Source organism: Marmota flaviventris, chromosome X (assembly GCF_047511675.1).
Source record: "Marmota flaviventris isolate mMarFla1 chromosome X, mMarFla1.hap1, whole genome shotgun sequence".
In the NCBI taxonomy this organism is placed as follows: domain Eukaryota; kingdom Metazoa; phylum Chordata; class Mammalia; order Rodentia; family Sciuridae; genus Marmota; species Marmota flaviventris.
The window spans coordinates 24,167,475-24,455,832 of NC_092518.1; the positions used below are offsets into that span (position 1 = coordinate 24,167,475).

The window sequence follows — 288,358 nt, forward strand, 5'->3', positions numbered from 1 at the left end:
TGTCTCTAAATAAAATACAAAATAGGGCTGGAGATGTGGCTCAGTGGTTGAGTGCCCCTGAGTTCAATCCCTGGTCAAAAAAAAAAAAAATGACTTCAAGCCAGGCATGGTGCATATGCCTGTAATACCAACTTCCTGGAAGGCAGGAGGATCACAATTTCAAGGCCAAACTGGGCACTTTCAGAGACCCTGTCTCAAAACAAACTTAAAAAGGGCTGGGGATACAGCTCAGTGCACAAGGCGCTGGGTTCAATCCATAGTACCACCAAAAAAAAAAGATGACTCCAAAACCAAGTGGCTAATAACAATAATCTATTATTTCTCATGAGTCTGTAGATTGTGGGTTCATTGGTCTCAGCTGTGTAGTGTTTTGTTGCAGGTGCTATCTAAAGTCGTTCAGTAGCTGGGTTGCTCATTCGGCAGCTGCAATTGGCTGGGAGCTTGGCTGGGAGCTTGGCTGGAGCTAAAATATCCAAGATGGTTTCATACATATATCTAAAGTTGGAGCTGGTTACCTGGGGTGTCTTTGTTTTCCCCAACGTGGCCTCTTATTTGGTTGCAGATTACTCTGAGTTCCAAGAGGGAAACATTCACTTCTGCACAAGTGCTTTTTGCGGTTCCTATCCTGTTTCCTATTATCCCACTGTCTATGCATATCAATGGTCCAAGTCAGAAGGTCATTGTGGGATGGCACAATAAAAGGGCTTTATTACTAGAAAGCATGAGTCATTAGGAGCCACTCATTTGGTTTTTCAGTCTACCATATTTATTCATTCTTTTGATAATCACTTATCATTCTTTTGATATCACTTATAGTTCCTGGGATCATAATAATGATCAGGACAAAATTGCTGGTATCAAGCAGCTTACCTCATTGCATTTATTGGGGTGGGGTAAAAGAGAGTGGCACAAATAAGCCTCCTTAACAAGTGCCCAAGATGATTCTGACATAAACTAATGTTTGAGAACCTTCTTCCTTAAGCCTTCATCTACCATTTTTTTAAAATTTAAAATTAAAAAAAAATTTACTTGCCAATGGATCATTTATTTATTTGTTTGTTTGTTTATTTATTTATATGCAGTGTTAAGGATCAAACCCAGCACCTCACACATGCCAGGCAAGTGCTCTACCACTGAGCCACAACTCCAGCCCCTCATCTACCAATATCTTAAGTAGACGACTTGATTCTTAGCAGAGACCGGAGGTTTAGGAAAAGGGGACATTAACAACTCATAAAACAGAGACCTCTTTTTACCTCAGGGTTTTACTACAGTTTTGTCAAACTCTATCCAGAGCCTAATTGTTCTCAATGTGGGGTCCCTGTATCAGAAGTATCAGCACCACCTGGGAATTTGTTAGCAATGCAAATTCTCAGACCTCACCCATGAAACAAATTGTGGGGTTGTGGCCCAGCAACCCGGGTTTTAACAAATCCTCTAGGTGGTTCTGACACAAGTAGTGAGAACCTGCCCAATCCTTATGTTTTTATGAGTACAACATTGTGTAAAGTGACACACAATTTTAGGCAGTCACGTTTAGATGATTAACATGCATGTGAGTGGATTCTCCAATCTGCAAGTGGAAGAGAGAGGCTCCCAATTTGGCTATTTTTAACAAATACATTTAAATTCTTTTTTTTTTTTTTTTTTTTTGTGGTGCTGGGTATTGAGCCCAGGGTCTTGTGCATGCAAGGCAAGCATTCTACCAACTGAGCTATATCTCCAGCACCCCTATTTAAATTCTTAATCTGTTTTTAACTCCCTCTAATTAGCAGAGGCAGATTACTCCATATATCTGCTTAAAGCATTTCAGTTCTATAAAATAATAAAGTGCCTGGGTTTTTATTGTAAATCTTTCTAGCACTAACTTTCCATGTTATGGTTTTCCTATCCATACCAATTCATATTCAAGTCAATAGAATAGTCAGGAGGAATTAAGGAAAGGCTAGTTTTCCAAATAGACTAGACTAGAAAAAGTAAGTGCTACAGCTCAGGAGAACATGAGATCAAGAAGCGATGCCAGAAACAATAAAAAAAAAAAAAAAAAAAGATTCTCTAGGGAAATGTAGGCTTTTTCTGCTTATATAAATTCTGTGTAAGTTAATAAAGAACAGGAAAAACTAGAGGAGGAATAAGCGAAACACCTAGAGACACTCTAAAGGGGCTTAACTTTGATTTCCTGCTCTACTAGGCAGAAATTATCATAGCAAGCCTTAGATGACTCAAGCTACTTAAATCATTTGCCTGTGAAGAACTTTGGTTCTTCACCTCTAGATCTCTTTGGTAGAAAACAGAAATGACAGGGATACTGCATCTTGCCTTTCATGACACAGGCATTACATCAGTCAAGTCACATTAACCCATCCACGTCAGTATCAGTGACATTTTCCCTATTTTACACATGAGCAAAAGGAAGCCCTGAGAGGAAATGAGTTACTCAAGGTCAAGAAGAGTAAGAGTTGAATGGCAGGGCCAAAATCAGACCAAGTCCTTACATTTCCACTTAAGTGTTTACTCCTCTGCTGTTGGGAAAAGTATAAACAGCAGCCATACCCCAGAGAAAAAAACCCCAACATGGCGCCTAAGCACCTCTTCCTACCTTCTTCTTTTCTGCAGTGGTGCGAAAAGTTCCCAACCGTGTGAACTCTCCCACTGGCGCCAATTTCAAATCTCGCTGGCAGGGAACCTTAGCCCCAGTGAGAACTAATTCCTGGGCTCCGGAGCTGATATCTGAAAGAACTTGCCAATAAATAGGTTGCCTGCCATTTATCTAAGCCCTACCATCTCCCCCTTAGTTCTATATAAGCACACAGCTTTTTGCAATAAAATTGGAATTCTCCCGGCGAAGTGTCTTTGCGTGGAGAATTCTTTCATCTGCTACTTTGCCTTCAGATCTGCAGTGCATGGTAGGGAAATAAAGGTGGACCAGCATCCCATCTTTTCTCTTTTAGTCCATTTTCCTTCAGCTTCCATTGCCTCCATCTGCTGTAAAAGGTTTGCTGCACTAGGTTTGATGTCAGGAGACTGAAATTCAAGTCCTGGTTCTGCCACAGAGGAGGGCTGGTCTCAAACATGCCTATCACTTATCCTGTTTGGGCCTCAGGCCATTGTTATTTCCAATTCTGTCTCAGTATGAAAAATGGAATCAGAATAGGTATTGGTTGATTTTTACATTTATGTAAAATTTGGGGGGCTGGGGTTGTGGCTTAGTGATAGAATGTGAAGCACTGGGTTTAACCCTAACATTTTTAACATTAAAAAAATTAGAATAAAGTTATTTTAAAAAATTAAAAAAAACTATTTTGGACTGCAGCTGGGGCTTGAAGGGGTGAGAAAGGGCAAGCAAGAGAATGATTCTAAAAGGGTAAGAGAAAATTGATTTATGGTAGTTTAGAGTAAATATTTAGAGTGTGGAGTTTAGGCAGGCTGAGGTTGATTCTTCCACTTAGGACGCTTCCTTTTGTCTTCCCCCTTGTCTTTTAGAGGGCACTTAGATGTGTGTAACTCCTGAAAATTCAAATAATATTTTGGCTTTTCAGTTTTGTTTTGGTGAAAGGATTGAGGATGTGGGGTACACACTGCTGTAGGAACCAGAGGACCAATAAATTTAAGGATCTATCATGTACATACAGTGCAACTTATTTTGAAATGACTGAATTCTGATCCCCACTGTGCCGCTAAACAAATCATTTGCTGTCCTAGTAGAATCTGAGCCAAAAGTGTGAAAGTTCAAACATGGTCAGGGCCTTTTTTTTTTTTTTTTTTTTTTTTTTAAATAAATGGATCAATGTGATAGGTTTGGCGGCTTTATTTTTACTGACTTCTAGAACCAAGGAAATCTTTATTTATATATCACTTATTCAATTAATGCCTTTCACAATTTTTAGAGGCAAGTTGACCTAGTTCCTCAACATTTACCTATATGCCTGTCTCTTTTTCCTCTTTCAAGAAAATTCAGAAATACTTACCCATCTGCCCTTCTACCTCAAAGCAAGTCAGTTTATTAATAGTTATCAAGTCCAGAAGCTCCACAAGCAGGCTTCATTTGGAACACCAGAATTTAATGGCTAAAAGGAGTACAGGAAAATTTGCTTCCAGAACAACTGTGGTGTAACTAAATAAATAAATGGAGAAGTAAGGTGGTATAGAGTAATGCAAGAGGAGGAAAAAATAGAAATGATGTTCCAAAAATACTGGGAGATTTGGGAAAGGGATGGAAAGAAATGAGAGAGCTTTTGAAAACTGATAAGCGCATGATTTACTAAATCAATTTAGTGATTTTTAATATTTTTTAAGTGATACACTATAATATAAAAAATATAGACTGTATAGAGCATGGAAAGACAAAAACTGTTTAGGAAACATAATACATACAAATATATATAAAATGTATCTATATATGTAACTGTTATATTTTATATAATGCATGCACGCTCACATACCCATAATCCCCAAGTTGTTTGGAAATTATTTCGCATTATGGGTCTGGGTCCAAAATTTGAAAGCCCCTAGAACACATGACTCAACAGGATCTTGGCAAGGTAAATTCAAGGTCAAGTGAGAATCCCTTTTCTCTTCCCTTGACTGTCCAAAGCAGTTAACTAGGGGAGCGGAAATGGCGTGTGGGGGGAGGGGACACCAGACAGAAGCCCAGCCTGGAGCAAGGGCGCGTCAGGACAGGGAGGTGCCGGGTGTCTTCTGTGTGGTTGGTCAATCGAGGGACTCGGGGAAGTTGCTTTTAAATGTTTCCCTTAAATACTAAACCGAAAGAATTACGGTATTTCTTGATTCTGAAAAATCTACAAAGGTTAGGGATTCGCATTGCTCCTTGTAGTGGTCCCACTTGGGGCCAGTCCCAGTAGGCGAGATTATAACTATTATTAACAGGGGCCAAGCGCGGGAGGTGGGCGGGGCGTGGGAAGCGCGGGAAGGTCGGACCCAGGGGAGATTCCCACTGAGATTCACGTCGTTCTCAGCACAGCCCACCGGAGGGAACAAGCAGTTCTGCACTTTTGGACCCATTTGTGGGCTCGGGCGGACTTGTGTTCTTTCTGCGGGGCAGAGGCGCTCCAAGCCAACGGTTAGTACTCGCCTCCGCCCCAGACACTGCAGCAGGCCGGCTACGCAGCCGGCTCCCTGGCCTCCTCTCACGTGACCTGCTGCGCGGGCCACCGCCTCCGCCGCGCCCAGACCCCGCCCCCATGACGTCTCACAGCCTTCTGACTGTCCGAATGTTCTGTTTCTTTCCGTGTTCGCTAATTGGCCAGCCCGGCAGACAGCGCCCCCCCTCCACCACGCCCCCGAGGCCGTGGGGGAACGCTCTGGGAGGCGGAGTTTGGGCCGGAGGGGCGGGGTGAGAAGGCTCCGCGCGGGTAAAGGGGCTGCCTCCAGCGAGGTCCGAGTGTTCAGCAGACGCTCGTGGTCTTAGTCTCCGGTCTCTCCGCCCGCCCCTCCCCCGCCCACCGCGGTCACCCGGGAAACCGGCCGCGATAGCCGGCCGACTTGAAGCTGGTTTCATGGCAGCGGCGAAGAAAGCAGTTTTGGGGCCGTTGGTGGGGGCAGTGGACCAGGGTACCAGCTCGACACGCTTTTTGGTGAGCCTGGGGTGATATCTGAGGAGGCGCTAAGCCGGGGCGGGAGCCTGAGGAAGCTGGGGCTAGGTATCGCGTCCCCATCCCGCGCCTCTGGCGGCCCTGAATTCTGATGGCCGGACAAGGGGGGAAGGCCGAAGAGGGGCTTGCCACGCTGGGGCTGCCCCGCCCGGGCCTGAGGAACTCAGCTTCCCAGGACCCCAGAGGCACAGTTGAGCAGTTGCAGCTTTGGTCGTGGAGCTGGGTCACGCACTAATAGGGGGACTCTTTGCCCAAATAGAGCGAGGATTATCTGAGCATCCGACGCAGAGCGGCCCGCGTGCAGCAGGGGACAGGTGGCCAAATTGACCGCTGCAGCGGTTTTCCCCAGGAGCATTTGGCCTGAGAGGCACAGGACGTCCTTGGATGGAGGGAAAGCTGTGTCACGGCTGTGGTAGCTCAACCCAGCGTCCTTTCCAGCAGTAGAAAGAATGAAGTATTAGCGTGATGATGCGTTGTCATTCTCTCCCACAGAAATTGCAGAGGGTAGCAAACTGAGGGGGTGGCTGAAAAAATTAGGAAACAGTCACACTACACTGCTTTTTCAAGAATCTATTCAACTTCAAAGATTCGAAAATTTTGGTTTGGATACTTTGCCCATTATAAACAAATGTTGTCCTCTCAGTGCTTCCCAGCATAATGTGTCAGGGAAATTCTTTGTTTCTTTATTTACCATGTATAACAGTAGAGTTTTACCATGTAAGAGTGCTATTTAAGTAACTCTGCTACCATTAGGAAAGTTACTCTTAATGTACAATTGAGTTCATGCTTTCAATGGACATTTGACTAGCCTGGCAAGTTGATGTAAGTATTTAGTGATTATTTAGCTCCCTCTTCATGGTACTTCGAATCATTTTTCCTGTTTTATTTGGCATGTATGTGTGTATATTTGCATTGTGTGTGCGCACATATATTATTCTATTTAGCTGGCACTTGACAAAAAAAAATGCATTTGTGCTTTGAAACTGAGAAACTTTCAGTCCACTTTTAGTTTGAATCTTATTTAATAACATACCCTGGTTTGAGCTGCCACACTGACAAGGCATAGTTCCATGTTTTCTGTATTGTGTATCTTTTGATCACCCAAGGCAGGTTTCATTTTGTCTTAAATTTATATAAATGTTCTAATCCTGAATCTTAAGTAAATCTGCTTAACTGGATTTGATTAATATATAAAATACACAATCATTATCTTCCCAACTTAAGACCATTAAGATGTGTGGGTTGAGTTTTAAAGCCATATTCAAAAATCTGACAAAAATGCCTGTAGGGGTCAGGAAGAGGGCCAGCAGATTGGAGGCTAAGGGGATAGCCAGCAGCCAGTAACTGCTAAGTAGAAATGCAAGCACAGGGCTGCTAGATCTTCAGATTCTTTAAGAAAGCCAGTAGTTTAGAGTTCTCAGTGAACTCTTCCAGTTTTGGGGGAGGGGGTACTGGGGATTGAACCCAGAGGCACTTGACCACTGAGACACATCCCCAGCTCTTTTTTATATTTTTCTTAGGGACAGGGTCTCGCTGAGTTTCTTAGGGCCTTGCTAAATTGCTGAGGCTAGTTTTGAATTTGGAATCCTCCTGCCTTAGCCTCAGGAGCTGCTGGGATTACAGGCGTTGACCACCCACCCAGATGAACTTTTCAAATTCTTAAGTGATGGCAACTATTTTTTTAAGCATGGCAATTGTTCTCAAGTTTATACAGTGTTTGCCCTATGTAAAAGTGGATACAATATTTCACAATTTTGTAAGCTTCCTTTTAAGGAGTCAGCCTGAACATGCTTGCCTTCCTTTTTTAGTTTTTCATTGTTGCTGTCCATGTAGCCTAGTGATTGTGGTTATCCACTACAGGTTGTTCCTAGTCCTTATGATTCTGTTGCCAAAAGGCATCTGTCTACACTGATAGAGAAGGAATTGATCAACTTCATAATGCCACAATCATTTGTTCAGCATGTAACATGAACAATATGAACTTTGAAAGACTGGGTTCCCTTTACTAATTTCCACAGGGCAATCTCAAGCAGTAAGCTAAGTTGCAAATTCAGAAGATTCCCATCCTGCTTAGAGAATGATGTATAAAAGTTAATCAATAAAATCATCTGTTCCTTGAGAAACAACCATGAAATAACTCTTCAGAGACAGATAAAAGACTTAAGGATCATAAGTGAAAGCGGAAAAACTTGGGAATGGTTTAGCAAGGGAGATTTTTCCCTTTGGTTATAAGGAAGAGGTTGCTAAACCACTCCCTGTGAAATGCAGATAATACATTTGCTGAACCAGTGCTTCAATCACAAGGTGATTCCCGGGAGTTATTCCAGTCATATTGTTCTACGTTGTAATTATGACTCAGGAGAGAATATAGTGGATAAGAACTGTCATAATGAAGCTTATGAATTTAAAAGCATTTAATTTCCTGGCCATTATTCATCAGTTTGCCTTAGGTTTCACAAGACCAATAACCTCTTTCTTCTCCCCTTTTCTTTATTAGTAATATTAGCTTTCTCCCATAAGGAGAAAAAGCCTTATTTGTGCTCTTTCATCAGAGTAAAATGCCTCCTCCCCTGTCCCCATATCTGCCTCTTGAAATTCTATCCTATCTCTAAATAATGACTCAATCACCACTTTTTAGTAAAAAATTCCTTAGTTGGATTTTCTCTCCCACCCTATAGCACTTTTTTATACCTCTATTAATAACTCTTTTAAAAATATTTTAGTTGCAGTTGGACACAATACCTTTATTTTATTTATTTTTATGTGGTGCTGAGGATTGAACCCAGGGCCTCACACATGCTAGGCCAGCACTCTACCACTGAGCCACAACCCCTACCCCATCTATTAATAACTTTTATCACCTTCTCCCTTGTATTTGTATACCTTCTATACTTAGGAGCAGAGACCTCCTTTTAAGGTTTGTTCTTCTTTGAATTCCTTAAAACATCTTGATCAAAATGACAAATGAACACATGTTTTGTTACAGAAAGAACTTTATACATGTTTATTGAATAGATTTTTAAATTTCTCTTAATAGGTCAACCAAATTTTATCCCTGGTTTTCTTTCTTACGTTGCCAAAAAAAAAAAAAAAAAACTGAAAATTTTCTGACTTGGATATACTTGATTAGTTCATTTATTTTAGTATTAGACCTGTAATTTTAAAATATGTTCATTTCTTCATTAGGTGGAGCCCTATGCATATGTTTTGAACTGGAGGAAAATTTCCACCTTGTCTGATAGGAAAGTGAACTGAGGTTGGCACATGGTTACTCAGATTTCAGAATAGGAACTTCCTGGAAAGAATATTAGTGTAACAGGTTTTAAGGAGGGGCCATTTCTTTATGAGACAAAAGTTTCAGCTTTAACAGTCAACTTCCTTCTTTAATTTGGTAACTTAAATTTTCCCCATTACAGAAAGGCTTGAAATATGTTGTGACTTGAAATTTATCAGGTACTGTGTTGGGGACTTCTCCAGCATTATCTCATTTAATGTGATGTAGATGGTATTAGTAAGCTCCTTTGCTATGGCTGAGGATAGTGTCCAAGGTCACAGAGTAATGTTGGAACTAGGATTTAAGTCCAGATCTGTCATACTCTGAAACCAGTCCTCCTTATTACTGCCTTGGGATCCCCAGCTACCTGGAGTACTGTGAAGAGGAGATGGAAGAATGGGGAAGACTATCTCCCCATCTGTCACTCAAGTGTCAGTTTTGATTATGGGATTAGGGTTACAAATGAATGGCTCTTCACCAAGAAAAACATACTTGCTAATTGGTTTCACAAAATATAAAAATGTTGCTTTGGATAAGAACTTCAGGTTAAGATCATCTTGTGACTCACATTCAGCGGGTCCTGGGCAGGGCTTAGGTGTGTCACCATGGATAATGGTTGCATAATCATTTTGTTCCAACAGCCAGTGTATATGAAGAATGACTAGAATTGTAGTTCTGTGCTTGTTTTGGCAGGAAACATTGCCTTGGCCCCAGATGTCTCATCATACCTAGAGATCTCATAAGGTTTATGGATAGATTTCCTCCTTCTTTGTCGCTTCAATTTATTTAACACATATTTATTAGGCACCTGTTATGGGCCAGAGACTGAGAAACAGTAAGTTTCTTAAAATGAATGTGGCTTGCAACTGGAATGAGACCACTTGTATAACAACTGGAACTTGTGATTCTTTTGTTATTTTTTTCTCCACTACATTGGCTTGTTTTCTTGCCCATTGTATTATACAAGGTGGCATGAACACATTCTCCTCAGACAGCTGCCACCTGCACTTTTCCTCTTGTCTCTCAGGCCTAAATTTTTATTGATTGATTAATTGATTGACTGCTACTTGGGATTGAACTCAGGGGCACTTGACCACTGAGCCACATCCCCAGCCCTATTTTGTATTTTATTTAGAGACAGAGTCTCACAGAGTTACTTAGTGCCTTACCATTGCTGAGGCTGCCTTTGAATTTGCAATTCTCCTGCCTCAGCCTCTCCTTAACTTCTGGGATTACAGGTGAGCAACACTGTGCCCTGCTCCCAAGCCTACTTTCATGTTAAAACATTTCAACTTTGAGCCCCTTGAGGATCAAAACAGTGTCTTTATTTCTCCCAAAGGCATGTAATAGGTGATTATTACATGAACTGACTTCAGCAGTGAGGGGGCATGTAGGGCTCAAATGTGTTGACTAGAAGTCTTGTATTAGAAGAATAGCACAATAAAACTTGAAAGGGTCTTTGAACATAACATATTTGGCAAGTATAACTGTGTTAGATACATGCATACCATATTTAATATGATTTCATGTAGAAGAAAAATATGTCTTGTGCTGTTTTCTTTTTCTTAATTCTGTGGCTTGTTGGAAGATGCCATTAGGACTTTTCTGGTAAAATTTGCAATGTGATATATTTGTAGTTCGTATTTTTATTCTTGGTCATTCAAATTTATGCAGTCATGGTGTTCTTGAGAGAGTTTACATTCCTGAACAATGTCTTATCACATAGTGAAGTTTAGTGTGCCATAAAAGACTAGTCTAGTGGGGAAGTCACGTGGGGAGGGAAATGAATGTGCAAGTTTATGATGGGATGACCGAATTAGTAATAGGATGAGAGAGGCAAACCTATAAGACATTTATTTAGTTAGGAGAGCATTTTGTCTGTCCACAATTCTCCTTATGAGACTGGTAAGGCATGCATTTGTTTCAACAGGTTAATTTTTTAATACATTTATTTTATTTATTTTTGTGTGGTGCTGAGGATCGAACCCAGTGCTTTACATGTGCTAGCAAGTTTTCTCCCACTGAGCTACAACTCCAGCCCCTCAACAGGTTATTTCAAAACTTATTGTATAAAAACAAATTTTCTTGTTTCTTTAATTTTTAACTACTTCCCTACTCCAAACCTAGAATTGAGTCATAATTTAGGCATGGGGTGAATATACACCTGGTGACTTGTACCACTTATAGGTACTAGTGGTAATAAAACACAATAATGTAACAGTAATGGTAGCAGCTACAGTAATAGTAATATCACTTGAGTGTATACTGTGTATCTGCACTTTACTAAATTCTTTTCCTACATTAACTTCCCTTGTTTCTTTTTCTTTTTCTTCCTCCTCCCTTTCTCTTCTTCCTCCTTCTCCTCCTGCTGCTTCTTCTCCTCCTTTAGCCCACGGCCTCCCACATACTGGGCAAGTATACTACCACTGAGCTAAAACCCCAATTCCTCTTCTATTTTTAATTGTCCTTCCCCCCCAAAACAAAATCTGGAATTAAGACATGATTTACGGTGATGAATCTAGAACTGACATATTGATGTTGTTGGTGGTTGTACTAATAATAGTAATAAGTAGTAACAGTAGTAGTACCAACTATAGTGATAACATTTATATATAGTATGATGTGTATGGATGTGTATATACATATATATGCATACACAATATATATATATATATATATATATATATATATATATATATATATATATATATATATATATAATGTGTTTGCTCTGTGCTAAATAATCTTCTTAAATAATTTTACTCAGTCCTTTTACAGGTAGAAAAATTGAGCCTCTTAAACTGTTGACATGGGCAGGACTGGGGGCTTGACTTTCCCAAATCTGTGTGCCTCTGAGCCCTGTGTTCTTCACCTTTACATTACGGCAGACATGAAATTCTCATCTGCCTTCCTGGCCCACATGAAATTCTGAGAATGAATCTCTTTCTTTAAACTTATGACCTAAAAATAGAAGCAACTGACTGCTGGGCATCTCCATTCTAACAGAGCAACACCTCAAACACACAATATCTAAAATGAAGTTTGCAAACTCATTACCTATTCCTGTCCTGCAGCTACTGCTCTACCCTGTCCCTTGGCTTGGAAACATTGCTTACTTATTTGTGCTAACCTGGAATCTATCATCCCTGAGTGTTCCTTCTTTTCCTGTGTATACTTCTGCGTTTACATTTCACTCTTCTCAATCCCTATTTCTGCTGCTGTCCTAGTTGGAGTCTTGTGCAGCTCACCAGGATCTCTACAGACACACTTTGACTGCTCTCCTGGCCCCAGCCTCACCTCCCTAAACAGTAGATAGCAGTGTGTACCCTCGCCCACTTGTACACCCTGTATATCTGTACTTTGTCTCCCACGTGAATTCACATCTGTTCAATTTGAAGTCCTACTTTAGAAGTTACCTGTTTGGGGAGCTCTTCTGACTCCCACATGTCCTAATCAGAAGATGACTTTTCTCCTCTTCATAGCCCTTGGCAGCCCTATGCAATTATAAGGCTTATTTGTATTCACTGCCACTTAATGGGTGATTAAAAATTGTGAATTGTATCAGTATGATTTTGAACCCAAAAAGTATTGAATTAGTATTCAAAAAACCTGGTGCTTAGTTCTGTTTTTCAGTATTATCTAACCTCCTGGATCTCACCTTGTAAATATGAGAGTATTATATTAGGGCTATGGGTTTGAGTTGGTGGTGTCATTTAATTTTCACCTTGGAACTCCATTGCTAACCATTTTTTTTTTCTGCTCCCTGTCCCTCTTTCCCAGCTTCTGGAGGTGCAGTAAGCACATTCTGAAAATGCTGGGCCACAGGATTTCTAACATGCCTACTAACTCCCATGGACTGCTGTGTCTTAATTATTCCTTTTAATTTCTTTAAAAAATTTTTTTGTAGTTGTAGACGAACAGAATGCCTTTGTTTTATTTGCTTATTTTTATGTGGTGCTAAGGATCGAATCCAGTGCCTCACACATGCGAGGCAAGTGCTCTGCCATTGAGCTATAGCCCCAGCCCCTAATTTTTTTTCTTAAAGATACTCTTCTAGTCTATATTGTTGTGTATCAGAAGCTTTAATTGACCTTTAAGTTTGGTGAATTTCAAACTTGAAAAGTGAGTTAAAAAGTAAGGAGTATCTGTAATTCTGCAATGTTTGGCCATTGCCATCAAATGATTTTTAAAAAATATTTATTTTTTAGTTTTAGGTGGACACAACATTTTTATTTTATTTTTATGTGGTGCTGAGAATCGAACCCAGTGCCTCATGCATGTTAGGCAAGCGCGCTACCACTTGAGCCACATCCCCAGCCCCCATCAAATGATTTTTAAACAAATGTCCATGCTAGGCATTTTATAAAACAAATTATACAGCTATTGTCATCTTTAATCTGCATGCTTTTTGAAATCTTAATGAAACACAGCTAGTATTCTTGCTACTGGGCAATGTGTTCTCATGTGGAGATAGTTACTCTCCATCATAGAATCTTGTGGAAACATCATTAGCTTTCTTTCTACCTTTTTCCAGCTGCAGACAAAAGGACATCCAGGAGGCTTCATTATAATCCTTATTGTAAACCTAGATAATGTAAGAAAAAAGTACTCTAGGAGTTTGTGCAATACAATAGTCATTAGCCACATGTGGCTAGTTCTGGGATGGGGAGTGTAAAGTGGTGGGAGAATGCTTGCTGAGCATGTATGAGACCCTGGATTTGATCCCCAGCACTGCAAAAAAAAAATGTATGTATGTATATATATATAAAATGTATGTATGTATATATATATAAAATGTATGTGTATATATATGCTAGATTTCAAAAACAGCATTAAAAGTGAATGATCTTATTAATAATTTTTTAACATTCATCACATGTTGAAATAATCATGTATAGGCATATTGACTTAAATAAAATATATTATTAAAATTAATTTCACTGGTTTCTTTTTACTGGTTTTATGAGAAAACATAAAATTACACATTTGGATGCCTATAATCCTAGCTACTTGGGAGTCTGAGGCAGGAGGATTGTAAATTCAAGGCTAACCTGGTCATCTTAGTTAAGACCCTGTCTCAAAATAAAAATAAAAAAGGATTGGAGACATAACTCAGTGGTATAGCACTTGTGTGAGGTCCTGAGTTCTATCCCCAGTACCTAATTACATATTTGACTTGGCGTTTATGGCTTGCATTATATTTTATTGGAGAGTGCTATATTGAGAAGTTTCAGATTCTGAAAATCTTAAACCTATAAAGTATCCCACAGACTTGGTAGTGGTACCTGCCTAAGGTTCAGAGCTCTATAAAGTAGGGTTATAAATACTGTGTTATTGGATGGCATCATGTTTTACTTAATACAACACATAGAGCTTGCTAAAATTCTTCTGTTTTCTGTGTCTATTTCAAACGCCTATGAATTCATGTTTAGCACGAGGTCCTGAAGTTCATTTAGTTAAAAGTAGGAGGTGATGGAAGAGGGATCCCAGTTCATTCAGAGTCCCCTCTGTTTGCTATGAGGTCTTTATTAATTCAACCAGCAAAAAGGGACACCTCATGTCCCTTGACCCAAACTCCTTTGGGGAATTGAGAGTTAAAAGGGAGCAGCAGTGATATGAATAAAAATAATATAATTGTCGTTGATAATTCTTTTATTTGATTTGATAATTTTTCTTCTAATAAGTGCTTGTGACAGACCGTTTTTTAGAACTTTAACAAATATTTGTGGTGCACCAGTTCTATGCAAGATACCTTTCTAGGTCTTAGGCATGCTTCAGTGAATAAAACAGAACAAATGGAGCTGACATCCTAGATCTCATACCTTAATGCAAAGTTATAATTGCAGGGATGTTACTTGGGGTTCTGCCAGGTGTCTTTTATTTAGAATGTGTTGGATTAACCTTTGACTTGCAAGATATTTTATCTCCTCTGAGAACTTTAGAATTTGCCCTCTGGGTTTCATTATGTTTATCCTTTTTTTCCCAGAAAAGAGGGTGTGCATATGAGGAGGGAGGGAGGCAACAGGTCACAGTGTGTTTTACTTCATCTTTTCCTAGCCTTTGTTGAACAGGTAATTTTCTCCCACAGGAAACCTAGACATGGTAACTCTTTAACTAATTGAAAGTGATTTCACTGCTATAACTACAGTGATTTGGGGAGTTAATTTTAATTAAAATATGCATTCTTACTCTGAAAAAGTAAGTGCTTTGGTACTCAAGTATAGGGACTACCAGGTGAAAATATATAAGAAAAAATCTGCCAATTTTTTTAAAAAAAGTTAATGTTTCAGTAGCACTAAAATTACGGAGGATTATGTAGCAGTTCTTTGTTAGTATTCATCCCTTGATTTTCACGTTTTATCTCAAGGGTCAGGAGTTTATGATAAGGATATCACAGAGAATGCTTGGTTGGTTGGGGCCAGTATATACTTTACTTTGCTGATTGTGCTGTTTCCCTCTCATGATAGCTAGAGGCATTGCAGCACTTCCCTTCAAAGGAATCCACACAGTATGCATCCTTGCCTGTGTGTCATGTGACCCTTCCTGACTACATCTCCAACATGAGTGAGGAATGAATCCTTAAGCCATAGCTATTAGTATTGTATCAGCTCACTTTTATTATTAAGTTTTCCTATTCTTGAAAGGAAGTTCATACTATTAGTTGGTTGATGTATTAAATTTCTTAAAACCAGAGTCATTTTGGTTTATTAAGGAATTTTCTCTTAAATTTACCTTTACCCTCAATAAGTTTCATTTCTTCTAAAGGGAAGTTATTTCTTTTGATTTCATTCAGTTTTTTTGTTTTATTTCCTTTTCTAAGGAGAATTTATTTCTTCTTTCTTTTTCTTTAGTCTCTATGTTGCCTACTCTGGCCTCAAACTCCTAGGCTTAAGTGATGCTCTCACCCCAGCCTCCCAAGTGGCTGGGACTATAGACATGTGCCCTTGACCCTGGCAGGAGAAGTTATTTCTGATGCTGTCTTATAACTTTTACAATTCCATGTGAAGAGAAAATCTTGTGTATCATTTAATCTGATTGGACTTATTAAAATCTGTGAACAAGAACTTCAGTTGCTGAATAAATTTAGACATGTTTAATATCTTCTTGCATTTTTACACTAATATTGCAATATGTTTTTTCAGGTTTTCAATTCAAAAACAGCTGAACTACTTAGTCATCATCAAGTAGAAATAAAACAGGAGTTCCCAAGAGAAGGGTATGTTTCCTAATTTGATTTGTGAAGACAAATTGTGTTTATTGGTTCATTTTACCCTTCCCTGTAGATTTGTAAAGTAACCTTCCCCGGGCACCCTCCTGAGAAGACTTGAGGGATTGGTATTAGTCAAGAAAAAAAGTAATAACTTTAGGTCAGTAAAAAACATGTGGGTAATTCGTGGTTTATGAAATCAGTGACACAAAAGGAATGAATAATAAAATAATAAGACAAAAGTGTGTGTGTGTGTGTGTGTGTGTGTGTGTGTATGTGTTGGGGGGCAGTGGTGATGAGGGCAGGGAGAGAAACTGAACAAGATATAACCTTCCAGAACATGCTCCCAGTGACCTACTTCCTCCAACTAGGCCCTACCTCCTAAAGTTTCCACCACTTCCCAGTAGTGCCACCAGCTGGGGACCAAGTCTTCAACATATGAACCTTTGGGGACATTCTAGATCCAAACTATAGTAATTATTAAATATCTGAAATTCTATATTTAGTTTTGTGTTCCCATCATTGCCATATGGAGTTTTTACTAATATGAGTGTAAGCTTTTTAAAAAGCATGTATATCTTATCACTAATATGAAATAATCCTTTTTTATTTTTTAAATATATTTTTTATTCTAATTTGTTATGACAACAGAATGTATTACAATTCATATTATACATATAGAGCACAATTTTTTATACTTATTTTTTTTAGTTGTAGTTGGACACAATAACTTTATTTCATTTATTCATTTTTATGTGGTGGTGCTTAGGATCAAACCCAGGGTCTCACACGTGCGAGGCAAGCACTCTACTGCTGAGCCACAAACCCAGGCCTAGAGCACAATTTTTCATATTTCTGGTTGTATACAAAGTATATTCACACCATTCGTGTCTTCATACATGTACTTGGGGTAATGATGTCCATCTCTGAAATAATCCTTTTTTAGAATAACATGTGAGAGTTGTAATTAAATATAATGTTGTACATTATTTAAAATTTAATGATACTCATGATACAACCCCTTCAAAAACCATATGGTAATTTCTTGTAATGTTAATCATATATCTGCAGCATTTCAATCTTATGAAAACATATAACTATAGAAAGACTCACATACAAATGTTTATAGCCATTTTATTCATAATAGTCCCAAACTGGAAACTGCCCAGATGTCTGTCCTCAGTACAATGGATAACAGTGGAATGCTATTCAGCATTTTTAAAAAGTGAGCTGATACTTTCAACATGGATGAATCTCATTGAAGTAATGGATGTTGAAAGAAGTACAAAAAAGTATATACTGCATGGCTCAATTTATCTGAAATTCAAAAGTAGACTAAATTAATATAGGATGATAGAAAAGTGATTGCCTATGGGGTATATGATTGAATTGAAAGGAGCATGAAAGAACTTTCTGGGATATGGATTGGGGGAATAGCTCAGTGGTAGAATGCTTGCCTAGCATGTGAGGGACCCCAGGTTCCATCCCCAATACCCAGGTGTGGGGGAGAATTTTCTGTGGTATGATAAATTTTTTTTTTTATCTTGTCTGGGGTATTGATTATATATATATATATTTTTTTTTTTTTTCCAAACGTGGCCAATTGTCAACTTTAGATACATGTGTTTGAGTCTAAACTTTACCTCAATTTGAGAAAAAAGAAAAATACAATGTCTTAACAAATTGTATTATTTTTTTCCCAAGAAAAAATGATTTGTTTTTTTCATACTGGGGATTGAACCCAGGGGCTCTCAACCACTGAGCCATATCCCCAGCCCTTTTTATTTTATTTTTAAATTTTTATTTATTTATTTTTGATGGTGCTGAGGATGGAACCCAGGGCCTTGGGCATGCTGGGCAAGCACTCTACCAACTGAGCTATATCCCCAGCCCCTTTATATTTTATTTTGAGACAGTGTCTCATTAAGATGTTTAGGGCTTAGCTAAGTTGCTGAAGTCACTGCGCAGCAAAAGACAGCGTCCCCTGGATGGGCTCAAACCACCAACCTTTCAGTTAATAGCCAAACTTGCTAATGGATTGCATCACAGAGACTGTGGTTCTCCTATTTTTAAAAGCATTCCTTTGTTAAATATTTAGGAGCATTAGAATGACTGTCTATAGGCCTGATCCTAGTACAATTTGGAAAGAGGATACCTGGTTCTTGGAGGGATGCGAATTAAAATACTGGGTTTTTGAAAAAAAGAAATATTCCACACAAAGCTTAAAGCTCAGGAAAGGGAAACATTTAATCTGGCTCCAGGAAGGCAGAGAGAAAAGGTGTTTGGAATTCCATTGCTATTTCCAGAACCTCAAAGTAGAATTCTTTTAGTTTGTGTCATTTCTACTTTGGGCTTCCTTAAATTGCTTGTTAAATTGTTTGTTACTCCCAGCCTTCTCTTCCTTCTCATTTTTTATTAGTCTTCTACCCTTCTGAGGTGCTGGGACCTTACCAACATTTTACTCGGATTGAGTATGAATATATGGATCAATAATTCATCTACATGAAATAGTTATTAGAAGTTTAAAAATTTCCCCTAAATTTCAACAAAACATTTTGGGGAAAAAGTGTGGCAAATAATATTACTATATGCCAGGCGTGTTTGGCGCACACCTGTAATCCCAGCAACTCAGGTGGGGGCTGAGGCAGGAGGATCATGAGTTCAAAGCCAGCCTCAGCAATTTAACAAGGCATTAAGCAACTCAGTGAGACCCTGTCTCTAATAAAATATAAAATAAGGCTGGTGATGTGGCTCAGTGGTCGAGTGCCCCTGAGTTCAATCTCTGGTACCCCCCCAAAAATATATTACTAATGAGTTCCTTTTGATTCCAAAATATATAATTTATAAGAATAATGTATTTTCATCTACTTAGAAGTAACTAATGAAACATGAAGATAGTTTATCAAAATTCATCAAACCCACAGAATATAAAGAATTGGGGAACTAATACATCTTATTTTTGGACTTGAAAAAATGGTCTCCTTTAAAATGATTGATTGCTGTGCAAAGAATAATAAAAATGTAAGGGAAAGCTTTTCTTTAAATCATTTTTTTAGACTATGGGATATAGATATATTTTGTTTATGCACCAGCCACATTCATAAGTTAACATTTTTGTAGAAATTAGTTACAATTATATTGCTTTCTTATGGTTTAACCAAACACATCCTTTTTTTTAAAGATGGGTGGAACAAGATCCTAAGGAAATTCTGCAGTCTGTCTATGAATGCATAGAGAAAACATGTGAGAAACTTGGACAGCTCAATATTGATATTTCCAACATAAAAGGTATTTTAATGGAATATTATATTTTTGTGGTATGACTCTCAGTTGGATTCATTAATTCATTTTTCAGCTCACAATGAGTACTTACGCAGGGCCAGCCATTTCTTTGGAAACTTGAGGTTACAACTGTTATGAATAGGAAGATTTAAGTTCCTGTTCTGGAGCTTTTATTTTGGTGTGTGTGTGTGGGGGGTAAGACAACTAAAGCAGACAAATAGAAGCTAATTTCAGATACCAGTAAACTCCATGCAGAAAATAAAACTTAAGTGATGTGGTGGGGTATACCTAGAGGGGCTTACTTGAGGTTGGGTATAAAGGAGACTACACTTTCTGACATTTCCAAGGCTATAAGGGGTCAGCCAGTCATGTGACTATTTGGGAGGAAAGAGTGTTTAAGGCAAAGAAAGTGGCATATGCAAAGACCCTGAGGTGAGAGTGAGCTTAGGACATTCCAGGGTCAGAAAGAAGGCCAGCATGTCAAAAGGACAGTAACAGAAGGTTCAGGTGTGAGAGTGGCTGAGTAGGTGTTTCAGTAGGAATTAAACTCAGGAAAGTGGGTAGGGCCTTGTCAGCTGTAGTTAGTAATTTGTTATTCTTAGCATCATAAGGAGCCATTAGGAGATTCTAAGCAAGGTGGCTAGGGATGGCTTGCACTTGAAAGACAATTCCCCAACTGCTCTGTGGAAAGTAGACCATATATGGGTTTAAGTGCAGATACAGAGAGACCAATATAGAGGCTGAAAGAGGATGGTGGCTTGACCCAACAGTGGCAACACAGAGGTGGGGAAGAAGAGCCAGAACTTGCTGATAGATTGGATATTGGGTATTAGAGAGAGTAAGGGGAAAAAAAAGATAAGAAAGATAAGAGATGAGTCAAAGGTGATGCTTGTTTATTTTTTCTATTTTGTAGTCCTGAGTATTAAATCCAGGACCACATGCATGCTAGACAAGCGGTGTACCACTGAGTCACACCCCCACCTTAATGCTTGGGTTTTTTTTTTTTTTTTCCTGGAGGTCTTGAGTAGATGGGACCTGGATAGATAGACCTCTTATTAAAGGGAGAAAAACTAAAGGAGCAGGTTGGGGGAGGGGTGTTTGAAATCTAATGCTTTGCTTATAAAATTTCCTTGCAATAATTACTTGAGGGCTGAGGCTGTAACTCAGAGGCAGAGCGCTCACCTGGCATGCCAGGTGTGAGTCATTGGGTTCGATTCTCAGCACCACATAAAATAAAATAAATTATTGTGTCCACCTATAATTAAAAAATAAATATTTAAAAATAATTACTTGAAAATGTGAGATTATCCAGGCACAGTGGCACACTCCTGTAATCCCAGCAGCTCAGGAGGCTGAGACAGAAATAATGTGAATTCAAAGCCAACCTTAGCAACAGTGAAGCACTAAGCAACTCAGTGAGACCCTGTCTCTACATAAAATGTAAGATAGGGCTGGGAATATGCTCAGTGGTCGGATACCCCCCCCCAGTTCAATCTCTGGTACCCCCCAAAAAAAGTTTGAGATTATAACAGTTCTGTCTGAATTCCTAGTATTTTAGTAGAATATCTACATTTGATTTTCATACACAGAGAGAGAAAATAATGCAGTCATCCAAGATTGATATAACAGCATAAAGGGTAGAAGCATGATGTGGTAATTGCTTTTTTATAGCTATGTTTTTCAAGTTGACCATTCAAGGATAGTTCTGATCTTCTTAGTTTGGCCATAGTAGTGGTGCCTTGATTCACATCATCTTGGCTCTAAGAATTGCCTTCACTCCTGAGACTTTCCCATATTTGTATAAATAGAAACTCATTTAAAAATAAAGACTATGCATAATCACATCATTTAGCAAGTCTGTAGAAAGCCTATCTTATACAGTGTACACCTAGGTATACAGTGGGGGCACAAATAGAGTCATGTAGTTAACAGTCAAATGGGGGAAACATGTTAATCTTATAATCACAATGAATGAACAATCAGAACAATAGTAGCTTCTGTTATTACAGAGTTTTAATAGAAACACGTAGGTACAATTTGAAATTTTATTAACAGGTTTTTGTTGTTGTTGTTGTTTGTTTGTTTAGTACTAGGGATTGAACCCAGGGGCGCTTAACCACTGAGCTACATCCCCAGCCCTTTTTTTGTATTTTATTTAGAGACAGGGTCTCACTGAGTTGTTTAGGGCCTCACTAAATTGATGAGGATGGCTTTGAACTCATGACACTACTGCCTCAACCTCCCAAGATGCTGGGAATACAGGTGTACACCACTGTGCTTGGCTATTAGCAGTTTTTAATATCATGTATCTTTTGTGGTATGGGGAATTTAACTCAGAAGTCCTCTACCACTACATCCCCAGCCCTTTATTTTTTATCGTGAGACAGGGTCTCACTAAATTGCTGAGGCTGGCCTCAAACTTGTGACCTCCTCCCTCAGCCTCCCAAGTCACTGGGATTATGGGTGTGTGCCTCATATGGGGATCATTCATGTTTTAATCGTACACTTGTCTTATCCCTACATCTAATTTGGGGTACTTCAAACTTAAGAGTTGCAATCACCAAATTTTAGATGAGTTGTACATCAAAGTGATTGCTCTTGATCATTTCTTAAAGCTATGTTTACATCTCTCGCGTTCTAAGCAGTGCAGATAAATAATAGGCATTCAGAAACACTGTCAAAATAGTCATTCCCAAGACATAGGTAATCTACGTGGCTTAAAGTCATGTTCAGAATGTGGAGTACAGGGGGACTGACTATGCATTGACATTGTTCTACCTTCCTTACAGGTAAGTTGGGCTGTAATATGTTATTCCTTCTGCACCCACTCGGGTGCCACTCATTTTTCCACTTTTTTTTTGTGTGTGTGTGGTTTATATGAAGATGTACACAACTGCCCAAGGGACTTGTCTTCCACTTGCACTAACTGGTCTATAATTGAACATGAAGCCCTCTTCTTTACACTCCTCTTTCTTTGGCCAACGTGAAACCCCTACCTGAGCCAAGGTGACCCAGCATTTTTTATTCTCCATAATTACCAGCCTATGGCCAAGGATGAAAAGTGTCTCACAAGCCCCTCTATACCAGGCCAGTTGTACTAATCTTTTCTTCTGATAATTTATTGAATTGGCATTGCCAATGGGCAAGCTTTCACTTTCCTGTGTAGAGATCTAAATCTCAAATTGTTAAAGCTCTAAAGATCTTCACTAATATAGACCAATTTCCTCGAGCTACAATGAGGGAAGGGGACTTACTAGAGATCATGCTGCTGTTTAGTGTTCAATAGCATTAAAGTACAGCTCCTGTAATTCCTAGACCAGTGCTTTTTTCCCCTGAGCTATGCTGATGATAATCTCAAAAACCATTTATTTATATATTTGCTGTGTGGCAGGTAAATTGGCTTTGCCAGCTGATGAGTGATGCCATTTATAGTCTTACCTAGTAATTATTAACAGAGCTCATCATACATATCTGGTTGTATTTCCTTCACAAATTCCTGCTTCATTGGTTTTAGTTGTCTTCATCTTTCAAAAAGTGTTGATTTCAGATTACTATGAACAATGTCCTCAAAATTAAAATTCATTCTCAAATTTAACTGCACATTCTAGCCCAAAGCAAGAAAATATTCTGCTTCTTTCCTCTCAACTTTCAGTCAAGCACCTGTGTCATGGGACTTAAAGAATCAGCAAGTATAAAGAATTACAATAGCAAATATTCCTCATTCATTCTCTTTCATGCAAAAAAGCAAAATAAACATAAACTGTGTTAGTAATAAAGGCACAGAATTCTAAAGAATTAAATTCTCTTGTACCTAAAGCAGTTACTTTTTTCTGAGAAAAGGAAAACTCACAAATCCATTCCTTCACTGACTTACCCTACCCAACATTTACACATTTCTGTCACTCCCAGCCTTCTCTTCCTTTGCATTTATTATTAGTATTTTTTATTTGTTGATAGACCTTTTATTTTATTTATTTATATGTGGTGTTGAGAATTGAACCCTGTGCCTCACAGGTTAGGCAAGTGTGCTACTGCTGAGCCCCAGCCCAAGTACATATCTTCTATATGAAACTGTATAAAGTTTTTGGGGTTTATTTTTTTAACCTGTTAATTTTCGCCTGCCTCTATGTGGTGCAGATGAACTATGGTGGAGAATTACAAAACTTGCATATATTATTCTGAGAAAGGGGATTAAAATTAGGAGCTATTAAAAATGGCATATACATTGGGATTAATAGTCATAAAAGTTTTTTTAAAAGACAGATTTTAGGGTAAAATAGGAAGAGGTTTGGAAAAACTCAGTCATTGCAAAAGACCTGTGTGCCTTGGGGAGAAATGGGTAATAAGGATGTGCTGGCTGAAAAGAATACTGAGAAGCTATTTTGCTGGACTTTGATTGTCTGCAAGGAAAGCAATTTTACTTGGCATGAAAGAATAGAATTAAGATAGAGGAGATTGAGTAGTCGGGGAGGATCACATGACCAAAGAATCAGATGGAAATAGCTGTAGATTAGAATCTGTGTACAAGTCAGGAGGAGCCAATAAAGAAGGTAGCACTATTTGATGCCTGTCCTAATGGTGACTCAAGGATTGTAGCTAAGGGAGCAGCCAGCTGGTTTACAGGAAAATTAATGTAGTAAGGAGAAAATAGGAGACTTTAGTTTACCATTATAATTTATTATGATTTTGCATTGAAAAGTTGTCACTAAATTAACAAGTTTACAAAACTCCACTGTAGCAACCTACTGCCAAAGTCCCACTGTTGTACCCACAGAGCTTCTGGGAAATTCCTTTATGTGTCTGCTTAATTCTGTCCCATTTTCTGCAACTGTTATGTCACTCTCTCCTCAGTAATGATGATAATGGCAACTGCAGTAGGTAATATTTAGTACTTACTATGTGCCAGGGATCTGTTTTAACATGTATTGACTCACCAGTATAACCCAGTAAGGTGGGAACTTTTTTGCCCCTTCATTTTATAGGAGACAAAACTATAACAGAAAACAAAATAGGAAACTCAGAATTGTAATTTGAACCTCAACTGTCTGGCTTCAGAGCCTAAATTCTACTGAAGAGCCCCAAACCCCTGCCAATTTTTTTTTCTTTGTATAACTGGAAATTGAATCTATAGTCTTGCACATGCTAGGCACTGAGCTACACCCCTAGCCATTTTTATTTAGTTAATTTTGAGACATTTGAGACATGGTCTCCGTCAATTCTCCAGGCTTGCCTCAAACTTTAGATTCTCCTGCCTCAGCCTCAGCCTTGAAAGTAGCTGAGATTACAGGTATATCACCTATCCTGACTGCCTCAAACTTTTTTTTTTTTTGTACCAGGAATTGAACCCAGTTATGCTCAACCTCTGAGCCATTTTATATTTTTTATTTAGAGATGGGATCTTGCTGAGTTGCTTAGGGCCTTGATAAATTGCTGAGGCTGGCATTAAACTCACACTCCTCCTAACTTGTTGCTTCTGAGCCACTGGGATTACAGGTGTGTGTCACCATGCTCAGCCCTGCTCCAAACTCTTGATACTGTTTTTGCTTGGCCTCATTTTAGTATATAACCTTGCCTCCTACTTCACAGAGAAAGGTGAGGCTCTAGGACCTTAATTCCTTCATTTCTTATTTCTGTACTTAATGTGTGGATTTCGTGCCCCCCTGTGCCCCCTTTCCTTAATCATAAGGGAAATAGATTCTGTCCCACTTGGGGCTCCTCCCTCCACCTGTGCTATTCATGCCACCTCCTGTCTCTGCACATCACAACCATGTCCCTTTGAATTTCAGCCTCAGTCCTCATTGTCTCTTCTTTCTTCCTGTTTTTATAACCAACTAACCCAGGATCTCTTGCCTTTAACTTATGCCTCTAAGTATCTTTGGAAGAGAAGTTCAATCATCTTTGTACCTTGTACCTCTACAAAAGATGTCAAATGAAGCAAGTAAATCCACATTGGATAAATGGTATTAGAACAAGAGAACTGATGGTCATCCTCAGCTCTGAGCTACTCCAAACACTGCTAGAATATTGTATTTTATTCTGCGTCTACAGTTTGAATGATATGGACAGATAGTTGTATATTCCCAGGAGCTATAGTAAAGGAACTTGTTATGTGGAAACAGAGGCAGCTGAGGAAATTGGATTGTTTAGCCTGGACAGTGGAAGAGAAGACTTAAGGTACAAAGTAGCTACTTGAAGTTTTTGAAAAATTGGCATATGGAAGGAAGATTAACTTTATATTTTAAATATCTCCAATGAATATGGCTAAGATCTGTAGGTGGAAGCCACAAGGAAAAGGGTTTTTAAATTTGATTTCTGTGGTGCTAGGGATCAAATCCAGGGCCTCATGAAATCCTAAGCAAATGCTCTACCACTAAGCCTCAGGATTTTTTTTTTTTTTTAAATACCAAAGTTGTCTAGTAGAGATTGGTCTGCCTTGAGAGCTGTAGTATCTTGTTACCAGAAGTACAGTCTGTGATCATGACAGATGATTTTAGAGGAGATTTGTGCATAAAAGTGTAACTGATTATATAACCTTTAAGGTCTGTCCTCGTCTTAAATTCAGGAAGTGCTCCATTCTTTGGCTCAGAGTGTTCTACCTGGGATGCATGTTAGAATGACCTAGGGAGTTATAGGAACTAATACCAATGTTCAGATCCCACCCCAGATCAGTTAAATTGGAATGTTTTGACCAGGGCTTAGACGTTGATTTTTGTTTTTAAGAAGCTCCCCAGTTGATTTTAAAGTACAGCCAAGTCTGACAATCTCTGATTTACCAGAACCAAATGGATCTGAATAAGATGGTAGAGATTTATACTTTACTTATTAAGTTATTGTAAGTATATAGCACCTGAGTTATGTGTAGTTAGTATAATGTAAATGCCATTACATATTATGTTTGCGCCTAATTCAAACTCTTAGGTTTTGTGACACATTATTAAAATATGGAAGGAAAACTTCATTTCAAACCAATGATAATATGAGGTTGCTCAGCATGCAGGATTTTGTCTGGGCTATTTCTTAAAATTCAGGTCTGCACCCACGCATTTTCATACGTGTACACAACCACACACATATGGGAAGGGAAATTTTTTATACCAATTGGTAAATAAATGAATGAGGTAAATGTTGGTCTGCTCAGAATAATAAATTAGGTATTATAAACTTGGAAAGTTATTGCATTCCTTAAAGCAATCTGGGAGCCTTTCCTTTGGGTACTTAACTGACTCTATATCTATGTGCTAGTGTTGAAGCTACAAGGCATATGTAGAAATAAAGAGAAAAACTTGACATTATGTGTTTGTTTTTCTTAGGGCCACTCAATGAAAACAAATTTAATACCACTACAAATCTTCCAAAATTTTGGGGGGAATTGTTTGTTTAGTCGTGCCTATAAAAAAACTTGAGATCTGTTCTCCTAAAGCAGTTTTCTATTTGTTTAATTTTCTACTCTCTCTAACTTTTGCTTTAAAGCTATTGGCGTCAGCAACCAGAGGGAAACCACTGTAGTCTGGGACAAGTTAACAGGAGAGCCTCTCTACAATGCTGTGGGTAAGCCATTATGCTTGGAGGTCAAGTACAGGGCCTCTTCCACTTACAAATGTGGTCACACTAAAATATCTTGCTAAAAAAGTATGTCGTCATGTTTTATATAATCTGGGATGAGTAGAAGAATTCTGAATATTTATTTATAATATTATTTATTTATAATATTTATAATATTCAGATCATACTTATTCACACATTGAATTAACTTTCTCTCATATTCTTTCCTTTTGTTGATTATTTGTATTACAAAAATGGGTGACTATTACCAGAACTCTTTTATAATTCCTGTTTTTATTATATCTAAATGAGATTCCACATCTTCCTACCCTCAAATCAAAATTACAAATGTTCATAGTCACCTATCTATAAAGTGCTTGTGTACTTCTTCTTTCCTTTAAGAATCTGAATTACTTTTCTGAGGTTATAAAAAATGAAATATCATAATTTTAGCTGCTTATGCTACAAATTTTGCCATTTTGGCATGGGTTAAACAACTCAAATCTCAAATATATTAATTTTAGATATCACATCTTAGATATATATGACCAGGGTTATTTTTCTAGCATGTAATAATTAGTGAACACTGAATGATACTGCCACTTCCTAAAAGGAAAATTGTGTTCTAAGTCTATAATCATTAAAACACTTCTGTCAGAAATAGCAAAGCACAATTTTTTTTTAATCAGTAAAATAACAGGTTGTAGGATAGGGAATGAAGTAGAAATTGTCAGAGATGGGATTGATTTATAGAGTAGGCCTTTATTTTCCTTTTGAGAATGGCTCTGGCTATGTTGCCCAGGCTGGTCTGGATATCTTAGGCTCTTGAGTGCTGGCACTACAGGTCTGCACCCCCACCCAACTAGAGTGAGCTATTTTTACTTTATAGTTATTTTAGTAATATAGTTACATTAGTTTTAATTGGGATAAAGAAATATTAAAGCAAAAGGTATGTGAAAAGGGTATATTGTAAGAGTACCATAAATTTTTTTATAAAGAAATTAAGATATTGGGCTGGGGTTGTGGCTCAGTGATAGAGTGCTTGCCTAGCATGTGTGAGGCACTGGGTTCGATTCTCAGCATCACATATAAATAAATGAATAAAATAAAGATCCATCAATAACTAATAAAAATATTTAAAAGAAATTAAGATATTAAATGTTAATGTTTATAAGAAAACATTTAGTGTATGTTCTATATTTGTGATAAAAAATACTCAAAAAAATTTCAAAGAATTGTAACCAAAGATTCTATCACATAAAAGTCCATTTTTTAAAACCTTTTTTTCTCAGTGTCATGAGCAGTTTTTTTTTTTTTTTTTTTTTTTTTTTTTTTTTTTTAGGTTGAATCTTCTTTATTCTAGCAGTTGGTTATTTTCATTCTTGAATATATGAAGTAATTGTAGGAGGAGCAGCCATTTAGCTCATGAAGACATGAGTTTTGAATTATAATTACCTATCAAAATTTTGAACATACTTTATTTTTTTTATCAATTTTTCACTCATAATTGTAATGATAGTTTAATCCAAATGAAAGACTTTAACACTTAGGGTAAAAACTGTTTTTTTTATATGAGCTGGTTTTTTTTAATAAATAAAGCAAAACTATTATAATTTTAATAACTGGTATGTAGGGGAATATTTTTCGTATATTAATATTAGCTAACTTCTGGAACTAGTTAGGGTTTGTTGTGACTTAGGATCTTTAAAATGGGGAGTACCCCTTAAATGATTAGGAGAGTCATAAGATAGAAATAATGATATTTTTATTTCTGGCCCCTGGGGATACACATGCCTGGAGGCCATACTCATAGAGATCAGATAACTTAGGCAGGGAGAGATAGGGAGGGACCTATGGGCCAACACCATAATTGTATCCAAAACTTTTTCAAAGAGATTGCCTGTGGGGAATTCTGTTTTATGGGTTTAATACAAGGACAAGTTTAAAGAAGTCATTCTTACTGAAAGGTGGTCACTGGCATATTTGTACAGACCATGTGGGGCATGAGGGTCAGTGGGGCCAGTCAAGTTGGCCATATGTACTGTCCCTTAGGGAGGTGGACACCAGGAAAAAGTGATATAAGGCAAATATCTGGATCACCTATGTCCAGGAACCAAGATAAGGTGTTGAACTAGAAATTGTGTCAAAGGTGACTAAGCCCTGTATGAGAAGTTAAACATATTTAAAATGGATGCTGAGAGAACATAAATGATAAAAGAATTCACAGTAGAATTTTACTTTTTTCCCCTAGTGAAAGGAAGGGCCTATTCAGGGAACCAGAAAGTGCCTATTAAATTCTAAATTTTGAATTGTAAAAATGGAACTTTGGAATTTTGATACCAGAGATGGGAACTCCTGACCCAGTGACAATAGAAATGAAACTGGGTCAAAGATTATGAACACACAGTCAAGGCTTTAATTGGGAAGATAAAAGCAGTGGTAGTTTCTCCTTGAAGAGAAAAGGGAACAGCAACTGATTAAGAGAAAATTCAGGATGAATAAAGAAAGGAGCTAGCATTACATTGCGAAGCTGAGGTAGGACTGTAGTATTTTTCCTCTAGTCATAAGTATGGTCAATTTTTTTGGAGTTTCTTGTGGAAGATCCTTGGAGACATCTTGGTATCATCTTGTTTCTGTGGTAGAATTTGATTAAAAGGGTAAGGAAGGGCATAGTTCAAACATTGTTGAAGTTGGGGACAGTAGGGAAAGATTTTAGGAGGTAATAGGTTATGGATAAAGGTTCAAGAGTGTATTCCCCTCTTGTTCCTACCTATCTCAATTTGAATTATCATATTTAAATAATGCAACTAGGTTAATTGAAGTCAGGTTTACAGTGAAGATTTTAAGTAAATACTTTTTCACAAAAGTTTTCTATGATGTGCTTTTTATTTCCTTTTCTTTTACCTCTGTACCTCTCCTCTATTCTGTGTTCTTTGGAGTATTCAAATGTACCTATCACAAATGAGGAACTTTCCTTTTCTATACTGAGGTACATCTATGTTTTGAGAACCTCTAATATGTTTGATATTATTATATTATAAAGGATATAAACTTTATTGGTTGTTTTGGCAAGTACTTTATAGTCTAGTTTTGGAAAGGGAACAACAGAAAATTAGGGAGTAGTTGATAATTGTGTCCTGTTAAGTGGATGGGAATTAGAACAAGTCCATATCAGTATGGATTTTTTTTCCATGCCTGTTATAGTAGAAGTTCATCTTAATTTGGACTTTACAGCATGTATTGGATGGCATTAGGAAAAGGGAAAATTGAGGAACAGCATGACCAAGCTTTGAAGTTAAAAATATGTATATATATTTTACCAGAATGAAAATTGATCAGATTCAAACATAGGTTGACTTACATATTATTTTTAATAGAACTAATAGTGATGATAATGCTCAGTAAGTCCTAACTGCTATTATAGTAGGATTGTACTGACCCTGTGAAGTAGATTTACTAGACTTATTTTATGAATTAATTACAGAAACCTCTATAACTTATTTAATATCATGTAGCTTTTAGTTGAAGTTAAGCCCAAAATGTGTGTTCAAGTTTGGATAGATTTGGATCTGTAAGAGCACACTGACAACCATGCACAGAATAGTAGACTTAATACCTTGGACAGCTTGGGACAAAAAGGGTCATGAAGGAGAGTTTAACATGCCATGGGTGGAATGTGTTATTTCAAACACATCATTCTACTGAGAAACAGCTAGAAAAATGAAATGAAATTCAGAGGGACTAGAAAGAAGGTTACTAGAGAAGTGATAAATTATGGGACCAAGATAGAATAGAGAAAGGGAGCCCTGAGAGTTAAGCCTGATATTTGGGGTTGCTTATCCCCTAATGATATCCATGGGTTCTGAAAGGAGGATCTGAGAGGCTAAGCAGCACTTTTTATAGATTCATAAAGATAGGAGTGAAAAAAATGGAGTCAGGTGCTGCCAAGAATGGGGATGAGTATTGGTAAAATACCAGACTTAGGATTGGGACTGTGAAGAGTCAAATCCTAAAGATTAAAATAATATGAAACTCTGATTGAATTGATATTATTTGAGATTGCTAATGCTACTAGCCTTTCAGAAACAGAAGTAAACCACTTCTTGGTAAAAGACAACATTACATGGATTATCTCTAAAAATTTCCATATGTAATGTCTACTTTTCAAAAATAGTCACACATATAAAACAAAACAAGACAGGAATGAAAACCAACATGAAAGAGTGATATTAAAGCTAAACTCATAGGAAATTCCAATATTAATCATCAGATTTTTTTCTGGTACTAGGAATTGTATCAGGAGCACTTTGCTGCTGAGCTACATCCCACTTTTTTTAAGAGAGAGAGAGAATTTTAATATTTATTTTTCAGTTTTTGGCAGACACAACATCTTTGTTTGTATGTGGTGCTGAGGATCAAACCCAGGACGCACGCATGCCAGGCAAGCGCACTACCGCTTGAGCCACATCCCCAGCCCCCATCCCCACTTCTTTTTATATTTAATTTTGAGGCAGGGTGTTGCTAAGTTGCTGATGCTGGCCTCGAAATTGCAGTCCTCCTGCTTCAGCCTCCCAAGTCACTGGGATTACAGGCATGTGCCACTGCATCATCAGATTTAAAATAATAATAATAATTAACATGTGCAAGGAATTAATTGATAAGATTGATATTCTTGACAAAGAATTGGAAATTAATTAACAAATGGAAATTTTAGAGCTGTATTAAGAGCTCACTTGATACATTTTACATCAGAATAGACACAGCTGAAACAAACCAATGAACTGAAAGAGAGATAAGAAGTAAATATCCAGACTGAAACACAAAGGAAAGTTTAGAAAATACAGAAAAAAAATCCAAGTGAAATATGGGCTAAGGTGAGAAAATCTAACATTGTAATTGGAGCTCCAGAAAGAAGGGAGAGAGGAAAATGAGGAAGAAATAATATTTGAAAGAAAATTAGAAAAAGTTTTCCAAAATTGGTTAAAGATATCAAACTGCAGATTCAAGAAGCATTATGGTGCCCAGACAAGATAAATACTTAGAATATCATATATAAACATATATTGACATCTGAAGACAAAAAGGAAAATGTTAAAGTAACCACAGGAAAAAGAAACATAATCTTCAAGATAGCAACACTGGGGAGTTTTAGGTGATTTCTTTTTTTAATTTTTTTATTATTGGTTGTTCAAAACATTACATAGTTCTTGATATATCATATTTCACACTTTGATTCAAGTGGGTTATGAACTCCCATTTTTACCCCGTATACAAGTTGCAGAATCACATCAGTTACACATCCATTGATTTACATATTGCCATACTAGTGTCTGTTGTATTCTGCTGCCTTTCCTATCCTCTACTATCCCCCTCCCCTCCCCTCTTCTCTCTCTACCCCCTCTACTGTCATTCATTTCTCCCCCTTGTATTATTTTCCCCTTTCCCCTCACTTCCTCTTGTATGAAATTTTGTATAACCCTGAGGGTCTCCTTCCATATCCATGCAATTTCCCTTCTCTCTCCCTTTCCCTCCCACCTCATGTCTCTGTTTAATGTTAATCTTCTTCTCATGCTCTTCGTCCCTACTCTGTTCTTAGTTACTCTCCTTATATCAAAGAAGACATTTGGCATTTGTTTTTTAGGGATTGGCTAGCTTCACTTAGCATAATCTGCTCTAATGCCATCCATTTCCCTGCAAATTCTATGATTTTGTCATTTTTTAATGCAGAGTAATACTCCATTGTGTATAAATGCCACATTTTTTTATCCATTCATCTATTGAAGGGCATCTAGGTTGGTTCCACAGTCTTGCTATTGTGAACTGTGCTGCTATGAACATCGATGTAGCAGTGTCCCTGTAGCATGCTCTTTTTAGGTCTTTAGGGAATAGACCAAGAAGGGGAATAGCTGGGTCAAATGGTGGCTCCATTCCCAGCTTTCCAAGAGATCTCCATACTGCTTTCCAAATTGGCTGCACCAATCTGCAGTCCCACCAGCAATGTACAAGTGTACCCTTTTCCCCACATCCTCGCCAGCACTTGTTGTTGTTTGACTTCATAATGGCTGCCAATCTAACTGGAGTGAGATGGTATCTTAGGGTGGTTTTGATTTGCATTTCTCTGACTGCTAGAGATGGTGAGCATTTTTTCATGTACTTGTTGATTGATTGTATGTCCTCCTCTGAGAAGTGTCTCTGAAATGGAAATGAGGACAACCACTCCATTCACAATATCCTCAAAAAAAAAAAAAAAATACTTGGGAATCAACCTAACAAAAGAGGTGAAAGACTTATACAATGAAAACTACAGAACCCTAAAGAGAGAAATAGAAGAAGATCTTAGAAGATGGAAAAATATACCCTGTTCATGGATAGGCAGAACTAACATCATCAAAATGGCGATATTACCCAAAGTTCTCTATAGGTTTAATGCAATGCCAATCAAAATCCCAACGGCATTTCTTGTAGAAATCGGTAAAGCAATCATGAAATTCATATGGAAAAATAAAAGACCCAGAATAGCAAAAACAATGCTAAGCAGGAAGTGTGAATCAGGCAGTATAGCGATACCAGACTTCAAACTATACTACAGAGCAATAGTAACAAAAACAGCATGGTACTGGTACCAAAACAGGCGGGTGGACCAATGGCACAGAATAGAGGACACAGAAACCAATCCACAAAACTACAACTATCTTATATTTGATAAAGGGGCTAAAAGCATGCAATGGAGGAAGGATAGCATCTTCAACAAATGGTGCTGGGAAAACTGGAAATCCATATGTAACAAAATGAAACTGAATCCCTTTCTCTCGCCATGCACAAAAGTGAATTCAAAATGGATCAAGGAGCTTGATATCAAATCAGAGACACGGCGTCTGATAGAAGAAAAAGTTGGCTACTGTGGGGTCGGGCTCCAAATTCCTCAATAGGACACCCATAGCAGAAAAGTTAATAACTAGAATCAACAAATGGTACTTACTCAAACTAAAAAGTTTTTTCTCAGCAAGAGAAACAATAAGAGAGGTAAATAGGGAGCCTACATCCTGGGAACAAATCTTTACTCCTCACACTTCAGATAGAGCCCTAATATCCAGAGTATACAAAGAACTCAAAAAATTAGACAATAAGATAACAAATAACCCAATCAACAAATGGGCCAAGGACCTGAACAGACACTTCTCAGAGGTGATTTCTTAATGGAAACAATGCAAAGTCACAATGTGATGAAATAATCTTTAAAGTGCTGAAAGAAAAAAAATCTTCCTCCTAGAGTTCTAGATCCAATGAAAATATCATTCAGAAATGAAAGTAAAATATAAAGGCCAAGACAAAAACAAAGTACTGTAGACTGGTAATTTATAAACAACAGAAGTGTGTTGGTCACAGTTCTGGAAATCTGTAAACTCAAGAAGAACAAAGGCAGCAGCAAGTTTGATGTCTGATCAGGGACTTTTCTTCATAAACTGCCTTCTGTGTATTCTGACATGGCTGAAGGGTCAAGGGAGTTTCCTCAAGCCTCTATTTTAGGGTACTAATCCCATTCATAAAAGTTGGCCCTTGTGATTTAATCACTTCCCAAAGGTCCCACTATGTAATACTATTGCTTTAGATGTTAGGTCTTAACATACAAATTTTTGGGAGACCACATTGTTCATATTGTAGCACCCACTAAAGGAAAAGCTTAACAGTGTTAAGAACAAAAATAATAATCTCAAATGGAAATGTGGAAATTCAGGAAGGAATGCAGACCACTAGGAAGGGTAAATATGCAGATTTTGACTGTATAAAGTGATAACTCATTTTGATGCTTAAAACATATTTAGAATTAACACATTTGGTAACAGTTCTATGTGAAGGGAATTTGGTAAATGAATCTATAGTGTTTAAAGGTCCTTGTGTTATCAAAGATGCATGTTGTAAGCATTAAAAGAAGAGTGATATATAATAAGTGGAATGATATTTTAAAAGAAGGAAGGGAATACAAAACAGGACAAGTAGCAATTTTTTCTTTTTTTGAGACAGGTTTCTGTAAGTTGCTGAGGCTGATCTTGAACTTGCCATCCTCCATCCTCAGCTTCCTGAGTAGCTGGGATTACTTGTGCACTTAAGTAGCATATAAATCTAAATATGTATGTAGTTATATATAAAATGACAAGATTCTTCTCTCTGCCATAAAATCTAGCAAAAGATTCAATTAAAACTGCCAGTGAGGGCTGGGGTTGTGGCTCAGTGGTAGAGTGCTTGCCTAGCATGCATGAGGTACTGAGTTTGATTCTCAGCACCATGTACAAATAAATAAAATAAAGGTCCATCAACAACTAAAAAATATTTTTAAAAAATGCCAGTGAGTTGCTTAGTCCAATGAGAATGAAGAAAAGGAAATATACAGCCTGTATGTTTGCATATTGGATATGGTATAAAGTTGAAGGGAAAAAAAACCCAGAGATGTGCGATTTCTATCCTGAGATACTGGAAGGAAATTAAGTCATATATAAGGGATACCAATCTGGGATGAAAAGATAGGAAAAAGTAGCTGTTTTGGATGAGGTAAGTATTAGACTTGAGATCAAAGCTGATTTCTGGGCCATTAGAAATTTGGTTTTTCAATATGTAGACTTGAAAGTTGATAACAAATGTAGTCATCTCAATTTATTTTATGTGAATTCACTATAGAATGAATATAAAATTATGCAATGGAAATTTAGGTGCCTTTCTATGTTCCAAGTTCTGTGATGACCCCTAAACAAATAATGACAAACCAGGTATACACACCAACCAGAGGTCCTTGCCTCTGTGTCTCAGAAGTTCCTAAGAATATGAATTTGGAAGTTAGAAGGAGAAAGGGGAACAGAACAGGAGGAGAGAGAAGTAATTAGTTAGAAAACCAAATCACCAAGTAATTGCAAGGATAGATTCTACATCCGGTTTTATTTCTTCAAAGAAAATACTAAGGTGTCATATCTTCATGTAAGTCTTCAGTTAAAAATTGTTGAGAGCCACAGCCGAAGGGGCCCCAGCAAACTTCCAGCTGCCACAATTTGCCCTTGTTCATTAATGTCTCTACATAATTTAATATATGTGTTTAAATCTTCATGTTTCCATGGTCTAATGATATCTCTGCACCAACGATTCGCTTGCTCATAAGCCAGGTGTTTTAGTAATGGCATTGCTTGTTCTGTATTCCCAAAAACTCTGGTAGCTGTTTGAATAAGCCTATCTACAAATTCAGCATAAGGTTCATTAGCTCCTTGTATTACCTTAGATAATTGACCTTGTAAACCTCCATGTTCTTGTAAAGTCTTCCATGCCTTAATTGCATCTACAGCAATTTGTGCATATACACCAGGATCACATGCAATTTGTTGCTGCTGATCCTCATAAGGTCCCTTTCCTAACAACATATCTAGATTTCTCTGAGGATAACCAGCTGCTGCATTTCGCCTAGCCGTCTCCTTGCAAAATTCCTCATTGGCAACCTTCCATAACAGGTATTGTCCTCCATTTAGCACAGCTTTACACATATTAGCCCAATCTGCTGGCGTCATGTTCAAGTTGTTAATGGATTCGACCATGCTTACAGTGAAGGGTGCTTGAGGACCATAGGTTGTTACAGCCTCTTTTAGCTGCTTCACTGTTTTGAAATTTAAAACTTGGTAAAATCGCTGCCCTCCTGCCTCAAATACAGGGCATGTTAATATTTGAGATCTTGTCATAGGATCCCGACTATCAACTGCGGGGGTTGGGGACCTCCCAGCATATGGAGGTGGCCTTGTTAGTTGGACACTTACGTCCTCTGGTGATAGAAAGGTGTTAGTAGCAGTCTCCTGTAGAGGTGGTGCTGTTGGTTGGACACTTACACCCTCTGGTGATAGAAAGGTCTTAGTAGCAGTCTCCTGTTGTAACTTTCCCCCTGATGGCTTTTTCTGTTTTACACTTTCTTTCTCTGTCTGACTAGCTTGAGAGGCCTTCTCTTTTACTTGAATCTTTTCCTCTGTCTGACTAACTTGAGAGACCTTCTCTTTTACTTGAATCATTATGTCTTCTTCTTCCTCTACCATTGTCTGAACTGAAGGCTTTGGACTAAGCAAACAAGATATGAACGTCCACAATGGCAATGTGCCAACTGGCAGAGTCCCTGGGCTTTTCTTTTCTATTCTTTTTAAATCTTCACCATGATGGTTCCATTGTGATATATTTAACAACTCCTCCTTAAAAAGCCATGGGCTACATTTTTGTATTGTATCAACGTATGCCCTGACTGTTCTTGATTTTACTGAGATGCCTCCTTCCTCTAACAATTTACTTAACACTCTTTCAGTTTGTTTTTTGCTAATTTCTGATCCCGTATTTCTACTATAATACAACCCAACAAGATGATGCCAAACAAAACCGAGACAGAATGAAATAAAAAGGGAACAACAAAAAGTCATTATAGCCTTTCTATCCTCCTGACATGTGCATCCGTCCTTTCTCCCTATCTGTTCCTCAGACGTAAATAGTTTTTCCTCAGATGTGAGAGGTTTTTCTTCCGTCTCACTCATCTCCAGGGACAGACAACTTAAAACAAAAGTGAAGCAAAATAAAAGAGGAATCTTAAAATGGCTACCCATCCTCTCGCCCTGCCCTCAGGGGCGAGCAGTTTCACTTACCCTCAGTCGCTCCCCGTGCGAGCCACCAAATGCTGCAGTCTGGCTGGGCACAATCAGGAGCCACTTGTCAAAAGAAACTAACTTTATTTTTAGAACCACACACGCCAAACAAAACAGCCTCTCAGGAAAAACCCTCAGAGCCTCAACTGCCACCACCGGCTTTCCACAAGCCTCTCTCACCCTCAGAAGCTTCTCTCCACCTCCCACAATCCTCCTGCTCTTGAGGCCGATTGGCTGGGTCACGTGGGTGGAGCCAAAAAAGTCCCCCAATGAGCAGCTCCGTGGTCTGAAAGGGCAGGGAAACAGCCCAATGAGCATCACCGCAGAGGAGCCAATCAGCTAGATGTTGCTGGGGCCGCTGTGAGCCAATCATCAGCCGGCAGCTGGAAGTTTGCTGGCAGCTGGAAGTTTGCTGGGGCCCCTTCGGCTGTGGCTCTCAACAAAAAATACCATCATAATATAAAAACTTTAGAATCTTTATTCTAAAGGTGGGATTGATGGAATGAGATTTTCTTTTCTTTTCTTTTTTGTCATGCTGGAGATTGAACCCAGGGCCTTGTGCATGTGAGGCAAGCACTCTACCAACAGAGCTATATCCTCAGCCCTCTGGAAGCAGATTTTCACATACATTTGTCTTTGAGCTACTTTGGTTTTATTTATATCATAGTATGTACGTTTCCCTCCCCCTCACTATCAGTTTGAGCTGCTATAGTAAAAATATTATAGAATTGGATTGCTTATAAAGCAGAAATTTACTCCTCACAGTTCTGTAAGCTACAAGTTTGAGATCAAGGTTGCCAGAAGATCCTGTGTCTGGTGAGGCCCTGTTCTCTGATTTGTACATTTATACATTTCTACTTGTATCCTCATGGTTGGTAATAGACAGCAAGAAAGCCAGCTTTCTTCTATCTTTTTGTAAAGGCTCTACTTCCATTCATGAAGGCTCCACCCTCATGACCTGATTATCTCTGGCCACCTCCTAATACCATCAAATTAGGGTTAGGATTTCAAGATGTTAATTTTGGTAGTATATAAACTTTCAGTCCACAACACTCTCTTTGTGTGTTTTCTTTCTTCCTTGTCTCCTCTTCTTGTAAATTTCTGACACTTTAGGTCCATCCTCTTCATTTTTGTCTTTTACTAAATTAAGTAACTGATGAACAATATTTATTACAAACAAGAAAAAGAGAGGAGCAGTTAATGTTTCTCTTTTTTTAAACAAAATTACCTTTTATGTGGCCTTATACTATGACTTGGGTGTCCTTGGTAAGCAATAAATACCCTCATCCCCAGTATGATAACAGGGAAATCAAGATAAAAGAATTCCAGAGTACTGTGGATAGGATGGCATAGGTTTATTGAGAGGAAGTTGAATATTGAGAAAAGCTATTTGTTCTTGATTGCAATAAAGGTGTGTTTGTTTACTGATATCTTTTCTAACAGATAACAATCATAAGCATAGGAGAAAAGTTTCGATGGTCCATTGAAGTACAGATGGTTTGCTTTAGAAGTTCTGTGTATTTTTTATAATTTATGTGTTAATTCTGAGATTAACAAGGTAAATTCTAGTGCCACTGTGCCATAATGCAGCCATTTACTATGATGACTTCATTGGTGGAGTCACAAGAGCTTTGGGGCCCTGAATCTGAAGCAGGCCTTTGACTTCTCTCCCCTTTCTTCAGTTATCCTTGTCTCCCTGTAACTTTTGTCTTTCCCTTTTAGCATTATCTTCACTGATATTCTTTTCCAAAAGATTTCTTATGCCCACTCAATTTTCTAAGCCTTTTCCTTCCAAATTCAACTTTTATTAGTGGTCTACATGCCTTGCTGTCTTCAAACCATACACTAAACTGATAAACACAAAACTTATCCAAGTGATTCAAATGCAGAGTGGGAGAAGTCTTGAGTCCATAATATTTAAATGTGCACACACACACTCATTTCATTAATGCTACCAGTAAAATGTTCGAACTTAACTAGGATTTTTGAAGAATTTCCCCTTATTGGCCAGGTTGGGTCACTCACCACTGCAATTGATTATTATACATGGTATACTTAGTACTGTAAGGGTCCGGCGAAGCGTCAGAGAAAGAGACCACCAAGAGACCACTCATGCAGTTGGCAGAAGGGGATTTATTGAGAATCTGATTCAGCACGCTGAGGCTCCAGGCTCACTCAGGAAGGGAAAGCAGCCCAGAGCAGGGGTTGTGCAATGCTTAAGTACACTTTTTGGGGAGGTCGGGACTTTACATACATCACAGTCTCCTTTAACAAATCATCATACACTGCGGGAAAGTCAAACAACAATTCCTAGACTTGATTAGTACATTCATTGGCTGGAACAGGTCAGGCTGGAGTGATAGGTCATTCCTAAGGAGGGGGTTACATTCAAACTGATTGGTTTGGGCCTTGAATGCCTATGTGACAAGCTGCACAGGATCTTGGGCTATAAATCAACTAAATGGCCAGTAGGGCATTGTCTTAACTGCCTCAGGAATTTAACCCATGCTTTGCAGTTTAGAAGCAGGTTTACAATGCCTGGTCCTTTACATTTTAACTCAGCCTTTGCAGCTTAGAAACTTTACAATGCCTGGTCTTTTACACTTTAACTTCAATTTCTTTTACCCTTACAGTACAATATGACTCTCACTATGGTAGCTTTCTACAGACACAATTAATGTTTTAATGTAAAAATATCAGTCATAAAAATCAGTCATAATAAAGGATAATATCCAGTGAGACAAGAGTCACTGGCTAAAGACTTTTGGTGTATTGAAAAACCATCCACAAAAATAATTTCTTTGTAAAACTTTTTCCTTATTTAAATGGTATTGAAGTTTTTTTCTAACATGTTGGATTTAAAGTTCCCTATAATATAACTCTGTGCAACTGTTAAATTTTAAACATTGTTCATTCTTGCCCTCCTTTTTTTGACTTATCAGTTAATTCTGAGCCAGTTATTAAACCTCTCATCATCTGTGAGATCTGAATGAACCTTGAGCTCAATGCTTTTATTATATTTTTTTGTAGAACTGGATTTTGTTTCAAAAAATTAGCAAGAAAGAAAACCAGAGATGGCAAACCACCTAAAACTACTAAGTGCACTTGTGTGCATGTGCGTGTGTGTGTGTGGGGGTGCTGTTATTGTCTCTTTGGAAGTGAGAAGATATTTTATCTTTGTAAAATCTAGGATATTCAGCTTCATCAAACTTTATTCTCAATTACTTCAAGTGTTTTATTACCTAATTCTTTGAAAGCTTTGTAACTCCTTGAATCCTGAGAAAAGTAATACTACTGTATTTTGTAGTGATTGAATTCTTCAACACTGGCTAGTTTAAATTTTTTAAAAAAAAGTCTTAGCTTTCAACATTGAGGTCTTTAATCTTTAATATTTCTTTTTATCCCATTTAAGACCCACATCATAGATATTTAATTCTGGATTCAAGAGTCTGAGTTCAAATTCTGGATTTTCCACCTCCACCCATTCTATATCTTTTCCTTTGACAGTTAAACTGTGAAAATTTAAAGTTTGGACATTGTAGGCGTAAGGTGAAGATCAGTGAGTTAATTCATGTAAGGTACTTTAACTCTGGCAGATTATAAGGTACTTCAGTAGGTATTACCCATGGCTACTGTTCTGAACTAGCCAATAGCCTTTAAATCCAGAATGCCAGGTAAAGTGATTGGTTTATAACTGGATCATTTTCCTAGGGGAAATGGAAAGCCTATCTGGGGTCACCTACACTTGGGCCTGTCATTGGCATTTTGGCTTTTATATACCTAAGAGCCAAAGTAGATTCCTTTCTGGCCCATGTGCATGTGTTTATACACACACACACACCTCTTGAGGAAATAGGTTTTAACTTACTCCTTACCTCCACACTTTCCCACCTATTTCTCAAAATGTCATCAAGTAATGGACAGTCATCAGTATAGTGTCTTAGCCCTCACAAATGACCTCTTACCCAACTTAATAATTTAACTTATGGCAAGTGGTAAACAGTAGTTAGATCTATTTTACAATTATATTAATGGGGAAAACTCTATAAGATGGTGTGCAACTGTTGGTCCTGGCTTAAGATATGTTTCCATAAGCTGGAGTCTCCCAGTCATTTCACTTCTTTTCAAGCTAGAAGTTCTTCAGGACAAACCCTCCCAGTGGAGATTTACTATTTGCCTTTGTTTCTGGTCAGCTGAAAGTAATTTAGATGATAGCTAGTGGTTTGATTTTTAGCTTTTATTTTGTTTCTTAGGTGCTTTTTTCTTCTATTGTTCTGACAATCCCCAAATTATGTAAATTTGTGAGGTTTATTATTTTAAATACTCCAAAATAATGTCTTTCTCTGTACTATTACTACATAATTAAACCATGGTTCACGCGGACTGAGGCTACTACGTTTCTCTTCACTCTTAAAACTTTTCCCAGTACGACATGTGTTGGATATGACTTTATTTAATACATACATGTTTCAGATCATCCAATTTTTTTAACTTATTCATTTGATAGTCTGGACCATTTAATTCCAATATACTTACTGTAGATAAAGGACATATCTTCTAGAAGAAGGTGTACGATCGTCTGGACTCCCTGGTATCTATTTTCCTTCAATTGTTTTTTTCCTAATCACTTTGGAAGTTAGCAATTCCCTATTCTTTTTAGACATGCTATTCCTTTCTGTGGAGGTGGCCTTTACCTCCAGCTACCTTACTAGGAAAGTGCTTTCTTGGGGCTATGCTTTCCCAAAGGAACCCTTTTGTATCTTATAGCAGAGGCCACAACAGAGTGTAGCATGCTCCTTAGCATTCCTTTCTAACATCCCTTGGGGATGTACACACTCATAACATCATGCATTGTTTCAATTCAGTGGTCAATAATCAACTGAGCCACTTTTCTAACTATGATGCATGCATGTGGGCAGGTAGGAAAGAGTCACTTTGAATAAGAAGCAGATATTTACCTGGTCTTCATCCAAATGGAAATACTATTGAACTAGATGTTCAGACTGCCTTTCCTTTTTTCCCCTTCTACTCCATATCTCTTCCTTTTCTACACTCAACATGTGTAGAAAGATTTTCATTCTGATGAACTTGCCCAACTGATCTAAAGTTCCTAAGTGGTCAAAAAGAGTAAATAGACCTTGAACCTGGCCATCTCTAGCATGAACTGCCATTATTTCTCCTAATGCTCCAGCTGCTCCAGTTTCTCCTGGCCCTTCAGTTCCAGTTGCCGTTGTTCCCTCTGGTGCTTCAGTTCCAGCTGCTGGTACTTCCTCAGGTATTGGTGCTCTGGCTATTGCTTATGTCCCAGCCTTCCAACTCAGATGTGTTGGGGGAAATTGACTGCTGCTGCCAGATCTGGATCTGTCACTTCTTTTGATTGTTCTCAGAAAGTACTTGCAAAAGCACCTTAGTCCTCCAGCTTGGGGTCTTCTCTTTGGCTTTTGATCTCTTATTCTGCAAATCTAATTCTGTTCATCTTAGCTTCTTTAATGAGTTTTCTAATTTTTTTGTTTTTAATTCAATTAATTATGAGCATTTGTGAATTGCTTGGTAGTTATCAACCACTGACACATCTCCTTGGCAATTTTACTAATTCATTCCATGCATTTTAATTGCCTTAAAGTCTTTGGCTATGAAAACAAAGTAAATATTATGACAGCCTTCTGTGAGCATGGAACAATGGAAGGAGAAAAACTTCAGAAACCATCAAGTCTGGTTTCCTTATTTTGTATTTAGGAAATCCAGACCAAGAGGGTAAAAGACTGGTCTAAGTCACAAAGCTATTGGTGACAAAGCCAAACAAAGAACTTGTAATTCATGATGTCACATGCAGTGTTTGATTCTTTCTGGTGAGGATTAACACGCTGAGCACCACTGTTGTCAGTCATAACTACAAACTTTCATGTGAAGAATAAAAGATCAGTTACTAGAGTGATCCTTGTTAAGGAACAGTAGAGTCACAGAGCCACTGGGACTCAGGGAGCCATCAAAATATCAGTTTTTTAAGAGATTGAAACCCATATAATATTATAAAGAACATGTCCTATGAAAGAGGTTCTCAAGTTTTAGTAATATATTGGATATCTTGAAATCCTCTTAAACAAAAGTACAGAGGTTCAGGTTTTATCTAGGCCTGTAACCAGTATCCTGGTGCATAGGGCCTAAATATGTGATATCAAAGTTTTTCAGGTGGTTTTGGCTTGCTTTCTAAATATGAACCACTGCTATGGAGTCTAGCAGTGTTTTTCAAGATAGGACACTTATTTAAAAGGCATTTTTCTGGGCCCATTCCCAGACCTACTATCCCACAATTTCAGGGAATGGGGCCCATCATGAAGCTTCCTGGTGAATGGTATGTCCATTATTAAAATATGAGAAAACACTGGTCTAAGAGGCTTAAGTCCTTAAATAAAAGGGCTAGAACAATGGCTTTCAAATGTATTGTTCATGTCCTTTTTTTTTTTTAAGAGAGAGAGAGAATTTTTTTAATATTTATTTTTTAGTTTTCGGTGGATACAACATCTTTCTTTGTATGTGGTGCTGAGGATCGAACCTGGGCCGCACGCATGCCAGGCGAGCGCGCTACCACTTGAGCCACATCCCCAGCCCCTGTTCATGTCCTTTTGGCAAGAACTATATTTTACATTGTGGTTCAGCAACCCACATAACTAAAACAAAAGTTTCATAATATTTATCTTATCTAGTGCACTGAACTCAGTATTTACCATTCTAATCTATCCTATTTTGTTTTTAAATTAGGCAATCAGACCCACTAAATTGATTTTTAAACTCATATCTCACTGTAGTTTGAAACACTGAGGGTTGAGATGTGCCTGTTAATGTTACATATCACAAATTTAAAATTTTTCGAATTCTTTCACTTTACTCTTTTTTATGCTAGTAATACCTGCTAGGGTTGCTTGCCTGAGAGGAAGTTCCACTTTTTTTTCCCACAGTCATACAGTACTTTCACTCTATGTACGTATAAAGTGGATTGCCCTTGTTCCCTGGGCATGAGATCTTGCCACCTCTATGATGATATCACTATCATATCAATCAGTATAAAATAATAGAAAACTCTAATTAAGTGAAGTGGGGGAAAAAGGAATTACTTTGCTATTACAACTAGTCATCCAAGGGTAGCATAGTGCTATTAAGTGCTGTTTGATTTCAAATTCAGAGATCCCCCTCAAGTCTGTCTTTTCCCAGATGGCTCCTGATGGGGCAGATTGAAATCTACCTTCATGAGGGTAGCAGGCCTATACCACACACTGGCATACTTAGCTGGGAAGAGTTGTGCTTGCAGACTTCCTAGAACTTTCTCTTGGGCTCTTTGATCACATATTTTCTTCTGAATCAACCCCTGAGATCCAGACCCAATATTGGAGATAGAGGTAGGGTCAAAGCTCAGGTAAACCATAAGGCTAAGGATGAAGGAGACCTGATTTACTAAAGAGAATTTGAGGTACTGGTTCTAGACTTAGGAGGAGTAGATACTGGGCAGCAAATGCAGATCTCGTCTATAAGCCATCTATTTTCATAGTCATCTTTTCCCTCTTATTTTCTTGGTTGTGATGAGTCTTTTTCTTGATGCTTTTTATACCTATGGAAACCATTATTGTATCCTAAAGTCCCCAACTTAAATCTCATGGGAAGTAGCCACTGCCAGAATCAAGCACAGGGCCCTCAAGAGAAATGACAGTTTAAGTAACTAGAAAGAATTGATTAAAATGTACCACAGTTAAGAATGGATTTTAAATGAAGAGAACAAAGTAATATAGTTAAAAGTGAATGAAACTAGACTATAATAACTGTCAGTATTCAAATGTGTAGTGGGTAAGCTTGTATTATCTTCCCTGGAATCCTTTAAATAGAATACAGGCCTTGAGTTTTTTTTTAGGAGGTCCTAAAAATATTGAGTGACCATTAATAGATTTAGTTAAGCACAAGACTTAAATAATGACAAATAAAGCTCATTCGATTGTATTTATTACCTTTCACAATTGTTGTATGTACTATTTAATGCTTTCTCTTCCTCAAGCCTTCTGTCATGAAGCTTTCTACTAGGGGATCAGAAAGTATTTGATTGCTATTTAGTGAAGATAATGTTGACCTCTTAAAATGGCCATTTTTGCCCCCTGCAATCCAGCATAGGGAAAGAATGGTGTCTTTTACATGATTCCATTAACCATTTCAACTGAAAGTTTTTAATGTAAATAAGCATTTCATACACAAGAAACTCAATATTTTGTTCTTTCAATAATAGGATCAGGTTCTCTTTGTCACAGATTGCTACCGAATTTTCTGAGATACACATATTATCCTGGGCTGTGCATTTTACACTGCCGACCAGACTGCCTAGCTCTCAGGTCTTCCTTGCATTCATATATGCTTAGAAAATCCATACTCCAAGCACTTCTTTCATATTTTTTTCTATGAAAAGAATAAAAGTAAGAGGCCAAAGGTTTGTATTGTTCTCCTAACTTGGTTTATAATTTAGCATAAAAGCTTTAAATTCTCCTTCATAAATTTATCCTCTCCTAACAATATGCCCATTCATTTCTAATTTTCTAATTTCTGTCTATTAAAAGCTATAGCATTTCAATTGCTTATGTAAACTAATCAGTCTCCTATCCTTGAGAGTGATTTCATTATGAAGTTTTTAATGAATTTTTTTATATATATTATTGTATTTTGGTCCATAGTGTGGCTTGATCTAAGAACCCAGTCTACCGTTGAAAATCTTTATAAAAGAATTCCAGGAAATAATAACTTTGTCAAGGTAAGAGATCTCTTTAAAAGTATATTATATGAATGTTTGTTTTAAAAAAAATGTTTGCAGTTTCACCAGAAAGACTATCTGGGCCTTATATCTTTTGGCAAAAAAGATAATTATTTTATACAATTTATAGAATATTTCTTGCAGATAACTGAGGCCAAATCAAGTCTTTGCCTTCCTCTCTTCCTAACCCATAGTAGGTTTGAAAATAATACTCCACATTGAAAGGCTGGAGGGGATTATAATGAGTCTCAGTGGCTTAAGCCATATTCCCCAAGGGGTGCTTTCTGTATTTAAGCCATGTTTTCTGAATTCATCCATATTGTTTCCTGTCTGGATTCAGGGGGAGAAAGTAGAAAATACTCTAGCACTTGGTTGAATACCTTTTCCACTTTCTTCATATGAAGAAGGCTAATAAAAATTGCCTAATTTTTAGTCCTTGTGTTGATCTCTCTCTTAAGATAAATGAAGGGAGAGAGAATTTTTGGGCAAGACATTTTTCTTAGGAAGTTCAAGATCAAGTTCTTCTAGAATCAAAAGGAAGTTCTCTTTTTCTGTTTTTTCTTTTTAAATCCCCTTTTTTGTTGTCAGTGGGACACTTAAGGCATTTTCTTTTGGTTCTTGGATCCAAAAATAGTGATCAAATCCCATTATTTGCAGTGATCTAGCAAACCATTCCATGCCCCTCTCCCTACCCAATAACTTCAGGCTCCTCCTGAAAAACCCCTTGCCCATTTCCTATTCTGTTCTTTTTGTCACTCTGCCTAACCCTCACTCCCACCTGCAGCTGCACTCTGCTTCAAGGGATGCATGTTTTTCTTCTCTACATTGCCATTTAGGCAACTTTTACATTTCTTGCCTTCATCATAAAAATGAGATGTTATATACTATCTCACTTTTGACTTTGTGGAATCTTCCTGGGTCATCCTATGGCATGACCCTTGGTCCTTCAAGTCAGATAATAATTTTTCCATAAGTTATTTTCTTCCATTATTTCTGAGCATTGATCCTTTTTCTAGGAAAGCTAGGAAGCCTTGAGTTAAGATTCTTAACTTGTAGGTTGCATTGAAGTAAATTCTTTGGTTTGAGTTTTCTTATGAAACATGAGATAAGAAGGGGAAATGTTATCACTTTCAGCAGTTAAATGAGAATAGAGATCAAAGGGAAAGATACTTGTATTATTTTTAGGTATGAATTTTCTTAACCACTTAACTTTAATCAGTATTTGCAAATAAATTTGATAGTAAATATTCCAACAGAAATAAGAATTGGACCTGATCCATTCTCAAGGAAGATTGATAAGCCCATATGTAAACTAATCAGTATCCTATCTGTGACTGTGATTTCATTATGAAGTTTAGCCTTTATTTATTACCTCTAGCCTTTTATTCAATCCACATTCCTTCTGTTCACTGCACTTGCTGACTTGAGCCAGCTACTTTGTTACACAGAGCAATTCTGTGTCACTTTACTCTGGTGTGGCTTTGAGTTCTATTTTAGTTTTCAGTAATTTTATATTATTATATTATTTGAATATGTGTATGTGTGTATATAAACAAATATATTATTATTAAGTTTCGTGTTGGAAAAAATTAAATTTTCCAGCTATAGTCATTTTTATGATTCGATGTAGTTATGATTTAATGTAGTCTCTGTGAATGGGTTAACTATCATTTTTGTGAAATATAAAATAAACTGCAGAGTTTTGGGTTAGGTTCTACATATGATGGTAATGTATTGCAGAAGTTCACATCTACATTGTCAGTATCTAATTATAGGACATTGCGTCATTTAATTTTCTCTTTACTTTGCTACGTGGATGTTCTTTGAACTGCAAACATAATCACTCTGATCTTTGTTCATGAACGTGCTTCCTGTGCCATGAGATAGGAAAAGTATTTCATTCATAATACAATGGGATTGCCTTTAGAACCAGTGAATATTTTGTGATTTGTTGAGTTCTTTGGTTTGGAGGTTTTATTTAAAACTGTTATAAATTTAATTTTCTGACCGAACTTCATAACTGTTTTAGTCCAAGACAGGCCTTCCACTTAGCACTTACTTCAGTGCAGTGAAACTTCGTTGGCTCCTTGACAATGTGAGAAAAGTTCAAAAGGCTGTTGAAGAAAATAGAGCTCTTTTTGGGACCATTGATTCATGGCTTATTTGGGTATGTTTAAATATAATGTATACGTGGAGGATTTTTTTTCACAACTTTTTTTAGACTGCCTTGCCTATCTATTTTCTACCACATTTTAAACTTTTAGTTAGCAGCATTCCTGACAAAAACCACTCAAGGCAGCAGAACATTTCAGTCTCCGTTTGAGAATCATTTTTTCTACTTTCTCTTTATTTTTTCTTGCCTTATTTCAGTGAAAATGGTGGACAACTATCAAACCATATCTCATATATCTATTATTTTTAGGATAAGTAATTTAGGTATAGCTTTTCTCTTCTTTGCCACTAGCCATTTCTTAAGAAGAAATAGCTATTTAACACGACAAAACACTTAGGGTACTTTTGTCATTTGCTTTCAACATCACACAGATGTCTTTTGTGTAATCAAGCCATAATATGAAGGTAAATCAGAGTGGAAATTTCTGTTAATCTTTTTGCCTATGCTGAACATGGACAAGTAAAACTTAACATTTCAAATATTTCCAACAGGTATCTTAAAAGTACATGTCCTGTGGTGCTTCTCCCTCTCCCTCATTATATTATTTTTAAAATATTTTATATACCTTTATTTTATTTATTTATCGTTATATGGTGCTGAGGATTGAACCCAGGGCTTCTTATGTGCTAGGCGAGTGCTCTACCACTAAGCCACAACCCCAGCCCTCTCATTATATTATTTTTATGATGATTTCCCAGTATTTCCAAGAGTAATATAGACAGTAGTATAATGAACAACTTCAACTGTGAGCCAGGGACAGTGATCATCAATCTGTGGACTATTTGTTTCAAAGATACCCATATATTCTTTTCTTCCTGCAGATAATTTTAATGCAAATCCTAGACATATTTTATTTGTGAACATGTAAGGTTACAAGGGAACTTCAAGGGAATTTTGTCCCAAATCTCACTTGCTGGATCCACAGAGCAGGTCTTTCAGAACCACTTCTAAAAAGAGGTGCCTTCTCCTATACTTGGATGGGGCAAGTTGGGCTTTGTGCTCTGGGCCAGGTGTTTTTCCATGTGTGAGTCATAATTGAATGAGTAGCTCTGACAATGCCTTGAACTAGAGTGAGGCAAGAGTAAGAACTGTGAACTGCAGGAGACTGGAGGGAGCACATCTTGGTTTTACCCGGGTGGGATGCCATTTACCCACTTTTGTTCCTTCTTATCTCGTATTGCTTCTGCATAAAGGAAGATAGCATTGCTTCTAGTTCCAGTGAGAGGGTGTTAACATGGAGAGTTTAAAACTCCACTTTCAGAATATGTGCTTGGGTCAGTACAGATACAGCCCAATGCCAATTGTCATAAAAAAGAGAAAAATAAAGCAACAGTGACATGGGGCTCTCAAAAATATTCAGGAGGCAGATATTTCTATTTATTTCACCCAGCCAAATTTAACGAGACTCTGAATTTTCCAAAGATAAGATGAAAACAAAACTGATTTTTTAAACCATCAATTAACTGTAGTTGCACTATTACAGTAAGCCACGAGCCACATGAGGCTGTGAATACTTTAAATGCAGTCAATCTTAATTGAGATATGCTATGAGTATAAAATACTTAGCCCAAAACAAGAAAGTAAAATGTCTCAGTATCAATTTTTTAATTGATTACATGTTCAAATGATATTTTGGATCCATTGGGCTAAATAAAATCTAGGGTTCTATTAAAATTAATTTCATGTGATTATGTTTTTAATGTGGCTACTAGAAATTTTGCAATTATGTACGTTGTTTCTATTTCATTCCCATTGGACACTGTTGAAAACTAAAAAGCTACATAATTGAGACATTTCTTTCTTTTGTTTTATGTGCTCTGTTGCTGATTGTGGCCCTTAACAATGTGTGAATTAAGTAGCAAATAAGTACAAATTTAACCTGGCTTTTTATCCTGTTTAGAGTTTGACAGGAGGAGTCAATGGAGGCGTCCACTGTACTGATGTAACGAATGCAAGTAGGACAATGCTTTTCAACATTCATTCTTTGGAATGGGATAAAGAGCTCTGCGAGTGAGTTGTGTTTTGTCCCAAGGATAGCTTTCCCAATACTTTACCTATTTGTAACCTAAATCACACTGTTTTCAGATGTCAGTGAAGCAGTAAAATTTAACAGTTGATATTTCAACTACAATATGCCAAGTTTATGTTTTGTGTCTTTTTAAGAGAGGCATGCATGTATAATAAAGAGGCCAAATTAATTATTCTTCATGGATTTGGTCCTTCTAGAAATGTTCTTTGGTTTTGTGTGTGCCCTTAAATTTTTATTGGTTCTATTGCATAAAGTTAGATTATTGAATATTCAAGTATATTTTTTATTACTCTCTATACTCAAATATATCCATTTTCTAATTTAAATTTTTCTTTGAACATATACATATGTTTCTAGATATTTATTTAAAATTGTTATATACCCAAACTTATTCTTTTTCAGTTTTTTTGGAATTCCAATGGAAATTCTTCCCAATGTTCGGAGTTCTTCTGAGATCTATGGCCTAATGGTAAAAAATGAAATAAAATAAATGGGGGAGGGAACTTTGTTTTTTAAAAAACTTTACCATTCAGAATTCAGCAGCCAATATTGTTGTATTATAGTTTGGAGATTTGTGACTTTGCTGTGAAAGTTGGTAGTATGTTAGCTAAGAATTTAGTATTATTTAAATAGTTTATAACTGAAAACATTAGAATTCTTCTTACCAATTGATTTTATATTCATAAACTTTAATTGGCTTTTCTTTGAAAAATATTAGTATTTTTTAAGTATGAACAGTGGTGTGGGAATGTTTGAGCCAGTTTATTCTTTCAATCCAAATCACTGTTTTGTAGTTGTGATGTCTGCTTTTAATTTAGAGAATGACTGTTCACATTTTAATGGTGTTCTTTTTTCCTGTTGAATCTCTTTTAATAGCCAAAACATTGTTATATATTATATTCTTAGCCTGAGAAAAATTTATGGAAGAAACTGAAAACAGAGAATCTAGTCTTGAATTGGGATGACTAATGAAACTGATATCCATAATGGACATTTTTACTTTTGTTTTCATTGAAACCCAGGGAAAAAAGTAGTTTTAGCAAAAAGTGTGCTTAGCATCATTGAGAGTCTATCATAACAAAGGAGGAATGAAAACCTCTAAGAGGATTGAACTGGTATTTGAGCACAATATCGTGGAATTTATGATAAAACTTAAAAAAATAAGTTTAAGATGAAGTGCAAAAAGATTGTGTAGACATTTCATGAAGAATATTAGAAATTCCATTTATAGAGTTACTAATCATGGAGTTGAACACTAAGTGCTCTGGACAAAGCTTGAATAAGAATTCTGAACTGTTTCATTTATTATAAAGCTTTAAGGCAACACAGAATTCTTCTTTTCATTTTTTTTCTGTTTTTTATTCAACATGGAATTTCTTAAGGGAGACATAGTCACTGCTTATCTATAATAAAAGCACTTTTGTGGTTTCATAGCTATCACAAACTGGATCAGAGAAAAAGAAACTACTCTTGAGAATTAGTTTCAGAGAATGATTGAAAGAAAACATTTAACTGGCCTAGTTTTCTCTTGCATTTAAAATATTGTGCTTCTGTCCCTTTTTCCCCCGTGCTGACTATAGAAAATCTCTCATAGCCTGGTGAGTAGGTTGCCCACCAATTATGCTACCCATTCATTTGGAAAAGATACAGTGCATTTCCATTTATATTTAGACAAGTGGAAGTCTATTTACTTAATATATGGATCTAGAATGTTCATGACCCTCCAGAAATATTATAAGCTTTAGTCAGATTTTAGATTTTTTAAAAAGAGTTTAATTTTGTTTTTTCATTTCTTTAAAAAGTTTTCCATAGACTTGAGAGTGATGGTTCTAAAATAAAAGACTTAGGTAGTTTCCTGGAATGAGAGATTCTAATATTATCTGTTACAAAGCACAGTTGTGATGTGCTTTGGACTTTAGCATAAAGTAGGGAAATTTTGATACAGTTTTTAAATGTCCTGAACATCTATCTTATGAGATACTTTAAGCAGACTTTCAGACGAGTTAGTTGGAAATGCACTGTCACTTTTTCTGCATGCTTCATCAGAAGACACTCCGGGAATCCTCTAAATGCTCCCCACTGTGAAGAAAAAGGAGTGCTTTACATGCCTGAATACACAATAGATCCTGCTGAGAGTTTGATAATTTCAAAAGTACAAGTGGACTTCTTGTAGTATTTAAATATATCAAGATTTAAATTCTTAGGGGTGTAACTCAGAGGTAAAGCACTTGCCTAACATGCACAAGGCCCTGGGTTCCATTTCTAGCACAACAAAACAAACAAAGAAGACAGAAAACCTAGGTTTTCTATTGATTTAGTTTAAGCCTCTTTATGGAATTTAGGCTTTACTTAGTATCCAGGTTCAGATTCTCAAAGAAATATACAATAAATAAAAGTAGCAGGTCTTGGGGCTGGGGCTGTGGCTTGGCCATAGAGCACTTGCCTAGCATGTGTGAGGCACTGGGTTCAATTCTCAGCACTGCATATAAATAAATAAAATAAAGCTCTATCAACAACTAAGAAAAATATATATATATATATATTTTTTACAAATAAGTAGCAGGTCTTTAATTTAAACAGAAGGCATGAAAGAAATAGAATAATACCAGATATCTAGAGGGTATTTTTTCCTTCCATCATATATGAGGAAGGATTTTATTCTTACCCTCACTTTAACAGATAGGGTACTCAAAACTCCCAGGATCCAAGAGACTTGCTCACAAATGGCAGAGGAGTGAGTCCAAAGCTTTAATTTGCTCTTCCTGGTACATCATCATTACCTCAAGGATTATGTTTCTTAATCCCCCTAATTCCTTAAAATCAATAAAATGTGCTTTGTATTAGTGGTTTTTTGTTTGTTTTTGGCAATGCTAGGGATGAAACCCAGGGCCCTGCTCATGCTAAGCAAAGGCTTACCACTGAGCTAAACCCCCAGCCATAGTAGATTTTTTAATTAAATTTATAGTATCCACAACCAGCCACTTCAATCTCAGTATTCTTCCTAGAATGTTGGCCATATTGATCAAAATAAAGTCAAGTATTCAGTTCATAATTTAACTGTTCATTATCTAAATTTGAAGAATGATGTTTGCTATGAACAAATATCTAATACCTGTATACTCTTGTTTCTTAAGAGCAACTTGAATAGAAAGAAGAGTTGATAAAAATACAGCCTTCCCCAAAAAATATATTCCATGTTGGTCTGATAGCTGTTTAAAGGATATATTAATCATATAATTTTGTAATAAGTTGAGGCATAGAGAGGTTTCAGCAGCCTGCTTGTGCCCTAACATCAACTAACCAGGAATAGAGCCCATGTCTCCCGACTACCAGTCCAGTGTTCCATGTTCATTCTCCAGCACCACGTCTATTCTCATCGTTCTAGGTATACTTCTAGTATCTGTCTCTGTACTACTCATGTAGTTGAAACACTTGCTTTGTCTTGTCTGCCCACATCCTTTGGCACGTTGCTCTCTCTCTATGTCTATTCCTGTTGCAATAATATTAGCAGAGTCAACAGTTTGTGACTGTTCATAATCCTTTTTTAAAATTTTTATTAGAAAGCTGGGGCCTTGGAAGGTGTGCCAATATCTGGGGTAAGTTTTGTCACCAAACATCTCCCTGATGCTTCTCCTTGCCCACTCCTCTGTGTTGTGGTTTTCTTCCTCTATCTTAATCAGTCAGCCTCTCCCTAAACTGGAGAAAACCAGTGAGAGTCACAAAATTGGCTAATTTTTGTTCTTTTGTGACAGTGTGAGTCATTGAGAATCTTTTGAAGAAATTAATTTTACCTCTCCCTTCCCATACCTATTATATTGTAGGGTATGGGTATTAACAAATGTGGGGAATGGCCAAATGGAGGACATGCAGGAAGCATAGATAGAACGATAAATAAAAAGAAATTCTGTCACTCTTTTAAGAAAGAAATTAGTAATGTTGTTTTAGTGTTCTTTACTATCATTTTATACTTTCAGTGTCTGGGGGACCAGTCTGCTGCTTTGGTGGGACAAATGTGTTTCCAGGATGGACAAGCCAAAAACACGTGAGTTTAAGAAACAGAATTAAAAACCATTGTGGTGTGTGTTTGTTTTTCTCCTTTGGTGCTTTGCGGAAGGAAAAGTTTTAAGTTCATCCAGACTGAAAATCAATACCTTACTCTCTCCAATATGCATATATAGTTTTTAAATTATTCTTATTTATTTTATTTTGTGATAACAAAGATTAAACCCAGGGGTGCTCTACATCTCTAAGTTGCCCAAGCTTGCCTCAAACTTGCTATGCTCCTGTCTCAGCCTCTGAAATTGCTGAAATTAAAGATATGAGCCACTATGCCCAGCAAATGTGTACTTTTTATTTATTTATTTATTCTTTTTACCATTTGTTTTTCTTCGTCTCCTTCAAATAAAATGCTTTATACCATATGCAAACACACTGGTGCAGTTTGGAAAGATCTGAGTTTATAGTTTATTACCTTTTTCTCCACAGGAACTAAATTTAGGTTCATAGTATTCTTGCATTTTTATGGGAAGATTGGTGGGACAGGAGAGAGGGCTGGGAAGAGGTGAGGTAGAGCCATAAAATAAAGTACAATTTTGAGCATATTACTCCTACTCAAGTTTTCAATGTAATCATAAGCTCATATTTTTAAGGTTATTTTCCTGGCACTGTGCTTCCCCTACTCCTAATCTGAAGTGTCTTCTGTGACAAGAAGTAGAAAGAATGAAGGAAGTAGAGAAGAGTATTTTTCTCCTAATCTTATCTCCTTACTACTTACCCATGTAGAGTCTGGAACAAGCCTCTTACCCACTTTAGGGTAAGAAAATGGATGCTCAGAGAAAGGTCATAGCCTTGACTTAAAAGGCAGAGCCAGATCTCAAGCCCACATCTTCTCAGTCTGGTGCTCTTTCTTTAACACCATTAATTGTATTTGAAGGTAATCTTTTAAATTTTAAAGAAAACACTTGTCAATTACATGTATTTATGAACAGAAATAGATATGCCCCAAAGACTGAAATAATACTGATTATAACACAGGCTCAGCCAATGGCTATTGGGTTATATATAATGTTCCATATATTTGAATGACATTATATCATTTCATCCATACATATTGTATGATTATCATTTTATGGATTGGGGAACTGAGAATTAAATAGGAGAACTAATTTCCGCAGCATCACACATTCAATGAGTGTGAAATGTATTATTTGCATCCCAGTCATCTCATTCCTTAGCTGGGGCTCTTACCCTCCATACTTTACTGTCCATGTGTGGAAAAGATTTCTATTTACCTAGCAAGAGGCAAAAGACTCTTTATATTTAATGGTTCTCATGATGATTTATTAATTTTCTCATCAGTTTTTACTTCAGTGAATAATGGAATGGCTGGATGCAGTGGCTCACGCCTATAAACCCATTGACTGGGAAAGCTGAGGCAGGAGGATCACAAGTTCAAAGCCAGCCTCAGCAACTTAGCGAGGCCCTAAGCAATTCAATGAGACCCTGTTACTACTGAAATATAAAAAAAGGGCTGGGGATGTGGTTCAGTGGTTAAGTGCCCCTGGGTTAAATCCCTGGTATAATAATCATAATAATCATAATCATCATCATAATAATAATAGAATGTCTAACAATTTTAATAAATGTTCTTATAGTCCAGTGGTCCAGCAGGGTCATCAGTCCTCATGTAACAAGTAGAGCATTATTTATGTGAGAATTTGTTGGGGATGGGGAAATATGAAAATTCTTTGCAGGTCTTGGTAAGGTTACGATCAAGGAGCACTTACGTCAGCTTGAGTAAGGGAACATATTCTCCGAATCCTAGTTTCAGGCAGCTGTTTGAGGAGTCATAGAAAATGAGGATATTTTTGCCTTATTTCCTCCTCTGCCAGGAACACTAATGCTAGTAAATCAGATGCTGTCTCTGTATGTCAAGTGCCTACCATAGTAGATAACACATGGTAGGGACCCAATGAAATAGCATATTTTTCCTTCTTTATTTCTCTCCCCCTTAAGCATTATCAGCCATATCCTTAAGTGTAATCAGTGAAGTTAAGGAGTGCATGTTTGAGTACCTCTGTTGCTACTACAGGTTGGAGGAGGGAAATAACAAATTGTAAAACCTAGATTTCATTTTTTTTTTTCTCTGAGAGAGAGGACACAGATACACAATTATATATCAATCAGAACTTACGTGTTGTAAGAAAATTAGAAGTAATGCTTTTAGATTTCTTTTTCTATTTTCTTTCCTTGGGGGGCGGGTCAGTAGTAGGGAATTGAACTAAGGGGCACCTTGCCACCAAGCTGCAGCCAGAGTCCCCCTTTTTCATTTTTAATATTTTAAGGCAAATTCCCACTAAGTTGTTGAGGCTGGTCTTAAACTTTCCATCCTCCTGCCATAGCCTCCTGAGTAGCTAGAATTACAGGCATGCACTACCACATGCAGCATGCTATTGGGTTTTAAAGCAAGAGAAGAAAAATCACAAAAGATTATGTTAGGGGCTGGGGATGTGGCTCAAGCGGTAGCGCGCTCGCCTGGCATGCGTGCGGCCCGGATTCGATCCTCAGCACCACATACAAACAAAGATGTTGTGTCTGCTGAAAACTAAAAAAATAAATATTAAAAAAAATTTTAAAAAGATTATGTTAGTAACGAGATGTTTTACAGAATGAGCAATATTGGAGAGTGTAGAAAACATTGAACAATGATAATAGGGAAATTGAAGTCTTAGTTTAGAGAATGTAGAGAACCTTAGAGTAAGGTAGTAGAAAATGGAATTAGGATCATGTTATGAAGCCCCAAATTTCAAGCCAAGAAGCTTTTTCTTGATACGTAGTGGGAAACTTTTGAAGTGTGTAGAGAGTTGGTGGGAACTTTCAGTTAATTATATGGCAGTCCTGGCTTAAAGCAAGGAGAAACAAGAAAAAAGAGACGAAGAGGCCAAGGAAGAAGCCACTATAGTATCCCAGTGATGAGGATATGGACTCACCAGAGGAGGACACAGAAGGAGACTGTAGGTAGATGTGCATAACACTGCAGAAATTAATTATGGAGTCTAGGTCCTGGGACGAAGTGGTTAGGCTTAGCCAAAGTAAGGAATAGGTCCATGTAGAAAAATTTCTGTTAGGAGTATTACTGTTTGTGGTACAGGTAGGTAATATATCACAAATACTTAAAAATGTGAAATAAGTTTGATATAAAAGGCTGGGGATATGGCTCAGTGGTAAAGTGCTTGCCTGGCATGCATGAGGTCCTGGGTTCAAATCCTCAAACACCCCCAAAAAAGTTCAATATAAAAGTTGAGATTTTTAAAAAATTTCCCCTATAAAGAAGTAATAGTTATAGGTGACATTACCAAGAATAAGTATACAGGTCAAGGAGATATTTAGGACAATTAGGCACCAGAATAGAGAATTCAGAAACGTAGAATACAGTATTCATTAGTGTGGAAAGCCACAGTAGGGATATTTAAAACTGAGGCATGGTCAGCAATGCAGAGTACTACAAAGAGGTTATGGAGGCTGAGAACTGAAAACAGACCATTGTATGAAGAAATTAGATCTTCATTTGGTTATCTCCAAGAAGGAAGTTTTAGTAGAATGCTCAAGATGGAAGCTAAGTTGTAAATGGTCACAAAGAGATGTGAGTAGAGACATGATGGAATGTGTTTTCCAGAAATGCAACCATTTAGGAATAGTGACAGAAGTACAAAGTTTGTGGCGTTCACAGAATTATTGAACATTTTGGGAATTTTGGTTTTATTTTTAAGTTATAAACAGAATGTTCCTTTGGAGTCTGAGCAGAGAACAGATGGAAGTTGTAAAATACATGGTAGATAGATGATGGGCAGAATGAAGTTCTAAGAGGCTGGAAAAATTAGGGTTGAACAATTAGTTAATCTCTCCCATTCTCAGCAGGGAGAAAATGACAGGCAGCACAGAATTTAATGGAAAGCCCATCACTGATTTAGGGTGGGAGAACAGATTGTGGCTGCTTCTAATTTGTCTTTCAGTTTAGCTGTATTTCCCAATCTTTCTAGAAAGAACATGGATTCTTTGAATATTAAATTACATTTTTCAGGGGCTGGGGTTGTGGCTCAGCAGTAGAGTGCTTTCCTGGCACATGCAGGGCCCTGAGTTCAGTCCTTAGCACCACATAAAAATAAATGGAATAAAGGTATTGAGTCCAACTGAAAATAAATAATAAATGTTTTAAAAAATTACATTTTTCAGGAAGACAACCTCCTCTCCCTAGGGACACTGATTAATATAATACTGTCTTTTACCTCCCTCCCAGCTTTGCTCAAGGCTACTTGCCCTGCCCCTGTGTGCCATCTTCTTTACCTTTGCAGAGTTAGAAAAATCAGATATCTTTCTGGGATATTTAAAATGGTACAATGTTGAGACAAGTTATGTAGACCACATAAATGCTGATAGCTTCACATGTGTTCGATGACTGAGAAGACAGAATAATATAATTTAAGAGGAAATTAATTGCCCGTGTACTGCTTTGAAAGCTACAGTCTAAAGGTACCAAAAAAATCTCTTCATACATTGATAAAACTTATAATTACTAAGTATATTAATTGAAGAATTCACTTCAACACTTATACACAACTATTCAGTATAAAGAGTGTTTAAGCCACCAGGTATGGTCGTGTATGCCTGTAATCCCAGTGGCTCAGGAGCCTGAAGCAGGAGGATTGAAAGTTCAAAGCCAGCCATAGCAATTTATCAAGGCCCTCACCAATTTAGCAAGACATTGTCCCAAAATAAAAAAGGGCTGGGGATATCACTTAATAGTTAAGCACCCTGGGTTCAATCCCCAGTAACCCCACCCAATAAAGAAAGAAAGAAACAAAGAGTGTTAACTGAAAAAAAATTTAAGATAGGGTATTTAGCCGGACACTAAATTGGTACCTGCTTTTCCCTTAAAAAGAATGGAATTAGCTAGGCATCATGGTGCATACCTGTAATCCCAGCCCCTGGGAGGCAAAGGCAGGAGGATTGCTAGCTCAAAGCTAGCCTCAGTGACAGTGAGGCACTAAGCAACTCAGTGAGACCCTGTCTCATTTAAATAAAATACAAAATAGGACTGGGATGTGGCTCAGTGGTCAAGTGCCCCTGAGTTCAATCCCGAGTGTCCCCCCCACAAAAAAAACGTGAAACGAATGACACATGCTTGTAATTCTAGCCTCAAGCCACTGAGGCAGGAGGATCACAAGTTTGAGGACAGACTGGGCAGTTTAGCAAGACCCTATTTCAAAATAAGATTATTTTTGAAGGAGTGTGGGTTGTAGCTCACTAGTAGAGCATCTCTGAGTTCAAATCTCAGTACCAGTACCACCTCCCCCAAAAAGAAAAAACACCATGAAATGATAAAATTTTATTTTATTTTATTTATTTTTTGTGGTGCTGGAGATTGAACCCAGGACCTTTGCATGCGAGGCAAGCACTCTACCAACTGAGCTATATATCCCCAGCCCTAAATTTTATTTTTATTAAGAGATTAACTTGGAATATACAATATAGCCTTTTAAGCAATTTGGCAAGAAAAAAAGGTACAGCTATTATGTGTTTTCACTTGTAAATGTATGTATTTATTTATTTTTAGTTGTAGTTGGACACAATACCTTTATTTAATTAATTTATTTATTTTTATGTGGTGCTGAGTTCAAACCCAGGGTCTCGCATGTGTGACCCCAGCCCCCTGTAAATGTATTACCTGTATCTGGTGTTATTTGGCAAGTGTCTTTACAAAATTGGGTATTCATTAGTGCTGTGCTCCTTGAATGTGTCACCTGTTCATCAAGCAAGCCAAGAGTCTGGGTAAGAAGAGATGGAATTACCTTGGGCTAAATGTTTATTAGGAAAAAATTGCCTTTGGTTCATGTTTGTTGCACAAGAAAAATGCAGCTGATGAATCTGTTGACTGATAGTAAATTCTGTTGGGACCCTTCTGCTAGCCCCTGGACTGAGCACTATCCCTTGTCCCACTTGTGGAATGTCACCAGCTGAGAACTGTGGTAGCTCAGTGCACATAAGCAAGGCTTGAGGGGAGGGAATCCCAAGCTTGGGCTGAGCCATCGGTTACCCTTGTTACCCCATCTCAGTTTAAAACTGTTTCTTTATGACTCTTACTGGTATCAGTTAGGACTGCTTATCTGCCTGGCACAAGTCAAAACTACTCATTACTGTCAAGTGCCAGACTTGTTGCAGAGTCTAAAGCTTATACTGATAAGTCTGCCATAGGAAATTCCATTCTTCCCTATCATCTGTGTTGCATTCTGGCTCTGATTATGCCACCACTGTTATAATTCCCTCTCCTGTAGAAAGAATGGGAAATGTAGACCTTGAATAGTTTGTCTTTCTATGCTGCCCTTGTCCTGGCTTTTCAGCTACACTTTTCCATACTCTGCTCCTAGTCTCCTTACCCTGCCAGAAGATAGAGATATTTCTCAGTTTATTAATGTATTGAAAGGGAAGCACAATGAAATGAATATGACCAAACTGAATAGAGCACAGTGCATCCCAACATCAAGACATTAAATATATATATAAATTACAGAAAAATCAGTAGGGTAGAGGGAGGGAAGCAGGGGGAGGGAGAAAGGAGAAGGGGTAAGTTCTGGGGACTGAATTAGAGCAAATTATATTCCATGCTTTTGTGGTTATGTCAAAATGTATCCTACTGGGGCTGGGGATGTGGCTCAAGCGGTAGCGCGCTCGCCTGACATGCATGCGGCCCGGGTTCGATCCTTAGCACCACATACAAACAAAGATGTTGTGTCCACCAAAAACTAAAAAATAAACATTAAAAAAAATTCTCTCTCTCTGTCTCTCTGTCTCTCTCTCTCTAAAAAATGTATCCTACTTAAAAAAGAATTTAAAAAATGCATATTAAAAATAACTATTAATGATAGAGCTAAGCTGGTGAACTCCATTGGTGAGTGGCTGTTAAGTCATGATGCTTTATTCCACATGACTTAGTAACATAACTGCAACGAAACACAGAATTTGTTGTAATTTAATCTTTTTTTAAAGTAAACACAGCCATGGGTGATGACCAAGTACTAAATACTATAGCTACATTTTTGTCCCATTATACCAAGTAAATTTTCTTCTAGACTGATCTGTGAAACATTCTACCATAAAGGGTATATGATACTTGGTAGCTTTCAGGACTTGCCTAAAACTTTAATATAATGACTTCTGTTGTACTAAATTAAATGTCAGTTTAGATCATTTGTATTGTTAATACTTTATCATTTGTTTTAAATAAAATTGTCATACTCTTTATTCTTCCTTCCACTTACAGGTATGGTACAGGATGTTTCTTACTATGTAATACAGGCCATAAGGTTGGTTTTTCTTTTAAATAAAAAGATTGATGACAGTCTTCTTTAAGTTCATATGAATAATGCTTGAATATAATTTGCTATTAATTGACTTTTGAGACTTAAGTTTGTACTTAATCTTTATCAGTGTTTAACTTAGAGTTCAATAAAAATGATGAAACTCATGACATTTGAATGATTTTTGTATAGGAAGAACCATTTTATGTTCTTTGAATTCTATGTATGTGTATGTGTGTTTTTTAAAAAAAATATTAGTTATTGATGGACCTTTATTTATTTGTTTGTTTATACTTGGTGCTGAGAATCAAGTGTCTCCTGCATGCTAGGCAAGCACTCTACCACTGAGCCACAACCCCAGCCCCTATGTGTGTGCTTTAAATTGTGTTAGTTGAAATCTAGACAGTGATCTTGTCAGATTTCTAATACAAATCTAATTTGGAATAAGCAATAAACTTTTTGCACAACTCAAGTGTTTTTTTAAAAATATTTATTTAGTTGTAGATGAACATACGGTATTTTTTATTTATTTTTATGTGGTGCTGAGGATTGAATCCTGTGCCTCACACATGGGAGGCAAGCACTTTACCACTGAGATACAGCCTCAGCCCCTCAAGTGTTTTTAATACTGATAATTTTGACTAATATTTTTTAAATTGACCTATTGATTAAATTAGTTTGAAGCTATCACTTTAAGATTTTTCTAATATTATTTTTATTGAGATATAACTGATAAATAAAAATTGTATACATTTAAAGCATATAGCATTATGAAACTATGTCAGTTTAGATTTTAAAAACATGCTATGTTTTAATTTTCTCCACATTGACGTGTTTTATTTTTCTTTCTGATAGTGTGTATTTTCTGAACATGGCCTTCTGACCACAGTGGCTTACAAACTTGGCAGAGACAAACCAGTATATTATGCATTGGAAGTAAGTTCTTTTCAATCAATATGAATGATATGACAAACATTCAAATAAAATGAAAATTACAGTGTTTTCTAATATCTTTTCTGCTAAATATAAATATATAGGACTCAAAAATTTCCTTTTTTTTCCCTTTGCCTTTGATTGAGTGGAAAGAACCTGGGACTGAGCTGGGGATCACTACTTCCAGGAGACCTTGATTATATTGTGTCCTTAATTATTATACCAATTAATTGTGTCACCTTGGGAATATTATTTGACTCTGTAATGTAAGTTTTGTTTCTACCCTTGAAGTTTAAGGAAGGGATTGCCTTACTTGAAAAAGTCTATTTTTATAACTGCACAGTTTTTTAAAGAGAACCCCAGCACATAAAAAGGCAGAACAGATTTCTTCACCTGTGTCCTCGTTAAAATCAGTTCTGTGTAAAATTTTTTGGTTTTTGTGTAACATTTGATGCAGAAAAGAAAGTGAGGTAATTTACCCTATTTGTTACTGGAAGTATTTGTTTCAGACACTTGTAAATTTTAGATGAATATATCAGCCAAATCCTATAGGATATGGTAAGTTCGTGTGAGAAAAATTAGAAACATTTGTTTATAAAGTCAAAGAAGCAATATTCTTTTTGTAAAATCAGATATATTTCTTATGAGCATTTCTACACAAATAATTTAGGAATGGCTACCTTGTAACATTGATAATACTATTGATTCGAAAACTTTTTAAGGTCTGTTTTCTAGAGTGTCTGATAATAATTTGGTCAAAATTTCAAACTTATAATTATAGTTTTAAAATATTTTCTTGTTCCTTAGGCTTAGAACATGAAGAATATTACTTCATTCCAGGTTTTCTACATATTTCCCCACCCCCACCCCCTATAAACAGTGTAATCTCTCCCTCTAGTCTCTTCTTTGGAGAGAAGAATTTTTGAAATACTTGCTCTGTGTATTTAAGGTATCTTAACATTCCTCAGAACTTAAGACCCTATGAGCCCACTTTCTCTCTTTTCCTTCTATGGAGAGTACTTAGCATGGCAGTAGCAACATAGAATATGCACTTGATCAGTTTTACCTATGATGATGATGATGATGATGATGATGATAATGGTAGTAAGATGTTCTCTTTTTTCCTTGCACAGGAGACAATTAGCAGTTAGAATTAGTTTCCTTAGACTTGGCAAAGACCTCAGGGATAGGAGACACCTGATCTTAACTTCCCACCCAATAGGAAAGCCTTCTCTTGGTCTCCTTACCAACTTGTTTGAAGATGGCACCCAAAACTGCTTTTGTAAATTTTTTTATTATAACATTATAATTATACATAGTATTTGGGTTCATTTTGACAAAGTTACACATGGAAGAAATTTGATTTCAATTCTTGTCCCCCTCTTTTACTCCAGTCCCCACTCTTTTCTCCTCCTCTATGCTACTGATCTTCTGTTCAACCCTTTATTTATTTTTGATTGGCACTTTCTACATATGCATAAACATGAAATTCTCTTTGGCACATTTATGTATCTATATAACATGATTTTGTTAAATTAATTTCATATTTTTTTCAAAACCCTTTCTCTTCCTTCCTCCCTCCCTCCCTCCCTCTGGTTCTGCATCTATTCCACTGATCTTGCTGTCTTCATAATATTCAATCCCCTTCCCACTGCCTTCTTTCCCTTATTTTGCTCTAGCTTCTACACAAAAACACTTCTTAATACATCTTGCAATGGACCTAGTTTGTTTGTCAAGTGTTCAAACACTTGGAGGCAGCTATCAGTTTGTGTGAGTCTTGCTCCTCCAGGATAAACTGCTCCAGTGCCTGATATCACATGATTTCTAGATGCTCGCTAGTTCTGAGCTCCCTGTAAGAAATGCATTCCGATTGGCCAGTCAGTGTCTTCCCAAACAGAACATAAAATCCTACATGTAATCTGACCTGTGCTCAATAGTGTGATTTTTGCCTCTTAAAGTATAAGTACTATTTTTGGTAATCTAGTCCATGAGTTCATTAATTTAGTCTAATAGTTCCTTCATACATTGGCCTGGAAATATGCTAAAATACCTACCTCTCTTTCAAATGAATCATTGTCAAACCATATCTACTCCATTGTATGTACGAGATTTTTTTATTATTCTAATTTTAGGTCTTTGTTTCTTTCTGTTTAATTTCACAATAGATATTTAAGCCTATTCTGATATAGTCTGAATTATTTTTCATTGTTTGGTCTATTACTCTTAAATTTTTGTCTCATCTGGAGACTTAACAAGCATATGTTTCATGATTTTCTTTCAATTCATGTAATATTTTTAGATTTATAGAATTTTAAGACTGAGAGAGACATTACATTAGATCACAGGACAACACACTTAGTACACTCTCCTTATTGTTTTAAACACAATCTAAAAATAGAGAAGTGAAATTGGAGTAACTTGGTCAGTGTAATTTTTGACAGGCAGTGAGTAGCAGATAGATACAGGATGCAAATTCAGGTTAATGAACATCAAGGTTTCATTGTATAGGACACCCCATTTACTATCTCCTTCTTTCTAAGTTTGGATATGTTAGGCATCAGCCTGAGTCCTGTGTTGTTTTCATTGCAAACTCACATGTGTCCCCCACCCTTTGTCTGCTAATTTAGCAGTCTCAGCAGGAGCAACACACACAGACAGGAATATGTTTACCTTGATCAAATTATTTTAGTTTGATTTTTTTAATTAGTTGATCAAATTATTTTCAATAATTTTTCAATTAATGAACATTAAAGAACATTTAAAAAATTAAACCACATTAAAAAATAGGAAATAATGCTAATCTGATAAAACTTTTTCTCAATAAATTCACACCAATTCCTTTTTAAAAAAGTGCTTACAAAATATATATTGAATAATCAAGTCTTTAACTTCACATGTTGTCAATAGGCTTGGAAGTCTGAGATATTAAAATTTTACTTTCTACCCTCTTTAAAAACTGAAACTGTAGCTACCCATCTTTAGTCAGTAAGCCTGCCTTCATTTTCCCTCTGCTGGTTTGAAAGTAGCATGATGCAAATCTGTTTTGGGGGGTTTAGTAATCTTTTTCTCTTTTGTTTGTAGTTTGAAATTTTTAAGATATTATTTAATATATAGTTGTTTAATATTTTTAATCTCCCAAGGATTAAATTTGAGAACCTCAAATACCTTACCCCCACTATCTCCACCAGCAATCAATATTTTAAGTTTTCATTTTCCTATTATCCTTCAACATACAATAATTACTAATATTTGCTTCACAGTCGAGTAATTCATATCTACTGACTTGTATCCATTTCTGTGCTAGTATCATGTCTTTGATTTTGCCCCTTTTTTGTCCTCATCCACATAATTTTTCTTGCTAAGGGACATCCCTTATTTCACTTATTAAGATTATAGTATAGTAAGCCTATTTTTTTTAGATTTGTCTTTATTTTGCTTTCCCTCTGAAGTAGGTATAAAATCCTAGATTTAACAGTTTTTCCCACATCCCTTCTGGCTGTTTTTATGCTAATGAGACCTGCTGTCATTTGTAAATGTGGTTCCTTTGTAGATAATCTGGTTGGTTTATTGTCTGAGAGTTTTTAATATTGTCTCTTTATCATTGATGCTCTATAGTTTTACTGTGATGTGCCTGGGTTTGGATTTATTTTTATTTATCCTGTTAGGTGCTTGGATCCAAGTCTGTCTTCAAATCTGGAAAATTCTCAGCAGTTATTTCTTCAAATATTGCTCCTCTACCATTACCTCCATCCTCTTCTGGAATTGCTATTGGATGAATGTCGGAACCTTTCAAACCATCCTCCATGTCTCTTAACTGCCCTTTATATTTTTAAAATCTCTTTGTTTCTCTGTGCTGCATCCTTGGTGAGTTTCTCAGTAACTATCTTCCATTTCCAAATACTTTCTTTAAAAACAGACAATAAACCTCTTTTGTATTGTAAAACATAAGATACATACAGAAAAATTCATCTAAACATCACTGTACAGTTTAACAAATTGTTATAAAGAGAAGATCATGTAACCTGTGCTCAGGTTAGGAAATAGAACACTGCCAATACCTGGGAATTCCTATAAGCCACCCTTGCTCTTCCCTGAGATAAATCCTGCCCTGCCTTTTATCATTAATCACTTCCTTACTTTTCTTTATAGTTCTAACACTAAAATGATGTACAACCCTAAACACTAGAATTGAGTTTGCATGACTTTAATAGTTTATATATTAAAAATGTAAATGAAATCAAGAAAGAGCACGTGCATGCATGTCTGAGCCAGATACTGTGGCTTCTTTTACTCAATGTTTGTTTGTGAGATTCATCCATGTTGTTAGATATAGCTGTTTTTTTTTTCATTCTTTCCCATTGCTACAACTTAGTATGTATTCAGTGTCGATGACATTCAAGTTTTTGATATTGGCTCTTATAAAAAATACTGCTGTGAACATTTTTATATATGTACATGTACACATTTCTGTAGGGTTAGAATTTCTGTGCCATGGAATGTATCTTCACTTTGAGTAGATACTGAAAACCATTTCACAAGATGTAGTAAGTTGTACTCTCACCAGCCATTTATGGGAACACAAATTTATTCATCATCTCCGTTTAGACTAGGATGTATCCCAACTATTACATTTCTAAATTTAATTCAGTATGTTAACTTACATGGTTTTTATTTGGTTATTTTTCAGATCAATCCAATTTTGTTTCATTCCTCTTTTCTTTTGATTATAATTTCATGTTTGTTTTTAATGGAAGTCATGCCTCAATTTATCTCTTTGAATACGTTCAGCATGTTTATTTTAATGTCTTTGTCAGACTAAAATGATTTCTATTCCAGATGTTCAGTTTTGTTGGCTGATTACTTATCATAGATTTCTTCATGTAGTTTAGAATTTTCAGTTCCAGCCTCCTTTCCTGTTAAGCCATAGCCTTAGTCAGCAAGAATAGACAGTTACTTTATTTTTCTTTTTTTTTTTTTTTTAAATTTTTTATTGTTGGCTGTTCAAAACATTACATAGTTCTTGATATATCATATTTCACAATTTGATTCAAGTGGGTTATGAGCTCCCATTTTTACCCCATATACAGATTGCAGAATCACATCAGTTACACATCCCTTGATTTACATATTGCCATACTAGTGTCTGTTGTATTCTGCTGCCTTTCCTATACTCTACTATCACCCCTCCCCTCCCCTCCCCTCCCCTCCCCTCCCCTCTTCTCTCTCTGCCCCCTCTACTGACATTCGTTTGTCCCCCTTGTATTATTTTTCCCCTTCCCCTCACTTCCTCTTGTATGTACTTTTGTATAACTCTGAGGGTCTCCTTCCGTTTCCATGCTTTTTCCCTTCTCTCTCCCTTTCCCTCCCACCTCTCATCCCTGTTTAATGTTAATCTTCTTCTCATGCTCTTCGACCCTACTCTGTTCTTAGTTACTCTCCTTATATCAAAGAAGACATTTGGCATTTGTTTTTTAGGGATTGGCTAGCTTCACTTAGCATAATCTGCTCTAATGCCATCCATTTCCCTGTAAATTCTATGATTTTGTCATTTTTTAATGCAGAGTAATACTCCATTGTGTATAAATGCCACATTTTTTTTATCCATTCATCCATTGAAGGGCATCTAGGTTGGTTCCACAGTCTAGCTATTGTGAATTGTGCTGCTATGAACATCGATGTAGCAGTGTCCCTGTAGCATGCTCTTTTTAGGTCTTTAGGGAATAGACCGAGAAGGGGAATAGCTGGGTCAAATGGTGGCTCCATTCCCAGCTTTCCAAGAAATCTCCATACTGCTTTCCAAATTGGCTGCACCAATTTGCAGTCCCACCAGCAATGTACAAGTGTACCCTTTTCCCCACATCCTCGCCAGCACTTGTTGTTGTTTGACTTCATAATGGCTGCCAATCTAACTGGAGTGAGATGGTATCTTAGGGTGGTTTTGATTTGCATTTCTCTGACTGCTAGAGATGGTGAGCATTTTTTCATGTACTTGTTGATTGATTGTATGTCCTCCTCTGAGAAGTGTCTGTTCAGGTCCTTGGCCCATTTGTTGATTGGGTTGTTTGTTCTCTTATTGTCTAATTTTTTGAGTTCTTTGTATACTCTGGATATTAGGGCTCTATCTGAAGTGTGAGGAGTAAAGATTTGTTCCCAGGATGTAGGCTCTCTATTTACCTCTCTTATTGTATCTTTTGCTGAGAAAAAACTTTTTAGTTTGAGTAAGTCCCATTTGTTGATTCTAGTTATTAACTTTTGTGCTATGGGTGTCCTATTGAGGAATTTGGAGCCCGACCCCACCGTATGTAGATCGTAGCCAACTTTTTCTTCTATCAAACGGCGTGTCTCTGATTTGATATCAAGCTCCTTGATCCATTTTGAATTAACTTTTGTGCATGGCGAGAGAAAGGGATTCAGTTTCATTTTGTTGCATATGGATTTCCAGTTTTCCCAGCACCATTTGTTGAAGATGCTATCCTTCCTCCATTGCATGCTTTTAGACCCATGCACAAGTAGGAGAGCGCCACCTAGCCCGTGGCTTAAAGCATAGAACCTGATTCTGTTTCCTGTCTTGCACAAAGCATTTTGGACACCTTTCCTCTGGAGGAACCAGTTCCTGGCCATTATTCCTACTCCATGACATAACCAGAAAAATAAGTCAGAACCCATCATGCTTCTGCCTTCAGTCCTACTCAGTAGAACATTTTCTCTTCCATCCATGTAGACATTATTCTGTATTTCATCATGTGTTGCTTTAGTTCTCTGTTCCCTTTGTGTTTAGAATAAATGGGATTTTTGAAGTACAAATTCACTATCTTTGTTGATATAAACATGTGCATCTTCTTTTTTTTTTTTTACCACAAAGAGGACTCTTCATATTTTTTTTTCCTCTCAAGGCCCTGTCAGGTGATTCTAAACATGACATTTTAACATCTCTGATTTCTTATTTTTATATATGTATAAGGAAATTGGGGCACATGATCCTTAAATTATTCTACAACTTTAAATTTGTCCTACCCTTTCTAGTTTGGAAAATGTTTCCCAGAGGTGGAAGATACTGGAGCAAATAGAGCAATTGAGTGGTTCTGCTTTCCTCTGTCATCTGCTAATAGTACACTATCTTCCTGAAGCCGTGCTTTCCCTTTTCCTTGTTCCTCTTCATTTTCTAAGTATTGCTTCATAAAACAAAAATCCTTTGGCGGGTTGCGGGAACTTCAATATAATTATGAACTTGAACTTACTTAGGATATGAGACTTCCATGTTTGGGATCTAGGATTCCTGAGGTCGGGGTATTTGTCTGTATTGTTCATTCCTCTATCCTAGCAGGCTGGCAGACAGACAGTAAATATTATTTAAACACCAAATTCTGTTTTTATGCCATTTTTCTTTTTAAATATAACCTTCAAAGAGGATTTTTTAATATCACCTCATTGATTTCTTTAAATGTCTTTGCCCATCTATTCTTTGGTTTAATTTATGATTATAGTATTAAGATTTCCTTTGTGAGAGCTTTTCATTCTTCTTGAGCTAACTTTTGCATTTTAGGTATAAGCCTATGTAGTAGTCATTTATTGCTATATAACAATGTCATCACAAACATAAATGGCTTAAAATAACACATTTATCATCTCTCAGTTCTCATGGGTCCAGGCACAGCTTAGCTGGTTATGCTGTTCAGAGTCTCATGAGGCTGCAGTCAAGGTGTCGGCTGAGGCTGTGGTCTTATCTGAGGCTCCATCTGCTTCCAAGCTCAGGCAAGCTATTGGCAGAATTTCATTCCTTGTGGTTGTAGAACTGAGAGCTTCAGTTTCTTGCTGGCTCTCAGCTGGAGGTGACCCTCAGCTCCTAGAGGTCACCTAGAGTTCCTTGCCACGTGGGGTTTCCCAACATAGCCTCTACTTCCTCTAAGCCAGAAAGGGAAGGGTTTTCCAGCAAGACAGAGCAATGATCTTATGTATCATAATCATACCTATATCATTGCATACATAGTATCACCTTTGATGTGTACTGTTGGTTAGAAGAAACTCAAAGGTCCCACCACACTCAAGGAGAGGGAATCACAAAAGGGTATAAACACCAGGAAGTGAGGATTATGGGGACCACCTAAATTAAGAGTTTGATTGTCAAAATTTATAAACATTGTTTATAGACTTTCATAATGTACTTTCTTGAGAAGTATATCTTCTGATCTATAAATGCCATTTTGAATTTTAGTTTCCTCACTTATTACTGAAATATCAATGAAATGGACTAGGTTTCAAAATTATGTCGCCCCAGCTCAACTCTGTAATCCCCTTTTCTCTGCAGTTAATGTTGCTATGGAAGCTAGGCACAGTGGCACATGCTTGTAATCCTAGTGCTTCAGGAAGCTGAGGCGGAAGGATTGAAAGTTCAAGGCACCCTACACAACTTTGAGACACTGTCTCAAAAGAAAAAAGGGGACTCAAGATGTAGTTCAGTGGTAGAACCAACCCCCTTCCAAATTCAATTCCAGTACCTCCAAAAAAAATTCCACAGAGCCAGACACGGTGGTACACAACTTTAATCCCTGCTACTTGGGAGGCAGAGGCAGAAGGATCACACATTTGAGGCCAGCCTGGGCAACTTATCAATACTGTGTGTGTCTCAAAAAATGTTTAAAAGGGCTGGGAGTCTAGCTCAGTTGTAGAGTACTTTCCTAGTATGTATGAGGACCTAGACAGAATCTCCTGTACCACCAAAAAAAAAAAAAAATTCTATGGAGTTAGACTTTGCATTTGTAATCTAATATATACAAATTAAGTACAGTATAAATTATACATGTAGGATACATTGTACTGCAGTATGCACAAAATTGTGTTTACCATGCCTAATGAGTGGTTTTAAACAATTTTAATGATAATCTTGATTTTACATTATTATCTCCACTCTCACCAACTGCCTTTTGAGATGCAAATCTAGCGCATTCTGAAGTATTCTCCTTTGTACATATACTGTTGTGACAGTGGCATTCATGTCAAGGAATTTTGGAGGAAGAGTTCATGCACTTGCTATGATGTTACATCAGTGCTACTTGATTTTTTAAAAATTTTTTAGTTGTAGTTGGACCCAATACCTTTATTTCATTCACTTATTTTTTATGTGGTGCTGAGGAGCAAACTCAGGGCCCCAAGCATGCTAGGCAAGCTCTCTACCACTGAGCCACAGTCCCAGCCCCGCTATTTGATTATTTTTAATCTAGTCTTCCCATAGCCTTTCATTTTCCAGACTACTTTGTCTAATTTTTACATAATTTATTCCTCATATCATTTAATTTATTCTTCATTATACCCTCTCGGTTCCATTGTGTCTTCCTTAGAGTACAACAATTGCGTGCATGTTTCCCAGGGGGTCAAGACTCATAACTAGGGCTGCTTCATTTTTGTAGATAGTGCACCAAAGTATTGGATTTTTATATTTTAGCTTTGTGGTAACTTAATTGATAACAAAGTGGACAGTTACATTCTATCATATCATTTTAGGTTTCTGTTTCTGTTTTCTTGTCCAGCTTCAAAATTTTATACCTTTCACTTTATCCCCTGCCTCTGATTTCAGAAAACTACATTTTTTGTGTGAATTTAGAGGTTTCTCTCATTTTTAGTAATTTCTGTAAAAGCTAAACCACACTGTGTATTATATCCTGATACCAAAATTTTATACTTCTTTCAGATCAGTGTTTTTAATCTATATTTTATTTTCTTATATTCACTCTATTTCTTTGATTACAGCACAATACTTCTATATCTCCTGATGACCAAATTTAACACTTTTCTTCTGAAGTCTTGGCAGTGGCTTTGTATTTTGTTTCTTTTGTTTTAAGTCAAAGTAATGCTCTCTGCTTGTCAACCGATAATCAAAACCTTGATTTTCATTTTGCTAAAGCCATATTGCTTCCTCTTTTTTAAAAAATGTCTCAAGTACATAGTATTCTACCATTTTCAATGGAAATATGGTATATCAGCACTTGGTTTCCCAAAGTTTTCCACTAGCTAATAGGCATAGAATCACCCTGCTAGACTTCTAGCAAAGTAACTTTAAAAAATTCATAGTTGAATTTAGTTCAAAATTCACTGTACTTGCCTTAAACTATTGAAAATATATGTTTCTTGGTTAGATCCAAGTTATGCATAGTGTCTTTTGAGAGCAGAAAGGGAAAAGACGTTTGTTTTATGAATGAGGTCTAGAACTGTGCTGCCTAATATGGTAGCCACTAGCCATATCTGGCTATTGGGTATTGGTAATGTGGCTAGTTTGAATTGAGATGTACTGTAAATTTAAAATATTTACCAGATTTCAGACATAGTACAAAAAATAAAATATCTCAGTAATTTTGTCTTGACCTTGCAATCCTCCTGCCTCAGCTTCTCAAGTCACTAGGATTATAGGCATATACCGCTGCACCCAGATGTTTAGTTTTTTTTTTTTAATGTTGTAAAAATTTACCTATGGTTCTCATTATATTTCATTGGATAACACCAGACTAGTAGTATTTGACAGCTACTATCTTTGAATTGTCTGCTCCAAAGGAAATCCAAAGGTAAAGTCTCTCTAAAAAAATTTTTACTTAGTACTCCTGAATAGTCCCTCTACGTGTCTAAATGTAAACATATCAAAGATGGGAAATGTACTAATAAGATTCACTGGGAGTAGTGAAGTAGGTTAAGGTTTAAGGTTGCTACTTAATTGAATTGCTTTTGTCCTGCCCCCTTGTTTTTTTTTTTTTTTTTTTTTTACTGGGAGGAAGGTGTTTTGTTTTGTTTTTGCCATGCTGGGGATGGAACCCTGGCACTTATTCATGGATAAGCACTCTATCACTGAGTTGCACCGCAGCCCAGTCCCAGTTTTAAAGCTTCATTATCTTTGTACTGTTATGTAAATATGCTCCACATATAATTATTTGTAGTTAAAAAGCCATTGTATAAATAGAACAGTTATGGTATTCTGTGGCTTTGTAGTAACATATAGTGACTTCTCATAGAATGTATGAATGAAGAACTTTATCAGTACATTCATCCTCTTGATTTGTATATATCTTGAAAAATGACAACAAGAAGGGATGACATTTGTAATTCAGTTAATTGAACTGACAGGTTTCTACATTTAATATCATGTGACATTTGATTTGGAGTGACTCAGTGGTAGTAATTTACATTGAAAATCTATATCATCAGAGCAAAATATTTTTAAAAATTCCTGTTGATTCACGCTGATACTTTTTCTGACCTTAATGTCTTTTTTATAATAGTTTTAATTTTTTTTAGCTATAGATGGACATAATACCTTTATTTTATTTTTATGTGGTGCTGAGGATTGAACCTAGTGCTTCACATGTGCAAGGCAAATATTCTACCACTGAGCTACAACCCCAGCCCTATAGTAGTTTCATTGAGATTTAATTCACATTCCACAAAATTTACTCCTTAGAAGTATATAAGTTACTGATTTTTAGAATATTCACAGATTTTTACAACCATCATCACAGTCCAACTTTAAAACTTTTCATTATCCTCAAGAGAAACCCCATAACTGCCAACCTTTACCCTAAACAACTACTGATCTTTCTGTCTCTATGGCTTTGCCTATGCCAGATATTTCATATAAATGGAGTCATGCAGTACATGATATTTTATACCTGGTTTCTTTTACTTTGCATGTTTTCAAGGCTTCCCCATTGTTGTACTTCATTCATTTTACTGGACAAATAATATTACATAGTGTTATTGTTTCACATTTTTATCCATTCATCTGTTGATGGAATTTGGCTGATATATCTGTTATATAAATATATTTTTTGGTGATATTAGGAATTGAACTTGGAACCTTATACATGGTAGGCATTGAGTTACACCCCTAGCTGATATTTATTGAACACTTTAACAAAGTTAGGGCTGGGGTTGTAGCTTCAGTGATAGAGTACTTGCCTAGCATGTGAGGCACGGGGTTTGATTCTCAGCACCACATATGAAGAAAAATAAAGGTCTATCAACAACTAAAAAAAGAAATTAACAAAGTTAATATTTTTACATTAAGAACCTTTACATGTATTCTCATACTGAGCCTTACAGTAATTTTGTTTAAGTACATATTGTGATAGTCACTGTCATTTTACATGTAAAGAAATGAAGTGCAGAGCTGGGTGCAAAGATACACACCTATAATCCTAGCAACTCAGAACACTGAGACAGAAGGATCATAATTCAAGGCCAACACAGGCAATTTTTAAAAAAATATTTTAGTTGTAGATGGACATAATAGATATTTCATTTACTTATTCATTTTTATGTGGTGCTGAGGACTGAACCCAGTGACTCACAAGTGTGAGGCAAATGCTCTACCACTGAGCTACAACCCTAGCCCCAGCACAGGCAATTTAGCAAGACCTTGTCTCAAAAAAGAGGCTGGGAGTATAGCACAGAAAAAAGGAAGGAAAGAAGCTCAGAAAGCCTAAATAATTTGTCTAAGATTACACAGAAGTTAAGTTCTAGAAATGGGACTCAAACTCATTTTATCTGACTCTGAATTGTATTTTTCATCCTTGTGACACAGTCCCTACCTCCAAATCCATTGGTGATTGATTGGTCTTAAAGAATAATTACTTTGGAGCTAGTGGTTAAACTTCTTTGGGGGGTATTAAATATTGAACCCAAGGGTGCTTTGCCACTGAAATACATCCCCAGTCCAAAAATAATAAAAAAAATTATTTTTGCAGTGCTAGGGATTGGACTCAGGGCTTCATGCATACTAGGATTTTTTTTTTTTTTTTTAATTTTGAGATAGGGCCTTGCTAAGTTGCTGAGGGTTTCACTAAATTTCTTAGGCTGGCCTTGAACTTCTGCTCCCTGTCTCAGCCTCTCAAATCACTGGGATTTTACATCCACCACCATGACCAGCTTTTTGCTTGATTTTTATATGCTATTGGATGTGGAAAATGGATTTGAAGAAACTTATTTTGACAGTACTGGGGAATGAACCCAGTGACACTCTACCACTAAGCTACATCCCAAGCCTATCTATCAATCTATCTATTTTGGTACTGAGGATTGAACCCAGGGGCACTTAACCTCTGAGTCACATCCCCAGCCCTTTTAAATATTTTATTTAGAGACTGGTTCTCATTGAATTGCTTAGTGCCTTGCTAAGTTGCTGAGGCTGACCTTGAACTCACGATCCTCTTATATTAGCCTCTTGAGTTGCTGGGATTATAGGTATGTGCCACTATGCCCAGCTATTTTATTTTCTTTTATTTTGAGACAGGATCTCTAAATTGCCAGGCTGGCCAGTCAGTCCTCCTGCCTCAGCCTCCAGAATAGCTGGGATTATAGGCATGCATCATTGTACCCAGATTGAAGAAACTTAATGCGGCCTCTCCCAATAACTTTGTGAATAAAATGGAAATTTACTCTAGATGATAGCATGCCTCAGTAGCTTAGCAACAAATAAAAATGGTAAAAGAATCAAACTGCTTAAAAGATTCAACAGGGGACAGGTCCAAGGGTATCTGGAGGGCTCATTTTTCCCTATCCCATGAAAAACTTTTATTAGTGAACTATATTTATATTAGAAGTACTATATTCATATTAGAAGACCTAATTTATTATATTTATGGGATTCCCAAGGTTGAATTGCTTGGAATTTATCCATTTGCTAGTGCCATATACAGAGAATAGGGTCAATAAAAATGCTTTGTAGTGCTAACGTATATTCTGTCTTGGATTTCTTTTTTCCCTCAGGGTTCTGTAGCTATAGCTGGAGCTGTTATTCGCTGGCTACGAGACAATCTTGGTATTATCAAGTCCTCAGAGGAAATTGGTGAGTATGTTCTAACAACAGGTTAGAAAATCTGAAAAATGAAAACTTCTAATATTTTATCTCTGCATAGATTGCATTGCCACACAGATGTTCTATAAGTGAGGTGGGCCCCTATTATAGATTTGACTTAAACTATATTGTGAAGGTTTCTTAAACAACAAATTGATGTAGTTAGCAGTAGTTATTAATAAACTGGAAATGGAAAGGGAGGGCATAAAAATTACCCAAATGTAAAATCAAACACCAGAGATCGCCCAAATTTGCAGGTAAAGCAGTCTATTTACATTTATCTGATAAGAAAGAACTTTAGCTGTGTGCTGTGACACATGCCTGTAATCCCAGTGGCTGGAGAGTCTGAGATAGGAGAATTGTGAGCTTAAAGCCAGCATCAGCAAAAACTAGATGGTAAGCAACTTGGTGAGACAGGAAAATACAAAATAGGTTGGGGATGCAGGTTAGTGGGCGAGTGCTCCTGAGTTCAATCCCAGCACCCTCCCCACCCCAAAAAAAGAGCTTTAACCACTAGATTACAGTGAACATTAAAACTCTTTACTAATATGGTTATAGTCAATTGATGAGTAATTAGTTTGAACTTAGCTACTCACTCTCCACTTGTATAGACACTTGTATAGACAATCAGAAATATTTAGGCACAGAAGAGGCCACTTCTTCATCTTTTAATCAGCAACCTTAAAAAAAAATAGAAAAGAGCTAAAATACCTTAAGGAAATGAATCCAGTTCCTTGATTTCTTGAGCTGGGTTATATTTTAGTGGGGGAGGGGTTTCAGTGTAAAAAAACTTTTTGTTGCTCCTAACATACTTCTATAATTAGGAACATTTGGCTATCCCAATGAATTGGAAACCAAAACCCTGAAATAATTTTGAAAATAGGTATATTTATTCAAAATGTAGGATATTTGTGTGATTTTTGATCTTTTTCTTTTTCTTTTAACTATTAGAAAAACTCGCTAAAGAAGTAGGTACTTCTTATGGCTGCTACTTTGTTCCGGCATTTTCAGGGTTATATGCACCTTATTGGGAACCTAGTGCAAGAGGGTAAGTATTGCTATAGTTAACAATAATTTACTATGTATGTCAAAATAACTAGAAGAGAGGATTTTGAATGTTCCCAACGGAGAGAAATGATAAACATTTGAGGTGATATATATGCTAAGCATCCTGATTTGATCATCACATATTGTGTGTATATATTGAAATACCACACTATACTCCACAAATACGTAAAACTATTATCAATTAGAAAATAAAGAAGGTAAGTATTGACAATATGTTCTACTTTTTGGTGTTTTGTTTCTTTTAACAAATTAGTTAACAGTCTCCTATTTTCTTTTAAATTAATTTTTTTAAGAGAGAGAGAGAATTTTTATTTATTTTTTTTAGTTTTCGGCGGACACAACATCTTTGTTTGTATGTGGTGCTGAGGATCGAACCCGGGCTGCACGCATGCCAGGCGAGCGCGCTATGCTTGAGCCACATCCCCAGCCCTAGTTTCCTATTTTCATGATTTTAAAATGTTAAGAAAACCTTTCCTGTTTGGAGACTCTAACTTCAGAACCTTAAACTACAAAAAGTTATAAATCAGTATACTATAGCTTCTGCTATATTCATATTCATGATAATACTGTTATCCTTTTTCTTCATGGTATCTACAAGTTGTATAGCAAAGGGCCATCATCTAAATGAATATAGATTTGATTTTGCCTTACTGTCATCTATTTAGATGGCTCATGAACTTTTCCATATGTGAATGCAGGATTGTGTACTATAAAGACTTTCCAAGTTATTTTATGATTATGTTGAATTTTCTTTCTCTGAATGTTTCTGTTCACCAAATTCACTCTTTGCATATTTGGGACATTTCAAATGGATGACTTATTCATAACACTTTAATCTGAAAATGTTTTGTGTATTTTTAGGATAATCTGTGGACTTACTCAATTCACCAATAAATGCCATATCGCTTTTGCTGCACTAGAAGCTGTTTGTTTTCAAACCCGAGAGGTAATAAATATTGGCCTGTTTTCTTGTAAATTATCCTCTATTATGAATTTTAAAATGATATATTAATGCCTGAAATTTGTTAAATGCCAAAAGTATACTTAATAAAAAAACAGAACTAGTATAAACAAATATAAATGTTTCCCCCCGTTTCCCAGCTTTTATTACTAGGCATTTTATAATTTCAGGGAGTCTGAGTGCTACATAGTAAACAGAGGAGACAACACAGACATAGACTTATCAAGCCAGGAAACCAGGGTGCAGAACAGAATCATATGGCTTGCTGAATATCATAGTGCAGAGATAAAATGAGAGAAAAGATTGACTGTGACCAGATCAAGGAGGGCTTGGAAAATGAATATAAGATATCTCAATTTCATATTGTAGGTTTCGGAAAGTTCCTTAGGGTTTTTGAGTGGAGGATTGCTATTTTCATAGATGTTACTATGAAGTAGTTTCATAATGTTAATTGCATTGGTTTATTTAAGATTTTGGATGCCATGAATCGCGACTGTGGAATTCCACTCAGCCATTTGCAGGTAGATGGAGGAATGACCAGCAACAAAATTCTTATGCAGCTGCAAGCGGACATCCTGTATATTCCAGTAGGTTAGTAAGTCTTCATTCCTTTAACTCCAGGAGTAATGGTTCCTTTGGAAGAACTTAGGCATATATAACTGCAAAACTGTTGATGTATCTTTCGCCCCTCAGTGAAGCCCTCCATGCCTGAAACAACTGCACTCGGTGCTGCAATGGCAGCAGGGGCTGCAGAAGGAGTTGGCGTTTGGAGTCTTGAACCTGAGGATTTGTCAGCTGTCACGATGGAGCGGTTTGAACCTCAGATCAATGCTGAGGGTAAATATAAAAAATGAAACTTTGAATGGTATTCTGTGAAAATGACTTCAGTTTCAGGGGGTTTGCCTTTCTGGTTACTTTTTAAGTTAAGGAACAAAGTAAAATAGCAAAAGTTACTATTTCAAATGTGGCTGCTAAGCCATATTGGGCTATGCTGAATAAGTGTGGCGGAAAGAATTGTTTCCTTTTAAAAAACTTCTAAAATCACTTTATTTTTTTTCAGTTGTAGATTTATACAGTGCCTTTATTTTACTTATTATCTTTATGTGGTGCTGAGGATCGAACCCAGGGCCTTACACATACTAGGCAAGCACTGTACCACTGAGCTATAACCCGAGTCCCTAAAGTCACTTTTTAAACCATTCATTTCTACACTGTTTAGGAGAATAACAAAGTGATAAATGAGATATATTAGCCACCCACCTCTAATGTGTATACCAAGTCACCCTCAGTGTGATGGCCTGGCTCCTAGAATATGATTAGCTGATTTAAGAGACACTCTGGTAATGTTTTAGCACAACAGGACTACCCTAACAAGAGTGGCAGCAATTTAAATAAATGAGCATTAAATATTAGATTCACTGTCCTCAGCAATTAAACTAGGCCAAAAGCTCTGCTCAGCATGTTTATTAAAATATAGTGATACTTTTCTTAAAGATGTGAATAGGAAAATATGATTTTATTTATTAATTTGATTTTATAACCTTTTATGCATAAAAGAGCATCAAAGTGGATTTTGAGCTTTTGGAAAATAAATTTTCAAATGCATTTTTCTTGAATTTTCTAGAATTTATACTAGAGTTTCATATACAATAAAATGAGTTATAATACTATAATTTTATACTCAGACATTAGACCATGTACCAAGATGTAGAAATTTGTTTCAAAATCTGATATTCTGTCGGAATTTTAAAAATTTTTTTAAACTTTTTTTAAAATAATTTTTTAACCTTTATTTATTGATTTTTATGTGGTGCTGAGGATCAAACCCAGGGACTCGCACATGCTAGGTGAGTGCTCCACTGCTGAGCCACAGCCCCAGCCCTGGAATTTTTTAATTTTTGTAATACTGTTTAAAATATGAAGTTCAAAATTTTTTTTCTTCTGAAAAAACATACCAACTTAATAGGCAGATTATATTCAGAACATGTATGTGGCCTCTAAATGCTTATCCAACTTTTAAATCAAGGAAGTTTTGAGCAAAGGGGATAAGATTATTGTTTCCTTAGGTGAGCCATCTTTGCCATCATTTAAGGCCTTATCCTGGAGTTGATCAGTTCTGCCAGCTTTCCTCCCTTTCACTGATTGCTTCCCACTGTCCCCCACATACTAATAGGCACCTACTTCATCCTTTCAGCTAACAGTTATTTAGAGCCAACTGCATGTCAGAGATTGTTACTTTCATGAGGCTACAAAGATGTAAAAGACCAAATCCTTTCCCCTCAGGAGACTTACATAAACTGGGAGAGGTAGACCAAACCATAAAAATTCACTTGGTAACCAACATCTTAAGGGATGTGAGAAGGCAAGGGTGGAGATGGGGTTACAAGTGGGACATTGGAAAACTTTCTGAAGCAAGTGATCTTTGAGCCTTATCTCCTGGGAGTTTCAGGTTTCAGGAGCTGTGGAAAGGCTGGGGAGGCTTGACAGAAGGCTAGTCTTACACATGATTTGGTAGACTTTAGAGTATAGCGTCAATGTTCATTTTTTTGTTTAGTCCTCCTGTTGTAGATTTTCACCTTAAGAGATCTTGCTTACAGGTGTCAGGGGAGCCTCACAGGAATTCACTTTGAATCTTGTGAGAAATCAGTATTTGCTAAATCCTTTAACTGGACCAAAAGCAATTCTAGTTTTTCCACATCATACTAAACCCTTCTCCTCACATTAGTCCCCTCTTCCTGGAGAGGGGAGGAGGGGGAGGGGGAGAGAAAGAGAAATCAAATGGGAAATGGGATTCCGTTTTCAAATTGACCACCACTTATTTCTGAATAGCCCTGTCTTCATAGCAGGTAGTCTGTCTCCCAATTTCCCTTCATCCTGCGGTCCCATGCTGAATTTCCCATCATGCTTCTTTCTCTACAACACTCTATAACATCTAAGCAGATGTCTCTTTTTGTCACCGCCCATTAGCCTACAACCATGTGCTCCCAAATCTGAGTCCTCACTTTAGTGTAATGTATACAACAATGTCAAGAATACAAAGTGATGCCAGGCACAGTAGCACATACCTGTAATACCAGCAACTCAGGAGGCTGGGGCAGGAGGACCACAAGTTCAAAAGCATCCTCAGCAACTCAGTGAGACCTGTCTCAAAAAAGGGGTAGGAATGTAGTTCTGTGATAGAGCACCTTTGGGTTCAATCCTCAGTACAAAAAATAATCATAGTAAAATGCAGAGTGATAAGTATGACACAGAACACCTCTGCAAATTACCTTTCATATCTGTTTTCTTTTTCCTCCTTTCAAATTCTAGAAAGTGAAATTCGTTATTCTACGTGGAAGAAAGCTGTGATGAAGTCAATGGGTTGGGTTACAACTCAGTCTCCGGAAAGTGGTAAAATATTTTCATTGTTTATTATTTCTATCTTTTCTAAGTATATTAAACAATTTATCTACGTATCTGGCCATTCACACTTACTTAGCCAGGCTGTTCTGAAGAAAAGCATTATCATATGTCCAAAGTTTCTAATATTTTGAAAGCACTTTAAAGTTCTTAACATAAAATGGAAATTATTAGGTTAATGTAAATTCTTTAACTCTGTTCTGTCATATCTTTCCTTATAAGTTTATTCCTGGCACTTCAATTGATAATTAAATATTCCAAAAGTAAAATTATTTCTAGTTTATTCTTAATGAACAAAAAATCAACTAGAATCCTCTCTCTTTCTCCTTCCCCTTTCCTCTCTCTTGTCTTATCTTACCTTTTTGGGAGGCTATCTTTATGAACTGAATCAGTCAAACCTATTTTAATTTCAGAATATATTCTACTACTTCCTATCCTGATTCGAAGTACTTAGGAAATTTATACAATGGGAATACTCTAGAAACAGGAAGAAATCTACCAAACATTGTAAATCAGAAGTATTATAACAGATTGAGATAGGCTTTTAGCAGAAAATTAAGGACTTTACTTTTCAAATCATTTAGGCAGGAAGATATTTAGCCCAAGTAAACCATTTAGATTTAAACAGCCTCAAACTGCCTTTAATTAAATTCTTTGCTAAATACAAGAGTTTAATGAACAAAACAATGGCCAATAATATGATTAGGAATATATTTTAATGGAGAAGATTTGTAAATGAAATATTACCTGCCTTACAACCCCCAAAGTGAGTATAGAACCACTTTTGAATTTTTTAAAAACAATTTTTGTAGTTGTAGATGGACAAAATGCTTTTATTTTATTTTGTTTTATTTTTATGTGGCACTGAGGATCGAACCCAGTGCCTCATGCATGCTAGGCAAGTGCTCTACCACTGAGCTACCCCCTAGAACCACTTTTTAAAAATATTTTTTAGTTTTCGGTGGACACAACATCTTTATTTTTATGTGGTGCTGAGGATCGAACCCAGCGCCCCACATATGCCAGGTGAGTGCGCTACCACTTGAGCCACATCCCCAGCCCCCTAGAACCACTTTTAAAATATCTGGCTTTTAAGACAAGCCTCTAGAACAATCTATCACCATAGCTCCGAGTGTGATCTGTATTTTGAGTCCTGATGTTCCTACTTTTGGAGCTTTCATTTTTTCCTCCAAAATGAGCTTGATATCCTTTTTGTTCTCAGATTTAGCTGCCTTTTCCAAGATGACAGCCAAGCCTCTCTTTCAAGACTGCAATTTTGAGATCCTTTACAATTACACTTCTTAGTCATATGTATTTTTCTAGCATAATGCTAGTTATGTGAGATGTATGTATTATATGTGATGTTACATTATATACATATGTTATGTGAAATGTAATAGATGTGGTACCTGACTTCTTTTTTAATTGTCCTGAATTAATGAGAAGTTGGGTTACAAGATTTCTTTTAGTAGGTGAATTTTTGTTAATAGCACAATCTTCCTGTCTTCCTCCTTGTGTGCCATACCTTGTACTCTCACAGTTCTCTATATTGGTAGTTGAAGATATAACTTTTAATTGCAGAATTCCCCCCAAATCAATTTTCCCATTTTTATGTACCTATTTTCCCATTGTTTATGTACCTATCAATTAATTTAAAATGCTAAGAAAAAGTTGGTAAAAACAAACAAAAAATTACATTTCTTCAGTTCTGCTTATCAGCATTGATGACAAAAGTAATTTGAGTTTTTGAGAGTTTTAGATTTTCTTTTGTTTTTGTTTCAGCTAGACAATAGTAGCTTTAAGGTCAAAGTTCTAAAAACATTATTTAATATGTGGGGTATTTCTAAGCTGTTTATGAATAAGCTCCAAATAATATTTAATTAATAAATTGCTAATTATATTCTTTTAAGCTATATAATTATAATATAATGAGCTATGTGATAATAGAATTACAAAGGGCCCTATTTTAATAAACTCGAAAGGATGTTAGAATTGCTTTAAATTATGGGAAGAGTATTGGTTGCTTGATTTCCAAAGCACTTTGTCAACATTAGAACAGTCATTTATTTTTTGCTTGTAACTATATGTGAATGCATTATTAATATACATTTGTTATGTGTTTTAGATGTAGAAGTGATTAGAGGTTTGGGCTTGGTTTGGGCTCCAACCCACCATAATGGCATTTTGAAAGCAGGTCAAATTGGTTTATATATATTATACATATCAAATAGAAAGCATATTACATATATAACTATATATACATATACTATATATTACATAATATGTATCTGTATATTACTAGTATATGTATATAATGTAACATCATGTGGGTATATATATATGATAATATATCAATATGTATATTAATTATATATATGATAATATATCAATATGTAATATATATATGTTATATATATATATGATAATCTTAGACTTATCTGCATCCAAGAGTTACTATCAACTTAGGTGGGATATTTTTAATGAAGTTATTTCTCTTGGTGGAATTAATGAGAAATAGTTTCATTAACACTATATATACATATATGAGTGATATAAGCATATATGTAATATATAAACATGTATATATTCCACCAAAAGAGAAATAGCTTCATTAACATTATAAATAAATAGCAACTCCTGAATATAGATAATCTTCAGATCTTTTCAAAATAGAATTCACTGTAGGAATATCCAAAAATCAGATGTTGTACCTTAGCATATCTTATAACTTGCTGTAAGAGAACCAGAACATATATTTTCCTTTTCTAAAATCTAATTAAAATATGGTCTCTGTTTTATTCAGCCTTTCATTGCTGTGACCAAAAACATCCTACAAGAACCACTTAGACGAGGAATAATTTATTTTATTTAATATTTTTTTAGTTGTATATAGACACAGTACCTTTATTTTATTTATTTATTTTTATGTGGTGCTGAGAATTAAACCCAGTGCCTCACACACGGTAGGCAAGGACTCTACCACAGAGCCACAACCCCAGCCCAGGAAAAATTTATTTTGAGCTCATGGTTTCAGAGGTTCAGTCTTTGGTTGATCCTCCATTGCTCTGGGCCCCAGGTGAGGTAGCACACCATGAAGGAAGGGCCCAGCAGAGGAAAGCTGCTCAGATCCCAGCTGAGTTAGGAAGCAAAGAGAGTCACAAGGGGCCACAGGGAAGATGCATGTTTCCAGGGCATGTCCCCAGTGACCCACCTCCTCCAGCCACACTTCCTCGTGGGTACAGGTACCACACAGTCCATTCAAACTAGGATGGACTGATTAGGTTACTGATCTCACAATCCAATCATTTCACACCTCCAGACATTCCTAAATTAACACAAGAGCTTTTGGGGGACACCTCATATCCAAGCCTTAGCAGTCAGTATAAATAGGGAATAAAACCCTATTTTATTTGAAAACAAAAATAACATAAACAGTGACAAAGTAGGGAAAATGGATAATGTCCCTCTAATGAAAAATTACCTCTACAGGGAAAGAAATGCATGGTGAGGGAGGAAAAATCCTTTCCTCGAAAAGCAAAGAAATTACTGTCATTAGTTTACTGTATCACACAGTACACTCACAGAGAATCTTTAACCACATTTCAGTGAAGCCCCTGTCTAATGGTTATGCTTCCTCAACTCTTGGGCGTTGTTTTTTAATAAGCTTCTTCTTTAAAGAGTTATTAAATATTCTAGGGGTTAGAGATATAGCTTGGAAGTCCTAGGTTCAATACCCAACACCAAAAAAAAAAAAGTACTATATATTCTAAATATATAATCTCTTTAAACTTTATTTTAATAATGTTATTGTATTTAAAGTTTTTTTTAGTTGTTGATATTTATTTATTTATGTATTTATATGCAGTGCTGAGACTCAAACCCAGTGCCTCACACATGCCAGGCGAGTGCGCTACCACTGAGCCATAGCCTCAGCCCATTATTGTATTTTTATGCCTTTATTTAATTAATTTACTTTTATGTAGTGCTTAGGATCAAGCCCAGTGCCTCACACATGCTAGGCAAGTGCTCTACCACTGAGCTACAACCCCAGTACCCCCCCCCCTTTTTTTTTTTTTACTTTTTTAGAAAATATTTTTTTCGTTGTCAGTGGACCTTTACTTATTTATATGTGGTGCTGAGAATCGAATCCAGTGCCTCACACATGCTAGGCAAGTGCTCTACCACTGTGTAACAACCCCAGCCCTAAATATATAATATTTAAATTTAAAAAATGGGTATATATAAGGAATGTTCTTTAAAAAAGGGATTCCAATAGATGTCAGATTAGAAAATACCAAAATAGTTGTTCTTGGGTAATTTTAAAATGTAGATTAATATATTACAGGTACATTTCCTTACACATCAACATCTATTTAAAAAATGAAACAGAATCAATGTTTTAGCAAAGAAGGGATTTGGAATTCATTTTTAATAGACTAATATAACTCTTCTCTGACAGCCAAAGGATGTATAATTTGAACTTTGAGTGAATATGCTTATTTAGTATCTTTGGGGGAGAAAACCCCAAAACTCATCAGCCTCCCAAAAAGTTCTCCATAGGCTCTCTTTGGCTTTGCCAGTGGAAGGCTAATGTTGGTCTATATGTATTATGTTCTTGGCTACTTGTGGCATGGTCTCTGTATTGTTTGTTATCTGTCATAAGCCTTTGATATTGATTATATTTTTGATTTAAAGTAATAACTCTTTGCTAGCTTTTATGAATATGCTATTTTTATAACTTATTTTGTTTTGCTATCATGTGATTCTTAACATAAATATTGTAATTATGTGTCTCTCTTTTGGTTTGCTTGACTGGAATTCCCTTCTACTTGGATGACCACAGGTGACCCTAGTATCTTCTGTAGTCTGCCCTTGGGCATTTTTATAGTGAGTAGCATGGTAATGTTAATCGGAGCAAGGTACATCTCAGGTTAGTTACTCTTTAAATTAGACAATTGTTATTAGTTAGCTTTAATGTGTTTATGTATAATTCAGCAGAAAGTTTTCAGTGTTTTTCATTCTTTCTGTGTTTAGGAACCTGGAAAATCAATGAAAGATATAATTATATCAATTAATCTTTTGGAACAATTGGAATTAAGGAGGACTGTGACTTTGCTTAAACTTTTATTTTTAGTATATAGTTTCTTTCAGGGGCTACATTCTGCTGTCAGCTACATCAATAAGTTAAAGTGGAAGAGTACAAATGTTAATATTTAAATGAAAGGATTTTCAGAGTGACTGATGAAAGTTAAAGTGTAATTTTGACATTAATTAAGTATATAAATTGTTTTTCATACTTTTGAAAATTTGCTAAACAAGACTTGATAGTTCATTTCTGGCAAGATTCTAAGCCAGAGCATGTTAGTAGAGTTCTTATAAAACTCTAAAATCAGAGAAGATTTGTAGTCACTTCTATTTTAGTTAAAAGAATATATTTGGTGAGCTGAAATTTTTAAATTTATTATGTAAATTGGAGATTAAACAAAAACTGAATTATTTTTGCATATTAACAGCTACTGAATATTCTTGTAAAGTAAAATGTCTCAGCATATTATGAAATGCAAAACATAATCTGTGTTTATTTAAATAGTAGTCATTTTGGAAGTTGCTCCTGATGATAGCTCAGTTTTTCTTCAAATTACTGGCTTAAATGGAAACAACTTGCTTCTTATTTATGTGCTTCCATGAAAGTAAAACATTTTATAAAATCATAATGATTACAGAAAGAGTTAAATTATCTCTCTTCGTTAATATGATGATGACCTGGATTTAAAATGCAAATTTTAAACATATTAATGTGGGAGAAACATCTGTTTGTAGAAATTTGAGAAGTATTTATTTTGCTTGGCATCATCAGTTTAGTGCTATGTGTTATGAAATGAAAATTACATATCAGAACATTAGATTATCTTTTAATGAAAAATTTGAGTTACTTGCATGAGAATTTAAAACTAGATTTCATATTCAAGTATACTCAAGATAATTTTTTTTTCCAAATCATCGCTTGTGTACTAACAGTATCCTGGTATTAGTGCTAATGTGCTAAGGGATTCTGTATACATAAATCTATATGGAATTAGCAAATGTCTGTTCTCTTTCTGCTTCTCGGGAATGTTTAGTGGAAGACTCTAAATGTTGCAATGAGAACTGTAATTTAAATTTATAGAGAAATATAAACATACACTTTTAGAAACTGTTCTGTTACTTTTCATTATCCCGAGTATTTTGAGATGCATAATGATGGTATGGAAAGGAAGGAAAAAAAAAAAAAAAAAAAAACATTGCAGCTGACAGTTTTCATTGATTTTTTTTTGGGGGGGGGGGGGCGCGCGGTGGCGGTGGTAATGGTGTTGGTATTTTTCTTTTGGTACTCTGACAGTGTGATAAGGCATGGTCTCTGAAATTGAGACATGTAGCCTATCTGTAAACTAAAGGACACATTGTATTAAAATTGGTAGGCTTCTAGAATGCATATTGTCACCATCTTTAGGTTCTTTTTGTGACATATACCAAAATTCAAGAATAGTGGAATTGTTTGCCTTGTAAACAACTAGCAACAGTAGTTGTATTTGCCAATTTTGGAATAGGCTTAGTTACATTTGTTGCATTTTAACTAGAAGGCATTATTTTGAAATCATTGAATTTCTAGCTCAATAAATGATTGAATAGTCTTCATTGCTTTTACTCCTGAATTGCATGTATGTCTTATTGATTTATATGGTTTTTGTCCCCTATTTTAGGTATCCCATAAATAATACCAACTCATGGATTCCCAAGATGCAAGCTTTTTATGTAATGAGAGAATCCAGCAATTCTGTCTCTTAATGTGATGACACTATTCATAGACTCTGATTTTATTTATAAGCCACTTGCTGCATGATCCTCCAAGTAGACCTGTGGCTTGAGGTAAAGAAAATGCCACAGAAAGAATGCTACAGAAATATTTGGTGTGTTTTTTAACACTGACAGTTAAGGTTGGGCCAGCTACATTTGGGGCTGACCCCCTCCATTGTCATAACATCCTGCCCCATTCCCTCTAAGATTTAGGAAGAATTCAGATCCTATCCATTGGAGTCTTTCATCAAACATATTCAGATTCTAACGGACCAGGATTTTGATTATCTGCACCTTACATGCCTGATTAAGGGGTTAATACTAACCTGTTAAAAAGAGTGATTTTTTTGGTTTGCCAAAAGTTTTCTTTTCTATATATTAGAAAACCACATCTTCATTGAATGTTTAAATGTAAAATTCTACTAAAATTATTAAGACGACAATTTAGTATCTCATAGTTTGGATATTTTTCTGAAAAGTATTTGCCAAAACTGAAATGCTTCAGTATTTTACATTGTCTGACTAATTAGAGTGACTTTTTGTCTGGATCTTATAGGAAAGGATGTTTTCTTTTTCTTATTTCTTCCATCTTTCCTTTTTATATTTTTTTACTTTATATGTATAACATACATGCCTATATATTTTATATACTACTGGTAGCCCATTTATAAATTTAGGAGCACATTGTATTTAGTAGGTTAACATGGCTGGTTTTAAGTGGACTACTATGTATATAAATAGTTTGGGGGAAACAGCTGTATACATGTTTGGGCAACGGTTATGCATATTATTTAACCAAGAGAAATTTTTCTTAAAGAGCCAATATTTAAAATTTAAGTATATCTCCTATGTCAATAAAAGAAAATGTACTTTATTATGATTTCAGCTATATTTCTTATACTTTACCTTTTTATTTAATTGTCTAGCTGGATATATCTTTTAAAAAGAAAACTATGGAATATTACAGTAAACATTGTTCTCAAACACAAGCGTTAATCAAAATAAAATTATTTTTTGTTTCAATTAATCTTTTATATATTTGGGATTCTTTTGAGGGATTGAGGGAATGTCAGATTTTAAAAACAAAAGGAAAATGTAGGAATAAAGACAATCTCTTTCAATCTGGAGATGCTAGAGAATTATCAATGCTCATTGTCATATTACAAATGAAAAAAGGTTTACCATTAGAAATGCCTTCCAGTGAAACTAATTATTTCTCAAAATATTTAGTATTATATAAGAATTCACCTAGTTCCTTAACATTCATTTTTAAAATTATTTTTTGTAGTAAACAAGAAAATATTGCCTCCTAATTCTTTTCTTCTATCAGTGTCAAATGGGAAAATATTTATATGTTGATAAAAGAGGTTTTGTTTGGAATTAATCATAGTTTGTATTTACTGTTCTGATTGTGCTGTTTCTAAATTATTAAATCTGCTGGGTTTTATTGATGCAGCTGGCATTTAAGTGACACAAATACTAAAGAAAGGTACTGTGAAATTATCACTTTTTGGCAGGGATACTTTTAAACATAATTACCTTTCTACAAAGGTAGGTTGAGATAATTGTAAATAATGGTGCAAATCACTGTTCAGATAATCTTAATATTACATTAATTTTTCTACAGATTGCAAGATTTGTAAATGTTTGAATTGTACACATTGATATTTAATGATAAATTTTCACAAAATAAATCGACCCCTCATTCTTACTTGCATTTCTCATTTAGATCAAGTTAAATTAACAAAGATGTTTCAGCAAACTTGAAACTCAGCTGTTAGCACTTGATCAGGCATACTCGGAAGAATTAAACAACAGCCGAAGAAATAGTTTCTGGAATGATGAACACCTTAATCAGTCTATTAGAACAGACTAAAATGTTCCATCTCAACATTTCCAGCCTCTCTCTACCTGGGTTAGTCAGTGGAGTCTAGTGTACCATTGTTCTCTCAACTCGATAGCCAACACCTCAGTCTTTTGTTCTCCAACTAATCAGTAAAATAAATAATGCATCTTTTCTTCTGTGATGATATCTTAGAGTTTTTCATGCATTTTTGAAGTGTTCAAAGCCCAATACTTTGGAATGTTTATTGGTATACTGTAGCCTTGTGCAAAATGAAGAGTAGAAGCTATTTCAGAAAAACCACCCAATAAAAATTGTCATAGCATAAAAACTAATGACATTAACAATAAGGTAGGAACATTTATCCCATGTTTACATAATAGTAATAGATGTAAAAAATATTTTTATTCTTTTTAGTCATACATTTACAGTAGAATGTTTTAAAAAAAATTTTTAGTTGTACATGGACACAATACCTCCATTTTATTTATTTTTATGTGGTGCTGAGGATAGAACCCAGTGCCTCACAGGTGCCAGGCAAGTGCTGCACCACTGAGCCACAACCCCAGCCCAGTAGAATGTATTTTGATATACATGGAGTATAACTTCACATTTTTGTGGTTGGGCATGATATGGAGTTACATTGGTCATGTATTCATATGTGAACATAGGAATGTTGTGTCCTAATCATTCTGCGGTCTTTCGCATTCCTATCTTTCCTCCCTTCCTCCTTTCCCCCCACTCCCTCCTGTCCAATCTGGCGTACCTCCACTCTTCTCTCCCCTGCTGCCTATTGTGACAAAAATTATTTTTAACAAACTGTTTAATAGCTTGTTTTAACTAATATTTAAATGTTGAAGTTTAGTTGATCCCTTGTTCTTGCAACTTAACAAGTATCTTAATATGTTCGCATAGTAAGCAATTAGAAAAATGAGAAAGCAGTTTGGTTGCTACATTGTCTGTACTTCTTAGTTTGTATCTTAAGTTTTTCCTATAGGAAAAAACCTCTTAGATTTCCCTGTGTCGGATTTAATGAAAATGACCCATTAAATTAAATTTGAGGACTATAAAAATATTCTGAGAAGGAGAAGTAGTTTAAAAACAAATTGCTTATGTGTAAGGCCCTGGGTTGCTCCCTCACCATACAAAACTTAACTAGGCTAATATCTTTGATTACCGATTTTTCAGTTTCAGTTTTACCTAATGACATAACAATTAAGAGGATGGCAGTTCTTTTATTTCTCATTATTAAATCTCATAGTATTTATCTCATTGGTTGTTTATTATTGTATGACTAGTTGACAAGTGAATTTTGTAAAAAGCAAATATTTAGATCACCAGAGTAATCATAAAAAGGAGAGTAGATAAACTGTGGTATAGCTGCTCAAGAGAAATGTGTAGAAGAGAATGAAGATACTGTCTAAAAATAAATAGAAACATTCAAGATAAGTGAAAAATCAAGGTACTGAGAAGCACATTTCTATTAAAAAGAAAAAAGCCTGGGAGTGTTACCTAGCATGCATGGGGTCCTGGATTCCATCCCCAGCACCCCTCCTCCAATAAATAAATTAATTTATTTAAGTTGTAGATGGACACGATACTTTTATATTTATGTGGTGCTGAGGATCAAACCCAGTGCCTTCCACTTGCAAGGCAAGCACTCTACCACAGAGCTACAACCCCAGCACAAATAAATTATCTTGCTTTCAGGAATACATAAATGATTAATGGGGTTCTGGGCACAGTGGCGTACACACCTGTAATTCCAGGGGCTTGGGAGGGTGAGGCTGGAGGAACAAGTCAAAGCCAGCTTCAGTAATGGAGAGGCACTAAACAACTCAGTGAGACCCTGTCTCTAAAATAGGGCTGGGAATATGGCTCAGTGATCAAGTGCCCCTGTATTCAATCCCAGCTACCTAAATAAAAAATAAAAATAGTGTTCATCTTCTGGGACAGAATGGAGGGAATGAAAATTGGACATTTGGGAGACAAGGATGGGAAGAACTTTCACTATATATTTGAACCATCTTACTATCACTATATATTTGAACTACCTTAAGTGTTAGTATGTATACTATTGAATCATGTTTAATATATCCACTATGTATAAAACTAAAATTTGAACTTAAATTCAGAAGTCATTGCACATGAATAATTATAGCATTATTCGTAATAGCCAAAAGAGGAAACAACCCAAATATCCATTGATGGGTTAATAAACAAAAGTTGTATATCCATATAGTAAATGTTATTCAGCCATAGAAATGAATAAAGTACTGTTGTGTCTTGAAAAGATGGATGAGCCTTGAAAATATTATGCAAAATGAAAGAACCCATACACAAAACACTACATATTGTATGATTCCTTTTATATAAAATGTTCAGAATATATAAATCCATAGAGACTGAAAGTTTAGTGATTGCCAGGGGCAAGGAAGGAAAAATGGGAACTTACAGACTGTATATGGGGTTTCTTTGGCGGGGTGATAAAAATTATCTGGAATTAGATGTGAAGGGTGCCAAATTTTGTGAATTTACTAAAAACCACTGACTTTACTTGAAAGGGGTGCATTTTCTAATATGAATTCTATCTCTAAAAGTAATTTAAAATATCAGAGGTCATGAGTTAGTAATCTACATGCCAAATTCACTCCCACGGGCTCATTTAAAACAAAATTATTTTTAAAATTTGCACTATGTAAAGTAACAAATACCTAGTCCCTGATGGAAGGTGAATTTGAGATCCCTAAAATGAATTTTATTTATTCCTTGAAAAATGGAAGTTAGTAAGTTTGACTCTTCCCTCCTTCTTGGTGGTGCTGGGGAACTTTTATTCCACTTCCATTAACTTATTGTTTCAAGTGTTTAATATTGGGGAAAAACTAAGGTGCTTTTGTCACTGATGCCTTTCCATTCACCCTCTAGGGATTTTTATGGTATGCTCAATAGAGTATACTGATAATAAAGGATGCAGATAACTGGTCCCCACTACCCCCACCAAAAAAAAAAAAAAACTTGATAAATAAAGAGGAAGTCTTCTGAAAGTATTAACCACAACATTATCATAATTCTTAGTAACTTGACTTTTTCTTAAGTGAAAATTTTAACTGTGCTATTTCCTAAAAGGTTTAATTTTATCTGTTTATCAACTTCTTCCCAATTTCTTTAAACCGTCAGCCTTTAATTAATTTTCTACTAAATGTGCTCTTTGTTTTCTACAAAGCTTCTGGAAGACAACAGTAGGTTTGTTTGTAATATACTGCTTTAAAACAAAGTATAAAAAGGTGTTGGGTTTGTAGCATAGTGGTAAAGCACCTCTGGGTTCAATCCCCAGTACCAAAAGAAAAAGGGACATTGGAAAAATAAAAGGTTACAAAGACTGGAAAAATCATCCATAATCCTAAAATAATCCCTGTGGTTATCATTTTGATCCCCCCAAACTTTAAGGGAATATTTCACACATCTTGAATATTCATAAACTTTATATAAAGATTTTTAACATGTAAGATTATATGAGGTACCATGTACCTCATACAAATGAACATGAGGTATAAAACATGGTTAGAGATAATAACCAAGTTTAGAGTGGTTACCTCTGGAATGGGGGATGGAAAGGGACTTCCCTGAAACCTGAAAAGCTGTTTCTAAAAAAATAAAGAGCTACAGCAAATATCACAAAATCTTTAGATTTGACACTGCTTAATGGTAAGTACACATGTATTTACTATATCCCCTACATTTATGAACTTGATCTATTTATGTAATACTTGATCTATTTCATAATAAAAAAGATATATTGCCTTCATGATTGTTTGAATCTAAATCTATCACTCACTGGCCATCAGTTTAATTGTTAATCCTGACATCCTTCTCAATTAAAAAAGTTTGAAATCTTATCTTGTTTTCCAGCAAAAAAATTCTAAGCACCTCAAATACAGAAGAGGTATAATTTCAAATATATCCTAAAATTATATTTGAAATTATATCCTAAAAATAATTTCACCCTTAACCATTCACTTGTTATGAAGTGAATTTTAAAAGTTCAAAAAGAAATTCCCATTTGTTTTATTTCTTATATAGTGCCTTCCACAAATTTTAATAGCCATACATTTGTAAGCTCACATTTGTAATTACATGTTAAGGGTAGAAAATTTCTGGATCAAAAAGTCTCATGTGAAAAACAATTGTGATCATCCTGTTGGATTTGAATTTAGATGCGAGGCCTCTTTTTTGAGGGGTGGTACCGGGGATTGAACTCGGGGGCACTGGACCACTGAGCCACATTCCCAGCCCTATTTTGTATTTAGAGACAGAATCTCACTGAATTGCTTAGCATCTTACTCTTGCTGAGGCTGGCTTTGAACTCTGGATCCCCTGTGTCAGCCTCCTGAGTGTCTGGGATTACAGGCTCGTACCACCATACCTGGCACAAGGCCTCTTATTGCAAGATTCTAGTTCAGTATGGTCCAAAGGAAGCACTAAATAATAAAACTGGAATTTGTTTTTTTCTGAACATGTTTTCAAAGGATCACAAAGACATGGGGTAAAATAAAACAGTAGCGTGATAATCAAAATGGTTAACAACTGCTATAGAAGGGAAAATTGGGCTCTCATACAAACCAATTATTCAATTTCACCTATGCTGGTTTTGTTTGTTTGTTTGCCATTATGGTGTTTGTTATTTTAGTTCTCTTTGCTCACACTCAGGGAAATGTTATTGTTAGTATTAGCTAGTTAATTTTTTTAATTCAGTAACTACTTATTAAGAAGTGTGTGTGTGTGTGTGTGTATGTATGTGTATATATATATATATATATATATATATATATATATATATATATATATAAATAAAACTTTAGTCATTACACACACACATATTTTTTTCTTGGTTTGTGGTTAGGATTAAGTACCTTCACCAGATTTTTTTTTTTTTTGTAACCTGGATGGTATTCCAAGAGATAAAATATACTTGGGCTTTCCTGTGATAAATTCAATATAAGGATGCCTGACCCACATCTAAGGAGACTTTACCAGAGAACTCAAAGGGCCTCAGATATTTTCACCTGAAAAACTGTCCTAGGGAGAATTAAATCAAATCTTGAGGCCCTAGTCTTCTGAAGTAACCATCTGTGTTAGCTAATTGATTTTAAAAGAATAGTCACGAGTAGTGACTAAAATAAAGTGGTCAGGATCCTTCTGAATTTCAATGTTATCTTTATCCATTCCATGGACAGAGTTAATTCTCTAATTCTATGTGTTAAATATATATGTGTATATGTATATCCTGTAAAGTTGTACTTCTGCTCCCCAACACACACCAAGTAACTTGGGGTTACTGGAGATTGAATGCAGAGGTTCCTTACCACTGAACTGCATCTGTAGGTCTCGCTCACCAAGTTAGCTTTCAATCCTACTGCATTAGTCTCTCAGGTTGCTGCAATTACAGGTGTGTGCCACTGTGCCCAGGCAGAGTATATATTTTTATTCAATATACTCACATGTGAGCATATGAGAGTTCTGTAAACTTTCTATTAAGTCTGTACATTTAGAATACCCAAGATTAGGGCTATTCTATGTGTTACAGAATGGAATAATAAGTATTGCTGAAGGGACAGCTTGGGAGACTAAAGCAGGAGGATCACAAGTTCCAGGACAGCCTGGGCAACTTAGCAAGACCTTGCCTCAAATAAAAAGGGGCTGAGGATGTAGCTCAGTGGTGAAGTGCTTGCCTAGCATGCTCAAGATCCTGGGGTACCACAAGTAAGACATTATTGAAGGGAAATTTTTACCAGGTGTCCAGTGTACACATTTGTTCTTCCACAACAGCACATTCCCCTTCCTTCTCTCTCAGACACACAGATGTATGCTAGGGCTGAGGGCCTATACCTATTATAATGGCTTCATATACTCTGGAGTCTATTGCATTTTATGGCTGTCTCCTAATTAACTCCAATGTCTATGTTTAGCTAATTGAACTACTCTTTGGTAACCACATGGGCCTCCCCCACAAAAAAGATTGGCCTTCAAAATTAAGGAAAGAAAATCCTCCATCCATACTCTTATCTCAGATTCTTGGCTTGAGCCAAGATATTAAGTAGCTCAAGGCAAAGATTCTTGCCCCCATCTTGAAGGACTGGGGAAGGTACAGTGTAAAACTGTGTTAACACAGGTTTCTTTTATTTGGTCATAGTAGACAGGACTTCAAATTTAGTGGTGCTGTTTTTTTTTTTTTTTTTTCCAGTTGAATCTGAAGACACCATAATGCCAATAAAATAATCATAACATACACAGATGCCAAGTCGTTTATGCTGAAATGTGTCAAGTATCCAATCACATTTATTAAGGAATAGGCCATACAATACTCCCAATCTTTTCCAAATCCATCACTTGTAGTCTAAACTTTTATCAGCTTGCTAAAGGCCGTCTAGAATAGTATCTGGTTATCTTTTGAAAAGCTGGTTTCGTGTAAGAAACAAATTTTACCACTAGATGGAGCTGCTCCCCACAGTCAAGGATTCTCTGTCTTCTTGAGACTCCCAGCAGCAAGTGATGTAGAAATTAGTCTTTGGTAATCAAAGTTAAACAAAAGCACCGTTGGGAGATGTACACGGTGCTTTCATGCTAGATGATAAAAACCAAAAGCTTAACTGATGCCATAAATTCACCTACACTCTCCGGCATTGTTGCTTTTCCTTAGACTTTTCAATATATCATAAAAGTCAGGTTTATAGATATTCATCTTCATAACTTAAAGTTCATCATTTAATAGTTGAAACTTTGATAATTACACATTATGTACTTGCCTACATTTATTCAGTCACAAATATATTCTTAGTTATGTCCTGTTTTATTTTTGAAACTTTAAAATATAAAAACCGGGGCTGGGGATGTGGCTCAAGCGGTAGTGCGCTCGCCTGGCATGCGTGCGGCCCGGGTTCGATCCTCAGCACCACATACAAACAAAGATGTTGTGTCCGCCAAAACTAAAAAATAAATATTAAAATTCATTCTCTCTCTTTAAAAAATAAAATAAAATATAAAAACCTGGGGGCTGGGGTTATGGCTCAGTGGTAGAGTCCTGGCCTAGCACGTGCAAGGCGCTGGGTTCGATCCTCAGCACACATAAAAATAAATAAATAAAATAAAGGTATTGTGTTCATCTACAACTAAAAAAAATACAAAAATAATATAAAAACCTCTGTTCATAATTGATTGTTTAGATACTATATGTAATAGAATCAACCAATTCCAAGGCAAAATACAGTCCCCATTATAGTCCCAGTACAAACCAAATTATTTTTCACTCTTCCTTATTTTATTATTTTTGCCTTTCACCTATTTGGTTGTAGAAAATTTTAAAGAAAAAGAATCTCTCTCTAATAATCCATAAACATGACCAAATTAAAATAAAGTCATGTTAATTGTATAGCATAATTATGGTCTCAATATGTGGCAAATCTTTTTTAACTATTATCATTGTCATTAGCTTCTTACATATTGAACTTTACAAAGCTATTAAGAAAGTTTTCTGTATTACTATAAACCATCAACATTTTGATCAAATGTTCTAAGCACCATAAGCACCGTAGCATTCAAATATATTAAAATCTAGCTAATTTGGAAAAAGATGAATAATTTATAGGATATTATGTAGTTAAAATTGCCGCAGTCTGGCTGGGCACAATCAGGAGCCACTTGTCAAAAGAAACTAACTTTATTTTTAGAACCACACACGCCAAACAAAACAGCCTCTCAGGAAAAACCCTCAGAGCCTCAACTGCCACCACCAGCTTTCCACAAGCCTCTCTCTCCCACACAAGCTTCTCTCCACCTCCCACAGTCCTCCTGCTCTTGAGGCCGATTGGCTGGGTCACGTGGGCGGAGCCAAAAAAGTCCCCCAATGAGCAGCTCCGTGGTCTGAAAGGGCAGGGAAACAGCCCAATGAGCATCACCGCAGAGGAGCCAATCAGCTAGATGTTGCTGGGGCCGAGGAGCCAATCAGCTAGATGTTGCTGGGGCCGCTGTGAGCCAATCATCAGCCGGCAGCTGGAAGTTTGCTGGGGCCCCTTCGGCTGTGGCTCTCAACATAAAATAATGAATTTATACAGTTGTATGAGACAATGGGTATACTTGTAATATAAGATCACAATAAGGGGGCTGGAGTTGTAGCTCAGTGGTAGAGCGCTTGGGAGGCACTGGGTTCAATCCTCAGCACCACATGAAAATAAAATAAAGGTATTGTGTTCACCTACCACTAAAAAAATATTTTAAAAGATCACAATAAGTTCATGTCAATGTTAAAAAGCTATAAACAGGATTAAATTCTTTTAATCATAAAACAGTTACTGAGCCAACAACTTTACCATCCTAATTCCAAAGACTTTTTTTTTGAGTAAAGCATATTTTCCGTGGAATTGTTTTTATAAAAATAAGAAATTTAAATTTTCTTCTTTAATATAGTACTCTTAAAAGTATCATGAACTACATTGGAATTGAGCAATCCAAATTAATTATTATCCAAGGGAGGTAATGACATTCATCATTGCATTACACTATTAGTGAGAAATTTAGTTGTATAGATGGATGCTAAAAATACTCACCATAAAGATGTAGTCAAAGAGATTGTCTTGCTTCCCAAACTGTTTTTGGAGTTCTCTTGTAGAAAGTTATAGAAAAGCTTTTTTTATTTAAAACATAAGTAAGATGTTAACTTGAAATACAGTGAATGGCCTTAGGGTTATACTATTTTTTCCTCTACTTTCAGGTTTCTAGGTTAAAGAATCATGAATTTTGTTTCTAAATATTACTATAGCAGTTAATGTTAGTCCTCTAGGAAGTGATTAGAGAAAGGAAGGTACAATTTTTCTTACCAAGGTTTAGTAATCAATTGACTATGGTGTATCCAAATGAACTTGGCAATTTTTAATATTTATTTTTATTTTAGTTATAGTTGGACATAATACCTTTATTTATTTATATTTATGTGGTGCTGAGGATCAAACACAGAGCTTCACAAGTGCTAGGAAAGTGCTCTACCAATGAGCCACAACCCCAGCCCTCAACTTGGCAATTTTAAGTGTGCATTCAAGAAGATTTTCCTGAAATCAAAAGAAAATTATCCATTCTGCTATCAAATATTGGGTTAGTACTATAAAATATATGTAGTTTATTAATACATTTTACATAAATATCTTCTTAGAGTAATGCATGACAAAAACTAAGTTAATGATGTTTTTGGCATTAAAATTTCAGTTAAGGCTGGGTGAGGTGGCGTATGCCTGTAACCCAGCGGCTGAAGAGGCTAAGGAAGGAGGATTGGGAATTCAAAGTTAGCCTCAGCAACTTAGTGAGGCCCTAAGCAACTCAGCAAGAGCCTATCTCTAAATAAAATATAAAAAGGGCGGGGGTGTGGCTCAGTGGTTAAACGCTCCTGGGTTCAATCCCCAGTACCAAAAAAAAAAAATTTTTCAGTTAAAGGTGATTGTAGATTTTGATATACAGTAAGTTGTGTGTATGAGTTATCTATTGATTCATAATAGACTACCCCAAAACTTAGTGACTTGAAACAGCAGCCATTTTACTGGTCACAATTCTATAGACCATTAGTCTGCTCTGGCCTCAGTAGGGGCATTTCTCTTGGTCTCACTTGAATCACTCCTGGGCCTACAGTCAGATGGCCCATAGGATGGAGGCTGGTTGGCCCAGGTTGACCTCACTCACACATTGGCAGGAACCTGGGCTGTTGAACAGGACAACTCAGTTGTTTTCCACACTGCCTATCCAGCAGGATATCTCAAACATCTTTCCCCTGGTGGCTGAGTTCCAAGAGGGCAAAAGTGGAAATTGTAAAGCTTCTTGAATTCCTGGCCTAGGAAACTCCACAGTGTGATTTCCACTGTTTTCTATTGGTCAAAGCAAATCAGAAGGCCAGACTAGATTGAAGGGAAGGGAAAATAGACTTAAGTGCATGATAAAAAAAAAGAGAGAGAGAGCTGCAAATAGTTTGTGGTCATATTAATCTATCACATAGGGTTATTCAGATCAACTTTCTCATTGTAAATGTCAAAACAAGACCTTTAAAGTGTTGAGATGAAAAGACAGTAATGAACTTCTCAGGCAATTTAAAATATTTGGATGATAGCCTATAATCAGAGAGATGAGCTATTGGAGCATCAAAGATGATCAGGCTTCATGCTTGGGGATCCAGATCCAGAAGATCAGAATGAGGATGTATTCAAAATACAGGGAATCTTACAGGGGATTCTCCAGGTTTATAGAAGGGTTAAAAAGACCACAACCCCAGGATAAGGACTGGTTCAATTCCTTCACTCCCTATCTGAGGAGAAGGCTGCCTTGGATCTGAGCAGAGCAAGAGAAAAAGAATGAAAATGTAAAGAATCCCTGAGAGGGACATATCTTCCCTTATACAAATGTGCACCCCAATGAGCAGGGGCCATCAGGCCCTGAACTTGGTTGATGCAACTGGACTAGAAGTGCTCTCAGGCACATGACTGAATTGAATCACAAAGTCCCTTCATCCTAGGCCTTGGGAGGCCACCAGAAAAAAATTCTTCAAAGGCAATGACCAGCACGAAAGTCAGATAGTACTAGAAAACAAGGCACCATGAAAGAGAACCTGATAACATATATTTTAACAATTTCAGATATTTTTTGACAAGTTTCAAAGAATAAATGCCTTGCAAGGAAGAAAGTTGTAAAAGGCAACATAGCCAGTTTGAAAAAGAATGAACCTGAACTTCAAGGAATGGAAAATTCAATTACCAAAATTAAGAATACTGTGGCTTGCCGGGCATGGTGGCGCAAGCCTGTAATCCCAGTGGCTTGGGAGGTTGAGGCAGGAGGATTGCAAGTTCAAAGCCAGCCTCAGAAACAGTGAGGTGCTAAGCAACTCAGTGAGACCCTGTCTCTAAATAAAATACAAAATAGGGCTGGGGATGTGGCTCAGTGGTCGAGTGTCCCTAAGTTAAATCCCTGGTCAAAAAAGAAAAGAAAAGAAAAAGAATACAGTGGCTTACAATAGGGAGGGAAGGGAAAAGTAGAAATTAATTGGGTTAGACACAGGCAATGAAGAGAAGGGAGGAGAATGGGAATAGGAAAGACAGTAGAATGAATCAGACATAACTTTCCTATGTTCATACATGAATACATGACCAATGAAACTCCACATTATGTACAACCACAAGAATGGGATCCTAATTAGAATAAGTTATAGTCTATGTATGTATGATACGTCAAAATACACTATACTGTCATGTATAACTATAAAGAACAACAACTACAAAAGAATCTGGTGGCTTACAACAGATTGAACATATTAAATCTTCCCCTAGTAAACCAGAAGGTAGATCAGGACAAATTACCCAATTTGGAGAACCCAAAGAAAAGAAGGTGGAAAATCTCTGCCACCCCAAATGGGAGTTCTGGAATGAAGATTGCTAAAGGAGTCCCATATAGGGAAGAAATGTCCAGGCCTGAGTATCACCATCTGCTCAGTCATTGTCCAGAGGCCACCCCTTGAGAAGAACATGACGTCTGTTCAAAATCTGAAAGGGAGACAGTAGAAATATTCTGACAGAACTCTCCTCTGTTCATATGTGAATTCATGACCAGTGAACTCCACATCATGTACAACCACAAGAATCGGAAGTGATACTTCATGTATGTATGATATGTGAAAATATTTTCCACTGTCATGTATAACTAAAAAGAACAAATGAAGAAAGAAAAAACAAAATTGGAAAGGGCCCTGAGGAACTAATAGCTGGGAATCATACATAGATAATAAAACTATCAAAACTGCAAGGGATTGATAAGCATAGAAGATTGGACAGTGGAGGGGCAGTGGCTGGGCAGTAGCATTGCTAGAAGCTTTTAGGATGATGGCCATACTAGCTTATCCATACAGGAGTATTCAGTTTATAATAACAAATAATTTGTTTAGTTTTCTATTCATCTCTTATGTAGTTTAAAATCTGGGGGGAGAGGGGTACAGGTATTGAACCCAGGAGTGCTTAACCAATGAGCCACATCACCACCCCTTTTTATATTTTATTTAGAGACAAGGTCTTGCTAAGTTGCTCAGGGCCTTGCTAAGTTGCTGAGGCTGGCTTTGAACTCATGTTCCTCCTTCCTCAGCCTCCCAAGCCACCAGGATTACAGGTGTGTGCCACCATGCCAAGCTTCTTGTGTACTTTTCTATCTATCAATTATATATTACAATAAAAAGCCAAAAAATCAAGCAGAGGCAAAATCACAAGCCTACTCAATATACTTGACCCTCCTTCCCTAATAATTTTTTTGCATAGTATTTATCACCACCTCACACACTAAGTATTTTGTTAAATTACTTTGTTTGCTGCCTATTTCCCTTACCCACTTCTAGAAATGTAAGCTCCATGAAGACAGGGATTTTTTTCACATTTGTTTATTTTTAACCTCCAGTGCCTAGGAATGGGTAGCACATGTTAAGTGCTGAAAGGACATGTATTGAATGAATGAATAACTGAGTGAATGAATGAATGAATAACATTCTAAGAATTTACCTTTAGCTATAAGAGAGACTGTACTAAGTACATTGGGAATGGCACTTTAGAATGACACTCTATGAATGATGGTCCTCCTGATGGCTTAGGTAATGATTTTTCTCCCCACGTGTGGTGATCAGTCATTGCAGTTTGGCATGAAGGAAGGAACGTTAGCCATTTTATCTCCTGGAAGTTGCCCCTGGAGTCACTTTTCGGCTTCTCCATTCTCCTTAATGGTTGAGGCAAAGTGAGGAAAGCTTAACAGAAATTGTCAGAACTCAGAGTGCAATTCTGGGCATAGTTTGTGCTTATTGCAGTCATCCAACTATAAACTCCATCATAGTAGTTTTCTCCTAATACGGCCATTGTGGTGTATCCAGAGAATGCTATTGAGATTTATAAAAAAAAGTCTACATCAAACTCATAGTAGTAATTTCCTAGTGAATTATGGGAAAGTGAACTTTCTGCTTCCTATTGGATACACATTTGTATTGTTTGATTTTTTAAAAGGTTTTAATAAAGAATTGCAACTCTATAGAGAATGGCATAAAACTAAAAGCAGATCACAACTCGTGAGAATCCTGACGAAAAAGAAACCACATTTTTAAAACATTAGAGGAAAACAACGTGTGGAGGGGAGCATATTAATTAAAATCTTGAATTGTCTGCTTGGATTTGACACACAATGAGTTATGAATCAGTTATTAATTGTTAATAATTTATTTGATTGCATCATTCCCTCATCTAGAAAATAAACAATCCCTACCTCTTAGAGATTGTGAGGATTAACTAGAACAATACATACAAATGTCATAGAGCATGGATGTCATAGAACAGCTGCTCAATAAATACTAACTAGTATTATCATTTAATAAGCAGAAAAATAGTAATAAAAAGGCACATAAAAGGAAAAGGGGTTACTGAGTTTTTTTCTCCTTTCCTTTGTACCCTCTGGTTCCTATGCCTGTGTCAAAATGTCCGATGCCCAAAGAAGCCAGAGAAGCAATGTAAAGAGGGAAGAGGGAAAGTAAAGAAGAAAAGGAGACAGAGAACTCTGTAGAACAAGGATTATATACACTGTGTGAATGGGAATTGTCGCCATGAGGGGAATAAGGGCCCCGGTTGCAAGATCCATCATGGTGGGAGTACCCAGTGGAGCAACACCACTCACTTCATTATGCCTTGAAGGGGGTTGTGGGACTCCAGAACCCCCCCCCCACTTGCTTCCTGACAATGAAGTGTGGTGCTAATGGGAGGTGGTGGAAACTTGAAGGGGTGAGACCTAGCGAAGACTTCCACATTGAGGACCTAGACTTTACAGGTCAGCTGTAAACTATAACAACAAACTAGACATCTGGGGAATAAGAATAGATTACATTAAATTTTGGAATCTTTTGGGAAATAAAATTATTCCCAGAGCTTGAAAAAGTATTGCATTTCTCTACAAAGAAGGAGCCAAGAGTTGAGTCAAGATCTCTTACTTTAAGGAAAAATGTAAAAAAAAAATTTAGAAATTTTTTAAATAAAGCAAAATGCCTAAGAGGTTTAATATAGTGTATATTAACAGTTTATAAACTGTTGCTCAGGTGAGGGAATAGGCAAGCAACAATAATATTTATTTAATTGTTACTATGTTTGCAGCTTAGGTGTTTTAGGTGCTTTTTCATACAATATGACTTCTTGTACTTTCCTAAATACCCTTTAAATTAGTTACTATTATTTCCCCACTTAAACTAGACAGTTTATTGTGCTAAGAGAATGTTTTTTCCCTGGTGTACATTTTTCCATTTTTACTGCTTTGGGGGATTTATGCTTTGAGGGAAGGGAAAGAGATAAATGTTTCTAAATGCAGTGAGTGAGGAAAAAAGGAAAAGAAAGAGGGAAGCTCAGGTTCTGCTCCTTAAAGAGACTTGGGAAGAAAACTTCAGAGCCCCAAAGAGTAGTCAAGAATGAGAAGGGGCAGATAACAGAATGGTACAAAGAGGTTGTTCCTAGGACTAGAATTTTCCCCAAGAAGAGACAAACTTCCTGAATCCCTAGCAGCTGCTCAGAGAAGGGTGATTTGCCCAAGGTCAAAGAGTGACAGAACTGAGTGTGTCAGACTTCAAAGCCAAATTTCTTAACCACTCTCCCAAACTTCTTAGCACTGTTGATTCTATTCTTATCATAATCAATTATTTTTTTGTCATATGCATTCCTGGGGCCAAAAGTTGGGTGATGTGCTGGGCACGATGGTGCACACTGGTAATTCCAGTGCCTTGGGAGGCTGAGGCAGGAGGATAGCCTCAGCAACTTAGTGAGGCCCTAAGCAACTCAGCAAGACCCTGTCTCTAAATAAAATATAAAAAAGGGCTAGGGAAAGTGGTTAAGTGCCCCTGGGTTCAATCCCTGGTGCCAAATAAGTAAATAAATAAATAAGTTGGATGATGTACACATGCAAATATGCTACCCACAAATGCTAGTGACCCAATCTATGGTCATGTGCATTGCTTCCACCTGTCTTAAAATCCTGCTAGAGTTAGCTTAGATTCCACATACTAGTCTATGACACAGACATTCTTCCTACTATATTTACTTCCAAGCCTTTATTTTCTACTTCAGTACCTTCTGTCATTAATACTTATTATAAATCCATAAAGCTTACATGACTGTACCTAAGTAGATGACCCTAAAGTAACAATTCTTATCCTATCAACCACAGAAGATTTATTTGTTCTAGGGTTATTATTTTTAATCACTGGTTCTCTAAGGGGATTTTAGAACTGCTTCCATGGCCATTGCGTCTCAGCTAACTGGCAAAATAGCCTGAGTAGCCTTTGAAAGTGTTAGATGCTTGAAAAATGTCCAGAACTTTTATTTAAAAATGAGAACAGAAGGTGATCCTTCCTCTATGAATAATAAAATACCACAAAAGAAAATAATCTGTTGTCATACTTGGGGTTAAGAGGACATAGTGTGAAATATACTCAATAATTTAGTTTAACAAACAAATTTCTTACTCACCTGTGCTGGGAACACACAAGAATAGAAACAATGGGCAACTAGAATGTCTCAATAATTTTTGTAAATAAAATGGAAAGAAAGAAAAATATTTCCAATAATGTTAACTGCCATTTAGGGAAGAGATTGGCAGTTAAAATTATTGGAAATATTTTTCTTTCAAAAGATCAAAGAAATAAATCTTCATGTCTTAAACTTTTGAATATGTCTTCTTGTACATCCGTCATCATAAGAAGAATGCGCCTTACTTAGCTCACCCTTGGGATCAAGGACAATGAGACACATGGAGTTGACCCTGATCCAGCTTAGATCAGCAGACTCCCTGGCCGATCTACAGCATGTGAGCAAGAGCAATGTTTTGTCATATACTATAGACATTTTGTAGTTTATCATTACTTCCCATATCTATTCTAAAGAGAGGACATTTTTAAAAAGAAATCCTACATAAACAAGTGTACAGTGATCCAGGATGCACTTTGAGTCAGCCACAAGATGTTTGATAAACCAAAAGATAATTCAAAGAATCATATTAGATACACAAACCCACAAGAAAAGAAGCTGCAGTGATTCTAGAATTTTCTATGAAATAAATGCATCAAAGGCATAAGATGGGTGAGCATCAATCAACTCCATGCTTCAGTCTTGAATACTTAAAATTTATATTACCTCAATACACACTAGATCTAGAACACCAGGTCAAGTAGTTGGTGTTCATAAGCTAGTATTTTGACCCTATATAAATGTGAATAAATTCCTGGGATCACAGAAAATCCTCTCTCTCTCTCTCTCTCTCTCTCTCTCTCTCTCTCTCTCTTTTGGCAGCAGGGTGGGTGGTGGTACCAGGGATTGAACTCAGGGGTACTCAACCACTGAGCCACATCTGCAGTCCTTCATTATATTTTATTTAGAGACAGGATCTTGCTGAGTTGCTTAGTGCCTTGCTGATGCTGGCTTTGAACTTGTGATTCTCCTGCTTCAGCCTCCTAAGCTGCTGGGATTACAAGTGTGCACAACCGCACCTAGCTCCTCTCACAGTTTTGAAGTCACTCACTGTTAAAACAATGAAACCACATGTGGCAATTTGTTTCAGTAATGGTCTCCAATTTGGTCATGGCTCTCTATATCCATGTTCTTGTACAATGATTCTGAATTTGTCCAATAGACAAGAGTAAATGAGATGCAAGCAAAACTGGAAAAGTGGCAGCACTTAAGGGATGGTCTTCTTTTGTTGATTTTTGGAGCTCTGACAATACCATGTGAAGAAGCCAGGCTAAAAGATGAGACTACAGAGAGCAGCCACCGGGCCATGTGGGCTGAAGGCTCTTAGCTGACCTCCTAGCTGACTGTGTTCACAAGTGTGAGCCCAGAACTACCCATTTGAGCACAACCCAAATTGCCATGCCTCAAAATCATGGATAAAAAAAATTATTGTCATTACATTTTGGGAGTGGTTTTTTATACAGTTTCAGCTGATACACCATGTGAATGACTCACATGGACAACTTCATGTGAATGCATTTGCCATTCTTCTCCAAAAGAAAACATGGATTGTTTCTACCTCTAGGAAGTTTGTAGAAACCTTAATAAAGGTAATAAACAACAGCAAAAAAAGTTCAATGTTCAAAGAAACCATTCAACGACCTGTTTAAAAAATAAGTTAATATTGAAACTTTGGGAGATTTAGGAGTCAATTTTGGTGTTTCCCTCTCCCTCAGAATTAAAAAAAAAATTTTTTTAGTTGTTGATGGACCTTTATTTTATTTATTTATATGTGGTACTGAGAATCGAACCCATTGCTTCACACGTGCTAGGCAAGCACTCTTCCACTGAGCCATAATCCCAGCCCCTCTCCCTCAGAATTTATGACAGAAACACTACCAGTTTCAACTGATGGGGACAGAGATTTTCCAAAATAAGGGAAGGCTGTTAGATTTCTCTTTTTCATTGGAAAGAGATAATTCAGGTATGAGCACATACTATTCTTCAATACCTTTACTTTATTTATTTATTTTTTATGTAGTGCTAGGGGTCAAACCCAGTGCCTCATGCATGCTAGGCAAGTGCTGCACCACTGAACCACAATCCCAGCCCACTTGTGTTCTTCTTATCAGCATGGAGGAGACTTTTGGACCTGCATTTCTCCTCCAAGTAGTACCTGGTTGGTTGCTGAGGAATGTAGCATATTCTATTGACTTGAGCCAGGCACTGTCAGAGCAGCCTTAGGCAAATCACCCTTCAGATGAAAGCATATGGGGGTCACTACAGTAGGCCCAGCCTATAGTTATCCATCACTGACATGTACCCACCTCCAAGGTCTGTTTTTATCCTGTGTAAATCTGAAATCCATCTCCTTTTCTCCATTTTCACTGACCCCAGTCTTGCCCAGACTCCCACCTGGAATGCTAAATGGGGATTGCTCTTAACCTGTTTCCTTGAATCCACAGTGGCCCCACTCTGATCTGGGCTCCACATGACATTCACAGCAATCATTCTTGTATTTATTCTGTTTAGATATACATGACAGTAGAGTGTACTTTGACATATTATACATATATGGAGTATAATTTATTCTAATTAGGATCCCATTCCATATTTTTGGTACCAGGGATTGAACCCATTATAAACTCTAGAAAGCAAAGAAGGCCGAACATTGCTCACTCTTGGAGCACTAACATCAAGCACAGTGATATGCTGGCACATAACTGATACGCAGTACGTATTTGTTGATTGAATGAATGAGTTTGATGTGTGGAGTTGCAATTATACTTGGGGTACAAAATCTACTTGATTAGATATTTACTGAATGAATAAAATAAGCCTGGGATGGGGGTTTAGCAAATGGGAAACCCTATCTTGCATGGTGTTGAATATTGTTCCTTGCACAAAATAAGCCAAATAACTATTTTTGGAATAAATGACTAATGAGAAGATTTTAAAGAGATTACAAATACTATGAACAAAAAGAGAATAAGAATTTGTTTCCTTTATATTTGAAGTAATCATGAATTATGGTCTCCTTTGTGTAGGCATGGAACTGATTTGTAAACAAAAAATAAATTCAGTGCTAGGGTATAGCTCAGTGATAGAGTACTTGCCTATTATGCACAAGGTCTTAGGTTTTGATATCCAGCTTCATAAAAAAAGTAAATAAATAAACAGTTACTTCTCTGGATGTGAAGCAGTAAATAGTGGTGACAATACCCCGTGATCATAATTTCCTAATATTTCTATAATGTCTATGGGATGAAATTTCTAGGGTTAGACAATACTAACACCTCCCCAGTTTAGAAATGAGCATAAGCCATATAGTGAACTTTTCTTAAACATAAATAGAAATCAAAATAGAACACATATATTAACCTGTTACCCAATTGTCCTCCTTGTTAACCTTATTTAAAGTTTCATCTTTTTTTAATATTTATTTTTTAGTTATAGGTGGACACAATAACTTTATTTTATTTTTGTGTGGTGCTGAGGATTGAACCCAGTGCCTCACGAATGCGAGGCGAAAGCTCTCCCTCTGAGCCACAATCCCAGCCCCTAAAGTCTCATCTTTTTTGCTTGTTTATTGTGCTGGGGATGAACCCAAGATCTTACACATGCTAGGCAAGCACTCTATCACTGAGTTACATTCCCAAACCTTCTTGTCTTTTTTTGGTTTTTTTGTTTGTTTGTTTTTTAGACAGGATCTCACTAAGTTACTGATGCTAGCCTTGAGCTTGTGATCCTCCTGCCTTGGCCTCCTGAGTAGCTGAGAATATAGACATGTGCTATTGCATCCTGCTTTATCACCTCTTGAATATACACAAATATATAAACATCATCAGGGTCATAGAATATCCACCCATAATGTGTTTGGTTTGTTTTTTGAGATAGGGTCTCACTATGTTGCCCAGGATGGTCTTGAACTTTGGTGAGCTCAGGTGATCCTCTCACCTTAGCTTCCTAAATAGCTGGGGCTATATTGTGTACCACAGGACCCAGCTCTCATCCTTAAGGGTTTGTTTTATTTCTGTTGTTGTTGTTTTATTTTGGTACCAGGAATTGAACCTAGGGGCACTTAACCACTGAGCTACATCTCCAGCCCTTATTATTTTTTATCTTGGGACAGGATCTCACTAAGTTGCTTAGGGGCTTGCTAAATTGATGAGGCTGGCCTTGAACCTAGGATCCTTCTGCCTTAACCTCTTGAGCTGCTGGGATTATAGGACTATGCCACTATATCTGGCTCCATCCTTAAATTTTAAAGTAACTCATTTGTGATACAATTAAACCCTCTGCTGCAGATGGCCCAAATTGATCACACCTTTCTGTATCCACGCCTTTGACTGGGCCCCATGTGTACTAAGTTAAGAATTGAAGAAATAAGAATATTTTAATAATTTCCTTTACCCTTGGACTCATGAGCAATAAAATAATAGTTTAAGTTTCTATGTTTGGGGTTCATTGTTTTACATAACCACCTCAACTTGACACTAACAAAGTTTTCTAAATGTTAATCTGATATATCACTCCACTACCTTAAAATGCTCATGATTCAATAGTGGCCTTGAAGAAGGAACCATCAACTCTGAGGGGTCAGGGTCTGGATGAGGAGATGCCTTTCAGAAGAGAAGTCATTATTTATTCAGAAGTTTGGTCAGACATCTGTGTGTGTATGCACATGCATGCACACACATGCATGTACACACATGCATGTGTATGTTTGGGGTAAGAGGAGGCAGGGAGAGACTGAGTGTCCATGAAATTACATATGCTTTTGTAGAGTCTAATCTAGTGGCAAGTTCTAACCTTATTTATTTATTCGTACCAGGTACTGAACCTAGAGGCACTTAACCACTGAGCCACATCCCCAGCCCTTTTTTTAAAATTTTTTTTTTTTTTAGTTGTAGTTGGACACAATACCTTTATTTTATTTATTTATTTATTTATTTATTTATTTATTTATTTATTTTTATGTGATGCTGAGGATCAAACCCAGCACCTTGCATTTGGTAGGTGAGCACTCTACCACTGAGCCACAACCCCAGCATCCCCCCCGACCCAAATCCTTTTTAATATTTTATTAGAGACAGGGTCTCACTGAGTTGCTTAAGGCCTTGCTAAGTTGCTGAGGCTGGGTTTGAACTCACCATCCTCTTGCTTCAGCCTCCCGAGTGTCTGGGATTACATGTGTGAGCCACCACACCTGGCTTTTAACCTTATTTTAAAAATTCAAAAACACTTGAAAATATGGAAGCATGAATTGGGGACCTGGGGCCATACATGACACTGAGAGTTCTAAGTCTCCAGGGAGGGAGAACTGTTGACAGTCATTTGCTCCCAGTTGAATTTCTTTCTGATGCCTATTCAGCATGTCAGTGCAATCCTCTGGTTAGGATGCAATCTCCTTCACATTGTTAAACAGTGATAAATAGGTCCAGATGCTTTACTTTAAAAGGACATTTTAGTTAATGTTCCTTGAGGAGAGGCAATAGTAACCAATGTTGCCCATTTGTCTGGTCATTCTGGGCTCCAGATGGCTTCATCAATGCTTGAAGAAATAGGAATGTTTTATTGAGCTGCAAGAATAAATATTTGCTGAGCCATTTCTACCACTTTGGGAGGGGTTTTAAGGCAAAGCCTACAGCATTTCTGGTAAAACTCACATGAAGTGTGACAAAGCAATCAAAAGTGCTTTCTACTGCAACAGGATGAGCTAGCTGTTTTTGTGTTTTCCACAACCAACAATTTATAGAACTGTTCTTCTGCCTACTAGCAGAAAAGCACTTTGGAGTATTACCAAGTGCATTTGCAAAGGAAGTAGTTTCAGGACAAAGAATAAATATACACAATATGTGTCTCTGAGATCATTAATTAAATAGCCCATCCAAAATCCTTGCAAATGGGAGTACCCTGTTAAAATGCCAGCAGGAGATTGCTTTGAAGGCACTGTTGGTTTTAAAACCTTGAAAAACATTTCTTGTAGTTTGCCTGCTTAGTTGTAAGTGATTGCTCTTGTAACGAGATATGATTGTAAACATTATTTCACAAAAACACTTTTTAAAAAGCTTTATTTGTATTGGCATTTGGAGCACAAGTAATAAATCCAATTTGAAGTAGCCGTGGTAGATTGCAAACGTGGCCAAAATTTGTTTCTTCCCTTCACAAGGTGTAGTCTATTTCTCTAGCAGAGGAATCGAGTTGACCACATGACTTGCTCTGGCCAATGGACACTAAAATATGTGAGGCAATCAGAGGCTTAAAAAGTGTTTGCACATTGAGGCTTGCCTCCTCCTATGTTTTTTTTTTTTTTTTTTTTGTACTGGGGATTGAACTCAGGTGTGCTTAAACACTGAGCCACATCCCCAGCTCCATTTTGTATCTTATTTAGAGACATAGTCTTGCTGAGTTGCTCAGGGCCTCACGAAGTTGCTGCGGCTGGCTTTGAACTTGTGATCCTCCTGCCTCAGCCTCCCAAGCCACTGGGATTACAGGCATGCACCACCACACCCAGCTTTCTTTTGACTTTTGAATGGAAGCCTGCAATTGCTATGTGGAGAAACTGAGATAGACTGCCAAGGAAAGGAAATTACATGGCCCAGTCACTGCCCCTAGTACCCTGGCCAACAGCTATTGGGTGAGGCTGGGCACGTGACCACAAATGAGTAGACCCAGGTGAGAGCAATAAAGTCAACCCAGCCCGGAATCATCCAGGTGATCCACATTGTTAGAGACTAAATAAATACTGGCTTTAAGCTACAGAGTTGTGGGAGAAGTTGTGCAGTAGAGAGTGATGGCTACGTTGCTTAAGCTAAAAAAAAAAAAAAGATTCATCAGAAGATTCTTGTGCATTTTGAGGTCGAACCAAGCGGGGATAAAAGGAGAAGATATCCTTGGCCTCAGAAACAACCAGAATCAAGGATTTGAATATCAGCACGAAAACAAAACTCATATTGTCTGAGGTGAAGATATTTTACAGGCTTGTATATCTGGTAAGCAATGAAAAAACCCAAACGTCAACCCAAACAGATTTCCCAGTCCAATTTTTTTAACCCATCCTCAGTACCTCCCATTTTACTGTTTCTATGTATTCGGTTTTCATATTTTAGGATTCCCTCTGGGTGCAGTGGCACACTTAGCAACTTATCGAGAACCTGTCTCAAAAAAAAAAAAAAAAAAAGAGCTGGAGATGTTGCTCATTGGTTAAGCATCCCTGGGTTCAATACCTGGCACAAATATAAATAAATTCCACATATAAATGAGATCATGCAGTACTTTTCTCTCTGGCTTATCTCAATCAGCATAATGTTTTTAGGTTTTTCCGTGTTCTTATAAATGGCAGGATTTCCTTTTTTTTTTTTTTTTTGTACCAGGGAATGAGCCCTGGGACACTTAATCACTGAGCCACATCCCCAGCCCTTTTTATTTTATATTTTGAGATACAGTCTCACTAAATTGTTGGGGCTGGGCTTGAACAACTGATCCTCCTGCCTTAGCCTCCAGAACCACTGGGATTAAAGGCATGTGTCACTGTGCCAGGCCCTTTGCCTGGCTTTTAACCAGTTATTTGGGGGGTTTGCTATGGAGTTATGTGGGTTCCTTATCTCTTGGATATTAACCTTTTATCATATAGCTCACAATATTTTCTCCCAACCTCTAGGTTGCCTTTTCATTTTGTTGAATGGTTCCTTTGCTATTCAAAAGTTTTTTAGTTTATTATTCTACTTATTTCTGCTTTCTATGCCTGTGCTTTGGACATCATAACAAAAAATCAATCCCAAGACCTTGTGAACAATTTCACCTGTTTTCTTCTAGGATTTTTGTGGTTTCAGTGGTTTTGGATTTTATGCTTAGTTCTTTAATCCACTGTTTTACTTGACTTTTGTGTATGATATAAGATCAGAGTCTGATTTCATTCTTTTGCATGTAAATATTCAGTTTCCCTAACACCATTTGTTGAAAAGGTTATTTCCCCATGAAATATTTTTGGTTCCCTTGTTGAAAACTAGTTGCTCATATATGCTTGGGTTTATTTCTGGGCTTTCTATTCTGTTCCATTGGTCTAAGTATTTGTTTTTATGCCAATATTATATTGCTTTGATTACTATAGATTTGTGGTAGATTTTGAGATCAGGTAGCAGGATACTCCAACTTTGTTCTTTTTGCTCATGCTTGCTTTGGCTACACAGGATCTTTTGTGATTCTATATGAATTTCAGGATTTTCTATTTCTGAATATGTCATTAGGATTTTGCCATGAATTGCATTGAATTTGTAAATTGCCTTGGGTAATATGAACATGTTAACAATGTTAATTTTCAAATCCATGAACACAGGACATCATTCTGATAATTTGTCTAATCCCTTTCATTGATGTTTTGTAATGTTCTGTGTGCAAATCTTTCGCTTCTGTGGTTTAATTTATTCCTAAGCATTTTTACTACTTTAAATGGGATTATTTTCTTGGTTTTATTTTTTCAGTAAAAATGTTCATTGTTATATGTAAATGTTGCCAGTTTTTGTTTTTTATACCCTATAAGTTTACTAAATTTGTTTATTCTAATGATTTGTCTAATGAAGACCTTTAGGGTTTTCTATATATAAAATTCTGTCATTGGTGAACAAATAATTTAACTTGTATCCCATTTAGATGCCTTTCACTTATTTAAAAAAATTTTTTAAGTTGTAGATGGACACAACATCTTTATTTTTATGTGATGTTGAGGATCAAACCCAGTGACTCACACATGCTAGGCAAGTGCTCTGCCACTGAGCTACAACCCCAGCCCTCACTTATTTTTGTTGCCTAATTGCTTTCACTGGGACTTCTAGTACTCTGTTAAACAAAAGTGATAAGAGTGGGCATCCTTAACTTGTTCCTAATTTTTACATGAAAAGCTTTCAACTTTTCACTATTATGTTAGCAGTGGGTTTGTTGTAAATGGCCTTTGTCATGTTGAGCTACATACAATGAAATGCAGTGTACAATAAGATACTGATATATGCCTATTAGAATGACCCAAATCCAGAACAGTAACACCAAATGGTGGTGATAATGTGACTCATCAGACACTCATTAGTTGGCTGGTTAGAATGCAAAATACAGCCACTTTGAAAAGCAGAAGTTTCTTATAAAACTAAACATGTTCTTTTGTATTAAGATTTTTATTGATTCTTTTTAGTTATATATGATAGTAGAATCCATTCTGATATAATTATATAGGCATGGAATATTTCTTATTCTAGTTAGGACCCCATTCTTGTGGATATACATGATGGTGGGATTCACTGTGGTGTATTTATATATGTACACAGGAAAATTATATCAGATTCCTTCCACTGTCTTTCCTATCTTCCTCCCTTCCCTTCATTCCCCTTTGTCTAACCTACAGAATTTCTTTTTTTAATACCTGTATTTTATTTTTTTTTTTATGTGGTGCTGGGGAGCGAACCCAGTGCTTCATGCATGCTAGGCACGTGCTCTACCACTGAACCACAACCCCGGCCTCTAACCTACAGAATTTCTGTTCTTCCCCTTTCCCCCCCACTTATTGTGGATTAACTTCCACACATTGGTGAAAACATTTGACCTTTAGGTTTTTTTTTTTTTTGCATTTGGCTTATTTCACTTAGCATTTACTGGCAGATGTCATAAAGTCATTCTTCTTAATGGCTGAGTAATACTGTTTTTATACTGTGATATATATATACCACATTTTTTTTTCATTCATCTGTTGAAGGGCACCTAGGTTGGCTCCACAGCTTAGCTATTGTCAATTGTTCTGCTATAAACATTGATGTGGCTATGTCACCATAGTATGGTGATTTAAAATCTTTTGGATATCTACCAAGGAGTGGTAGTGGTTCCATTCCTAGTTTTTTGAGGAATCTCTGCTTTCCAGAGTGGTTGCGCCAATTCGCAGTCCCACCAACAATGAAGGAATGTACCCTTTTCCCCACATCCTCACCAATATTTATTGTTCCTTGTATTCTTGATAATTGCTATTCTGACTGGAATGAGATGAAATCTCAGTGTAGTTTTGATTTGCATTTCTCTTATTGCTGGAGATGTTGAACATTTTTCATATACTTGTTGACCATTTGTATTCTTTTGAGAAGTGTCTGTTCATTTCTTTTGTCCATTTATTGATTTACTAAACATGTTTTATTGTATGATCCAGCAATCATGTTTCTTGGTATTTACCCAAAGGAATTGAAAACTTATATCCACACAAAAACCTGTACGTGAATATTTATAGTGGTGGTATTCATAATTGCCAATATTTGAAAGCAATCAAGATGTGCTTTAGTGGGTGAACATATAAATAAAAACTGATACATCCAGACAATGGAATATTATTCAGTGCTAAAAGAAATGTTACCAAGCCATCAGGCTCCTGTCACTCTTTTTGTGTCTCTGCAATCAAAGCTGATTCTTCTCTATCACTCCAAATAGGCACTATTTCTAATTCACAGATAACAAATTACACCTACCACAACTGCCCAAGCTTCAAACTTTGTTTAAAGGATCATGGGGACACTCCATCACTCTTTCTCTTGCAATTGTAAAACCAAGTGTCTTGACGGAGCCTCTAAGTCCCTACAATAGCCATTTTAATCAGAAGTCACAAAATCTTTCTGGTGCCTAGCCACTGAGATTTGGGATTTTTGTTACCATGGCCGGTCCTCACAATCTTTCCAGGCTAATAGGAAAATCCTTAGTGTTTAAAGCCTTTGTAGATTTTTCTCTGAAATGGAAATTTTAGAAAAGGAACTTACTCTGAAAAATAATGGGCATCTTGTATATCAAAGCTTATTCCACAAGTGATCATAATGGTATGAATAGCAACTCAACAACTGGCGTTAGACAGAAACTAAAACATGATCTCCTCAAAGAGTGAGTTTGCTTATTGGCTAGAGCATAATTTTTTTATAGTATATTCTTGCCTACCAGTAGAAAACATAGTATTTGAAAGCTACATGGGGAAAAAATTGGATATTTGATTGATAAAATCGAGATTTGAATAATTTATTGCAGTTATTGCTTTAAATAGATTATAAATAGAACATTATAGAAGTATATTTAAGTGGTTTATGTTTGTCTAATATCACTGTAGCAAAAACTGAATGAATGGAAGTGACCAGGTTTAGAAGCACTTCCAGGCCCAGTATTTGATAAGTTCAAAGCAATACTTTATTGTAGTTCTAATCTAGCAACTTCCTTCTCTTTATCTTTCTCTTTCTTTGAGATACAATAGAAGGCCAAAAGTAAAGGGCAGGGAGAATATGATTACAAGCAAACATCATTAAAATATCAAATATGGGCTCATAAATATTTGGTCATTCACCATTACCATAGGCAAGAGCAGGAAAATAGAATTTTTTAATCATAAATTTACCAAGAAGTCTTTTCCTTGAACATACTATTATTGAATTAAATATTGTATGCTAGAATAGAGAAATCTAATATTAAAATTATAAAATACTACTGAATTTAATTACATATAATATTTGATTTTTTGTATATTGAGTGAAAAGTATATATTTGTGTATGATACTTTTAAATCTAGTTTGAAATTAGTCATGATTTCATTCAATAGATATGTCTTTTAACAGGAAATTTGGCTTCAAAGGGTATTTTTCAGATTTGCATGTTATGCTACCAGTAAATTAAACTTTGACCTCTTTGTTGATCTACTGATTATAGTTATGAGAAATTTGTTTCATATCATCTAAACTTTATTGCTTCCAGACAGTTGTTTCTATTTTGTGTGGATTTTGTGCTTATGTAGGTGGTAAAGCACTAAGGTCATAAATTAATATTTAATATAAATATTAAAATTAGCTTATGAAACAGGATGTGAGCTCAGAGATAGAGCATGTGCTTCACATGTGTGAGGCCCTGGGCTCAGATCCTAGCACCCCCTGAAAAATTAGTTTTTAATTTCCTGCTTGCTTAAATCAATATTTTGTCCTTAAGTCATTGCCCAATATATTCCAAGAATGCAAATTATGTGCATTCAAATATTTAGGTATGTTTGAAAGATGTTGTAACTATATTCCTGTAATCAAGAATACTTGTTTTTGGTAGTACAGGGGTGTTGTATTTTGAGACAAGTTCTTGCTAAGTTGCTGAGGCTGACTTGGAACTTGTGATTCTCCTGCTTCAGCCTCCCGAGTTATTAAACAGAAAATCACTCCTTTTCCTTCCAAATGAGGTTTTGGGGGAAAAATTGGTGAGGATAGCTGTTTAAAGTTCTTCATGAATGTTAATTGGGGCATTTGTTGCAACCAATGGATCAAATTGCCTTAGGGGCAAAAGCCTGGGGCAAAAATGCACATATCTCTACAGTGTTACAGACCACAAGGCAGAAAAACTTCCTCCCCAGCCAAGGTTTAGAAAAGTATAAGGAAGAAATTTGGCCCATCTCAGACTAAGGAACTCTGAATAAGGAGGTGGAAGGAGTACAGGTGGCAGTTCCAAAGGCATAAGGAGGTGAGGGAGGAACAGCTCCCTAAAGATCATTGTTCTGTTGAGATAGACAATCAACATTCTCTAAATAAAGCTTGTAATCTGATTGTAAACCAAGATACCTAAACATAGAATAGAATGCAGAAAGTCCTATCAAAAAAAAAGTTTCAAGTGATCATTATATTATGATATAAGGTTCAATGTTTCTAAGAAGTTATAACAATTTGAGCTGGGGCTATAGCTCAGTGGCAGAGCGCTTGCCTAGCATGTGTGAGGCACTGGGTTTTATTCTTAGCACCACATAAAAAATTTTAAATAAAGGTATGCTGTCTACAACTGTTTAAAAAAAGTTTTAACAACTTAAACTTTTCTGCACTTAAGACTCCAAATATATAGAGCAAAAATAGATCAAGAAAGAGATGAATCCATATTCCTAACAAGAGACATTCATCTAGATATTCTAGTTTAATATATCAAGAAGATAGTCTATATCCTCAATGATTTCTATTTCAACTACACAATTAATCACATTTGACTGGCTAGAAAGACTATCAAGCAGATATCAAGATATAGGGATTATTAGTGGAGTGAAAGGAGATTGAGGAGGAATGGGAAAAGGGAGGAGATATAGTGTGATTTTATTAAATTTATTCCATATGTGTATATTAATATGCCCCAGGGAATTTCACCTTTATTTATGAAAGCACTAATCAAAAATAAACAAGTGAAGTCGGGTGCAGTGGCAGGCGCCTGTAATCCCAGAGGCTGGGGAGGCTGAGGCAGGAGGATCACAAGTTCAAAACCAGCCTCAGCAAAAGCAAGGCATTAAGCAACTCAGTGAGACCCTGTCTCTAAATAAAATACAAAATAGGGCTGGGGCTATGGCTCAGTGGTTGAGTGCTCCTGAGTTCAATACCTGGTACCAAAAAATTAAAAAAAATGAAATAAATGAGTGAAGGGAAGATCAGTAGAGTGGTGGAAGGAGAAAAACGGGAAGGAGAGGCGGGAAAGCAGGGAGCACTGGGGATTGAAATGGAGTAAATCAAATTCCATGCATGTATGTTTTTTGTCAAAATGAACCCAACTATTATATATAACTGTAATGTTCTAGTTAAAAAATAATTACAATAAATAAAGATACTGCATCAGTGGCAAAATACATATTTTCAAACACAAAATTGATATAAAAAATGGTCCTTAAGACAAATATCAATATATTTTAAAGAATCCACATCCTACAGTGTAGTTCAATAGGAGCTGCACTTCCTGTGTGGCCAAGCAGGTACCCAATTAAGTGATCCTATAATAGATAACCAAAAATCACTGGACAAAACACAAAAAGCAACTACCTAAAGACTCCAGAGAGTGAACCAAAATATTAAACTTGGAATAAGATACTAGTCCAGAGTGACTTAACAGTGTTTATGGTCTTTTACTTCAAACTTTCCTCTAAAACTAGGGCTGGAATCTCAACAACTCAGGAGGCTGAGGCAAGAGGATTGCAAATTAGAGGCCAGCTTTAGCAACTTAGCAAGGCTCTCAGCACTGTAGTGAGACCCTGTCTCAAAATTAAAAAGGCTAGGGATGTGGCTCAATGGTAGAAAGCCTCTGAGTTCAATCCTCAGTACATAACCCCCCCCCCTCCCCCCGCCCACACACACAAAGAAAAAATTTAGGGCTGGGATCAAGTTTAGTGGTAAATCATTTGCAAGGCCCTGGGCTCAATCTGCACACAAAACAACCACCACAACAAAACTACCAGTGTGCAAAGATTTTCAGCAATGTTCCTCACTTATTCATGGGTTGCTTGATGTGGGAAATTAACTTGAAGTAGAGATTTTGTTACTACTTGGTTACTACCTTTTTATTGTGAAAGTCTGTGCCTGTCATCACCTTGGCTAAATAATCCTTATAGTTGCCTCCCCCCCCCCCAAAAAAAAAATCCATCCCTCCTAAAATCAATCCTGTCTGGAATCCTATCCCTTAAGCTAGTTGGACTGCCTACATCCATCTCATAATTGTGATCCTGAAATTGAGTAGTTGTAGCTCACTGCATTCCCTTCAAAAATTCATTCCAAATAACATGCATTTTAGGGGCTGAGGTTGTAGCTCAGGGGTAGAGTGCTTGCCTGGTATGTGTGAGGCACTGGGTTCAATTCTCAGCACCACATAAAAATAAATATATTGTGTCCATTTAAAATTAAAAATATTTCAAGAAAACTTTTAAAAACATGCATTTATATCAATATCATGGTAAGATGACCAAAACTTTCACCACAGGGGAAATTATAATTCATTTACTATTCTTCATCACTCCATTCATTCTTTTCTTCCAATAAGTGAGAAATTTAATGCCTCTGAAATCTTATTTTTAGATAAGTTAATGATTGGTTTGTAGTTAGGGTGAAATTTTTTCCATTTGCCCATGTTACTTTTTCAAGATGAGTTTAGTCTCAGTAATAAGGTAGAAATTGGTAAATAGAGCCAACTTAAGCTTTACTGTATCTATGTGGCTTTTGTACATTTGTGACAGTTTTGACTGGGAAAGGCTCTAAGGACAAGTGTCAATACACTTGCTAAAAGTCTGATAAGAAATTGATCAGGGTAGCTGAATTAAAGAACACATTAAAAAAACAATAATTTGCTGAGAAAACATAGTATCCCCCCAAAAATGTCAAGATCCCCTCAAAAAAGTAGAGGTTCTTGAACAATCTGCTTTTCACTTTTGCATGGAGAAGGTACTCTTGGCAAAAAGGTCCTTGTAATGAGTCAAGTAAAGGAAATGGTTTTGATTATATGAAGAATTTTCTAAAGAAAGAGAATGGGACATATTTATAACTTGTCAGTAATTGTGAGTTTTATGGCTGTAACTTCTTAACTGCCAAGTGAGCAAGATGAATGCTTTTCTATCTTCTGGCACTCTCTCAGTCTCCATTCCTGGTACTCTTAACAAAAGTTAAATGGGGGGTTGGGGTATAGCTTAGTTGGTAGAGTGCTTGCCTCCACATGCACAAGGCCCTGGGTTCAATCCCCAGCAACCCCCCCCCCACACACACAAAATTAAATGGCATGTCAGTCAGTTGGTTTTTATTTCAACACATAAATGTTTTAAATACATTTTAAAAATAGGGAATAGTTAAATCCACTTGCTCTTTTCAGAAGAAGTTTTCACTTTGCTTGGAAGTTAGTAACAAGATGAGAATCCATAGGAAAAAAGACTGAAGAATAATCTGAAGCATTAAGAATGGTTATTTCTTAGCAACTGGATTTTACTTAATTTTACTGTCCTCTTTTCATTGTTTTTCTACCGTGAACATATATTTCAAAATCAGGAAGGCGAAAGAGACATTTAAATGAAAATATCTGAGAAAATCCGCATTAAAACCAGTACATTTCTCAAGGCAATAATTTCATTTATGTAATGTTTTAGTCAGCTTTTTCACCACTGTGACCAAAAGACCCAATAGAAACAATTTTAGAGGAGGAAAAGTTTATTTGGGGCTCATGGTTTCAGAGTCAATGGTTGGTTGATTCCATAACTCTGGGCCTGAGATGAGGTAGAACATCATGGCAGAAGGTATGGAGGAGGAATACAACTCAGGATATAGCAACAAGGAAGCAGGGAACTCAACTCACCAGGGACAAAAATATAAAATCCAAAGGCTCACCCCTAGTGATCTACTTCCTCTAGACACATCCTAGAAAAACATCCTACGGTTACCGTCCAGTTAATCCATTCAAGTGGACCAATCCACTGATTAAGTTTCAGCTTTCCTAATCTGATCATTTCACCTCTGAACATTCGTGTGTGTATGTGTGTGTGTGTGTATATTATATATATTTTATATATATATGGGCATTTCTGGTCTAGGCTATATATATATTTTTCAGTTGCCAATGGACTTTATTTACTTATATGTAGTGCTGAGAATTGAACCCAGTGCCTCACACATGCTAAGGCAAGTACTCTACCACTGAGCCACACCCCCCAGCCCCTGAACATTCTTGCATTGTCTCACACATGAACTTTTGGGGAACACCTCATATTAAACCATAATAGAGACCCTGGGTTGAATCCCTAGCACTACAGAAAAAAGTATATCTTGAATATATAGGCCACATGATTTGCTATGCCCAATGGGACATTAGCAAACTGAATACAAGCAGAGCCTTGAAAAGTACTTTGCCACTGGGGATTGTCCTCTTGTTGCTCTTTGAAATGCTGATTCTTTCATATGAAGAAGACTGAGCCAGTCTGTTAGAAGACAAGACATGTGGAGCAGAAAGGAGCCCTCACCGCTGAGGTGCACACGACACACTAGTCTGACAGTTGCTGCACATGTGAGTGATGTCAGACTTCAGTTTCAATAAAGCATCCAAATAATTTCAGGAATCAGGTGAGCTAGCCTGGACCAGAACTGCCCAGCAAGGTCTACAGAATTGTAAGAAACAAGGTTTATTGCTTTAGTCCCTTAAGTTTTGGAGTAGTTTTTTATGCACACAAAGGCTGTTATGTTATCTGGTGACCAAATCTGAATTCGATCTTTCTCCATTTCCCCCCTCTGAAACTCTGATCTTTCCTGTCATATGCACTGACTACCACTCCCTGCCAGCTTTCAAACAAATGAAAGGGATGTTCATGACCCAAATAACTAAAATAGCAGTGTTAGACACATGTGCAATTTATAGTCTACCAAATAAAAAGTCTGCCCATAAGACTAAATCATGTAGAGATAAAATTACCCTTGAAAATGTCTTAGGTCCAGGCAGAAGACCTGAGAGTCACAGAAGATGGTCTTAGAGAGGTAGGTAGGGCCTCGCAGACCATGGTTGAAGAGGCATTTATCAACAAATGCAATGAACTGTGGGATTTTTATTTTATAGGAAAAAAGAATAGATGTAGATTTCCAAGCAAAATTATAGTAAGATGGATCAAAAAATAAGTGGAGGAAGGAAGAAGAGATGGGGGGGATGATTGCAGCAATTTAGAGAAGAAGCGAGGTTATAGCCATATTGATGGAAAGGGTACAATAGAATCCAAGCAAGCCACTAAAGCTGAGTTGCTAGCATTTATTGACTAAGTATATATGGAGGATGAAAGCAAAAAAAAAAAAAAAAAAGTCATCGAGCATTTTGAAAAGTACATGGAAGGATAGGGAATTCTTTAATTTGTTCTTTTTAGCAATACATGAAAGTAGAATACATTTTGACAGATTATACTTGAAGAGAATAAGTTATGATCTACATAAGATCCCACTCTTGTGGTTATAATCTATGTAAGATCCCACTCTTGTGGAGTTACCCTGATCGTGTATTCAAATACAAGCCTAGAAAGTTATGACCAATTAATTCTGTTTTTCCTATTACCCTCACCCTCCCCTCTCTTCATTTCTTTTTGTCTCATCCAATGGATTTCTATTGTTCCCCTCCCCCACCTCCCTCGTTTTGGGTTAGCATCCACAATTCAGAACATTTAGACTTTGGTTTTGGGAAACTGGCTTATTTCACTTAGCTTGATATTCTCCAGTTTCATTCATTATTTACCAGCAAATTCCATAATTTCATTCTTTATGGCTGAGTAATATTCCATTGTGTATATATACCACATTTTCTTTATCTACTCATCCATTGAGGGACACCTAGGTTGTTTCCATAGCTTGACTATTGTTAAATTAAGATGCTATAAACATTGGTGTGGCTGTATCACTGTAATATGCTTTTTTAAAGTCCTTTGGGTATATACTGAGGAGTGGGATGACTGGGTCAAATGGTAATTACATTCCAAGTTTTCTAAGGAATCTCCATAACGCTTTCCATAGCGATTGCACCAATCTGCATTTTCGCCAACAATGTACAATACCTTTCTCCCCACATCCTTGCCAACATTTATTGTTATTCGTATTCTTGATAATTGCCATTCTGACTTGGAGTGAGATGGAATCTCAGTTTTAATTTGTATTTTTCTAATTGCTAGAGATGTTGAACTTCGTATTTTTTGACCATTCATATTTCTTCTGTGAAGTGTTTGTTCAGTTCCTTGGCTCATTTATTGATTGGGCTATTTTTCTGATAAGTTTTCTGAGTTTTTGTATATCCTGGAAATTATCGCTTTATCTGAGGTACTGGTGGTGAAGGTTTTCTTCTATTCTGTAGGATCTATGTTCACATTCTTGACTGTCTTCTTTGCCTTGAAGAAGCTTTTCAGTTTGATACATTTTTTTTCTTGATTTTACTTCTTGCGCTTTAGGAGACTTGTTGAGGAATTCAGTTTGTAAAAGCTGACATGTTGGAGAGTTGGGCTTACTTTTTCTTCTAGTAAGTGCAGGTCTGTGGTCTAATGCCTAGGTCATTGATCCACTTTGAGTTGAGTTTTGTGCAGGGTGAGATATAGGGATTCAATTTCATTCTACTATGTATGGATTTCTGGTTTTCCCAACACCATTTGTTGAAGAGGCTATCTTTTCTCCAATGTATGTTTATGACACCTTTGTCTAGGATGTGATAACTGTATTTATGTGGGTGTGTCTATGTGTCTTCTGTTTTGGTGCCAATACCATGCTGTTTTTGTTACTATAGCTCTGTAGTATAATTAAAGTTCTGGTATTTTGATGCCTCCTGCTTCACTTTTTGTGCTAAGGATTACTTTGGCTATTCTGGGTCTCTTATTTTTCAAAATGAATTTCACGATTGCTTTTTCTATTTCTGTAAAGAACATCAGTGGGATCCTTGTGGAAATTGCATTAAATCTGTATAGTATAGTACTTTTGGTAGTATGGCCATTTTGATAATATTTATTCTGCCTATCCAGGAACATGGGATATCTTTCCATTTTCTGAGATATTCTTCAATTCTTTCTTTAGTGTTCTGTAGTTTTCATTATAGAGGTCTTTCAACTCTTTTGTTAGGTTGATTCATAAATATTTTTTGAGGTTATTATAAAAGGAATAGTTTTCCTGATTTCTCTTTCAGATGATATATCCTTGTTGTATAGAAATGCAATTTGATTTTTTAGTGTTGATTTTAAACCCTGATACTTTACTGAACTTGTTTATTCTAGGAACTTTCTAGTAGAGTTTTTTAGTTTTCTAAATATAGAATCATGTTGTTGGCAAATAGGGATAGTTTTAGCTCTTCTTTTCCAATTCATATACCTTTAATTTCTTTCTTTTTTTCTGATTGCCCTGGCTAGGGTTTTGAGGACTATGTTGAATAGGAATGATGAAAGAGGGCATTGCTCTCTTGTTCAGTTTTTAGAGGGAATACTTTCAATTTTTCTCCATTTAAAATGATGTTGTTCTTGGGTTTAGTGTACATAGCTTTTACAATGTTGAAGTATGTTACTATTATCCCTAGTTTTTCTAGTTTTTGAGCATGAATGGGTACTGAATTTTGTCAAATGCTTTTTCCTCATCTATTGACATTATAACGTGTTTCTTGACAAGGAATTTTTTATATGCAGTATGCCATGCATTTTGAAGTTGGTGTCTCCTTTAATTTTTACACCAATTTTAAAGAAAATAAATATTATCATCCACATTGTACAAAAGAGAAAATGAAAGCTAGAGAAATGGGCTAAATATCAAGGGATGGTAAAGTCAGAATCTGAACCCAAGTCTGTGCGCTATCTTGTTGGGTGGGGTTAGTACCATCGGGACAATGAGAGAGTCTGCAGGAAGAGTTAAGGTGAATTTGAAACCTAACTGCCTTTGAGGCACTAGAAAACATTCAGGTATGGATGTTCAGCTACTAGGGAAATGGGGACTATAGAGCTTTCATTAGAAGCAAGAAAGCCATTTGGGATTAGCTTTGTTTGAGTTGGCCTCTTGCATATACTGAAATATTTTCAAATTAAAATTTAATCCTAAGTAAAGCTATACATACCAGTTTGTATTCCAGGTCATATCTTTATTTCCTTGAACTGGGTGAGTTAATTCTCTCCAGTGGGGGAAAATAGCTCATCTTTAAACCATTTTTAATGTTTTCAAGGCAACAGTGGCACAAATAATCAAGGTCTTATATTAATGATGTCAACTTACTGTCAACAGGATTTGCAGGAAGCAAAAAATCAAGTCAAATGTAGGTCAAACACTGGAAACTATACAAATAAAAAGAAAAACTTTGGTTTATTTTTCATTTATCAATTTCTAATTTTATTGCATTGTACTGAAAAGTTACTTGATATTAATTCGATTTTTAAAAATGTGTTGAGACTTATTTTGGGGCCTAACATATGATCTATCTTGGAGAATGTTCCATGCACTGATGAGAAAAATGTGTATTCAAGTTTTCACCAGACAGCTGGACCTGCTAGCATCTTGATCTTGTACATCCCAGTCTCCAGAACTATGAGAAAATAAAATTATATTATTTGTATTCAGCAGCGTTGGATGTAATGTTCTGTAAATATCTGTTAAGTCCATTTGGTCTAGGATGAAATTTTACTGCTGGTTCTTTATATTTTCTGTCTGGATGATCTGGCCTTTGATGAAAGTAGGGTGTTAAAATCCACAATGATTATTGTGTTAGAGATTTTTTTAACATTTATTTTTTAGTTTTAGGTGGACACAATATCTTTATTTTTTATTTTTATATGGTGCTGAGGATCGAACCCAGTGCCTCATGCTTGCTAGGCAAGCACTCTACCACTGAGCCACAACCCCAGCCCTGAGTGTTAGAGTTTTTAATGTTTGAGAGGTGTGTGTGTGTATGCACACACTTTCTGATATTGGGTATGTATCCATTCAGCATTATTTCCTCTTACTGAATTGACCCCAGAGTAATTTTATTTTGACCTTCTTTTCTCACTGCTTTTGATTTAGTCTATTTTATCTGACTATAACTATGGCTGTTCCTACTTTCTTTTGGCTCCTATATGCATGGAATATCTTATATAAATTATCCCTTCACTTTTAGTCTGCATATCCTTAGATGAAGCAAGTTTCCTTTACAAGCAACATATAGTTGGGTTTTATTTATCTATTCACTGATTTTTTGTTCAATTGAAGAATCTAATACATTTACATTCAAGGTAATTATTGATAGGTAAGGTCTTACTACAGCTATTACGTAACTTGTTTTCTAGTTTTGTTGTAGTTCTTTTTAAAACTTATTTTCTTACAATCTTCCTTTGTGGTTAAGTGAATTACTCTAATAGTTTTTTGATTCCTTGCTTATTCTTTGTTTAGTTTCTCTTACAGATTTTTGCTTTATGGTTACCATGAGACTTACAAAAACATCTTTTGATTATAATGAGCTATTTTTGAAATGATAGCAGCTTAACCATGATACTTAACTTATACCAATAAGTATTTTCTGGTTTAAATGTACATTCTAAACCTTTTCTAGGGTATATATTAATTTTATTGCTTTAAAAATTATCTTACCTTTGCATGTGGATATAATTCAGATTTTGAGGGAAGAAACCATTTCTTATTTATCTTTGTATCTCCTGCACCTCACTCAGTGCATGACATATATTCAGTGCTTGCTTAATGCTAACTTATAAACTGATGAATAAATTGCACTCAACCAACCAACCTACTCACCTCAGAGGTAAGGGTATGGTGCCTTTGAAGAAGCACTGAAGCTAGTACAGATGTTTGGATGTAGCTTCTACTTCTGATTCTGGCTGTAACACTAAATTGCAACAAGCTGCTTCTCTGATCTAGATAACAGTTTCATCATCTGGACAAGGGAGTTGAATTGAGGCAGACCCTGTTAGTTGCTATATGACTGTCATTCTTAACCTTTTTATACCTTGTCTATCTCCCTACATATGCTAAATATGCCATATTCTCACTTATCCATTATAATTTGTCGTTAGAATTGAATATGACCTAAATTTAACCAGAAAGAGAATCGTAGGAGGCTTCTGAGGAAGAATTCTCCCACCTCTGAAAGGAGCAAGTCCTATAAGCAGATTCCTTTTTATTTTTCACTTTGGATACCCTGTCCTTTGAGGACAGAATACCTACAGCTGTTGCAGCCATGTTGCAACAATAAGGCCAAAGCCTTTAGGAAGCCATAGTCATGTTTAGCTCTGTGGCTATTATTTTACTGCCAATGTGATTTTCATAGTACCTTTCCATCAATGATTAGTCATATATGCAGTTATAGAGAACTGAACTGAGCCTTGAACTTGGTGGTGGTGGTGGTGGTGTTTGTTTTTTGGTACCAGGAATTGAACCTAAGGGTGCCTAACCACTGCGCTATCATCCCCAGCCCTGTTTTAAATTCTTAATTTTGAAATAGGGTCTCACTAATTTGCTTAGCACCTTGACAATCCTCCTGCCTCCGCCTCTCCAACTGTTGGGATTATGGGCATGTACCACCACACCCCGCTTAAATTCAGTTCTTAATGTGCATGCTTACTAGTATACAACCCTTTTTTTAAAATTTATTTTTTAGTTGTAGTTGGACACAATACCTTTATTTATTTATCTTTGTGTGGTGCTGATGATCAAACCCAGGGCCTTGCATGTGCTAGGTGAGCGCTCTACCACTGAGCCACAACCCCAGCCCCGTAGTATACAAATCTTTATTTAAAAGTTCCAGTTTATATTTGACTCATTCATTGACTAAACTTTATTGTGACTGGCCTATAACATAGTCACTGTATTAAACAGACATTGATGTCCATTGTCCATAGAGGGTATTCTTTCCATGGATATCTCCCAAAAGGACAATTGACTGAGATAAGCCACAGCAAATACTGAGGGCTTTTTTTTTCTAAGTATGTATGCCAACAAAAAAAAATTATAAATGGAATTTTGATATGTAGAGTTGGAAAACACTGAGCAGTGTTATTTGATATTTGATGAAAACCAAACTGTTCAATTCTAAGTAGGCCAAATAGAACACTTCTGGTTCAGCTGGGGAAATGTTGCTGTGACAACTTGCAACACAAATTCCCTTTCAGATTACACCAGAAAAATTTAGAAGACATGGACTAATTAAAGTTTATTCAGTTGCCTCCAATTCAAAATAACCCTTTCATTAGGTATTTTCTTCTTTTTGTTATAAACTCAAGAATACCCTTGTATAGCAGAGAAACATTTGAGACCAAATATTTAAAGAAAATTTATTTTGTGCAGTCAATGGACCAGAAAGGATTTATAGAAACATAGGAATATATCTAAGAGCTGGAGGGAAATTAATCAAAATCTGATAATCTGGAACATTAATGGGACAGATGGCACTGTCAAAATATCAAAATTAAAAAACAGTATCAAGACTTAAGCTGTTGCTTACTAGTGAATTAACAGCAATATGGCATCTTGGAATAATGTTGCAAGTTTTAATTATAGAAAGTTTTATTAAATGGAAAAGAAAAAAGATAAAAACTAAGAAGAACAAGTAAATGACATCAATAGAGCAAATATAATTTGAATAGTCACTTCTATCTAAACAGAGTAGGAAGGACCCCCCCATTCTTCCCAGCCTCTAAAAACCACTATCCTACTCTTCAACATCTGTTATAGCAACATTTTTGATTACACATGAGTGACATTTTGCAGTCCTTGTCTTTTCTGTTACTTCAGTTAACATAATGCTCTCCAGTTCTATCCACGTTGCTACACATGACAGGATTTCATTCATTTTATGGCTACAATTGTGTAGATGTACACAATCCATTCACCATTCAGTGGACATGTAGGTGTTTCCATTTTGTTTTTCCTTTGAAGGGTATATTTTTGTCCTAGATCCCTCCCCATTCCCCATCTCTCTGCTTCCCAGCCATCATGAGGTAAGCAGCTTTGATCTACCACCACCACCATTATCCCTCACTATGATGTTCTGCCTTGCCACAGGCCAATAGCAATGGGACAAAGTGACCATGAACTGAAACCATGAGCCAAAATAAATCTTCTCTTTCCCTTTAAAGTTACTTTTTTGGGTATCTTGTCTCAGTGGTAGAAAGTAGAATAACACATGATCTCTTCATGTTTTCTATTTCTTCATGATTTGGTCTTGGTACAGTGCATGTGTCCAACAGTTTGTCGTCTTCTTCGATGGTATCAAATTTGTTGCTGTATAAGTTGTTCATAATAATCTCTAATGATCGTATGTATTTCTGTGGTGTCACTTGTAATATTTCTGTTTATAAATGATTTACAGAGCAGCAATAAGTAGAGAAAAATATAAAATATCATTAAAACAAAGAGCAAGTATTTCAAAAAGAACAACAAAATTGAAAAATTCTTATCAGAGCAGTGATTTTTTTTCTTAGTCTAGCTATTAATTACTTTTTCCTACTACTAATTTTGGATCTGGTTTATTCTTGTTTTTCTTGTTCCCTGAGCTATACAAATAGGTTGTTTGGGGTCTGATTTTTTTTTTTTAATTTAGATGTCATTTGCTATAAACTTCCCCTGTAGTTGTATTTTTCTGGTTATACACAATGCAGAGTTGCACCATTAGTGCAATCATACATGTACGTAGGGTAATAATGTCTGTCTCATTCCACTATCTTTCCCATCCTTACACCCCCCTCCCCTTTTTTTCTTGATTGGTCTACTTAAAGGTTTGTCAATGTTCATCTTCTCAAAAAACAAATCTGTTTAATCTTTTATATTTTTAATCTCCATTTTATGCATTTCTCCTGTGATTTCTTTTTTACTTTTTTTCCTTTACTAATCTGGGGTGTGGTTTATTCTTTTCTAAATATTCAAATTGTATCATTAGGTTGTTTATTTGAAATCTGGTGTGTGTGTTAGGTTGTTTATTTGAAATCTGGTGTGTGTGTGTGTGTGTGTGTGTGTGTAAATATATTTTTTTTAGTTGTAGGTGAACACAATGCCTTTATTTTTATGTAGTGCTGAGGATCAAACTCAGAGCATCACCCGTGCTAGGCACTCTACTACTGAGCTACAACCCCAGCTCCTGTGTGTGTGTGTGTGTGTGTGTGTGCGCGCGCGCTAAATATTTTTTAGATGTTCATGGACCTGTATTTTATTCATTTATTTATCTGTGGTGCTGAGAATCAAACCCAGTGCCTCACACATGCTAGGCAAGTGTTCTACCACTGAGCCACAACTCCAGCCCCTGTGTGTGTGTTTTATGTTTGTACTCATTGCTATAAATTTCCCTCTCAATTTTGTGTTTGCTCTATTCCATAAGTTTCAGTATGTTGTTTCAATTTTCATTTGTTTTGAGAATTTTTTGAAACTTCTCTGATTTCTTTGATTCTTCATTCAAAAATGTTTTATTTCTTAAATTTCATTATTGACTTCTAGTTTTATTCCATTATAATTGGGCAAGATACAATATATGACTTCTTAAAATTTGTTAAGACTTTTTATGTGGGCTACTATATGGTCTATTTAAGAGGAAGTTTCAGGCACTAATGAATGTGTATTCTGCACTGATTGGATGGAATGTTCTATATATGTCTGTTAATTCCCTCTGATTGTTTAACTGTTTTATCTGATGTCTATTGATAAAAGTAAGCTATTGGACTCTCTCACTATTACTATTTGCATCTATCTTGCCTTTAAGTTTAATAGCATTTATTTTATATAATTTGGTGCTTCAACATTAGGTAGATACAGATTTAGAATCATATCTTCTTGTGGAATTGATCCCTGGATTATTCTATAGTGATCTTCTTTATCTTTTTTTGTACCCAGGATTTAACTAAGGGATGCTAAACCACTGAGCAACATCCCCAGCCCTTTTTATAATTTTCTTTTTTAATTTTGAGACAGGGTCTTGCTAAGTTGCTTAGGGCCTCACTAAGTTGCTGAGGTTGGCTTTGAACCTGTCATCATCCTGCCTCATTCTCCTAAATTGCTGAGATTATATACACATTGTCCACTGCATCTGGCTTCTTTGTCTCTTGCAACTCTTGTCTTAAAGTTTATTATTTTTTAGGAAATATTTTTAGTTTTATTTTTAGTTATAGATGGACACAATACCTTTATTTTGCTTATTTAGCTTTTTTTTAATGTGCCCCTGGGGATCAAACCCAGTGCCTCACACATGCTAGGCAAGCACTCTAGCACTGAGTCACAACCCCAGCCCCTTAAAGTTTATCCTTTGAGATACAAGCATAACTATTCCTGCTCACTTCAGGTTTTGATTTGCTTGAGAGATCATTTTCTATCCTTTCACATTCAATCTGTGAATGTCCTTACTGATGTAAGTTTCCTGTAGGCAGTATTCTGTTAACCTTTCTTATCCATTCAGCCAGTCTGTATCTTTTTTTTAATGCTTATAATTTTATTTAGGTATTTTGGATTAGAATAAAGTTTGAGAGCCAGTGTACTATATCTAACACACACATGCTGACACAGAATCATGTATGTAGATAAATTCCCATAAACACATACATACCCATCAACATAATATTCTGCCTCAGAGTGGTCCTTGGGGATCAGCAAGGAAACATTTCCATAGTGTCTGCTTTTCCAGCCAAATCATCACATCAAGAAATTTGCATAGGTGCTGGGATTGTGGCTCAGTGGTAGAGTGCTCACCTAGCATGTGTGAGTGCTGGGTTTGATCCTCAGCACCACATAAAAATAAATAAAAATAAAATAAAGGATTGTGTCCAACTACCACTAAAAATTATAAAAGAAATTTGCATAATGTATGATTATGATACACCAATAAAAAGAAATCTGCATAAGGAATTTCACATTCCTGCCTCCATAGTAAAAATGGGTATGAAAATATATTGGCCTCACAGGAGAGAGGTTGGCCTCACAGGAGAGTGGCTGGCTACCCAGACTTACACCCTTTCCTCCTCCCGCTACTGACTCCAAGTCTGTCCATTAGATTATGCCATAAGCCAATTTCAAAAGAAGGTGAAGATGCAAAGGAGGCACAGGTATAAAAGATCTTTGGTTTGGCTAATTCTCGGCTATGTAGATTTAAACAAGTTAATAATCACTCTTGCTTCAGTTTTCTCATCTGTAAAATTGGGATGATAATCAGTCTGTGTCTTTTAATTGGATAATTTAGCCCATTTAAATTCTAGGTAGGTAAGGACTTCTGTCATTTTGTTTTCCTCTAGTTTTGAATATTTTTCTTCCTGTGTTCATGTTTGTGGTTTGTTGGTCTACTACATTGATAATGTTTGATTCTTTTCTATTTCCTTTTTTGTGTATCTATTCTTCTAGTGGGATTTATACTTTCACATGCTTTCATGATGTTATCTTTCTTTCACTTCTGGATGTAGAGCTTTCCTAAGTATCTTTTTTTAAGACTGGCCTGGTTGTCATGAATACCCTTAATTTTTGCTTGTCTTAAAGACTTTATTTCTTCATTTCTGAAAGATAGCCTTGGTGGGTAGAATAGTCTTTGTGGGAAGTTATCTCATTTCAGAACTTGGAACTCTAAAACTCCATTCCCTCCTGGCTTATAGGATTTGTGCTGAGAAATCAGCTGTTAGTCTAATGGAGATACACTTTAATATGACTTTATACTTTTCTCTTGGAAGTTTGCATTTTTCCCCATCTTGTACTTCTGACAATTTGACTACAATATACCATGGTGAAGACTTTTCTGGTTACATCTATTTAGGGTCCTACAAATCTCCTAACCATACGTGTCCTTATCTTTCCCACAGTTAGGGAAGACTTCTGCTGTTATTTCACTGGATAGTTTTGCTATGCCATTAACATTTTTCTCTTCACCTTTGGATATTGTGAAATTTTGGACATTTGTACAGTTAATCACTATTAATATCAATGTTCTTGAATAATCTCTCCATGTCTTCTAGTTCTTTTCTTTTTGTCTGCCTAGAATATTTCAAAAGACCTTCTTCAAGTTCGTATATTCTTTCTTCCACTTGATATAATTTGTTAAGAGTTCCCACTGTGTTTCTTTATTTGACTTATTAAGCTCTTCATTTACAAGATTTATGTTTGGTTCTTTTTCAAGATCTCTCTTTGCTCAATTTCTTATCCATATCCTGCATTTTCTTCCTAATTTCATTTAACTGTTTACCTGTATTCTGTTGGATCTCATTGAGATTTTTTATAATCATTCTTTTAAATGACTTATCAGATATTCCATCTGATATTCAAGTTATTATGTTCTTTTAGAGGTATCATATTACCTTTTTTCATATTTCTTTTGTTCCCATGTTGAGATTTTCACATCTGTTTAATGAGATATCTCTATCACTTTCATGAAGTTGCCTTCTTAATAAGCAACATTCTCCTGGAAATGTGTAAGTGTCAGTTTGTTACTGCAGTGTTGGCTTTGATTCTACCTGGGCACCATAGTGTATTTTCCTAATAACTTCTTTGGGTGTGATTAATGACATTGGGCACTGTGGTTACTGTGCCAGAGTGGGAGAGAACCACTATCTCTGTGGGCCATGTAAGAGTAGGGATAGTGTATCCATTCAGGCAGATGAGGTGCAAACAGCAGTATGTATAGCATGCTCACTGTGTAGCTACTCCCACAATGGGAGTGGTGGCCCTTATTGGGTGACTGGGAATTTCCTCAAGCGCTGTGATGCTAGATCTACTATTAGCAAGATTCTCTGGCTCTGACAGACCCATCAGTGGTCAGAGTCTTGAAGAATTTATCCTCCAACTGGCCAGTGGTCCAGGCCCAGATGCTGCACAGGGAGAGGCCATGGTAGGAACCACATGACCCCCTCTGTGGGGCTCATACCCAGTTCTGATAGTAAGGTGTGGTCAGACAAGGGAGGGTAAGGTGATTGCAGGAACCACATAGGTTGGGTAGCAATAGGAACTGTGATGACCCTCTCTGCCAGTGGCAGTTCATACCCAGGAACAGGTCTTTGGCTGAAATTGGGTAAAGTTCTCAGTTCCTTTAGTAATTTTCACCCAGGGCTGGAGGCAACAGCTGAAACCACCCCCACCCCATACACACATACTCCTTCAATTTTAGCACATATCTGGGGACAGGGTGACAGAAGAATTCAAGGAGTTGTTCAAGGTTCTCTCAGCTTGCCCTTGTGGGCAGGATAGCAGTAAGAACCAGGGTATTCCTTCCCTACTGTCAGTAACAAGAACCTGAGCACTGGCAGCAGAAAACACATGGGCACCTGCCTTCAGTCCAGGCACTGGTGAGAGACTGTGTGCCTGGCCATGCCCTTGGTCTCAAGACAAGCACCCTGATATCCTGGCTTTTGAAGGTGGTATCCTCCATTTCCCTCTGTCACAACACCCATCCCCTTCAGTGCAGAACATCCATCAGGCATATATCATAGTCACTGTACTTGGCTAAATTGATTTCACAAGGCAGCTACCCACAAGCCAGTACAGTGTAATGTCTGCAGAGTCTCACAAATGGGAAATCATGTCAGGGTCTCTGACCCCTAGAACTGTTCAAACTCTCACAATAGTTCACTTCTCTACATGGCTCCCGGGTACATCACTGGGAGATTATGTGAGCTCCTTTTCCAAAGCAAGGCTACTATGCAGATTTCAGGTGACTTATCTAAGTTGGCTAAGCCTGTGAAGATTGTATAACTTTCTAGTAGCTAGGATTACCAATATCTGCATCCTTAGTTCGCTGGGACTCTTTCACCCTTACTCCTGCAAAGGAGACTACCCATCCCCAATCTATGGAGATGGCAGACACCAGGGTACTTTTTTTTTGGGGGGGGAGAGAGAGAGGGAGAATTTTTAATACTTATTTTTCAGTGGACACAACATCTTTATCTTATGTGGTGCTGAGTATCGAACCCAGCGCCCCGCGCATACCAGGCAAGCGTGTTACCGCTTGAGCCACATCCCCAGCCCAGGGTACTTTGTTTCTGTGCTTTGGTTCCAGGTCTCTGAATTTCCATGGTTCCAGTCTCTCTCTTGATTATTTCCAGTGTTTCTCTTGTGGGCACCACCTCAAAATGCAGCTATACACTTGTTCTGTTTTGTTTTTTTTCTGTGAAGGAGGTGATGAGTGCTGAGCACCTCTTTTCCGCCATCTTGGTTTTCTCCTGAAGGCTCTTGATACTTGTTGACATGCAATATCATCTGGGCATTAAATGGTTAGATATAAATCACAGTATTTGCAATCTGGCTTTGTCTGTGCCCATCTGTCCAGAAATTCTAGCAGGCTGCTTATTTTCTCTGTTCCCTGTAGTCACTTCTACTATTTCAGCACTGGATGGTACCCAGGCCCAGGTTTGCTGAATGTGCTCTTGGTGCATAGTCGTTGTTTTGGCACTAGAGGGCTATCAAAGCCCAGATTCTTCCTACATCGACAGTTGGGTTTGTTATCCAGAATGAATTAAAGGAGTACCAAGAAACGGGAGTTTCTCTCCACAAGCCTCTTCCTAGAGCGGGGGTAGGTTCTGATGCCTCATCTACAGTCACCAGCCAATGGTCATGTGCAGAGTCACCAAGGATGGGCTAGCCAGTCTATGCTGTGCCTATAGCCACTAATGCCACCAAGCTGTTTTACGCTGCATCCACAACCCTCCAAGAAGAAACAGTTTTAGCCAGATTATCCCTGATATTTCCTCTTAGCAATTTTCTACTGACCTTGCTTGCCCTGCTCCTTAGCTATGAATTCTCACTTTTCATTGCTTGATCTCTCTTCCTTACTGAAAACCCCCACTGAAGTACTCCCTATACATACTATGATGATCCTGAATAGGTTTGCCTTATGGTCTTTAACAAGTGTTATTAAACATTTTAACATTTTTTTGTGTAGGGGGGATAGATGGGTGGGTGGTACTAGGGATTGACTCTAGGATGCTTCCTCACTGAGCTACATCCCCAGCTCTTTTTCTTATTTTGAGACGGGGTCTAACTAAGTTGCTGAGGCTGGCTTTGAACTCGTGATCCTCCTGTCTCAACCTCTTGAGTAGCTGGAATTATAGACTTGAGTCACCATATCCAGCAATATTTTTGATTTATCAACTTTATATCTAGTGATGTTCTGCTTTCATAGAGGATTTGACTCATTCACATCTACTTCCCATTTCCCTTTTCTCCAAATATAGTAATATTACTGTTTGTTCCCTTCTTGGTTGCCTTTGAAACTGTGAATAACGTACTTATGGTTCTACTTTTTATGAACTATAGCTGATGTCCTTTGTCCCCACTTCATAAGTTTGTGACATCAACTTCAGTCTCAACTCCTGATTCAGGTTAATAGCATTTATACTGTATCTTGCAACCAAATTCAGTCATTCTGGCTTTGTTTCCAAGTTGGCACTAACAGCTGAAAATCAATAGTGTTCACAATGCTATGACTTATTTACTGCAGAACCATATTGAGTATTAATGTGTTGTTTCCTGGAGTTTCTAAGATGGAACACTTCCGCTCCATAGACTTCTGTCCACAGGATGCAATCTGAATTGATTGCTTTTGCACAGCTGTCACCCAGAGGTGGCTTTTCACTGGTCACCTAAGATGCACCATCTGTTTCCTAGTGACCATTTCTCTTCCTCCTCCTCCTCCTTGTTTACCTGCTCCTTTTGCCAGAGCATATCCCTCAGAAATTTCTCCAAAAGGGTGTAGAAATGGGAATCTGCTGAATATTCGCTTTGGGTGTTGCTTTGTCTAAGCATGTCTTTATTCTCAACTCATTCTTGACTGAAATGTCCTTAAGTATATAATTTCAGTTTGAAAATCACGTTTTCCTTAAAAATTAGGATGGAAATTCAATGTTAATGTTGAAAAGGAATTGTCATTCCTTTTTAGATGATGAGTTTTATTCTTTCTGGATGCTCTGAGTCTTTTAAGAAAATTCCATGGGAGGTGTGTGGGTCTTTTGTTATTTATCTTGAATGCCACTTAGTAAGATATTATGTGTTTCTTAAACTTCTAGGAATTTTGTTTTCTCCTTTTTGATAAGTTTCTCCCACTGTTTTCTATTTAGAGCTGTCAGTATTTGGAGATTAAATATCCAAGGTTGAAATTCTATATAATTGGTTTCCCCGTATTTTTCCTGTCCTTGTGTTGCTATACATTTGGGAAATTCAGTTTCCACCAAGGAAGTAGATATTTAGTATTTTAGTAATTGTATTGTTCTGTTTTTTTTCTGTACTCCAGTTATTAGTGTTATGTTTTAGTTTAATGAATGTGATTTCTCCCCATTCTTTTCTCTTGTTGAAATAAATTTCATAGACATATCTGATCCCTGAACTTTTTTTTCTGAAGTTATTTCTGTTTCACTTGGTCAATTTTAAGTTGCAAGTTTTGCTTAAATTCCTGGTGATCCTTGATTATCAGTTGGATTTAAAAGCTGAGAAACAGGGCTTACCTTTTAGCAGAATGTATTGGCAAAATCAGCCAGTATTCCCAGTTTTTACCTTTTCTTTAGAGAAATTGCCTGTTTTGTTGCTCTGTTTTGCCAGATGAGTAAACACTCTGTTTTGAGCTTGAGTTAGAAGCAGTATAAGGATTTTATGGTTTTTCCAATTCTATTTCTCTCTTTTGTCCTCCACAGAACCTACAGATTCTGAACCTAAGAACTCATCAGGACTTTCTATTAATGCTGGCTGCCACTCAGTTGTGAGATCTTCCATGCATGCCTAAACTCTGAGTTCCTCCATCTACTTTCATCATACCCTATTACTCCCACCAGCAATCTGTTCTGATCTTTTGTCTCTCAATGTTCCCCATTATCCTCTATGCAAAGTTGTAGGTTTGTATCTTTTAAAATCCTTTATTATTTTAATAAGCTCTTCATAGGGAGAAGAAAAATATGTGCTTATTTCAAGACTTGGAACACAAATTCTGGAGGATTTGGGGGGGATAACTTCTATATGGATAAAACTTCAAACTTTCAAGATGATTTCATCAAAGACTGTAGATCTGATTCACAGATTATTCACATTACTTTTGGCACCTTTAGCATCTACTGCTCCTTCTAAAACTGGATATGGCGTGTAACTGAGGAAAAGAACCAGATAGGCAAGGGACAGGAAGAGAATGATCAATTTGCATTCTATGCTTTTGTATAACATTCAGATGATGAGCATTTTGGTCACATTACCGTTACAACTATCAATTGGAAAAGAGTTTTCCTAATCATTCTGAAAAGTAGTTGATTTTTTTCTTTACCAGTTAAATTGGACAAAAAAATTAATGATTCATAATTATCATAACTTTATCAGTATTTTTTCTAAGTACAACTATTATTGTAAGTTTGTCTTTAATTTTTTTCATTGAGCTCTTTCAGACAAGTGTAGATTTACATGCAGTTGTAAGAAATAATAGAGATCCCGAGAAACCTTTACCCAGTTTCTTCCAAATGATACCATTTTGCAAAACTATAGTATAATATACAATTATATTTCAGTTATCAAGAATACAAGCAACAATAAGTGTTGGTGAGGCTGTGGGGGAAGAGATACACTGTTTACATTGCTGGTGGGACTGAAAATTGGTGTAACCGATCTGGAAAGTATTATGGAGATTCCTTAGAAAACTTGGAATGGAACCACCATTTGACCCAGCTATCCTACTCCTTGGTCTATATCCGAAGGTCTTAAAAACATTGATGCAGCCACATCAATGTTTATAGAAGCACAATTCACAATAGACAAACTGTGGAACCAATTGAGATGCCCTCCTATAGAGTAATGGATAAAGAAACTGGTATGTATACATGATGGAATATTACTCAGTATTAAGATTTTTAAAAAATATATTTTTTAGTTGTAGATGGACACAATACCTTTATTTTTATGAGGATCGAACCCAGTGCCTCACACATGCTAGGTAAGCACTCTACCACTAAGCCACAACCACAGCCCAAAAGAAAAGAAAATTGTGGCATTTGCAGGTAAACGTATGGAGTTGAATATCATGCTAAGTGAAGTAAGCCAATCCCCCCAAACCAAAGGCTGAATGTTTTTCTCTGATAAATGGATGCTAATCTATAATGGGGGGCAAGAAACAAGTGGAGGAACTTTAGACTGGGCACAGGGTGGGTGGGGAGGGGGAATGGGGGCAGGAAAGAAGGTAGAATGAGATGGACATCATTACCCTAGGTACATATATGATTGCATGAATGGTGTGACCCTACTTTGGATTCAACCAGAGAAGTTAAAAATTGTACTCCATTTGTGTACAATGAATCAAAGAGCATTCTGCTGTTATAAATAACTGATTAAAACAAATAAAAATAAATTTAAAAACATACATACAATTATATAAAACATATATATACAATTATCACATTGATACAGTCAAGATACAGAGTACTTCTATCACCACAGGATCCTTCAAGTTGCCCTTTTATAACCTTACCTGCTTAACTCCCATCTTCACTTCTCCTTAATGTTTGGGAGCATGACTATTTAAGATGTGTTGAGCATGTTGCAGTGGTGTGTGGTTGTAAACCCAGAGGCTGGGGAGGCTGAGGCTCACAAATTCAAAGCCAATCTTGGCAACTTAGTGAGACCCTGTCTCAAAAAATAAAAGGGGGGGGGGTGACTGGGGACATAGCTCAGTGGTTAAGTGCCCCCTGGGTTCAATCCTTGGTACAAAAAATTTGTGTTGATTGTGTATATATTTAATAAAGTTCTTTTTAGATATGAACTCCTATGATATAAAAAGGAACATAAGGTATTGTCTTCTTTTCCTCTGCCTTTATTAGTAAAGTAGCTTAGTAAGACTAATTCTGCCTACTAAGGTTATGTAGATGGAAAATATTCATGATCTTTTCTATCAAAGGCTAGTGGAACTTACTGCTTTATTTTGGGGAACCAGGGATTAAACTAGGGCACTCAATCACTGAGCCACATCCCCAGCCCTATTTTGTATTTAGAGACAGGGTCTCACTGACTTGCTTAGCACTTCACTTTTGCTGAGGCTGGCTTTGAACTTGTGATCCTCCTGCCTCAGCCTCCTGAGTGGCTGGTTTTACAGGCGTACACCACCACGCCCAGCTACTACTTTATTTTTTTAATAAACTTTATTCTAGAATAACTTTAGACTTATAGAATAGTTGTAAAGATAGTACCATCTATGAATGGTTTATCAAAGTGCATAAATGCAGTCTACTGTCATGTATAACTAATTAAAACAAGTAAAAATATTAATAAAAAGTACAGAGTTCCCATATACCCTTTACCCAACTTCCTTTATCAGGTCACTTTATTCAGCACTGGAATTGAAACTAGGGCAGGAGGTATGCCAATACTTGCTTTACCACTGAGCTATACCCACCAACCCCCTACCCAACTTTCTCTAATGTTAACAACTTATATAACCATAATATATTTGTCAGAAGTCAAGAGTTGACTATATTACTGTTTATAAACTCCAGACTTTATTTGGAATTTATCATTCCCCCCCAATATACCATAGTATATTTAGTTACAGCATTTTAGTTATAAGAATTTGTCCATGCTGGAGAGTGATATTGGTCAAATTATGTTACATATTTGTTACATGTACACAATATAACAACAAATCCCATCAAGATGTACAACTATAATGCACTAATAAAAGAGAAAGGGGAAATTTTGTCTAGTACTTCTTAAAGAACAAAAAATTGAACAATTCTATTTTTCATCTAAAATAGTTGCATGTTAAGATGCTACCCATAATATTGGTTTAATATTATGTTAGTTTGGTCACAGTGAGAGAAACTGACTGCCTGACAAGAGCAACTTAGGGGAAGAAAGTTTATTTTCGGCTTGGTTTCAAAGGTTTATTCCATGGTGAGCTGACTCCATAGCTTTAGTACCAAGGTGAGGTATGATCACAGTGGAAGGATGTGATACAGGAAAACTTCTCAGTTCATGGTGGCCAGGAAGTGAGTGGGGTGGTGGTATAGCAGAGGGAAGATGCACCCTTCAATGGCATACCCCAGGGACCCAACTCCTTCAGCCATGATCCCTCCCACACTGTTACTACCCAGTCCATTCAAACAAGGATGAAGTAACTAGGTTATAGCTCTCACAATCTGATCATCTGAACATTCCTGCATTAACACAGGAGCTTTTGGTGGACACCTCATATCCAAACCATAATAAACATTTTTCCTGGAATATCTGCCCTAGTACCAAGAGGGAGAAAAAAGTGAACCAATAAACTGATGGGTTATTAGGTAATTCCAAACTGCTTAGGGGATTGTGCTCATTGTTTTAGGATTATTTGCTTGAGAGACAATTGAACTAGGTGCCGCAGTCTGGCTGGGCACAACTCAGGAGCCACTTGTCAAAAGAAACGAACTTTATTTTTAGAACACACACACCACACCACACAGCTCCTCAGGAAAAACCTTCAGAGCCCAACTGCCACCACCGGCTTCCCACAAGCCTCTCAATCTCCACCCCCTCCTCCTGTTCTTGAGGCCGATTGGCTGGGTCGCGTGGGCAGAGCTAAAAAAAAGTCCCCCAATGAGCAGCTCTGTAGTCTGAAAGGGCGGGGAAACAGCCCAATGAGCATCACTGCAGAGGAGCCAATCAGCTAGAAGTTGCTGGGGCCACTGTGAGCCAATCATCAGCTGGCAGTCTGAAAGGGCGGGGAAACAGCCCAATGAGCATCACCGCAGAGGAGCCAATCTGCTAGAAGTTGCTGGGGCCGCTGTGAGCCAATCATTAGCTGGCAGTCTGAAAGTTTGCTGGGGCCCCTTCGGCTGTGGATCTCAACATCTCCCCCTCTCTGTTTAAACAAGCATGTGGCTTAGAGACCGTGCCTGCCTTAGGTTGTCCAATAGTACATATGGTCCTTACCCATTATCGGATGAGCTGACCACAAGGCATCAGCCTCCTGTCTTAGGTTGGTACCATTGCAATTGGATCTTACCCGTCACTGACTACTGGTCCAGTATACAGCCACACCTGTGGATAGGTCTTTGTACCAGTGGGGGGGTGAGGTTCTTTGCCTCACCTCTGTTGGCCCCCAAATTTTAGCTGAACGATCATGACAAGCAGAAGGGAGGAAGATACACCAAGCCAATTGATGGCTCCTTTTGGAAAAATTGTACCACCGATGACATCATCAGAAAAAATACCCCAACACTACCACAAGTCGCTGCACCAACAGATAGTTCACAATGCATACAGGTGAGTTCACAATGCATACAAGTGATACATAGTCCAGGCAAGTTCTGCAAGCAGTTCAGTGATGGCTATTGCAGAAGCTGTAGATTGGTTTTATCTTTGTCTTTACCGGCACTGGGATGAAGATAGGAATTCTGGCAATAATGGCTAAAGAAAAAATTATGTAACATTCCAGAAGGCACTAAAAGAAAACAATTTTCTTAACAATTTACATTATCTTGAAGAGAATTATTAAATATAATGAAAAGGAAAGGTGAAAGTAAACAGATCTGTTAACCTCCTTTTTTGTTCACATATTAAAACAATCCTCAACAGTTGTTTACCCAATTTAAATTAAACCATTTAAATCATGTGAATAAAAAAAATATTTGGATCCATTTTTTTCATGAGCGCTCATCATATATGATATATGGACATACGTACATACAAACATACAACATAAAACACAAGTGTGCACACAACACATAACATAATAGTAAAGGCCTTATAACTTTTAACAGGTGAAATCTCCATTGCAATGTTTAAAAACTCTATAGTCAAAAAATAGAACTGATCAGCAAAACATTAACCTGGTCTGTATGAGCTCAAGAAACAAAATAGAACTTCATGATGTGGGAAAGGGCAATAATAAAATAGATATTGAAAAAGCATCCTGGTTCTGTCACAGATGTAAGTGTAGCCAAACTGGAGTTCTGGATATCAGCTGTTACGGATTTGAGCCAAATCATCTTCTTTTTGGTCTGTAGAAATCACATTAGTTAATCTTTCTGGAATCCAAATCGGCTGCTGTTCTCCCTGTGGAAACACACAAACAGACCCCCGATTCCAGACAATTACTGGGTCAGGACCTTTCCATTGTCCTGTTAGAATATCCTTCCAAAGTACCTTCCTTGGGCTTATGTACATTTTTTGGACACATATGCCTTTCCGCAGCACTAAGCCCTGATGAATCCAAATTTAAAAAGTTTAGAGTAAAAAGGGTTATTTTAAGTTTATCTTTGGGGAATATATACCCCTTCCCAATTCCTTCTTTTTGCTTTAATAAGTACATTTTAATAGTTTGATGAGCTCTTTCAACTATGCCTTGTCCCTGTGGATTGTATGGGATTCCTGTTATATGAGTAATGCCAAATGTTGAGCAAAATTGTTTAAAAAGAGGTAGAAGTATAACCAGGGGCATTATCTGTTTTTAACTGTTTTGGAATGCCCACAGTGGCAAAATTTTGTAAGCAATGAGCTATAACATCTTTAGTTTTTTCTCCGGCATGAAGGGAGCCCATCAAAAATCCAGAAGAAGTATCAACTGTAACATGCAAATATTTTAATTTTCCATATTCTGGCAAGTGTGTGACATCCATCTGCCAAATATGGTTAGGTATCAATCCTCTAGGATTGACTCCAAGATTAACTTGTGGTAAAAAAGGTCACACAATTTTGATATTGTTTTATTATTTGTCTAGCTTGTTCCTTAGTTATTTTAAAACGCTTTTGTAAAGTATTAGCATTGACATGGAACTTTTTATGAAAATTTGTAGCTTCTTCTAGTGTAGAGAAAATATGTATGTCATGTGTAGTTTTATCTGCTAAATCATTGCCCAAACTAAGGGCTCCAGGCAATCCTGTATGTGCCCTGATATGTCCTATAAAGAATGGATCTTTTCTGTCCCAGATTAGACTTTGTATAGTGGAAAGCAAAGAGAAAACAGTAGAGGAAGGGGAATCCTACCAGCATCTTCAAGGGATACTATAGCATTAACTATATACTGACTATCGGAAAATAAATTAAATACAGAATCTTTAAACATCACAAAAGCTTGTAAAACTGCATTAAGCTCTACCTTTTGAGCTGATTGTTTGGGTACTAAAAATGTAAAAGTTTGATCAGGTGTAACTATTGCTGCTGTACCATTATTTGACCCATCAGTGAATATATTTGGAGCATTCATGATAGGTGTTTTTCTTGTCATTTTTGGAAAAATTACAGGATGCGATGACCAAAAAGACAATAAAGGATTAGATGGTAAGTGGTTATCAAATGAAACATTAGATTTGCACATGATTATTGCCCAAGTATTTAACTCATTAGCTAACTCATCAGTTTGATTCATAGTATATGGAGTAATAATTTTATTGGGAGAAATTCCAAACACTCCCTTTGCTGCTTTTATTCCTTTGAGTATTAACTGTCCTACAGCCTCAGGATACCTAGTAAGAATAGTGTTAGGAGAATAAGATAAATGTATCCATAATAATGGACCTTCTTGCCAAAATACTCCTGTAGGAATATTTTTTGTTGGTAGTACAATAAATAATAAAGGCAAACTTATATCAATTCTATCCAAATGCATATTTTCCATATATGTTTCAATGATTTTTAATGCCTTTCTTGCTTCAGGCGTTAACATTTGGGGTGAATTTGGATCTGATGGACCTTTTAGGATATCAAAGGTCCCAACTCTCCTGTTGGTATACCTAGATAAGGCCTTATCCAATTTATGTCTCCTAATAACTTTTGAAAGTCATTAAGTGATTTGAGTTGATCTACTCATATTTGAATTTTTGGTGGACGGACCATGGTTGAGGATAATAGAACTCCTAAATAATTAATTGGAAAATTTAATTGTACTTTATCTATTGCTATCTCTAGATTATAATTTTTTAATAAGTTTGTAAGTGTGGCATAACATTCTAGAAATGTGTTTTTAGCTTTGTGTGCTAATAATACATCATCCATATAGTGAAATATTTGTAGTTCAGGATTTTGATTTCTAAGTGGCTGGATTATTTTGTTAACATAAATTTGACACATAGTTGGGCTGTTAGCCATCCCTTGAGGAAGTACTTTCCATTCATATCTCTGATCAGGACCTTCATGATTTAGTGCAGGGATAGTAAATGCAAAACGTGGACTATCCTCAGGATGAATTGGAATTGAAAAAAAAACAATCTTTAATATCTATAACTAAAACATACCAGGTTTTTGGCAAAGCAGACAATTGAGGAATCCCCGATTGAGCAGGTCCCATAATAACCATCTCATTATTAATGGCTCTTAAATCTTGCAATAATCTCCATTTACCAGATTTCTTTTTGATGACAAAAATGGGAGTATTATGGGGAGATACAGAAGGTTGTATATGTCCTTCCGCTAATTGTTGTTTGACCAGGTCATGGGCTGCTTATATCTTTTCTTTAGTCAGGGGCCACTGAGGAACCCATACTGGTCTTTCTGATTTCCAAGTAATTTTTATTGTCTCAGTGGCCCTTTCTGAAAATCCAATGCATGTCTGTCCGTTCCTTGATCTATTTGTATTGGTGCTGCTATACCTTGTTCTTGTTTTTCTAATCTTTTTCCTTTCCTAAAAGCTTGTCTAGTCATAATAGTGGGTGCATTTTGGTTGATGTTATTTATTAATGTCAAACCTAATTGATCTAGGACATCTCGTCCCCATAAATTTATGGGAAGATGATCCAATACATATGGCTGTATAGTTCCTTCACATCCTTCAGGATCCTTCCAATCTAATACCATTGCACTTCTATGGGGATTAGTTGCCACTCCTAGGCCTCGAAGCGTTTGAGTGGCTTGTTGTAATGGCCAATGTTTTGGCCATTCTTGATGAGAGATGATGCTAAGGTCTGCACCTGTATCCAGTAGCCCATTAAATTCATGTCCTTGAATATTTAGTTTTAGCATGGGCGAGAATCTAAAATTTAAAGAAAGCATAGCCCAATCTACACCTGTGGAGCCTAATCCCTTGGAACCTCTTTCTACAGCACGACTGGAAAATTTATCATGTAGGCTGGGTATTATTAGTAACTGTGCTATTCTATCTCCTGGTGAAATTACTGATATACCCTTTGGAGAACTGGCTATAATTTTTATTTCACCTTCATAATCGGGATCAATTACCCCAGGACTTATCATAAGTCCTTTTAGAGTAGAAGAGCTGCGTCCCAATAATAAGCCTACTGTTCCTCTGGGAAGAGGTCCTTTTACCCCTGTGGGAATGATTTGAACTCTCATCTCTGGAGTTAGTACTGCTCTGGCGGAGGCGCAGATGTCCAATCCTGCGCTCCCTCTGGTTTGTCTGATGAGGGATCTGATGGACAATGTGTCCTGGGCACTACCCTGATGGGGTTGCTTGCTGGGTTCCTCCAGTGCTCCGTATATTTGTGGTTTTGGGCCCCGGAGCATTGGGCCCCCCTGTCCATTTTTTGGCAATGGAGCCCGATGCCTTTCTCCACGATATCCTGGATAAACACCTGGTCCTTGTTCGTTTTTTGATAATGGAGTACCCTCTATGGTGGTTTGAGAACGGCATTCATTAGCCCAATGTCTCCCTCTACGGCATCGTGGGCAAATACCCGGTGTTCTACTCCTTTGATACCTAGTTTTGTTAAACCCTCCTCCTATGGGGCAATTCCTTTTAAATTGTCCTGTTCACAATTGTAGCATGTTCTTGGCCTGGCATCTAAAGCCTGTTTTACTACAGCTGCCACAATTTGCCCTTGTTCATTAATGTCTCTGGCATCTAAAGCCTGTTTTACTGCAGCTGCCACGACTTGCTCTTGTTCATTAATGTCTCTGGCATCTAAAGTCTGTTTTACTGCAGCTGCCACGACTTGCCCTTGTTCATTAATGTCTCTACATAATTTAATATATGTGTTTAAATCTTCATGTTTCCATGGTCTAATGACTTCTCTGCACCAACGATTCGCTTGCTCATAAGCCAGTTTTATTAATGGCATTGCTTGTTCTGTATTCCCAAAAACTCTGGTAGCTGTTTGAATAAGCCTATCTACAAATTCAGCGTAAGATTCATTAGCTCCTTGTATTACCTTAGATAATTGACCTTGTAAACCTCCATGCCCTTGTAATGTCTTCCATGCCCTAACCGCATCTGCAGCAATTTGTGCATATACACCAGGATCATATTGTTGCTGCTGATCCTCATAAGGTCCCTTTCCTAACAACATATCTAGATTTCTCTGAGGATAACCAGCTGCTGCATTTTGCCTAGCCGTCTCCTTGCAAAATTCCTCATTGGCAACCTTCCATAACAGGTATTGTCCTCCATTTAGCACAGCTGTACACATATTAGCCCAATCTGCTGGCGTCATGTTCAAGTTGGTAATGGATTCGACCATGCTTACAGTGAAGGGTGTTTGAGGACCATATGTTGTTACAGCCTCTTTTAGCTGCTTCACTTTTTTGAAATTTAAAGCATGGTGAATTCGCTGCCCTCCTGCCTCAATTACAGGGCATGTTAATATTTGAGATCCTGTCTCAGGATCCCAACTATCAACTGCGGGAGTTGGGAGCCTCCCAGCATATGGAGGTGGCGCTGTTGGTTGGACACTTACGCCCTCTGGTGATAGAAAGGTGTTAGTAGCAGTCTCCTGTTGTAACTTTTCCCCTGATGGCTTTTTCTGCTCTAAGCTTTCTTCCTCTGACTAGCTCGAGAGACCTTCTCTTTTACTTGAATCTTTTCCTCTGTCTGACTAACTTGAGAGACCTTCTCTTTTACTTGAATCTTTTCCTCTGTCTGACTAACTTGAGAGACCTTCTCTTTTACTTGAATCAATGTCTTCTCCTTCCTCTACCATTGTCTGAACTGAAGGCTTTGGACTAAGCAAACAAGATACGAACATCCACAATGGCAATGTGCCAACTGGCAGAGTCCCTGGGCTTTTCTTTTCTTTTTAAATCTTCACCATGATGGTTCCATTGTGATATATTCAACAACTCCTCCTTAAAAAGCCATGGGCTACATTTTTGTATTGTATCAACGTATGCCCTGACTGCTCTTGATTTTACTGGGATGCCTCCTTCCTCTAACAATTTACTTAACACTCTTTCGGTTTGTTTTTTTACTAATTTCTGGTCCCATATTTCTACTATAATACAACCCAACAAGATGATGCCAAACAAAACCGAGACAGAATGAAATAAAAAGGGAACAACAAAAAAGTACTCTTATAAAATGATGGTTTGTAGCAACATTGTGAAAATTTCAAGGCCTAGACTGGATTCAACATTCAACAAATCACTTCTGAGAATGGAGATGATTTGTGTTTAAGATAATTTGATGTTTTTACAAACCTTTGGTGTCATTTTTAAAATTTTTATTTTGAAATAATAATCACTCAGGAAGTAACAAAAACAATACATAGAATCTGATGAACCCTTCACCCAGCTTCCCATAATGGTGAAATCTTATGTAAATGTAGAATATTGTCAAGATAGCATTTGTTGTTAATGTCTTAAGTTCCTTCAATATTTGCAACAGAGGAAGCAAAATAATTGGCTAAATTTCACCTTAGATGTAACCACTGAGAATATTGCATAGAAAAGAATGGTGGGTTTGCCCTTCTAGGAAAAATAACTCTTAAGTAAGAGGTGTTCATTTGTATATACAAAATAAATATTCTTTAGTTAGAACCTGGTCTAAGATTCATCTGCTTTAAATTTAACATAGTGTGTAATGGTTATCTGATAAACCTCACTTCTCTACAAATTCATGTAACTCTGAAATTTTAGTTGAAAGTCTTCTATATTCACTTGCCTATAATTAATGTCACAATTCTTAAGTCACATCATAACATTCAATTCTGTAGAATTAATTAGGCTTTGATAAAAGATGATATGGCAGTTTAAAATCTGATACTCCCACACATTAATATTCCAATATAAATAATCATTATAATCACTATTTGATATCTGCTTAACTGAAGTATATATAATATTTTGGCAAAGCAACTCATCCATGTGAATGGATGAAGACAGCTAAGATTTCCAGTATCTTTATTTTTTATATCATTTTATATATAAAAACTATATATATTTAATCTTGGTAAGTTTGGGGATAAGTAGATACTTGTGAAACCATCATTACCATTAAGATCATCCACATATATGACACCTCTAAAAGTTTCCTTTATTTTTTTCCTTTTGCATGTGTATAGTCAGAGTTCTTAACATAAGATTTGCCCTTCTCAGCAAACTTTAAGTGTGCGATAAAGCATTGTTAGCTACAGGTACTATGCTGTACAGCAGATCTCCAGAACTTACCTTTCAAAGCTGAAATTTTGTACTCTTGAATGATCACTTCCCCATTTTCTCATTCCCCCAGCCGTGGCAACCATTCTACTTTCCATTTCCATGAATTTGACTATTGTTTGTTTTTTGTAGTGCTGGGAATGAAACCCTGGTAAGTGCTCTACCACTGAACTATGTCCCTGTCTCCTGATATTGACTACTTTAGATTTCACATATAGGAGACATCATACAATATTTGGTTTTCTTTGTTTGACCTATCTTACTTGACATACTGCCCTCCAGATCTGTGTGTTATAGCAAAGGCAGGATTTCCTTCCATATTAATATTGAATAATGTGGGCTGGGGTTGTGGCTCAGTGGTAGACTGCTCGCCTGGCATGCATGAGGAACTGAGTTTGATCCTCAGCACCACATAAAAATGAATAAATAAAATAAAGATATTGTGTCCATCTTCAACTAAAAAAATTTTAAATTGGTAAAATCATAAAAAAATTGAATAAGGTTTCTGTGTGTGTGGACGTGCGTGGACGTGCACATACATGTACAAACACGTGTCTTACAACTTTATCCATCTATCAATGAACATTAAGTTCCCATATCTTTTAGTGGGAATAATGTGTCAATGAACATGTAACTAATAGATATATAGTCAAGATTACAATTTCAATTCATTAGAATAACAAACTTAGAACTGGAATTGTCAAATCATAGGGTAATTCAATTTTTAATGTTTTGAGGGAGCTCCATACTGTATTCCATGATGGCTGCAGTAATTTGTATTCCCAACAATGTACAACGATTCCCTTTCCTTTACATTCTTGATGACATTTGTTTAAATAATAGGCATACTAGGCATACTAGCAGATGTGAAATATCATCTCATTGTGGTTTTGATTTGCATTTCCCTGACAATTTGTGTTGAGTATTTTTTTTTCATGTATATGTTAGCCATTTGTAAATATTCCTTAGAGAAATGTCTATTTAGGTCTTTTGCCCATTTTCAGTCACATTGTTTGTTGCTATTAAGTTGCTCGAGTTCCTTATGTAGTCTGGGTATTAACTCTCTATCAGATGAATACTTGGTTAAATGTTTTCGCACATTCTATAGGTTGTCTCTTCACTCTGTTAATTGCTTCCTTTTCTGTGCATTAGTTTTCTAGTTTGAAGCAATCCCATTTGTCCTTTACTTTTGTCTCCTATGTTTTGTGGTCTTTTTTTTTTTTTTAAGCAGGGTTACATTTATTTATTTATTTATTTATTTTTAATTTTTTATTGTTGGTTGTTCAAAACATTACAAATTTCTTGACATATCATATTCCACACTTTGATTCAAGTGGGTTATGAACTCCCACCTTCACCCCATACACAGATTGCAGAATCACATCAGTTACACATCCATTGATTTACATATTGCCATACTAGTGTCTGTTGTGCTCCGCTGCCTTTCCCATCCTCCCCCCTCCCCCCTCCCCACCTCTCCCCTCCCCTCCTCTCTCTCTACCCCCTCCACTGTATAACCCTGAGGGTCTCCTTCCATTTCCATGCAATTTCCCTTCTCTCTCCCTTTCCCTCCCACCTCTCATCCCTGTTAAATGTTAATCTTCTTCTCCTGCTCTTCGTCCCTACTCTGATCTTAGTTACTCTCCTTATATCAAAGAAGACATTTGGCATTTGTTTTTTAGGGATTGGCTAGCTTCACTTAGCATAATCTGCTCTAATGCCATCCATTTCCCTGCAAATTCTATGATTTTGTCATTTTTTAATGCAGAGTAATACTCCATTGTGTATAAATGCCACATTTTTTTTTATCCATTCGTCTATTGAAGGGCATCTAGGTTGGTTCCACAGTCTTGCTATTGTGAATTGTGCTGCTATGAACATCGATGTAGCAGTGTCCCTGTAGCATGCTCTTTTTAGGTCTTTAGGGAATAGACCAAGAAGGGGAATAGCTGGGTCAAATGGTGGCTCCATTCCCAGCTTTCCAAGAAATCTCCATACTGCTTTCCAAATTGGCTGCACCAATCTGCAGTCCCACCAGCAATGTACAAGTGTACCCTTTTCCCCACATCCTCGCCAGCACTTGTTGTTGTTTGACTTCATAATGGCTGCCAATCTTACTGGAGTGTGATGGTATCTTAGGGTGGTTTTGATTTCTTTGGGGTCTTGCTCAAAAATATTCTTATCCATTCTAATGTCCCAAAGTATTTCCTCCATGTTTCCTTTGAGAAGTTTCATGGCTTCAGGTCTTCTCAATAAGCCTTTAAAGGATTTTGAATTGATTTTTATATTTGGGGAGAGAAGGGGTCTATAGTTTCATTTTTCTGCAGGTAGATACCCATTTCCAATCATTTTTTAAAACTTAAAAAATTTTAGTTGTCAATGGACCTTTATTTTATTTCTTTATATGCAGTGCTGAGAATCGAACCCAATGCCTCATGCTTGCAAGGCAAGTGCTCTACCACTGAGCCACAATTCCAGCCCCACTAGCATCATTTTTTGAAAAGACTATGGTGTGTGCTCTATCATCTTGTCAAAGATCCACCAGCTATAGATCTGTGGATTTACTTTTAGGCTCTATTTCTATTCCAATGGTCTATTTGTCTGTTTTTATGCCAATATCATGCTGTATTGATTACTACAGTTTAGTGGTACATTTTAAAGTCATGTAGTGCAATGCTTCCTGCTTTGTTCTTTTTGTTCAAGATGGCTTTGGGTATTTGGGGATTTTTGTGGTTCCACATAAATTTTAGGATTTTTTAAGCTCTGTGAACAATGCCATTGGTGTCTTGATAAGGATTGTATTGAAACTATAAATTGTTTTGGGTAGGATGAACATTTTAACAATATTGATTCTTCCAACCCATGAACTCGGTATGTCTTTCTATTTATGTCCTCTTCAATTTCCTTCATCAGTGTTTTCATTAAGATCTTTCACATCTTGGATTTATTTCTGGGCTCTTCATTTGATTTTTTTTGTAGCTATTATACATGAGATTGCTTTCTTGATTTCCTTTTCAGATAATTCACTATTGGCATATAATAGTGCTACTGATTTTAGCATATTTATTTCATATCCTGCAAATTTGCTGAATTCTTTTATTCTAATAGTTTTATGGAATCTTTGGGTTTACACACACATGCGAGCCCACTCAGGAAATCACATCATGTGGAAACAGTAACAATTTGACTTATTCTTTGCCAATTTGGATGGCTTTTCTTTATCTTGCCTGGTTATTCTGCCTAGGACTTCTGGTACTATGATGAGTTAAAAGGGTAAAAGTGAGCATCCTTATTTCGGATCTTAGAGAAAGCTTTTAGCTTTTCTCTAATAAGTGTGATATTACCTGTTGGCTTGTTTTATATATAGCCTTTATTATGTTGAGATATATTCTTTCTATAACTAATTCAGTATTTTTATCATGAAGTGGTGCTGAATGCATTTTCTGAAACTTTTGAGGATTTTTATGCTTCATTCTGTTGATGTGGTGTATCATGTTTATTGATTTGCATCTATTGAACCATGTTTGCATCCCTGGGATGAATCCCACTTGATCATAGCAAATCATTTTTTAATGTGCACTTGGAGTCAGTTTGCTAGTATTTTGTTAAAGATTTTTGTGTCTGTTCATTTGACTTGTAGTTTTCTTTCTTTTCCTTTTTACCGTTTCTTTTTTTCACTTTTTTCTCATTTTGCATTCACACGTATATATGTGTATCCTTGTCTAGGTTGGAAGAATTCCCTCCTCTTCAGTTTTTTCTTTCTTTTAGAATTGGTATGAGTTCTCCTTTAAATATTTGGTAGAACTTGGCAATTAGAAGCCATCTGATTCGAGGGGCTTTTTGTTGATGGGAGACTTACTAATTTGTTTTCATTACTTGTTGATCTGTTCAGATTTTCTATTCAAGATTCAGCCTTGGTAAAGTGTATGTGTCCAGGAATTTGTCTGTTTCTTCTAGTTTATCAAATTTGTTGGTGTATAATTATTCATAATAATCTCTAATGATCCCTTGTATTCATGTGGGGTCAGTTGTAATGTTTCCTTTTTCATATCTGATTATATTTTTGGCTTCTCTTTTTCTTAGCCTAGCTAAGGATTTGCCATTTTTTTCTTTTTCATAATAACCAGCTGTTTTGATGCCATTTCACATTTTTTATTTATTTCATTTACTTCTGCTCTGATATTTACTATTTTTTCTTCTACTAATCTGGGTTTGGTTTATTCTTGTTTTTCTGGTTCCCTGATCTATAGCAATAGGTTGTTTGAAATCTTTTTTTTTTATGTAGGTGTCAATTCCTGTAATCTTCCCATCTAGCTGTGCTATTGTTGTATCCCATAGGTTTTGGAATGTTCCATGTTTATGTGTTTCAAGAAACTTAAATTTTATTGATTCATTCCTTGAACCATTGGTTGTTCAAAAATAAGTTGTTTAATTTCCATGCATTTGTATAGTTTCCAAAGTTTTTCTTATTGATCTCCAGTTTTACTGCATTGTGGTTGGAAAAGATACTTGATATGACTTCCATTTTTAAAAAATTGAGACTTGTATTGTGGCCTACCAGGCCTATCCTGGAGAATGGCTTATGTGTTGTTGACAGAATGTGTACCCTGAAGCTTCTGGGTGGAATGTTCTGTAGATGTCTGTTAGGTGTTAGGTCCGTTTGGTCTAGGGTGCAATTTTACCTTTTTTTTTTGGTTTGGATATTTGTCCATTGACAAGTAGGTGTTAAAGTTCCCTACTATTATTGTATTGAAGTCTCTCTCCTTATAGGTCTATTCATATTTGTTTTATATATTTGGGTGTTCCAATATTGGGTGCATATAATATTTATAATTGTTATTGAATTGACCCCTTTATCATTATGTAATGACCTTTTATATCTCTGTATTGCTTTTCATACAGAATTTATTTTATCTGATATAAGTATGGCTATTCTTGCTTTTTTTAGATTCTATTTACCTTTGTAATCTGGCCGTGTTTGTGCCCATCCCAGAAATTCTAAAGAGTTGGCTTCTCTAAGCCTAAGGATGCTTCTGCTCTTTCAGCACTAGATGACACCCTAAATCCAGATTTGCCTGAGTCGGCTCTTAGTGTATTGTTGCTGTTTTGGCACTAGAGGGCGCTCTAAGTCCAAGTTGTCCTAAATCTGCAGTTGGCGTATCATTCAGAATGAACTGGAGGAATACCTAAAACATATAGTCCATCTCTGTTGTCCTCCATTTGAGGTCAGGATAGACCCAGATGCTTTGTTCACAATCACTGGCCTCTGTTCGGGTACCACAGGATTCTTCCTGGCTCTGGGCCTCGCCTTGACAAGATCAACCCCAGGTTTCTATATTGTGACTTGGCACCTACCTCCCTTTGCCCCCACCCCCAGTGGATAATTTATCTCTCCATATTGTGCTACCTGGGGTTGGGAAAGTTGGAAAATCCCATGGCCACTAACACTGCAATGGTAGGTCACACCTGGAGTTCATGGCTTGCCAAGACCACTGCAGTGCTAGTGTAGGATCAAGGCCCACACTGCTATGGACTGCCGTCTGTTAAGGTAGACTCATGGACCAAGACCACTGCAGCCAGATACAGGTAATACTGGTTGGATTACAAATCCAATTGACTAGGGCCACAGGTCTCTTCCTAGCATGGGGGCTGATTCGGAGGTTCTATCTGCAGACACTGGCCCTGGAAATTAGGACTCTGAAGATCAGCCCACAATTAGGTTTCACTAGCCCTGCACTGAGTCTTGGAACTCACTTTTTGCCCTACATCCAGTGGGAGGAGCCTTGTTCTTCACTGTTCTGCCTGAGGGTGGTAGAAGCAGTCCCTAAGCTGATGCTAAGCTGGATCACACCTGATTTTCACAGCTGCAGAGACCTGCACAATCTCAGGCAATGACGTGCCATGACTGGCAGTGATGCAGGCTGAAACATGAGTGTATTCCACTGAGATTCAGGTTTCTGCATGATGTAGAGGCAAGTCTAGAGTTTTAGTCCATGAGGACTGGCCTGGGGATGGGGGCCATGGGGCTCTTTCTGGTGCTGGGTCCCAATGCAGCAAGTCTTGTATAGAACTCCAAAGCAAAGTCTATTCTCACTTTCCTGCCTTACTTACAAGTAAGTAGTCGTGCTCCCCACTCTGTTGCCAGAGGTTGAGGGAGGGGGTGGTGGTGGCAGTGCCTTGGCCACCTTGGCTAAGGAAGATCCAGAAATCTTTGGGCACTGGCCTGGGGACAGGGGTCCTGAGTCTCTTCCTGGCACTGTTTCCCTGTGGCAGGCCCGGTATTGGGGTTCAAGTCTAAAGTCTGTATTTAATTGTTCTCCCTCTCCCAAGTGGGAGGGGTGTCTCTCCATGCTGCACGGCTTGAAGTTGGGGGGAGGAGTGAAACAGGCAACTCTATCCTTTCTGCCCTCCTCAATGTATCTTTTCTTAGGCTAAAGCTAGGCCTGGTAGCCTCTTACCTGGTTTCCTTAGCTTTTGTGGTGGTAGTTTGATATGTGAGTAGCTGTTCAAATTGGTTTCTCTGTGGGGAGATAGTTGCTTGAGCATTTTGGCCATTTTGCTCCCAACCCAAGGTAGTGTCCAAATATGGATGCCTTTTAGTTCTGTAAGTGCTTTTATTTGAATTCTTTTTTGTAGTTGTCGATGGACATCATGCCTTTATTTTTAAAATTTGTTTATGTGGTGCTAAGGACTGAACCCAGTGCCTCACATATGATAGGCAAACACTTTGTCACTGAGCCACAGCCCCAGTCCTCTGTAAGTGCCTTTGCTGGAACTTCCAATACAACGTTGAAAAGCAGTGGTGAAGGTAACCATCCTTACCAAGTATGATGTTAACTACATCACTGAGCTACATCCCCAGCCCAGCTTGATTTTTTAAAAATATATTTGCAGCTGTAAATTTTTCTCCAAGCACTGTCTCTGCTGTAACTCTAAGTTTTGGTATGCTTTGTTTTCCTTTTCATTCATATCTACGCATTTTTGTATATCCCTTGTGATTTCTTTGACCCATCAGTTGTTTAAGAGTATGTTGTTTAATTTCCACATATTTGTAAATTTTCTGCATTTCCTTTTTAAATATCATTCCATTGTAGTCAGAGATACTATATGATTTTACTTTTTTTAATATATCTATTGGGATTCTTATATGACCTAAGATTTTGTCTATCCTGGAAAATGTTCTATATGAACTGGAGAAGAATGTGCATTCTGCTATGGTTGAATGGTGTGTTCTATATGCAACGGTTAGGTATAGATGATTTATAGTTTTATTTCAATCCCCTATTTATTGATAGTCTACCTAGATGTATTATCTATTTAAAGTCTTGTATTGAAGCCTTCAAATATTCTCACTGAAGGATATGGAAAATCACAACCCCCAGAGAGAAAAGGAGAAGAATGGGCTCTGGACTTTCACAATTTCCCATATCTTTACAACTGTTCCCCTGACTGCCCAACTGACACATCCCTGCTATGACTCAGCCCCAGTGAACCTTATAAAACTCAGACCCCAATTGTAACCAGTTGACATTTTCCTCTTGAAAATGTGCCCCTCTGCTGCTTTATTAAGCATCACTGATCTGTTGAGGTCTGTTCTTTTTCTTTTTTCATTTGATTTCACTCACTATCTTGATTCTGTTTGCTTCTTATATTTGTAATAATAGTTTTAAATAGTAATCATAGCATGTGATAATTGCTAACATCGTTTCAGCACTTAGCATATGCTAGGCATTTTTCTATGTGCTTTGAATACAATAACTCAGTTAATGTTCACAACCACTCAATGAAGTTGAGTTTTATTAACTGATACCACAGAAATACAAAGGATCATAAAACTTCTATGAACAATTATATATCAACAATTTGTATAACCTAGAAAAACAGGTTATTATGTATCTAGGAATTTATCTATTAAGACTGATCATGAAGAGAGAGGAGATCAAAACAGACCAATAATGACTAAGGAGCTCAGATCAGTAATAAAAAGTCTTCCATCAAAGAAAAACCAGAACCTGATGCTGAGTTTTACCAAGCATTTAAACAAGTATAACTAAAAAGAACAAATTAAAAATTAAAAAAAGAACTAACCTCAAACCTTCCAAAAGTTTCCCAAAATTGAAGAAGAGGAAACACTTCCAAATTAATTGTATGAAGCCAGTCTTACCCTAGTATCAATGCCAGTTAAGGACACAAGAAAAGAAAATTATAGGCCAATATCCTTGATGAAGATAGATGCAAAATCCTCAATAAAAACTAGCAAACTGAACTCAACAGCACATTTAAAAAAGCATATAACACAATCAAGTGGCATTTATTCCTGGGATGCAAGAATGTTTCAACATAAACAAATCTATAAATGTGGTTTAATAACATTAACAGAATCAAAGACAAAAAACGTGATTAACTCGATGATGCAAAAAATGCATTTGAAAAAAGTCAATGTCCTTCTGTGATTAAAAACTCTCAAACATTAGGTGCAGAAGGAACTTTGCCTCAACATAATAAGTCACATATGACAAACCCACAGCTAACATACTCATCAGTGAAAGTTTTTTCTCTAAGATCAGGAACAAGACAAGGATACACACTGTTACTTCTATTTAACACAAAACTGAAGATCCTAGTCAGAGCAACTAGGCAAAAGAAAGAAATGAAAGGCATTCAAATTGGAAAGGAAGAAGTTAATTTTTCTCCAGAAGACATCATTTTATATATCGAGAACCATACAGACTCTAAACCAACCAACCACTGTTTAAAACTAATAAATGTATTCAGTAAAGTTGCAGGGTACAAAATCAACATCCAAAAATCAGTAGTGTTCCAATATACTAACAACAAACTATTGAAAAAACAAATCAAAATCCCAATTCTTGGGAATAAATTTAATCGAGGAGGTGAAAGATTTGTACACAGAAAACCATAAAATGTTGATTAAAGAAATTAGACATAAATGGATTGGTATCATGTGTTCACAAGCTGGAAAAATTAATATCTTTAAATACCACTCAAATTGATCTACAGATTCAGTATACTTCCTATCAAAATTCTAATGATATTTTCACAGAAATAGGAACCCTAAATTTCACATAGAACTACAAAAAAACCCTCAAATATCCAAAACAAACTGAAACAAAAACAACTCTGGAGGCATTAAACCACCCGACTTCAAAATATATTACCAAATGATAGTAAAACAGCATGGCACTGGTATAAAAACATAGACCAATGGAATGGAATAGAGAGACCAGAAACAAATCCACAAATTTTGTTAATTTTTTTTAACAAAAGTGCCAAATACCCAAAATGTGAAAAGGATAGTCTTTCCAATAAATGGTATTGGCAAAACTAGAAATTCACATACAAGAGAATGAAATTAGGCCTTTGTCACATCATATACATAAATCAACTCAAAATGGATTAAAGATTTACACATAAGATCTGAATTTGTAAAAATTACCAGAAGAAAACACAGGGGGAATCTCCATGACATTGGTCTTGGCGATGTTATTTTTAATATGGTCCCCAAAGCACAGGCAACATAACTAAAAGTAGGCCAATAGGATTATATCAAACTAAAAAGCTCTGCACAGCCAGGGAAACGCCTGACAGAGTGAAGACACAGCCTACAGAATGGGAGAAAAATATTTGTAGATCCTGTATCTAATTAAAGATTAACATCTAAAACATATTAAAGGGGCTAGGGATGTAACTCACTGGTAGAATGCTTGCCTAGCGTGTATAAGGCCCTGGGTTCCATCCCCAGCACCACGTACACAAAAATTTTATTTATATATAACAGCAGAATTCATTGGCAAGAAAACAACTCAATTTCAATTAAAAAATGAGCAAAAGCTTTCTTTGGTAAACTGTCTCAAAAGACGGCCAACAGGTATATGAAAAATTAATCAACACCACTAATCAACAGGGGAATGGAATCTAAACCTGAATGACACCTGTTAGGATGACTACTTTCAAAAAGACTAAAGCTAACAAGTACTAGTGAGGATATGGAGAAAAGGGAATCCTTGCACACTGTTGGAGGGAATGTAAAAAATACAACAATTATAGTAAATACTATGAAATTTCCTCAAAAAATTATAAATAGGCCTACTATATGATCCAGCAATCCCGCTACTGGGAATAATTCCAAAGGAAATGATGTTAATATGTCAAAGACATATCTGCATTCCGTGTTCATTACAGCATTATTTAGGATAGCCAAGAATGGAATCAACCAGAAAAAGAAAATGTGGTACATATGCACAATGAAATACCATTTAGCCATAAAGAATGAAGTTCTGTCACTTGGGACAACATGGATAGAACTAGAGATCACTTGCTAACTGAAATAATCCAGATATAGAAAGACATACTGCATGCTCTCATATATACAATCTAAAACAGCAAACTTGTAAAAACAGAGTACAATGGTAGTTAACCAAGGGCCGGTGCATGGGGTAAATATCTTTCCACCCAAGTGGCAGATGTAGTTTGACTCCTTTGTGAGTAGTTATGTGCCTTCCTAAAGCTGCTCACGTCTAAAAACACTTTCCCACAGGTTATATCCCATCTTGGCCTTGGAATGATTTTGATTCAGCCCTTTCTTTTTTTTATTTATATATAACAGCAGAATGCGTTACAATTCTTAGTACATATATAGAGCCCAATTTTTCATCTCTAGTTGTATACAAAGTATATTCACACCAATTCGTGTCTTCATACATGTACCTTGGATAATAGTGATCATCATATTCAACCATCATTAATTACCCCATGCCCTCTCCCTTCCCCTCCCACCACTCTGCCCTATCAACTCTTCCTCAGAGCTTTCTGGCTGGTAAAGATTCTTGACATGGCCATCTTAAGAGTGTTCTCTTAGCATATAGTTGTGATTTCCCACCCCCCACCCCCATTTTCCCATTTCACTGTTAAGAGTTGCCACAGAGACATCTTGTGCTGGAAATATTTCCCCAAGAGACATCACTTTGAATTCTGAATTGTCATTTCATGTGACTTGTTCTGTTATAGGTGTGGATTACTTATTTCCATCTAGAAATAATTCAAAATTTGCAGCCTCTGAAATGTCACTAGGATATAGTATTCTTATTCCATTCTGTTATTTGGGGAGTTGAAAGTCTTTTTAATTTGAGATAATATCTTTGCTAGAACCTCTTTTTGAGAATTTGCCTGAACTAATCTGTTTTATTCCACTTTTGAATCAAGAGTTTAGAAGAGCTTTTTAAGTTTTCAGATGGCTTGATTCATTTTACTAACTTCTAGATTTAATACCTTATGGTAAAAAAAAAATATGGCCTGTATAATTGTTTTTGAAATTGGGATTTTCTTGATTTCTGTGTGTAAATGTTTGGTGGATATTAGGAAAAATAGTTTTTACAAAATATAAAGTTTCAATATATAGAGAATTAACCAAGTTAATCATAATACCATTAAGTCTATTTTGCACATCAAAATAAGAGAATTGTATCTTCTATACAAAGATTTAGGAAAATTCTGATATCACCTGGATTGTTTACCCTTGTAGGTAATATTTTTTCAACCCTCCTGCCCCCATGTCTCTATATAGTTATGTCTCTCTTAACAGGAATATGATCTGAGAAATGTGTTGTTAGGTGCTTTTGTTATTGTGCAAAGATCATAGAATATACTTCCACAAACTTAGATGTCTTCTTAATGTAATTGAGATGTAGTGAATGAGTTGTATGGGGTTGCTGCTAACATATCATGGCACAATTTTCTTCTATATCCACTGTCTGTTCCCTCTGGTATTCCTTATCACATTTCCTGGATATACATTAATTTTATTAGTTCTTTTTAGTTATACATGACAGTAGAGTCCATTTTTATATAATTATACAAACATGGATTATACCCTATTCTAACTAGGAGTCCATTCTTGTAGAATCTGTACATGATGGTGGGATTCACTGTGGTGTTTATATGTGCATAGGAAAATTATGTCAGGTTCATTCCATTGTCTTTACTTTTCCTATACCCATGCCTTCTCTTCATTCCCCTTTGTTTAACCTACTGAATTTCTATTCTCCCCTTCTTCCTGCTTTTTGTGGGTTAACTTCCACATATCAGCAAAACATTCAACCTTTATTTTTTTGGGACTGGCATGATATTCTCCAGTTCCAAGTGCCATTATTTCTTTGTGGCTGAGTAATATTCCAAAATATATACCATATTTTCTTTATCCATTCATCCATTGAGGAACACCTAGGTTATTTCTGTGACTTGACTATTGTGAATTGAGCTGTTATAAACATTGACGTGGCTGTATCATTATATATGCTGTTTTTAAGTTCTTTGGGTACGTACCAAGCAGTGGAATAAATGGGTCAAATGGTGGTTCTATTCCAAGTTTTCTAAGGAATCTCCATACTGCAGATTGGTTGCACCAATTCCCACCAACAGTGTATGAGAGTACCTTTCTCCCACATCCTTGCCAACATTTGTTACTTGTATTATTTATAATTGCTATTCTGACTGTAGTGAGATGGAATTTTAGTGTGTTTTTTTAAGAAAATATTTTTAGTTGTAGACAAACATAATACCTTTATTTTTTTGTGGTGCTGAGGATTGAACCCTGTGCCTCACACACACCATGCAGGCAGGCACTCTACCACTGAGCCACAACCCCAGGACTTCAGGGTAGTTTTAATTTGCATTTCTCTAATTGCTAGGGATGTTGAACATTTTTCATGTATTTTTGACCATTCATATTTCTTCTTCTGTGAAGTGTTTGTTCATTTCCTTTGCCCATTTATTGACTGGGTTATTTTTTTGATGTTAGGTTTTTTGAGTTCTTTGTATATCCTGAAAATTAATGCCTTATCTGGGGTACTGGTGGTGAAAGTTTTCTCCCATTCTGTAGGCTCTCTGTTCACATTCTTGACTGTTTCCATCACTGTGAAGCTTTTCAGTTTGATACCATCATATTAATATCCAACAAAACTGAAAACAAGTTTTCTACTTTTCTTTGGTAGTTTTATATATCACTTGGTTGGAAATTACTTGATTACAAAGTATTGGGAAGATTGGGAAGTTCAATACCTTTTAAGCATTTGTTTTTGGCCACTCAACAGTAGACAGCAGTGAGTACTGTTTTCAGTATTTACTGTGGGGTTGAAAACCTCTTCCTGGAATCCTCAGGGGACCAAACAAGATTTTTATCTGTGTTCATCGTGGCAGCCTGAAGTTACTTGTTGCCTTATGCCCCTTAACTAGTGGCCAAGTAACTCTCAGTAACTGTTTTCCTTATTTTAGTGAACTGTGGTGCCAAGTGAGTCAGGAAGCAAATGCAATCTACATGCTTTCTGTCTAGATTCTATTTGCTCACTGTTCAGAGCTTGGGGATCTTCATGGGTCCTATTGGGGAATCCCAAAGGCATGCTTTGCAGGTTGACCTTCACTCATGGCTAGAGTTGTGGCCTGGTTGACAGCAGTTGCTATTGCCCTCTATACATCCATCAACTTCCTGTCATTTCTGACCCCTTGAGAGTACCCTTCCCTGTTTTCCAATCCTTAAAAATGTTTTTTTTTTTTAATGTTTCAGTGGAATTTGGGAAGAGAAACTAAAATTGCAATCTTGAAATCAGAGTCCCCTGCCACATGTGGCAATTTGAAAAATATATTCACCAATGTTCAAAAGGCAGGAAAAGTGAGATGATTTGATTGGTCACAATTTTGCAAAATAAAATCTCAACCACAGGTTGGGGATATAGCTCAGTGGTTGAGCATCTACTTAGCATGCTTGCCCCACTGGGTTCAACCCTCAGCAATAACCCTCCACATATTGTATATACTATCTTAAAAATCTCCATCATAAAACATTACCTGTTCTATGTTCTAGAAAAAGGCCAATAGGACAAAGTCAGGAAGTCTTTGGAGGAATACAGGTGGGATACAAACACTGGGCATCTCCCACACAACAGTCCCCCAAGTCTTCTGTATGAAAACTGAGCTGGTCAATTTCTAAATAAATCATTATATGGATACAGGAATTAAAGGTAAATAATGTAGTCCTCACAGATAACTCTACAAAACAGACACCACAGCAAACCACATCTGTGCTAACTGAACATTTGAAGTAACTAAAAATAATTCAACTGCTTAAGGCAACCTAGGATGTGGGAATTGATTTGGAGTTAAAAACACTTTACTACTTTTAAAGTTATCTTTGATATTTAGTCTATGCATTAACTGTAAGATGTGGTAGAGTATAACTAAATAGGTGATGAAGAAAACTTTCCTTAGAAGATATTCCAGTTAATAAATGACTGGTTTCCTGGCAGGGAGAGAAGAAAACTCTGAGGATGTGCATGCATACACACATACTGCACATTTTGAGACATGACAAATTTCAAGTACTCCATCTATACTATAATTTGAGAAACCTTATTTTTAAAAATGTGTGAGACTTGGGGAAATTTAAAACACTGGATATTCAATATTTAAACAGCAGTAATTCTATAAGGTGTGATGAGTACAATGTGCTTATGTTAAAATGTATTTCCAAATGAACTGATGTCTGGGATTTATTTAAAAATAATCCAGGGAAAAGTGAGAGGTGATAAGAATATAGATGAAATAAGGATGTCTATTTAATTTTGGAAGCTGGGTAATGAATAAATGGGGTATCATTATACAATTCTATACTTCTGTATGTATATAAAATGTAGAAATGATTTAAAAACATTTTTTTAGTTGTAGATGGACACACAATATCATTTTTTTATGTGGTGCTGAGGATTGAACAAAGTGCCGCCTCACACATGCGAGGCAAGTGGTTTACCACTGAGCTACAGCCCCAGCCCTAGAAATGATTTTTAAATGTATTTAATCACAAAAGAGTTGTCTAATAGAATTCATCTGTGGTGATTTCTGTGCAAAAAGTTGGGAAGGTTTACTTCAGACCCTAGGCAAGGTAAGTGACAGAACCTCTGTTTGCCTTTGGAAAACTAATTACAAATGATATCAATAGCTAGATGCAGTGGCGGGGCCCTATAACACCAGCTATTAGGGATTCTGAGATAGGAAATTGCCAAGTTTCAGGACAGCCTGAGCAACGTGGCAAGATGTAGACTCAAAATAAAAATAAAAAGGGCTGGGAGTGTGGCTCGGTGGTAGAGTGCCCCTAGATTCAATCCCCACTACTACAAAAAAGAAAAAAATGTAAAGAAGAAAAATAGTTTGTTGGTAAATAACATTAAGTGGAATGAAAAAAATATTAAGTTTCTAACATGTTCCAACTTATAAAAACCTGCGCACACACACACACACTCACCCACAAATTTTCAAGTCAGAACAATATGCACTTAATACTTACCCACGTCTAACATTACTAATGTTCTAAGAAGATGAAATGTGATAGTTAAGTTAGTGCATCCAGAAATGTTTAGAACTAGAACTAGCTTGATATTATGAATTATTTCTAACTATACAGAAAAGATGCAGAATGTAGTGTTTGTTTTTAGTTTATTAATTTATTTTTCAGGAAACTTTTGACTTTCTGAATATGTACTGTTTGGAAGTACGATGCATGCATAGCCTTTTTAAATGCCTTTGTACAATTTCATCTCAAAATAATTTCATTCACAGCATACACAGAAATCTAAGAGACATGGTATTTACAAGATTTAATAAGTTCTTGCTGCTTTAATGAAGAAACTGATCAATTCCTTTACAGTAGGGAAAGAAACATGGACATTGCGTGTTCTTATAAATAAGAATTCAGAATTGCTCAGTCTCAAAGCAACTTTTCATGGCTTTAGAAATTAAAATTGACTCATCATTCTATAAATCTCTGAATGCCCAAGCCATGCAAAATCTACTTGTATTAAATATTTGGGGATGCAAATAATACAGAAAAAAAATTTCTGGTGAATGTGAAAACGTCATCAGAATTAACTTTCACAATAGGAAAATACTGTTAATTCTTTCAAAAAGATACAGTAGTGGTGCAACACAGACAGTGCCCAATTTTGATTTTTTTAAAGTAGCATTTCACTTGTCATTTTCCTTTCTCTACAGATATACATACACACACTGTAACATAGACTCATTCAAGGTCTAACAATGGTACAATATTAAAATAATTTTTAACTATAAAGGGACATCTTCACATTCCAGGATACATCATTGATAATTTTTAAAGGACAATTCTTCTATGTCTTATATTCTTGCTTTTTGTTTATACTGTCAGCAAGACATTACAATTACCTTTTAAAAGACTATATAAAATTGAGTTGCCACAGAAAGTTGGATATGAACCCTAGATAATTGTGACAAAGCAATGACAAAATTTAAGGAAACATCGATTTATAATTAAAAAGTACTAAAATTGAGACCAGCTCCTTAAAAATTAAACTGCTTATCACACTTCCCATTTCTTCCAGGGAAATAAACAAATTAGCAACACTTTCCCCACCATCATTAATCTGCTCTAAAACTACATTTTTACAATGCATTTCTTTTGTTTCTTTAAAATCTCCTGCCTCTACTCTCTCCCAAACTAGCTCAATATCAACATTTTACAATGCTTAGAAAGTTTCTGGCTCCTCTATTACCACTTTAAACTTTTAAGAACTCCAAAATTTAAGGGGCAATGTACTGTAGCAGAATGGCAAACGTGCTTTCTAAAAACCCAGTTACGAAACGGTGAAATAATGTAAAATGTATAGTCAGGTCTATATGTTACCAGATACATCAAACCAGTTGTATTTTAAGAAAGCAAATCTCTTACAAGAAACAAGGAGTGCACCAACTCAACCAAAGGGCGTAGGCGCCTCAGTGGCTAGGCATCACCCAACTTAATTCCTACCAATTGTTTATGCATACCAATCTGACTAGGAGATCCTTTGGAAAAGATACCTTGAAAGCTGGGTGGATTCTTACTCAATCTGGTCATAGGCAAGAAGAAGTCTATGGGATACAGTTAAACATAGCAAATTTATCAGTGTCAAACAATATGCATATTTTAAAAAACTGAATACGGCCTAAGTTGGCAGATGAAACTTGTGCACAATCACAAACTGACATGTACAAAACTTCCTTAAAATCAATCTCTGATATCTCATACCCCACCTTCCACACCTAGCAAATGGACTGTTTTCTCATTTTTCCTGGCAGGAAAGCAATGATTGACTAGATATGTCATCAAAGGACTGAAACCATGCATCTACTGTATGATAACACCTTATTAACCTGGATGTATTTTCATGCAATAGTTTTAAAAGTCATCTACATGGTTTTAATAAAGCATCTGACTATTTTCAAACATGCTACTTTCATTTCAACTGACAACTGCCAAGTTAATTGCTGCCACTTCAGCGTATCACTATGAATACTGGTAAACCTTTTAGCTAGAACACCAAGCAGTATATATAGGTTTGTCCCCCTAAATTGTTTATTAACACCAAGTGGGGTTGACCACCACTAACATGATACGAAACCACACAGAGGCAAAGGAATCTTACAGGATAGTAGGACTGCTGGACTGTTGTTGGAGACTGACAGATACCAGTGTTACAAAAGTCTGTTAAAAAAAAAAAAAAACTGTTTTCAAGTCCATGCTTTAAAGCCTGTCTGCTTTCTCACCATCTTTTTCACAGTTTTGCCACAATTGTTATATGAGAAATGTTTTATCAGTGTAATTACATAACCACATTTAACTTTGGGAGACGAGTGGACATATTTTGGGGAGTTTTCCACATATGAAAAAATGTTTTCAAAGCTGTAGGCAGAGTATGAAATTATGATTTGATGGAAAACTATGATGAGTTATGCCTTTGGTTTCATTATGCTATTAAGTGCAGCTTGTTTTTCCAGGCCTGCCAGAGATTACTGCTAAATTAGAATACAATGAGAACACAAAGGGTGTGTGTGTGTGTGTGTGTGTGTGTGTAGGGGGGTACCTGCTGGTATTCCTAAGGTTATAACCTTAGCCAAAATGCTTCAGAATGGGAAAATATACCAACTTTATTGCTGTTTATACTCACCAAAATGAGGGGTTTGGATTTTAAAATTCAATTCTGAGCCAAGAAGGAAACTGAACAGTGGCAGAGACCTTATTTAGATGTGCTATTAAATTTCCAGTGATGCACCCTAATGAGTCACATGATTTTATCTCTTCAGTTATCCAAACCTTGAAGTTCTGTTTCATAGATTGCTGTGATGCCTGGACAAATTCAATATGACCTCTGAAAACACTTTTATTTAAAAAGTTGTTCATTTTAAACTCTTGTATTCATCTTTTTTCTTTTCGTGGTACTGGGGGGGGTCAAACTTAGGGCCTTGTGCATGTTAAGCATATGCTCTACCACTGAGCTACACCCCCATCCAATATTTCCTAACCATTTTTTTCTTGCTCCCCAAACAATGCAGTGTGCAACTTTGATATTGGCCAACTATAATTTCCCTCACATTGGTTTATTACATATGTGTAAATAAATCTTTATTGAACAGCTAATATTGATTTTTTTTCTTCAGCTAAATTAGGATTATGGCACAAAGTATTATCTGTGCTGTAAACATCATGAATTCATCACAAAATTGGAAGGAGGCAAAAAAAAAAGCCCTATGAACTGCAAACATTTCTTAAGAACCACAGCTGAGCTCAAGATTTCCAAATAGATTTTGGAATGGACTTGCATTTGGCATACATTCACTGTGCTATTGGCAAAGCGCAGTTTTACAAGAATGTCATTTATAAAATCATACTTTGTAAGGATTTGTTATTTTTTAAAACGGCCTAATAAAAGCATACAGTAACTTAAAAATATATCTCTTATATGGCATAATCAGGTCTTAGTTACCAGTGTTGATATAGCTTGATGAAACCTTGTACAAGCCAAAGGGATCTTACCACCTCTGATTGTACTTTCCAATGATGGGCATAATATGCCTAATTCCTGACTGCTACAAATCACATTTTAAAACATATTGTTTGTGTTTGAAATTACCCCTGAAAAAAAGCAGCAATTAAAAATATCTCTATTATTTTGCAAAAAAAAAAAATCATATTCTGGGTGCTTTTTCCTGTCCTTCTCTTCATAGGAAGCATGGGAAGAAGCACAGGGAGCCTTGGTTTTCCAGAGAGCTGTGGCCAGGTAAGCCTACTCTGGAATTCACAGTTTGTCTGCATAAACTGTTAACTTTTCATAATATCATTCAAGGTTTGACTTCAAAAAAAAACATAAGGGCCACTCAGCAGTAACTTTAACAATTGGGATTCCACAGAAGAGCTCTTGACTTAGCTCTGTGTACATTCTTTCAGGAGTGAATCCTTCCCCAGTTTCAAGTATTCCTTTCTACCTCTAACTCTGCAATGAGTTAAGAAAGGAAAAAAGAAAGACCTCACCATATTCCTTTTGTGAGCACAGTGACCACAGTGCCATTCCTCCTCCTACCCCCCCCTGTGCAATTGAAAATGAAAAGGCTGGGCAGATGAATAGACTCCTGAGGTTTCCTTTTCTCATGGTGCTCAAAAAGTTTCACTCTTAACCTGGTGCCAACTCTTCTGAATTCAAGTGTACCGTGGCATCTCACACTGCTCACAGCGATTTAGTGCTGGGTGGTTAAGAAAGGTGCAGCTGTCACAATTCCACGGAGCCCCTTCGTAGTCTTCATCTCGGGGTTGTATCCGAGGACTGTGTGTGGAGCCAGTTAGATTCTCTGAGGGAAGTGAAGATTAAAGAGAGAGGGGGGTAAAGATAAAGTTTTTTTTTCCCCCCAAGTACAATCCAAAAAGCAAGGGACGTAACTTTCTGCCTTATGTGTAAGGCACTTAGTAAGCACATCTACTAGAAAAGCATAACTGAGCAGAATGCAAAATATAAAGTTTGTTCTAAACAGTCCATTTTTTTTTTTTTTTTGCTATAAGACAGAAGCTGAGTGTGGTGTTGCTCACCTGTATCCCAGCTGCTTGAGAGGCTGAGACAGGAGGATGACAATTTCAAGACCAGCCTGGGCAATTTAGCAAGACCCTGCCTCAAAATTAAAAAGGGGGCTGGGGATGTAACTAATATCTAGCATGCACAAGGCCCTGGGTTCAATCCCCAGCACTGCCAAAATGAAAAAAGATGGACAGAAGTCCAGAACAGATTATCTTCCTAAAAGATTACTCATAGATAGTGGATATTTATGCTTTATTCCAGCCAAATGAAAAAAAAAATGGACATGTAAGAAAACATGTCTTCCCTGACAATCACAGCCTACTTTGACTTTTTTTCTGTTACTATACACATAATATAGCAAATATCTGATATATGTGCCTTTTCCCATGAGATATTTAAACTCCAATACACATGTGCTTTGTACTAATGGTTCATAAATGGCAGGGGACAGTTCGTAAGAAAAATTTCCCCAGAATAGTGAAAAGATAGACTTCAGTTTTTCTGAAAGCCAAATTACATTCAATATAAAAGGCTATTATTCCCAGATTCTTTCTTACTTTTTTGGCATTCAAATGTCCTTCATATGTTTTGAAAAAAAATGTCTATAATTGGCAAAATCAAATGCTGGCAAATTTAAGTTGGCCTCCAAGGTTTTATAAAAATTCGAAACTTGTATTCGTGTTGAATCTTCATTCTTCCTAATCATCACACTTAAAAAGGCTCTGCTTCTAGGGTCCATTTGTAAATCCTGCCTTTTAGGAACAGTCCCTATTAAGAGCAGGGTGAGTGAAGAGAAGGCTAAAGGTCTCCTGATGAAATCTTCCCTGGAATCTGGGGTAAGATCAAGAGGCTGGGAATGTCCACCTATAGGACACTGGAAACCCTCACTATGTTCTGGAAATACGATTAAGATCTAAGGTAAGCAATCTTTCCAAATAGTTAACAAAAATAAACTGAGATATGGGAAAGCTCTGTCAGTTATGGTTCTGGGTTAGCATATTTCCCACTAAAAATTAACTAGCTTACTTCTGGGTTATCAATTTGTCTTTCATGGCAAATGACTAGTGTGACCATTCCCTGAGAACCGAGGTTCAGATTCTGAACCTTACCCTATGATAAGGCTCAGCCCCTATTGGGAAGGTTGTCTTAGTTATACAATGACTAAAAATTGCTGGGTTCTTTACCCTATTCCTATGACTACATAAGAAAGATGGACTCATTTCTCTTGTTTCATTTGCTGCATTAAGGGGAATTTAAGAACTAGCAAGTAGTATACTTACACAAACATATACAATACTTTTAGAAATCTCATTTCAACTGAATGCCAGGATAAACCATTAGAAAATTTCAGTGAGAAGTTCATAATAATCCAGAACTTTCAAGTCATTTTGAAATTGTTTATTTGGCCTTGCTCTCTATATATGCTATTTCCTTGGAGCTTGACCCACCTAATATGGTGGCCACTGAGTGTTTCAAAGGTGATGAGTCTGATTTGAGATGTACTGTAAGTGGATAAAAATCACTAACTTTACCCTGATTTCATATTGAAATATTTTATATATATTGGATTAAATAAAATATATTAATCTTTATTTACTATTTAGGGTGATTACTAGAACATTTTGAATTATATACATGGCTTGCAATATATTTCAATTGGACAGCATAACCTTAAAATTTAACTCTGCATAGAGAAAAAAATTTGCAGGGTAGCGGGGTGGTTTCTGGGAATTGAGCCCTGGGGCACTTTTGTCACTCAGCTATATCTCTAAGGTCTTGCTAAGTTGTTAAGACTCAAACTTGGAATCTTCCTGTCTCAGCCTCCCAAGTAGTTGGAATTATAGGTGTGTGCTCCCTATTCCTGGCTTAGGGAATAATTTTTGAAAGCAAAAATTAAAAGTTTGGTTTTACTTTTATGGTAACTCTACATAAGTTAACATGTGTCTGTGGACATTCTGGACACACAAGTACAAACCATCTGCAGCTGCTGCCTGGGTGTCATGAACATCCGCCTGTACTTTGGAGGTCACACTAATTCTTCGAGCTTTTCTCTCAATTGTGCAGGGGTCTGAGGAGTCTGTTTATTTAAAAAAAGGAAAGAAAAAAGAAAAAGAAAAAAAGAAGAAAAAGGAAAAAAAAGGAAGAAAAAAAGAAAAAAAAAAAAAAAGAAAAAAGCAAAGCCAGTAAGAAGAGATCAAGTGATTCTTTAGCAAGAGTAAAAAGGCTCACAAAGTTTACTCCTGCAACCCACACAGCTGAGTACATTTCCTATCACTTCATGCTACCTTTAGTTGTCCTGTGAGGGCAAATACTACATTTAATTCTGCACTGCAACCTGAGCCACAACCTGGCTCTTACAACTTTTTCCATTCTCTGATTACCCAGAACCAATGGCCTATTTTATCAGATTCCTACTTGTTAGTGGATTAGGGGTACAAACAGTGATAGCAATGAAATGTCAATGTGGAAGTAAAATTAGGAAGATTACAATACAGTAATTCTCCAATTAAGCAATAATTAACAGAAAATTATAGGGTGAAAACAGACTACCCATACAAGGCTAACTATTACAATAATGATGATGAAATACAGATTTTATAGTTAAAGAGCAAGAATAGTACTTAAAGTCAAAATCGACTCAATACTATGTCCTGATCAACCTGCGCTCCCAAATTGTTTCATGAATTCTAATTACCCACATCTGCAGCAGACATTTTGCAACATAGGCAATAATTGTATGTATCCTGACTTCTTGTAGAATGTTTCTATGAATTAATAGGTTATTAGTAAATAATCTTTGTATTAAGTAAAAATGAAAAATGGCAGACTTCATATTATTTTTGCATTTAAGAATCAAAGAAAAATATTGCATTTTCTAATTGGTTTGGAGCCCCTGTGCAATCCCCTAATGCAACCCACCTTTGGAGATCACTGTTCTAGAATTCTAAGCATGATGCTTAAACACTTCAACACTCCATTATCAGAATTAAACAAGAGCAGAGTCAATGTTTCCATAGACCCCAACAAACAAGGGTAAAGTTCTATTTCTTAGGTTTTGTAAAGCACTTTTACAGCATCACATGCCTACATGTCACTAACTCTTACAAAAACTTTGTAAAATATCCTGGTAAATATTTGAACAGATCAACTGTGGTGCAGATTAGAGCTGAACAAGGCCATGTGGCTAAGATGACCAGAATCAGTACTTAGCATCTGGAAGCCAAGGTCAGTGCTTTTACCACTGTATGGGTTTCCAATGGGGAAGTGAGGAGACTTGCTGAGTCACCTGAGGGGTAATACACACTGTATTGCTTAACTGCCAAGTCCAATTCAAAAAAGTTTGTCTTCCTTTCTGTCTCTCTTCTCTACCTGTTTTTCTCTTTATCACATTTATGCACATAAACTTCTATATCCCATATGGATTTCTTGCATATAACTCCAAGACATTTATTCAAACCAATATGCCAGTTCTACCAGTTGTGAGCATTTTATTCATTTGGTTTGTTACTGAGTACTACTGCAATCATTCTGTGCTAAACTAGATGTACTTTTACAAAGGCCATGTTAGTTTAAAAAACAAAGTGGGAAAATATGCAAGTGCCTAAAAGAAAACAAATTTGAATCCATAAAGAAAAATGAGTAGCTTTTGAGAAACCTGTTATGAAAAGGCTTCCAATGAAATTGGAGAATTTAATCAAGTTTTATTATAAATTTTAACAGAAAAAAAATGTGAAAGTTTAGAAACTATGGTAAATAGTATAATTTTTTATTGACATTTATAATAGCTTATGCTAGTATATAATTAAAACAAATTTCTAAAATAAAATATTGTGAAATGTTTTAGGTGTCTTTCTAGCCTTTTATATTAAAACTGTACATACAGAGTAGAAACTGCTTAGGGTAGGAGTCTTAGAATCAAGCATCTGTATAATTAATCTACATATGAGCATCTGATACATATTTAAGAAATGGGTTGAAACTGGACCCATTACAGCTAACTTCATGGGACTATCCAATATCGGCTTTAGCAAATTTTATTTGAATTAAACAAGCCACGAAAAAAAACCTTTTTAGTGTACAAGTACTTGTAGAGAGCTAGATGAAGGTTGATATTTATGAGACTACATCATGGAATATTAATGCAAACCTTGCACAATTTCTAGCCAAGTAGGATACCAAACAGGAACCTCCTACCTCAATTACATGGTGTTGGTCCCAAAGACAGAAAACAAAATGACATATTGACACTATCACTACCACTGCTAGAAAATCACCACTCGGACTCAACAGGCTCTTGGCAATAGATCCATCATGTCGCCTCAAGAAATTTCTTTGTATATGGTTTTTCATGTGTATTCCTTTGTGAAGGTCTGATTAAATGTTTTTGCTTTTTAAAGTCGGGTGTTTTTTGTCTCTTTACTATTGTCTTGTAGAAGTTCTTTAGGCTATGGATACCAATCTTTTATCAGACATACTTCACAAATATTTTCTCAAGAGTCTCTCCAGCAGAAGTGTTGAATTTTAATGAAGGTTTGTTGATCAATTGTGTTTATTGCTTCTTGTGTCCTGTTTAAACTTTAAGTACACCCAAGTAGCAAAGATACTATGTTTGTTCTGGAAGCTTTATAAAGCTTAGTGTTTAAAAACACTTAGGTGAATGAACAACAAATTAAAATTTTTGTATTATGATGATGATGTGAGGCAGAGATCAAAATTTGTGTTTTCCCCACAAGGATATTCAGTTCTTCCAGTCCTGCTTGTTGAAGATTTTCCTTTCTCTGTTGGTTGCTTTGTTGCTTCTATCAAAATATCAACTGACAGTTGAGTGGGGGATCTATATCCAGGTTTTCTATTCTGTTCTAGTGTTCAATTTCTTTATTCTTATGCCAGCATCACACTGTAATTACCCTAGCTTTATAGTTAAGTCCTAAAGTTGGTTAGCTTAAGGTTTCTGGCTTTTGCTTTTTTTTTCAAGATTGCTTTGCATTTCTATTTGAATTTAGAATCAATTTTGTTAAATAAAAAGTTTAGTGGGTATGGTGGAACACAGCTGTTATCCCAGCTATTCAGGAGGCTGAGGCAAGAGGATTGCAAGTTCATTGCCAGCCTCAGCAACTTTGGGAGACCCTGTCCCAAAACTTAAAAAAAAAAAAAAAAAAAAAAAAAAAAAGTGCTGAGTGGGGGTATAGCCTAGTGATTCAGTGCCCCAGGGTTCAATCACCAGTACTGCCCCCCCAAAAAAAAGGGGGGGGGTAAAAAGTCTTAGTGGGGTTAATTTGGTATTGTATCTGCATATCAGACTTGAAAAATGGGTATCTAAACATTACTCAGTCGTGAAATTATTAATCAAAATTTCTTAGCTCAGTTTATATGATTTAGATGGAATTTATATATGGCTTAATTAAAACAAATCTAAGATTTTAAAATGTTATATCAAGTAATTTTAAAAAATATTCACTCTTCAGAATGTATTTAATCAATAGTTTGAACTGCTTAAAACAAAAAGGACTAAAATATGAAATGTATACTTCAATTCAGCCTAGAACTATAATTATGAAGCAACTTGGGCTGTTCGTTAATAATGGGATAGAAATGTTACCTACATTTAATAACTCAAATTAATTTGATTAAACTTAAGATACTATAATGCCAAGTAAACATTGATACATAAAAATAGAACAGATTTTTTAAAAAATTATTCTACTTAGTTGTACATGACAGCAGAATGCATTTCAAATAAAACAGATTTTGATGATATTAAACCATTTCTACATAAAAAAAATCTGAAAATGTTTGTTATATAGAATTTATTTTGTCCTTGATAAGAAAACACCCCTCCCCTCCCCTAATTGTTATGCTCAACTTCTGAGTACACAAGGACTCCTGTTGCCTACAAAATAATCTCAGATCTATTACAAATCTAACTTTGTAGTTTAACATTAGACCTTTGAAATTCCTATTGTTTTGTACCATTAATTATATAATACAGTTTCAATAAAGTTATATATTCCATTCAATTCTGTGCTTTTAAAAAAATTAACATTTTGGGATGTATCATTATTGCCTTGCTATGGTAACATCAAGATGGTAACTTTGTTTATGCTGAACAAGCTAAAGAAGATCTCAAACGGAAATTTCTTCAGTTTCAAAGAATTTTATTTGTTTCTACAATGATTATGGCATGTCCCTACTTACCTTTCTTGGATGGTTTTGGTGGTACAACTGGACCAGGTTCTATGTTGTCATAAAAATTATTCATGGCTTTTGGATCAAAGTTTCCTATAAATAAAATAAAATCAACCAGGCATTTAGGACTTTTTCTTCTGCTATTTGATTTTTTTTAAAAAAAGAAAATATATAAAGACATAAGAAGGGAGAATGTTTTCCAGGGTTTCAAATCTCATCATACTATTCTGTCCTCCCACTGAAATTGTGTTTTCTTTATCACTGTGAAAAAAGAACTGAGAAAACCACATCAGTGTTTGTCTCCAATGTGTTACCTGAAGGAATATTTCTCTAAATGTAAAGCTAGTCTCCTCAGGCAGGATTAAGCATGTTGGGCATTTGAAGAGGTAAATGAAGAAATGAAAGGATGGCTGACCTGTATTCTGTTTTAATTTAATGAACAAACCATAAGAGAAGACAAATAGTGAAGGCTCACTTTCATGTCTTTCATAATTTACCTTAAAAATGTATCCATTATAAATTCACCTATGGAAGGGGCCAAAAAATTATTAGTTATATTTTGAGATAGCTAAGTGAGACCTGGATAACTGTGAAATAGCAGCTCATGGATTCCTATTTTCAAAATTGGATAATCTTAACTTCAATATTTAATGTAGCCCATATGATTTATCAAAGATGATGTGGTGCCAATTTCAGTATAGAACATTCCTTGAGAAATCTGTCTTGCCACAAAATTTTTCACTTCTCCTAAGATATTCATTCTCTGATACAGACACTGGTCTGCATTTCAACTAGTTTTGAGTCCTACAAGGTTCATTTTGATATAGTGCCAGTTTTGAGTCCTAACCTCTCTCTCTCTCTACTCTGGTTGTTCTACACAATTCCAGTAAAAGTTTAACTGTTATGTTTATTTACAGAGGATGGAGTAGGATACCGACAATTTAATTATACTAAATAGTTAAGTCCTGATTTCTAGACTTTTTTTCTCAAAAATTATTACCAAAACCAACAATGAAGTTACTTTTCATCAATGTATACACTGATTTGTATCTAGTCTAAATGCCACCCACTATACCTCAAAAAGAAAGTTCAGACTGGAAACTTGGTCAACCTGGTATAAAAAGTTTTCTAGAGTGTATAAAAGTACAATTCAGTATAAATTAGCTAGGTTTGGACCCCTTACGTAAAGAGACTTGGAAATGCTTCAGTACCAAAAAGAACTCATTGCAAGGTCATTGCCCAACAAAGCCCCAAAACACAGCTCTTTACTTACAAAACCTTAATAGTGGTTCCCCCTTTGCAGGTCCTATTACAAGTAGTTTATCCACTTGGATATGTTTTGTTTTGGGAGAATTTCCTGTAAACAATTCCTATGGTAGCTCATAAATACCATGATGCTATTTGATGTAGTAACTGGATTGTTTATGATAAAATGCTACATATGTATTTCTTTGATTCCTTAAGTCACAGCTAATATTCTAATTTCTAGATCCCATAAGGTTTATTATAAATATCCTAACCAAATTTTTGAGTTAAATGTTTCTTGTTTTGCTTCAAAGACCACTCAAGTAAAAAAAAAATAGATGTAAATTTCTATGATATAGTAGCAAGAGTCTTTATAACCTACATGTTATGCATAGTAAATCTTTCACTGCTTAAAACTATCAGGCTACACAGTGACTAAGCTTCTGAAAATAACTTCAAGGGTACCTGACGAGATTGCTCAACTTTCACAGTCCAATTTTTCTGTTTATTGTTCAGACAGTTCCATTTTGTTTGTGTTCTCCTGCCTCTACTGTTCAGTCTTGCCTAGAAGTGGCAATGAGATATTATATTGTATACTCTTAAAAGATCATAGAAGCTCTCTTAGCTGCCATAATTAAGAGAAATTGTGGGGGCTCAGGGAAAAGGCTGGCTAAAACATTAAGGAAAAATCTGCATCAACTTTAATGTAAAAAAATGGATATAGCAGTAGTTTAATGTTTAAGACAAAGACCTTTTCTTTATGGCTCAAGTTCCATATTATCTTATGTAAACCAAACCCTGGGTGACCAAAAGCAAAGGTCAGCACAGTTTTTCTGTCAAGGGTCTGATAATAGTTTAGACTTTGTGGACCTGTAATACAGTCTCTGTTGCATTTGTGCCACTGATGCACAAAGGCAACCATAGATAACATACAAACAAATGGGGATAGCTATCATTTCACTAAAATTTTATTTATAAATAAATAAAACAGCAGACCATAGTTTGCTAAACCCCGGATCTGTAAATTTTCTGTTTTGATTTCTTTAGAATGGAGCAAGAAAGATTCTAAGGACATTTCTATAAATCACTGAGAATCCTTTTAGATTTTTATGATTTTAGTTCCTATCATAGCCCTTATCTTTTCAGTGTTTTGTCTTTGAGGCTTAAAAAAACATTTGCCTTTGGTTTTTAGACACAGGCTTTCTCTGGATTCATCTCAGTTTATGAAACATTACATTACAGAAGTATGGTAACTGGCAGAAACAGTGTTGGGGACTGACTCATGGTAAGCAGACAATTTGACCAATGAAAGCAATGGTACATGGGCGTATCACTCACATCACTTTATTTCCTAGAGGAAATGAATGAAGGCTGTCTCTAATCTAGTGAACTGGGTAAATGAAAGTTAAGAGAGCTGCTTTAGTAGTATACTAATGTAAGAAATCAAAACACTAAAACTCTTCATGTATCAAAAAAAAATGGCATAGAGTATTTAAAGCTGAAACATCTGATAAACTGATTTGGGATTCCCCATTTTTTTCAGATATTTTAGATGACTGACTAAACTGTACTATATCTTAAAACCCATTGATTTATAAAACATTCACAGTAAGATTAAGAGGAATAAATGCAAAGATATGACATAAAACACTCTAGGTAAGAATAATGATGAAATCGCCAAAGTAAAACTGTTTTTTGATCCCCCAAATCTGATCCATGAGCAAGGGGAAGGGTGATCTCTTTTATAAGGATTATAATCTTATAATGGACAAAAATTGTCTCTTAAATCTACAAAATCAAAATTATTGCTATTTACGCAGCTTAAAAATACCACACTATTAACTTATGGTTTACCAAATAATCAAGTCTATACCTCTAGATTGAAGGAGGTCAACTTCTTTCAGTGTACAGTCAACATTTATCTGGAGTTGTCTGTTCATGCTTCTCAATCTTGTCATTTCCTCAGGCTAGTAAGAAAGGACCCAAAATAGCAATTGTGGGAAAGTCATTATCAAGCCCAACATTTAAGAACTGCATTTCATGTTAATTGTTCTGATTGGGTATTACCAAGAATTCTGCCTTAGTCCATAAGAGGGCATGTTTAAGAAGTCCTAAATGTATATTTTTAAAGGAATAATCAGGTAAAATGGGGACACTGAAATGGCCACATATAAACAAAAGCTGCAATGTAGTGGTAGGCTACAATATTGGACTGTTCTATCATACAATATACTACCATTTTAATCACAGAATATTCTGCTTCTATATTTTCATGACAAGGGAAGCTAAGATAAACAACCTTCTAAACAAACAATGTTCATGATTTTGGTTTTGTCCAACCTGCTAAAAATTATAACAGTACTAATTTTACTAAGTGCTTAGTGTCAGGCATTGTGTTTACCAGGATTCTCCCATTTCTTCCTCTGAACAATTCCCTATTTACTGAATAGGAGATGGAGGCATAGGTCAATTTTCCTTTCTTCAACTGCTTCTTCTGCCTCAACCTTTCTAGCCCACCCAGTTCCTAGGCCTTTCAGGAGCACATATAAGGAGAGAGTTCTAATCTTCAGGTAAGTAAGACTTTTTGGAAGTCTTTACTTCTCTTGCCATTGTCAATTTCTTTACTATTTATATATGCATATATGTGTGTGTGTGTGTGTGTGTGTGAGAGAGAGAGAGAGAGAGAGAGAGAGAACAGTAAAAAAATAAGGTCAGTGTTTGGACTCTAGAGGCACAGGTACTGAAACTTTCAGCATAGTCCAGGTATTAACTCAATTACTAGGGTAGTTTCAACTATAAAAAGAAAAAAAAAAAACATGTATCTGCTACTGTGGGAAAACAGAAAAAAATTCTATTCTGTTAATGTCTTTAACCTTTACCAAAATACATGTATTCAACAGTGAAGAAAAATGAGAAAGAATATCTTAATTCACAAAATTGTATGCTATTAGGAGGTATTATTAGAATAACTGGGAATGTCCATTAAATGAGAAAGGATCAAAAGTTTAAGAGATTTAAAAGGCTTAATAGAAGCTACTATCCCTTAGAATGCTAGAAAAACAAACAAAAAAATCACTCAAAAATATTAGGTATTGTTTTTCTTTCCTCACTTCTATGGGAAACTATGTAGCATTAACATGTAAAATTCTTATACCTTGCCTACCAGGCAACATTGTAACAGTTTAAAAGGTATAATTGAGCATTTACATTAAAGATAAAGCAATTAATTAAGGGATCCAAAGAGTGATGCTATCTTCCTAGGACCATGTAATATAGTCTCTTGAAGGCACTGATCCTTCCTATGTATTTTTGACGGTGCAAAGAGATTTTTCAGCCGTGGCCCTGCATAGTAAAGGTTACTACACATTTGCTTATAACAAAAACAAAAAAATCACTCTGGTCATTAGGCTCATTTTCAAACACACCAGAGCCACTGGAATCCACTAAACTCAGGGTTTATCTGTAAAATTCCTATGTCCCTTTCCTAACTTCTGATTGAGAGGGGAAAGTTGTTTCTGAATAGTTACTGCCACTTGCCAAAAGTATGCTGTGTTTTCATGGAGGACAGGTTTTAGTTAGAATTATTTGCATCTAAAATTCTAAGTTTTTTTTTTTTTTTAAGGGTGGCAGAAATACCTAAGTCAACTGTTATGGCACTTTAACTCTGTGGCAACCATTGTGCCACAGAGACCAACATCGAAGACCACTGTTGATGTTTGGTGACTTATCCACAGATATGCATTTGGGACTCAAAGCTGTGGGGTATCCAAAAATCAACTAGAATAAGATGAATAGTGAGAAATAGCTTGGTAGAAGGAAAACTGGCAGTTCTTTGCCTAAAATTTCCCTTCCTCCATGAAACTGTCTCATCTTTGGATCCAATTAGCAAAAGGCTGTTTCTATCTCTGAACTCTGAAAGTACTTATGTCATTACCAATTAGCAGGCCAACACTTTTGATTTACTACCCTACATAACTTTTCTCTTTCTCACACACACATATATAGATTTATAGTTATATGCACATATCTAAACCATCTTCTGCATCATTTAATATAGTACTTTGTAAACAGCAGACTGAGGGAAAATGACATGCCACATCTCAACATTTCTATTCTCCTTAGGAAAAGATTATTTCACTTCTACACTAAGTTTCTGAAACACACATATGGCTGGTCACAAATGTGCCTTGCAACCTCATTAGGCAAGCACTTCTTAACCAACTTTTTGTACACTGTTTGATTAGAAATTAATTTGTCTAAACTTGAAGGTAGCAATATGTGCAAAAATGTCAACACTCTATTGGCTATTCTTACAACAAAGTGGGACAATGACAGCATTTGCCGAGCACCTACTTCATACCAGGCATATTACATACATTGTCTCTTTCATGTTTACAACAATATTGTATTTGTTATAATTTCCCTTTTATAGAAAGGACAAATCAAATAAGACCAGTTGACTATAGCCAGTGAGTGCCAGACTCCTAAGCCTAGACAGTTATCTTTTCCATTATCTTATGATTCCTCAAATGAGCCTCAATGAGAATTTTGACTAAATGATTTATTTCTTGGTTAATTTCTTACACTAGGAACATGCACAACATAATTCCTTAAGTTAAAGCAAAGCCAAAGTTTTGTAAATTGCTTCGGATTTGTATATTAACAGGTGGGGGTGTGGGGGTGTGTGTGTGTATCATATACAGTAAGCAAAATTCTAGTATTTTGCAACCAATGTTTTATAAGAACACTACTGCTTATTGTATCTTATATAATTCTAAAGAAAATCCCATGGGATGGGAACTCTCCCATACACATTTTATAGAGAAGAAAATAAGCATAGAGAATGTAATTTATCCAAAGATATGAGTGACACAAGTAGGGGAAATAGAAATCAAATTTATACCTGACTCAAAAGCCCACTCACAATCTTAACCACCACGTACAACAAACTGTTCCTCAGCCATGCACTCCTAAGTGTCTTCCATTTTACTATAGGTCTGACAGCAGAATTACAAGGCAATCACAAACCTCTCATCTCTTGATTATCACCCATATAACTACCAATTTCTGAAGCTTGAAGATGGTTCTACACACACTATACTCACTTTATCTTTGAAATCCTCTTTTTAAAAAGTTAAAAATATAGTCAGGGAAGTTTTATCAACTTATCTTTTTTGGTTTTCAAAACTGACTCATCAATAAAAGCTCCAATCTAAAATCTGGGTGCTTTTTTTTTGAAGAACGAACCCAGGTTACATTAGACAGTTTCTGACTTCCAATTTTTTTTAAATAGTTTTATTTAGCAGAGGGTATCATGTAGCAAGTAGTTGATAAGCAAGGTTTATAAGATTAAAGAAAATGCTTAATTTGTTTATGCTGTACAGGTACCTGGAGAATTACAAAGTACACAACCATCATTAAGTAGATTCCCATATGGGTTTTATACTTCAATAACTTTCCTAACCAGAAGACTCAATTAAGATTTTCAAATAGAGAAAATGAGGCAGAAACTGAATTTACAGTAACATCACCTTTAGTTAAAAGATAGCATTGTAATTTTCCAAGTGCTTAATGAAAACTCTTCCTTCTAATGTTAACTGAGAAGAGTCAAAATTAGAAAAAATCTGATTAAATTATTGAATATGCCTAATTCTCAAAAACCTCTTCCTCAAATACTTCTACTGGTTCCCTGTTACCAGCAGAATAAAATTCAAATGCCTTGATGCAGCTTTCAAGGTCTAAACCATATTATACCTCTATGCACATTCATCTTTGGAAACTCATCAGAAATCAGCTTAAGCCAGGGAACTCTATTTATTGCCTTGAGAAAATTAGTCCCTGTCTTGACTTCAAGCCCTCATTATCTTGTGTTCTTTACCTTTTAAAATGCCTTCCCCCTTTCCTCCCTGACTATAGCAATACTAGCAATTGTTTAGGGCAGTGGTTTCTCACCCTTTTTTTTCCTTTAATAATTTTATGAAAATCAGATGAAAGCTATTTTTCCACCTCCCATATGATCACACATATGAAACTGTGCACTTAATTTCAGGGATTTCACAGATCCCCTTTGAAGCCGGGAACCTCAAGTAAAATTTTCTCTATGAGAAAGGACAAGAGGCCTGATACATATATGCTTGTTTCTTTGAACCTATAAGCTGAGAGATAACCCTAAACTTAGTGAGGGAAGGAAAAGTGAGGAAAGGCTCCACAGAAAAAGGTAGAGTTATGTGAGCCTTGAACTACAGGATTTATACATGCAGAATTTTAGAAGGGTCATTCCAGGAGGATAATGTGAGAGGAAAGAAGTGCATAGAATATACTGACAAACCAGATAATGTAGGTGTTCTCTCATTAACCCGGCACCATATATGGCACTTGCCCCAATGTATTAATACAATTATCTATTTTTCCCATTGGCAGGTATGCACTAAGCACCTAGCATAGCACCACACTCCTAAGCTGTATGCAAAAACTGGAATCCATGAATGTTGAAAGGTGAAATGATAGGTTGGATCACAGAAAGCTTGTGGAGTCCCAAGATTTTAGGAGACGTGCTTTAGAATTTTGGGAGTTATTTGAGATCATTAGAACTCCTATACATTAACCAACATGTTGAAAATACCCAAATCTTTTCATCAGAGAAGTTCCCTGAAGGACCACTATCAATCAATACTGTCATCTCAGTTTCTACAATGACTTACATTTGGTGAAATTGCTTTGCCTTAAAACATCCTATAGTCAATACTGTCCCCAAATTCATATTTAACTATTTGAACAAATATATATCCTCTGCTTAGAAGAATAAATGAATACATGGAGAATAATTTATAAAACTTTTGATCAGGGTGCATATTTCTATTTTAACAGAAAGCAATTTGCAATAAATGAGATGCTATACCTTGATTATAACTGTCTTTGAAAATACTGATGAGCCTATTTGCACATGTGAAAAAAAATAATTCTGACAAGTCCTGTATCCATTGTTTTAAAAAAAAACCCTGTCAGGAACAGAACTTAAAAGAAAAACAAATGGCCACTTTCCTATCAAGATCACTTACCGTGGGGATCGCAGTGGTGCAGCTGACTCTTCTGAGGCGTCTCTGCATCAGGTCGTGCTCCATACCATTAACTTCAGCCTTCAACCGCTCTAGCTCCTCTTTCTCAACTTTCAATTGCTTTGCTAACCTCTCCATCCTTGCTCGCTGATGTAACAGCAAGGCTATAGCATTATAGATAAAGTCATTGCAGAGAATAACATTGAATAAGTGACTGGAAAATTTCTATACGCACTGCTAATGTATAAAGCACTCAATCAACTTGGGGGTCAGCATTTACTCTAATGCTTTAATTTAGCTCTTAACTACCAAAATACATCACCTGCACATCCGTCTTGTTCATTCATCTTTTATTTCCCTAAGGATATCCCTCAGTTTCCACAAGATTCTCTTTAACTGGACTTGTGTTTTAAAAGGCTTAATATCAGGCAAACTAACTTAGAATTATAATCACTCCCCATCCATTGCAAGATTACTAAAAAGTACTAAATTCTCCTCTCTTAAAACTATCTGAACATGGGTCTGGGATTGTGGCCCAGTGGTAGAGTGCTCGCCTAGCACGTGGGAGGCCCTGGGTTCAATCCTCAGCACCATATAAAAATAAATAAATAAAGATATTGTGTCCAGTTACAACCAAAAAATAAATATTAAAAGTTAAGATTTTTAAAAATCTCAATTTTTCTATAGGTCTAATATTAGCTACTCCAATAATATTCTTCATTACTAATTTCACTTCTTTTATATTACTTATCAGTACTGTTATGCTCTTCAGACCATCTTCAGAAAAGATTCACATTCTTTGAACTACAGTCTACCCTCCACCCTGTCTGAATCTCTTTTTCCTATTCTGTAGTTGTGACTATCCATTTCACTTATTATTTCACTGGTTGGTATTTTTCCCCAATGAATGTTCTCCCACACAAAATGTTAATAAGTCACAATTTTCACACCTATACATTCATATTTTAAAACAGCGTATAGATGACTCTGAAGCATTAATGTCACTGCCCAACATTTAATAAATATTAAACATTTAATTAAAACTAACCAGCTAACAGAGTGTTATTCAAATAGGAGACTGCCACTTTACCACAAAGATTAACTTTTATAAAAAGGGCTAAAATTTACCTTGTGTATAGGCATAGTCATCTGATCCAGAACTAGAGCTCCTCTGATATTTATGGCTTCCCTTTTCTCCCCCAGAGCCTGGTATCACTGAAATGGGCTGAATAGGTTCTGGTGCTGCAGAGCGCTCTTCTTGGTCCACTAAATTTAAAAGATTTTCAGTTGTTGCTCGGCCTACAGTAATTTTAAAAACTGTAGTTGGGTTTGGTATCACCCGAGGAGATGGCGATGGAGCACATGAAGGTCCAGTTGGCTGTGTATATGTAATATACACAGGATTAACATTAAATGGAGGTTTTGGTTGACTAGACATCCCTCTTGAAGGAGAACTTGAAGGTGGCGTGGTGGCTGTGTACAGTGAATGCTGATTCCGAGGAGAGGGTTGATTACTGATGGGTGAAGGACTCCTAGTAATTGTTGTCCCAGGTCTTTGAGGAGGTTCAACTGTAATTTCTATCTTCTTCATGGAACCTTTGGGTAAGCTAGATGCTGTGTATGGGAGATAGGCTACTGAGTGGCTTCCCTGTTTCTGATAGCTAGGAGGTCCTTGTTGATATAGATGGGGTGGAGTAGTTGAAGGACTAGGTGGCATAAACACATGGGAGCTTGGGTGGCCCAACTGGGAAGGTTGTACTTGATGCTGTGGAGAGCTGAAGGGTGAAGGACACTGAGAAGGAGGAGGTGAATGGTAAGCAGACTGGGGAATCTGCTGCTGTTTGGGAGAATACTGTGAAGGTTGATAGTTCTGTTGGTGTGGATAAACAGGTAAAGGACGTTGGCTATAATGAGGCACTGGGCCTTGTGGTGAGGACTGCCATGGCGTACTCTGAGGAGTTTGTCTTCCTGATGAACTCTGAGATGTCTGTCTAATATAAATAGAACCAGGAGACCCATAGAGATTGCTTGGAATTTGTGGAAGAATCTGTAAAGCTCTTGGTACAGTCTGTCCAGAAGGGAGGTTTTGGGACACTGTAACAGTAATTGGATTTGTACTATACCGAGGTATGTGCATGTATGAAGGAGGTGGTGGCGGCGGCGGTGAAGGCCCTTGCATAGCAGATGGATTCATTCCTGTTTGCAGGGAAGATGGCTGTTGAGGTGGCTGTGAAGGAGGAGTAGCTGCACTTCTGTTCTGTTCATTCATAAAAAATGGATTGTAGTTGGGAGTAGCAGCCACAACAGCTGGAGCTGAGTGTGGTTCCTGAACTAAGCAAATCAACTGTTTACCTGCTGTATGCTGTGGATCAATGTGTCCATCACTTGAGCTATGTACCAGTGTTCGACCACCATTAAGTTGAGCTCCATCTCCTGGGTGGTAGCTACCAGGAGAATGTATACCCAGGTTAATATGCAAAAGGCGATTTCTATTCATTCTATTGTCATCTGGACTATGGTATTCCATATATAAGTATTTGCTACTCTCCTGGGAAAGGGCTCGGCAACAGGCTTCAAGATTGTTGTTATTCTAGGGGAGAAAAATGGTAAAAATAACATTGGCAAAATTAACGAATCTTAATAGTGGAAATCAGGCTTTATACTACTGTCATAGAGTTAAGTAGAGAACAGTATTTTAACCACAAAAAAACTTGATGGTCATCTACCCTGAAAAGAAGATGCCAAATCAATCATATTAGTTTATAAACATTTAGTTCACATTACTAGTACTACCACTACTACTACTGCTACAGAAATGTAAAGTACCTACTAATGAACATTGTGACTCAACCCCAAGTTTTCTGACTCCAAATCCAGGACTCATTTTACACTTGTTGCATCTCAACAAATTAAAATGTTGGGCTAATCTTGGATTCACCACAATTGCTGCAATATATAAGTATAAGCAATATCCATCATTAATAGTTAAATTGATAAAATGAAAACCATTCTTTAGTTTTTAACAGGTACTCTAAACACTGAAGAATAAAACATAATAAAACTGCTGAAATGTTAAAAACAACAAAAATTCTAAAGCAGCCTTTTGCTTTTCTTTTACCCAAATTTATCCCTATATAATTTAAACCTCTATCACTGTAAAGATTTAGGCAAAGCAAAACGATCAGTTAAAAAAACAATTTCATATTTTGAACCATGACTCTGACTTTGCCAGAGTTGATGGTAATTTAACAAAACTGGTCTCAACTGCCTTAAATTCATTCACACTCCCGCTGTCTCAAGTTTCTATCTGCTAAAGGTGACTTGATAAACTTTCAAAATCAAAGATTTGAATTTTCTTAGTTATACACATAGATAGTACTAATAAACTCACATTTTAGTAGTTCTAATCAACAGAAATCAAAGTAATAAAGCCTCCTTTTTTAAAACTTTAAGATATTATAAAGCAGTTGTCCATTAAAATAAAGAATTTTTAACTATTAGAGTAAAACATTATATATGATAAATCTATATAATCCATCATAATCCAATTATGACTTTCTATGTAGCTCATAAACATACACACAAACATAAACATACATACATGTATGTATACACATACATATTCGTTTATTTAAGGAGAAGTACATTTTATATAAAAAATTAAACACTTCTGATGAAGCAAATAAGGTTAAACCTAAAACAGAACCAACAATACAGTAATCTTAGAATTGGGTGAACTCACGAGTTCATCTACTCAAACTCATACTTACAAATGAGGAAAGAGATGGCTGAGGGAAGTTACCATGGCTTAACAACAGGCACTGAACTAGTTAACTGGAGACCTAGTCTAGATTCCTGGTCTCCTGAGCCTCAGTGCTCTTTCCACACAGTAATTCCAAGGGAGAGGTTGTTTGGCCAAAAGGATATTACTAAACTGGAGCTTTAGAAGTGAAACAACACATTCAGTCAAGCAAACTTTTGCAAAATAAATTCTCAGGAATTTAAAGAATTGGCTTCATTGAAACTTCATATCTAATTTTGATCTTTTCCTTATATAAAGCTTTTGATATTAAACTTCAAATGCTTTAAAAAATACTAGAGAAAGAAGTGTTAGTTGACAGTTAAGAAAACAAGAACACAAAGATTTAACTTTTTCTTATCCTCCTTGAAATCTTATTGAGCAAGAGAAAGGGGCTAGATATCAAAAATAATTTTGGAGCTAAAGGATTCAGACTGCCAACTAGAATGTGTCACTGACAGAGTTAAAGGAAAAAAATTGAAAAATGAAAACACAGTTATCTCCAAGCTTTTTATAAACTTATGGATTATGGGGAAACATATTTTACTATTTGATATTTTTATTAATACTCTTGAAATTGCATGCTTTCCACATAATGAATTATGCCCTCTAAATAGTCTCATTACAAAAAGGATCCAAATTCAAACTGATAAAAATGGATTTATCAACTTATTCAATTACATGCCTACAGTGACAGTAAATTTTCCTCTTTATTAAAACCACCAGACAGATTAAAATGCCATATTGGACTTGCTAAATGTCATAAAACAAGAAAAATGGGTGAAAGTGTCAAAGAGTTAATAAATGGTTAAATCAAAATTGTCCAGCTGGATAAAGAGATCAGAATGACTGCCCTGAGACAGGTTTTAAGGCCTATGTTTTAAATGCAAACTTCTAAATTTCACAGTTTTAGAGTGAAGAAACTTTCTAGAGCCAGCAGGTAGTAAATCTGATACACTGTACTAATCCCAAAGGAAGAAAAAAAGTGACTTAGAACAATGTAAATATCAACAAATGTTCACCACACAGAATTTCAAAGGTCTATTCCTTCAGTACAGTTAAGTGACCATAAAATAATGCATGTAATCAAAGGCCAAACAAAATAAGGTCAGAACTCAGTGGGGCCCTAGAATGGGTGAAGAAAGTGATTCCTGGATGTGTTTTCAAGTGGAAGACTCTCTCCTGCTTGGTTTTAGTCCAGTGGGAAGTACCTTTGTTCTACCAGAGACCCAAATGGGGCTAAAGATCTGAGATTCAGACTGGGAATGTGTGTTACAAAAAACAAAGGCAAGCAGGGCATGGTGGTACACCTGCAATCCCAAGCGACATGAAGTAGGAGGCTGAGGCAGGAGGATTCTAATTTCAAGGCCAGCCTCAGCAACTTAGTAAGACCCTCTCTCAAAATAAAAAGGGGATGAGGCTAAGTGGTAAAGTGCCTCTGGGTTTAATCCCTGGTACCAAAACAAACCAAACCAAAAAGGCAAGCTGTAACACAGAAACCATAAGCCCAAGGGCTAGACCTAGTAAAGGGTCTGCAAAGGAAGCACCTGTTACCACCATTATTCTGTACATCTCTATTTGTAACTAAACTTCCCTGTATATAGCTAGGTTATATCCTCAGCTACTTGTACTGCAGTAAGGTAGTATGAACATGGGTACTGACTACCATGTGAAGAAGACCATGGGTAGAGTGGTAGAACAGCTCCCCAAAGTAAATGAATTCGGGAAGTGCCATAACCCCAAACACACCAAGATCCTGTGAAAAATGATACAAAACAGAGGAAGCAGCAGGCCTGTTTTCTGTTATCTCTTTAGTGGGAAGACTTGTCCCTGTAGTACAAGACAAGGGAAATCCTTATGAACTAAAAGTGGATTTACACCTCAAATCAGATATTAGTTTAAGGATTTACCAAACGGAAAAATGGTAAGAAAGACTCAGAAGTGTATAGTCTACTTCTAAAGAAGTTAACATGATAAATTTGAGATTCAAAATTCAATTTTAGGGGTTGAGCTGTAGCTCGGGGGGTGGAGTACTTGCCTAGCATGCATGAAAGTCTGGGTTCCATCCCCAAAATTCAAAAGTTAAATGTAAAGAGAATATTTTTTTCTCTTTGGTACATGCCTTTACTCTTTTCTCAACATCAGCGGTTCTCCATGGGAGAGATTTTTGCCTCTCACGGCACATTTAGCAATGCTTGGAGATATTTTTGGTTGGTACAACTATGGAGAAGCTACTGATACCTAGTGGGTAGAGGCCAGGGAGGCCGCTAAACATCCTACTGGGCACAAAGCTGTCGTCCATAACAAAGAATTATTCAGCTCCAAATATCAACAGTGCCAAGATTGAGAAATCCCACTCAAATTGTCCTAGCCCCCTGCTCCCACACACCTGAAAATTTAAGTTTGTTACCACAATACAAAGCCAACTCTAATTAGGAAAAACTAACTTAAAATCAGTATCACTGGCAGGAAATTTACCTGTAACATGCACTGAGAAACCACACCCTCTGGAATTTCAGGAAAACGTTGCCGAAGATCATGGAGAACCTGAATATCAAGCTGTGGACTGCTTTGCGCCATGCCAGAACAAATGATGGTCAAATTTCTCTTAGGAATTGATGCTAATCGGCTTTCCAAAAGTAATGATCTTCCAACACCACAGTCATTTTCTATTAAAAGAAATTAAAATACAGTTAAGCCTAGCTACATATTTTACTTTATTCAGTTATCAATATTTTAAAAATCAAAAATGCTAAGATAAGTATATCTAATTTTAAGGTTAGAAAACTGAGGGATTCAACTTAGCCAGAGAGTCTGCTGATGTAATATAACCAGTCAGTGGCTTAAAAAAATTCAGCTTCATTTTAATGTGAAAAAAATAATCAGCAGCTAGATTTAAAGTACGTAGTGTTATTATTTGGCAACCATATTATTTTGGCCTTGAGAGAATGTACTTAGGCATAATCACTCATGTTTTTCCAAGGGCTATTTCACTCCTTTAAAGCACAGTAATTATTTTGACGTCTGAAAAGTCACAGATGACACAACGGGACATCTGCCAGAAATGTTTTCTATCTTCCCTCCCAACCACCCTATTTCTCCAAGTCCTGCTGGTCCTGTACTTGTCAACTGTGGTATAACCTCCTCTAAGGAGGCTCCCATTGACATCCTGCCATCCAGTCCTGCTGCCATGCCTACATTAGCTAGAAAGCCTTCTGTGTTACCACTGCAGGATGTGCTTACCCTCATACTAGCCTAAAACTAACTGAATACCTAAGAATCTCTCATATAAAACTTCAGCATCTTCTGGACCATGCTATTATGCCAGAGAGTAGGGAAGTAATCAAAAAATGATGAGAGCATGTGAAAAGGAATGGAAGACAGCCTGAAGAGGCTCCCAACAGTCAAACCTGTAAGAATTTGGACAACAAAATAAAGAACAGTAATGAATTGTATGTCTGTGGAAAAGAGGACTCCACAAGTTCATACCAAAGATAGTTAAATAATAGGTGTGTGTGTGTGTGTGTGTGTGTGTGTATGTATGTATGTATATATATGGAAGAGAAGGGAGGATTCCTACTGACAGTAGAATCCAAGTGGTAAATGTGCAGAATGCTGCAGCAGAAAAAATCATTTTGCAGCCATCACAGTATAGACTGCTTCAAGTATTATCCATCAATGGATGCTAAATCTCGGGGAAATTTGGATGAAGAATAGAATATATTATGCATGATCTCACAAGTGTTTTTCCAAAGCTTGTTAATTGGAAGGGAGTGAATGTAATTATCTAGTGGATAAACTGAACAACACCAGGCCTGTGTGATCAAAATGAAATATTGCCAATGAGGGCCAGATAGACAGTATATACTTCCAGATGTGACATCCTCAAAAAGATACATCACTTTATAGTATTCCAGTCAGGAACGTATAACCTAAAACTACTCATGAAGAAACTGACAAATCCAAAGAGAAATGTTCTATTTTTAAAAGGGGGGAGGAGCAAGGTGTGGTGGCACACACCTGTAATCCTACCTCGTTGGGAGGTTAAGGCAGGAGGATCAAAAGTTTGAGGCCAGTCTTAGCAATTTAGCCAGACCCTATCTCAAAATAAAAGAGGGCTGGAGATAAAAACGCAGTAGTAGAGCACCACTGGGTTCAATCCCCAGTGCTGGATGTGTGTGTTATTGAGGGCGGCGGGGGGGGGGGGGGGTGTGGTGTTGGGTAATGTTGTCTTCAAAAATGCCAATGTCATATATGACAAAGGCCAGAAAAATGTCCCAAGTTAAAATAACAAAACCATGACAACTAAAACTAACCTGATCCTAAATTGAATCTTAAGGTTCAGGAAAGATGTCATACAAAAAACGGATCAACAGACAAAAATGAAATATGGATGTTATATTACAAGTATTCTATTCATATTGAATGTACTAAGTGTACTGAATTGATAACTGTTGTGGCTGCATACAGGAATATTCCTAATTTTAGGAATTAGACAATGAAGCTTTTAGAGATAAAGGGTATACAACTTATTCTCAAATAGGTTAGGAAAAATATATATCTTATATATGTGTGCAGACTCAAACGTGCATATATACATATATACACACAGAGAAGAAACGAACTATAAAGCAAACAGGGAAACGTTTTGACATGTACATCTAGGTAAAAGCTACACAGTATTCTTTGTACTTTTATTTTTGCAATTTCTGTGAGTTTCAAATTACTTACAAATAAAAAGTAAAAACAAAAAGATGAAAACAAAACCCAAATACCAAAAAAAAGCCTGTAGTCTTTTCAAGATCCATGCTTCATTCACTACTGCATTTCCACAGCCCAACCCCAATATCTGCTCAAATACATTAAAAGATGAATTGACTGTACTAAACTATCCTGATAAAACATTATTTGTATTTAGAAATATATATATATATATAAACCTTTTTTTTTCTTTGAGGGGGGACCAGGAATTGAACCCAGGAGCCTTAACCACTGAGCCACACCCCCAGCCCTTTTTATATTTTATTTAGAGACAAGTTCTTGCTAAGTTGCTGAGGCAACCGATCCTCCTATCTCAGTCTCCCAAGCTGCTGGGATTATAGGCATGCACCACCATGCCTGACCTTCCTAACTTGTCCCCCACCCAACCCTTCACAAATACTGGGGGAGCAGAGATCACTTATGTACAGCAAACTGTAAATACTTAGGAAAAAGAAAAATAAGTTCTGGCCACTATATCAATGGGTACATTTTCCCAGTTTGCCCCTTTCAAAAGTATTCCAAATCTGAAATGCTGGGATTCTACTAGATTAATCATCTAGGCTTTAATTTAAAATGCAAATTATTTCAAAGCCCTAAGTAATTATTTAACTTTTTTTTTTCTGAAACAGGGTTTTAATAATCCTCTTTTTTTTTGGAGGGGAGGAGGTACTAGGAATTGAACCCAGGGGTACTTTAGCACTGAGCTTCATCCCCTGTACTTTTTATTTTTATTTATTTTTTAAATAACTTTTTATTGTATTTATTTATTTTTATGTGGTGCTGAGGATTGAACCAAGTGCCGCACGTGTGCTAGGCAAGTGCTCTACCACTGAGCCACAACTCCAGCCCTGTACTTTTTATTTTTTTGAGAGTGGGTGTTGCTAAAATTGCTGAGGGTCTCTCTCAGCTGCCGAGGCTGACCTTGAACTTGCAATCCTCCTGCCTCAGCCTCCCAAGTTACTGTGTTTACACATGAATACCACCTAATAATTGACCTTTTTGATCAAAATAAACACTGCCTGCCACTTTCACAATAAAGCAATCTATAATTTACACTAACCAAAGGAATCTCAGCTAGATAAGTACACTTGCCAAGTCACTGAAGCTCTAAGGCAACACTGTCCAATAAAAATATAAAGCAATTTTAAATGCTCTAGTGACTACATTAAAACATAAAAACAAATAGGTAAAAATAATTTAAAGCTAGTATATAAAAATAATGTCTTAACATGTAATCAATATAACAATTATTGATATTTTACATTATTTTTGTAAAACTAAGTCCTTGAAATCCAGTGTATATTTTATGCTAATAGCACACCTCAGTTCAGACTGTTCACATTTTTCAATGCTCAGTACCCATCTATGGTTAGTAACTATTGTACCAGAGAGTACGGCTCTAAAATTTTAGGATCTTCATTTAAATGAGAAACTAAGACAACTCTTGGATTCCTTAATTCAATATAGGTGGAGCATTCCAAATCCAAAGGTCCAAAATCTAAAATGTTCCAAAATCTGAAACTTTTTGAGCACCAACGCAATGTTCAAAATATTTTTGGGTTTTGGAACATTTCAGATTTTCATATTAGGGATATTCAACCAAAAAAGCCTATGCAAATATTCTCAAATCTAAAAAAATATGACCTCTGGAATACCTTTGGTTCCAAGCACTTTGAATAAGGGATATTTAACTTGTATCTCCTTTGAGGGTATACAAACGACGAGGCATAGGACCTAGCACAGACCAGGTATTCAATATATATTCATTAGGTGAAATGAAAAAAAAATCAGTAACAAGAATGACTAATCAAATCTACTTGTATTTACAGAAATAACTTCCCTACCAGGAAATGATCCCTAACATTTGAGGTTCTGACCATATTCAGAATACCTCATAGCAACTTAATCAAAGCTTCAGTAAAGAGCTTCTCATGTACCCAAAGTCTTAACTTGAGATTTCCTAGTGGCACCAAAAAATTTCCCAACCCCAAAAGCCTTTAATACAAGGACAATATAATTGTCTTTTTATCAGATAGAAGAAAAGATGACAAGAGTCAACAAGGACAGAGAAGTTTCAGATGTCAAAAGCATAGGCTTTGTATATCTCAGAGCTACTGGGAGCTACTGGTTCTTAGATAGTTTTGTCAGCCTCCAGAGATCTCAGGCACTACACCAAGGCCAAAGTTACTGTTAATTTTATCACTATTATTAGCTACCATTTACTAAACCACTATGTCATTAGTAGCATATGATTATGTCCAATTTACAAATAAGAAAATGAACTCAAAGAATGAGCAGATGGCAGACTCTTGACTCAAATCCAAGCCTGTCTTTTTCAAAGTCTGCAGTCTTCCCTACATCACTCACTGGTAGATAGATACCAAGGACATCCTCAAGACACATTCCCAATAATTGAGTGCCTTTCTTTCACTGGCAGGGTAAAAAAACACAGCAAACCCTCATTGGTTTATCATCCAAATAAAGAGTTATAGGTATGTGAGGAGGTGGAGGGTTGAGAGGGGGAAGGAATTCTTTAACAAATAAATTTAGCTTTTTCAGGACACACAAAAAACAGTTATAAAGGGAACAAGTTACCTTATATGTACATTTGAAAAATCATATTAAAGAATCTTTCAAATCAAAGCCAACAACTTGCACACCCATAAGATGATTACTATCTGAAAAGATGATTAATAGTAGGCTGACTTTTCACAACAAATAGGATCTAAACTGATAAAGAGCCATGGGTGGTGGCACATGCCTATAATCCCAGCAACTTGGGAGGCTGGGACAGGAGGATTGTGAGTTTAAGGCCAGCTTCAGCAACTCAGAGAGACCCTAAGCGACTTAGTAAGACACTCAAATCCAAGTCTCAAAATATAAAATAAAAAGGGCAAAGGATGTTGCCCAGTGGTAAAGCCCTTAGGCTAAATCCCCAGTACCCTCCCTACAAAAATTGATAAAGATATTTTCCTTAAGGAATTATGTATGTAATCTTAACAGTGGTTGGCACTTTGCCCTCTACATTCACTCACATAAGCACTGATTGACGTGGATAATCATTTAATATTTCATAGTACAATATAACACACTCAAATAAACTTAATTTCTTAAACATTATATAACATTAAAATGTTTTAAAAAGTGATTTCCCTTTTGTGCACAAAGAGGTTAAGTCAACAGCTTACAAACAGAAAATATCCCAGTCAACAAGTTAAGTCAGCTTCCTTTAAAAACACTTAACATTTTACAGAAAAATACTATATTTTTGTGTTTAGTCCCATAGAAAACAACTAAAATGAAAATACTGTTGTCTGTCATATAGTGTTGTACAGATCTGGCCACAATGCAGATCAAAGCACACACTCTATTCTTATCCATAAATATCAATTTATGCACCAGTTACTATGAAAAATACACACTGACTTTAACATTAAAGTGGGCTATTTTTAACCCAATATTAAAACTATTGAATGATGGTTTGACACTTTAAAACTAGGCAGAGGACTCAAACAGTATCTACACCAATGTGACCAAATTCCTGGGACACCCTTGAAACACCCCCACCAAAGAAGCCCAGATGGAATGTGGAGCTGTGTGGGCAGTAACCCTAGATCAAGAAAGAAGAAATACTGAAGGTTTAAGCCCTACGATCACCGTATAGTTCGGGGCCAAGTGAACCAAGAGATTCTGCAGGGTTGAGCCATCATTGCTTGTCAGCTTTGTGGGGACTCTAATTTTTGAAGGCAAGGCAATGTCTGAAGGGACCAGATACTAGGCTCAGCAGTGGCATCATGGAGGCTTCCGTCAGTTGTGCAGCCACCTCCTAATTCAGGAGTACTAGCACCACAAGGCAGAGAGGGCTCTGCTTCTGAAAATGCAGCTGCTAGGATTTCTCCCCAAAGAATTTCTCCACCCACAGAGGAAGTTCCCCTACAGGTCTGCTCTGATACCACAATTCCCCACACTTGAGAGAAAATGACGTGGACACTTAAGTGCTTTGTTTCTACAGCCTTTTCTGAGCTCAGCAAATACATAGGATGGTGCCATTACGGCTCAGAGTGCTGTACCTCTGCCAGAATTTTAGCTCACTTCCTAAAATAATTATATCAGAAGTTGCAAACCAATGGTCTGTGGGCCAAATCCAGCCCACAGCCTACAGATCTGCCTGGTTTGGACTTGGTGGTGTTTAAAAAAAAAGTTGAGCTACATTTTAAAATAAGAAAACTTCACATAAAAATTTAGATATCTACTTTTTTCTGAAAATTCAGACCATCTAGCAACTACTGGCAACAACTTGTTGAAGCTAGGGTACCACTCCCCTTTTAGAAAGGCCAAATCAGCTCCAGTTTGCCTAGTTCTTACACTCCCTAGGGATCCTAGATACTTGCTTCATTCACTTACACAGCTGCTGGGTCTGTCACACCAGAAATGTGTTCTAAAAGAGGTTTAAAGATACTATGGTAAGTATCAGTTTAGTCAAATGTGTCCAAAGACATACTATTGAGGCAATAATTTGGGGCATAATTATGAAAGATTGTCTCAGGACAAGGAAAGGAATTTGCTGCCCGGACCCCTTCCATAAAATCCCAGAAGCCCCATGCAGCCCCTAATGGCAATAATAGTTCATAATCACTGCTATCATGTTAACATTGGTGAGATGCCATCTCACAGGTTTGAAGTGTGTCTTGTTTTGAAGAACTTTTAAGAATAAATAAATGAAAGAACCATTCATTTTTCTGATTAGGCTAGCCCAGTAATAACTGTTGAACTAAAACAAGTATGTATACCAGTATAAAGCTTTGAATTTTATCCATTGTTTTCCTGTTTCGGAGGATTTGATTTTAGATACTATTAACTAAATAATATTTACATACCAATAATGGTGCTAAGTGCTTTATCTCATTTTATCCCCAAAATAATCCCATGAGAGAGCTAATAATATCATTCACATTATATAAGTGAGGAAATTTGAGACTCAGAGACAGTAAAAAAAATTTGCCTACTGTCACAATGTTAACAAGTAGCAAAGTTAGAACACAAACTTGAAGTCTAAACTTTTAACCATTATTCTCTTGTACTGCTGGCTACCTGGTAAGAATCTGACAATGTCATAACTATTAAAGACAGGATAAAGCAAGCCTTGCTTTTAAACAGAAGAATATTTGTACTAGACTATGAATTTTTCCAGTTAAATAGCAACAAGCTGTGGCTGATACTGGAACATAAGCTTTCACTGACAGAGGGTTAGAGTTCCAATTTCAAGATTACTTTTTGTTCATATATTAAGAGTGCTACCAAATAACAACAGGTTAGGAAATAATAATTGCTATTTTCCCTAAATGAGTCTTCTGAATAATATATATATATATATATATATATATATATATATATATATATATATTTTTTTTTTTTTTTGGAACTAGGGATTGAATCCAGGGGCCATCTACCACTGAGCCCCACCCAAGCTTTTTAAAATTTTTTATTTTGAGACAGGGTCTTGCCAAGTTGCTTAGGGCCTCCCCAAGTTGCTGAGGCTGGCCTTGAACTTTCGATCCTCCTGCCTCAGCCACCTGAGCCACTGGGATTACAGGCGTGTGCCACCATGCCCAGCAACGTTCCAAATAATTTCAAAAACAATCATCTTATAGGATATTCATTACAGTGGAAACCATTTTGAAATCATCACAATATTCACTACATCTATCTCATATTGTTACATTCTAAAAAGAGAAATGAGACCCAAATAATGTTTATATTAAAATAGAACTGAAACATTTTCAAATTAAATATAACCCCCAAGAAACAGAAGCATAATCAGATATCATTTAACTGTAACACCACCCCAAATGAATATTTATTTGTCAATTGCAACCTATACACAGAAATATTTATAGATATGCATAAATATGTAGGTAGCAAACGCACAGAATTCCAGCCAAGAAAGGCAAGAAGGAACAATACCCCAGTTTTCTAACAGCATTCTCTAATAAAAGGAACCAGGGCCCTATAGAGAAATGGCTGATTCTAGAACTGGGTCAGGAAATATACAAGATAAGCCTGAAGCATCTTGTAGTACCAGAGAATATGGAAGTACTCAAACAAAACTACACATTATTTCAACCACAAGAATGGGATCATAGTTAGAATAAGTTATACTTCATGTATGTATAATATGTCAAAATGCATTCTACTGTCATGTATTTCTAAAAAGGATTAAAAAAAAATCCACGATCATGGGGACATGACAAAACAACTGAAGGATCTCCCAATGGCCAAAGCGGGAAAAACTGGAACATCAAAACAAATAAAATAGTATTAGATTATAATTCAAGCTGTAAAATAAATATCCACAAACCCATACTGATATAAAAAAAATGGTTAAGTAAATGGGCAGGTGGAAGATGAATCTCTCTCTTGACACTGAAGTATTCCAAATAATTTATGTGGATCATTTACCCAAGGAAGAGGAGCATACCTTCCCACTTCTTAATGTGCACTGTTGTTAGTATGTACTTTGGATGTGATGGGATAAGAATGTCAAAAGGCACTTAATCTTGTGGTCTTCTCAAAAATCCATAACTCTATTCTAACCATGAGAAAAACATCTAAGTAATCCCATCTGAGGCATATTCTTAAAAATGCCTGATCAGTACTCCTCAAAACTGTCCAGGTCATTAAAAACAAGGAAAGTTAAGAAAGTGTCACAGCCAAGAGAAGCCTAAGGAGACATAATAACCAAATGTGATGTGGTTTCCTACATGTAATCTTGAAACACACCAAAAAATATCAGATTAAAAACTAAGAAAATCCAAATAATATAGATTTTAGTTAATTAAAATAGTTTAGTATTGGTTCATTAATTGTAACAAATGCATCAAGCTAACATAGGGTATTAATAATACTGGGAATTATGTATAGGATCTATGGGGACTCTCCATACCAGTTTCTCAATTTTGCTGTAAAAATAAAACTGTTACTTAAAAAAGTGTTTAAAATTAGGAAGAAAAAAATACCTCAATATGGTCTGTGAACCCTGGCCCAGGAGTTTTTAAGTTCACATCTCTGGCTCTGAAAATGCCTTCTTTTCAGTAGTCTACAAATCTGCAAAAATGAAAAGATAATTATCTTTTTGTTAATTTCCCAACTCAATATGGAAAATGACAAAAACTAGTAAAGTTCTGGTGCCTTAAAGTAACAGCAGACAGAATGCTAGACCACACTTTTATGGCTGGTGGCTCTTTCCCAAGTATCATCATAAGCGAAATCTTCCACTTTTCTTTTAGATCATTTTAGATCAAAAATGTCTTCTATAGTGGGGTTGGGGACATAGCTCAGTGGTAGAGTGCTTGCCTTGCATGCACAAAGCCCTTGGTTCAATTCATAGCCCCCTCCCTCAAAAAAAATTCTTCCATAGTAATTAAATTTTATATACTCCATAGAAGAAAGTCACAGATCAAAAAGGCAAAAACATAGTCTACTGCTTATTTTCTCAAGGTTTTTATGGCATTTGGTTGTAACTTACATGCTGAGCCTCCTATTCTATTTACAAATGATTATGCCTGAGCCTATGACATAAGCACATAGTTTGTAATTGCATAGGTGAAATAGTATATAACATTTTTTAAAGGCTGAATACTATACAAATTGTTTTTGTCCCGTGAAAAGCAATTTATATAGAATAGTAAAATTATTCACTTATTTTGAAAGATGGGCATACTCCCTCCACCATTTGGAGGTTATCTGCAATCTCAGTAAACCTAGTAATTCAATATTAATGTTATCATTTTAGGGTAAATATTGGCTTATATCAGAGCTATCATGCATACAAGTTTCTAACTAATCTACTGGGTAAACTTCATGTTACAACCACCATAGAGCTAAAATTACATACCCTGTTTATAACCTATATTTTCAGCATTTTATATACTTTTTTAGTATTTGTTAACTTCTCACTTTATCCTATTATACAAAAAATAAACTTCAAGTATGAGACAAAAGTACTGCACACCTATCTGAATACTGTTTCTACCATGCATAATATCTTTTTCCACTTTCTGATATGACAATGCAAAATCTATCACACAATCATGTTATTTTTCTATCATGAACCTCAATTAGCACAGCTTTCTCCCTTTCTTAACACCTATAAAGATCACTTTGTATTTATTACCTCTTTTAGGACTTGAAACAATATATTTATTAACTTAATTTCCTCTAGGTTTTATCAACATAAATCTTGAGAACAAGAACCAAATATACTCTTTTGACGACATTACCTTGTACATACTAAATACTCAGAATAAATGACAAAATATAGGACTTTAATTGGAAATGTAATTTGTTCTGGTTAAGGTGTTACAATATCTTTGTTGGGTCAATTCTTAAGTGACATTATTTAAAAAGAAAGGACAACCTATTAGTGACATAAACCAGAGGTAGATCATCTCTACATTTTATTACTTAATGTTTTTCAAATGCTGGGTTGTGACCTTTTACTAAATTATATAATAAATTTACTGATGATGCCCACTCTTTTTTTAGAGAGAGAGAGAGAGAGAGAGAGAGAGAATTTTTAATATTTATTTTTTAGTTCTCGGTGGACACAACATCTTTGTTTGTATGTGGTGCTGAGGATCGAACCCCGGCTGCACGCATGCCAGGTGAGCGCGCTACCGCTTGAGCCACATCCCCAGCCCTGATGCCCACTCTTTAAGAAAAAAAAGGAAAGAAACAAAAGAGCATCAAAATGTTACATACATAGTAACGATAAATACTAATTTAAAAATCTTGTTTCAGGTATATGCATATGCACTAGACCATGGTTAAAATGTATTACTACTCTGGGTTGCTTTGAGAAATATTTAGAATATGGTGAGGAATAATGTAAGGTGACAGGTATGTAAAAAAAAAAACCACAAAAAAATATTTACTACCTTTCCTGTTTACTTATTTCTGAGTAGATGGAAGCTAAGTAATTAATAAAGTAGAATTATTTTAGAGCCCTCTAGATATAAAAACTGAAACAGCTCAACTCTGTTATGAATTTTTGTGTGACTTTCTTTCTCTCAGTCTAGATGTGTTTGTGTAGATCTCTCACATACATATAGGAAGCTCCTGTCAGCTAATCTATCTAAAAAAATCAAAAAAGTGGGTAATTGGTTTCATTAACCCAGAAATTCAAATTTGGTGGCAATTTCCTAGTGGAAGTGTTTGAAAGATTAACAAAAATGCCATTTGAATCCATTTACTTAACAATTTCTAATCTGATGATATTCCTGAATTCACTGTTCATATAATAAAATCTGAGCTGAGAAATACAGGAGACCCATGCCCTAAAATGAGAGAAACACACTAGTAGTTATAGAAGAGTGGTGTTAAATTCTATAAGTACTCAAAAAAGAATTAAGGTAGGACAAAGAGGAAGCAATCTGAGGAAAACTTCATGGAAGAGATGACATCTAAGCTGGATTGCAAAGAGAAGGTTTTGTTTTTGTTTTAATAAAAACAACAGAATTATGAAGCTGCAAGGAACTCTAATACATCATTTAACCCAGTGGTTCTCAATCCAGGATGATTTTGCCCTATAAAGGACATTTTGCAATGTCTAGAGCCATTTGTGGTTGTCATACTGGAGAGTGGTTCTATTGACATCTGGTGGGAAGAGGCCAAGGATGCTCCTAAAGTCCGTAGTCCCTGTTGACAAAGAATTACCAGGCGCAAGATGTCAAAAGTGCTAAAGCTAGAAAACCCTGAGCCCAATCCCAATGTAAACCTCTGTTTTATACAATAAGATAACTGAAGGCTAGTAAGGTTTGTAAACTTGCTAAAAAGATGAACTGAACAGGTCACATAACATCTTGTCCAGTGCTTAATTTACAACAAGCACCAATGTGTGTTAATAATCTAGGACATAGACATTTAAAAGAGCAGGAACATTTTCATAAGGTGGAAAAACACACTATCTAGAAATCAAAGTCTATATTCTCAGTCTTTCTTGATACAGATCTGCCAATGGCCCAAAGCAAGAACTATCATTACAATGCCCTTATTTGTTCATAATAACAGTAGATTAACCATCTGTTCAATTTAGATATTGAACATAAATTTGAGAATTAAAAAATTACAAAAAGTACTAGGAAGCTGGGCGAGGCACCGTGGCACATATCTGTAATCCCTGCTACTTGGGAAGGTGAGGCAGGCGGATCACAAATTTGAGGTTAGCCTGGGCAACTTAATGAGACACTGTTTCAAAATAAAAAGGGCTGGGAATGTAACTCAATGGTACAGCATTTGCCTAGAATGCATGAGGTCCTGGATTCAATCTCCAGTACCACAAACAAAACAAAAAAAAAAAACAACACAAACAAAAAACAAACCAGGAAGCTGGAAAATCTGCATATACACACATGTGCAGTTATTTTTGGTGGGGGGATAGCTATTTATTGGGGGATATCTTTCAAGATCCACTGCTCCAACCAATAAGGGATCTGGTCTCTGGGCAGGATTAGCCTCTTTTATTCAAAACCAACTGCTAAATTACCTTCCATTCTCTGGTGAGGTTTCTAATAGCAAATGAACTATCAAAAGAACTTGTACCTCCTACTGCTAAAGAGTGAGTAGCAGCTGCTTAGCATCCTGATTTAAGGCCTATTATCTACACAAATGAAATTGCATGATCCATGTGATACAAGAAAAAGTTGGCTACGATGTACATACTGTGGGGTCGGGCTCCAAATTCCTCAATAGGACACCCATAGCACAAGAGTTAATAACTAGAATCAACAAATGGGACTTACTCAAACTAAAAAGTTTTTTCTCAGCAAAAGAAACAATAAGAGAGGTAAATAGGGAGCCTACATCCTGGGAACAAATCTTTACTCCTCACACTTCAGATAGAGCCCTAATATCCAGAGTATACAAAGAACTCAAAAAATTAAACAATAAGAAAACAAATAACCCAATCAACAAATGGGCCAAGGACCTGAACAGACACTTCTCAGAGGAGGACATACAATCAATCAATAAGTACATGAAAAAATGCTCACCATCTCTAGCAGTCAGAGAAATGCAAATCAAAACCACTCCAGTAAGATTGGCAGCCATTATGAAGTCAAACAACAACAAGTGCTGGCGAGGATGTGGGGAAAAGGGTACACTTGTACATTGCTGGTGGGACTGCAAATTGGTGCAGCCAATTTGGAAAGCAGTACGGAGATTTCTTGGAAAGCTGGGAATGGAACCACCATTTGACCCAGCTATTCCCCTTCTCGGTCTATTCCCTAAAGACCTGAAAAGAGCATGCTACAGGGACACTGCTACATCGATGTTCATAGCAGCACAATTCACAATAGCAAGACTGTGGAACCAACCTAGATGCCCTTCAATAGATGAATGGATAAAAAAAAAATGTGGCATTTATACACAATGGAGTATTACTCTGCATTAAAAAATGACAAAATCATAGAATTTGCAGGGAAATGGATGGCATTAGAACAGATTATGCTAAGTGAAGCTAGCCAATCCCTAAAAAACAAATGCCAAATGTTTTCTTTGATATAAGGAGAGTAACTAAGAACAGAGTTAGGAGGAAGAGCATGAGAAGAAGATTAACATTAAACAGGGGAGAGAGGTGGGAGGGAAAAGGAAAGAGAAGGGAAATTGCATGGAAATGGAAGGAGACCCTCATGGTTATACAAAATTACATACAAGAGGAAGTAAGGGGAAAGGGGGGAAAAACAAGGGGGAGAAATGAATTACAGTAGATGGGGTAGAGAGAGAAGATGGGAGGGGAGGGGATGGGGGATAGTAGAGGATAGGAAAGGCAGCAGAATACAACAGACACTAGTATAGCAATATGTAAATCAATGGATGTGTAACCGATGTGATGCTGCAATCTGTATACGGGGTAAAAATGGGAGTTCATAACCCACTTGAATCAAAGTGTGAAATATGATATGTCAAGAACTATGTAATGTTTTGAACAACCAACAATAAAAATTAAAGGCAAAAAAAAAAGAAATTGCATGGACATCATCTTTTTCTGTTGCTCTTGAGTAAACGGAGGGGAGAAGACTAGACAGTGGAGGGGTGTAAACATGAAACTTGTTATCAGCAACATACATTTGTTTTCAAAAAAGACATATATACATTTCTTACCTCTAATTTTACAACTGATGAAACTTCAACTAAGACACCTTGTGTAGTCTGATGTGCTACAATTCACGATGAAGTGAAGAAAACCTGAAGACACGGTCCTAAAAAATGAAAACTAAAGATTTTAGATTCCAACTATGAACAGTTTAAAAATGAAAGCATGAGCAAGTGATACACTGTACAAATAAAAGGTCATTAAAATGCAAGCAGTCATTTTCCTACATGAAATTTCAGTGAATGAAGTTTATATTTAATCAATGCTAAGATAAAATTATCCTGGCTGCCTGAGCCACCCTGCTTCCCTCTCAGTCACCTCTAATGCCTAAGGCAGAGCTCCAAATGGCAGAGGGCACAATAAAGGTTTGCTGAAATTCTGCCTTTAGAGAAAGCTAGCAAGAGGAGCTTTAGTTATATCCCTGGCAAATCATCAGGGGTCCCTGCAGCTTCCCAAGATATACTAGTCATTAAAATTTAATGAGTTCGATTACAAAACTGTGCTGGAGCCCTTTTTAGGGCCCTAGGTCTTTAAAATTTAAATGACTCCACAATGAGACTGACTTGTCTCTGGTTAAGCACAGGACTTTTTAAATTCCCACACTTCAAGCAAGTACCACACCCTCACTGCAAGCCAGTAGCATTAAAGAAGTTATACCATCTTTTCTTACTGTTATTTTCTCTGCTATCCTATGCCTCAAGAGAATGACAATTGCTCACTCAGGACTGGGAGACTCTCCCATAATTTGGCCCACTAAATCACTAATCTACCACTCAGGAATGACTTTAACTCCCTGAAAAAGGAAAAAAGCTAATTTGTTATAATCATAAATAAACTAATACCATTTTAGTTTACAAAGAGGAAAGCAGTCTTCAGTTTCCCAATTAGGGATTTTAATAGCTCAAGAACTGACTAGATATTTCATGTTAACCAAATAGCCCTAGTGAAAAAGGAAAAAAAAAATTCTACCATCTAGAAAAAATTCAGCTAATAATGCCAGAAGTGAGCAAATTAGAATAATCACAACTTTGCAAACTTTAATTAGGTAACTAATTCACTTACTCATAATCAATAAATAATAAGAACACTAAGTGAAAAGTTAAGCTTCATGAAAAGATCAAGCTGTCCACCTGAACCCTCTGATAAATCATGGCAATATTCAAAAAGTGAAATGATCAGACATTACATGCCTCTGGATGAGACATAATATGAAATGACAGCAAGTACTCTTATTTATTCCCCTAAGAAAGTATAATCTGAAAGTAATTAAGCATATAGTTCTAATTGTCAGTCCACATAAAATACAAAGGATAAAGGAACAAGTTAACACACCCCAAGAATGGACATGTGAGCATGAATAAAAGCAGAGAGGGTTGGTATAGTTTACAAGAGAATAAAGAGAGATTTAACTGAGGGAACTTGAATACGGACTGAAGTGTTGTCTATGTTATTAAGGAATTATTATTAGATGCGCTGTGTATGATAAGAACTCTACAGTTATGTAAAAATGTTTTGTTTTAGAGGCATATTAATTTAGAGGTGAAATTATATCTTAGATATGCTTTAAATTCTCAGCAAAAGTAAAGGAGTAAGGAGATGATGAAACAAGTAGTGAACTGTTGATAACCACAACATCAGAAGTTCAGTGAACTTTTTATTTGTGTATATTTGGAATGCTCACAAAGTTAAAAGTAATGAACTAGAAGACACTATAGTCCTTTAAGGAGAAAAAAAGTAGTATATTCAAAATATTTGCTAGAGATATAAAGCTACTAAGAGGGTTCTTCAGCCAGTCCAGAGGTTAAAAACCTTTAAAATACCAACACTATTTAATTTAAATATTTATTGAAAACTACAGTAAGTGATAAAGCAAGAAGTATGAAGGCCATGCCCGGTCTTGAACCATCTCTTGAGCTGGTGAAGAAGTGCACTTTCTGGAATCCTGATGAGAAAGTTCACAAAGGTAGTGACAGATTCAGTAAAACAAGCTTACTGAACAAAAATAAAACAGACAAAAGAAAAGATGAGAGATTAAACAATAAAAAGAGTGAAGATACAAATGTCCTACATGAGGAAATTCAGTTCTATCAACATTTCAAGGCAGGACAGATTTGTGAGTAGGACAGGGGAAAAATCTGATGAATGAACTTTCAAAACAAAAGAATCCTTAGGGATAAAGGAAATAGTTCTCAAGAAAAAAATGGAGTGATACTAAATTTTAGGAGGAGGCATTCTTATACCCCAAAACATGTAGTAACTGAATATGCTCCAAATTAAATAAGGGCATTTGACGTCACAGGTCTAATGTAAGATAACTAACTCTTTGAGGCTATCATTCAAAGGAGTAGCAAGAATGTTGAAAACAAGAATGTACAGGAGCACAGACTCTATTGCTGGGAAAGGGGTCTGAGGTGGGTCAGCTTTTGGCCCTAAGACTAAGAAGGACAGAGCTAACAAGATTTTGGCTAGGATTTCATCAAGAGTGATTGAAGAAGCAAAAAACAAAGACTTACAGAAGGTATCCAGGAATGAAGTTAGTAAAGAAGTATGACATTAATCATAAAAGACAGAAAATGCATTAGATAAAAAATAGGCAATTTTGTTGGAACTGGAAAATGGAGGCATATCTGAAGAGAGGAAAGGGAACTATACATGTAGGGATGAAAGAAGACTTGTGACAAAGCAAGCTTTCAAACAGGGCAGAGGTTGACAAATTCAGAGCCAGTGGGACTATGTTCTAGAAATGAGGTGTGGTGGGGGACAGTGAGAATGGGATATGAAGAAATATTCTCCCAATTGTCTCTATCTTTAGGACATGAGTCATGGGGTCATGATACATGGTTTACAGAAAGAAGAAAGCATAGAACGATAAAACTTGGAGTCAGTGAGCGTCTGTAGGCCATTATAGCTGAAATAAAATGTGTAATAATAATAATAGACAAAGAACATACACAATTCGCCAGGTGTGGGACAACAAGAAAGTTACTTAAGCTCTCAGGCCCTGTTTCCTAATCCTTTGCTTAAAACCACACCTAATTATCACATACTTACTTCAGAGGCTCCTATGGGAATTAATTTACATAAAATGAAAAAGTTTATAACTGATAATGTACCATATTTATTCATTAGGTTGAGAGCTCTCATACGGCAGCAAATTTAAGAATCTCATCAGAACTGCCTCTTTCTTCTATTTCACAAGGGCAGATATATATTATACCCACATACAAGTATACTAAGAAGTCATAAGGGTAAACAGATAACTAAAAAAATATTCTTTTCAATTAGAGGGGGGAAACTTAGTTGATATTATGCATACTAATTTCAATAGCAATTAAGAGATATTTCATATTATGAGAATCATTTTAGACCACTGTAACTGACATTTCAGTAAATTTACCCATTGGTTAAGGTCTAAAAATTATCCAAGGTTATAGAGGCTCAAAATGTTGCTGACTAATCACAAAATAATGTACTTACATTTATATAAATATACAGAATATGTAGCTTTTAAATAAAAATGTACATAATTACACGAGTAAATAAACTCTTTAAAACAAAGCACATATGGAACTAGGGAACAAGTCTCAGGTCTTAAAAAAGAGCGATAAAGTCACTGCCATTGTAAATAAATTCTGCCCATAAAGAGCCAACAAGAAGCCTCCCTACCTTGGTTATAGAATATGAGGTAATTTGAATCAACCCTCCCATTGAGATAAGTAACAGAGTTGGACAAAATGTAAGTAATGACTTTCTTCAAAGGGTCAAAGAATTAACAGGACAGTGCTTTCAGATTCATTAAAGGACTGAAATTCAAAAAGGTAAGCTCAGCAATCTAAAAGAGGAAGTCAGAGGTTCAAATGTATCTGACAGTTGGGCTCTTGAATGTCCCTCAAAAGTTCGTATGTTGAGGACTTACTTGGTCCCCAGTGCAACAATGTCCAGAGGTGAGTAATATGGGCAGTGAGTGGATCATGAGAGTTCTGAACACACGTGTGGATTAATACACTGACAGCTGAATGGACAACTAGGAAATGGTGGAAACTATAGGCAGATGGGGTGTGGTTGGAGGAAGTAGGTCACTAAGAGTGTGTCACTGGGGATAAAACTTATTCCTTGCTCCCACCCCCAGACTGCCATAGCTGACAGCTTTCCTCTGCCATCCTGTTCCACAGTAATGTTCTGTCTCACCTCAGGCCCAGAGCAATGGAACAGACTGGCAGACTGACAAAGACTGAAACTTCTCAAACTCTGAGTCAAAGTAAATCTTTCCTCCTTTAAGTTGTTCTTGTCAAGTATTTTAGTCACAGCAATGAAAAGCTGCCAACACAGCCAGTCTGACAGACCAGAGGGACAAAGGGGAAAAAGCCCCTTCTCCCATCTTCAGGCTGGAATCCTTGAAGACCTCAGAAATAAGGGTAAACTAAAAATGAATCAGTCCATACACTGAATGTAATATGATCTTGTATGATCTTGAGTCATGTGGCTGACCCAGGAACGGTGTGATTTGATTAAGTAATCCTGGGTTCTCTCAAGCAAATGAAAATACACATACACACACACACACAAACACAAACACACACAATCCTTTATGAAATGTATCATTTCAAATGATTTCTCAAATAAAATTCCATATACAATGCCCAGCATACAATTAGAACACGAGGAGACAAGAGAAGATGACCAAAAGCCAAAGAAACAATAACAAAAACAGAACCACAGGGACTACAAGTATTGGACTTATCAGGCATTGATTTTAAATTACTTACTATGTTGAAGATACTATCAAAACAGAAAAACCTCGGCAACAAACTAGAAACCATAAAAAGTGACAAAATACAGTTGTGTCACTTAATGGCATATGTTTTGAGACATGCACCATTGTGCAAATATTACAGAGGGTACCAAGTAAGATGGCTACAATATCACAAGGCAATATATTCTTAAGGGACCTCCATCTTATGTGTGGTCAATCATTGGTGGAAATGTTATACAGCATATGATTATGGATCTTAAAAGGAACAGAGTAATTGTTACTAAAAAATGTAAAAAATTAAAATTAATTCAAGGAACAGACTTAACAGCTGACACAGTTGAGACAATGAACCAAAAGACAGATTGAAGAAGGGCTCAGAATGACGAGAGAGGGATGTAAGAAACATTAGGATTCAGTGAGATGGTCCCATATCCAATAGTTAATTGGAATCCCAGAAGGAAAAGAGAGAATGGAGCAGAAGCAATATTTGCATATATGAAAATTTTCCAAAAATGATGAAAGGCGCCAAACCACAGACTTAACAATCTTAATGAATTCCTAGCTGAAAAATCAAAAAAGGAAAAATTAAATGCATCCTTAAAAGGTAAAAACTACTTTCAAAGACACAACAGGTAGACTGACAGCTTAATTTTCAACAATAAAAGTGAAAACTATAAGAGGAGCAAAAAGAAAATAATTGTTGGGCTGGGGTTATAGCTCAGCGGTAGAGTGCTTACCTAGCACGTGCAAGGTCCTGGGTTCAATCCTCAGCACCACGTAAAAATAAATAAAATAAAGATTAAAAAAAAAGAAAAGAATTGTCAATCTAGTATTCCACTGCAGAGAAAATACTCTTCAAGATTGAAACTGAAATACATCTCAAATAAAAACAGAGTTAACATTCAGTGGATACTAAGAAATCAGCACAAAGGAAAACTGACCCAAGATGGGAGTATCATAAATGCAGAAAGGAATGAAGAACTACAAAGGTATAAATGAGCATGTAAAAAAATCTATGGGACACGGATTTTACAAAAATCTCTTGTGGTGTTTAAAATATATACAGAAATAAATTCCAGGTTAAAAAAATAGCACGTATGTCAAAAGATAGGTAAATGGAACGGAGGTGTTTTAATGTACTTACTTCAACCAGGAGGAAGGTAAAAGTACCTAAACACCAGACTTTGATAAGTGAGGGATACATGCTCGACTAGTTATTCCAGGGTGATAACTATTAAAAAAGAATAATTATGAAGAAGCAAGAGATGACAATGATGACAATGACGAAGAAGACTGTAATTCTATGGTAATCACACACACAAATGGAATAGAAACAAATATGTGATATCTGAGCCTTAAATAAAGGGAAAAAGCTAATATAAATCAATGGAAGAAAAAAGGAAACAGCAGAGTTAGAGGAATAAAAATGTAATGTTCCACTTAGTTCCCAAATACCAGTAATTACATTAAATTTAAATTTAATTTAAATAGATTGAATGTTACAAAAAGAGAATGATTATCACACTGGATTAACAAAAAGAAATCTACAAATATATATGCTATTTTCAAGAAACCCATCTGAAACATAAGAACACAGAAAGGTTAAAAGTAATAGAAAAGTATGTATCATGCAAACAGCCAAAATAAAGATGGAATAACTATACTAGTTTCAGATAAAATAGATATAAAAAAAAGCATCATTAAAAAGAGTTACTCTAGGGGCTGGGGTTGTGGCTCAGTGGTAGAGTGCTTGCTTAGTATGTGTGAGGCACTGGGTTTGAATCTCAGAACCACATATAAATAAATAAAATAAAAGTTCATCGACAACTAAAAAATATATATATATGTGTGAGTGTGTGTGTGTGTATATATATATATAGATAGATAGATAGATAGATAGATATAGATAGATAAAATACATTCTTTAAAAAGTCACTCCATAATGATAAAAGGTTTAAATTCACCAGAACAAACTAAATTTGCATGCACTTGATAAATGGCCTCCAATTATGTATAAAGCAAAAGTTCAAAAATTACTAGGAGAAATACACATGCATCAGTGTCATGCTGGCAGATTTTAAGATATCACTCTCAGTGAAAGATAGTTGAAAGAATAAACAGACTAAAAAAATTAGTAGAGACCGAGCCACAACACAATTAACATGCTTCATCATTGGGCATACATTGAAGGCTGTATCTAAAAACTGCAGAATATATGCTTTTCAAATGCTTACGTATTTTTTTAAAAATTGATTATTTGCTGAGCCAAAAGTAAGCCTCAAGAAATTTTAAAAGATTAAAATCACTCAAGGGAGTTCTTTAAAGTGTGATAAAGCCACAAACCAATTACAAAAAATACATAGAAAATTCTCTTATTATTAGAAATTAAGAGACACTTCTGAATAACCCATAGATTAAAAATAGGGTGGAAATTAGAAATATGAAATAAATAATGAAACGATTACATATCAAAAATCACAAGATGCTGGTAAAGCTACACTTGAAAGTGAAATGTGGTTTTAAATGTGTCAGGAAGGAAATAAGGATGCAAACTAATACCTAACTACCCATCTCCATTAATTAGGGAGAAGGAAAAAAGAAAAAAAAATCCCTAAAGAACTAAAAGGAAAATGAATATAAAAACAGATCTTAACAAGATAGAAAAACATGCATATAGAAGAATCAACAATGTTGAAAGTTCTTGGGGAAAACCATTATAACTGCTAAACCTCTAGTGAAATTAATCATTTAAAAGAGAAGGATCTGGGCACAGTGGTGCATGCCTGTAATTCCAGTGGCTCAGGGGACTGAGGCAGGAGGATTCCAAGTTCAAAGCCAGTCCCAGCAACTTAGCAAGACCCTGAGAACGTTAGCAAGACCCTGTCTCAAAATTTTAAAAAAGGAGAGAGGGAAAAAAGATTCATATATCCAGTATTAAGAATTAAAAAGTACCAAGAGAATGAAAACAAATGGCTAGACAAAAATCTGTACACAAATGTTCACTGCAGTGTTATAAATAATATTCCAAAAGGGAAACAACCCAAATGTCCATCACTGATGAATAAATACAATGTGGTATATGCATACAATGAATACTATTTGGCAATAAAAACAAATGAAGTATTGATACATACTACAACATAGGTGAACCTAGAAAACATTATGCTAAGTCTGGTTGTTTGCATGATACCATTTATATGAAAATTTCAGAATAGGCCAGTCTACAGAAATGAAGAGACTTGTGATTACCTAACGATGATGGGAAGGGGAGAAGATAAGAATGACTATTAACAGGTGCAGAGATTCTTTGGGGGATGATGAAAATATTATGAAATTGACTGTGGTGATAGATGTACAATTTTGAAAAATAATAAAAACTAATAACTGTACACCTTATTTTATTTTTGGTACTGGATATTGAACCCAAAGGCACTCAAACACTGAGCCACATCTCCAGCCTTTTAAAAATATTTTATTTAGAGACAGGGTCTTGCTGAGTCGCTTAGTGCCTCATAAAGTTTCTGAGCCTAGCTTTGAACTTGTAATCTTCTTGCCTCAGCATCCCAAATGGCTAGTATTACAAGCATACACCACTGCACCTGGCTATAAAATAAATCTTAACATAATCTCTTCCAGAGAACGAAAAAAATAAGTATATTCTTTAATTCATTTTATAAGGCTACCCAAACCTGACAAGGACAGTATAAGAAAACAATACTAAAGGTCAATCTCATTCATGGGCAAAGATCTAAAACTCCAAAATAAAATTAAACAAAAATGTGATATTGACCAAAGTGGGTTTATTTCTAGAATTCGAAGCTGCTTTAGTAATAGGAAATCAATCAATGTAATTTAATTTGAGAAACAAAATCATACAGTTATTTTAACATTAGCAAAGCATCTGTTAAAATCCAATATCCATTCATGATGTAAGCTCCTAGCAAAATAAAAACAGAATGAAACTTCCTTAATTTTATAATGTCTGGGGGAAAAATTAAAGCAAACATCATACTAGGTGGAAAAATGCTGGAAATTTTCCTTTGAGAAAGGGAACAAGACAATGGTGCCCACTCATACCACTTCTATTTAATATTATATTGAAGTACTAACCAGCACTATAAGAATAACAATTAGAAGGAATAAAATTTTCTTAACTTGCAGATCAAAAGATTGAATACATAGCAAAAGATTCTAAAGAAGAATATCATAAGTAGCAAAAGTTTAGGACAACTCCTATGTACAATGTCAACATAAAAATATAAACATTTATAACATCAAAAAATATCACATATCTAGGAATAAAACTCTCCGAAGTTGTGAACAACTTCCTGGAGAAAATTGTAAACATTATTGAGAAAAATTAAGAAAGACATAAACAAATGGAGCAGTGTATCATGTTTAACAAGTATTGAAAACAGCCAGGCATGGTGGCACATGCCTGTAATCCCAGCAGCTCAGGAGGCTGAGGCAGAAGGATAACGAGATCAAAGCCAGCCTCAGCAAAAGCGAGGCGCTGAGCAACTCAGTGAGATCCTGTCTCTAAATAAAATACAAAATAGGGCTGGGGACGTGACTCAGTGGTTGAGTGCTCCTGAGTTCAATACCCAGTATCTCCCCACACATACACACACACACACACACACACACACACACACACACAAAATAAGTAAAAACAATATTATAAAGATGTTAATTCTCCCTAAATTGGTCTATGGATTCCATGCAATTCCAATCAAAACCATGGACTGTGGGGTGCAGGGGTAGGGATTGATGGCAAGATGATACTAAAATTCATATAAACGAACAAATGGGCAAGAGTAGCCAAAATGTTGTCAAAAAGGACAACGTCGAAGAACTTGTTATACTGACTATTAAGACTTATTATAGGGGCTAGGGTTGTGGCTCAGAGGTAGAGCACTCACCTAGCACGTGTGAGGCACTGGGTTTGATCCTCAGCACCACATAAAATAAAATAAAGATAAAAAGACTTATTATAAAGCTTTTATAAGTAAGAAAATGTTGTATGAGAACAAGGACAGACAGACCACTGGAACAAAACAGCACAGAAATAAAATCAAATACATGTAGATATTTGATTACTCACAACAGTATCGAAAAGACAGTGCACTGGGACAATTAGCTATCCTTATGGGGGGGAAAACCCCAGTATTGTCCCCTAACAGGATACATAAAAATCAGTTTCAGGTGCAAAAGCCCAAACCCTAAAACTTTTGGAAGGTGAGAGAATATATCCCTCACCCTGGGACAGGAAAAGATACTTTAAACTGAACCTGATACCTGATTTAAACATAAAGGAAATGATTAATTACATTGAAAATGAGAACTTCAGATTATGAAGACACATTAAAAATGAAAAAGCATGCCACACAGTGGGAGAATATATTTGCCACCAGCAAAGGCTCATTTCCAGCTTATAATAAAGAACTCCTATAAATCAACAAAAAAAGGCAAGGAAGAACATGGCACATTTTCTTAAGAAATTATACCCACAATAGTTACTAAGGCATAAACCTCTGTCTGGAAGACTTAGCTACAAATACTGACACACTCTCTGAGATTTACTGAGTAAAAACTTTTAACTATATATTCACATTTTTAAAAATTTTTCAAATGCTCTTATTTCAGTAGACAAGTTCTCCTGTTCCTTCTCCAATCTGAACACTAAGAGGAATAATTATCATTGAAAAAGTCTTGTTTAAGAAATCTTTATCCACTCTAAGGTCACAAAGACATTTTCTTAAAAACAGCATCCAAACAACATATACAGTGGATATATTCACACAGTGGAATAGTATATAGCAAAAAGAATGAATACAACTACAAGTAATACAGATCTCACATTCACAATTCTGCACAAAAGAAGTTAGACACAAAAGAGTACAAGTAGCAACTTGATCTTGTAGGTTTTTGTTAAACAGGCCAGTTTTTAAATCTTATAAATTAACTAATAAATGTAAAGTATAAAAGTAGGCAAAACTAATCTAAAAGTGGTCAAGAAAATGGCTGGGGTGGGAAGGGTGGTAAGCAGGATTTCTAAGTTGCTGATGATGTTTACTTTCTTGATCTAGGTGCTGATACAAAAATGTACTTAGTTGGTGAAAATCCTCTGAGTTGTTCACTACTGATAATGTGTACTTTCTTCATATTAAAGTTCAGTAAAAAGTTTTCTTGTTTTTTTTTTAAGTATGAAGGAGTACATTTTTTCAAATTTATTCAGGGAATAGAACAGCAAAAAAAGGTTTCAAAGTCCATTGCTTCAAGTTATAGCACAAAAACCAAATGACAAACACTTTAAAAGCAATATGCTAATTATCAGAAAGCATTTATAGAGGTGTCAAACCAACTAGTAACTCTAATATTTGTAGTATTGTTGATATGGAACTACTTGGATAGGGAAAATTGACTTACAGCTAGATTTAGTGAAGAGTATTGAATAAAGATCTAAGTATGAATAAAGATCTAAGACAAGCAACCTGATCTTGTAGGTTTTTGTTAAATAGGACAGTTTTTAAATTTTATAAATTAACTATAAGATTTAAATTTAAATTTAGATTGACACATCCAGCCAAACCCCCTCATTTTACAAATAAAGAAACCAAGATCCTTTGAAGTTGGATGCTTTGTTCCAGGTCATAAAAAGCTCTGAATAAGTATAAACAATTGAAGTTATTTAATTAAGTTCACCTCCTCCCAATTTTCTAAGTTCTGGGGGATTTCCACCCACCAAGAAAGTTTATTTACTGGCAGTGTCACTCAATACAAGCCATATTCAACTGAAACATTTTCATCCAAACAACTCAAAATGAATTTCTTTGCCACCCATGACTAATAGCCAAAAGTTATTTCTGTGGCAAAAAAAGATAAGACTTTCTAAAAGTGAAGTTCATGATGTGCAGCCTAACAGATAACTTTCTGTTACACAAGTGACGACTCTGACATCAAATTTAAGTCATGAGTGATAATTTAGAATAACAAGGGCACCTACTGCATATGGTAGTCCAGAAAAAGACCCTAAAAAATCAATCATGGGGGCTGGGATTGTGGTTCAGTGGTAGAGCACTTGCCTAGCATGTGTGGGCACTGGGTTCAATTCTTAGCACCACATATAAATAAAGATCCACTGACAACAAAAAAATGTTAAAGAAAAAAGACTTAAAAAAATCAATTATGACCACAAACTGAAATCAAGAATTTTCTAAAAGCTCATATAAACACACAAATGTGCTAAGTCACTGACATTACCTCAATACCAATTTCTTAAATCAATCACAATTATGAGTCCTAAAAAATTAAAAGTCTCCAATTCATCTCAATTCACTTGCATATATAAAAATAAGAAGTATGCTTAACATTTTAAAAATAATGTGTCATTTTGAAACTAAATACATCAAAAGTGAACAGTACGTAAAATAACTCATTTAGTGTTGTGAAAACATAGTTTAAAGTTATAAAAGTGCTTTAGCCTCAACCCAAATCCTATAGGGTTCTTTCCACTATCATAGCACTCCTTTTATTTCAAACCATAAAGTTCAGTACCAATACTAATGACTGTCCTTGTCATCCCTAAAGGAAACACCTGGCCTTTGAGGACCTGAGGAAAACCGAAAAGTAAATCAGAAAATCATTCTATAGTCACAGAAATTTATTCACCAAAGAACTGGAGATTTCAGCCAGGCATGTTGTCTCACACCTATAATCCCAGCTACTGGGGAGGCTGAATCAGGAAGATTGCAAGTTTATTGCCAGAGTAGATGGCAGATTTGGACTATGTTTGCAAATTTACTGTAAGTCAAAAATTATTCCAAAGTAATAAAATGTATTTAAAAAGAAGTGAATAAGCCAGGCATGGTAGCACATGCTCATAATCTTAGCTACTTGGGAGGCTGAGGCAGAAAGATCACAAGCATGAGGCCAGCCTGGGCAACTTAGCAAGACCTTGTCAGAAATTAAACACACACACACACACACACACACACACACACACACACGGGGGGGGGGACACTAATGTAGATCACTGGTAGAGTGCTTGTCTAACATACATAAGGTCCCGAGTTTATCTACAGTAAGCAAAAAGGAAAAAGAAAAGAAAGAAAGAAATGACTTAGCAAAAAAACTACCTTAGGTTGAGAAATTTATACCTAATTCGGACCCAATCAAATGTCCATAGTCATTATGTATCTTCAATTTATCTAAGGCCTAAATGGGAGCTACAGTGAATTCACAGAAAGAACTACAAATGCTATCTATTTCTCCACCATTATAAAACCCCCCAAAAGCATTAAAAAACCCCACCATTTTACCAATAATGAAAAGTCTGATATCATTCCTCCATGGAAAATGAAGAAAAAAATTCCTATTCAAGAACAGATGTAGGCAGTGGACAGCCAAGTAACAAGGGTATTCTAGAGGTTCTAAAACCATAAAGCTTAATAAAAACACATTTCTTATGTACTCATCTACTGGTCAGGGGCTGCTTCACTTGCTTCACGTATATTAACACATTTAATCCTTCCAAGAACCCTACTGGGAGGACCCTACTTTTTAATCTCCATTTTACAGATGAGAAGTTCTATAAGTAATGGAACAGAGACTTGAAAGCAAGCATTCTTGGCAGACAGTCCACACTCTTAACCACTGTATGCAGTTTAGCCTTTTAAGAAGCCTATCCAGGAAAAAGCCCCTGCCTTCTAAAAACCAGCCCCCATTATTCACCCTATTCTCAGCCTTCCCTAGAAAAAACTCTCTTCCCAAGTTGGGGGGGGGGAACCTTAGAAGGACCATGGAGGAAGACGACCCAACTGCCCCATCTACAAGACTGTGTTCATAATCTTTTAGTATAGGACGAGACACTGTTATACATAGAAGTTAATTTTTATAGTACTATCTATATTCAAATTCAGATATGTTGGGTTGGCCTGAGAATCTGAACACCATATGTGACATTTTTTTTCTGTGGGAAAATGGTGCTGATTTCAAAATAAAATGAAAAAAGAAAGTCTTTATAGACTGTTTAGAAATTGAAGCTCCTCTACACAGCCTTATAGATGCCAAGATCATTAAATTTTAATAAAGGCACTGACTGCAGTTACTCAATCCAGTTTTGCTCATACATCAAAGAAGCATAGCTCTTTATACTTAACATGATGGGAATGGAGCTACAGAAAAAAAATAGCTTACTATTCTATGGATTTCCTACACTATGGCCAATTGTGGATGTATCTAGCAGTTAATACATTGGTCTTCCTGGTCCCCTCAATAAACTGCTTTAAAAAACTACTATTGAGCAAACATACATTTTTCACAGCTACCTGCTGCCCAAGAATAGAAGGGTGTCATCTCAGAAGGTAGTTAAAGTAGTAACAGTAGTCATGATGATGACAAAGTAATAACAACAAGAATTAACTCTTTTTGAGCAGATACCATTGCTAGGCATGTTTTAAATACAATGCATCCTTTGGCTCATTTAATCCTTACAAGAGGTAGATACCACATTATCCCCATTTCAAAAAATGAGGAAACAGGTCAGAGATTAAGCAATTTGCCCAAGAACACAGAGCTAGCTAGTGTCAGAAGATCGCAATATTTGAACATTCACTCCCTAGAGATCATGTTTTTTAACCACCATACTCTGTATAATTATAAGAATTTTGTAAACTCTTAAAATTAACAGAGGGTCTTACTCAAATTCATTTTTTCAAACCAAAGAGTGGTTTGGAGAACAAAAACTAAAAAAGATCCATCTTGCCTTTTATTAGGAATATTTCCTTCAACCAACCTAAGATTAAACACATTTTATGGAGAACAAATATAAAATGCTTTGGCTTTGCTTTTATCACTTTGAAATCTTTCACTTAATTGTTTGAACACCACAAATAATGGTAACATTATGTAACTCCAACAGACTAATAAAACTTTATTTTAAAATCTTCAGGTAAAACAAACATACTGTCCATATTTACCACTAAGTAAACTAGGGTAAAATAGCTTCATGAGGTCCAATACCTTTGAAAAGTTTCAAAACATCAGCAAGAAAGGAACAAGATATTCCTTTCATGACAAACTAAAACTCTGTACTGTCAACAATACTGTAAGATCTTCTTTAACAACAAACTGAAATGGACTGAATTTAAATTTTATTTCAAAACATGTACCTAAATTCAGAAATTCTTTTTTGACAATCTAATAAGCCTATCAGATTATTTCCCAGAAGAGCCAGTACATTAGAAAAACAAACCTAATTTTGAATAGCTAAAGGTATGATACCTACCACCTCACTAGGTAATTCACAAAATGCTGACAATCTCCAGTGACTTCTGGGACTCAAGTTGATTTTTTATATTTATTTCTTTATTAGAGCATTATAATTATACATAGTAGTTGGGTTCATTTTGATATATGGAATTTTATTTACTCCATTTCAGTCTCAATTCCCCCACTTTCACTCTTCTCATCCCTTTCTCTATTCCTCCTCTGATCTTCCTTTCATTCGTTTATTTTTGATTGGTGACAAGCTGATTTTTTAAATCATCTATTTGAACCTCAGATCTCAGCTTTCTGGAAACAATGGTCAATGTGCTAGGTTTCCAAGCTACCCCACAAAAGCTTGACCAAGGTTACAGGAGAATAACAAAATATTTAACCTGTGCGAGCAATGTTTCTATGGGAAAACCCATTTAACATTCCAACTTCAGATAAAAGCAACTACCCCTGCCCCATTCAGTCCTGAAAGTAGAAAAAGGAAATCTTCCCAGCCCAAACTGGGAATCTGAGCTTCTCTAGGACCACAGCCTCAGCCTCTCTGATCAAGGGAGAGCAGGAAGTAAGGCATGAATGCGGACAAAAAGTAGAGCTAGAGTAGAAGACTCAGAACTGGGAAGGCAAGACACTTAGAAGAGAAGTATCAAGCTGAAAAGAAAGAGGAAAAAGTATGACAGTGGGGTGGCTGGTGAAGAGGATGAGGGAACATTGCCTGCTCCTGCAACACAAGGGTTTTTTTTTTTTTTTACAAACTTTCCTCCTTAATGCTTAAGGAAAGGGAAGAAGAAAACCCGTAGTAGGTGTCTTGACACTACCTCCCTGGCCTGGGTTATTCTCATTCACTTCAGAGAACTAAGGGGAAGGACCCTGGTACCACGGAAGGGAGGGAGGGATGGAGGGAGGGAGGGAGGGAGGGAGAAAAAAAGAAAGAGAGAAAGAAAGGAAAGAAAGGAGGGATGGAGGCAGTCAGAAAGGCAGGCAGGAAGACAGGGAGGAAAATAAGATGAGAAATTTTAGGTAGGGAGGGAAGTGGGAATTTGGAGAATTGGAAAAATAAAATAATAGACCTGTCAATGAATTATACTGTAATAAATGTTCTTAAATATTCAGGATTCAGTTTGACAGTTACAAATATTTCATCAGGTCCACTTCACTATTAGACAAATATCTGTGTCCCTGGTAATAATTTGAGGTTTTATTATGCAGAAAGTATTAAAATAAACTTCTAAATACATGAGGCAATTTTCTGGTGTCTTTCTTTATATAGTGACAATATAAATCATTTCAGGAAGGTTTTCTTACTTGGTAAGCTCTCAGTTACATTATCACTTGTCAATTTTTTCACCCTCGTAGCCCAAATAACATGAGTCATTACTGTCACAAGTAAAGAAGTACTCTTTTTTTTTTTTTTTTTTGGTACTGGAGATTGAACCTGGGGTGCTCTACCACTGAGCAACATGCCCTACTTTTTATTTTGAGGTAGGGTCTTACTTCATTGGCCAGTGGCCTTGAACTTGCAATTCTCCTGCCTCAGCCTCCCCTGTAATCCCCAGTTGCTGGGATTACAGGCATGTGCCACCACACTGAACTACATTTAACTTCATTCTTGGAAGTACAACTATAATTAAAAACTTGCTCATTCAGACTAAGAGACTGCCTGTCAAGACTCCAAGGTATTATTTAAAAATCCACTCCAACACTCTGTGTAACACACATGTATGCTGCTATGTACTGAAAAACACAAGACTTCTTTTTCCATTTCTAGAAGACATGACTATCTCATTAAAGACAACCAAACAATTTACTTCTTAAAAGATGAAGTAGCAAATCCCAAATTGCGTAACTTTTCTAGAAATTCCTGCCAGAGATAATCACACAGGTAAAACTGACCAAATGACCTTTTAGAGATGAGGGCCACTTAATACCTTTATTTTCCTACAGTTGTTGTTCCAGTTGAACTCTACCCAGATACCCAGATGTAGGGCCTCTCTCTTGCAGAGATAAGGGCCAGGACAACAGGGCTCAACAGCACATCAGAGATGCAACAGCAGAGACCAGTGGGAGACAAAAGTGACACCCCCCACAATGTTTCTGCTTTCATCAACGTCTCAGATACTGCTGGGAACCTCTAAAGTTTTTCATTGCCATCCCCATAAGAGATTATGCTGTTTCCCATAATAGCTGCCGTATTTTCTACAAACCATAACCTGAGTCCAAAACCTTTGTACTAAATTAAAGGGAAGAAAAACAGGGTAGGCTACCAAGTACTCTAATTGCTAGAGATGGTAAGGGTGTATGCATATACCTCCAATGTGCCAGAAAACAAATCCAAAACCCTATGAATAGTTACTATTTTAATAATGTAAAGGATCAGAACAAATAAAATATCTTTTGTGTGGGTGTGGGTACTGGGGATTGAACACAGGGGTGATCTGCCATTGAGCTACATCTCCAACACTTTTTTATTTTTTGAGATAGGGTCTTGCTAAGTTGGCCTGGCTGGTCTCAAACTTGCAATCCTCTTACCTTGGCCTCCCGAGTAGAAAATATCTGATCTTTGCAGTATTTTGGCATGCTGAAATAGGAGGAAAAGTTACTGAAAACATCTGAATTCCAGATAGGTCACTATGAGTTATTAGGAATCTTTTACAGATCAACAAAATTCTGAAATTTTGCCCAAATATTACCTCTGGGTAGAAAACGAACACATTTGAAAAGGAAAAAAAAAAAGAACATTAAGATTATATTGAGTCAAGGACACTGAAAGCTTTCAAGATTACCAACAGAACTGAAAGGTTTCTTTGTAATAAAAATTCCCATTTTCATAAAATTTGTATTAGTCAGCACATAAACTTATGCAGAATATGATAGAGCATATGTTCTAGAATTAGTTTGAGTTCTAGTTCTGCAATTTACCAGCTATATGATCTCCTTAACTACCCACGTAAGTTACAGAATACTGGAGGTTATTGTCTATATCTGTGCAACATGTATAAGATTATCTTTACATAGGGTAGCTTCAAGGATTAATGCAAATGCACATTACACACTAAGCCCAGTGCCTGAACATACTCTGTGTTAGCTCCAGCACAAACTATAGAATGGTCTATAATTAAGGAGAAGAATGTATCAAATAAACATAAGGAAGAAAATTCAGGGTGAGTGAACACAGGTAATGTTCTGTTAGCTGTCAAGATGAAAATCATATTTAATATTTACCTTCACTGAAGTTTAATTTTCCCTTGACTGAGCCAAGTATGCTAATGGGGTGAGGGGATCTAAAGTTGTAAAAAATTTCTATCACACGTGGGCTTAAAATTATGAGTATATGTTTGCATTCTTCCAGTGTTCATAAAAAGGCAAAGTGACAAAATGTACCATGGTTGGTGATGCCTTTTAATAATTTAACACTGCAAAATTAAACTCTCATCTCAAAAGCCCTTTCTTCATCAAAAAATGTTTTTTTCTTACACATGCTCTTGTTTACTACTGCAAATCAGTACAAAAGCAAAGAGTTTACTTTCTGTAAACTCTCCTATCTTTCCAAAATAAAAGTGGGTATAGGGAGCTCAGTTGTCAAACTGTTCTTTTATCCCACTCATTCCTATCCTTTTACAAACCATTAGTAAATATATAATACACCAAAATTACTGTCTGATAGACAAACGTCAATAAAGAACACACCAAATTGAAAAGCTCTGTCTCGACCAAAGGTAGCTAATTTTTTTAAAGAATTTAACGTTTCGTAAAGACAGAAAATGCTTTATATTTTAACACATCAACAATACCAACTTTTGATTTTCATGCAGTTTATTCCTCACCTTGTCCCCATCTCATCCGCATCCCCCCATCCTGCTTTTATGCACTTTATAGGCAGGCACACGGTACTAAACTAAAGAAGTCCAACTGGGATAATTCTAGTCTGTTGCTGGACCTCAGAATACTGCTTATGTGATCTTTAAATGAACGCAGACAATGTTTTCTCTTTACTCGACACTTGCTAACAATTATTACTATTACTACTAACCTTTTCCACATGTCTCAACACACTCAACAGACCTAACCTTATGTGCTGCTAGTCCTCATCACCAAATACATTGCCAGGGTGTCAAACCGGTGCAGAGGTAGGAACCCGCGAAGGAGGACATCATCCCCTCACTCCGGGGACGAACGCCAATCAAGCCCCCCCCCCCCACCGGCCACTCCCTCTCCCCTCCGCCTCTCGCCTCTCGGGGTGTCCCGGGCGGGCACGGACGCGCCAGGCCCTGCGCAGACCTCCGGCAGCCCTGCAGTTCCCAGTGGCAGCCTCAGCTCCAGGCCAAGCCGAGCTCGCAGGATACCCGCAGTCGCGCACACGCCCACCGTCCTAGGCGCGAGATCACCAGGACGACCCCGAGGCACCATCGACGCCCTGGCACCGGCAGGTGCCGGGCCTCCTCGCGGACACTCACCCAGCGACCGCAGCTCCTCGTTCGCAGCCGCCGCCTCGCCCTCACGCCCGTCGTCTGCTCCCGCAGGGGGGGTCCGGGCCGGAGCCGTTTCCCCGCCCGAACCCCCTCGGGTGCGCGCCGCGCAGAGCCCGGATCCGGTGTGAGCCGCCGCCGCCGCCCCCTTCCCTCCCTCCTCCTTCAGTGCGTCCCTCCCACCGAGGCCCGCCTAGTATTTCCTGGATCCGGTCTCCGCGATAGCTTGGCAGGCGAGCCGCTGGCTTCAGGGCTTCCGTCGGGAGCCGTCGCTCGCCAGGCACAAAGATGGCGCCGCCGGGGACTGCCGTAGGCAATCTCGCGAGGCTTACCCCACAGGAACCATAGGGCGGGGGACCACAGGAAAGGTGATAAATTAGCCAGAGCAAACGCTCCCCCATATCGGAAATGGGCAGCACCGGTTACAAGGGGGAAGTTAGTACGCCTGCGCAGGAGCGTGGGATAGCGCATGCCCAGAATGACCGTAGGGCGGGACCCAGTTCTCCGGGTTTTACCTGTTTTCTCTAGAGGCGGGCGGCGGAGGGACTGGGAGTGAAACCTGGTGAAGGGCTTGGCAGGACCAGGTGACATAGTGAGAGGCATCTCTTAGGGCTTGGTCATCCTTCAGAAGCTCAAATGTCCAACACACTTCTGCGTCCCCGGGAATACTCCAGCCCTTTGCTCTTCCCTATTCTCGTTGTGAGAAATTTCTTTGAAATCTCAGGAGCCTCTTCATCTTGTTCTTGGTTCATGTTATTTAACAAGAGCTTCCTGTGAACTTAAAGCTGGATTCACAGCTGGCAGCAACGGGCCTCCTGTTTCTCACATCATCTAACTTTCTCTTTCATTTTTGTGCTACATAACTCCTTTTCCTGCTTTATTTTTGCTAGCTCATTCATTTATTCAAGCATGTGTTCAGAGTTTTTTGTGTTAGGAGCTGAAGAAATTAATATACTCTGAACTTGGAGAGCTGTTGGCTTGGAATGGAGAAGAAAGACAACAGTGATGATAGTTTACCACAGTAAATTCTCATAGAAATGAATACAGAGAGGAGTGACAGATATAGAGGGAGGATGCCATGACAATACCTCAATGCAAAAGTTTTTGAGGGGCATCTCACAGGCACAGGATTTTAGTCCAATGAATTGGTCAAAGTAATGTCAAGAAACAAACCACCCTAATTATTTTAACATAATTAATATAAAGATTTGATTATTCAGCAACTGAAAATGCCACAGAATTCAATGTATCACGTGATGGCAACTGCAGGAAGCAGCCATGATGTCTAAAGTGAGAGGGACAAAAGGAAGATGTTGGGAATATTACAATTTAGATGTTTAGAGAAGGGCTTTGTGGAAGAAAAACTCAGACCACTGAGGAGAAAGCAGCATCCACTTGTAATGATGTCTCAAACAGGAGTTGAAAGTGGGGAAACTGCAAACCAGATCCAACTTCACTATGGGAAGATGTGTACCTCTCCCTCTAAGAGCTTCAAATCTCTCTTCAGCCTGGGGATGAGAATCAGATACATGGGCTAGAGCTGAACTTGGTCTGCATCTTGAAGCAGAGAAGCTCCATCATCAAGAGAGTCATTCCCTGGGGAAGCTGAATGTGGTCAGAAAGGGGGCCATTCACTCCTGTCACACCCCACATAGTGAAGACCATTGTGCTAAAATATTTGTTGAAAACTTTTAAGATCAGAGTCATGCCAATCAGGGCAGCCCCAGCCAACTTACCAATCCATGAATGAGAAATAAACACTTGTTATTGGATAGCACTGGGACTTTTGCTTATTACATAGCAAATGTGTACTAATATAGAAGCTCTGTTCCACACAGTAAGCTGAGGTTAGTCTCCTTCTGTCTTCTTGATTCACCATCCCTAGAGTATTGTCCTAGTCTACATGGTCCAGAATGGCTCAGTACCTTATCACATTCCAGTCATCAGGAAGGATGTACCCATTTCCTTCAAGGGCATGACCCAGAAGTTAACATCACATGTTCACAATCCCTTCACCCAAACTTAATCACATCATTGCATTCACCCACAGGAGAGACTTTGGAAATGTGGTCTCATTCTAAGCTACCTCATACCTAGCCAAAAAAAAAAAATCCCATGACCTTGGAAAAAAGATCATGGGGGTGGGGACAAGCAGCAACCCCATAATTAGAACTTGATTTAAAGTTGTATCTTGTCTTCTCTTCCAGTTGGAACCCACTAGTGAGAAGTTTGAAATCAAGGAAGCATGGGGAACCTTTCCCTTTCTCTTCTTTAGTCTTCTACTTCACCTCCCCTGTCTTGATAACCATAGCTTCTTCTCTAGGGGTGAAGAGGGTAGAAATTGAGCTGGCCAAAGTATTGCTTTACTGATACTGTCAAAAGACAGCTTTGTTCCCTGTGGACATGGCAGATGTTTAAAATTAGCTTTCTCTCTTGATTTATTTATTTATTTTTTTGGTTTCTACTCATGCTCCCATTGGGAAGATTCATCAGCATGTCCCAGGAGAGAAGTCCTCTGTCTGGCCTCTCTCTCCTTAGCACCTAGTCTCTTTTACTTTTCAATGTGTCAATACATCCTCTCTTGGTTGTCAGTAGCTTGTATGTGACTGGCATCCAAATGCTTACTCATAAGCATGATTGTTCAGGAATCTCTTCGCTGCTCAGTTATTAGACATGACTGAATCTTTTCTAACTTATTCTCAGACCCCAAATCTTGTAGAATACCCATAGCATCTTACCCCCAGGTTTCCCTCACCCAATGACAGAGCCTCAGACAGGAAGCAAGCACAGGGCTTAAGCTTTTTTTCCCCTTCTGTAACACTCATTGGATCCATGGGAAACCTATGTGGTCTTGCCATGGTGAACAGACATGTCACTGCTGCTTCAGCAAGCTTCCTTCCTTCAGAATTCCAAGAGGTATGCAGCAGTGTCTATGTTGATACAGGCTTCCAAACTCCAAAGATACATGGCAAGTTTTTTCCTAAAATTCTCCAATTCTACTTACAGATCACTACAGTTCAGTAATCAAGCAACTAGAGAGAAATACATCTTGAAGACACCTCTGAGCCCCCCTTGCTTAGCTTCCCCTTCCCCACTGGGAAAGAAAGTCTCCAACACTCTCTCAGAGGTAACTAATAAACATCTCCCTTGTAGTATTTTCTCTCTTTTTTTATTGGTTGTTCAAAACATTACAAAGCTCTTGACATATCATATTTCATACATTAGATTCAAGTTGGTTATGAACTCCCAATTTTACCCCAAATACAGATTGCAGAATCACATCGGTTACACATCCACATTTTTACATAATGCCCTATTAGTAACTGTTGTATTCTGCTACCTTTCCTATCCTCTACTATCCCCCCTCCCCTCCCCTACTTAGGCTAGAGGACGCTTTTAAGTGATAAGTCATAGAACTGGTTTTGCCACTTCTTGGTAAGCCCTGTGGAAGACAGCCTGGAAGATTTCTGTATAATGTGACAGAATTTAGTGTGTATTCTCTTTATCTATGTCAGACACATCTTATGTACCATTTCAGATGTTTTTGATCTTGCCTGTTGTATCAATAATCTATTGTCATGTAACGAACCATTTCAAAACATGATAGTCTAAAATAATAATCACTTTATTTGTTCATTATACAATGAGGCAGCAATTTGGGGTGGGTTCAGCTTGGCAATTCTCCTGGTCTTACCTGGGGTCTTTCATGGTGACCAGAATGGAGGCTATTCATGGGACCAACAATATCTGTTGTCACCCTCAACTCCCCAAGTTATGATCTAAAAGCTAAAAAGTTACCTGCTGCTTTGGCTGCCTGCTTCTGAGTGATGAGGGATACAATGAGAGCAGTGGTTCTCATAGTCATGTGCAACTCCATTGTAGTAAAATGGGTTCCCTGGCTTTAGGCAATACTGTTTGGGATACCATCTCAGTAGATAACTACTTTATAAACTTTTGAATGGTGGTGCTGGTGGGGGAAGTGTAGATAGGGAAGGGAAACTTCCTGAGTGTTTGAAGCAGTTCTGGGAAGAATGAATTACTGCCTCACAGTCACACATCCCCTGTGGAAGGGACCAAAGTAATCAATCTAGAGTGGCTGGCTGGTCTCCTTGAGAAATGGTTTCATACTGTGGGCTCAGTGTTGGTCTGTGCTGCTGGTATTAGCTAATTGAGCATTGGTGAGAAGAAGCCCTTGCTGGGCCTGAAAGGTGCCTTCAGGTTCCATTGAGAAGATCCCTTGGTCCCTTGCTCTCCCTTCTTTTGGTGAGCCTAAAAAGAACCTTGTCAGTGATGGACTACTCAGGCTGCTTGAAGCCAGGCACTCTGAATTTTGGGCGCCATCTGTTTATAGGCCTTGTATGGGACTTTGGATTTAATGGGATATTACAGTTCTCCTGTGAGGGAAATAATTCCCATGGGAAGTTAAGCTTGGGTGCAACCCATCTCTCTGTGAGAAGGGCAAAGCCCCAGTTCCAGTTAGCTTTTTGCCTGAAACCCTGGATGAGTTCTAAGGAGCACATTCAGACAGATTTGCTCTTTGTGCTAAAATATCCTATTTAAATTGTATTAATTTTCTACTTTGTAAATGCCTTGATTGATGTTTACCCTGTGATTTGGTGATTTTTCAATAGAAAATAAGTTCCTTATAATGTAATTTTTCCATAAATTCTACAAACTACTCTGCTTCCACCTAACCTTCACTTAGTACTTACACTTGTATTAGTCAGGTTTTCATCACAATGGCCCAAATACCTGACATAAACAACTTAAAGGAGGAAGGTTTTATTTTGGCTCATGTTTCAGAGGTTTCAGTCCATGGTCGACTGGCTACAAGTCACAAATGTCATGGTAGAAGGGTGTGGCAAAGGAAAGCTGCTTAGCAACCAGGAAACAGAGGAAAGATGGACTAGTGACAAGAAATATCCATCCATGGAGACCCCCCAGTGGCCTACCTCTTCCAACTATGCACCACTGCCTACATTTTCCATTACCTCCCAGTCATCTATTCAGTGATCAATGGATTAATCTACTGATGAGGTCAGAGCCCTCATGATACAATCACTTTCCCCAAACTCCACCTATGAACATTGCTGCATTAGAGACCACGCTTATAATACATGAGACTTTGGGAAACATTCCAGATCGCAACATTTATACCCCTGTAATGGCCAGTACCCTATCAAAAGTCCGGAGACTGCCTGAGCTGGCTAGAAGAATTAAAAGCAACCTATTCTAATTTTTCCTGCATAACTAAAGGAACAAATTAATTGAGCCTTCTTATACCAGGCACTAAAAGAGGATATAAAATTATTAATTTGGTACAAATGATAAAAAAAGAGGCATCAATTTCCTATCACCTCTACCCTTTGCCCCTGGACCCACGCAGGACACATTCATTGTTTTATCTCATCATTCTCTGGCTTGTGAGTTATGTACAGATAATGGATTAATATTCTGTTTGGAATATGAATCATCTATACTCATCAGGGCTCTTTTGAAACAAGCTGGAAGATTAGAGTTGGGTCTTAGGTCATCACCTAAACTGGGCAGATAGAAGACACTAAGCAATTCCAGCTAAGGAGCATGATCAACCATTTCACATCCCTCCTTTCCCTTCTAGGACTTGTTCTCCTAACCACCTATGTCCCCATCTAGTGGACTAAGGTCAGTTCCCTACTGGCTCATCCCTACTAAGGCTGTTATCTCAGGATGACCTATCTCTGAGAAGTAAGAGCTTAATTAAATTGGTTCAACTTCTTTTTCTTGTTCGAAGTCAAAGTTTAATTAATAGGAACAAAACATTTGGGGGGGGCAATTCTCTTCACAAATATAAAGTGGTTTCTAATTGTTTTTTCTAAAAACACATTTCAAGTAGAAAACAAGTTCAGTATCTCCTAAATTCATCATGACTCTCAATTAGTTTTTCCTTAATGCTCAATAAGCTCAACAGTGCTCTAGAAGACTCCTATACATAGATGGACAGTTGCCCACCTCCCTCAACTCCCAAGTTGGGGGAATCACAAATATATTTCTCAAGAAAACAGTTTCCTCTAATGGGCCAGCAAGGTAGACTTGCTACATATCCAGTGGGTAAGTAATGATGGTAGGGGAAGACATGACAGGAAAACTGAGTTTTTGGCTAGACAAGAAGAAGCAAATAAATGGGTGGGTGAATTAGAAAGAACACATATGGAATGACCTCACTATCAATGGTAGAGAACATGTGCAGTGGATACTGTGGTGCTCAACCAAGATCCCTGCTTCAGAAAATATGCTTATCCATAACTATTGGTTTCTGACACTTTACATCTATGTCCCTAATTAAGAACAGCTTTTGTCTATGAGAGAAAACATTCAATCCTTGACTTTCTGAGGCAGGCATATTTCATTTAGTATAATGTTCTCCAGTTCCATCTATTTACCACTGCGGAATAAAATTGACAAAATTATGTTGTGTACACATATGAATATACCACCTTTATGCATATCTATAAAGCATCAATTTTTAAAAGAGCAATAAATAAATAAATAAAAGGAAGATTAGCAGAGTAGAGGAAGGGGAATAGGGGGAGAGAGGAGGGAAAATAAAGAGGAAAACCTGGCAACTGAAATGGAGCAAATTATATACTATGCGTGTATGATTATGTCAAAATGAGCCTCATTATTATTAATAATAATCACTTTAAGAAGTGATTAGGCCATGAGACTTCTCTTCCCATGAATAGATTAATGTCTTTATTGAAAGAGTGTGTTCATTATAAAAACACTAGTTTCCCTCCTTTCCCTTCCTCTCTTTATCTTCTCTTTTCCCCCTCTTTCCCTTTCACCTTCTGCCACTGGATGAGGAAACAAGAAGCCCTTTCTACATGCTGGCCCCTCAATCTTAGACTTCTTATGATTTAGAGCTCTAATAACTTTCTTTATAAATTATCTAGTCTCAGGTAATTTTTTGTGGGGGGCACCAGGGATTAAACTCAGGGGCACTCAGCCACTGAGTTGTATCCCCAGCCCTATTTTATATTTTTTATTTAGAGACAGGATCTTGCTGAGTTGCTTAGTGCCTAGCTTTTGCTGAGGCTGGCTTTGAACTTGTGATTCTCCTGCTTCAGCCACCTGAGCCACTGGGATTACAGGCATGCACCACCACACCTGACTCAGGTAATTTATTTATTAACAGAATACCCAGTCTCAGATATTTTATTATAGTAGCACAAAAATGAACCAATATAGTGGAAGTGTGTATAGTGGACTAAGTATTTTACTATCAAGTATCTACTAACACTTCTTCTAGCAATTGTTCCAGATTCCTTTTGGTGAGGGTTGGAGGAGACTACACTTCTCTTAAGTATATGTGCATCTGGTAAAGTAGACTCCAACTCCAGTTCCAATGGTGATCATATGACTCAGTCCTGGCTAATCAGAGACTCACATTCCTCAGGCCACAGCAACTGGCTCAGGAGTGAACACATGACTTTGGGAGAGACAAAGAGATGCAATGAGACTTTTGGCGAGACATCCAGGGAGTCACTCTCACTTTTTTCCATGAAGATATAAGATCTGGAATTGGGACAACCAGTCAGGACTACAGTGGGAACTCTCTCTAAAGAACAGTACCAACCCAAAGGAAGTGAACTCAAAGACTAGAGAGAGAGAAAGAGGAAGTAGGTTTGGGGAACATCATTTGAATCAAGCCTTATCCCTACACTATACAGTTGTATAAACTCATATATTTTCCTTTTGCATAGCCTGGGATAAATTTTCTATGACTTGCAAACCAAAGAATCTAAACTGATACACTATGAATGAATGTATGTACAACAATAATGCACCAATAAAAAATGTGAAAAAAGATAAAAATTTTTTTAGAGTACATTTTTAAAGTAAAAAAATGAGTTTGAGTATTGAAGACCTTACTTGAGTACAGGGAAGGTAAAGTGACAAAAAACATTTACATTCTGTATTAATAAAATGCATCCATTTTGTGCCTAATGCTTAGTTTTCAACATATAAGTACTCAAGATACAGGTGCTCAATAAGCCTATGTTAAATAAATTATAATTCTTTAAAAGCAAACAACCCTGGAGAACCTAAGGTAACACAGTGAATTTGAACAGAGGCAAGATTTAAAACTCTCTCCTCAAAACTCAACTAAATCAGGCTGGGGATGTGGCTCAAGTGGTAGTGCGCTCACCTGGCATGCACGTGGTGCTGGGTTCGATCCTCAGCACCACATACAAATAAAATAAAGATGTTGTGTCCGCCGAAAACTAAAAAAAAAAAAAAAATAAATAAATATTAAAGAAATTCTCTCTCTCTCTCTCTTAAAAAAAATCAACTAAATCACTTAGGTGGTCTTACTGGCTACAAACATTATAGTTATCCCAGCATGGTGGCACCTGCCTATAATTCCAGCGGCTCTGGAGCCTAGACAGGAGGATTGCAATTTCAAAGCCAGCCTTAGCAAAATTGAGCTGGGGTTATGGCTCAGTGGTTGAATGCCCCTGATTTCAATCCCCAGTACCAAAAACAAAAACCAAAAAATATATATATTATAGCTAGGAGTGTTCTTTGTTCTTCGGAAGACTATAGCTAACCTCCTTCATACACATTTTAAAATAGCTTGTTTTCACTGCTCTCTTTTCCAAATGGTCTTGAGGTCTTTCTGAAGCACAGTTTCTTTTTCATGGTAAACATATAGTAATACTACAGAAAGACATTTGACAGATGAAAATTGAATTTAAGAGGATTACCCAAGGTAATAGGTAACTGTTCCAGCCAAGAAGGGAACCTGGCCCTTCCTGTCGCCAATGAAATGTGCTCTCTGCCAGGAACATCAGAAACAGCAAGTGTCATTTACTCATAGCCTTAGGGATTCATTCATTGTTCAACATACATTTATAAAGCTAGGTTCTAAGGATACAGAGATGAATAGAACAAAGTCCCTGACTTCAAGGTATTTCCAATCTATTGGAGAAAAATGTCACATAAACAAATAAGTATAATGGAATATAGCAAATGAAGCTGTAGCTCTTGGCTTTGGTGTTCTAGAATCTGAGTCCGGAGGAAGTGTTTGGGAGAGTGGGGGCTGGGAAAAGTAATGGGAAGAAGAGAGTTGTCTGGGGTGGTATCCCAAAGGAAGTCACATGTAAACTTATAATAAAAATGAGTAAATATAGATCCAGCTGAAATGAAATAACAAACATTTGAAATTAAGGTTTATTATTATTTCAATTTAACCAAGGAGAAAACTCAAAGCAGAATTTTTTAATGTCCCCTTTTGTTACTTAAAAAAATAATTTATTTATTCTCAAATCTTATGCTTCCAATCAGAAAGTGGTAACATCACAAGAACTGTTTCTATACTTCTCATTCTACAATCTTTTTTTTTTGAACTGGGGAATAAATTCAAGGGTACTACTAAGCTATATCCCCAGCTCTTTTTGGTGTTTTGTTTTTTAATATTTTTTAAGATGTTGATGGACCTTTATTGTATTCATTTATTTATATGCAGTGCTGAGAATCGAACCTAGTGCCTCATATATGCTAGACAAGTGCTCTACCACTGAGCCACAACCCTAGCTGCCCCCCTCTTTTTTTGAGTCAGGGTCTAAGTTGCTGAGGCTGGCCTGAAACCTGAAAACCCTCCTGCCTCAGCATCCCAAGTCACTGGAATTACAGGTGTGTACCACTGTGCCTGGATCTGCCTCATTATTTTGAACTCAGGGATATGAGAGGGAATAATTGGCAAACCATGTGCATGACTGTTATCTTTTTTTTTACATAGATGGTCCTTGATCTTATGATGATTTGATTTGTAATTTTTTGATTTCATGAGAAATTTCAATTTTATGGTGCAAAAATAATATGTATTCAGTAGAAACCATGCTTTAATTTTTGAAATTTGATTTTGCTCCCCAGGTTAGCAATGTGTGGCAGGATACTCTCTAGCAATTCTAGGCAGTGACAATGAGCACAACTCCTAGTCAGTTACAAATCACAAGGATCACTAGTGGAAACAATAGATACTCTGCAGAGTATTGTGTTGTAAGCTATGATGGTCTGTAGGTTAGGTATAGTAAATGCATTTTTGACTTATAATATTTTTAAACTTAGAATGGATTTATTGGGATGTAACCGCAACATGATGAAGTAGCTGATAAACTACATGCATAGTTCTTTTGAACTAGGATGGGTAAACACTAGTATCACAATAGATTAGGAATTAGAAACCTAAGCCTACTCCCAATTCCATGTCTAGTCCAATAAACTTGGCCAAAAGATTCTCAGCTAGATTTCCTATGAAATGAGTCTATATCTTGACACTCCTCCCTTAGATGACTTCAGTGAGTCTCACAGGCTAAAATACTCCAAGGTATTATTTAAAATTAACTCCAACACTGTGAAGTTCTATGGCACACAACTATGTGATCCTTGGGATGTTTTGTTTTATTTTTACCCAGCACAATTTTAATTTAATTTTCATTCTTTTCAGAGCATTTCACAAAACACTACCATTGTCTTTTCTTTCTTTCTTTCTGTTTCTTTTTTCGTTGAATCCAGGGGCATCAAACTGCTGAACCACATCCCTAGCCATTTTTATTTTTGTATTTGGAGACAGGGTCTCACTAAGTTACTGAGGCTGGCCTTGAACTTATGATACTTCTGCCTCAGCCTCCCGAACCACTAGGATTACAGGCATATGCTCCCATGCCCGGCTAACTACCATTTTCTAAATATATCAAGATTTCAATCAAAAACAAAAATGAAGGCCCATGGATTGAGATGCTGGGGAGCTCATAAATGTTTTGATACTGTGACACATCTTCTCACCTCCATTTAATATAATCATTGGAATGTTAGAAGAAAAAAGCCACCAATATAGTTTACAAAGAATCTCCTTTTCCTTGTTCCACCCGGTATATTTCTCAATAAATAAATACAATTTAAAAAAACTGTTTCAAGAGAAAGGGAGAGAGAAGGGAAACTATGGAAATGGAAGGAGACCCTCATTGTTACACAAAATTACATATAAGAGTTTGTGAGGGGAAAGGGGGAAAAAAAAAACAAGGGAGAGAATTAAACAACAGCAGATGGGGTAGAGAGGGAAGATGAGAGGGAAGGGGAGGGGGGATAGTAGGGGATAGGAAAGGTAGCAGAATACAACAGTCACTAATATGGTATTATGTAAAAATGTGGATGTGTAACCGATGTGATTCTGCAACTTGTATTTGGGGTAAAAAATGGGAGTTCATAACCCACTTGAATCAAATGTATGGAAGATGATATGTCATGAGCTGTGTAATGTTTTGAACAACCAATAAAAAAAAAAATTAAAAAAAAAAAAAAAAAAAAAAACTGTTTCAAACCCATAATATAGTTCATATGAGTAATTTCCAAAGATAGTTGAGGAAAAATAGTTGAGCAAGCTTAACTTAGCCTATTAAGTTAGAAAATTATAAATGATGCATATTTAATTTATAGTCAAAAGTATGTTGATAATTATTTAAAATATTATACTAAATTACCTGTAATTCCATCATTGCAACATAATTACTTTCCTTTTTTACTTTTTCATTCATTCAGAAAAATATGTAAGGCACATCCTCAGTGATGCTAGGCTTTATGCTGGAAGCTAGGGTCACAGGAAGGAAGTTGTATGCACAATACTCTCTGATATATCATTGACCAGAATTTAGTCCCATGACCACATCTAATTACAAGGGAGAATGGGAAATGAAGTTTAATTTTAGGTAACCATATATGCAGCTCAAAATTCTATTACTACAGAAGTGGCAAACAGATACTGGGGGAGAACTTGGCCTTTGCCTTTCTGCTATTCTGACCACACAAGCAGCTATATATGCCCTTCTTCTCACACATAGTGATGTCATCTCCTATATAAGGTATAGGTATGTCTCCTTGTGATCCTACAAATTATTAAAAAGTAAGAAAAGTTATGTGCCCCATCCACAACATAATGGTGGAGGAGTAATGTAACAAGAATAGAAACACTGATACTGAAAAGGGAGAAATAGAACCACTTAGTAGTCATCAGTTTATAGTAATTACTAAGACCTACAGGCTTGGAAATGCAAAAGTACTTTGCCCTAGCATTGGATTACATTACTTAGTTAGCTCATCTGACAGCCCTTAGTTCTGCTTTTTTTTTCTTGGTATTGGGGATTGAACCCAGTAGTGCTTAGCCACTGAGTCACATCCCCAGCCATTTTTAATTTTTATTTGAGACAGGGTCTGCTGAAGCTGGTTTTGAACTCGCAAATCTCCTGCCCTCAGCCTCCCTAGCCGCTGGGATTACAGGTGCACACCACCACATCTGGCTAGTTGTTTTCTTAAAGGAACTCTATTGTCCTATATGGCCCTTGTCTTTGCCTTCAAGAAGGTTCATTTCCATTTATTATTATGACCACATCTGCAATGAGCCTTTCTTGGAAGTTGCTCAGCTTTTAATGCCTGTTTTCTGCTAAACAATTTGGGGCTCTGAACACTAGTTAGGGACTCTTTAATCATCATAGACATTTGGGGTTTTTTGTTTGTTTTGTTTTGGGTACTGGGGATTGAACCAGGGAGCTACATCCCCATTCGCTCTTTTGAGGCAGGGTCTTCCTAAATTACTGAGGCTGGCCTCAAGCTTGTGATCTTCCTGCCTCAGCCTCTCCAGTTGCTGGGATTACAGGTGTGTGCCATGGTGCCCAACCATCATAATCATTTTTTAAAAATATTTTTTAGTTGTTGATGGACCTTTATTTTATTTGCTTATTTATATGTGTTGCTGGGAATTGAACCCAGTGCCTCACATGTACGAGGCAAGTGCTCTACTGCCAAGCTACAACTCCAGCTCCCCATCATAGGCATTTGTAGCCAAGCTTTGAGTTTCTTTGCCTTTCAGATTCCCTCTAACACATAATAGGTGTTTTAGTCAGCTTTTTTTGCATCTGTGACCAAAATACCTGACAAGAACAATTTTAGATGAGGAAAAGTTTATTTGGGGCTCACAGTTTCAGAGGTCATGGTGCATAGACTGCCTGTTCCATTGCTCTGGGCCTGAGGTGTGGCAATACATAATGGTGGAAGAGAATGGCAGAGGAAAGCATCTCAGGACATTGTACCAGGAAGCAGGGAGAAAGAGCTCCACTCTCCAGGGACAAAATATATACTCCCAAAGCATTCCTCCAGTGACCCACCTCCTCCAGCCACACTCTATCTTCCCACAGTTAGCACACAGTTAATCCCTTTCAGAGGATTAATACACTGATTAGGTTAAGGCTCTGGTAACCCAATCATTTCACCTCTAAATTTTCTTGCATATTCTCACACATGAGCTTTTGGGGGACACCTAATATCTAAACCATAAGAATAGGCTTCTGATATATTTGCTATTCGCCATTTACAAATAGAAGTGACCACAGCTTCAGATCTCTTGCAGGCAAATTCTCTGTGCTGACTCATATTCCTCTCATTTAACTTAATAGCTGCTTCCTTGAGGTCTTCTTAATAGGTTTGGGTGGGAAGTTGAAATAGTTAATATGATCTTTACCATTGCTTGGGCTCTTTTACTGGTCCATAATGAAAGTGGCGTGAGGAGCCACCAGATTATCTCTTGCCAAGTTCTCATTTTTTGACATCTCTTTAAACTGCTTCACTATGGAGCTGTAGAAAGCAGTTGGTTCTTACAATTATTTGGGGTTCTAAAATTGCAGGCCTCAGACAAAGAATGCTCTTTTGACAAAGTTTTGTTCCCTTCCGTATTTGTTAGCTGTCTGGGTAGGTCTGATCGGGGTCCATCCCTATGTAGGATGTTGCTAAAAGTAGCAAGAAGTGGCATACATTTACCCAACATTTCAAATCTTTCTTATAATTTATCCTAATATTATTGCTTCTGATACCTGTGAGCTTTCTTCCAAGATATTGCTGACTTTTGTTGATGTTGTACATAACTAAAATTTCTACTTTCTTGAAAGAAAGAGCAAATGGATACTGGGGAAGAACTAGCACCCTCTGTCACAAGTGCCTATTGATTTGAACTGGTTCCTAATTCTACTCTATAAAGTGAGTCAGCAACTCGTTCAAGGCATGGGGCCAGTGAAATAGAAAACTGGCACCCTCAGATTACCACATTGTACATTATGAAAGGACTCACTGTAAAAAGGAAACCCAGACAGCCTCCCCCACATAAAAAAATTGTAGCTAAACTTTTGCTAGTTTCGATATGATTGGTACAGATGCCTAACGATTATCTCATAACTAGCTATGAAATTGACTTTCTGGGTCCTGTCAAAACTAACTGAAGAAGAACTTTATTTTTAAAGTCACGCAAAATAGCTGCAAGCTGATTTAAAAACCTATAAATATGGGAAAAACCTATGTATTATCATAAGTTGTCAATATGGTTGTCAGACTACTGAAGTTACTTCTAAAATTCTTTTATTCTCCTTTAGATAGCTTTAGTGTAAATTTGGAGCTTGTAACATATTCCAGTGTCTCATGATGTTTCCTCCCTTCTTGCATTATAAAATAAATCTTTGAAGAAAATAAAATATTAATGGTTGTCACAAAGAGATTTTTCTTACCCTTCCCAGCATGTTCATATGTCATTTTCTTGATGTTCACTTTGTCTGATAAATGTACTCCAGAGTAATTTATCTCTAGCACTAAAGATACCTTCATTAGTCTTCACTGTCAAAATACAAATTAAATATCAATTTTATTTGAGAATGAAAACAATGACCATTTTAAGCAGAAGTTCTGGAACATAGCCAACACACTTTGAGAAGTTTATGCCATTATAGTTATTTATATCAGTATAGAGTACACAGGATTTTTGTCTATTTTGTTCACTGCTATATATCTGGTACCTAGAATAGCACTTGGTGGGCACTCAGTAGGTATTGATGAATTAGTGAGTTTTCTTTTTAGTAATCCTAAAATACACTGGAAAATATTTAACCAAAGTAGTTAGAACACAGTTGTTTATTTCCCCCCAGGTATAACAAGGATAAGGCATAATCAGATTATATAATTTAAAGTATTAGTGTTCTCTCTCTCTCTCTCTCTCTCATTCTCTCTCTCTCTCTCTCTCTCTCTCTCTATATATATATATATATATATATATATACACAATACTTTTATTATATTCATTTATTTATATGTGGTGCTGAGGATTGAACCCAGTGCCTCACACATACTAGGCAAGTGCTTTACCACTGAGCTACAAACTCAGCCCAAGTATTACGTTCTTGAAAGCCTTCAGACCAGGTGAAAAAGGCATTTAACCTCAGTTTAACATCTCTGAATACTCATGCCAGGAGATAGGAGTGTCACAAATTGTGAGGACACAGTTATGTGATAGAGTGTGTAAGTTGTGTCTCTGTTAGGAGATGATGGCTGAGGAGACATTGATTCATATACTTGGCAACATTAGTGTTGAAATAAACATTTTCAAGTGGTCTTTTGTATGACAGTGAGATAGTCTCCTGGCCTCCCAATACTTTTGATAAGTAGTTTGTACTACTATTCTCATTTTATAATTGTGGAAATTGAGCTTCAGAAGGGTGAGGAACTTGTCCAAACTCACAGAGCTATTGATTGATAGAGTCAAGACCTGAAAGTCTTTGACAGTAATGATCAAGATGGATAAAGAAGCCGTATTTTGCCAGACATAGTGGTGCACATCTGTAATCCTGGCCATTCAGGAGGCTGAGACAGAAGATCACAAGTTTGAAGTCAGCCTGGATAACTTAGTAATATCCTATCTTCAAATAAAAAGTGCTGGGGATGTAGCTTGGTGGTAGAGTGCCCCTGGGTTCAATCCCCAGTTTTTGTGTTTTTTTTTTTTGTTACTAGGAATGGAACCCAGGGGCACTTTACCACTGAGCCACATCCTCAGCCCTTTTTCTTTTTTTATTTTTATATAAGGTTTCACTAAGTTGCTTAGGGCCTCACTAAATTGCTGAGACTGGCCTTGAACTTGTAATCCTCCTGCCTCAAGCCTCTCAAGTTTCTGACATTAAAGGCATGCAACATAATGCCTAGCTCAATTCCAGTATGGCAAAATTTTTTTAAAAAGTCATGTTTTGAGCCCTTCCACTGCTCCCATCATGAAGGCCTCACTCTAATTACCCTAACTTATCTTAATTACCTCCCAAAGACTGCATCTCCAAATACCATCACATTGGGGATTAGGGATTCAACATATGAATTCTGGTGGTACACAAACATTCAGTCCATAACTGGAAAAGGGGGAGGAGGAGGAGGAGGAGGGGGAAGGAAAGGCACCAAGGAAAGGCCATGTGAGGACAGAGCAAGAATTTGGACATCTGTAATCCAAAGAGAGAGCTCTCAACAGGAACCAAACCAGCTGGCATCTTCATCTTGGACTTCCCAGCCTCCTGAACTATGAAAAAATTAATTTCTGTGGTTTAAGCCACCTATTTTATGGTATCTTATTGTGGCAGTCCAAGCTGATTAAGATACTTTAAAATGTTCTGGCCCCCCCAAATCAGCCCAGGGGAAGTAGACTGGATCACTCGTGGGCAGCAAGCACTGTTTTTTTTTTATTTTTAAATATTTTTTTAAAGATGTACACAATTTATTTATTTATTTTTTATGTGGGGCTGAGGATCGAATACAGTACCTCACAAGTGCTAGGCAAGCGCTCTACCCCTGAGCTATAACCCCTGCCCCAGCAAGCACTGTTTATACCTAGACTGAAAATAAGCTTATGTGGCTTCTCCCATGAACCTGGTTTTTTCTTGGGCTTCTAAAGGATGTAGGTGGAGATAGGGGTCTTCTTTCCAGATGGAGGTGGGGAAAGTGAGGAAATAAAAGCATGTGGCCCATTTGTCATTACTAGTCACAGAAAGAGGCCAAGAGTTAAAATCTGATCAAGAAACTCCAAAATGGGAATCCAGAGAAATAAGAATGTCAATGACTTGTACATAGAACCATTTACCTTTCTGACCCTTATGGAAGCTGAGGTCATTGATGTGAGACCTTTTGTCTTTTCTAATATAGTACTGTCTGACTGAGGCCCAGGTCCTGGAAGGAAGATTCAAGGTTCTGGCAGTTGAAAGAAGATGCAAAGCACATTTGGGATGGTCAATATGCTTTATTCATATGCAGCAGCTGCCCCAGCCCCCTGAGCCTTTCCATAGGCCTTTTTAATATGCAGGCCAAACAAAGAAGGCACAGTGCCAACAGGTTACATAAGTGAGTGCATGCTCACAAGCAGATTTATGACCTTGAGTACATATGCTGAATCAGGGTATTTATGACCTTTACTACATACTAAAACATAGCTGGCCAGAAGTCTCAGCAAGGGAACCTAACCCTAGCCATCTTTGGCCTATCCCACAAGTACTATAAGTTTTCTTCTAGGAACTGCTTTAGGTACATTCCACAAATATTAATTTGTCATATTTTCATTCATATATAGTTCAAAATTATTCTAAATAGATCCTCTGATTTCATTGATCCATGCATTATTTAGAGTTATGTTATTTGGTGACTTTTATGAGATCATCCTGATAGTGTTTTCTAATTTAATTCCATTGTGGTCTGTTATGGTTTGGATATGAGGTATCCCCCAATAAGCTCATATGATAGACAATGCAGGAATGTTCACAGATGAAATAATCAGATTATGAGAGTCATAACCTAATCAGTGAACTAATCCATTTGATGGATTAATAATTTGAATTGATTACTGGGTGGTAACAGTAGGCAGGTGTGGTGTAGCTAGAGGAAGTAGGTCACTGCTCGTGTGCTCTTGGGGATTATATATCTTGTCCCTGGCTCCTGGCTTCCTCATTGCTTCCTGGCTGCCATGAGCTGAGCAGTTCTTCTTTGCCATGCCCTTCCACAATGATGTGCTGCCTCACATCAGGTCCAAAGCAATGAAGTAGGCCAACCGTGGAGTGAGCCTCTTAAATCATAAGCCAAAATAAACTTTCCCTCCTCTAAGTTGTTCTTGTCAGGTGTTTTGGTCAAAGTAACAGAAAGCTGACTAACGCATGGTCACAGAACACACTTTGCAAAATTTGAATCCTTCTAAATTTGTTGAAATTTGCTTTATGGCCCAAAATATAGTCTATCTTTGTAAATATTCTTTGTGTACCTGAAAGGAATGTATATTCCATTCTTAGTGGACAGAATGCTTTGTAAATGTTAATTAGTTTACATTACTTGATAGGGTTGTTAAAATTTCCTATATACTTGCTGATTTGCTGTTTACTTATTCTGTTGATTCCTGTGAGATGAGTATTTAAATTTCCAACCATAATTTTGGAGTTATCTACTTTACCTTTCATTTCTGTCAGTTTTTGATTCAGGTAATTTAAAGTTCTGTTATCAAATCCATAAATATTTGTGATTGCGATATACTCTTGAGAATTGACTCCTTTATCATTATGAAATAACCCTCTTTATCCCTGATGAAATTCTTTGCTCTGAAATCTACTTTGATATTAATATAGCCACTCCAGCTTTATTTTGATTTCTGTTAGTATGGTATATATTCTCCATGTTTTTACTTTTAACCTATTTGCCTCTTTAAATTAAAAATGATTTTCTTGGAACTGAGGATATAGCTCAGTGGTAGAGTGCTTGCCAGCATGTTCAGTACTCTGGGTTCAATCCCTAGAACCTCAAAAACAAAAACAAAACAAAACAAAAAAATGGGTTTCTTCAAGGCAGCATACTTGAGCCTTGAGTTTTCTCCATTTGATGATTTAAAAAATTATTTCAAGTTCTATTTATATTTAGTTTCAAATATTCTATTCATATTTAGTTTGTGTATTGTATAGTATGTATGTTTGTACTTGCACAGGTATGTGTTTTCTAAATGAAGGTATGTGTATAGATATTGGAGAATGTGATAAAAAATCTTTATACTAATGGGGCAAATAACAAGAAAAAGCATGGAAACCAGGCATAGTGACACATGCCTGTAATTCTAGCTACTTAGTAGTTTGAGGCAGCAGGATCACAAGTTCAGGGTCAGCCTTTGCAACTTAGTGAGGACTGTCTTAAAATAAAAAGGGCTGCAGATGTAGCTCAATGATAGAGGGTCCAGTCCTCAGTCCAGGTGTGGGGGTATTAGTAGACCAAGGAAACTACAGTTTTAGGGAAAATATGAACAAGTCCTATGAACAGAAATAAGAACATGAGAGTAAGACAGGATGTGGACATTACACAACTCTAATTAAGTAGCACCCCCTGGATCATGCATGTGAATGGTACTCCCTAGAATTTTGTTAAGCTATGGCTTTTGCTAAACGATCCATTTAAAGGAAAGAATAATACAACCATGTGTAAAAGAAGTTGTGAGGGTTCTGTTCCAATTAGATATAAGACAAGTGATCTGTCCCAACATACATCATCATCCATGAGTCCAGAAAGATTTTCCAGTGAAGAGAGATGTACATACTAGGCAAAGGACTTGTGGAGAGAAGACAAGACAGAAATGATCCAGGATATCCAGGCATGGTGGAACATACCTGTAATTCTAGCTACTCAGGAGGCTGAGGCAGGAGGTTCCCAAGTTTGAGGTCAGCCTCTGCAGCTTAGGGAGACTCTGTCTCAAAACAGAAAATAAAAAGGGCTGGAGATGTAGCTTAGTGGTAGGGCACCACTGGGTTTGGTCCCAAATACCAAAAAGAAAAGATCCAGGAATCTGCTTAGGGATCTTTTTCAGACTGTGACTGAAATTAAGTTGCACATTCTCAGAGTATAAAATACATAGTATGTCTAAAAGTTGTGAAGATAAAAGGTTCAAGTACTACTTCTGAAAAGGAGATGTTTTTATTAAAGCTAACATACTATTCAGATAGTCTTCTTGGGTAATAAGTATATTCTACTGAAGAATATTAGTAATGATAGTTGTAAAGACTAAGTGTGTATGTGAACTATCTAAAGATTACCTCACTCAATATGGAGCTTCTTGAATTCATTTTGCAAGCTTCCAAAAGCAATCTAAAGCCTGTTATTTTCCAAGTTGTGGATTGAAGGTGTGAATTTCCCTCAGCCCTTATTGGGAAACACTTTTGAATTCATTTTCCTGACATGAGATTGCTTTCCCGAAAGCAATTCTGGAGGGAACATTAAGTGCTATAGAACTGGAATTGGAGAAATGGGCCCCACAAAATGTTTTTAATCAGAGCTATGTGGGAGCACATTTAATCACTTCCTAATAGAAGACTTTAAAGGAACAACACTTTGTTTAAGAGACTTATTGACTAAAGTTAATTTAAACTGGATCCTCTTTCTCCCTTGCTTCTTTGACTTTCCATTTTGGAAATGTTTGGCAAAGACTTAGCTCAATATTACTGTTTGGTAGCTATTCTGCAGCCCATTGCTACTCACCCCCAGCAGCAGCATCCTTTGAACTATAAATGGAAATTCACATGTTTTGGATTTTGTCCTTGCAACTTATAGTTGTCTCTGACAATTCCCTTTTCATTTGAGAAAAGCCAGAGCGGTGCTGTGTATTTTCAGCCATATTCTCTCTGGTATCAAATGTCACAGCTGGGCTGCATGAAGGTTTATTTGTATTATAATAGCATTTCCTTTAGATCTCAAGGGGCTTCTATCTCTGAAATCGCTTGTCTACAGGAACTTCAGGGAGAATAACTTGACCTTTTTGAAAGTAAACTTTCCAACTGAATATCTCCCCCTGGATCTAGGTTCAGATGAAGGTGTGTGTGTGTGTGTGTGTGTGTGTGCGCGTGTGTGTGCATGTGCACACGCATATATGCATGTGTGGGATTTGGGCTTTTAGGTTAATGTCGATTCTGACTTTTCTTTTTCTTTTCTTTTTATTTTTTAGTTTTAGACGGACACAATAACTTTATTTTGTTTATTTAATTTGTTTATGTGGTACTGAGAATCGAACCCAGTGACTCATACATGCTAGGCAAGCACTCTACCACTGAGCTACAACCCCAGCAGGAGGTTCCCAAGTTTGAGGTCAGCCTCTGCAGCTTAGGGAGACCCTGTCTCAAAATAGAAAATAAAAAGGGCTGGAGATGTAACTTAGTGGTACTCTAAGATGTAGCTTAGAGTTGTGTAATGTCCACATCCTGTCTTACTCTCATGTTCTTATTTCTGTTCATAGGACTTGTTCATATTTTCCCTAAAACTGTGGTTTCCGTGGTCTACTCATACCCCCACACTTGGACTGAGGATTGGACCCTCTATCATTGAGCTACATCTGCAGCCCTTTTTATTTTAAGACAGTCCTCACTAAGTTGCAAAGGCTGACCCTGAACTTGTGATCCTGCTGCCTCAAACTACTGAGTAGCTAGAATTACAGGCATGTGTCACTATACCTGGTTTCCATGCTTTTTCTTGTTATTTGCCCCATCAGTATAAAGATTTTTTTATCACATTCTCCAATATCTATCTGATTTCCAGAGAGAGTTTTTGTTGATTGTGGCAGGATAATGTATTGAGATCATAATGTGGGTTCTTTCTTTTCTTTCTTTCCCCATTCCAGAAAGTTAGTCAATTCTTTTTATGCATCTTCCCAGGGGAAGGTTTTTATTTTATTTGGAGGCAGAAATAGAGTGTCCAACTGTCTTAGTTCATTCTTTGCTGCTATAATAGAATAACACACAGTGAGTAATTTATAAAGAAAACTTATTTATCACAGTTGTGAAGGTTCAGTGGAGCAATAGAAAGGTGCAGGCATCTAATGAAGGCCTTCCTGCTGTGTCGTAACATGGAAGAGTGTGTTGCATAGTGAGAGAGGGAGTATGTCAGCTCAGGTCTCTTCCTCTTCTTATAAAGTCACTAATCTCATCATGGGGCCCCTATGCTCATGACCTCATCTAACCCTAATTACCTCCCAAAGGCTCCACCTTCAAATACCATCAACATATGAAACTAGGGATTAAGTTTCCAACACATGTACTTTGAGGGACACATTCAAACCATAGCACCAATTATGCCAGTTTGCCCAGGACTTGGTGGGTGGAGGAATAGTTTCTGGCATATGAGGCTTTCAGTAATAAAACCAGGACAGTCCCTGGCAAGCCAGGACAAGTTGGTCTACCTAGGCAGATGTCTTATAAGCTACCTCCTATCCTGAAGGTTTTCCTAAATCCTGAATTCAGTGAACAGAGGTGTCCCTAAGGGAAAGAGGAGAGGGGGATACTATGTTTATATAAATTTTTAATTAGAATGCTACATGTAAAAATTGCACAAAGTGTGAAGCTATTAATTTTTACCAACTCAATACACATGTAAGCATTAAGATCAAGAAAGAATTTTTTCAGTTGGGTACAAAGGCACATCTTATGCATATTTGTGATTCTAATGACTTGAAAGTCTGAGGCTGGAGGATCATGAGTTTAAGGCCAGTCTGAGAACTTAGCAAGATCTTGTCTCAAAATAGAAAAATAAAAAGAGCAGGGATGTAGCTCAGTGGTAAAGCTCCCTTGGACTCTATTCCTAATATCAAAATACACAAATGGGAATGTTTTCAGAATTTCTGAAGCCCCCTTTTACATCCTTCTAATCACTATCCCCTTGATAAACTATTGTCCTTACTTAAAACACTTTGGATTAGTTTTGCCTGTTATGGAACTCTACAGTTTATAGTCTCATTTGTAGTTTCTTTCATTTATGTGTATGAGATTCATCCATGTTGTGTGTCATTTACTTTGTTCATTCTGTGTTGTAAAATATATCATGGTTAGACTACACCACTATTTATTTATCTATTCTACTTTTGACAGATATTTGGATTGTTCTACTTCAGAATTATCATGAACAGTGCTACCATGAATGCTTTTGATGGAAAGGGGAGAAAGGGAGTGGGTTACCAGAATCTCAGGAAGACAGCAACAATCAACAATCAAAGGGTCAGGATAAAGTGGACATAGGTAGATTAGACCTTAACTCTGGAGGTTTTCACCTCTGTAAATTCTGTGTTCTATGCAGGGCACCAAAGCAAGGTATTATGGTACCTCAAGGAAAACTGAATCTTTGACAACAGACCAATCAGCTGCAAGAACTGAAGGTTAGGTGTTCCATGGAGTTAGCCAACCTGTGAGGAAAGGGACCTGACCTTCAGACTGCCAAGTTTGCCCAAGACTCTGACACCAACCACAAGTTCAAGGGTTTCCCAAACCACCTTTGGTTCAATAATGTGCCAAAAAAGACTCACGGAACTCACAGAAACTTATGACACAGCTACATTTGTTACAAGAAAAGGATATGTTATAATCAATCAAAGATGCATAAGGCAGAGTATGGGAGGGTTGTAAAGCCTTCCAAACATGAAGCTCCTATTGTCCTCAGGACACATAACTCTTCTGACATGGATTTGTAACAATAAGCACAGAACATTGCTAACAGTATCTGTGCCAATCATCCATGAGAAAGTTCACCCAAGCATTGGTGTTGAGATTATTTTACTAGGGCTTTATTATGCAGCCTGATTAATTTGGTTCAATTTGATCTCCACCCCACCTTCCATCACATTTTTGTTTTTTCTGGTGTGTTCAGCCACCCCCCTTCCTGCCAAGAAAAATCTGTCTAGTGTGCCTTGCCCCACTCTGAGTCATCTCCTTAGCATAAACTCTCAAGTGCAGCCCGAGTGGCCCACCATGAATGACAAAAACACTGCATTATTCTGGAAGTTACAAGGATTTAGAGTTTACCTCTAGGAGTCAGGACAAAGGCCAGGCCACTCTCTTGTTGGGCAAGGCCAAATTTCTTCCTACACAGGACCCTTTCTCTTTTTCTCTATAAAACTCCTGGATTCTCATGTAACAACAAGAGGGAAGCTCTTTTAATAATGATTGAGATCATCTGCCCAGTAGGAATGGAGATTCAAAACAGAATTTAAAGTGATTTATAGAGAACAAAGTGATGCCATATTTCCTGTATAACTGATGTAACAATGGTATTTTGCAATGTAAATCAATGTGGTTTTTTGTGTTTTTTTATTATTGGTAATTCTTTTTACCCCCATAGCCTTTCCCTCATTAAAACTAGTAAAAAGAAAGAGAATCATTTACTTTTGCCAGACATGGTGGCACATACCTGTAATACCAGTGACTTGAGAGGCTAAGGCAAGAGGATCACAAGTTTGAGTCCAGGCTCAGTAATTTACTGAGGCCCTAAACAACTTAGAGAGACCCTGTCTCAAAATAAAAAATAATAAAGGGCTGGGGACGTGGCTCATTAGTTAAATGCTCCTGGGTTCGGTATCCAGTACAAAAATAATTACTTTTATGCTACAAAATAGGATTTTGAAGCTTTTTGCAGAGCTATAATTTATGAGTGAAAAGGGATTATGGTTGCAAGAGCCTGAGTGGTTTGGGTATCAAAAGGAAAGGCCCTGAAACCTTCAGAGTGGACACAGAAAGATCTAGAACAAGACCAGATCAATCAGAGCTGCCTAAAGCTATTTAAAGCCTTCCCAGGACTAGCAAAGAGGAGAGTCAGAGGAGAAAAAGAAACTTACTAATGTGATCCTGAGGTGGAATTCTATTCTCTGCATGTGCTCATTCCACCCCTGCCTAGGCAAAGAGAATGAAAGGGCAGAGACATAGTCAAAGGTTGTTTGTAGCACTCTCAATGCCTCATCCATGGCCCTTCATCATTTTAGTGTGCTCTCTGTGACTTTCACTGGCTATTACATCTGAATATCTGCATCTGAATATCTTCCCTCTGAACCCAAAACTACTCTTCTTGATGCAGCAGGCCAGGAAATCAACTCCCTGAGAGCAACTCTAAACCAAAAACCCGTAGTACAATTCTTACCCCTCATTATAAATTATATCTCATTATTAACATCCTACATCCCCTTGGGTGGGATAATTCTTAGGTGAGTGTTTTGTACTTTTTCTCCAGTTAACCTTTTGGGATTAAGCTCCAAGTACTCATCATAAGAGTTGACTTTATAATGAAACCTCATCTTCCTTACCTTTCCTGTATCATCCCCACACCCATCTACAGGTGATTTCTATACATCTTAAATGAACCACTTGTACTTGAATTCTTGTCTCAGAATCTGCCTCTTGAGGTGCCCAAACTAAGGCAATACTCTTCCTAATGCTTTTAAAGAGGTAAAGGTTCCTTTTGATTTTTCTATTTTAAAAAATTGTATATTATAGTATAGGGGATTGAATCCAAGGGCACTCATCCACTGAGCAACAGCCCCAGCTCTTTTTATTATTAATTTTGAGGCAGGGCCTAGCTAAGTTGCTGAGGCTGGCCTTGAACTTGCAATCATCCTGTCTCAGCCTCTCTAGTCACTGATTATAGGCATGTACCACTATGCCCGGCCAAAAAGAATAAGGCTCAAGAAGAATAAAGGAGAATATGGTTCTCCATATATACCTGTTCGATTTCACTGTGGTCCTTTGCAATGAATTCTCTGATTAATAACATTGGCTAACACTCAGGGCAGTGTCCTCATGTGTTTTGTAATTATTTTTTTGCTATGAGCTCATCTTCAGTGAGCATTATCTTTCATGAGAATCTTCTGTATACCCTAGATCAAGTAGGTATCACAATCAGATGGCTTAACATTTGCCTCTACTCTAGGCTTCCAAATTTCATACATTCAAGATCAGTTTTAAATGTTTGCCAGCAAAGGATATTCACATTCCAGGATCTAAAAACTTGTTTCCAGTCTCCAGCAGAACTCAAACTAGGGCTTTCAGTTCTTATAGGTAGCTCTATTTCCATCAATGGCCCAAGGTGAACAACCTAATTGTGTGCATTCTACTTTTACTCTTAAACAAAGGACAGGGAAACCCGTTTGCAGTGCCCACCTTTGTTTAAAGAACTTGGGTCCAGTTTCTTGATTGGATTTTTTAAACCCTGGATTCCAGGACTGTTCTTGTATCAATATCTTAGCACCTGAGGTGTATATTCAGGCCCAATATTCCATAGGCTGTATGGCTTAAATCCTTCCCACTTGACACATAGGAATTTGCTTTTGAATTCAACTATGTTTTTAAATTATTTTTTCATATCTTACCTAACATTTCTTTGTATTAAGGATAAAAGAAGGGACTCCAGCATCTTTCCAGGCAAGAATAATTTCCATGAATGGAAGAAGCATAAACTGTAGGCATTATCCCCTTGCCCATAATGAAGACAAATTTTCACATTATCTAGAGTGGATTAGCCTTTCATAGTCCATTGTGGAAGAGGATCTTGGCTTTACTTTTATGCATCCCATAGCCTTCTGAAAGCAAAAGAGCCCTCAAAGAGGAATTAAAGCCTCTGTTTTAAGCACTTAGGCTTTGTGCCAAGATTTCAAAAATTCAAGGAACAGTTTTCTAGGCAGATCTCAAGGTCAATATTCTTGTGCTGTTTCTTTCACCAGAAATCTCTGCAAAATGAAAACTCTTTCCCAAAATATGGCCCAAGATGGAGGCATAGTCTTGACATCAGGAACAATGCAGCATAAGATTTTTCTCCCAATTCCAGAGAAAATCAACTTGGGGTAGGGAAATCACAGCTCCCTTACTGTTCCATATATTGACATTCCCATCTTCAAAGGTAATCTAGAATAGGAAAACACCAAGAACTTTGACATCAAATATTATAATACCAAAGGATAATTTTCAAAAGTTAAGAACATGACTCTCATGCAAATATAGAATGGACACATATCAAAGATGTTATTTGATTCATTAATTAGAAAAATCAATAAGATAGTAAGGCTGGATCAAAGAACATTTTGAGCACTGCCATATTTAGAGTCCACCAGGAAAGGCACTTTGAAATAAGTTTACAGAGTTAGAGACAAAACTGGTTACTGTACAAAGGGCAGTGAAATTATAATTTGGAGGTTATATTTTTAATGAACAGAAAAATTAACATATAAATGCAGAGTGTGAGCCCTTAGTTCACAGTTGCAGAAAGATACATCCCCCTAGGTAAATAAATAATGCTTGAGTGATCCTGTCAACATCTCAGGGTCATATTGAAAAATATGCAATACTCTCTTCCCCCTTATTTTCCAAGTTTTAAGTAATGTATCTTAACAATAGCTAGGACATCTTGCCATGCAACATACTAGGTTTTGAGCAATTATCTAAATTCATTGGGAATCAATTTCTTCATCTGTAAAATTGGGGTAATTATATCTACCTCACCTGATTATTTTTTCTTGCTCCTCAACTAATGGAGACCAAATAGAGATAACATCTACACAGGTAGAAGATGGAGTTGGGTACATTTTACACTTATAACTTGGTATAGAGACCTGAGGGTACTAGGATGTAGGTCAGGAAATGGACCAGAGTCTGGGTCACCATATTTAGGGGATGGGAAGCCTAAAAAACCCAAACAAGTGAACAGCCATAGCAAATCTAAGGAAAAGTCAAAAGACAAAGAAACCCAGATATAAGGGTGGGAGACGTAGTTCGATAGCAAAGCACTTGGCTAGCATGCACAGGGCCCTGGGTTTGACCCCAGCACTTCAGAAAAAAGCCCGAAATGTGTGTTAATTAAAGGCACACACAAGTTTGGAGTTCAAAAAAAATAAAGTAGTGGGGGGAAAGGGGGTGACAGTGAATATGAATCTGAGTCATGGAAGGTGGCAGCTTTTGTACTATTCAGTGTTGCCAAAAGTGTGGGATGGCATATCCTTGGAGATTAAAGGTACTTTTGGATAATGAATAGTATAAAGGTTAAAGATAATTTACATCAGGCACCTTGTTTAGTATCTAAAAATAGCAGGTGCTTAAGAAATGGTAGTGATTATACTTTTTATCTAGTTTCCTCTCAGCATGGGTTGTAGATGAGGCTGTTTTCTCTAAAAAAGAACTACAAGAATAAAAATCTCTATGACTTACCTGTTCACTATAGAAGATGTTCATATTATTGATGAGAGTGAGGTGGACATCTGTTGTTTTTGTCTACTGTGGCAAACAAAGAGATATGCCACTTGCATCTTCCTTTGAAAAAGAACTTGTTTATCAGCTGCAAAAAGAACAGTTATCAGACAGGCTTGGACTGCAGTGTCTTCAGGATCTGCCTCAGCACATAATTGTGAAGCTCTCCTCTTTCAGAGGAAGCATAATGTAACTACAATGATGGGGCTATTTCTGCCCATCATAGGTCTTCATTAACTAGCATTCTTTGTTCAGAGCTCCCCACTGAGATGGCTGAGACTTTGTCAGATCTGCATTGCAGTCTGAAGTTCTCTCTACCAGATTTTACTTTCTCCTTCACTTTTTTTTTTTTTTTTAAAATAGGTGTCAGATGTGCATCACCATTCAGAGGCTTGCTTTCTTTTTTTGATGGACTTTTATTTTATTCATTTATTTTTATGTGGTGCTGAGAATCAAAGCCAGTGCCTCACACATGCTAGGCAAGTGCTCTACCTCTGAGCCACAACCCCAGCCCCGATTCAGAGGCTTTCTATGTTGATTCTTGCACCCTCTTTATTTTTCCCAAGTGTTGAACCCCTCCATTAAACTTTCTGCACTCCTCCCTCTATCTCACTATTTGCTTACTGGGGGACCTAACTGACATAGTGGAACCTCAAGTGGTCTGGAAAAGAAAAAAAAAAAAACAGGAGAAAAGATGGGCAATGGTGTCAGATTGCTCACCACCAGGCTGGCAATGAGAACATCCATCCTTTGTAGTAGAATGGCCCTGATCTAATATTGCACTTTCTTGGCTAAAACTTCCTCTGGTGGTGATTGGAAGAATGTTCTGCTGGAGAGGAATGCTCTGGCTGGTGCAAGGATTTGAAAGGTCCTTGGTGGGGTGGGGTGTAATTACAATGCACATAAGAACAAAGGAATTCTTTGGTTGCTTTCAGTTTCAATGATACTCTACAGAGACATAATGGAAACTGAACAATTGAAAAATAGGTGTGAAGGCCAGAAGGCCTCTTTGGGAGTTTACAAAGAGGCCCTAATAGCCTGCAGTGGGAGAGCAGAAAAAGCTGAGGACAAAACTCATATTTATATTCATTGGCCTTCAAAGATGTTTGAACACTCAGCTGAGGCATCCTAGTATTCCATGGACAGAGATTCCTGTTTGGGGCAACCTTGGACTCTGAAACATGGGATAGAAACTCAGTATCCCTGAAGCTTTTGTCTCCCCAGATTCCTTTGCACACTGAGAATCTTCAGGGGGTTTCCCATTCTTCTCTTTTAAGAGCTTATGCTTAGCATCATTTGGCTGATGGAGTTCTGGGTCTGATAAGGGGCAAAGGGACCACACCCCAAAGGAGCTGCAAGACCTGTTAAGCATGCACTGACAAGAGCTAGAAGAGTAACAATGGACTGGATTTTGAGGGTGACTGATCAATGAGACTGAAAACTATGACTGGATAAAGGAGAGCTTATTGACTTCGAGTCACTCTCTTGGGACATCCTGGCAAGGACTTGAGGATATGGGACAAACTCAGTGCTATGTGGCTCCTAGATGTCCAGAGAAAGTGCAAGCCCAGGCTGAGCTAAGTTGAAATGCCTAAATAGCTAGAACAAATGATGGAGCAAGGAATAAAGAGTCTGAGAGAAGTGCAAAGACAGCAATGCATATATTACATGAGGCCAGAGATCTGCCAGTGGATTATGCCTCATGGAAAAGCCCAGAGGACACATCATTCACCAAGACCATGGGAAAAGCACTGTTGAGATGGTCATCAGCATTTAGTGGTGGCTGCCTCTGCATGATGGCCTGGGCTAAAACAGAGAGGCTGTCACAAAGTTTGGCTTATTGATAGTGATTAGAATGATGGAACTCAAAAGCAGGCCAGGTGGTGGTGCTTAATTACCAGAAGCCATGGGGATGCAATTATCATTATGACCAGAAAGACTGGAGTGGCTGCCAAGGGGCCTTAACTAGCAAAGAATTGTGGAGATGGTTAAAAGCTATGGCTCCCTAGTGGCAAAACTGATGGGCATACAACCAGGGTGCAGGAAGCCAGTGTCATATAGGAGACTTCATGTGTCACTCCAATAAAAAATTCTGACTCATTGCTCATTTCTTAGATCTGATCCTGTTTTTAGAACCAGAATCCATTGATTGAAGAGATGTCCAGGGATCCAGGGCTCTGAGTCTCCAGAGAAAGGACCTTGTAATACTATGGTGAGTGTAGAGCACAACAATTTTCTCAATTCTTTCCCAAAGGAACTGACTGTCAAGTCAGGTGACTCTTCCATTGGGGATAGGAAATTTAGGTAGTATTGGAAAGAGTCTGAGTTGACATTGAGCTTAAGAGACCACGAACGTCATCACAGCCACCCATTAGAGTAGAGGCATGTGGGGGCCAAAGTCTAGCTTACAGTGTTTCTACTGGTTTTATGGAGCCACCTGCTGATCATTTTCCTATTCCCTGAATGTATGCACAATTGCAACTGATACACATGGCAATTGATTCGACCTCTACATTGGGTGATTGGCCTGTGTAGGGCCAAGAGCTATCATAGTGGGAAAAACAAAGCCGATGAAACACACCTCTCTCTCCCAGCCCCCAAGGGAGTAACCCCCAAATAATATTGTACCCCAAAAAGATGGCAGGGATGAATGCTACCCTTAATAATCTAAAAGGGATCTCATGAATCCCTGAACTTGCTAATCTGGCCCCTGTAGAAATTGGATGGATTCTGAGGAATTACCATGGATTACTGGAAGTGATGAGGCCATTCACAGCCACCATTCTAGACATGGTATCTATGTTCCAAGAGACTAACATGGTCTCAAGACACGATATACAGCTATCAATTTGACAAATGTGTTCTTTTCTAGTCCAGTCAGGAAAGAGAATCTGAAACAGTTCCCAACTACGTAGGACAAAAATATACAGTCACTGTTTTGACACAGGCTAACTTAATCTGCCTGTTTTATGTCATAACATAGTTTAAAGAGATCTGGGAAGTTCCACTGAATAATACATTAATCCATTACATTGATGACATTATGCTAATTGGAAACAATGAGGAAGAGGTGATCCGAAGGAATCTTATACTTCAATTAATTTTTTTCTTCTTTTTCTTTTTTTGAAGTACTGAGTGTTGATTCCAGAGTCTCACACATGCTATGTAAGTACTCTACTAGTGAGTTACATCCATAGCCCTGTTTTTACTTTGAGACATGGTCTTGCTAAATTGCCTGGGCTGGCCTTAAACTTGTGATTACCCTGCCTCAGCTTCCCAAGTAGTTAGAATTACAGGCGTGTGCTACCATGCCTGCCAACTTCAGTAAATTTTTAAGGGACCATGGTTAGGACATGCTAAGACATCCTCTGTAAAGTAAAAACTAGTTGTTGAATCTTATATCCCTCCTACAAAGAAGGGAAACCTTATTACCTGGTGATCTCTTTAGGTCTTAGAGGGAATACCTTCTGAATTTAGGAATACCATTCTGGGCATATGTACTAAGTGTCACAAAAGGCTGCCAACTTAATGGGCCTAGGGTAGGAAAGGGCTCCATGGCATGAGTCCAAGCTACAATAAGATTTGCTGATTCAGCAGACTTGATGGGGGTGTCTGGTAGAAAAAGATGTAGTATGAGATTTTATGTCAAGTCCCAGTGGGAGAATTACAACAAGTCTATCTTTCTGGAGTAGGCTCCTAGACATTGGTAGAGAAGCAACAGTTGATCAGGGGACAGTAAGTAACTATTTTTGTGTCAAGAATTGCTTATAGGAGCTAGGCTGGGTCCTCTCAGACATACAAAGTCATAATATTGGGTGGGCCAAGCAGCAATCCATTGTAAGATGAAAACCACACATCCAGAATCCTAAGCAGGCCCAAAGGTATGAGTAAGCCACATGGTAAGTCATACCTCATGTCAGCCACCATAATTATACTAGCATCCCTTCCTCAGCTCACACCAGTAGCCCTATGTGGGTCTTGTACAACTGACCACCTGAGGGAGGAGAAAAATGTCTGAGTGTGCTTTATATATGGTCCAGCTCAATATATAGATGCAAACTGACAATGGACAATGGTTCCTCTATGGCCATGCTTGGGGAAGCATTTAAAGATAGTGGTGAAAGAAAATCTGCACAAATGGCAGACTCCAAATAGAACTGCCCTGCATTTTGTGTAAAGGAAAAGAGCCACAATGTGGAAATATTTATGGAGTCCTGGGCAGTGGGGAATAGCCTGACCATCTAGATAGGATGCTAGAAAGAAAAAGAGAAATATTTGAGGGCAATACAATCTGTGGTAGAGGCACAGGACACAGGGATGGACCTATGGAAATGTGCACAAAAAATTGAAGATATTTGTATCACAGGTTGATGCCACCAGAGAAAACATACCATGGAAGAGGCACTGAACAGCCAAGTAGATAAATGGATGAGCACATAAACTAGCCATTCTTGGGGATTTTGTTTTGTTTTGTTTTGTACTGGGAATTGAACCCAGGGGCACTCAACCACATCCCCATCTGCCCTTTTTTTGAGGGGGGGTTACTGGTGATTGAACTCAGGGACACTCAACCATTGAGCCACATCCCCAGCCCTATTTTATATTTTATTTAGAGACAGGGCCTCACTGAGTTGCTTAGGTCCTTGCCATTGCTGAGGCTGGCTTTGAACTTGCAATCCTCCTGCCTCAGCCTCTCAAGCAGCTGGGATTACAGGCATTCACCACCACACCCGTCCAGCTCTTTTTATTTTTATTTTGAGACACGGTCTCACTAAGTTACATAGGGCCTCACCAAATTGCTGAGGCTGGGCTTGAACTTGTGATCCTCCTGCCTCAGCCTCCTGAGTAGATGGGATTACAGATGTACACCTTTAGGCCCAGTTTGGACTTCTTAACCATTTGAGCCAATAGAAAAAAGCTTTTATTGATGGAGCTAGTTTGAATTGCAACTCTGTTACTTATAATCAAGAATACTAATTAGCACACACTGGGACCCTGAGTTGGTAATTTCCCTTAAAATAGAGCAGTGAACAGGTGTAGTGGTACATGCCTGTAATCCCAGTGGCTTGGGAGGCTGAAACAGAAGGATCATGAGTTCAAAGCCAGCCTCAGTAACAGCAAGGCACTAAGCTCAGTGAGTCCCTGTCTCTTAAAAAAAAAGAAACAAAGAAAGAAAGAGAAAAGAGATGAGAGAAGTGAATATGAATATGAAAGCACCATGATTCATGCACTGTGTACAGGAATTTTCCACATTTCTGATTTAAAATAGGTTTGTATGGAGCCAGGCATGGTGGCACATGTGTATAATCCCATGACTCAAGAGGATCTCAAGTTAGAGGCCAGCCTTGGCAATTTAGTGAGCCCTGTCTCAAAATTAAATAAAAAGGGCTGGGGGATGTAGCTCAGTGGTAAAGGATTCCTGGGTTCAATCCCCAGTACCAGAAAAAATTAGGTTTTTGTGATTAATCACTAAGCTACTGAAGTCAATCTTGGTATTAACTCTAACCTGTTTAATAACCCATTGTGGCATGGAAATGAGCCAAGATGTTCCTTAGAAAATATTCTGGACCCTTAAATGAATACATAGGCTATTCCATAAAGCACCCCTCAGTGATTTCTTATCTCCAATGATTTCAAAGCACAGTTCATTAGTGACTGATCATAAGGCAGAGATATAATTATAATAAGGCATCTGTGAAATAGTTTAAGTAATACAGCTTTCTGGTGAACTCACAGGGTGGGTTGTCTGAAAAATTAAATATTTAGAATTATTGGATATGCACATTTTAATTTTCAGATGTATAGTACTTTTGGATATGCATATGTAAATTTTGATGAATGATTTGGAGTTTCTGGCTGAGATTTACTGACAGTGCTGCCATAATATTTGTTCTATAATTCTTGCACTATTTTCATCTGGGTGCATAGCTTCTCAGATAAATGTACTTTTCCCAGCCTCCTTTGTAACTAAATGGGGTAAGGTGACTAACAATCACCATATTAACTTTGGACTTCCACTTCAATTTATGTAGCCATGGGGTTTTAAAGATATAAAAGCAAATGACTTGTTTTGTTTGTTTTTGTTTTTTGTGCTAAGGATTGTGTGAAGGGCCTTGTACTTGCTAGGCAAGCTCTGTACCACTGAGCTACATCCCCAGCACCTGTTCTTTTATTTTCAGTGCCTAGGCCATTAAGAGACATTTCCAGCCAGGTATGGTGGGTTTCTTTCATTTACAGCTAACTTTAATTATGATATAGGATATAGGATCATTTGCTCCGAATAATAGTGGTGTTTTAGTGTCATTGATTTTAAGTATTTCTGATGATAATTTGATAATAGAACTGTCTATCAATATTGTTGCCAGTTCAAATCAATAAAGAAATATATTGATCTTTCTATTCCACAACAGGAGTTAAAATGAGAGGATATGATTCTAGGTTATCTTTTTTTTTTTGTAAAAATTTTAAAACATGATAAAATAATTAGGTTTTCATTATACAGTTAATTACAGCAAAAAATACAATACAGTTTTGTTGCTGTTTTAAAACACAACTTAGATTTTAAATTACATCACTTGAAAATAAAAAAATAAACTACTACAAAATGAATTCTACATTTTTTGAAAAATCACTCAAAAATAAGACCACTGAATTGTTTTCAAAGTAGTTCTATCAATGACTAACCGACTCCCCATCCCTCCCACCCCCCCCAAGGCCCAAGTAGTCATCTGCAGCAGCCCAGAGGTCCAGCTGATGCTTCTAGACTGCTGTCTGTATCTGAGGCCAAAGTCGGATCTGTTGACACTGAAGACACATCATTGACAGACGACGATGACGATGGATGCTGAGAGCCATTGATCACTGCTGCACCTAAAGGAGAGGGCTGCCCTCGTATAACTCCATTCTTGGTTCTCTCCTCCAAGTCCATCACTTCTTTGTATATCAATTCTTTCCACTCTTCTATTGTGTGTTCCCTTTCATCTAACTGCTTATCAGGGATCTTTGGTGGTAGAGCTTCTGCTTCAGAAGGATCATACCAGACATTGATGTATGGATGCTGAAGAGCTTCATCTACAGAGATCCTTTTAGATGCATCTATGACCAGCATTTTGGATAACAAATCCCTTGCCTGACTGGCTTTAAGTTTGTTGTGTTCTGAGTCAGCTGGGAAAAGTACATCAGGGAAGAGTTTCTCAAAGCTATATCCAGCATATTTAGGTCTGTTTTCAACATAAGTCCTTACTGTTGGTTGTAGTTTCTTCATAAATTCAGGACACGGTGTTCCAAGCTGTTCAATAACTTTATTCCACTGATCAATATGATCTGTACCTGGGAACAAAACACCACCTTTGATCATTTCTCCCATGATGCCCAACTGACCAAATGTCAACGTTTTCCTTGTAGCCCATGCCTAGGATGACCTCAGGTGCTCTGTAGTATCGAGTCACTACGTAAGGTGTCGTCATAAAACTTGTTCCTGCAGTTCTAGCCAGTCCAAAGTCAAGAATCTTCAAAGTGCAATCTGATTTTACTACTATATTACTGGGCTTTAAATCCTGATGAATAATTCCAGCAGAATGAAGGTGCTTGATTCCACACAGCATCTGATAGAGAAGGTAGGACATTCTTTCATGATCTAGTTCCATCTGAATCACTTGGCAAAGATTTGCATCCATGAGCTCCATGACTATGTAAACATCTTGAAATTCTTCTAGGGATTTCTGTGGTGTGAAAACATTCAAAAGTCCAATTATATTTTTATGATTAACACATTTCATAAGCACTAGCTCTCTGTAGGCCCGCTTAGCATGAGTTTGCTTCTGAAATGGCTGGCTTAGCTTCTTGATTGCAACATTTCTTTCAAGAATGGCATCATAAGCTGCACAAACTATTCCTTGAGCTCCGGAGCCTATAGGTTTTAAATTCTGATACCGTTTCAGGACTGTGAACGTAGAATCTCCAATTTCTACACTATAAAAATTGTTGTCCCGCTTGCTTCTGCTCATGATGGCAAGAAATTAATTTAATGGCTTCATCCAAAAATTCACCAAGAGGCTGGATCTCGCAAACAAGTAGAGGTTACCATTCTCATATCAGATAAAGTAGACTTCAAGCTTCGCCGAAGTGTTTCAGAACTTGCCATCCACCTCCCCGGCTTCATTTTCTCCTCCAGACGTGGAATCGGGACCGGCGCGAGGAGGGCGCGCGAGGACCAGAGGGCGGGATTCTAGGTTATCTAAAAGAATTTATAAATAGGCAAGTACAAGGCAAGGGGAATGGTATAAAACATAGCCCTGTATGACACCACTTAAAATCACTGACTATCAGGAGCCATTAGGATAGACCCGAATTCTCATAATAATGCTGAAGCAGGGGACTAATCAAGTATGACTAATCAAGGGTTTATATTGAGATCACAGAGTTGCAATCATAGTTAAGGGACAATTAGATTAAACCTGACATTTGATTTACAGTCCTTAACAGATTATCACTAAAAGTTATAAAATATTGTCTGAGCAACCTCGTAAATCAAATTTGTCCAGTAGAAACAAATGCTGAATTTAAATTGATGATCAGCAGACCAGTGGTCTGACTGGATTAGAGGATTATCCATAGAAACAATTTGATAGTTTGTGAAGAAGACTTATCAGGAATGCAATTTAAGAGGGCTGAATAAAATTATAGGCAGTTGACCTTGGATTATAAAAGCTGAGTAAAGAAAGCTTGCTGGGTGTCAATTTGAATCTGAGTACATGACCAGCCTGAGTACACTTCTTTAATGTGATTCTCAAGATTCAAAATATGGATGTACAACATCTTAAACTATGTGATTAGTGCTTATAGAGGCCTAACCTAGGGTGAGCATATAATACAAAAAAATCATATTACTTATGCATTATTTTGACTTAAATTTTTATAGCATTATTATTTTAAGCATTTTTTTAGGCAATAAGAAGTTTGTAATCAGGGTTAACTTTACTAAGTTCCTCTGAGGTGGTTTCTTCTATATTTCTTTTCACATAGCACCCTATCAGCCTGGCTAAGGTTGTGTTTTGTTTTGTTGCACCCCAACAGTAGTTGTCAAACCAGAATCTGAAAGGGTGAGGCCCGAGTTTACCAAAACCTGGAACATGATTTTAATTGTCAATAGTCTGTTGTTAGAAACAAAAGAGGAAGCTCCTCTCTCTAGGTACTCAGGGCAACTTGAAGAAATAGCAGGAAACTGTTGATGAAATTTTTAAAATTTGTTTTTAGTTATACATGGACACAATATCTTTGTTTATTTATTTTTATGTAGTGCTGAGGATCGAACCCAGTGCCTTACAGGTGCAAGGCAAGTGCTCTGCCACTGAGCAACAACCCCAGACCTCTATGGAATTTTTTAAAAAATTGCTTCTTCTAGATTTCTTTTCTCCATCTTTTACAATTCTCATCTAATTAGACTAATTAGACTCCAGGACAAGTTGAGTTACCAGTTAAAATGAAGATCAATGTTACACTTTCTACAGAGTACAAAATACCTAAAGCACATAACACTGGCCTTCAGGTTATAGACAATATTTTCTCAAGATCTGTCACATTTCCTGTTAGCAATATGCAATTTATAATCATAAGTAGTTTGTTGAGAAATTTTACATTTAAGTAAATATAGCTCTCTTAAAACAATTGCTTATGGAGAACCAGTCCTGACTGCCTCTATCAATTGTGATGTTTACATTTTCAGAGACCCGTAAATCAAATTTATTAAAGCTGGTAAAATAGATAAGAGAATATATAGACCTTGAGAATATATAGAGTAGAAATAACAGCTTTGTCACCCCGCTTTTGTAACACTGCATAGTCAAAGGCCATATATAAGAAAAAGAAAACTTCTTCAAAAACTTCTCTGAGGGGTTGTGCCTGTGGTTCATGTAGAGCGCTTGGCTAGCATGCGTGAGGCATTGGGTTTGAACCTCAGCACCACATAAATAAATAAAATAAAGGTATTGTGTACATCTACAACTAAAAATATGTAAAAAGAGAGACTTCTCTGAGGTTGCATGAAACAATGTAATTACTGAATGTTAGCTTTTCCATCCTCACTAAGTTCCCTCCCAGTACACATTTAATGGTTACAAGAAGAAAGTACCTCATTTTGTATATTCTTCTATGGACTTTAATCCCAAATCTGTTTCCTCTGAGAAGAGGACTTAATAATATGAATCAAAGAAGAAATATATATGCTTCATGTTTTACCTCAGGGTATCTTAAAAACAAAATGATTTTTGAGACAATATTCCCTCATGCTTTTAAGGGATATACATAGTTTTCCATTCTAGATGTCTTTTACATGGTTTTGATATTCATATAAATACTAACATAATTCACATACAATGCACTTTGGGAAAGTTATGGGTAAAAATTCAAGAGAAAACAGTTTAGAGATAATGCACATATAAATTCATTTTCAGAGAATGTATCTTCCTTTTCACTTAGACCATAGATTTACCTAAACTAGGAAATTCTCATTTATGTTTTCCAAATATTTCCTATTCTATGGCATGTAACATATGTAAAAGTTACAAAATAAAGATGAAAACATTGAATACTACCAGCTTCTTAAAAAAGACTAAAATTAAAAAGTACATAATCTTGAATACACTTAAAATATAAAATAGAATATCTTTTTTCTGAAGGGCAACATGGCAGTATGTAGCAAAACTTTAAATACATTTCTGGGGTTGGGGATTTAGCTCAGTGGTAGAGCACTTGCCTCCCTTGTGCAAGGCCCTGGGTTCAATCCTCAGTCCTGAAAAGGAAAGGAATAAAAGTACATTTCTTCTATCCAAGCATCTTTATTTTAAGTATTTTTTTGTGAAGATTATAATCATATAATTAATTGAAAAAGACATTGGTAAAATATTTTGTAGTTTTAATGATGAAAATGAAAAAAATATATTTATTGGTTAAAAAGTATGGTACAAATGCTTACTGAAATTATAATGCATTGATATATTTTATGTTTAAAATTTTATTGGTGCATTATGATTATATATAATAGTGGGAATGATTGTGACATTTTCATATATGCATATATTTTGATCAATTTCATTCCCAAGTTTCTCCCCTTTCTCTCTCTTCCTTCCAGCTTCTCCATCCCCTTCCTTGTGTGAGGTCCCTTTTAAAAATATTTTTCTTTCCAGTTAGTTATTAAAATATTTTAAATATATGTTAATTAATATAAAAGATAGCTACAATGCTATTGAGTAAAAATAACATGTAACACAATACTGTGAATCTTATGAGCTCCATAACATTTAAAACATGAATTTATATGAGTATATACATATACACACATAAAAAATACATGTAAATTTATAGTAGAAAAATATTAAATGATTATTGTTAGGTGCCAGAAATAACTTATTACAAAATACTGCAAATACACAAAGTTATGGAAAACAGATATTTATATACCTAATACTTGGCTTTATTAAATATTAATATTTTGCTATATTTGCTTCAGATGTTTTAAGTAATGAAACATTTAATACAAATGAAGCCCTCAGTGTTATCCCCTCTCCAACCTATTTCACTCTCTCCCCACTTAAGTTCACCACTCTATTGAACTTGCCAAAGTATTAGATTTTCTAGAATTATATATTTAATATACAATATTACTCCATGTATTACTTACATAAATAATATATGTATTATATATGTACAACATATTAGTATTTGCATTTTTAAAATTTTATTTATTTAAAGTACATGTCCTGCAACTTCCTTTTTTCTATTAATATTGGTTTTTTAAAATATTTTTTAGTTGTATATGGACACAATATCTTTATTTTATTTTTTTTAATGTGGTGCTAAGGATCAAACCCAGTGCCTCACACATACAAGGCAAGACTTAACAGCTGAGCTACAATTCCAGCCTCTATTAATATTGTTTTTAAGGTGTAAAAATATTGATATCTATAGATGACTCTATGACCAGTGTGATTCTGCAATCTGTACAATCAGAAAAATGAGAAATTATACCCCAATGATTCAAATGTATGAATTGCGAAGATCATTGTAATGTCATGTGAGCTAATAAAAAAATAAAAAAATATTGATATCTGTCTCATGTACTCATATATGTCTCTATATAGCTCTCTCTCCCCATGTATATTTCTCTCTATGTATGTATACACACACACACACACACACACACACACACATAGAGGTTCTGTGTGTGTGTGTGTGTGTGAGTGTGAGTGTTTGTGTATGTATGGGGAGAGAGAGAGAGAGAGAGAGAGAGAGAGAGAGAATGCTTTGATGTACCACAAATTATTTATTCCCACATGATTTGAGTGGGAGTGATGTGTCACTTTTGATATGAGACAGTTGAGAGCTGGTATGTATCTTATCTCCACAGTCTCTTCTCATCCCCTGGTTGCATACAGTGGTGCCAATGGAGACCACAAGTATCACAAGCACTGAGAAAAGAGAAAGCCTGGATCTTTGGAAGGCCATGTGGAAGGTTTTCAGAAACACTCTAACAGTTCTGTAACATGAACAAGACATAAGCTTTGGGGAGCTGGGGTTCTGGCTTACTGGTAGAGCACTTGCCTAGCATGTGTGAGGCACTGGGTTCAAACCTCAGCACCACATAAAAATAAATAAATAAATAAAATGAAGGTATTGAAAAATAAATAAATAAAAGAAATACACTTTCTACTCTGCCAAGCCACAGATTTGAGAGTTGTCTGTTATGGCATCTGGCTTTACTTACCCAGAGTAGGATAGTTGGTAACTTTTTAAAAATTCTGGATATTTTGCAATTTCACCACAGTATATCTGGCTGTGGATTTAACTTTTTTCACTTTGGTGTTCAGGGCATACTTAATTTTTTAACAATAAGGACTCAATATTTTAATATAGGGAAATTATTAAATATTATTTCTTCATATTGCTCTTTTTTTCTTCTGTCACCCTATCAGAAGTATTACATAATTTCTCAATGTATTTTCCATGTCTCTTCTGGTATTTTTTTTTTATTGTGGTAAAACATACCCTTCTAACTAGGTTTTGTTGTTGTTGTTGTTGATGATGTTGTTAGCAGGGACTGAACCCAGGGTACTTAACAACTGAACCGCATTCCCAGTCCTTCTTATTTTTTATTTTTTTGAGACAGGGTCTTACTAAATTGCTGAGGCTGGTCTCAAATTTGCAATCTTCCTGCCTGAGACTCCCAAGTTGCTGGGATTACAAGTGTGTGCCACCACACCCGCCCTTCTAACTACTTCTAAATGTACAATTCAGTAGCATTGAGTACATTTACAATGTTTTGCAACCATTACCATTATATATTTTCAGAACTTTTTCATTATCCTAAACAGAAACTCTGTACCCATTAAACAATAGCTTCCCATTCTCCCTTCTCCACCACTCCTCTTAACCTCTATTCTACTTTTTGCCTATCTTAGACACCTCATAGTAGTGGAATCATACAAGATTAGCCCTTTTGTGTCTGGCTTATTTTACTTACCATAGCATGTTCACTTAGCATGTTTTCAAGGTTTATCCATATTGTAGCATGTATCTTTCATTTTAAATTTTTTTAAATTAATTAATTTATTTATTTTAATTAGGTATATATGGCAGAAGAATGCATTTTGATTCATTATACACAATTGCAGCACAACTTTTCATTTCTCTGGTTGTACACGATGTAGCATTGCACCATATGTGCAGTCATACATGTACCTAGAGTAATGATGTCCATCTCATTCCTTTTTTAAGGCCTAATGATATTCCTTTGTATGTATAGACAAGATTTTGTTTATCCATTATCTGTTGATCACACTCTTTTTTTTCACCTTTTGACTACTGTGAATAATGCTACTATGAAATCTGACATACAAGTATATGTTTGAGTCCCCGTTTTAAATTCTTTTATTTTTTATTTTTGGTGGTACCAGGGATTGAAGTCAGGGTCACTCAACCACTGAGCTACATCCCTAGCCCTATTTTATATTTTTATTTAGAGACAGGGTCTCACTGAGTTGTTTAGTGCCTTGCCATTGCTGAGGCTGGCTTTGAACTTGCGATCCTTCTTTCTTAGCCTCTAAGCTGCTAGGATTAGAGGTGTGCACTACCACACCCTGCCTGTTTTCAATTCTTTAGAATATATACCAATAAATGGAAATGTTGGATCATATGGCAATTCTGTGTTCAATTTTTGAGGAACCACTAAACATTTTCTGTACAGGCTTACACCAATTACCAGTAATGCATAGGGTTACAATTTTTCCACACTCTCAACAATTCTTATTTTTAGGGTTTATTTCTTTCTTTTTTTTTAGATAGCCATCCTAATTGCTATGAAGTGGTATTTCATTGCAGTTTTGATTTGCATTTTTTAAATGACTAATGATGGTGATCATATTTTCATGTACTTATTGCCAATTTGTATATCATATTTGGAGAAATATCTATTTGAGTCCTTTGCTCATTTTTTAATTAGGTTATTTTGTTGTTGGATTGTAGAAGTTTTTATATATTCTCTGATACATTTTCTCTCTGCTGCACTCATTATGAATCCTTTGGTGCTATCTTTCAATTAACTAGTCCTTTTGTTAAATGGACCCAAGCCTATTTTGTCACACCTATTGAGTTTTGCTTTGTTTTCTTTCAATAGCTAAGATATTACATTTCAGACACTAAACTTTCTTTTTCTAGAAGTTTTCCTAATGTGTGATCCTCTGACCTCTTTTTCCATACAAAGTATTTTAATAGCTGAAAATATCCATTAATAATATATTTCAAATACACACACACATATAGTTAACCATAATATAGAATAAATCAACACATTACACCTGTGAACTAATATCCTTCAGACATACATTTTCCTGAGTGCTACCAATATGAGTAGGTAAATGATTGGATACTCTGACCTCTTAATTGAAGACCTGGATGTTCAACGTGCAATTTCTCCTCTGGTTGGTCAGAACGCAAACATGTCACAGTCCTGTCTGATCTTTGGGAATTGCTAACACTACAGCTCTAATTTCTCTTTTGTCTAACATCAAGTATTTTCACCCTTTGCATGCGTGCAGCTCAACATGCAGGAACACACTCAAGGGGACATCTGGGTTTACTTCTGGAATTATTTCTCTATAAATCTCCCTACTCCCTCGTGCTCTACCATGCAAATTCCAGCTATCTAAGTCTTCCTGAACATTGATATTCATCTCTTCCTTTTAGCAATGTACCCTTGCTCTGTTGGAATTCTGTATCACAGTCTTGAAATTGCCTCTAGGAAGAAGACTGGGATGATTGTATGACTCACCTCATTTGTTTTCCAATGTCCTTATGGTCCTATAATGCCTATCGTCCAATATCTAAAAATTGTCATCTATATATTTTCACAAGATTTGTAGTTATTTATGAGAGGAGGGCATGTTAATCCCACCACTTACACCACCATGACTGGAAGTAAAAATCTCAAAAGTCACATTTCCTCCAGAAGAAATTGGATGGAAAGAAAAACACTTTTCCACTAATTCAGGTATGCTCTACCTGGAGAAAATTATAGAAGTGGAGCTTAACTGTGGCTCTCATGAGTTACTGAGAAATATAAATTTAGGAAAATTCACTTTAGAAGTGATAAGAACTTTGCTTGCCCTGGAACAGTTCCAGGCATCATTACTGGAAAGATGGTATCTAATAGAATAGATGTCATTGGTATTCTGCTGCATGTTTTCATGGCTTGCCTGAGTCACTTGAAGCTATATGTACATTCCAAGCAAGATAGCAGGCTCCAACTGCAAAGTATCTGTGTATTTCTACTTTTGTGCCAAGGTCATTTTCTGGCACTGCAAAAGCTTGCTCAGCATCATGTAGGCACAACATGTGCAGGGTAATTGATAGCCCTGGGGACAGCTCTCAATCAAGGGAGGTGAGGAATTGATGGATACATTTCTTGATGTCTTCAACATTTAATATGTGACAATTTTGAGGGGTGTTCTATACTTTATTTCAGATGATCCTCATCTGAATTGAGTCTTAATTGCCTTCAATGATAACCTATATTTGAACACAACCTTTGTATACTTTCCCCCTTACTTTCCTCACCTTCCCCAATTCCTTGCATTTAATTCCTGGAACCACTGTCCAAATAAACTACCAGCATCAACATCCATGTTTTAGAGTCTGTTTTAGGAAACTGCAAGCTAAGATATTTAGTTTGCCTCCTCCCTCTCACCATGAACCCCCTCCAAAAACCATATTTCTTTCTGACAATTACAAAAGCAAATGCTAAAAGGAAATGTATGGGTGTAAAGATATGTGTTTTTCCTTACCCATTCAATGGACCTCTTCTATCTAGATCCTAAGTGAGTTATCCATCCCTACGGTTGGTGGAATTGGACCTATATTCAGGTAGGAAAGCAGGAAGGAGAAGGCAGGGTTTGTGTGTGTTTGCAAATTTTAGAAACCTACTCATGGTAGCTTAATCAAAATGGAGAATTTATTGGCTCACAGAATTCCTCTTGGGTCTTAGGAATATTTGGAGCCAGGGATATGATATCCAGTATTTTCTTTCCTCCTTAAATCTTATCTTTGCTTTTTTCTGTACATCAACTGGATATGTTCTCAATGCAAATCAACTTTCTTCACTTCCTCTTTCTCATCATAGTGACTAATATTTATTAAGCTTCTATAGTATTCTAATATTTCATTTTATATTCAAGTAACATAGGTACTTTCATCATTCCAATATTTAATCTTTATGAATGATCATGGACAAGTCACTTAATATCTTTGGGCCTTAGTTTTCTCATTTATAAAATGGAGATAATGAGCATACCTACCTCATGGAGTTGTTTTGATGATTACATGAGATAACATAAGCACCAGATACAGCATAGTGCCTTGTTCATAGTAAGTGTTCAATATTAGTTATTATTTTTATTATAGGGTGCCATCATCACAGTAAAACAAGCAGATGCAACCAGCATTTCCCTCTTCTATATACTTTATGGTTACATTTTTATAATTAAGACAGTATCTAGACCAGATTAAGTGAAATAAACACTATCTGAGCTTGAAGAAAAGTCTTTTGAAATACTCAATTCAGACAAATTTTTTAAAAAATGAAGAGAGTATTCCAGATCTCTTTAATATCATTAAATGAATAAACATCTGCATCTTTGTAATACTTAAAGGTGAGGAGATAAAGATTGAAGGCATAGAAACCTTATTTTATAAAATAATAACATATAATAATTTCCCCCTAAACTGGAGAAAGAGAGAGAAATCCATGTATGGAAGGCTTATAGAACCCCAAATAGCATGACCAGAAAAGATCTCCACCATGGCATATTATAGCCGAACTGTCAAAAGTATAAATAAAGGAAAGAATCTTAAAACACATGAGAGAAAGGTGCCAATTCATACTTAAGGGCATCCCCATTAGAGGCATAGCAGATTTCTCAGCACAAAACTTAAAGGCCAGGAAGGAATGGAATGATGTATTCAAATTCCTAAAACAAAACAACTGCTAATGAAGAATATGATATACTTCAGAAATGAAGGAAAAATAAAGACCTTCTACGATAATCAAATATTGAGGGAATTCATGACCACCAGACTAGTCTTACAAAGGATATTTAAGGGAGTCATACATCCAATGGAAAAAAAAAGATAACTAATATCATGAAAGCATAAATCTCACTAGAAGAGTAGTTACCCAAAGGAGATACAGAAAATACTCAAACATTATCAATACAGTAAACCATCAAAACACAAACATAAACAAGAGAGGAAAAAAGAAAAAAGAATATTCAAAACAACTGAAGAAAATCAACAATATGACAGGAATAAGTCCTTACCTATCAATAATAACTTAGAATATAAGTAGGCTAAATTCTCTAATTGAAAGATACAGACTGGTTTAATAGAAAACAAACAATAACAATACTTTGACAATATACTGCCTATAAGAAACTCACTTTACCAGTAAAAACTATATATAGACTGAAAGTGAAAAAATGGAAAATTATAAGCCAAGCAACAAAAACCTAAAGCAAGCAGGATAGCTATACTCATGGATGACAAAATAGACTTTAGACCAAAAATGACATAAGAAGAGACAAAAAGTCCACTGGAGAATGATGAAGGATCCAATACATCAGAAAGAAAGAATGATTGGAACGCTATATTGGTTCCTAATGTTGGAGGACCCAATTTTATAAAAACAAATACTGTCAGACCCAAATGAAAAGATAGGCTCCAATACAATAATGAGGGGGACATCAACACTCCACTTTCATCAATGGAAAGATCATCCAAATAAACAAGAAAAGAGTTTAACTATATTACAGATCAGATTATAGAATATTTACAGAACATTCATCCAACAGCTGCAGAATACATATATTTTTTTTTCAATCAGCCAATGGAACTTTCTCCAGAATATTCCATCTGTTAGGCCACAAACAATTCTTAAATTAAAAAAAATTAAAATCATATCCTATATCTTTTCTGATCATGATAAAATAAAACTAGAAGTCAACAAAAGAAGTCTTACAAATTATATAAATGGAACTGGGGTTGTAGCTCAGTGGTAGAGCGCTTGCTTAGCATGTGTGAGACACTGGGTTGGATCCTCAGCACCATATAAAAATAAATATATAAATAAATAAATAAAGCAAAGGTATATAAAAAGTTATACAAATTCATGGAAACTAAACAACACACTTTTTAAAATATTACAGCATTATAGTTAATACACACTAGTTGAGTTAATCCTGACAAATTTTATTTCAGTTTATGTTCTCTGCCTTTTCCCATCCCTCTGCCCTTTCCCCATTCTCCTTCCTCTACTTTATTTATTTTTGATTGGTTCTTTTTACTTATACATGAAGATGAAATTCTCTTTGGTATATTTATATCTGCACATAGCATGATTTTTAAAAAATCCATTCTGCATTTCCTCCCCTTTCCCATCCCTCTTTTTCCCTCTTGATTCTCAATCTCCTTTTTCTACTTTAGTGATCATCCCTATATCTTTATGATCTTCCCCTCCTTCATTTTTTTTTACTTTGCTGTAGCTTTCACATATGAGATAAAATATTTGACCCTTGATTTTCTGAGATCTGCTTATTTTATTTAGCATGATGTTTTCCAGTTCCATCTATTTACCCACAAATGGCCATATTTTCATTCTTCTTTATGACTGAATAAAACTCCATTGTGTATATATACCAAAATTTCTTTCTTTTTTTTTTTTTTTGAGAAATAGGGAGAAAAAGTTTTATTGCTTTGATAGCAAAGGAGAAACACAAGGGACTCCTGTCCCAGAAGCAATGATTCTCCCTATCAGGGGAAAAAGAGTATTTTTAAAGAGGTGATCCAAAGGCTACACTCTAGGTGTTCTCTGTCCAAAGTTGTAATTCACTTATTAATTCCCCCCCCATATTTCTTATATCTCTTGGTGCCATCCCTGAAATCTGAATTACTTCTTTCCTGTGGTATGTGCTCAAGGATAGATAACTGTCTAGGATGGGGAAGAAAGGTAATCCTGTTTCCCTAAGATTATGGAGGGGAAAATTAGGGAGGGAGAGAGATTAGGGAAGGAAGGGAAAGATTAGAAGAGAAAGAAACATACCTGTTTAAAAAATAAGTTGCAGTAGCAGAGCAGCAAGGGCTCAAAGCATAAAGTGGACCACTGTTACTATACCACAATTTCTTAATCTATTGACAGGTATCTGGGTTGATTCCACAATTTGGCTTTTGTGAATTGTGCTGCTATAGATATTAAGTTGGCTGTATTGTTTCATGCTGAATTTAGTTCTTTTGGATAAATACTAAGGAGTTGGATAAATACTAGATCATATGGAGGTTCTATCCCTAGTTTTTTGAGGAATCTCCATACTGCTCTCCAGAGTGGTTGTACCAGTCTGCAGTTCCACCAACAATGTATGAGTATCATTTCCCCCTACATTCTTGTCAGCATTTATTATTATTTGTGTTCTTAATAATTGCCATTCTGACTGGAGTAAGATGAAGGCTTAGTGTATTTTTTTGTTTGTTTGTTTGTACACTTTGTTTTTCTGGTACTGGGGACTGAACCCAATGGTGCTTAACCACTGAGCCACACCCCCAGCCCTTCTTTATATTTTATTTAGAGATAGGGTCTCACTGAATTGCTTAAGGTCTTGCTAAGTTGCTGAGTCTGACTTTGAACTCACAAAAATTTCCTGTCTTAGTCTCCCAAGCTGCTGGGATTACAGACATGTGCTACCATATCCAGACTTAGAGTAGGTTTGATTTACATTTCTCTGATTGCTAGAGATATTGAACATTTTTCATATATTAGTTGGCCATTTGTGTTTAGTCTTTGGAGAAATGTCTGTATATTTCTTTTTCCCATTATTGACTGGGTTTCTGAGTCATCTGTTTGTTTGTTTTTTGTGTTATGTTTTTTGAGTACTTTAAATATTCTCAATATTAATCCCCTGTCAGAGGAGCAGCTGGCAAAGATTTTCTCCCATTCTGTAGATTCTTGCTTTACACTCTTAATCATTTATTTTGCCTAAACAACAACAACAGTGGATCATTGAGAAAATCAGGAGGGAAATTTAAAAATTTCTAAATAAAAATGGCGATAAACATACCAAAAGTTTATAGCAACAAGTCTTTACACACAAAAGAGAAGACTTCAAGTAAATAACCTAACAATGTATCTTAAGGACTTATAAAAGCCAGAACAAACTAAATTCAAAATCAGTATAAGTAAAGAATTAGCAGATTAGAGTAAAAATAAATGAACCTGAGATGCAAAAGGAAACATTACAACTGATATCACAGAAACACAAAGTATTATCAGGCATTGTTATGAAAAACAATATACTTACTAATTGGAAAACTGGGGGGGGAATGAACAAATTTCTGGACACATAACCTACCAAAATTGAACCAAGAAAGCATAAAAATCTCAATAGACTAATAATGAGTATTGAGAATCAATCAGTAATAAAATGTCTCCAAGAAAAAGGCCAGCACCATATGGCTTCATATCAAATTTTACCAAACTTTTAAAGAAGAACTAATGTCAGTGTTGTGGTGTGGATATAAGGTATTCCCAAAAACTCATGTGTGAGACAATGTAGGAATAGAGGCAAAATTATTAGATTACAAGAGCTGTAACTAATCAGTATATTAATCCATTTGATGGATTAATGATTTGAAAGGACTACTATACTAAGTGGTAGGTAGGTAGGTAGGGTGTGGTTGGAGGAAGTAGGTCACTGAGCGTGGGCCTTTGGAGTTTATATTTTGTTCCTGACTTGTGTTCTCTATCTGCTTCCAAGTTGCCATGAGCTAAACAGTTTTCCTTTTTCATGATTTTCTGACATGATGTTCTGCCTCATCTTGAGCCCAGAGAAATGGAATCAGCCAACCACAGACTAAGACTTCTGAAACCGTGAACCTAAAATAAGCTTTTCCTCCTTTAAATTGTTCTTGTCAGGTGTTTTGGTCACAGCCATGAAAAGCTAACACAGCCAATTCTTCTCAAACTATTACAAAGAATTGAAAGGGAGGGAACCCTTCCAAACTCATTCTATGAGGCCAGCATTACCCTATTACCAAAACCAGACAAGGACACGAAAAGAAAAAGAAGAGGGAAAAACACATACTATAGGGCCGGGTGCAGTAGCACATACCTGTAATCCCAGCGGCTCAGGAAGCTGAGGCAGGAAGATAGCAAGTTCAAAGTCAGCCTCAGCAACTTAGCAAGGCCCTAAGTAACTCAGTAATACTCTGTCTCTAAATAAAATATTTTAAAAAGGGCTGGGTATGTGGGGATGTAGCACAATGGTTAAGTCTCCTTGAGTTCAATCCTTGATATTAAAAAAAATACTATAGGCTAACAGGTCAATATCATTGATGAACATACATGCAGAACTTCTCAGTAAAATACTTGCAAATTGAATCCAGCATCACATGAGAAAGCTCATTCATAGGCTGGGGCTGTAACTCAGTGGCAGAGCACTTGCCTAGCATGTATGAGGCACTAAGTTTGATTCTTAGCACCACATAAAAATAAACAAAATAAAGGCATTCTGTTCATCTACAGATGAAATTTCAAAGAAAAGAAAAAAAGCTCATTCACCATGATTAAGTTGGTTTCATCCTAGGGATGCAAGGACAGTTCAACATATGCAAATCAATAGACACTACATCATATAAACAAAATGAAGTTTGAACAACACATGATCAAGGCTCAGGCAGAAGAATCACAAAGTTCAAGGTCAGTCTCAGCAACTTAGTGAGACCCTGTCTCACAATAAAAATAAAACATATAAATTAGGCATGGAAGGATCATAACTCAACATAATATAGGCTAAATATGATAAACCCATAGCCAACATCATACTGAGTGGAGAAAAGCATTTCCTCTAAGATCAAGAACAAAACAACAGTGATCTGTTTCACTGCTCTTATTCAGTATAGTATAGAAGTTTCCATCAGATAAATTAGACAAGAGAAAAACATAAAAGACAAAGGAATAGAAAGGGAGAAAGTCACACTATCTGTTTTTGCAGATGATATGATGCATAGAAAAACCTTAAGAGTTCCCCCAAAGACTATTAGAAATGATAAATGAATTCAGAAAAGTAGCAGGATACAAAATCAATACATAAAAATCAGTAGCTTTTCTATACACTAATAAAGAATTTTCTGAGAAAGAAATCCGTAAAGTAACCCCATTCATAATAGCAACAACAACCACAACGAAGATACCCAGAAGAAATAAGCTTAACCAAGGAAATGAAAGACAATGAAAATTATAAAACACTGATGAAAGAAATCAAATAAGACACTAAGTGGTGGAGAGACTCCCATATTCATGGATAGGAATAATTAATATTGTTAAAATGGGCATACCACTGAAAGAAATCTACAGAGTCAATATAATCCCCATCAAAATACCAATGACATTCTTCAGAGAACTAGAAAAACAAATCATAAAAATTATATAGAAGGACAAAAGTTCCAGAATAGCCAAAACAATCTTGAGTAGAAAGATCAAACTGGAAGCATCAGAACCTTGTTTCAAGATACTTCAGAACCATAATAAACAAAAAAAGCATAGTATTGGCATAAAACACATACAAATAGACCAAGGGGACACAGTAGAAATCCCAGAAATCAGTCGTGCATCTATAGCCAACTGATTTCAGACAGAGTTGTCAAAAACACACACTAGAGCCAGGCATGGTGGTGCACACCTGTAATCCCAGCAGCTCAGGAAGCTGAGGCAGGAGAATCACCAGTTCAAAGACAGCTTCAGAAACTTAATAAGGCCTTAAGCAACTCAACAAGACCCTGTCGCTAAATAAAATACAAAAAAAGCTGGGGTGGTGGTGGGGTGGGGTCTGAGGATGTGGCTCAATGGTTAAGGCCCCTGGATTCAATCCACTGTACCAAAAACAAAACAGAACACACACACACTGGAGAAAGAACATCCTCTTCAATAAATTGTGCTGGGAAAACTGGGTGTTCATGTGCTGAAGACTGAAACTTGACCCCTCTTACCCTGCACAAATATCAACCCAAGATGGATCAAAGACCTAAATGTGAGATTTGAAACTCTGAAACTACTGAAAGAAAGCATAAAGGAAATATTTCAAGACATTGGCACAGCCAATGACTTTCTGGATAGGATACCCAAAGGAAAGGAAACAAAAGCAAAAATTGACAAATTAGATTAGATCAAATGAAAAAGCTTCTACACAGCAAAAGAAGTGATCAACAGCTGGGCAAAGAGGCGCACTCCTGTAATCCCAGCAGCTCGGGAGGCTGAGACAGGAGAATCTCGAGTTCAAAGCCAGCCTCAGCAACTCTCTAAATAAAATACAAAATAGGGCTGGGCATGTGGCTCAGTGGTTGAGTACCCTGAGTTCAATCCCTGGTACCAAAAAAAAAGTGATCAACAGAATAAGAATGGTAAAAATATTTGCCAACTATTCATCCATCAGAGGTTTAATAACTAGAAGATATAAAGAACTCAAAAAAATATGGGGGAATGAGTTAGACATCATTACCCTACTAAGTATATGTATGAAAACACGAATGGTGTGAAAATTCTTTGTATACAACCAGTGACTTGAAAAATTGTGCTCTATATGTGTAATATGAAATGAATTGCATTCTGTTGTCATATATAACAAATTAGAATAAATAAATAATTTAATAAAAACAAACAAAAAAAGAACTAAAAAAACTAACAAAAATGCTCACAAGTAATCCAATGAAAAAAAACAAAACAAAAAAATGATCCGAACAGACACTTTTCAAAAGATGAAATACAAATGGTCAACAAATACAAGAAAAATGCTTGATATCATTAGCCATCAGGGAAATACAAATCAAAATCACAATGAGATATCATCTTACCCCATTTGGGATATCTATTTAAAAAATACATAAAATAAATGTTGGTGAGGATGTGGAGAAAAAGGAACTCATATATCATTGATGGAAATGTAAATTATTACTGCCATTATCTACAAAAGTATGAAAGTTCCTCAAAAAACTAAAAAATATATCTACCATATTATCTAGCTATTCCACTTAGATGTAGCTATCCAAGGGAAATGAAATCAGTCATATAAAAGAGATACCTGCATGTCTATGTTTATTTGCCACTATTCACAATAGATAAGACATGGAATCAGCCTAGGTGCCCTTCAGCAGACGAAAGGATAAAGAACATGTCGTGTGTGTGTGTGTGTGTGTGTGTGTGTGTGTATACACAATGAAATATTATTCAACCATAAAGATGAATGAAAACCTGTCATTCACAACAAAACAGATGTAAGTGGAGAACATAGTAAGGCAAATATCTCATGTTCTCTCTCATAGGTGGAAGTTTTAAAATGTTGACCTTAAAGTTGAATAGTACTTACTAGATGGAAAGGGTGTAGAAAGGGGCATGGAAAGAGTGATTGGATTTGTTCAAGGTGATATATACATTTTTGCAATATTACACTGAACCCCATTAATATATACGATTAATAGGTGTTAATAAAAATTTTAAAAGACTGCATATAATTTTTAAAAATCAGATTACATTAGAGCACAGTTGTTTAAAGCAGAAAGAGGAAGTATAAAAATATCAACGGGTACAACCAACCTAGAAATGACCTGATACACTATCAAGAGGGAGAAAGGATTTTGAAAAGTTCCCCTGACATGTAGAATTTCTCTGATAATTCCTGGGTAACTTCTTTCTGATTTCTGATTTCAAGTTGAATATCACACATTTTCCTCTTCATTTTAATTTCTCTCTCTCTCTCTCTCTCTCTCTCTCTCTCTCTCTCTCTCTCTCTCACCAGGCATTGAATCCAGGGGCATTTTACCACTGAACCACATACCCAGCCCCTCTTTTTTAAAAAAATATTTTATTTGGAGACAGGGTCTCGCTGAGTTGTCTAGGGCCTCGCTAAATTGCTGAGGCTGGCTTTGAACTTGGAATCCTCCTGTCTCAAACTGCTGAGCCACTGGGATCACAAGCTTATACCACCACATCCCACTCTTCATTTTAATTCCAACCATTGACTATTTGGGCTGATTGTGACCTGAATATGTTAATAGTGTGGTCAATGTTTTTTGAAGGAGTCATTGTATAATTAATGACATGTGACACAAGAAGTAAGAAAAATGAAGGCTGGAACTAGTTTTGATGCTGAGAAGAAAAATCAACCACTACTATAGCTAATGCAAATTGCTGTGAAAGGAAATAATGCCCTAGAGAAATAAGGTATTTTGTTAAAGAATATCATATATAAAAAAACCTTTATAAATTCATGTTTTAGGACCATCAATTGTAGCCTACTTTGTTTCCCCCTTTTTCCTCCAAAAAGTTTGAAGAAACATAAAGTTCAAATTCAGAAAGCATTATCCATTCTGGAAACATAAGTTGAAATGCAGCCTTATATTTTAAAGGAGCTTACGAATTTTCAAAAAGATTTTTTTCCATTTCACTCCCTTTACAATCTCCTAAGTGAAGTAGAAAATAAAGTTTATCCATTAAACAATCAAGTGGGTAAGAATACTTGATGATATAAAAGTAATTCCTGTCGTAGACCTGGAGATGACTCCATTGGGGTGAGGAAAGGTTTAAATTTAGAGAGGAAAATGAGAGATTTAGAAGTCCATGAGTATCTCTAAGAGTACTGGAGCTTGGCCTCCACTTTATGGGATGCATCTGGAGTGGGAAGGGGTGATGAAAACCTTGAATAGGTTTTGGGAGATCTGAGTGTGGAAAGAATTGTGCCACATGCCTCAAGTGTAACCAGGAGACTGCAAGCTTCTAAAAGAAGTCTCACATTTAGCAAGGCACCAGAACAGAGAACACTCAGGCTGAGAGAGGTCCCCTAGCAGATATACTTTGTGTTCACAGAGGTTCATGCACACTAACTTTGTATGAGGAAAGTAGCTAAGGGTCCCTAAAACCTCTGAAAATGCCTGAAAGAATGCCAGTGGACCTGAAGGTACTTGGGGTCTGGTTGAAAAAAATTCTGAGTTGTGTCCTTACAACTACAGGCCATGATGGGATTATGGACCTTAGCCATGAATGCCAGAACTAGTGACAAAGACCAGATAAGCAAGTTAAATTCCAGTAAGTCTTGACAAAAGACAGGTCATCTGTATCTAGAAACTCTGTGGTTCCTGGTTTGTAGGAAACCACACAGAAAGAAATTCATTTATTTCTGGCGAGAAGAAGGTATGGGGAATACTCAAGAGACACTGAGTTCCAAGTTAGATATGGCTGAGTTACCTAAATTCTATACTGCCAATTGCTTTGGAAGCTCAATATCTAAGTATAAGGAGAAAGGAAGAAGGCTATAGCTTTTCAGGTTATTTGAAAATTATATTATGTAAAAAAATATTTAAAAACACATTTAAAGGAGTTCTACAGTAATTACACAATGGAAATCTTCATAATTCGTGAGTTTCCTAATTTCTAACAAAATATTTGAACCTCAGATTTTTTTATTGGTTGTTCAAAACATTACAAAGCTCATGATATATCATCTTTCATACATTTGACTCAAGTGGGTTATGAACTCCCATTTTTACCACAAATACAAATTGCAGAATCACATCGGTTACACACTCACATTTTTACATAATGGCATATTAGTGACTGTTGTATTCTGCTACCTTTCCTATCCCCTACTATCCCCCCTCCCCTCCCCTCCCATCTTCCTTCTCTACCTCATCTGCTGTTGTTCAATTCTCTCCCTTGTTCCCCCCCCTTCCCCTCACAACCTCTTATATGTAATTTTGTGTAACATTGAGGGTCTCCTACCATTTCCATATGATTTCCCTTCTCTCTCCCTTTCTCTTCCCCCACTCATCTTTGTTTAATGTTAATCTTTTCCTCATGCTCTTCCTCCCTGTTCTGTTCTTAGTTGCTCTCTTTATATCAAAGCAGACATTTGGCATTTGTTTTTTAAGGATTGGCTAGCTTCGCTTGGCATAATCTGCTCTAATGCCATCCATTTCCCTGCAAATTCCATGATATTGTCATTTTTTATTGCTGCGTAATAATCCATTGTGTATAAATGCCACATTTTTTTTATCCATTCATCTATTGAAGGGCATCTAGGTTGGTTCCACAGTCTAGCTATTGTGAATTGTGCCGCTATGATCATTGATATGGCAGTATCCCTATAGTACGCTCTCTTAAGATCTTCAGGGAATAGTCCGAGAAGGGCGATAGCTAGGTCAAATGGTGGATCCATTCCCAGCTTTCCCAGGAATCTCCATACTGCTTTCCAAATTGGCCTCACCAATTTGCAGTCCCACCAGCAATGTACAAGTGTACCCTTTTCCCCACATCCCCGCCAACACTTATTGTTGTTTGACTTCATAATGGCTGCCAATCTTACTGGAGTGAGATGGTATCTTAGGGTGGTTTTGATTTGCATTTCTCTGACAGCTAGAGATGGTGAGCATTTTTTCATGTACTTGTTGATTGTTTGTATGTCCTCCTCTGAGAAGTGTCTGTTCATGTCCTTGGCCCATTTGTTGATTGGGTTATTTGTTATCTTATTGTTTAATTTTTTGAGTTCTTTGTATATTCTGGATATTAGGGCTCTATCTGAAATGTGAGGGGTAAAAATTTGTTCCCAGGATGTAGGCTCTCTATTTACCTCTCTTATTGTTTCTCTTGCTGAGAAAAAACTTTTTAGTTTAAGTAGGTCCCATTTGTTTATTCTTGTTATTAACTCTTGGGCTATGGGTGTCCTATTAAGGAATTTGGAGCCCGACCCCACAGTATGTAGATCGTAGCCAACTTTTTCTTCTGTCATACACAGTGTCTCTGATTTGATATCTAGCTCCTTGATCCATTTTGAGTTAACTTTTGTGCATGGCGAGAGAAAGGGATTCAGTTTCATTTTGTTGCATATGGATTTGCAATTTTCCCAGCACCATTTGTTGAAGATGCTATCCTTCCTCCATTGCATGCTTTTAGCCCCTTTATCAAATGTAAGAAAGTTGTAATTTTGTGGATTGGTCTCTGTGTCCTCTATTCTGTACCATTGGTCCACCTGCCTGTTTTGGTACCAGTACCATGCTGTTTTTGTTACTATTGCTCTGTAGTACAGTTTGAGATCTGGTATCGCTATACCTCCAGATTCACACTTCCTGCTTAGAATTGCTTTTGCTATTCTGGGTCTTTTGTTTTTCCATATGAATTTCATGATTGCTTTATCTATTTCTACAAGATATGCTGTTGGAATTTTGATTGGCATCGCATTAAACCTGTAGAGAACTTTGGGTAATATCGCCATTTTGATGATGTTAGTTCTGCCTATCCATGAACAGGGTACATTTTCCCATCTTCTAAGATCTTCTTCTCTCTCTCTCTCTTTAGGTGAACCTCAGATTTGAAAGTGATTTTTAAAATATTTTTAAAGTTGTAGATGGATACAATATCTTTATTTTATTTATTTTTATGTGGTGCTGAGGATCGAACCCAGTTCCTCACGTGTGCGAGACAAGTGCTCTATCACTGAGCCACAACCCCAGTCCTGAAAGTGATATTTTTTACACACTTAAAGTTTTGGGATTGTGAATTTAATACCTGCTACCTTTGTGCAGATAATTTGCACTTTTCCTGAACTCATGGACAAAAGTGTTTTGCTGTTGTAGGGGTTGCAGTCTAGAGGTAAACTATGAGATAATATTTGTGTGTAGTTAGCTCCACCCCTGGTACTATAAATCTCTGGGCCAATATATTTTCTTTTCTTTTACTTTGGTTCATGTGTTCTGGTTCCTGTCATTTTCCAACTGAGATCGACTAATAAAAGAATCATGCAAGTCTTATATGGATAAAACCACAGCACTTTACATTATGGTCTAGGAGACAACCTGAATAAATGAAGGGGTATAAAATTGAATAGATGGGAGAAAAAGATTCTCCTGTCTCCCCCCCTCCCCTTTTTTTTTTGACTACTGGACTGGGGATGTAACTCAGTGGTAGAGTGCCTCTGGGTTCAATCCCCAGGACTGCCAAAAAAAAAAAAATGTACGAATTTATCTTACATCTCTGCCAATTAGGAGTTCATCTAAAAATAAAAAAAAATAAAATAAAGTTATCACAAAGATGGTATTCCTTTCTGGAGAGTCTCAAGGAGAATCAATTTCCTTGCTTTATCCAGCTTCCACTTCATTTGTTGGCTCATGGTCTACTTTCTTCATCTTCAAAACCAGCAACATTTTATTTCTCTGACCCTTCTTCCATAGTTATGTCTCCTTCTGACTCTATTATGCCTGTCTCTTCCACTTTACAAAGACCCTTATGGTTGTATTGAGCCCTCCCAGATAATCCAAAATAATCTGCTTTAGTCCTCCCAGACAATCCAGAATAATCTATTTTTAAAGTCAGTTGATTAGCAACCTTAATTCCCCTTTGTCATATAATACAGCATATTTACAGGTTATAGGTATTAGGATGTAGTCTTTGCAGGGATAGGAGACATTAATCTGATTGCCACAGAAAATTACCCCCCCCAGTTAATTTACAAATTTATTGCAATGTTCATTAGAATCTTGATATGCTGCTTCCAAACTTAATGTAAAAGAGATAATATAAAAAATAACAAATAAGTTTTTGAAAAATAGCAATAATAATAGAGACTTGCTCTATCAGCCATAAACCATATTATAAAGCTAAAGTAATAAGAATACTTGGGCACTGGTAGGTGGTAAAAGATAGTGTTGTAAATACTGGCAATTCATTGCTTAAAAGTAGAGCTCTTCTGCTCAACACTCCAACATATTGGCATAGGCACCAACTTCCTTAACAAGATTCCTAAAGTGCAAGAAATAAAACAAAAAATCAAAAAGTGGCATGGTATCAAATTATAAAACTTCTGCACAGCAAAAGAAACAATTAAAAATGTGAAGAAAGAGCCTATAGAATGGGAGATCTTTGCTACCTGCTCCTCAGATAGGGAATTTATATCCAGAATATATAAAGAACTCAAAAAATACAACCCAATTAGTAAATGGGCAAAAGAACTAAACAGACACTTCTCAAAAGACGAAATAGAAATGGCCAACAAATATATAAAAAAATATATTCAACATCTCTAGCAATCAGGGAAGTGCAAAATCAAAAGTACATTGAGATTTCATCTCACTCCAGTCAGAATGACAATTATCAAGGACACAAATAATAATAAATGATGGTGAAGATGTGGAGGAAAGACACATTCATACATTGTTGGTGGGACTTCAAATGAGTGCAACCACTTAAAAAGCAGTATGGAGATTCCTCAAAAAACTAGGAAAGGAACCACCATATGACCCAGCTATCCCACTCCTTGGTATATATCCAAAAGATCTGAAATCAGCATGCTATAATGATACAACCACATTAATGTTTATAGCAGCTCAATTCACAATGCCAAGCTATGGAACAAATCTAGGTACCTGTCAACAGACAAATGGATAAAAAAAAATGCAGTATATTTACACAATGGAGTTTTACTCAGCCATAAAGAAGAATGAAATTATGTCATTTGCTGGTATATGGATGGAACTGGAGAACATCAGGCTAAGTGAAATAAGCCAGACCCAGAAAGTCAAAGGTTCAATGTTTTCTCTCATATGTGGGAGCTAGAGCAAAATAAGGGGAAAAAATAGGGGACCCCATGAAAACAGAGGAGTGATCAGTGGAGTTGAGGAAAGAGATTGAGGGAGACAGAGGAGGGATGGGAAAAAAGAGGAACACCAGAATGAAACTGACCAAACTATCTTATGCATATATGAATATACCATAGTGAATTTTACCGTAATGTATATATATATATAATGCACTATTTTTTTAAAAAAATTATAAATAGAAAAAAAAAAGTACAGAAAAGGAAACAAGGGGAGGGAGGAGGGGAGGGAAAGTGGAAATACTGGCCTCTGAACTGAAGCAAATTATATTCCATGTTTGTGTAATTATGTCAAAATAAACCCCAATATTATGTATAACTATAATGCAACTGATAAAAAAGAAAGAAAAGTAGAGCCCTTCTATAAATTAAAAACAAAGATAAATTCCAGATGAATTAAATATCTAATATCTAAATGATTAAAAAATTTACTAAGGCTGTGCATGGTGATACACACCTGTGATCCCAGTTACTCAGGAGATTGAAGCAAGAGAACTGCAAGTTCAAGGCCAGTCTGGGCAATTTAGGGAGACCCTATATCCAAATAAAAGTAAAAAAAAAAAAAAAGGCGGGGGAGTGGTGGTGATATAGCTAAGTGTTAGAGGGCTTGCTTAGCATACTTAAGGCTCTGGTTTCAATCCCAAGTACCACAAAAACCCAAAACTTTATTAAGTACTAGAAGTACACACATACACTAACCGACTCTATAAGAGTGAGCAAAATTATTTTTTAAAACTTGGAAGCCGGGCTGGGGATGTGGCTCAAGTGGTAGTGCGCTCCCCTTGCATGGGCGGGGTTCTGGGTTCAATCCTCAGCACCACATAAAAATAAAATAAAGATGTTGTGTCCACCGAAAACTGAAAAATAAATATTAAAAAATTCTCTTTCTCTCTCTCTCTCTTTAAAAAAAAAAAAAAACTTGGAAGCCATAATGGAAAATATTGAAATATGTGAAAACATGCAGATTTAACATTTCTGTATGTTAAAATATATTGTAAACCAAAATAAAAAAGGTGTCAGGCTAGAGAATATATGTATGCACATACACATACACACAAAAAAATAGTGTAAATATTCACATTATATATATGTTTATCTGTCCATTACACATATGTACATTTAATGTCTGGTATCAAAGCAAAAGAAAAACAATCGAGCACAGGAAATAGTTAATAATTTACTGAATAAGAAAATCAAATTTCAAATATATTATGAATTAATGCCTGTTTGAAATTTGGAGACTATAAATTAAGCAATTATAATATCTTTCTATAATCAGATTAGGAAAAGATTTTTAAATGAGTAATATTCATTTGTTAGTTTGGAAGAAATAGGCACTTACACTCTGCTTGGAATAGCTTTTCTGGACAGTGAATTTGACATTATTTTTGCAAATTAAAACTATGTATAGGGTGGCTCAGGAGGCTGAGACAGGAGGATGGCGAATTCAAAGCCAGCCTCAGCAAAAGTGAGGTGCTAAAAATCTCATTGAGACTCTGTCTCTAAAGAAATTACAAAATAGGGCTGAGGATGTGGCTCAGTGGCCAAGTGCTCCTGAGTTCAATCCCTGGTACCCCCCCCCCCCAAAAAAAAAAAAAAAACTATGTTTAGGGCTGGGGGTGTGAGTTGGTTGTAGAGCACATGCCTAGTATGCACAAGGTGATGGTTTCAAGCCCCAGTATTATAAAAACAAAAACAAACAAACAAAAAAGAGAAACCCTATGTCTACATCTATAAATAGAATCATGTTTACAACATATATGTAATTGCATTTGTTGCAGCAATTTTTTTTTTTAAATTGGGGATTGAACTCAGGGACACTTGACCACTGAGCCATATCCCCAGCCCTATTTTGTATTTTATTTAGAGATAGAATCCCACTGAGTTCCTTACCACCTTGCTTTTGCTGAGGCTGGCTTTGAACTCATGATCCTCGGGCCTCAGGCTCCAGAGCCACTGGGATTACAGGTGTGTACCCCCATGCCTGGCTGTTACAGCAACTTTTTAAAATGTATGTGTACAATTATATTTTTACAGCAACTGGAAATGACCAAAGTGTACATGGATACAGAAAGGGTTAAATATGGTAAAAAAATGTGGAAGATCTATATGCCCTGATATGAAAAGCACTCTAAAACATTTTGCTAAGTGAAAGAATATATTTAAAATTATCTCATTTATGCAAAGCAAAGATATATGTCTGCATATAAGACATAATTTATTATGACACAATACAATCTTTTATGTGTGTTTGGAAAGGCATATACCAAATTGATATTTTTTTAATCTTACAAGCTTTTTGATTCTTTAACTTTTTGTAATAAATGTGTTCATATATTATGGGCATGATTTTTAAAATAATAATTAAAATGTCATTTGCTTTATTATGAAAATCCAGTATGGTGATACATGCCTGTAATCCCAGTGGCTTGGAAGATCTTGAGGCAAAAGAAAACAAATTCAAAGTCAGGCTTATCAATTTAGTGAGGCCTTAAGTTTCTTAGGGCCTGTCTCAAAATTAAAGAAAATAATAATTATAATAATAATAAAGGGCTGGCAATGTGGCTTGGTGGTTAAGTGCCCCTGGGTTCAATCCCTGGTACCAAAAAAGAAAAGAAAACCCAGTTTAGAGAAAACATGGGGACAAACATATCTCAATATTTATTAGTCATTGTTTTGAGATGATAGGATCTTGGTTGTATGGATAATGCTTTTATGTCAATTTTTCCCATTGGCATGTATTTCTGTCATAAGATAAAAATTAAAAAGCAATTAAAATGTTTATTGATAGCTGATTTAAGCTTGACTTTACTATGTGGTATGTTTCTATTACCTTTTCATATTGATAGGAAAGAAATACTTTAGGCTTTGAAGTTCAAAGTTCCGTGCTCATACTCTAGTCATTGTATCTTATTCTTTTTGCACTCAGGCAAATTACCATCACCAAATTTAATTTCCTCAACCATAAGATGGACCAATAGTAATGACTACTTACAAGATGAAGTATAAATAAGCTAATATATGCAAATAACTAGGAAGACTACAAATGTTAAAAAATCATTAGTTTCTTTTTTTTACAATTTCTTAGGGTACCTTGAAGATGGAGCACTCCTCCATAGGCTTGCCCTGCATTCATTTATTTTCCTTAGACTCACTTGTGCTCTCAATTTGTATGTAAGTATAATTACAGCTTATTTTTTATAATGCTTTAATGTTTACAAGCATTTTTGCATACTATATATACTCTACACCTTGAATCCTTGTATATAATTTTGTGAATTCCATTTTCAGCTTCCTATGACATGAGTGCTCAGGAGTAAACAGGGTGGTAAATGCATTACTAAGAATGTTTTTACAATGAGAAAATTGTAGTGCTACTTAAATCTCCACCCTTATTTTACAGAGCCCAGAGAGTTTGCTTAAGTGCTTCTATATCAGTTAGCTTTTGGTAGGTAACAGACACTCTAAAACAGAGTGGCTGAAAATTGCAACCATTTATTTAGCTCGTAATTCTGATGGTAGTCCTTATAGTCTGAACCAGGCTCAGCTTATCTAAACTGTTCTCACTTCTATGTCTGGAGCCTTGACTGGGATGGCTTGAATGGGCAAAGTATCACTCCACAGGGTCTCTTACTTCCAGCAGACTAGCTCACGTCTATATGCTCATAGTGGCGGCATCAGTTCCAACAGCAATGAGAGTGGCAACTGCAATGTCTCTTGAGGCCTAGAGTTGGAACTCACACATCACTTTTGCTGCCTTCTAGTGGCCAAAGCAAATCACAAGAACAGCTATGATTCCAAAGGTGGACAAAAGATTCCATTTTTTGATGGGAGAAGTATAACAGGGAAAG

The 288,358-nt window shown here is 36.6% G+C and overlaps 2 protein-coding genes and 1 pseudogene across 15 annotated transcripts; 1 reads left to right on the plus strand and 2 right to left on the minus strand.

The window, feature by feature from the left end:
* The first annotated feature begins 5,352 nt into the window (after positions 1-5,352).
* On the plus strand, positions 5,353-171,431 carry Gk (glycerol kinase). Of its 11 annotated transcripts, none has more exons than XM_071606484.1 (22): positions 5,353-5,594; positions 16,029-16,102; positions 19,275-19,381; positions 26,846-26,923; positions 42,758-42,841; positions 46,272-46,348; positions 48,378-48,515; positions 50,422-50,531; positions 50,953-51,019; positions 52,131-52,148; positions 54,111-54,146; positions 54,525-54,592; positions 61,868-61,910; positions 62,760-62,840; positions 76,584-76,662; positions 77,623-77,719; positions 78,601-78,685; positions 79,171-79,291; positions 79,394-79,537; positions 82,010-82,090; positions 169,874-169,926; positions 170,700-171,413. In XM_071606484.1, the coding sequence occupies exons 1-22, from the start codon at positions 5,517-5,519 to the stop codon at positions 170,751-170,753; spliced, it is 1,773 nt and encodes a 590-aa protein (XP_071462585.1). In that variant the 5' UTR covers positions 5,353-5,516; the 3' UTR covers positions 170,754-171,413. The 11 variants fall into 11 exon arrangements, with proteins under 11 accessions (XP_071462585.1, XP_071462586.1, XP_071462591.1 ...); XM_071606485.1 differs by having other exon boundaries at positions 170,704-171,413; XM_071606490.1 differs by lacking the exon at positions 42,758-42,841 and having other exon boundaries at positions 170,700-171,431.
* Tab3 (TGF-beta activated kinase 1 (MAP3K7) binding protein 3) lies at positions 166,278-225,545 on the minus strand. 4 transcript variants are annotated; one of them, XM_071606480.1, is made up of 11 exons: positions 225,392-225,545; positions 223,467-223,515; positions 205,918-206,015; positions 200,775-200,862; positions 191,476-191,666; positions 186,327-187,788; positions 185,202-185,362; positions 180,017-180,110; positions 176,908-176,991; positions 172,688-172,789; positions 166,278-170,491 (listed from the first exon to the last, which is right to left on the minus strand). In XM_071606480.1, the coding sequence occupies exons 5-11, from the start codon at positions 191,575-191,577 to the stop codon at positions 170,343-170,345; spliced, it is 2,154 nt and encodes a 717-aa protein (XP_071462581.1). In that variant the 5' UTR covers positions 191,578-191,666; positions 200,775-200,862; positions 205,918-206,015; positions 223,467-223,515; positions 225,392-225,545; the 3' UTR covers positions 166,278-170,342. The 4 variants fall into 4 exon arrangements, with proteins under 4 accessions (XP_071462581.1, XP_071462582.1, XP_027783224.1 ...); XM_071606481.1 differs by lacking the exon at positions 225,392-225,545 and adding an exon at positions 225,005-225,059; XM_027927423.2 differs by lacking the exon at positions 223,467-223,515.
* A 34,463-nt stretch (positions 225,546-260,008) lies between these two features.
* On the minus strand, positions 260,009-261,389 carry LOC114086138 (mitogen-activated protein kinase 8 pseudogene; annotated as a pseudogene).
* Between the last annotated feature and the right edge of the window lie 26,969 nt (positions 261,390-288,358).

Coding starts and splice junctions, on each gene's coding strand:
- Gk (XM_071606484.1), top strand. CDS start 5,517: ATGGCAGCGGCGAAGAAAGCAGTTTTGGGGCCGTTGGTGGGGGCAGTG. Junction 61,911..62,759: donor TATGTAATACAGGCCATAAG/GTTGGTTTTTCT, acceptor TCTTTCTGATAG/TGTGTATTTTCTGAACATGG. Junction 77,720..78,600: donor TGGGAACCTAGTGCAAGAGG/GTAAGTATTGCT, acceptor GTGTATTTTTAG/GATAATCTGTGGACTTACTC.
- Tab3 (XM_027927423.2), bottom strand. CDS start 191,577: ATGGCGCAAAGCAGTCCACAGCTTGATATTCAGGTTCTCCATGATCTT. Junction 180,111..185,201: donor GCACCACTGCGATCCCCACG/GTAAGTGATCTT, acceptor CTTTCTTACTAG/CCTGAGGAAATGACAAGATT. Junction 176,992..180,016: donor TGACCTCCTTCAATCTAGAG/GTATAGACTTGA, acceptor TTTTATTTATAG/GAAACTTTGATCCAAAAGCC.